The 244,680-nt window shown below is 48.7% G+C and overlaps 1 protein-coding gene, 1 long non-coding RNA gene and 2 pseudogenes across 18 annotated transcripts; 3 read left to right on the top strand and 1 right to left on the bottom strand.

Moving 5' to 3' along the window:
- Nucleotides 1-1,130: 1,130 nt before the first annotated feature.
- SEMA4D (semaphorin 4D) lies at nt 1,131-141,405 on the bottom strand. 17 transcript variants are annotated; one of them, XM_055272013.2, is made up of 20 exons: nt 141,185-141,396; nt 94,354-94,420; nt 56,178-56,240; nt 43,449-43,797; nt 41,173-41,318; nt 37,584-37,646; nt 35,027-35,125; nt 31,859-31,952; nt 30,707-30,820; nt 29,551-29,702; nt 27,159-27,334; nt 26,923-27,079; nt 25,672-25,894; nt 24,652-24,767; nt 19,463-19,635; nt 19,342-19,385; nt 15,102-15,320; nt 3,271-3,480; nt 2,958-3,055; nt 1,131-1,962 (listed from the first exon to the last, which is right to left on the bottom strand). In XM_055272013.2, the coding sequence occupies exons 4-20, from the start codon at nt 43,552-43,554 to the stop codon at nt 1,936-1,938; spliced, it is 2,217 nt and encodes a 738-aa protein (XP_055127988.1). In that variant the 5' UTR covers nt 43,555-43,797; nt 56,178-56,240; nt 94,354-94,420; nt 141,185-141,396; the 3' UTR covers nt 1,131-1,935. The 17 variants fall into 17 exon arrangements, with proteins under 17 accessions (XP_055127988.1, XP_055127989.1, XP_055127990.1 ...); XM_055272015.2 differs by lacking the exon at nt 1,131-1,962 and adding an exon at nt 6,707-6,738; XM_055272014.2 differs by lacking the exon at nt 56,178-56,240 and having other exon boundaries at nt 141,185-141,382.
- LOC134736299 (uncharacterized) lies at nt 47,039-53,871 on the top strand. Its single transcript, XR_010120224.1, has 2 exons — nt 47,039-47,142; nt 48,515-53,871. It is a non-coding gene; the product is annotated as an uncharacterized lncRNA (long non-coding RNA).
- On the top strand, nt 87,688-89,109 carry LOC129479234 (proliferation-associated protein 2G4-like; annotated as a pseudogene).
- LOC129479236 (ubiquitin-conjugating enzyme E2 variant 1-like) lies at nt 110,821-111,335 on the top strand (annotated as a pseudogene).
- Nucleotides 141,406-244,680: the final 103,275 nt, after the last annotated feature.

Here is a 244,680-nt window from a genome sequence, read left to right as displayed (position 1 = left end):
TGAATTCCTCTGCTCAAAGACCCTTTTTAGAGCTCTCCAGGCCTGTGATATTTGTTTTGCTAATCTTAAGATAAAAGCAGCTTAAACAGAGTAGGTAGGCTTTTCAACATTTCATGCAGCTGCTGAGAGCTTTCCTTTTCCTGAGATTTAACCAAACTCTCATCACGTGGTTGCCTGGTGATGCTATCATTTTCTTGGCAGTGAAGGACTCCAGCTGAGGCCACTGCTGCAGGTGACTTCGGCTCCCTCAATGTGCACATGGTGCCGCATGAAGCACACAGCTCTGGGCCAGGGGCGCCAAGTACAGTCATTTAACTGAACAATGTACAACTCTATTTTTATTTTTTCCAGCAGAGCAAAGACTCAGAAATTCATCCTCATCCTCATAAATCCATTTCCCAGTAGAACACTCCACATTATGAAAACTTCAAGTATGTAATTATTTTGTTAAGCATGAAAGTGCTTGAAATCCAGACTTCAGGAGAAGAGACAGAAAACAGCACCAAGAATATAAGCCCAAAGCCCATAGCATTTCACTCAGCAGTTTGTAGTGGTTGAAGCCACATTCAAAGCAAGAACCATAGTGAGCTGATGGATATTTTACAGGAAAACTTCAGGTTATGAGTGTGTGATGGTTCTGTGAGCAAGACTGGCATCCTTGGCTGGACGGGCAAGCACACACCTCACAGGCAGCTGGGCCTCTCAACTCGGGGTGCGGAGGGGGAACGTGTGGAGACAACCAGGGTGTCTCCAGCATCTTCAGGACACCTCTGTCATGATGGATCCTGAAGGAATTAGCAGGCGATGTATGCTGATCCCACACAAAGGCCGGTAGAGAATTCGTCCAGCTCCAGAAAGAGGGGATGCAAAACAGGTCATTGTCACACTGCTGGGAAGACACTCAGTATTTGCTAGGATCGCCAGAGGGGTGCAGCTTGACTTTTAACAGAGGCTTTGGTTTTATGATAGACATGAAAACTCATTCTACAGACAAGAAGAGACGTGTGTATAAGATTAAAGGCTGAGCAGCTTTAGGACAAGTTCACACACACAGTGACACAGTCTTCAGAGATACAGCTTTAATAATTAGAGACTTGAAAGCAAGTAGAACAAAAAACTCATGAGACTCATTCCATTGTCAAGAAATTTAATATGGCACCAGGAGATTTGCATAATTGACCTATTTGGCTTTCTGCATCAAGCTTGGTGTCCTGTTGCAGAAGCTGAGCATTGACAGGGGACAGAGGCATAAACTGCAGCGCTTGATAAAATAGAGCCCAGTATTCTGAGGTTAATGAAGAAAACACAAAGACTTGACAGATGCATTCCCAGACCGCATCTCACAGTCATTCAAGGTTTAGGGCAAGGCATTTGCATGTGGAGTCTCACCTTTTCTTGTCCCAGTCATGCATCTTAGAGTTCCTTGGCTAAGTCTGTAGGTAGGAGAAGCAGCAGGCTTGATTTGCATCAATAAAAGCAGCGATCTGTGCTGGCCATGCTAACCCTGTTGGCTGTTAGGGGGTGGGGGCACTCTGTAAAGGGGAGTCACTGGGATGGTGTAGGATCAGCCTTCAGAGCCTGCTGCCTGACCCTAGAGGAGGAGCCTGCACACAGGCTGCTGTTTTAGTTCATGAGCAGCTATTGAAGCCTGTTAGCCATCCTGGTTACCTGCTTGTGCCAGACAGAACTTACTGTCCCAGGTAAGCACCTAATTTTTTAAGTCTTAGTTCCTGTCACAGGCCCACTTGGGTTCTGGGATTCTCCACTGCCCCGCCTCTGCCCATCAGGTGGTAGCCCAATGGCTGTGTTCAGAGCAGGCTCGGGCAAGACAGCTCACAGTTGTGCGGGACCAGGCCTTCTCTGGGGGTGGCTGTGGTCAGTGGCAGCAGGGTCTGGTTGGGGTTGAGGTCGGTGTCAGGGACTCCTTCCTGGTGGCTACAGGGTGTCCTTGCTACAGCTTTCCTGAAAGAACAGTGTGGTCTTTGAATCCTTGGTGGAACGGATGGGCCTTTCCTGCTCCGCAGCCCAGTCTGCCTCATAGCCCATCCCGGGCAGAGCACTCAAGGCCTCAGCCCCCTGTTATGGTTCCCCTCCTTGGGGTCTAAAGATCCAAATGCCAGGAGTGGTTCTCCCATACGTGACAGGAAGGCAGAGCAGCAGCACATTCACTCCACTCCCAGGTTGTGCTGAGAGGGAGGAGGGCTGGAGAGAGAGCCTATGTGTGCTGAAGTACAGAGGATCAGCTGTAAAGGCCCAGCCTTTGGTGGCAACAGTTTGGGGGGTGCTGCTGGCAGCCACATAACCCACACACTTTAACACACTCATTTGAGTGCTGCAGACCCCACCCCAGGTGGTAGCACACCCAATGATGAATCCTTGCCTTTGCCTTCTGTATTGGCTATTTGGGAGCGAGGGCTGGACAACTTTGTCTCCATGAGGAGACAGGGAGCCTCTAGGGAGCCTCTGCCCTGCTGCGTGCAACTTCCATGCCATAGCCCAGTTCCTGCCAGGGCTTAGCTCAGGAAGCCACTCCCCCTGACCCCTCCAGCAGGTGCTGCAGGTGAGGCATCCAGCCAGGAGCTACCTGGAGGGTTCCCCACCTGTCCAGGTTTCCTGCCCTCCTCAAAGGAGTGACTGGCTGAGTGCTCTGTACAGAGCATGGGGTGGCCATGGGGACCCATCTAACCAGACATCCCCACCTATGAGTCCCTCCCAGTCTCGCCTCCTTCAGTCTCTTAAGGGCTGGGGCCAGATGCCCCTTGATCTCCTGCAGCCTCAGCAACAAGACGTGGGATTCCCCCCCAGTGTTGCAGATTTCATAAAGGAAACTGCTCCGGGGCTAAGAGGGAACAAGTGGGGTCCATGCTGAATGGGGCCCTTGAAAGATCCACTGGATGTGGCAGGTGCCCTGCCCCTAGCTCCAGCCCTCCTTTCTTTGCCCGGCTGCCGCCACGTACCCACACCTTCCTCCAGCTCTGCATCATCCGGTCATGCTCCCCAGCCACAGCCCTCCAGGCGGAGAGCTCTCTGGTCCACTTCTCCTGGTGGGTCGCTTCTGGAAAACAAGCAGGGTCCCCAGGTCAAAGCTCTTGTGGGCCTTTATGGCACCCTTGATGCCCACTGGCCACCTTTCTCAGTGGAAAGCCAATAAATCCCAAACCCAAAATGCCACCGTGCAAGCATGCTTTCCAGCATGTTTTTTTCACTGCCATTGTAAATAGTGAAAAATCACCTCATAAAAGGGTTATAGTGGGCATGGGAATCACTCACCAGGTCTCATCACAGCAACCTGCACCTTCGAAGTCTTGTTCCCTGCTGAGGAGAGGACAGAGCAGCGATACTCAGCGCTTTCCCTGATGGCATCCTGCAGCCAGCTGAGTGCATGGGCCCTTCCATCAGGCAGTGCATGGGTCTGCACAGGGACACAGGTCTCCAGAGCTCGCCCATTCTTCTCCCAGACAAAACGAATGTCTGCAGGACCTGGGGGCACAGACCATTTCCACCTCTGAGTCCACATTTAGGACCCAAAGAAGCTGCCCCACGAGGGTGCAGGGGGGTTACCTCTGCTGTCCCAGCTGGACCTGAAGTGACTTGGGACAACTTCCAATTCAGTCCCTGGGACTCCCTGGAGTTGGCTTCCCCATGGCCAGCGGGATCCTTGGCCTTGGCCCCTGTCCTGTGGACTTCCTGCTCTTTGACCTTAATTGCCATTTTTCAAAGCACACCTGTGTGGTCTGTGCCCCCTAGGACCCCCTTTCTTGCAGCACCGTGCTGGTTTCCTGCAGAATGGTTCTGGGCTTTGGAACAGCATCCCACCCCACCATGGCCCTGCTGCCACACACGTCCTGTGACCACATGGACAGAGACATCCCAAAGGCTCTGCCATCACCAGGGCCACAGCATGGAGAGGCCCAGAGCTCGGCCAGCTGTGTGCTGAGGGGGCTGGGCCAGAGTGGGGACCATGAGGGCCTGTCTCTCCAATTGAGACACTGGGACCTGGGGTGGGCTTGGAGGGGAGTAGATGCCACAGGCTGGAGAGCTCGGACCCTGGTTGGGGCCGGGCCCTACAGAATTACACTGGGACTGCCGAGTGCAGCACATCCAGGATGGTCTTCCAGCCTTGAACATGGACCCTGGGCCCGACATTGGCCACTTCTACCACAAACCTCTGTTGTTTTTCTCTGGGCTTTTGATCTTAATTACTTATTGAGAAAAGTAGAGAGGCCAATTACTTCACACACACTCAGACCATCTGTTGCAACCTGCCAGGGTGGAGCCTGGCTCGCCTCAGCTTGTCTGAGGGAGAGATCAGGAGGGTGGGTGAGGCAGGGACGTTCCCTTGTGGCCCAGGCTGCCTTGCCTGGGGAGGCCAGCCTCATCCCAGGGCAAGAAGGCTGCGAGGCCAACCCTGAGAGCTACCCCTAGACTCTGTATTTGTTTCAGGTGGCTGGGGTGGGGCTGTGAAAACCAGAATGTTGGGGGTTGGGGGGGGCCCACAAGCAAGGTCTGGTCAGCAGGTCACCTCCCGGCCTTCCTTGCTCGTGAAGTCTGTTGGCCCTCCAGGGGCTGCTGGCCATGTTGGGACAGGCTCAACTCCCTGTCCCTTACTGAAGGAAAAACAAGCACATCCACTTTGATCTGCTTCACAGCTTCACACACTGTCTTCCACTCAAATGCAGAAAGGGCTGAGGGGGGCCACACTCCCACTAAGCTCCAGCCCCAGAGTGTACAGACTGGGGCTGAGCTGGGATGGCGGGGAGGGCCAGGCCAGGCCAGGCCCTGGAGGGCAGATGAGGTGGTGCAGGTGCTGCTTCTGTCTCTGAAGCTCCTGCTTGTGGTGGGGCTGGGGAGGCTGGCCAGCCTACGATGCTGCTTCTGTCTCCCACAGGCACAGCCTGCATCAGGCCAGGCACCCCAGCAGCATGGACTGGGGTGACACCCTCCCACCTCCTGCCTAGCGACCTGTCTCCCTGACCAGCACCTGCCCTTCCTCGAGGCCCACCAAGGCCCCCAAGTGGGCCATGGGCCACCTAGACCAGTGCCAGCCATGGCCTCCGCTTGACCATGACACCTCATAAGAATTGGTCTTTAGAAATTAGATTCGCCCTAGATGCCCATCAACCTCGGAATGACAAAGTGAAGTGTGGCTTCATGGAGAATGTTCAGTAGTGAAAAGGAAGGAGTTCAGAACACTGAGCAGGTAAAACAAATTCCAGAGCCAAAAGAGTCCAAAGTACCTGCATACACAAAAACTGGCCTTGTTCTCAGGTGTAGGGGCAGGGGTGCATCCAGCTACAGGTATTAAACGGTGTAGGAGGACCCACACTCCCCTCCCTGGGCAGGACAGTGGTGGCCAGAGAGCTTTTCATTTCTGTGGCACATGCTGATTTTTGAAAAGAAGAGATTGCCAGTTTAATGAAGGTGACTTTAGTAATGCATTTTCCCTGCTTTACTGACTGTGGCATCTGCTCATCTTTGTCCAGTCTCTTGGTCAACAATTCCCCACTGTCCAGGATCATCAGAGAATGCTCCTCCCAAGGACTTGACCAAGCTCAGACCCTTTAGCTGGACAGTCCTAGGAATGAGTCCCCAGGCAATGATGGGCCCAGTAAAGCCCTGTTTCTATCAGTGAGGAGTTGGGAAATGTCCAAGAAGGGGGCCACAAGTCACTCATTCCAAGTGCCATTAAAGAATATTCAGCAACACAGAAAAATACTGTTAAGTGAAAGAATATCTAGGAGTGTGTGCATATATGTACACACCCATGTATACATGTGTGAACGTTGATACAGTCATGGCCTAAAAATGGCCGGGATGCTGATGGTAACTACCTCTGGATGGTTAAATTTAGGATTGTCTAAATTTTTTCTTTATACTTCCCTGGAGTTTCCAAACTTAAGCATTGCTTTTATAATAATAATTTTTTATAAAAGTGTTACTTTGATGGAAACATTCTGTAAACTCAAGGAAATTCAGAAGGTGCTCCAAAACTGTTTTGCCTGGCGGCCCATCTGGCCCTGGCCTGGTGGACAAGCCCTTGTGAACAGGTTTGGCTTTTGTGCAGAATTTCTTGTGCAGAATTTAAAAAAAAAAAAAAAATCTTAACACTCTATAATTTGTTTCTTCCCACTCAAAATGTTTTGGACTCTAGCCACAGATAATTCCATATATCTATCTACAAATATAAGTACATATTACATAGATGTACAAACATATGTCTCTATGTACATCTAGGTGCCCATCAACTGGGGAATATATATACCCTTTCCCAGCTGATGGGCATCCAGGTAAAATCTCATTTTAAGAAACAGATCTTTTTTGAGCTGTTATGATCAAGTAACACTTTTCTTTGAACAGACAGTGAAGTGAGTTCTATAAAAGCCCAGTCTCCTCCCTCATGTGACCTGCACCAAAAACCATCCAGGGGACTGGAGTCACTGAGTCACAGGAGCCTCTGGAAGGTTCTCATGACCAAGCCCTTGAGACTAAGAATCTGGGTGGCCTAAGCTGGATTGGATTCATCACCCAACGCCCCATCATGGGACCACTGACTGCAAAACCCTCAAAGCTCTACACTCTTGGGGTGTGAGCAGAAACAGACACATGTGCTTACCACCACTAACATGAGGCACCATTTAGCCTCATGTTAGCTATTTAAATATGTGCTTGATCATCATAAGACATTAAAGATGTTAGAAGTACTTACGTTCCATGTATTCCTTTTTAAACTATCCAACTCTTTCTGAATGCATGAGAGAGAGGGAAAGTGAGAGTTACCATCAGTGTGCAGGGCCACCCCATCAGCACCACACCCTCAGCGGGACGGGGCAGCAGCTGCAAACCCAAGTCTGTCCCACGGAGGCCTGCTGGGGAGCTCCTGGAATCCTGGGCCCCCAGTGAGGAGCTGTCTTCCATCTCCCAGCAGGGCCTCCTGAAAACACCACTGGTTTCTTGCCTGGGCCAGTATTCCAAGCCCCCTAACCATCCAACCCCGTTACCTCAAGAGAGTGGCCAGGCTGGAGTGCTACTCCCAGATCACCCCCTTGGCCTCTGTGGCGTGGGGACAAGAGGCTGGTCTGATGCTGTGGGGCTCAGCAGCCACCAACCTGGATGTGCCTTGGCTCTTCCCAGTGGCGAGCCAGGTGACACTGGTCGCACCCTCAAAGAAGGGAAGTTGTCGTGGCTTAGAAAGATCTAGGGTAGAGGTCCTGATGACAGATGCTTCCCCCTGGCCCTTCCTGTCACTGCAGCTAGCTTAAGTTGGAGGCAAATAAACTTTAACTGCTGTGGCAGATGCCGTAGGTAATGACCTTTCTCCTACAGCTAGGACTGTCGTGAGAAGACTGATCACCTTGGTATAAGCAAGGGCCAGGTTTATCCACCAGGGCTGGGTTTATTACATCTACTCAGGAGTCCGGGGAGGCTGCCGGCAGCCTGGGCTCCAGCACTCACCTCCCACCTGCTCACCCCCACCCCAAGCCTCTAACGGAGCCAGCTGGTGCTAGGACCACCATGGCTTCAGAGCTTTGTGGATGTGATCACAAAATGTGGAGCTGATTCTACTCTGCGACAAACCAGGTGCCCTCTGGGCAGTGGCCTCGCCCTAAGGAAGGCCTGGAGGGGTGGTGAGGCATCTACCCAGTGACTGAGTTGCTCTGGCCCATCCTGGAAAGTGCCCCCACTGCCATCTCCTGCAGCACTCCTCTGTGTCCTGCCCACATCCCCATGCATATGGCCCACTCTGACCTCAGGGCTGGCTGCCTCGGGGCCAGCCCATCTCCCAAACTCACATCCAGGTGGCCTTCCTGCAACTAATGGGGCAGCTGGGCACATCTCCAGAGGGGCCATTCTCTGCACACAGTGCTGGCCGCTGGCCATCATGTCTTCCATGATGGGACTCCTGGCTTGTCCCTGCCCATACCTGCTGCCCGGGCCTCACCCGGACACCCGCTCCCAGCCTCTTTTCCCGAGGATCCTGCTGCTTCCCTGGCCCATCTCTGTGCTCTCTCCTTGGGGCAGGGTCTTTTCTAATCCTGGCCCTGGCCCCTCCTCCCTCCCAGTCTCTGGGGACCCTTCTGGGGACAAGGACAGTGCAGCTGGGGGTATGCCCTGAGGCCCTGTTGGTCATCCTTTCTGTCCTCTGTTGAAGTCACAAAGTAGCCAGGGGCCCTGAGATGAGGAAGGAGAGAGTGAGACCCCTGCCACACAGGTAGCAATTCTGACAGCTCCCTTCTCTGAGTCCTCAATCTCCCTGACAGTCACCAGGCCGACGCAGCCTAACGTTTCACTCAGGTACGCTCTGACCACTCAGGGCAGTGGACCAGCCCCAGCGCTTCTGGAATGCACCTGTTCATACCCGCCACTTACTGGCCAAGCTGCCTTATCAATGTGGGCAGGAATTTTGAACCTCTTCTCTGCAAAGGGAACGGAGCAAGTACCACTGAGGCATCTGTAGGCATTGCCTGGCTCCATGGGGGGCCTGTGGGAAGGCACCACTGAGGCACCAAGGGCATTTTCAGACCCCAGGTAACCAGACAGCTGTGTTGTAAAGGCACGTGGAATTATCACAGATAACAGAAGAGACATGGACAGCTTCTGGTGAAGCTGCCCCATCTAACATGCTAAGGACCTCAGAGCACAGGGAGTTGATAGCACCACCTTGTCCTGTCCATCAAGGGTGGCCCAACACACAAGGTCAACTAATTCCCAAGATGGCTGTGGCCTTTCAAGAGAGTCTGAAACAAAGGGAAATGTCACAGAGCAGCTGGAACACACACGTGTGCCAACAGGCCACTGTGGCTGCTAGGAACGGGGGCCCTCTCCGGCCCCCGGGGCCCCTCAGAGAGGCCCAAGGGCACCTTCTGCTGCTGCCCTCTGATCCCAGTGGTTCCAAGGGCTCTGATTTCTAACACTGTAGTTAAAACATAAAAGGCCATCCCAAATCCAAATATCCAAATGCTGCCTAAAGTATGGGGGAACCATTATTAGCTTTGAAAATGACACGGGTCTAAACTTGACATGGAAGATAGTCCTGGCAGGGGTGAAGGCAGGGCCCTGACAGGGTGAAGACTGCACTTTGGTTAAAAAATTATATCAATCTATTTCTGTGTGTGCACACTAATGTACAAGTGCATGATTTGTATCTGCATGTAGACACAACCCATCCGCCATTCATCGCTATCAATCCTTACGTTTGTATGCCAGATGCGCTATGTGCTGGCACACAGGTGGTGGGGTTATTTTTTCACCCATCTGTATTCTGAGTGATCCATGAGGAACTTCGGTTCATCAGTTCAGATGAGCAGAGCTTGGCTGCATGCTAACTTTACTTCACCAGCTCCAGACCACTTTCCTCTCCTTGTCAATACACATGCTCCTCCACTTGCCACGGGGTTGCATCCCAATAAACCCACTGAGTTGAAACGATCCTAAGTCAACAATGTGTGTGTGTGTATGGTTGTGTATGTGTGGACGTGATTGTGTGTGTGGTGTGGTGTGGGTAGCGTGCATGTGTCTATATGGTGTGTATGTGCTTTGGTGTGTGCAGTATGTGTGGTGGTGTGTGCGTGTCAACAGTGGTATGATTGGTGTTTGTGTGATGTGTGTTGTATGCTGTGCTGTGTGTGGTGCGTATGAGTGGTTGTGTTTGGTACAGTGTGTATGGGGGTGGTTGTGTTTTAGGTGTGTACAGTGTGTGTGTGTCGTGTGTGTTGGTATGTGTGCACATGTGCAGTGAGTGTTCATGGTCTGTGTGTATGGTGTTTGATGTGTGTGTGGTGTGTGTGATTTGGTGTATGTGATGTTTTGTGCTGTGCATTTATTGTGTGCATGCACATGGTATGTGTGTGGTGGACATGATTGTGTTTGTGATGTGGTGTGGGTGTTATGTCGTGTGGTGTGTGTGTTGTACATGTGTCGTGTGGTGTATATTGTGGTGTATCTGATGTATGTGTGGCGTGTGGTGTGTGTGGTGTGTTTGTGGTGTGTGTGTCTGGTTTGTGTGTGTGGTGTGTATGAAGGGGGTATGGTGTAGTGTGTGTGATGCTGGTGTGTGGTGTATGTGGCATGTGGTGTGAGGGAGTGTGGTGCTGGTGTGTGGTATGTCTGCTGTGTGGTCTGTGTAGTGTGTGTGGTATGTGTGTCTGGGATGTGTGTGGGGGGTACGGTGCACGGCATGTGTGCAGTATATGTCATGCTCATGTGTGGTGTGTGGTGTGTGGTATGTGGCTGGCATAGTCTATGTGGCTAGTGTGTGTGTGGGGTGTGGTGTGTGTGCGGGGTGTGGTTGTGAGGGGTGTGATGTGTGTGTGGGGTGGTGTGTATGTGTGGGGGTGGTATCTGGGGTGGGGTATGGCATGTGTGTGGGTGTGGTGTCTGGGGTGTGGTGTGTGGGGTGTGGGGTGTGTCTGGGGTGTGGTGTGTGTCAGGGGTGTGTGTGGGGTGTGGTGTGTGGGGGGGTGTGGTGTGTGTTGGGGGTGTGTGTCTGGGGTGTGGTGTGTGTCAGGGGTGTGCGTGGGGTGTGGTGTGTGGGGGGGGTGTGGTGTGTGTCTGAGGTGTGGTGTGTGTGGGGGGGTGGTGTGTATCTGGGGTGGGGTGTGGTGTGTGTCTGGGGTGTGGTGTGTGTTTGAGGTGTGTGTGTGTGTCTGGGGTGTAGTGTGTGTGTCCCTGCCCGTCCTTCACGGCTGGTACCAGGGTGACTGACTATAGTAAATGTGCATTGCTAGTCACATGACAAAGCTTAGACAGCAGTCCATCCCAGGGCCAGCGCAGTGCAGGATGGCTGTGCAACAGCTGTGAACACTCTCAAGGCCACTGTCCCTCCCGTGCGGCCACAGTGCACACTGAGGCAGCTGCCAGCTCCCAAATGCTCCAGGCCCTGCCGATGCACTCAGTCCCCCAGGACTCAGGATCATAGGGCTAGCGGCTCCCAGGGCATGGGCCCCAAGGAAGTGCAGTCCTGACCTGCCCACCCCTCTTGTCACTGAGCCCAGGGTACCATGCTTGGGGTGACACCCTGTGCTGTCTCACCTGGGCACTGCAAAGGCATGGTTCCCACCATGACACCCCAGGGGTGTCATAACCTCCCTTCTCAGGACCGTCCCATCCTGCCCCAGGGACAAGGCTGGCCTGTGCCAGGGCCATCAGTGGATCTTTCCATATCATCTTCCACTGACAATTCCTAGTTATACTAGAGGCGGGAGCTTCCTAGAGGCGAGAACTGTGGTGGAGAAGGGACGAAACGTGTCTAGGTGGAGAGGGGCACTGGTGGCCAATCTCCCACCCCAGCTCCTGACATGGGCCCACAGGTGTGGCCCTGTCCCTCCCTTGGATGGGCAGCGAGGCCCCTGGGTGCAGGACAAGGGTGGGGCTCCACCCCACCACCGGGCCTCAAGCTCTCCCATCCCCAGGACACAGGCCTCTCCGCCCTACTCTGCCCACATGGCCACATCACCTCCACCACACCCCACATTGGGCCCTTGAGCCCTGGCAGCCTCTGCATACACCACGAGCTATGTTTTCCTTTGTGCGGACCCACCCCGATCCCCTTTCAGGGAGCGCTTTGGCCTCAGAGGGCCCTCACCTCTCCTGGATGGCCGAGTCCCTGGGGCCACTTTCTGAGCACTGGCCAAGTGTTGGGGCAGGTGGGGACATCTCCGGGGTGACACATGGGCCTCCACCAGCTCTGGGGCAGACCCAGTCCCTAAGTGTGACCCTGACCAACTGACCTTCCATCAGTCAGCCCTCTCTGGGGGGTGAGACGCTCCCCAAGACACAGGGTCACTCAGCAGAGCTACAGGCACCAGGACGCAGCATGGGGAACTGAAGATGCCACGAATGTCCTCTAAGTTTCATATTCTAAAGACACTTTGCTAGCCCTTTAATCAGACAGCCCCCAAACCACTGTGACAGCTACCACGAAAACAGCCATTATAGCAAAGAAAAACCCAGCCAAGTTCCAAAGTAGCCCTGCCCTGGGTGGCTGGGGGAGGACACAGGAGGAAGCGGTAGGCCTGTGCCCTGACTGCACTGCATTGCAATCTCCAGGCCCTGGGCCTCACCCAGAATGGCTCATTCCTGGCCCACAAGGCAGCAAATGGCACTCACTCTCCTCAGGAAAGTCTCTGGGACTTGCAAGCCACACTGTGGCCTCTGCCGCAGGAAGCATCTACAGACCCCAACAGAACCCTGGAGCCTACTCAGGAAATTCACAACCACGGCCCCTCTGAGTTCACGGCATGCCCATGATGCCCTGACCTCGGCCCACCCTTGAAAAGGCTGAAGCCACTCCCTCCTAAGCTGGTCCTCCCTGGGGAGGTCTCACAGCCCTCGCAGGCTGTGGCCTCAGTGGAACAAGGGAACGGGAATGTCCCAGATGGGGCCAAATGCCTCTGGAGAGAAAGTAAAAGACCACATGAAAAGGCGGTGGCGGAGGGCTGGGAGCCTCAGTTCCCAATCTCTTCAGTCCATCCTGAGCACTGGCAAAGGACCGCGCTCCTCCCTCAGCTCCCCTACCCTCTACACACTGCTCCTGGCCACGCTGCTGCAAGCCCACGGCTACATCCCCCATATCCATCTATGACCGCCAGCTTTCTGTTAGGCCTGGCCATGGGAGTCACTGACAGGAGACAGGAAGGTGGAAGGAAGAAACAGTTTTGTGGCTTCAAGTAGGACCTCCAGCAGTGAAGGCAGTGTGGCGGGCAGGGGGAGGCTACAGATCACACGGCCACAGCCTCGGTGGCACAGCAAGTGAGACTGAGTGTTTGACATTTCGCTCTTTCTGCCCGTGGCTGGTAATGGAAACCTCACCTTCCCACTTTGTTCTCAGCCCTTTTATCACCTTTGTAACCAATTCCCTGTGTTAAATTCTCTGTGGTTGAAATACCTGGGGTGGTTTCTGTTGCTGTAACAGTGATGTCCCTTCTCCCTGGGCACCCATCTTTCATTACCTGCTGACCCCAGGGGCTTGTGTGTATGCCCGCCTAGCTACAGGGGGTACACCTGGAGCCTCACATTTAATAACAGCAGCCGGGCATGGTGGCTCATGCCTGTAATCCCAGCACTTTGGGAGGCCGAGGCGGGTGGATCCCCTGAGGTCAGTAGTTTGAGACCAGCCTGGCCAAGATGGTGAAACCCTGTCTCTACTAAAAATACAAAAATTAGCTGGGCATGGTGAGGCGTGCCTGTAATCCCAGCTACTAGGGGGGCTGAGGCAGGAGGATCGCTTGATCCTGGGAGGCGGAGCTTGCAGTGAGCCAAGATTGTGCCACTGCACTCCAGCCTGGGCAACAGAGCAAGACTCCGCCTCAAAAATAAATAAATAAACAAACAAACAAATAACATCTCCTGACCATACGGCCTGCCTGCATCTGCCAGCAAAGGAGCCCTGGGTCCACGGCCAGTTCAGTGACCCACTGCCCGCTTCCCAGCCTCCCCACCAAGGAGGAGCTTCCTGGGTCTGCCTGAAGGACTTCAGTGCTGCGACAGGACACAGGCTCCATGGAGACATGAAGTCCTCCTGGATGCCTGCACCAAGGCAAACCACCTGGCTGAGCACCATTCAGCTGTTAGAGCAGCCACAGGTGGCTCAGCACAGGCTTGGTCCGTAGCACTCAGTGGAGGGCAGGAACCACACAAGCCGGCCCAGCAAAGCTCCGTCTCCACAGTGCTCCACGCTCACCGGCAGCTTCTCCTGTCCAGTGCTGGCTGCCAAGGGACATTCTGGGCTCAGCAGACATGGGCCACCTGGGGCTCTCAGAGCTTGTTTAACAGGAGAGGGCAGCACCTTAAAACTCTCAGGTGCTACTGACAGTGTGTTTAACATGTTTAAAAAGAGAGCAATTGGGTTTGCTTTTCCTCTTCATTAACTTCATTCCTCCCCTCGGGCAGGCTCTAATAGCCCACTTCCTTTCTTTCTGTATCTACTGATCAGTCAGATGACAACACAGGGCCACCAGGGCTACCACGCACTGCCTGAAGCACAGGGTACATCTTTGAAGTGTGGTTCTGGACATCTATTATCTTTCAAGAGCAGATATCCCATCCGAATATTTTCCATTCCAGGGCAAATTCCTCCAGGGTCCCAGAGGAGTACACTAGACTCTCAGTCTTTTCTGTTTTTATTTTATAATGATGATGATTATTTCTGAATCAGGGTCTCGTTCTGTGGCCCAGGCTGGAGTGCAGTGGCACCATCACACCTTACTGTAACCTCAAACTCCTGGGCTCAAACAATCCTCAAGGCACATGCCACCAAGCCTGGTTAGTTTTTTTCAAATTTTTTGGTAGAGATCAGGTCTCGCTATGTTGCTCAAGCTGGTGTGAAACTCCTGGCTTCAAGCGATCCTCCTGCCTTGGCCTCCCAAAGCAGGGGAATTATGCCTGCCAATCTTTTCTGCTTTTAAATACCACGAAGCAAGTCATTAAAACAACTCCCATTCTGGAAGCTCTTAATTTTTTAAAATTTCCAAATTTTAAACATATATCAACCTCCAAATTGTTAGCAGAAATAGAAGCACTCTGGCTCTGGAGGCTGAGGCAGGAGGATGGCTTAAGCCCAGGAGGCAGGGGCTGCAGTCAGCTATGATTGTGTCACTGCACTCCAGCCTTGGTGACAGAGGGAGACCCTGTCTCTTGAAATTTTTTTTTTTTTTTTTTTTAAGGGAGAAGCAATCCTTACCATAGGTTGGGAAACTGGGGCCTTTGGGGTAAATCTGGCCCACCGTGGATTTTTATAAATAAAGTTTTATTGGCACACAGCCCTGCCCACTCATTGTGTATTGACTATGGCTTGTTTTACAATACAACAGCAGAGCTGAGTGGCTGTGACAGAGCCTGCGGTCCACAAGGCCTAAATATCTAGCCCTTTACGGAAAACACTGGTTGACCCCTGTATACTAGAAGTCGCTTCACACTGTCCACAATTTCCCTCGGGATGGACCCACAATGAAAGCGTGAAATGGCTCAACCCGAGGGATGCAGCCAGGACAGATAAAGAAGGTAAAGGAACACGTGGAAGGATGCGGAGGATGCCCCCGCCCGCCCCCCACCTGCGGGAGGAGACAGATGGACAGGGCACAGGGGACAGAGAGGGCCCAACTCACCTGTGGCCTGGCAGAAGAGATGGAAGGTCCCCAGGGCGTGCACGTGCTGTGCCTGGTCACTCAGGAAGGGCGGCAGCAAGGAGACCCTCGAGCTGCTGTCGGGCCCCGCACCCGAGGCCGGCCAGGGGGTCCAGGGAGAGGAAGGCCTCCTGTCCCCCACATGGCCCAGACAGGACAGGGAAGAGGAGCCAGGAGGAGGGAGGGGCTTAGGAGACGAGGCTGTGAGACAGAGAGGACAGAAAAGAGAGGGCACTGAGGAAGAAGTCGCCAGGAGCACGTCACAGGCCAGAGAGAGCAAAACACAGCAGGAAACAGACAGAAAAGAGTGAGCCCAGCTGTCCCGCCTGGGCCATGCAGGGGCGGGGGGCTGCACAGCCTCCGCTAAGGAACGTCTTCCCCAAATCAAGGATAGAAGCTTCTCATTTATTTGGGTACTTTCCAAATGTATACAATTCAAAGTAGAAAAATAAAAACAAGGTAAATCTTATAAAACACAAATGTTTACACCAAAATGGTCAAATCCTATCATGCTGGAAGATGAGACTGTCCACACACGCACACAAACATCCAGAGTTTATTGCTCTTCACCATGGAAAAAGAGTCTCTTCCCGATGGGTATTTACAAAGCAGGGAGATGGAGTGTGAAATTAACCAGTGTTGAAATCGTACCACCCATTCACATCTTCAGGACAGTGGCAGGAACAGCGCCGTGCGCTTGAGGGTGCTGTGGTCACAGCTCGCGGCCCTGGCCACCGAGGCCCAGTTCCCTTCCAGTGGTGGGCAGCTCAGTGAGGCTGGATGGAAAGTCTGGGCAGGCAGTGGGTATGAAATTGAAGCAAGAAGAGAAAGGAGATGTTCAGAGAACCAAAGGCGCCCTTGTGAAGGTTCCATCTGTCTCACAGGAGGTTCTGACCGACAGCTGTGGGCTCCAGATTGTACCGCGCTCCCATCTCAGCTCTGGGCCAGCCTGGCTCCACTCAGCTCATCCAGGCCACCTTCCCTTGCTCAAAACCCACCTCACGGACATGGGAAGGTCCTCCTCTTCGAGAGAGTAAAAGTTAAAAAAAAGAAAAAGTAAAACGAAGTACAGAAAGAAAATCTCTCCAAAAACAATGCTTCCCTCAAGGAATAAAGTTAAAAAAAAAAGAAAAAGAAAAAGGTGAGTGGGCTCCGGGGAGTGTTTATGTCTACATTTCTAAAAGCAGAAAGAATGCATTTAGCAAAAGGAAGTTTATCCCTGAGAATCTTAAGCAACGTAAGCCATATTTTATGCCAAATATATAACAAAATCTGGAAGATATACATCTTCTTCTAAATATTAAAACATCTGCTTCTGTAATTAAAAAAAAAAATGACCCATGACATAAACACAATCAAAGCAAAATCCTAAAAAAATAATTAAGTGGAAGAAAAGGTTCGTGCCAATCTGGACAACAGGCGATAAGTTACCAATCTGATAAACTAAAACGTCATTTCCAATCTGGAATTAAATAATTTTTTAGTGGCTGCTACGGGGAGGGGAAGCCGAAGGGATGCTCTTCTCAGCCAACAGAGGTCCAGCCACCTTTCCCCCACTACAGAAAGGGCTCAGGAACTCTGCGCCGCCCGTGGGCCTTCTTCAAGTACTCCGACTGAGTTCGGAACACAAGACCGGGATGCAATGCTTGTCATTTTTCCGAAAGGACAAAGAGAAACCAAGTCACAGGCTCAACCCAAGAGAAAATAGACAAGAGGACTGAGGTTGTCTGCACGATGCGGGCTAACCTACACAGCACTGCACGAGACTCGGATACTGAACAGGAGAAACACAAAACTCTCCACGCCTGGACACGTCGCAGCCGAGGCGCCGGCGGGGACACACAGCCAGCCTCAGTCTCCATCTGCGTCTGAGTCAGCGAACTTCAGCTCACACTTGACGTCGAAGGGCTTGTCCCTGGCGGAAAGGTCGTCGATCCTTTGTGAGTCCTCCCTATCCGTGGGGACTTTGCTGGTGATGGTGTCTTGCTCGGTCTCATAGCCGGTGTCCAGGGCTGGCTTGGGGTGCTCCCCATTCTGCTGGGAGAAGCTCCCTGGCTCCACTAACGTCTCCTTCAGGCTCTGCTCACGGTCACAAAAATCTGACTTGGGCTTCTTCTTCCCAATCAGCAGGGCTGAGCGGAATTTCAAGCACTGTCTGGGCAGGTATCCCTTATAGCAGTTGTAGAAAAAGAGGCAGAGGAAGAGAACAAAGAAGAAGAGGAAGAGGGACATGAGGAGGCGGTTGTCGCTGGACTTAAGATACATGGTTTTCTCCGAGTGGAGCTGGGGGACCGTGTTGATGACGATCTTTGGTTCGCAGGATGTGCCGGTGGGCGCAGGCTTGGGAGGAAGGGTGATGGCCCCGGAGGAGGTGGCCTGCACAGCTGGGGTCGGGGGAGAAGACCCTTGGGTGGATGCCACCAACACTTTGGTGGCAATCCTACTACCTTCTGTCTGAACAACTGACAAGGTGGGGGCCACCACGGGCTTTGGAACCACCTTCACTTCCAGGACGTGCTTGGCAACCACTTGGAAGACCGTCTTGTTCTTAACCCTCTCCTCTGACAGGCACTGGTACACCCCACTGTCTCCTTCTGACAAGTTGAAGATGAGCAAGTTTTTTCTGCCCATAAGACCGTACTTGGGGCTCTCGGCCTTCAACACGCCATTCTGGAACTTCCAAAAGACCCGGGCCAGGTTGGATTTTTGGGAGCATTTCAGTTCCGCTGTGCCACCGTGCTTGAAAAAATGCTGCCGGTAACTTCCTTTACTTTTATCTGGAACATCAAAATAAACGTGCACAGCGTCAACAATCCCCATTTGCTATTTAACAACTTCTTTAAAATACCCACAAGATGACGCAAGAGTTTCACCCACTGGAGCAACACGGAATCTTCCAGAACAACTAAGGAGATAAAGACATGCGTGACCAAAAAGCAAAGATGAGCCCTGGATGACAGCCCATGGGGACAAAGAAACTGGAGGCAGCTCTGAGCAGCAGAAATCCCATTTCTCACCCGTGTCCCAGAAGAAAACGCGTCAGGCTGGGGAAGCTGAGCAGAGGCCAGTTCTGTGCCTAGTGTCAGCTCTTTGAATCAGACACGAGACGCTTCTGCTAATGACTACAAGGAAGGCTGGCCTTTCAGTGCATCTCAGCACTCTCCTCCGGCCTAAACTTTTCTTTTTTTTCTTTTCTTTTCCTTTCTCTTTTTTTTTTGAAACAGGGTCTGGCTCTGGTGCCCAGGCTAGAGTGCAGTGGTGCAATCACAGCTCACTGCAGCTTCAACGCCCCCAGCTCAAGGGATCTTCCCACCTCAGTCTCCAGAATAGCTGGGACTACAGGTGTCCACCTCCAGGCCTGGCTAACTTTTGTATTTTTTGTAGAGACAGGGTCTCGCCACGTTGCCCAGGGTGGTCTTGAACTCCTGAGCTCAAGTGGTCCTCCTGCCTCAGGCTCCCAAAATGCTGGGATTACAGGCGTGAGCCACTGTGCTCAGCCAGCTTTTGTTTTCTTTTTAGAGTCTGGGTCTCACTTTGTCACCCCAGGCTGGAGTGCAGTGGCATGATAAGCTCACTGCAGCCTTGAACCCCTGGGCGCAAGCAATCCTCCTGCCTCAGCCTCCTAGTAGCTGGGACTACAAGCATGTACCACCATGCCCAGCTGCCTAAACTTTTCTTAGTCTGATGACAGCTGTCTTGTCAGGGTCAGGAGGACACAGAACTGAGGGTCAAGTCTGCCTTTAGCACCCTGGAAGGTGGCTGCTGGGGAAGGGGCATCCTGGCCTGATGCCACCCCTCCCTCTGGGTGTGGCACTATTTCAGACATCCACAGGCGTGTGAATCCCAAGTGGGAGCCCCAGGGGAAACACCACCCCAGCCCTTCCACTGCCTGAGGATTAATCACTCATGGGCTCCTTTCTCCCCATTTATAACAGGCTTAGGTTTTGTTTAATAAGCCCCAAGCTAAGCAGAAAGAAAACAGGATGGTTTTGGAAGGAGACTGCTTCCCAGTAAACAGATACACTCTAAGTGGCTTCAAATACTCTTTTGGCAAGAAAAAAAGACAGAGAAGACCACAAGTCTGCTACAGGACACTTCACCTCTGTTCCAAGTGGAGAAAGAAAAACAAAACACACACAAATGCCACAGAACCGAAGCACCGTGAAATGGTTACAAGACCTCGCCACTCCCAAAGGAAATGGCATGTCGAGGAGTCACTCACCCGGGCACACAGAAGCATCACCGCTCATCTCCTGAATCAAACCCCTGCAAAACAACCAGCACGTGTTACTCACCCACACACACACGGGGAACATCCCCGGGCAGCGCATCCCGCCCCATACCTGCTGGGGCTCTCAGTCTGGTGCAGAGCCACGCAGGTCGCTGTGGGCGGGCTCCAGGCACAGTAGGGGTCCCGTGCCAGCACACAGTCCTCGCAGGTGCCGTGCTTCCCACAGAAGGCCAGCGGGGCCTGGACCACGCCCGAGTTAGAGCCAGCATAGACGAACCTCTTGCCCTGCATGTGTGAGACAGAGGAGAACTAGCATCAGGCAAGCAGGCATCCAGGAGCATGGCCTCTGCTTCTGCACCAGTGTGTGGGAAGCAGCCAGAGTGTACCTTCAGGGGACGTTGCAGTAAGGAGAAGAGGTACTCAGAACCAGAGGCAAACAAGGCAGGTCTGTGACCTTCCGGCAGAATCCACATGCTATGTCAGGGCTCACTGGGCCTTAGGTCCAAATCCCTCTCTCCCCTGTCTGGTCACCCACTGCCCGGGTCCTGCCCTCCAACAGAGCGCTTCTCTGCATGTGTTTCTCTCAGCCAGTGGGGAGGCTGTTCAGTCCCCACCTCCAGATCTCCTCCCTGCAGACAGGGATGCATAAGCCTGGCACTCCCAGTCATCTTCCTGGCCTCGCTACAAGTGAGAAGGGGCTGCAGCCAGAGGCTGAAGCACACCACCTCGAAGCCCAACCTTGTCCCCTGAGCCAGAATGTGGGCACCTGTGGGCGGGGAGCCTCTCGTGAGGGTATGGATCCAGCAGGGGCCTAACATAATGGGGATGCCAAACGGACGACATGCAAAGGATGAGCAGATCACAATACATAACATAAAAAAAGGAACAATGCCTTTTGCTTTTCACGTGTCTATATATAAAAGGGAAGAGCTCACAGACGGGAAATCAACCTCCGAGCTCCAGAGCAGCCACACCCACAGCAGAAGGTAGGTGAGACTCTCCCACCTTCTGGGACACTTGGTTCCCAGTGACACCAGCTTCAGGTCCATCCTATCAGCCCACCTGGCACCAGCAGTGCCCAGCACACAGGCATCCAGGGCTGCTGACTGCTTTTGAACGGAACTCAGCTGGAAGGAGGGTGCCCCACACTGCACCCACCTGAAACTCGGGGACGTGCAGCAGACCTGGAGGTGGCCCGTGGAGCGCGCTCTCTAGCCTCTGCCCAGGGCATCTGCCTCAACAGCCTGGGAACACCTTTTGGTTAACAATACAAGATTCCCAAATTTACACACGACTTAGTGGTTTACAATCAGATGAAACATGACCTTCATCCCCAGGGGATACACTCGGAATCAACTTCAGAGTGTGGCTGGAAGATCACAGGCCCTGATGCCAATACAGGAAGCCCCAGGCCACACATCCAGCTGTGCGGACACAGACCCACGAGAGAAAGGGAAAGCCCCCAAGGAAGGAAACTGTGACAATACACAGCAGAGGGAACATGGCCTGCCGCTGGCCTCACAGCAGCAGCAGCAGCAGAGACCTGGGCAGATGAGGCCACGTGTGAGCCACGTTTGTGGGAAGGATTGAGGATGACATCCTGGATCACAGTTCGGGCATCGAGTGGCTTGTGGAGGTGGCGGAAACATTCTCTGGCAGCAAAGCCAAGCTAGGTAACTTCCAAGGGACAGCTGGTCCTGCTGGGTCCCGCAGGGGGCACCTGCGAGGTGGCGTGAACACCATGCAGTGCAGAGCAGGGTGCCCTGGGTGGCCAAGTGGGGCCTGCCTGACTCCTCACCCCAAAGAGAGGCTTGAGGGTAGCTGTGGAGGGTGAGGTGGGCTGTGGGGGGCAAGGCCCATCCCAAGGGGATCCAGACCACCTCCTGCACCCTGCAGGAGACTCAGCCCCAGCTTCCGCTTCTCCCGGATGGGGCTGGGCTGGAGCCCAAATGAAACTGAGCTGTAAAAACTAAACAACGCCACACGGAGACCAAGGGATGGCTGTGGAAGGGAAGAGGGGACAGGGAAGGAGGAACTGGCCATCAGGACAGCCAGCTGTAACTGCTGCAGGCAGGACCCACTGGTGGATGTGGATGTCAGTGGGCGGGAGAACAGGGCATTTCTGTAGCCTCCAAGTCTGTCCCTGCAAATAAGCATGAATGACTGTGGGGGTTTCCCACATGACTCCCCTGGGAGGTGGGGCTCACTCTCCCCCACCCTCAGTGTGGACTACATGCCCCGACACACTCGGCATGGTAAAAGACGGTGGTGACTTGGACAGAATGACTAAGGTCATCACGCTGGTGTGTCATACAGATGCCACATTCCCAGAAAGCTCCCTCTTTGGTGCTCCCCCTAAAACCACGACCCCAAGATAATCACAAGAATACACCAGACACACCACAAAACACCAGACCACTCCTCTCCAGGAGTGCTGAGGTCAGGGAGGCAGGAACAGAGCAGCAGCCAAGGAGATGCAGTGTCCAGTGCAACCCGAGGTGCTGAGCCAGGAATGTGGTAGGTGGGAGGTAAGAGGTCCACGGTCTGGGGTTCAGGTAACGCACTGCACCATGACAGCACCTTGGCTCAGATAAATGCACACTGGCTATGTGAGAGATCGGACATGCAGAGCTAGGTGGGGGCGCTCAAGATCCTTCTGTGCAATCATCCAAACTCTTCTGTAAATTTAAAATTATTTCAAGACAAAATTTTTAAAGGAAAAGAAAAAAAACCTGACCAGGCACCTGGCAGCATGAGTGAGGCCCGCTGAGAGCAAGCCTGTCCTGTGCACTCCTGCCCCTCAACGCCCCCTGTCTCCCGCTTCCCTGGACCTGAGGATTGTCCCCTTGCAGGCAGCTCTCATGCTCCCATCTCTGTCTCTGCTGCTGTGTGTGCGCGTCGGACCCTGAGGGCAGGTTGGAGTGACAGTGGACGTGATCAGAGGCAATTGAGCTGTCCAAGTGCCTTCCTTGCCCTCTGCTACGCTAGCTGTAGCTCAGCATCCCAAGGAGTCCTGGTGAAAATACAGACAAAGCCTACTCGGTGGGCTCAGAGAGGGCCGAGCAAACTGCATCTGCTGTGTGCGCCCAAGGAATGGAAAGCAAGGACTTGAGGTATCTGTACACCCACGTTCACAGCTGCACTGTTCACAGGAGCCAGAAGGTGGGAGCAACCATGTCCATCAAGGGTTGAACACATACACAAAATGCGGTATTCACACACGACAGAGGAGTATGTAGCCTTGGAAAACCCTGACCCCTGCTACAGCAGGGGGGAACCTTGAGGACGTTATGTTAAATGAAAGAAGCCAGTTACAAAAGGATAAATACCATGTGATTCCACTTATATGAGGTACCCAGACAGAAACAGAAAGCAGAATGGCGGCTGCCCAGGGCTGGAGGAGGGGAGAATGAAGAGTTTGGATTTCACAGGTAAAAAGCTTCTGTTTGGGAAGATGAAAAGCGCCCTGCAGACAGACAGTGGTAATGGCTGCAAAACAACGTGAATGTTCTTAATGCCACTGACGTGCACAATGAAAAACGGTTAAGACGGCAAATTTCATCTGATGTGTATTTACCAAAGTAAAAAGCAAAACGCCATGCTTGTCATCAGGGGAGAGGAGGTGAGGGTGGAGGAACAACGTACCTCCCCAGCTGTAGGACAGGGGGAGGGCGTGGTACTGGCCCTTTCTCCATTTGCTGATCACCCTGAGAGAGCCTGATGGGGTCAGGGGGCACAGTCTTTTTACCACTCAACAGCCACTTCCTGCTGCCATGGCCATGGAGCTGGGCCTTCCACCCCCATCTGGAGCCTACTGGGGCCCAAGGAGAAGGCACAGGACCCCATGGCAGGCAGGATGCATTTCCACCTGTCCAGGCAACTAAGCCACGTCCCCACGAATGGAGGCTCCTACAGAGACAGGTGGGTCGGGTGGTCCAGTAGGACCAGCAAGCGCTTCCCCAAACCCACTGGCTCCTCCTCCTGGGTGTGAGGCTCCCTGTGTGGCCAGCTGCCCTGGTGTGGCCATGTGACCGAGTTCTGGGAGATGGCAGGTGGGCACTGACCCATAACCCTCTCTATGCAGCCCTCCTCTTCCTACCCCCTTCTGCCTTTGAGGATCAGTGCCCATGTGCCCTGGAAGCCTCCGCCAGCCTGGATCCCTAAGTGACCCTTGGAACAGAGTGTCATTCTCACGAATGTCCATACCAGCGGCCCAATCTTTATTCTAATGAGAAGTCCACATTTTAGAGATGTTATAGGTGCCTGCCCAGTCTGGCTGAGGCCACTGAACAGCACGATGGCCCCAGAAGAGCTTCTAGGTCCCCTTCTTTCAACAATGAGGCTGGGGTGAGGCCCCAGGGGGCCAGTGGCTAAAGCATCGACCCTTCAAATCTCCAGGGCTCCCTGTGTGTCCTGGAGACCAAGAGGCTGGTGAACAGATGCCAGTACCCGGTGGCTTATAACTTGCTCAGGCTATTTCATTCTCTTTTCCTTTCAGATCTGAGGGAGAACTCTCCATTAGCAGAGGGGAGGTGACCACGTAAAAGGACCCAGGCTCCCAAGCTTTGTGGATACAGGGGAGGGAAGAGGACAGAAGACCTGGAGGAGTGTTTGCAAATATGCACCTGCCAAGGGTAGGTATCTTACCCGGCCAGACAGGGGCCCCCTTCCTCTGCCTGTTGCTCCCAGCTGAGGGAGGAGAGGACTGACTGGGCCTGGACCCCACAAGGTGGATGGAGGTCCTGTTAGGAGCTAGGGCCAGGGAGGCAGCCCCCTAAAGGCCAGCGTGGATGCCCACCCACCCCTGACAAGGGCTGCTTGGGAGTATTGCAGGCCGGACCAGAGAGTCTCAGCCACAGGTGGAGACAGCTTTACAGATGAGACGAACCACTTCTCTTGTGGATTTTCCATGGTGACGAGTCAGCTGTATCACTATCATATCCCACAGATGCAGTCTGCACACCCCCCTCAAGCTCAGGGCATAAAAAGGTGTCTTCATGGAGCAGTGCCCACCTCTCCACAGCCTGTAAACCTGCACCAACAACTCAATGACATTCCAGCAACTTCGAAGGGGAAGTCCCGTCTCCCCAGGTCTGCCTTCCTGCCTTCCTGCCTTCCCCAATTCAGATCCTACAGCTCACGGAATGGCTCTGTGTCAAAGTCTGAAGGTTGGCTCACCCAGGGCAGACAGACAGAGGGGCCTGCCCAGGAGCCCGACTCCAGCTTGCCAACTCTCCTGTCACCTAGAATCAAAGCCACCGAGCGGGGAAGCCCCCGGTCCAGCTGCCTGAGTCACTTTACCTTCTTTGAAGACAACAGCAGGGTCTGGACTGGCTCAAAGTCCTGGAAGAGCTGGGTCTCCTCGATGATGTGAACAGCATGCTCGAGGCTGATGGCTTTGTGCAGAGCTCCCCGGTCTGCAGGGCCAAAGGTACAGGTCAGTGACACTAACCCAGACACAGAAACCAAGGACAGTGACCACAGCGGCAAACTTCACACTTTCCACTCTCAAGTCATTCCCTCCACAAGATACTTAGAAAACAATGATGATTTCTCATTAGAAACAAAAGAAGGAAAAGCCTTTGGCAAAATAAACAACTAGAAACCCAAGTGTTATGGGTTATTCCAGTTTTTTTCCAAGGAAAATAAACTGTTCCATTGTTGACCCCAAGAATCCTCATAACAGTCGACATTACATTTGAGGCTGAGTGCCACATGAGGGGGCTCCCACGCTCCACCAGCCCTCGGGGTGTCACTGGTAAGGGCCCTAGGCAGGCGGTGAGGACAGGGGGCATGTGAGGTCGGCTGGGAGGCTCCAAGGGCAGGCCACAATGCGCTGCCAGCCACTGTGGCTCCTGGCCCCTGTCCCTGTTCCAGAAGTGCTTATTACAGAGTCCACATGCCAGGGCACATCTAAAACCTGGCTCCTCGGCCAGGAAGCAGGGACGTGGTCTTCTGCCAGCAGTTAGGAAATGCCAGGCTGACGCCTCCTCCCAGGTGGCTCACACCTGCCCCCCCGCATGGGCATCGCCCCAACTCCTCAGCGGCTAGTACTCCTCTGCACCAGCCCAGCCCAGCCACAGGCCAGGACTTGTTTTTTTATTTTTAACAAGTACCCCCAGTAGCCTGGTGGTCCCAGATCTGAAAGCCACCTGGTGTAGTGACTTCTCAGAAATCTTTTTACGTTCCCACAAACCTCCCGGGTCACCTCGAGGGAGGCAATGGAACCACTCACAAAAAAGTAATTGGATTTCCCAGTTTTCCTACCAAAGGACACAGATGTGCTGTCACTGTCAAGCCTGCCAAGCCCTTGGAACCCACCTGTGCTGACAAACATGACGTCATAGACAGTCCCATCCAGGGCCTGGGTCCGGTCCACCACGATCTGGGTGTAGTTCACATCTTTCTTGATTAACCTGGGCCTGTTGTCTATTGGGGTTACCGAGTCATCCATCAAAGGGTGGTCTTTAACGAACTGCAGGGTCTTGTCTGGCAAATTCAAGGAGCTGGTGTAGTTGGCAGCCCGTGCCTCGTTGTCGATGCACTGCAGGGAGAAAATCCCCGCTGTTAATGTGCTCGTGCTCCCACCACCCAACAGGTGCTTCCACACAAGCAGCCAATGCAGGGGGGAGCTGCAAAACCTGGAAACCACACAATGCATGCCTTGAAATGAGGGTAGCAGTGAATAACTTTACTATGCAGAAAGGTGGCCTCTCCCCAGCCAGCAGAGGACACAGTTATAAAACACATCTGTAAGACAGAATTGCATTCACGATACATACTCAGGGAAGGAATTTGTATCTATTTGTAAGTGAAAAACACTTATTGAGCTTTCGAAATTGAAAAACAGAACATTGATTTGCAGCTTTCTCATGAAAAGAATGCTAAACATGGCTAAAACCAGGACAATTTTAAACAGCATAACAGCCTGAGGGACTCTTTTTTCCCGTTCTAGCTCCCTGATGTGTATAAACCAAAATCTGTGACCACGAGTGAACACATTTTACTAAGCTATGCACAGAAGGAGCCATGATGGTGTCAGGGACGCTGCCCTTGGGAGGGAGCTGGTGCTGCAGTGAGCTCTGAGGGCCAGGACACCCCATGTAGGTCACGGCCCCACAGAGGGGTGTGCACATGCCTGTCACACCCATTTCACCATGTGAGGGAGGGAATTGGCCTGGAAATTCCCAATTTCTACATAAAGTTCACTATATTTAGGAGGAAAAAATGTGACTCCTGTTGACTAGTGGACAGTGCAGAGGCCTCTGCCAAGAAATGATGTGTTTCTCTGTAAGAAACTGAAAATGAAACAGACCTAATTGTTATGCAATGTTAATTGTGCAAAACAGCTGCCCCAGCCTTCTTATTTGTGCAATAGTGTAGCAATGGCTGTTACATAACATGCAAAAGGGAAGAAGGATGAGCTGTGCTCATCGGCCGTCCCTGTCCCAATGCAGAGAGCCTTGGCGTGGCCAGGTACCCAGCCCATGAGCAGGCCCCAGTGCCTGTACTGGATTTCATGCCCTGGGCCTTGAAGGGAAAGCACGGCCCGCCCCCAATGTCCCAGCTCACCGCTCCAGGCCGCGGCTTGGGTACCGGGCCATTATAGCGCACCCACTTGGTGTGGGACTGCTCCACTGTGGCGCTCTGCATGTACTTCCCATGGGAGAAGACCTCCTCGGCTGTGGACAGGTTGTAGGCGCACACTGCCGACAGCCCCACGTTGTTCCTGGGGAGGGGAAAGAGGTGACAGGACCGCCTGGCGGCATCGAGGGAGCAAGGAGGGGGACTCCACCCAGGGCACTTACAGCTGTGGGGTGAAGACTGCGTAGAACACAGGCACCTTCAGGCCCGGGGACCTGAGCACGAAGACATCCCGCAGCACATTGAAGACCAAGCCGCTGTCTGGCCGGGAGCAGATGAGTCGGGCTTTCAGGAAGGAGGTCCATTTCTTCTGCAAGGTTCTCAGGCCGCCCTGGTCCCCCTAAAACCCCAACAACAAGACATGGTGGGCCAAGAGCGGATCCCCTGTGAGCAGGCACTAAGGTCAGAGGTGCACCCCTCCATGGCGCAGCACAGTGCAGCTGTGCCTGACTGAAACAAAGCTCGGGCAACAGGGGACAGAGGCCGCAATTACGTGTGTGGCCCGCAGCACCGCGTCCAGGTTCCAGCTTGGATCCCAGAACGCTCCCGGGTTAACACACAAAACAAAACAGACAAAAGCCCTGTCACTGAAAGCTCATTTAATCGTCCATGCCTGCCTGTGACCAGCATTCAGTCCTGCAACCGCAGAGGTGCTGCCGTGTTCACACACTTCCAACTGCCAAGGCCCCTGGCATTGTGTGACTTTCCTGACACAGGACCCATCGATGAACATGCTTTGAGTGGGGCAAGTGGCGGCAGCCTCCTTCCAGGGGACAGCCACCGGTCCAGCAGCCTGTCTTGGGCAAATGTGTGAACCTTCCTCCCTTTGAGGGAATAGATCCTTCACTTCCTTTCTACCCAAAGTATCTGCTAAAGTGCTTTGAACCTACTAAGTTCTTTATAAATGCTTTTCAGGGATCCGATGACCAAGACACAATTATAAACTACGCATGACTGTGTGTGGTCTGGAGAGAAATACTGAAACCACAAAACCTGAGTGCAGAGAAATATGAAATAGAAGCAGCCTTACTTATTTTGGATAAAGGGAATATGTTCCCCCTTCATCTCTGCTGTGTGATTACAGGAGCCCAAATTCTCTTTTTGATAAAAGGACTTCATTTTCCTCCTTGATGTTTTAGCAAAGAATAATTTCTAGCACATTTTTCATCACGGGTCTCATTTGGCTTTCAGGTCACGGGCAGCAGGTGAAGGGTTCATGTGTGCCTGGGTGGTAGGCAGGAGCTGTGGGGGCTAAGCTCAAACCACCCCAGTCCAGGAGTTCAAACAAGTATGGGGGAAAAAAAGGGAACAGAGGGAACAACAGCAGTGTGCCTACGACTTGCAGAGACTTGTGGGGGATGGGGGTGGCTGTTCCGTGCATCACTGGATCTGCTCACTGATCCTGCTGCAAACCCTCAGTGCTGGGTAATAAGTCAAGGTCAAGGCAAGTCTGATCCTTGGCTTTCCGATGGCAGGGGAGGGCTCGAGTCCCCTGGCCAGTGCTGCTCTGACAGCATTCTGAGCACTGTGCACGCCTGCCAGGAGCCCTGGCCCTGCAGCACCCTCCCCATCTCAAGGGCACTGGCTTGTCCCCCACACTCATACTGTTGATAGGATGGTTTCCTGGTCTGCAAGACAGGAGCATGGCAGCCACGGCTGGGGGGTAGCTGGAGGATCTGGTCAGTGAGCCCTGGCTACAGAAGGCCTGGGCAGGTAGCAAAGCACCAGGTGGATACTCAGGTGTGTGCATCACCCAACCTTCTTCCTTATGCAAGAGGCTGTTAAGGGAATGGTGTCAAAGGCACCCACTTTCGTGCGCCATAGGCATGAAAGGAACCCTGTTTCTCTGATGTCCTGATGGTCATGACTATATGAGAAAGGGCCATGCAGGAACTGTCTACCAATTTCCACTAGAGACGAATGGCTACCTGCTCCGAGATGAGCGCCTGGCCAGGGACATGGTGGCTGTGTCTCATGTGGTTTCCCCCAGCAACCCTGAGGCCTGACAATCCACCTCCTGGAAACTGCCACTGAGCAACCTTGAGATTTCCTGTAATCAAGCCCATAGGCCGTTCTCTTGTGCTGAGCACTGTGCCTACAGTGTGTCATTTTAAAGGCACCACTCCCCCCACTTTTTATGTACTTAAAGATTTGTGTTTTGACAAACTTCTATATTGGTTCTCTCTTATTAATCTTAAGCTGTCGGTTAATGTTTCACTCTTAGGTAGATTAAGACCCAAAGGTGAAATTCCAACAGACTCTGGTGAATACATTCCACAAAGCCTTGCTTTTTATAAGCTAAAGAGGTTTGAAGAGGGTGCATTAAAAGAAAGAACCTCCTGAGAACAGGAGGCTAATGGGTCACACATGGGGGCCAGCACTCCCTCGGTCCCCACAACCCCCAGAAATAAGATCCATTGAGAGCTGCATCTGAGGCCCAAGGGAATAAAGTGCTAGGGAAAGTGACATTTGAGACGAAGGTCAGGAGCCACCCATCATCCAGGCACACTATTGCCATGGCAGGGGCCAAGCGAAGCCAGAGTGCCTGGCACTCACCTTGCACACTCTTGCTATCCGTGGGATCAGCACCCTGAACACAAACTCGTACTCCACAGACACCTCCGTGAAGAAGAAGTAGACCCTGTCATCCTCGCCGTCAGGGCTGTCTCGGCTTTTTCGGATCACGTCGGCAAACACGAAACTAGGCTCTGCAGAGAGAGGACAGTGATTATCCCAGAACACAGAGCTGGGGCACTGCCTGCACCCACGAGGTCACAAGGACAGCCGGCACTGCCTTAGGGGCCTGAGGGCTTCCCTGCAAGGATGTCTGGAGTGTGCACATGCCACAATCCAAGCAGAAACTCCAGGGTCCGGGGATGATGACAGCCCTGAGCCCAGATGGTGCCCTACCCCCACCTCCTCAGCCTCAGAGAGGTGCCCCCGACGGTGGTTCTGCAGCGCATCCCACCCAGGTCCACCCCAAGAACTGACGCTGGGCCTCCTGACTTGAAGGTGGGCAGCCAGATCGTACCAGCATCAGAGACCTATGTAAGGCATGCATTTGCTGGTTTAAACAACACATGCTTCAAATAAACTCTAACCACCAGATCCTGCCCCACCCCGAGGAATGGCCGAGTGTCCCTGAATCTTGGGTCTGGGGATCTGCCCTAAGGTCAAGAGGTTCAAAACTCAGGGCTTTACTGGCTGGCACCCACAAGAAAAGCCCCCATGAACAGCCACCAGCTTCTTCCTGCACATTGAAGATGGACATCGGACATGTGCTGCTGGCAGCAACAAGGCACCCAGAGCCCATCTGACCGAGCGCTAGAGGCTGGGCCTGGAGGCAGGTCCCACACCAGTGTTGGTGCCACACTTTAATATCATTCTGGAAATTACACCATGTCCCCATCTGATTAGTCTTAGTTTACCACTTACTATCAGATTCTCAATTTTATGAGAGTCTCCCAAATCCATTTTTGGGAGGTTAGTGGGGAGCTGTCTTAAGACAGTACTCTGTTACCAGTGAAAACACCCAACAAGGTGCCCTGGGACTCTGGCCATTGCTGGACAGTTTGGGAAGTGTCCCCCACAAACAGGGGCTAACACAAGCTTGGGGGCCCCCAGGGCTCAGAGACAGCAAAAGGAGAGATCAACGGGTGTGCGCTCATGAGGAGACGTGCACCTCCCACTAAGGTGCACTGCTCTTCCTTACCGTTCAGCCAAGGGATTGCGTATTCCGTCCTCAGAGGACTGTGGGAAGAATTTCGGGAGATGATGGGTTCACTTCCCAAAAAATTATACGACGTCCCCGAATAAAGTTCTCCATCTGCAGGGGCCCAGAAGAAAAGAGGAAAAGGGAACCAACCTCTCAGGCTACGGCACCAACACTGGGACAAACATTCAACACAGTGTTTTCCTTTATAACCAATGAAGTCCCTGCCTGGGGAAAGGAAAAGACAGTCTCCTCAACTTTTGGGGTGTCCTATGTCTTCTAGTTCTTTCTTTTTTGAGATGAGGTTTTTTTGTTTTGTTTTGTTTTGAGACAGAGTCTCACTCTGTCACCCAGGCTGGAGTACAGTGGTGTGATCTCGGCTCACTGCCACCTCCACCTCCCAGTTCAAGCGATTCTCCTGCCTCAGCCTCCCAAGCAGCTTGGACTACAGGTGCGTGCCACCACGTCTGGCTAATTTTTATATTTTTTGGTAGAGATGGGGTTTCACCCTGTTGGCCAGCTGGTCTCGAACTCCTGACCTCAAGTGATGCAGGCATGAGCCACTGCGCCTGGCTTGAGATGAGTTCTTGCTGTTTCCCAGGCTGGTCTCAAATTCCTGTCCTCCCGCCTGAGCCTCCTGAGTAGCTAGGACCACAGGCGTGCTCTCGCTTTGCTGGGGATAATTTAATGTTCCATGTTCAGCTGCATTTTAAGAGTCATGGGGCAATAAGTACACAAGAGCAAGGAATTCCCGCATCCAGGAAAATGCTGGCAGATGCAACAGTGGGTGCACACCAGGCTATGACCACTTGCTCAGGGGTGTGAGACCACTGCAGACAGCATGTGGCTCAGTCAAAACCTTACTCTCAAACAGGAGCATCTGCTCAGCACGCGGGGATTATCCAAATGACATGAGCCAGCAATGGAAGCAGTGGATACAAAGTGACGTTTACCATGGCGGCTATTATCCTTGCAAACAATGAATTCAAAAGTTAAAGGGTCTATGCAGTCACATGTGCCTTTTGTAAGGATAGCTCCTATTTAAACAAAGCCAAGGAAGACAGCACTTCAGAGAAGATCCAAATATCCTGTTTGGTAATTAACATGCCACTGTAATCCTCAGGGTGAAGGAACTGGAGGGGCAGGACTCACCAACCATGACGGATGTGTAGCTGTGTGCTGGGTCAAAGGGACATCTTCCTTTGCCATCTTCATTTTTCCCCAGAAACTTAAAGGATGTTAAGTTCTACAATTGAATAAAAAGAGAGCACATCATCAGATGGCTGAATTTCTGTAGTAACAATGTGTCTTTGTACCACTTCATTTTACAAATTTGCTCTTCTCGGAAGACCAACAGGGCCGAGCAGATGGGTGTGGAGCTACGGGAGTCCCGCCCATCAGGGCCAGGGCTTGTGTTGCTCAGCACAGGCCTAGACATCAGCACCTTGGTGCCCTTGCTCCGATGCCCTGGCCAAGCTTCTCAAGATCTCAGACCCTCAATTTACTCATCTGCAAAATGGAAATGGCAACGCTGATGGCTCTAGGGCTGGAAAGCCACCAGGACAAACCCAATACAGGACATGCTCAGTATGTGATCGGAAGCCCATAAGCAGAATTTTAACATCAATAAGACAGCATTCTAAGCAGCTAGGTGACCCAATAAATAGGAAACAGAAAAACATAAACAGGCAGAATCCCTACGTCACTCCACCCACCAAAACACATTCCAGATGGATCAACAATCTGAGTACTAAAAACAGAACCGCACTGTACTAAAACAAAGCAGGGGCTGGCATTTCCATCTGGGGGTCATCTCATTACCTGGCCAGAGTGCCCACAGCCACATGAGGAAAAAAATACACAGATCCAACCACAGAGAGAACTGGAAAGTTCCACTCAGGGAAATAACACGGCAAGGTTAAATACGTGACAAACTGGGGGAAGTGCCTACAGAATGGCAGATGAAGTGTCTCCATCCCTGAACATGTGAGAAGTGTGGACAAACGAGTGAGAAAGGGCATCCAGGAGAAAAACAGGCAAAACCCAGCAAGTGACAGAAGAAACCCATCTGGACAGCACAGACGAGAGAGGGGCTGAGCCTGCCAGGAACCAGAGAGCACACAGAACACGTGTGGGGATGCCGCTTGGCAGCCAACAGCCTGGGCATGCTGAAGAACAGGGCAGGGCCCACAGCGGGGTGAGGGCACCCAGCACCTCTGCCGCAGGAGGCTGGCTGGAAACACGCTCTCAGAAGCAGAGCAGGAAGGCTCAGACCACGTGGAAGGCCGCAGCTGACACCCCTGAAAGGCCGGTTAAAGCAGCACACAGCTCTTCACCTGTTAGGTTAGGGAATATGAACCCCACTGGATGTGACCATTTATCATACCTTGAAAGGAGGTTTGGGGGCTGTTGGGGAAATCTGAACGGGGACTGGAGACTGGATGATGCTGGGGAATGATCGAACGTTTTCTTAGATAATGATAAAACTTAAGTTACATAGGAAAATGTTACCATTCTTAGGAGATGCCTGTGAAGGCATTTGGGAGTCATGAGTCATAGTTCAGCAAGCACACTATGATGTACACAGACACATATGTGGACAGAGACATGCACAGGCACACAGACACGTGAACACACACTCCCAATTGTGCAATCTAGGTTGCCAGGATATACAAGTGATACATCTTTTCTGCAGCTGCGAAAACTTTTATTAAAAATATCAGGAAAAATTGACGGGGTGTGGTGGCTCACGCCTGTAATCCCAGCACTTTGGGAGGCTGAGGCGGGTGGATCACCTCAGGTCAGGAGTTCAAGACCAGCCTGACCAACATGGAGAAACCCCATCTCTACTAAAAATACAAAATTAGCCAGGCGTGTTGGCGCATGCCTGTAATCCAGTTACTTGGGAGGCTGAGGCAGGAGAATTGCTTGAACCCAGGAGACGGAGGTTGCAGTGAGCTGAGATTGTGTCATTGTACTCCAGCCTGGGCAACAAGAGTGAAACTCCGTCTCAAAAAAAAAAAAAAAAAAGGAAAAATTATAGGTCTAAATTTAAACCAAATACAGTATCTAACCTCAACAGCTAACCTATCTACAGAATGTAAGTTTAAATGACAGAACTTTAAGCTCCTGATTGAGTTTAGCCAGAAAAATCCTTTGTTGTGCAAAATGTTTCTGGTCCAACTGTACTTTCTGCACAAAAGTAAATACAAACGACTGTCTTTGAGGACTGAGGGTCTTACTATCCCCAAAGCACCCCCACCCCCTATCAGCTTTCGTTGCCAGCATCTATGGTACAGGCAGCTGGGTAGACCCCTACTATGAATCTCACCCCAGACGTCTGTGTGCAAATACCAGGCTTCCTCATCAAGTCTCTAATGAGGCCATACGTTGTCTTGTCATTTATCTCTGACTCAAGATTGGAAAATATTTTAATTCCAATTAATTTAGGGTTCTAGCACATGATGCTTTTCACTGTGGCATATTTTACATTTATCAGGACTCATTAAAATCCAGGGACACACTGTAGAAAATGTGCTTCATTTTCCATGTTCCCATGGACTTATTTAAAATGCTACTTCTCCCTCTCTTTCTGATGATCATCACATTGCTCACCAGATTATCTGGATAGAAAGGACCCTCACACAGGCGGAGGTGCCAGACACCAGGCTGGGCAGTCAAGGATGTGACCCAGTGAGGGACAGAGGCCGGACTTGCTTCTCAAGGAGCTCAGCACACTTGACCTGCTGCCCCTGAGTGGACGGACCCAGGAGTGGTTCAGTGAGAAAGCTGCACACCACAGCCGACCCGAAGGGTGGGTCCCACAGCCAGAGCACAGATGCACCAACCAAGAACACACAAGTCAGGAGCAAGTCCTGACTTTTCCACCTGACCCAGATGCCCAGAGCTGCCAGGCTGTCTGTCCTTTCCAGCACGCGCCCCCACCCCATGGCATGTTCAGGCTATCTGTCCTTCCCAGCACGCCCCCAATGCCATGTTCAGGCTGTCTGTACTTTACAGCACGCCCCTCCATGGCATGCTCTGCACTAGCACCAAGGGCTCCCAGCACCTTGAGCTGCACCCCAGGCCTCACCCTTGGCCATGGACACCGAAACTTAGAGGAGCCAAGTGGGCTGTGTGCCCGACAGCAGCCGTGCAAGACTTTCAGAGGAGCCACAAGCTGCCCCCGTTTTCTGCAGCTGGCTCTGAGAAAATCCTATTTTTTAGGGTGGAGACAGCTTTACATCTGCTTTGAGCCCCCTTCTACTTTAACTGCTGACCAGGCTGGCGTGAGCACAGGGAGGTGCCCATCAGCCTTACCAGGTGGTCGCAGGCTGGCTGGAATGCGTTGGTCCCACACACGTAAAGGGAAGTGGCGCTGAGCGGCTGCAGCACCCGGATGTAGTTGAGGCACTCTGTCTGCAGGGAAGAGAAATGCACCATTAGCAACCGTCCAGCCCAGACGCCCTCCACTATTCAAACTGCTCACGCCGTTCATCTCAGGGGCACAGACCCACATTCACCAACACCAGCTCACACGTGGCCCCAGGCCAACGAGGCAGGTGTGCATTCTCAGCCTTGTCTTGTCATCTAGACCCTCTGCAACTCCTCTTCACACACTGGCCTGTTCTCGTACAGTGGGAAGTTCACTGAGACCCCAACTCCACCCTTAGGCAAACCTAAAGCTGAAACTGGCCTGAGTAACTGTGTCTCTGCAGTGTCCACATGCTATTCAGGTGCCAAACAGGATTTTGTTTCAGTCCCTAATTGATACTCAGCAAAGATGTGGTGACTAAAAAAAAACTCAATGAATGCTTACCTCAAATCTTACTGGGACACCCACTGTTGAAAGCAATATATTTTACTCTTGCTAAGTATGTGGACCACTTGTTCTGTTGCCAGGCCTGGAGAAGTGTCCACCCTACAGAATTTCCTCTTTGTTTCTGGAGACCCTACCCTGCCTCCCACTTGCACAGAACTAGGAACAGCTATACTAGGTCTACCCAACCCAGGGTCCCAGTCCAGCCCCCATGGGAGAGGCTGCACTAGGAGAGCCTGGAGCCCGGCTTGGCATCAGAAAGGCCCAAGCAGGAAAACAAAGATACCATTTCAGAACCCACTATTTTAGGCTAAAAGTACTTGCATTACATGTGCTATAGTCTGAAATCATCCCACATCAGGAGAGTTCTCTTTTTGCTTGACTGGTTTTAGACTGGTTGGAAGTAATTCACTATTCACCCCAACCCACCTGCACACCCCGGGAAACAGGAGCTACACTGCACCGCCTGCTTTTCCTCTCATTTCCTAATCTAACTTTGGATTTAGAGACAAAGACTTCAGTGCAAGAGTTTAGCATTTTGCTAAGAAAGTTTAGCATAGACTTCCTTAGGTTTTCTTTCTTTTTTTGCCGTTAACTCAGCTTGTCTTGACCACCATTGAGGAAGAATGTCCAGTGCCAGGTACGGACATGATGGCTCAGAGGCTGGTGAGGGTAACCTAGAGCTGCAGACGGGAATGAGTACTCGGCCCAGGGCTCCCTGAATGAGCACCACATTGAGGGGCCTGAGGGACCAAAGGGACGGACGTGTGCCAAGAATCCAAAAGTCCCAGTGATAGAGAAAGGGGCCAGAGAAAGTCTAGGCAGACGGGCAGGTCCCTGACAAAACCCCACATGTGAGCCAAAAAGCCTAAAACCCGCAGCCCAGAGCGAGAACTTCTATCCGTTTGCCCGCTGTCTCCCGATTGGTTCTTTCTGAACAACATCTTTTTACGATCAGATGTTGCCTTTTCTGAAACTACCTACAGCCCACCCTGCCCCTCATCCTGTGCCTATAAAGAGCCCAGACTCAGCTGATAGAGAAGAGAAGGTGCTGGACTAGAGAGAGGCGACTTGACTTCAGAGGGATGGCTGGACTTTGGAGAAATGGCTTAAATGGCTTAACTTTGGAGAAGAGCCGGCCAGAGCTGGCCAGACTTCAGGGAAGATTATTTGCTCGTCTCGTTCCCTCTCAAGCTCCCATCTCCGCTGAGAGCCACTTCCATCGCTAAACAAAATTCTCTGACTCCACCATCCTTTAAGTGTCCATGCAACCTCATTCTTCTTGGATGCCGGACAAGAGCTCAGGACCCCAAGTGTGTGTACCCAAAAAAGGCCGTCATACTGGCCCTTTGCCCTCACTGGCAGAGGACAGCTGTCCCATGCAATGAGAAAAGGGGCCCACTGAGCTTATAACACACCGCTGTCCACGGAGAGCAGAGATAAGAGAGCACTGTAACACACCCTCTGGGGCTGCAGGGGTCATAGGCACCCCAACCTGGGCACCACCACAGGGCCCACACAAAGCCTGCTCCTGCTGGCACCCAAAACAGCTGGCCAGATCCCACACTCGCTCACTCATGTGCTCCCTCCTGCAAGAGGTTGAGCACAGCAGGCCGAATAAATGGGGCATCTCTGTCGCAAGTCCAATGAAGGGGTTGAGAAAAACTGCATGACTAGCAACTCCTCCAAGCCTAAGGCCTCTGGGTGCAAGGAAGCAGAACAAACCCTGAATTTCTGCACCATTCACCAGTGGGCTTCAGAAGTCGTGTTCTGTAGTCCAAGTTTCAGGCCATCTGAATACATTCAATTCATATAAACTTTAGAAAAGTATTTCTCAAAGGCCAACTATGTTTGGCACCTGCTTTGAGAAACCCAATCCCGATATTCAGGAATAGAGGGATGAGCTCCGAGACGCATCACAACAAAACCAAGCCCAGCAGAATGAACAGAGCCTGGAGAAAAGGCTGGCCTGCACTACAGGAATGCTGGCATTCAGTAGATTAAAACAACCAAGAAATACCTGAATGGGATTCTTTGTAGCTTGCAAAAGAAATTTACCTGTTTTGATTTCCCCTTTTCTGCACATTTTGCTTTTTTGTCTTCTGAGACCTTCCAATACACCTGTTGGAATAGAGTCCGTATCAGTGCATATTCTTTCAAAGAGATACTAGTATAAAAATGCACAATTTTAAAAGCACATGATAGAGTTTAGAGCTTAGAGGTTTCTCCTGAGATGATCAATTCTCAGACTGCAAGGGAGGTTCAGAGAGGAGGGGAGCAGCCTGGGGCCTTCATGAACATCCTCACTGTGATCCTTACCCTGAAACCAGTGGAGTCTGGAAGACCAGCTCCAAAATTTCCATCACTCACCATAAAATAGCAGCAAAAATCAAACTAGTGAAAGTGGAGAAAATTAAATTATTTGTCAAAAACCTAAACCATAAGTATTTTCAAACATCAAAGTGGGCTTTTTTCTATCCATTCAAAGTGACTCTACAGGCTGGGCACAGTGGCTCACACCTGTGAGCCCAGCACTTTGGGAGGCTGAGGCAGGCGGATCACCTGAGGTCAGGAGTTCCAGACCAGCCTGGCCAACATGGTGAAACTCCGTCTTTACTAAAAATACAAAAATTATCTGGGAGTGGTGGCGGGCGCCTGTAATCCCAGCTACTCGGGAGGCTGAGGCAGGAGAATCTCTTGAACCCGGGAAGCGAAGGTTGCAGTGAGCTGAGATCGCACCACTGCACTCTAGCCTCGTGTGCCTGGGCAACAGAGTGAGACTCCATCTCAAAAAAAAAAAAAGTGACTCTACAGTCCAGTTAAAAAAAAAAAAAAGCCTCAATATTCACTGTATCAGTAGAAAGGGAGATTTATGATTCCTTAAACTTGCATGTCGGCAGCAGGAGGAAGTGATGAACTAACACCACCAGCTCAGCTCAGGCACCATCTTAGTAAGATCCACATTCCTACCACCTCTTCTTTCAAACCAGGGACAATTCATGATAAGAAACTGCCAGGGGGTGGGGGCCTTAGCCCCTTGCCCTCCAAAGCCCCCACAGGATAGAAAGTAACATAAGACAAAAGGGAAAGAACAGAGGCTTCTATATCTATCCCTGCCTCACCTTCTCCAAAATGCCCCCTCTCTCTGTGATGTTCCATAACTGATGCAAAAGAAACCAGTAACAATACATTTTTCTCTACCAAAAGGCTTGTAGCGGGTGTCAGGACTCAGAGGTCAGGAAGCACACAGGGCTTCTAGGAGGGAGAGTATGAGGAGAGGAACCCCACTTTAGGTTTCTAACTAACTCAGTGGGTTCCTGCACAGCACCCAGGCTGCAGACACAGTACTAAAGGAGTGTCGTTTCATAGAAATGGAAGTCCTGATAGGGGCACACAAAAGCGGAACAGAGTCTCATTTAAAATAGCAACTTCCTTCAGCATTTAGAGTACAGCTGATTTAATCAACTCGCATGAAATGCATAAGGACAAGGGAACGTACACTTCAACAGACTCTTGATCACGTTTGCAGGGATTTTCACTGATGCTTGGCGGGGGTCTCTTTATTTTTTTCTTTTAAGTATAAGAGGTCCCCAAGCCTCTCCCCAACCCCGACGGACCACCATGTTGTCATTAACAGAGCAATACCTGGCTCTCACTGAACACCTGTGGGGCCAGCACAAACACACTGTCCACAATTCCCCCAAGACCGAGTGTGAGCCTGTGTGGTCAGGAAGGCGCTCAGAGGAAGAGAATTTAACAGACACGTGAAGAGTAAGAGTTGAGCGAGGTGAGACCACCACATCCTTCTGCTCAGAGTGCCTCACAGTGCTGAATACTTTGTTTTTGTTTTTTTGAGACAGGGTCTCGCTCTATTGCCCAGGCTGGACTGCAGTGGCATGATCTCAGCTCACTGCTGCCTCGACCTCCTGGGCTCAAGTGATCCTCCCACTTCAGACTCCCAAGCACCTCAGACTCCCAAGCACCTCAGACTCCCAAGACCTGAGCCGCCACACCTGGCTATTTTTTGCAGTTTCTGTAGAGACAGGGTTTCGCCATGTTGCCCAGGTTGGTCTCGAACTCTTGAGCTCAAGTAATCGGCCTACCTCGACCTCCCACAGTGTTAGGATTACATGTGTGAGCCACAGCACCCAGCCAAATACTTGTTTTCAGAGCATAATGCTCAGAGCTCATTTATGTGTCAAACAGAAATTGAGAAGCTAGACCCTAGAGATGAAAACAAAAAGAGATCTGGACAGAAAATGTCCAGCGTGAACCTAGAACAGATTCCAGAGAGCAAGAAAACTACCCCATACCGCGAGGTCTCAGGAGCCAACCCAAACAGGCTGCTGTTGACCGTGGATGCGACAATTTGAGCATGCGGTAGGGGTTTCACTGTGATGGGTCAAAGAAGAGCAAATATCTTTAAATCTATGACTTCACTGTGACACTAAAAATCAATCAAAAAACTCACTCTTGCCCTTCAGAGGGGAAACTGACTCATTAACTCATTATTCTGAAAACTGGTAAATAAAGGGCAAAGATTCCAAGCATCGATTCTGCATTTCCCCAAGGAACTAGGACCAAAATAGCTGGTGATGGGCACTTCCCCTTTTATATGATTTCCAGCTAACAAGTGGAGAAGGAGAGGTAGAATCAGAACATTGCGTTTTGCAATCTTTGATGAGAAGAGGATGGTGAAAGGCCACCGAGACTCAGGAGGAGGAACACCTGCCTCCATGGAGAAGCCCGCCTCTCACAGCCCCGAGTGGGGTGAGCCTGGACCTGACACCCAGCTGGGGATGTGAAGACAGAGCTGCATGCTAAAGACACCATGAGTGGAGCTGGGTGTGGTGGCACATACTTATAGTCCCAGCTACTCAGGAGGCTGAGGCAAGAGGATCACTTGAGCCCAGGAGTTTGAGGCTGCAGTGAGCTATGATCAAATTTTAAATTCGGTCTGATTTTTAAAAATGTTTAAAGACACTGAGGACTCAGGAGAAATGTGAAGGGTGGGACATGGGATGGGCTGTGCAGAGTAGCTTTCTCAGGAAGGAAACCGAGGCTGGCTCCTAGAAGCGGAGACTGAATGGACTGGGTGACCAGCTGCAATGGATTGGGACAGCGTGGTTGCAATCTGATTCAAACTAAACGTTCGAACCAACTAAACAAGCATCATCCACGAGAGAGTCGGTGAAATATCAACACTGGCTGAGTGTATGAAGATGTAAATTTTGCAGAAGCTATTTTTGGTTATTTGCACGACAAGGGGCGCTTTCCAATAAGAGATACCCAGATGAAGAATGTGGTGTCGGGATCTGCCTCAATGCCCCAGGAGGTGGAGGGCACTGTGGGCAGGACTGAACAGCTGGCCTTGCATAAGCTGCAGTGGGCACAGGGCTCATGACATAGCTGTCTCTGCTCATAGGTATGTTCGAGACTTTTTTCCTAATAAAAAGTTCAAAAACAAAAAAATCAAAGAGGGTGGTCCCTGGGTGAACTGCTGGTGGACACCCAAAGATGGGGCTGCATGGTCATAGCTACAGGATGGAGGCTCCAGATAAGTCAGCCCCCAGCCCCACAGTGGGGCCAGGAGAGGCTGCCCACTCAAGCTGGGCTGTGTGGACATGCAGGGGAGCCCAGGACGTACCTCATGCTGCTTCTCGGAGATGTTGAGTGCGTTCACAGCGAAGACCGCCTCCCGGGCACCTATGTACAAGGTGTCCTTGTCCTCGCTCAGCAGCAAGGCTGAGTAGTTGTAGATGTCCGGCTCATGAAACTGCACCAGGCGCACCTCTGTGGGATGCAAGGGCAGGGTCAGGGTGGGAGGAAGAAGAGAGCGATGGAAGCATTTTTAAACCTGGGCACATCCTAGGTCTCTGTCTCAGTGACAATGAGCACGTCTGGGTGCAGTCATGTCTCGAGGGCCATGTGTTGCTGCAACAGGCACTGTTGCAGTGGAGGCGGCCTCAGTCAACGCCAGACCCACAGTGTAGCCATCAGGTGTGTGCACGGGAACCACTTACGGCCCTAGAGCTCGAGCCTGGAGCTAGTGTGCTCACTTTGAGGCTGTGAGTCGGACATCCCTTCCTGCTCCCTCAGATCCCAGAGTCCCAAACCCTGCTCTGCCAGATGCTGCCTGTGATGGCTCCCACCCAACTCTGGTCTACATGCCTTGTCATCCACAGATTAGGTGTACAGGAATACAATGATTTAGGATTTTCTTATTCAGGAAAAGAATGTTTTACTTCAAAATCTTTACAAAATTTATTTTGGAGAATATATCCATCAACCCACGCAATTCTCAGTGATCACCACCACAAACTTATAGACAGAGAAACAAGTGACATCTCTTTGCTTATTAGGTTACTGTATCAATAGCTACTTAGGAAAATGAAGATTTGAGCAATAGCTGCTTAAGAATAATATAAATGTATCAGCATTATTTTTTTTAGGACCTGTTTCTTCAACTGTCCTGACAACGATTTGAGCATTTTGACCTTGGCTTTTTACATATTACCAAGAGTCTGCTTTATTTAAGAGTCAGGTGGGCCAGGTGTGGTGGTGGGCGCCTGTAACCCCAGTACTTTGGGAGGCCAAGGTGGGACGACTGCTTGCATCCAGGAGATCGAGGCTGCAGTAAGCTATGATTGTCCCACTGCACTCTAGCCTGGGCAACAGAGCCAGACCCTGACTTCAAGAAAAAACAAAGAGAGTCAGGTGTTCATGCTTTCTGTTCTAATTTTCCCATGTGGAAGAGAGATGCACACAGGCAGCAGGTCCTCTCTCAGCACAACAATGGCCTATACTGCTGACAGCTCTCAGCCACCTGCAAGCAACACCTTGCTCAGGACCCAGGGTGTAAGCTGTCAATCCACTGAGTCAGAAACCCGGGTCCCCAGACACATCCTCCAAGAGAAGAAATAACTAAAACAAAAACTAAACAGCAGGAAAGGAAAGTAGCTGGCATGAGGCTCAGCTGCACGTAGGACCAGCATCCTCATGATGCCTCACTGTTCTTCTCAGGCGCCTGGGGCAGATGCTCAGTGGGGCAGGTGCTTTGGCAGCACACCGCAAACATTACCAGCTACGAGGGAGGGAAGCTTCCTGTCAGGGGTCCCCAAATTCAGAAACCAAATCAGGAGGTCTGCACGAGCCTTGCTGAGTATCTACAGTTGTCACAGCCTCTCCCTTAGATCAGCTGCGTAGGCCTGTCTGCTCAGACAAAAGTTCTCAGAGCAGAGAATCCAACAGATCACATGCCAGCATCCTCAGCCACCTGCCTGAGCATCCCAGGAAGTGGGGTCCCCATCCCATCCCCAGCCACCTGCCTCAGGATCCCAGGAAGTAGAGTCCCTGTCCTGTCCCCAGCCACCTGCCTCAGGATCCCAGGAAGTGGGGTCCCTGTCCCGTCCCCAGCCACCCACCTCAGCATCCCAGGAAGTGGGGTCCCTGTCCTGTCCTCAACCACCCACCTCAGCATCCCAGGAAGTGGAGTCCCCAACCCGTCCCCAGCCACCCACCTCAGCAGCCCACGAAATGGGGTCCCCATCCCGTCCTCAGCCACTCACCTCAGCATCCCAGGAAGTGGAGTCCCCATCCCATCCTTAGCCACCCGCCTCAGCATCCCAGGAATTGGGGTCCCCATCCCGTCCCCAGCCACCTGCCTCAGCATCCCAGGAAGTGGGGTCCCCATCCCATCCTCAGCCACCCGCCTCAGCATCCCAGGAAGTGGGGTCCCCATCCCGTCCTCAGCCACTTACCTCAGCATCTCAGGAAGTGGAGTCCCTGTCCCGTCCCCAGCCACCTGCCTCAGCATCCCAGGAAGTGGGGTCCCTGTCCCGTCCCCAGCCACCCACCTCAGCATCCCAGGCAGTGAGGTCCCCATCCCAGGCCATCAGCACCCCTGCAGGCTTCGTCACTCACCTCTGTGCTCCCAGGTGATCCGGGGTATGGGTGCAAACGCCATCGCTGTCCCAAACATCACTGCAAGGGCCATAAGCAGCCCCCTAATGAGGGTGCACATCCTCATCAGGTAGAGGTGACCCCAGGGGCTTCAGCAGCAAAGGCTCACGGCAGCAGGTAGCCAGGCAAGTGTGCTATTGCAGATGCGGCTCAGTGTCCCAGGACCAGGGCCAGCAGCACAGCCTGGTGCTGGTGAACAGCGAGGTCCCTGAGAATCCACATTTCCCAGTTCTCCAGGTGAGGAGGGGTCGCTCTCACCACCGCAATGTCAAAGCCCACTTGATACTTCTTCAGGGCCTCAGAAGAAATGCTGGAAGGACATGAGAAAGAAGAGGCAGGACCCATGGTGAGTGATGACCTGCTTCTCACCGCTCTGTAGCCCCTCTGCTTGCCCTGGGTCCTCACCCGGGTCCATCTGCTGAGGAACATGGAAGGCAGCGGGGGACAAAGAGAGTCTTAGAAGTGGACAGCCCACACGGACACAGGAAAGCGAAGCCAGGGTCTTCAGGAGTCAGTGCTTCCCGCTCCTCCAGCTCCCAGCCCAGAATGCAGGACAGACACATGGAGGAGACCTGGTGTGGGGCACCCGGCAGACACACATGGCCGGCTGGCTGCCCAGCTTCCTTCCTGTGTGGCTGCTGTGTCCAGCTGGTAATGAGATGAAAATGAAGGAAGAGAACTCGGGTTTCAGTTTCCCTTAGAGACTCTGCCTTTGTAACGCTCAGCGAGGAAACGGCCAGAAAAACCAGAGGCTGCAGAGAGAGCTAAGATGTACATGTGAGTGCACACGCATGCACACACACAACATATGCGCACTCACATACACAGATGTACACCTGAACAAACACACGCACGTGAGGCCTCACCACGCAAGAGCGTCTGACCTCCTGCCCCAAATGGGACCCTGCTAGCTCTTCCAGTCGCACTTAAAGAAGTCTGTGCACCATAGAAACGGTGGTAACTCACTCTGATTTGCCTAGTCAGAAGTAGCCCTTAGTAAAAGAACAGGCTTAATGCTGCTTAGTGAAATTGTGGGGCTAGTGGTGGGAGAGGTGTGCATAGGCCTCCTGGCCCCATCTCTCATGTCCCCAACATTCTCTGATGACTGCATGACTACTGTCCTGGTGTACCTTTGCTGGGCCCCACAGCCTAACCCGCCACAGGACTGGCCCAAGGGGGTCTAGCACCTTGATCTGGGGCCAGCTGCACCCCTGGGTTCACTCTATGAGAATGTCCTGAGCTGGGCACCCAGTGATTGGGCACTTTCACATTACACTTCTGTAAACAGTTCACTCAAAACAGCAACCTGGGATCCCTGAGTCCCTTGCTCCCCCTTCTATCCAGGAGTCCTGTGAGGGTCATGGAACAACCACACCCCTGAGCTCCAGACTCCAGAACCCCACTCTTCCCCACCACCTCCACATGCCGCCTTCCACACCCAGCCAGACACAGCCGAAAAGGAACCTCACTCTGCTTCCAGCCAATTCCTACAGTCCGTGTCCCCACCTAAAAAAAAGCACCAGCAGTCAGGGGCTGACCCCATCTACCTCTACCCCCACCGCCACCCCTAATCCATAGATGGTGCTGCTGCTCAGCCCCAAACACATCTGGGGCTTGTCTCCTCCTGTCCATCTCCACCACCATCACTCATCTGAGCAATGCTCACCTCTCATCCTGGCCTCTTACTCCCTTACCTCGCTTCCGCTCTTGCTTCCGTGGTAGAGATCACTGGCTTCCTGCCCCAGCATCCATGTTCCTGCACTCTCGCTAACAGAATCCCGAGGTTACTTGGGTTGGCAGTGTGCCCAGCTCACTATCTCTCCCAGCTTCTCTGGTGATAGTTCTAGCCAAAAAAACTATACGTGGAATTTATTAGATGGCAATTCCAGGAAAGCTCTTTAAAGGAGGCTGATTCAGCTAGCAATTCCCTCAGTCCTTCTTCCTGCTGCTGCCTGGAACTAGAATGTGATGGCTGGAGCTCTGGCAGCCATGCTGTGAACATGAAGATAAAAGTCTCATTCTAAGAATGGCCAAGTGAAACCCACAAGAGCCTGTGAGACCCTGATAACATAATGGAGACTTTGCACTTGCTTTCTGCTGTCTATTTATTAGCAAGTCTATGCAGCCTTGCTAATAAAATTGTTAAAATCTTTACATTACTTGCTTGCAGATTTTTGTTACCAACAAATACCATTCCAAACTGACACAACCTCCCTCCAATCCACTGCCACAAAGTAGCAGTGGCCAAAGTCGTGCTCTTATCATAAATCAGATCATATCCTTTCCCCATGTGAAATGTTTCAACACCTTCTCATCACTCAGAATAAGGCCCCATATTTTCATCATGGCCAGCAAGGTCATGGACAACCCTACTCCACCTCCATCCAACTGCTCCTCATCCACACTCCCTCCACTGCACTGTCCTGGCTACACCTGAACACACAGGGCTCGGCCCCTCCGCAAGGCTGTGTAATGGCTGTCTCTCCTGCCTGTCAACACCATTTAGAACATTTCCAGATGTGTCTGTTCTGAAGCTGCCGGTCTAAATCCCACTGCACAGTCTCATTCATCTGAGAGGCTTTTCCTCTGTATAACTGATTGGTAATTAGGAGTGGCTCCCAAAAGCTGCTCCACTTTGAGCTCCCAAACCAGTAATGGTTTCTACATTGGCTTCCAATGAAGAAGACTCAATAAATTATAGGTTCAGATCTTCTGAATTCCAGGCATATTTGCAGTTCCTTGCCATAATGGTGTCACTTTTTGTTTGCAAAACAGAAGTAGACCTACTTGGCCTACAAAGTTGTGAGAATTATCTGCTAAATCACATTAATATATGACTAATCAATTAGCATCTGATAATAATAATGTTTATTGCTCTGACAAATATGAATGGAGCTCCTGCTAGGCCTGGAACAAACCAGTCCTGGCCCCACAGAACCCACACCCTGGAGTGGGGCTGCGTGGAAGCAACCAGCCCAGGGCCTGGCACACAGAGACATCCCATGCCCCTCCAGAGTCCTGCTGCCCTTGCTCTTCTCAGTCCTCATTGCATGCGATGACAGACATGGGAAAGGATGGTAACAGTGGTGACAAGCTGTCCACAGTCCCTCAAGAGAAAAGCTCCCATTAAAAACCATCTACCCCTCCTTTTGAAGCAATGATCCCCTGGCATTTTAAGGATGCGTCCTTTCTCCCGTTCCATGTGACAAACGTCACACAGCCAGTGAGAGCCAGAAGTGACAATGTGGCCAGGCTGCCCCATCCCTTAAAGCAGAAGAGGACTGCACACTTGCATCATGAGAGACTTCACGCTAGCTCCCGCGCCACCAGAGGAGGAGGAGGAAGTAGGCCTGTGGCAGGCAGGGCCTTGGAGAGGGTTCTTATCATGCATGCAGCAAGGACACCAGTGGCCTGGTCCACGTGCTGCAGTCCCAGCCCAGTGAAACCCGATGAACTGACAGTGGCTCCTCCAAGCCACACCCAGCCCCAGGTCCCAGCCAATGCAAAGCTGTTCACAGCAAGGATAAAGCAGAAACAATCCCCCTCGAGGCATGTTCCCCCAGCTGGGCAAAGGTCCATACACACAAAAGAAACAGCAATGAGCTGCCATGGGATGGGAGAAGGCGCTCTGAAGACGGATGCGGAGCCTGCAGAGGTAAGGCGTGACAACCACACAGGAAGCCAGCAGTGGGGACAGCCCAGGGGCAGGCGAGTGGGTATACAAACCGCTACATCCAGACGGGGGAACGTTACTCAGCATTAAAAATAAATGAGCCATTAGGCCATGAAAAGACACAGAGGAACTTTAAAAGCTTATCATTAAAGAGAAAGAAGCCAACCTGTAGAAGTACATACTGCATGATCCCAACTATAGGACATTCTGGGAAAGGCAAAACCATGAAGACAGTAAAAAGATCAGTGGTTCCCAGGGGTTGGGGAGACAGAGGGTTTTTAGGGCAGGGAAACTACGCTGGCAGGGATACTACCATGGAGGACACAGGTCAGTATGCATTTGTCCAAGCCTACAGAACGTACAACACCAACTGGCAATACTAATGTCCAGGTACAGATGTTGGGTGATAAGGTACCTATGTGGGTTCACTGACTGTAGCAAAGGCACCACTCTGGGGGGGATTCTGAAAGTGAGGGGGCTGTGCATGTGTGGGGAAGGAGTGTATGGGAAATCTCTCTACCACCTTCTCAATTTTTCTATGAACCTAAAACTGATCTAAAAAATAAAGTCTATTAAAATCAGTAACAACAAAGAACAGGCCTAGGAGTTCCTTGCCAGTCACAAAAGAAGCCTCTGTGAGGGTTCATGGCCTGAACACGTTAAGGAGGTGAGTGTCCACACCAGAGGGCTAGGAGCAGAGACGCAAGGCCCACAGGGCCCAGTTCATTTCGGGTCAAATACCAAAGATGCTGCGTCACTGTTGGAGAGATATGATTTGCATGGGATCTAATTCCCATCTAGGTCCCCCGACTGTAGTCAGTCCTCTGTGTATCCCAATAGCACGCTGGGGTCAGGCCAGGCTAAGAGTCCAGAGCCAGGAGATGGGAGAACACAGAGATTTATCTCAACCGTCTCTGGAAACCCAATGAAATGACTCTAAAAGGATATGAACTTTAAGGATAAAAATGGAGGAGGGAGGTGACTTTGGAATCTATTAGTAGGTGAGCAGTAACCAGTGGTGTGCTGGCAAGCTGTAACAACTGGCTCTCCACGGGGTGGGCAGTGGGGGTGGGTGGTGGGGGTAAGGTGGGGGGTGCCCAGCTTGCAGCACACGCTGATTTCTGTGGTGTAAATGCTGCTTTCGAGCTCCCAGAATGATGCCGCTGAACTGGGGAGAGGTGCACAGCAGCACCCAGCACACGGCACTGCCACCTCAGATACAAGAGGCGAGTAACTGCAACCACACAGATAACAGTAGAATGCACATGATACTAGAAAGGAATAAGTTCTGAGTATTTTACCTTTTTAAATATAACTTGTTTCATTTTAAGTCCATATATTTAATTTTTAACAGTGGCTGTGTTTACCACCAACCCCATCACACACCACCAGAGCTGACTGATTTGAATTTCAGACCAGAGTTGAGCCAGGGCCTGGAAGAAGTCACAAAGAAACACAACCTGGAAAATGGAAGCAACCTTAAAAGTAAAATGTAGTGAAAGAAATGAAAGGCTGGAAAGTAAACTAAAGAGGTTTCCTAGAAGTTACACATGCAGCAGTGATGAAAAAAGGGGGAACAGACGACTGGAGGATCCATTCAGTAGTCCCACACGGAACTGGCAGGAGCTCCGGAAAAAAAAATGTGGAATTATTAAAACAGTAATAAAAAGAAAATAACAAGAACAGAAGGACTTGGGCTTTCGGAATAAAGTGCCCAGGAGCACAGTGAATGAAAGGAACCTGCCCACACCCGACACATCATCCTGAAATGAGGGTTACATGAGGCTTCCAGAAAGAAACTGGCCACAAAGAAATTACCTCTGAGTGCCCCACTGGAGGCAGTGAAGCAACACCTTTGAATCCCAGGGAAGATGACTTCATACCTAGAATTCCCCGTCTAGTCAAATTATCAATCAGTATGAGTGCAGTACAGAACATTGCTTCAAACCTACAAGTTCTCAAATGTTTTACCTCCCTCAGCTTCTTTCTCAGAAAGCTACCGCAGGATTTGCTCCACCAAAACAAGGGAGCTGCTTCCCAGGTCTTCTTTCTTAGGAAGCGAGTGGAGGAGAGGCAGAGAGAGTGGGGAGCTGGGGAACAGGCAGAGGCTCCAATGGGGCGGGGCAGGAGAAGGCACAGTGGATTACTGATTGATCTGTGGCTTTGTTCTCAGAAATGCATTTTAAGGCTCTGGCAAAGAGTCTGAAGATGAATTAGAACAGATACACAGATTAGAAAATGAAGTTATTAACCCCAGGGGAAGCAAGAGTGACCCATGAATGGAAATGTAACCAGAGTGTACTTATCACTGCCCAGTTGCACAGCCCCTCGTGACAAAAATTACAACTAACTCCACTGGGGGTCTGGGGGAAGAAAGAGAGGGAAGGGGAGGGGACAAGAGTCGGAGAACACAATCCGGTCTTCCATCATAATACAACATCTAAGATGGAAAAGTAAGGAAATGTAGGTGTATCTAGTTTGAAGGAAAATACCAAAATGGCTAAAATAGTTGAAACTCACTGTCTCAGGGCAGCAGGGAAGGGACAAAGGGACAAGGCAAGCAAGTGCTGCTTCCTCTCTCAAGTTAAATAAGAACTATTTTACTTTAAAATTACCTGCATTAATTACTTTCATAAAATGAATTAACCTTAAAAAGATATCCATGTTCTGGTTCCTCACAGCCTGGGGAAAGCAGCCCAGTGGATCCAGAAGCAGAAGACACAACCTCCTGAAGGGAGGCTCCCAAGGACAGCAAGAGTGAGCTGCCTCTGTGGAGAGCCTGGGTCCCTAGGGCAGCCACATTTGGGGGCTCAAACACGCTGTAAAAATAGGATTGTTCACCGCAAAGCCGAAGCGCTGGGCAGTGGCACAGGATTTAATGCAGAATGCCGGCTTCTAATGTGGTCAGCCTCTTCCACTCCACTCCTGCCCCCTCCCTCCGATGCACCCCACCCCTCCCAGGCTGCCTCGCAGACTTGGCACTTGCTGCTCCCTCTTCCAGACTGTTCTTCCCCCAGGAGCTGCTGGTGGCTGGCTCCAGCCCACAGTTACTCTTTGCCTCCCCTGACCTCCACACTCCATCCCCCTCTGCAGTAGTGTTTTCATAGCACTTGGCCTAAGGACCTGAAAATGCCTCCATGACTTAGTTGAGGCCGAACAGGAGAAACACAAACATCCCAGTGAGAAGATTTGGGCCAGACCTGGAGAGGACAAAGGTAAGGCGCCAAGAGTGGAAAGTTCCACAAAACAAAATCTCCAGTGAAAAGAGATTGAAAACAAATCTTGTAATAGTATCCACAACCAAACCCAGGGATGGCAAAGCCATCCCCGAACGAATGTGGCTGAGAGAAGGTATTTCCAGGAGTGTCAGCAGGTGCCCAGGTGGAAGCCAGCAGGTTCTCCTGGGTGGCTTTAAATGGTTACGAAGGACCGTCAGGACTGGTGCTGTTTACGCGGTTACTCAAACTGGTTACGTTGAAAAGAAACCTTTTTCTTAATTGCTTTTACCTTGGACCAGTCCAGACACTGCCATGTAGAACTCAGCAGGGCACGGGCACACCCACCTGGCTTCCAGGCCCTGCCCTGAGAACAATGACTGACCACCAGGCTTCCCGGCACGGATTTATATCCAGGTCTGCAGTGTACTGACCTCATCAGCAGACACCAGATTCTCGATGGCATAAATCAGACCCTGCTGCTCTTCTCAAATGGCCTTTAAAACAGTCCACATGAGTAGCCAAAGGTCAGGACAGAAGGCCCATGCCACACACTGCTCCTCCCAGGGAGGGGGAGGGGCTGCACATTTTCTTTGTGACATTGGAGGGTTTTTTTTTTTCCTTTTTCAACAAGAATGCATTGTTTCATATAATTTTAAAGTTGCTTTAAACAAAGCACACACTACACTCACACAGATCTGCCGGCCCCGCGAGTTCTTTCAGAATAGTGGCTCCATAATCATTGATGGGCATTACATTAAGGACCTCACTCTAAATAGCTAAATTAAAACAAAAGGAGAAACAGCCCATTTTGCTGGCTTTCTTCGCCATTTCTGAGAAGCAAAGGTATCCCGCTGGGAGCTGAGCTGTATGCACGTGCATTTTGCCCTGACAGTGTGAAATTGCTGCCCTTTGCATTCAGAAAGAATGACTTGACACAGGAGCCCATTAGAAAGACAGGGTTATGAAATGTCACTCTCATTACTTACACGTAATTGGGGCTGTTCATGAGGGTGCACGAGCCCACTTTAAATGTCAGCAGAATGGAACTCCGAGGGGGCTCTGAGCCCCACACTCTTCTGCCTGTCAGTACTTGTCAGAAGGCAGCTCTCCCACCCCCAGGGGTCTTCAAATCAAGGCAGGAGGTCACAGCAGAGAAAATGGGAGTACCCAGCAACCACTGTGCATATATGTCTGCGTGTATGTATATATATATGGACGCATGTACATCTGTGTGTATGCATCTGTGTATGTGCATGCATGTGCATCTGTATTTCTGTATCTGTGCACGTGAACCCGCACAGATATGTGCACCTATCCACGTTTGTACATTTGTATACCTCTGTACTGGTGTGTTGTGTACATGTGTATGTCTGCATGTCTGCACATGCATGTGTATGTCTGTGTGCATACATATGTACACCTGTGTATGTGTATGTGCATCTGCTTGGATCTCTGCATGTGTATACGTATGTGTATGCATGGGCATCTGTGTATGTGTGTGTATAATGTATGTGTGTACCTGTGCATGTTTGTCTGTGTATATATATCCATACATAGGTATCTGTGTATGCATATACATGTGTGCACAGCTATATGCGCACATATGTGCATGCATCTGTGTATGTGTATGCAGACATGTATGTGTGCATCTGTGTGTGCATGTGTGTATATGTGCATCTGTGCATGTGTCACTCTGTTGCAGAACATACATTCTGATCTAGTGTTGCATCTTAGATGTGAATAGTGACTGCTGGCAAGTGTCCTGTAAGGCAGGAACCATGGACCAAAATGCCATCTGGGGACTGTCCAGCCACCCGTGTCTCGGCTCCTTCCTGGGATCAGCTGTCTGGCAGCTAGGGGAGATTACAGAGGGGACACCAGTCACTACCACATGGAAGGTGTCAGTGCTTCTGCCAGCAACAGGATGCAACACTGGCATTAAAATGCCCTGGCTAGCATCCCAGGGAAACTGAAAGGGGATCTCTTGTGACAGCTGTGGACTGGCCAATCTAACATAGGCAGTTATTACCTGGACCCTTGACCTCACTGCAAACCACTGCATGGGGGAGCGTGTTCTGGCTTATTTCTTATCTCAGGGGTTTGCCCAGATGGGGCAGGTGAAGCTTAGAGTCTCTCCAGGCCCTGCAACCAGGACAGTGGAGGTCACGCACTCACCACATCTTCCCTCCCAGCTGGAAGCAGGCAGCCAGGTGCTGGGAAACAGAAGACACCGCAGCCCTCACCAACCATGCCCTGCCAGTGCCTGGCCACCTAGTATCCCCACCCTGGGATGTCCTCTGCCCCCAGAAACCCCTCTCCCACCTCCGGTTAGGGTGCTGATGTCACTGCCTTGCAAACTGAGGATAAAATGGCCTTATCCCATCAGGAATCAGGAATGGGTTTCAGGAGCTGTCTAGGTCACAAGCATAATAAACAGCTTATTGTTCCAACTTCAGTTTTCCTAGAATTTAAAATGGATCCCTAGAGACCAGCACTCCAGTTCTGCAGGGACATGCCTAGCCCTGGACCTGTGTTGGGCTGGACTCACCCAGCAGGGCAGCTGCCAGGACCAGTCTTCTTCACCCTCAAGCCACATCCCTGCAGGGGCAAGTGAGCCACAGCCAGGATATCTCAGACATGCTCTAACCCTCACCCACTTCCCAAACCCCTGGGTGCAGCAGGTACAGAATGGGAAGCCCAGGGAGAGAGACGGAGGGCGGTGGGAGTGAGGGACACATGCATCCATCTATCAGCATTGTCAGCAGGGCAAACACTATGAGGATGCATGCAGAGTGGTGGCAGGAGCAGGGCCCTTCAGAGGAAGAGTGGGGACCCCTCTAAGCAGCAGCCAGCATGGCAGAGATGCAGACTGTCATGCCATTTGTGTGACATCACTCTACTCTTCAGACTTGGATACAGACAATACTGTCTTTTCTGGAGGGTGTGTGGTGTGTGCATGCATCCTTGGGCCCAAGCAAGTTAGTGCTAGCAAAAATAATCATCTTCCACTGGCCTAATGTTGACCTGCTGCCACCTCCAGGGGGGCCAATGGTCTCCCTACTGGACACTGGCTCCCAGGGACAGTGTGCGGTTGTTCTGGGAAGTGGCTGGCCAGCCCCTCAGGGAGGACTGTGTTAACCCTGCGGCCCTAAAGGGATGCCTGGTGTCGTGTCTTTCAAAGGTGATACTATGGTCTGAACGTCTGGATTACCCCCAAATTCAGATGTTGAAACCCTAACCACCAATGTGATGGTTTCTGGAGAGGGAGCCTTTGGGAGGTGACTGGGTCAGGAGGGCAGAATCTTCATGAATGGAAGTCGTGCCCCTATAAAAGGAGTCCCAGAGAGCTCCCTCACCCCTCAACCACGTGAGAAGACGCTGTCTATGTACCAGGAGGAGGGCCTTCACCAGACACCAAATCTGCCAGCGCCTTAATCTTGGACTTCCCAGCCTCCAGAATGGATAAATAAATGTCTGTTTTTATATCACCCAGTCTGTGACATTTTGTTTGAGCAGCCTGAGCTGACTGAGACAGTGACAATTCAGGAGCTGCTGGCACCCAGCAGAGCTCAGCACCAGATAGAACCCAGCCGGCAGAGATGCTTCCAGAATGCCAAAGGTCACCATTTACACTGGTAGAGCATTTGATATGACACTAAAACTGGTGCTTCGGTCCCCCAGAGCTTGACCTGCAGGGAGGGCAAAATTACATAAAAGACATTACATAGAAAAGTTTTGCTTTAAGTGGACTTTATTTGTACTCTTAATTTTCCACCTCTTATAAAACTGTCCTACCTTGAAAAATAATTCCAAGGGTGCTTAACTCCACAAACCAAATGTAAATTAAAATAAAATACCCATTATTGTCCACAAAGCAGGCTGAAATTTAAAAGTCTGCTGCTAGTCAGTGCTGGGAAGGTGTGGGGTAAAGGAATTCTGGGTGCAATTCTGAACTATCCAGATGTCTGCACACTCTGATCCCCTGGCAACTTTTGGGCAGCAAACTATGTGTGCAGGCGTGCAAAGCAATGTGTGGGAGGACCACCCTGACGTGCCATGACAGTAAAATGTGCAAGCAAAGGGGATGCTCCTCAATGAGGGGCTGGTTAACAGTCAGGCAAGGAAGACAACACCATTACAAAGGCCAAAGCTGGTCTACAGGAACTGTCTGTGAGCACATCACACCAAAGACAGGTGCAGAGCAACAACACACGAGGCGAGACCCACCTCTGTCAACAGAGGATGTGTCAGACTACACACAATACACACACACACACACAGCCACGGACACACATGGCCATGCACAAACACCAGGCACAGACTCACAAGAACATACACTCCCACACAAAGAGACACACAGATACCAGACACACATGCACACACATGAACGTGGACAGCCAACTGTTAACAGTGGTCGCTTATAAGGAGGAGGAGGAGGAGAACAGCCAGGAACTCAAGTTTTCTAAAAAATGAATCACGTTTTTATACTGCTTCTGTAAAAAAATTTAATTCATGAAGAGACTATGTTTCGTCCATGCTACACTCAAGTCAGTAGGACCAAAAATTGAAACCCACCACATTAGTGTGTGTAGCTGTGTTTAATGCAATTTTTCACATGCTAATCCATTTCTTGGCTTAGGTAACTATTTCTTGCCATACCTTTGACCTTTTTTTATTTACATAAAAAAATGAGAAGTGGCTTCCTTTCCCCATATATACTTCATGCTTTTTGTGGCAGCAAAGTAAAAAATAACACAAGGAGCCAGTCCTCCTGGGCTCTCACAATGGAATTCTCTTGCTGCTTAATACAGCACAGAGTGGATAAAATTGTCCCTGCTTTCAATTACCTTATAGCTAAAGATTCCAAAATATTTTTTTTATGAAGAGACCGACAAAAAGCAAAACTCAAAGACAAATGACTTAAGGGAGGAAAAAGAAACTAGCAAAAAATACTTGTAAGACAAGTGCCAATTCCTAATAAATAAAGTGATTTTTTTAACAAATGTAAGAAAACAGAGCTCCCACCCCAATGAACCAGATAATATATCTAGCCAATAAGCACAGAAAGTGCTGTCTCCCTGGCAGTGATGCCGTGCTAATTAAAGCCGCCCTATCTAATTGGCAAGATGTGCTCTCACCACGGTCCCATGCATAGGAACCATGAAAGTCTACACTGGCAGCAGGACTCTTTAAAAGCCAGTAGAATAAAAAACCTTGTGGGGGCCCATTCATGACACTTGAGTAATATGAAAATGATGAAGGAAAGATGGGGTTTTACTTTTGTTTTTACAAATTAAGCTGGTTATTTCTCTCTCCTCTGAAACTGAAAATGCATGGCTTGGAATGGACCAAAATTAAGATTAAACACAAAATGGCCCAAATCTGAGAAGGGTGACGTGGAGAGCCCTCTTATTACACCACACCTTACCAGCCAACTCCCTGCACCCTCCAAAAGAAGAAAGTAAGCTTTCTGGTGCAGGGATCAGGGGCCATCAGCCGCGGAGCTGCCACAAGCCCAAGACCCAGCAGGAGGAGAGGCCGAGAGAGCAGGGAAGAATAGGGGGAGCCGGGACAAGCAGTGGCAGAGCAAGAACAGAGACAGACCATCACTGTGGGTGCCCAGCACCCACCTCCCCATGCCGGGCCCAAGGGATGGCAGCTAAGTCTGAAGCTTTGCCCCATGGGATATCAGAGACCAAGGGACCAAGCAACCAACCACCTGCCAGATCCAACTGAGGCCTCTACACATTATCAACTCTGCTCAACTGAAATTACAGATCATGAATAAAGCGGTTTTACCTGTATCTTATGCCTCTTGAAACTTTCCAGTCGTTTCTAGAAAGAAGTCTTCAGAAATCTTTGCTGTGAAAATAATGGGAAACAAGGCTATTTAAGCCCTTAAATTGTCCATCCACTTAAACTCAGCAACACTCCTAGAAAGGCACTGAAAACAAATTATTGTGAGTTTAAACGTTCTAGACTTCCTTAGATGCAGGATCAGCTTGGCTTGTATGTGCTGGGGAAGACAGCGCTGGGGCAGACAGGAGGGAGGGGCTGTGCAACCGCCCACCCACGAACAGAGGGGAAGGGCAGCCCAGCCCGTCACCCGGTGCTAGAGATGAGCCCCAGGACCTGACCAGGTGCACTTTCTTGTAAAATAAGCCACTCCAGTTAGTAGAGTCCGTGAATCAAATAAGTACTGTCTAATTGTCTATTAGCTCTAGATATGTACCTTTAAAATTCATCTTCATGAGGCAAAGAAGGAAAAGTCAGAAACACATATAGCATAATAAAACACATATAGCACAAATAACTAAAGAGCTGTTCATCTTCCTTTATTTTTGGATGGCTGGTTTTCAGCCCAACAGAACAATGTCCACTGTGGCGTGGCAAGGTTCCATAGCATGGCTGTCACTCCTTTGCAGTGTGGGAGATCAACCTCAAGACAGGGATCGTGGGGCATAGTAGCAGCACCAACAATTAGATCAAGAGAATCAGAGTCGCAAAACCAGAGCCACGTGCAGGACTGCAGACGCTCAGGAGCCGACGCTGATCCCCCCATGATTCTATTAATACAGGAGCCACGTAATTGTTAAACCTCGGAATCAGACTCCAGCATATTCTGTGGTGAGGAGGGTTTCTTTTTTGTTTGCCTTTTGCTTTCAGAGCTTATATGATCACAGCTCTTTTTTTGAAGCCAGCTGGGAAGGAGGCGGCTCTCCCTGGAAACGCAGGTGTAAAGCCCCCGTCCCTCCCACCCAGGCCCCTCACTGGATGGCTCCCTCCTCTACAGACGCCCTGCACACCCCTCCCCAGGCAGCAGAACCTTAGACACAGCCATTCAGGCACACAACATCCAGTCCCCCTGCCCCTCGGGGCCGACACATCCTCTGAACCCTGAGCAGGCATCCGAGGTTAGCAAATGAACCATGAGGGCAGTGATCAGAAACGATCACGATTCATCAGGTCCCACCATAGCGGAGCTTCCAGAGACTGATACTGGGGTCTTCCCTCCAGCAGTGGATGGCTCTTACGGCCAATTTTATAAGCAAAAGTAGGTTCACATGAGCAGCTACGAGAATCCTGGAAAAGGCCACCTCCACCCAGGACCTGACACTGACATTTCCTGTTGAAACTCCTAGGGCAGGGCTGGGCATTTGGGCACAACTGCTGGACAAGCAAAGAGGGAAAGTCCATGCTGCTGTGGGCACCTGCAAAGTGCCACATCACTTGTTTCCATGAGGCTTTCCTGTCACACGGGAGGGAAAGGGGACAGTGGCCGCCTGGAGACTGTGCCAAAAAACAGTTGAAGGCAACAAAGGCAGGGATTCATACATAAATAAGAGGTTTAGGTAAATAATGTGAATATCAAGGATTTTAAAACTGAAAAACTGGCCAGGCGCTGTGGCTTAGGCCTGTAATCCCGACACTCTGGGAGGCCGAGGCAGGTGGATCACTTGAGGTCAGGAGTTCAAGACCAGCTTGACCAACATGGCAAAACCCCATCTCTATTTAAAAAAAAAATACAAAAGTTAGTCGGGTGTGGCGGTGCACACCTGTAAACCCAGCTACTTGGGAGGCTGAGGCAGGAGAATCGCTTGAACTCAGGAGGTGGAGGTTGGAGTGAGCCGAGATCATGCCATTGCACTCTGGACTGGGTGACAGAAAAAGACTCTGTCTCAAAAAAAACAAAACAAAACAAAAAAAACCCCGAAAAACTTCTGTTTTCTAGAAATGAAATAAGCCTTTGTCACTTTAATAAAGACCCACAACTGCTCATCCTGTGGTTTAAGACATGTATCATATTCACGGTAATTTTGTGGCATCTAACAACAAATGTCAGCAGGTTTGGGGTCTCATCTCAATCGCCTCCAACAACTCCACCTGAACACCAGCATCCTCGTGTCCTGCCTCCCAGCTGGGGGTTCATATCTAGCCTCCAAAAACAGCTGCCAGCCCCAAGGTTCCTGAGTGGGAACACACTTCCTTTCTTGGTAAATTGCCCAGGCCCCAACCCCACGTTGCCTTCACCCTACACATACAGGGTTTGTTTCTTCTTCCTCAGCGTGCAACCCCACAGTTATGAGTTACCCAGCTCAAAAATGCAAAGCCACACTTCTCATGTAATTACTCACCGTGCTGTTTTAACTCATACCTCCCAACTCCTGACAGCACAGGTAAAAAGAATCCAATGGCCTGTTCACCAAAAATCAATGAAATTAATTAGAAGCGAGGGAAGCATTTCCCTCTCATGGCCTTCACATCCTCTCCTGGTGCACCCCCTATAGTGCAGAAGAGTGTGGGGCTCCAGCAAAGCCCAGGCCTTGTGAACAGGTATTTAGTGGTCATGATGGCAGAAGGACAGAGCCATGGGCAATGCCTTTGTCTGGCCTCCATCCTGCAGATATGACCTCGCCTTCTGGGCGTCCTCCCTAAGCAGGGACCTGATGTTCTTCAGCACACAGAGAAGACAAGTGGGATGAAGCAAGAGCAAGGGGCTCTGCAATCGGAAGAACCTGGGTTCCAGTCCTGGCTTCTCCAAGCTGTGTGTTCCTGGGGGAAGTTACTGAGCCTCTCTGGGCCTCTGTTTCCTCATCCAAAAAGTGGGCATACTAATAGTGCCTGTCTCATTTGGTTGTTATGAGGATCCATGACTAATCATACTTAATGCTTCCTAGTGCTTTCCTAGGTGCCCGATGCTGTTTAAGCACTGGGAGGCATTAACTATCATTCTTAGCACCTGTGAAATGAAGCCATCCCTGCCTAGCTAAGAAGACTCAGAGAGATATAGCAAGCAGGGTGCGGCTGTTAGCACATCTAACACCCCCTACTGCCAGGGACTGTGGGCTCCATCAGCCTCCTCCTGCACACACGGGGGATCGGGGCTTCCCCAGGGTCACATAGACTCCTGGGAGCAGGGCTTAGGAACACTGTGACAGGCAGCGCTGCTGTGGCTGTGGATGGGGAGGGGGCCATGAGCCCCTTCTGCTCAATCTCCTCATCCTGGCCCAGAAGCAAGTAAGGAAGTTCCAGGGACAGAGAGCAATGGGGTCCTTCCACTGAAATTGGCACTCCAGCACACAGCTCGATGGGGTAGGCATGCATATTACAACACAATACCATTACACTCTGCTGAGCAGGGCACCCATGAGAAAGGCTGGCTACAAAGTACACAGAGAGGGCCTGGAGGACAGGTTCCCGCGCCCTACTGGGCAACATCTGCCAAGAAGCTACATCCAGAACCTCTGACCCAGCAGTTCTCTACCAATAATTCAGTGTGGATATACCCCCATGTGTGCAAGATGACTGGAACGAGGCTATTCAATAGGTAAACTCCAAAGACACCAAGAAGTCCACCAGTGTGTGTGTGTCTATGTACATGGGTACACACAGATATAGCATAGAACGTTTTCTATACAAATTATAGCACATTCCAGAGGATGGAATACTATGCAACTGTTAAAAAGAATAAAGCTGCAATTGTATGAAAGGGCATTGTTCAGTAAAAAGTAAGGTTCCCAAAAATGTGTGTATTATGTTTCCATCTGTGCAGGCACATGGTGTGTGACCGTGTGCGTGTGTGTGTGTGTGTGTGAATGGGTGTGCACACAGGATCATCAGAAGGATGATTCAAGAGATCACAATTTAATCAAGAACTTGCTAGCAGCAATGCCTATAGAGAGAATTTGATCTGCGAAAGGAGTATGCTTCATTTTTCACGATTTGGATTCTTTAGAACTATTCGAATTCTTTCCTTAATCATCTGGTTTTCTAACTAAAATATTTTAAATCTGATATCAAAAGTAAAATACAGTAATTGTAGAAAATTTGAAAAATTCAAGAAAGGCAAGAGAACACATTCCTGACAATCTCTAAAAAGGTTATACAGGTTATAATGCTGGTTAAAGTAAGATCCCAGCTCGGGTGTCTTCTGTACTAACTTTACTAAGAGGAAGATTTCATCAAAATGGAAATTTTTAAGAACAGCAGACAGACATGACATACGTTTCTGGTCTTTCTGGCATTTTGTTGAATTCCTCATTCTAAGAAACTCTGACTCATTCACTCAACAGTCACTACTGGAGGGCGTGGGGTGAAGGTGTAAGTCAGATAAAGACCGTAGACTCCCAGCCCCTGGTTTCTGGCTTGGGGAGGGCAGGCCACAGCAACTGCACAGGACGGTGGGGGGGCCCTGCTGGCTCTGTAACACGGGAAGTGGGACAGGCAGGCTGGCAGCCATGCAAGAGGAGACCTGAAGTCCAAGAGAGAGGCTGGAGCCTACCAGCTGGTGGAGAGAGCGGGCCCGTATGGGTCATGTCCCGGTCCTGTGTGTCCCTGCCCCGAACACCATGCGTGCATATCCCCATGCCGTTTATTACATGGTGCCCTCAGCAGCCTGTCACAGCTGTGCAATATTCCATAATTAAATATCATAATGTGGGACATTCACATCCTTTCCAACTTTCCACTTACAGTTCATTTTTCTTTAACCACCAGCAGCACCTGGCCAAGAATCTTTTCTGTCTGGAACGTTCACAGTGATGTTACAGAGGTCTAGGCACCACACAGAGGGCACTGGGAGACGGGCTCAGGGGAGATTCCATGGTTCCATCATGTCTGTCTGCTGTTCTTGAAAATCTCCATTCTGATGAAATCTCTTAATAAAGTTAGTACAGAAGACACAGGTGCTGGGATCTTACTTTAATAGTTGTTAAACCATTTTAGAGACTGTCAGCAACGTGTCAGCAATGTGTTCTTCTCTTGCCTTTCTTAAACAGAGGCTCAGGGCTTCTACTGATCAGGCTGAGAGGTTGCTTCCTTTTACTGGGAAATAATCACACATAATTTCCATGATTTATTTATTTGACTCTCTTCTAAAACTTTCAGTTAGTTGAGCTGAAGTCATTTTTGCAAAGTAATACGATCTTTGCTATAAAATACAAGTCACCTAGCTCAAGCTTTTTTTTTTTTTTTTTTAAATTGAGATGGAGTTTCACTCTTGTTGCCCAGGCTGGAGTGCAATGGCGTGATCTTGGCTCACTGCAACCTCCACCTTCCAGGTTCAAGTGATTCTCCTGCCTCAGCCTCCCAAGTAGTTGGGATTACAGGCATGTGCCACCATGCCTGGCTAATTTTGTATTTTTAGAACACACAGGGTTTCTCCATGTTGGTCAGGCTGGTCTCAAACTCCCAACCTCGGGTGATCCATCTGCCTCGGCCTCTCAAAGTGCTGGGATTACAGGCATGAGCCACTGTGCCTGGCCAGCTCAAACAGTTTTTATGCTTCTTTCAAGTCTATTAGAAACCTTAATTGTTTCTTAATTTCTCCCTCAACTATGGAGGAAGAATATTGTGATAGTTGCAGTGCCGGCTGTGAGGCCAGCCTGCCTGGTTCAGATTCCCATGCTGCCACAACCCAGCTGTGTGACCTAGAACAGGCCTCTGCCCCTTCCTGTCCCTCAGCTACTTCCTCAGCACCTCCCCTCCCTCTGCTACTCCCTCAGTACTTCACCTCCCCCAGCTACTCCCTCAGCTACTCCCTCAGCGCCTCCCCTCCCTCAGCCCCTCCCCTCCCTCAGCACCTCCCCTCCCTCAGCTACTCCCTCAGCACCTCCCTTCCCTCCACTACTCCCTCAGCACCTCCCTTCCCTCCGCTACTCCCTCAGCACCTCCACTCCCTCAGCTACTCCCTCAGCACCTCCCTTCCCTCCACTACTCCCTCAGCACCTCCCTTCCCTCCGCTACTCCCTCAGCACCTCCACTCCCTCAGTACCTTCACCCCCTCAGCTACTTCCTCAGCACCTTCCCTCCCTCCCTACTCCCTCAGTACCTCTCCTCCCTCACTACTCCCTCAGCACCTCTCCTTTCTCAGCTACTCCCTCATTACTTCACCTTCCCCAGCTACTCCCTCAGCAACTCCCCTTCCTCCACTACTCCCTCAGCACCTCCTCCTCCCCCCAGCTACTTCCCTGGGAGAGGATAAGACACAGCCCTACCACCAGAGATGAGACTGCACAAATGAGGACTTTAAGGCATGGACGTTAAACACAATGTTACAAACAACCAACAAAATGGCACTATCCCCACAATGGCGGCCCACACCAAGGTGGGCAAAGGTCCAATCAGAATCCCACAGAAATGAGCAGTGCAGGGGCAAACAGGTTTTCCTAGACCAACATCAGTCTCCATTAAACCATGATGGTTTACTCTGTGATTTATTCCTAAATTGAAGTTTCTTTCTAAAGCCCACGACCACCACATTAGCTTTTACTACTAACCTCAGCTCAATGAGTCTGAAATGATTTAAATCCAAGATGCTTCCGTCCCCTGACTCCAAATTCCTTCAAGCTCTTTTCTTTTCAGAACCCTGCACCCTTAATTCCTTTCTCTGACCAGGACTCTTCTCGAACCCTACTAATTGCTTTCCTCACTGTGTCCTGCCCGGAAAGTGTTTCCTTTCTCTGACCAGGACCCTTCTCGAACCCTACTAATTGCCTTCCTCACTGTGTCCTGCCCAGCTTTGGCCCCCCGGGCACCCTGTTCTTGTCCTCCCCCCACCTCTGCCCAATGTCCCCCACTTCCCTCACACCCATGGTTCATACCACCATCCCTCCTGTGAGGCCTCCACCTGGCTCCCGCTACCTATAAGGGAATGACACCACATTCTAAGAGCTCCACCTTCTTAAGGCCCCTGTGCCCTCGGCCCTCGGTCCCCCTACACACCAGCTGTCATGCTTATTTCTTACAAGGCAGCTCGCATCATACTATTCTCTTGCTCCAAAGCCTCCTGTTTCTCTCCAGGGCTTGCAGAGGCAGGTCCCAGCCCCCAATCTAGTGTCCCCAAAGGAAGCCCTACAACTTGCTAGGTGTGCATTTTCCCCCTTTTCTGTGGAACATTGAGAATACACCACCTATCTAGACCAAGCCCCCCAAATATTCTGATTTAGCAGCTCCCTAGTGAGGCCAGGGTCTGTCCGGTTTTACAGCAGCCCATGTAACCGGCAGCCAGGACTGAGAACTGGCCTGCATCCACCAGATTTCCTGCCTTTCCCAGTGTTACCCAGGCCTTGCCACCTTCCCCCAGGTATGTCCTCAGTCCATCCCTGACACCCGCCCACTGAAATCCTGGCTGTCCACTGTGGCTCAGCTCGAAGGCCAGGGCAACCTCGGACCTGCCCTCTGGGAACAGATGCCTCCCCTCAGCTGGTCTTCACTCATGGGGTCTCCCAGGGGAAAATGTAAGCAGGAAGAATAACTAACACCCGCCATAAGGCAAGGGTGAGGAAGTGACTGTTCTACTGGGTTCTGCAAGGGTCAGGCTGTGAGTCACCTGGAAGCAGCACATGGCCCTGACACCTGGGAAGGGGCTGCTCACATCTCCCATGTTCACAGCTCCCTGGCAGGCTCCTCACTAACTCTCGTATCTGACATCTGACTGAATCCCAGTGTTCAAGAGGCCTGGGCAAGGACAGCCTACAAGCCTGCTGCTTTGACATCGGGGGCAGGAGTCCTGAAAGCCTGACCCTGTGGCCCCACTGGCTGTACATCCACCCCCTCCCCCAGGGTGCCCCACTGGAGACAGGTTTTACAGCACTGCTGGGAAGAGGAAAAACAGGCTCAGAAAAATGCAACAACCATCTAGAGCCACTGGGAGAGGTGAGATGCCCCCCCGGGTCCTGCAGTGACCCCAGGACCATGACTGGCACAGTGCTCTCCAGCTGTGCTGAGGTTCCACCTGCCCTGAGCCAACAGCTTCCTCCTCCAGCGACACCAGGGCAGAGACAGGCCCTTCAGAAACAATGGCTCCTTCTCTTTGCCATCTGCCAGCGGTGAAGGCATCACAGAATCTGCCGGAACCATCCAGAACCCTGAACTGGTTCAGGACTATAGGCAGCCTGGGGAGGTGCCCTGCACTCAGAGGCATCCCTAGTCCCCACCAAGTGTCTGCAGGGGGAGCACATGCAGTTTCTCCAGGGGACTGGACCTCCTCCAGGCCAGGATCCTCCTCCCCTGCTGCCCCCAGACTCAGCCCAGCTGCAAAGGCGCCAGAGGCCTGCCCCCTCTGCCACGGTGCAGGCACGGCATGAGGGGATAGGCCCAGGAGCCTCCGGACAGGCCCCAGTCCAAGTGGGAATTTCTTTTTTAAGTCTCAAAACCACAAAACGCCACTTTCCTTGCTTTCATCTTTAGTGATTCTTTAAATATATACACTACAATTACAAAGTTAGACCAGCATGACCACAGCTCGTAACCAGAATAGAGTCAACAGGGAACCTAGTCAACAGGAGGCTCTCCCTCACTATCCGGGCCTCCTCCCCAGGACATGGCTTTTGCCAGCCTTAGCTCCAGCGTGGCAAACCCACCAGAGAACCACAAGCTCCAGCCAGAGCTCTGCGAAGGCCCCAGCTTTGCCTCACTCCAGGTGGGAAACAAAAGGACGTTCGCCATTTCATCATCTGGGGCTCTCAGTTCCCGTCTCAGTAGTGACCTTAAATGCTATCTTACCATCGTGTGCAGATACCAGGTGCACGCAGCCTCGACCTGATCCACCAGGCCCCAAAGCCCCTCAGAGGCTACAAGAACCTCCCTCGACCTCAGTATCAGAGGAAGCAACTTCAACTAAGCTCATAATTATTTTAAGACTCTGCTACTTCTTAACCATATTCAAACCAAACCAACTCACTTCCCATCAACAGTGGACCAAGTGGTCACTGTGGGCAGGTGACCAGCAACACAGAAGTGCTAAAAATAGACAATGTGACAACCACAACACCTGGCTATGATGGTAAGGAGCAAACACTGCAGGCCACACCTGTGCCCTAAGTCTGTCCCCAACGAATTCCCCCTTTGCCACTAAGACAATTACTGCCCATGTGGATGGCCAGAATTTCAATCAATTTCTATTTCCAAATCACCAAATGACCCTCTAGCTGAATGTCACAAGCCCAGTATTGCATCAGAGGTTGATACACTCTACTCTAATGAATTCTAGTCAATCCCCACATTCAACTCACTAAATCCGGCCTCCCTTGCAGTGCAAGGGAAATGATATTTCTTCTCCTCTCTTCCAGATGCTTCCAGCTCAAGTGAGGCAGTTCCTCAACTCCCTTCCTGGGGAGTCAGAAGAGGGGGGCAGCCTAAAATGATGCAGTCACTCAGGTCCATCCAACCCCAAATTGCCGTAGATGCTGGAAGAGGGTCAAGTGCATATGGACTAAGGAAGCAGTGTGACCCCGGTGAGATGCCTGTATCAGAAAACCACAGCCCCTGCCTCCCCAAGACAGCTGGGACCTGGGGAGTGACCTCTGCTGTCCTCTCAGCGTGAAAGGAGCCCAGGTAGGAATTCCTCACTGAAGTAGTCAAGCAAACCCCCAATTTCAGGATTCACTCTGCAGCCCCCAAATGGGAACAGACCTCACTCACGTTTCACTGCACTGCTAACAGGAATCTGGTCCTATTACCCTGGAACCCCCTCTCCACCCCCGGTCAGCAGCACCTGCAAGTGGCATTTAGTGGGGCTGACTTCAAAGCACCCAAGCCTAAGGGTCTACGGCCCCGCAAAGCCCCATCCCGGTGTCTGTCCTTCCAGCAAGCAGCCAGCTCCACAGCATGTGGGGGTTCTCATTTTCCGAGCAGTGTGTCACCTTCCAGATGATTCAGAATGTGTGAGACGTGGCAGGTCACACATGGGGAGGAGCTGGTGAGTCATCGTCACTCACTACCCCCCACACAGTCACCTTCCAGGTCTGAGAGCTCCAGGAGGCGGGGGCTACCTGGCCATTGCTCTGTCTCTTGTAGGGCCCAGGAAGGAGGTGTGTTCCCCCCAGGGATGCACTCACCACTAGGGTGACGACCTGTGGAGGGCCCGCCTGGCCCTGAGGGGTGGGCTCTGCCATGTAGGCATGGGTGGCTTAGGGCTGACATGAGAGGCTGGCTCCAACACCCAGGCCCTTCTCACCTGCATGTGTCACTGAGGGCCTGCTGCTGTCCGTCTGACCACAGCTGACCTGTCATGGAGGGATACGGCCCCCACACTGAACAATTTCCTAGGCAGGCTCTTCCCAACCATCTCAGTGGTCACAAGTTGAGGACCACCACTGGCCACCAGCTCCAGCCGGCCCCCGCCACGGCCCATGCAGCTTCCTTCTGGGCCTCACATTCGATGCTGCCAAGCACTGCCCAAACACAGTCCTTGGCCCTGCAGGGGAACCTGAACCGGAGGGACGAGGGCAAGACCCGTATGACCTGCCAAGAGCCCAGTGCCATGCCCCAGCCACCAGAGAGGGTGCCAGGCGGGCAGCAGAGGGGAGGCACACATCCTCCACTGCAGCCAGCGTGGATCTCAGGACTACAGATAGCCAGTCGCAGGAACTCAGAACCACGAGGAACCGGCCCCTTCATCACAGGTAGGAGAACGAGGCACAGGCACAGAGCCAGCTCAAGGTCACACAGCGCAGGCCAGCTCCCAGCCATTCTGCACACGGCCTGGCCCACCGTCTCCAAGACAGCGCTTTATCCTGCACCAGGGCAATGGCCCCCAGCCCCACCTACAGGACCATGGTGCACACGGCCAACCCACCTCCAGGGGCAGGGTGACAGACTCCCCCCAGAAGAGCAAAAAACCAGATCCCAGTATGGGCTGGCCACAGGGAAATATGCAAGAAAGCAGCCATCTCCACCTTGTCAGCAGCCAGCACAAGGCTTCTCTAGGGCTCTGCCCCCTGGGTCCCTCAGGGCCCCTGGAACCTGCCAACCACACCACTGCAGGCTCCGCATGACTGCTCCAGAGGTCCAGAAGACAGAGAGGATGGACACAGGTCCCTGGCAGGGGGGTCTCCCCTTCCATGTTCACTCCTGGCCTTGGGTCACAGGCCCACTAAGCGGTTCGTCCAAGAGTGCGAAGAGTCAAGCACAGCCCCGAGCTCCTTCCCCAAATGCAGGTTACCTATGGGGCAGCCTGGGCATGGGCACTGGACAGAAGTGGCATGTGGCCTGGCTCTCCTATCCTCCCTGCCCAGTCAGCCCTCCCAGACCCACCACCAGGAGTTGTACCAGGCCGGCAGCCACCTTGGCTGACTCTGGATGCCAAGAAGCCTCTAATCCTAGCTTCACCCAAAGTAGACGACGTCTAGGGGAGCATCGACATCCCCATCAGGGTGAGTGCCTTCTTGGGGCCAGGAGAGGGGGCTGTGAAGACAGTAACTCAGGTCACCCAGCGACACTGTCACCATCCCTCTTTTGCAGCTAAGAAAGCAAGGCTTGGAAACTTCCAGAAGTCATATCAGTGTTGAGGGGTAGGGGGCAGTGTCTGACACTAAAGGCATGGAAAGCAAAGTTCCCCGCCCTGCATCAGAGACAAACCAAGTTCCTGAGCACACCTGGGCTGAGCTGTGCTCATTCAAACTGGTTTCTTAACAGAATCTCAAGTTCACCTCAGGCTTGGAGCCTGGTGAGCACTTCATGAAGAGCAGGTTCCTGGGTCCCAGCCGGGTGACAGTGGCCGAGGGACGTACTCGACCTCCAGAAGCCTGGGAAGCATGCTGTTCCAGAGAAGTGCACACTGCTAACAGCCCATTCCAGAGCGCACGGTCCAATAATTTTTTGCTAGCTTTAAAAAGAAGCACAAGAAAGAAATTAAGCGGTTTGCAAACTGAAGTCTACATGGTGGATGAGGAGTGGCCAGTTACCTGCTCAGAAGAATGCAGCTGTGGGTTTCTGTTTGGGGTCAAGCTGTGCCAAACAGTAGCACTCTGAAAATGTACATAACAAGAAAACCTCATTAAAAACTCTGTAACTCTAAAACATGTATCAAAGCCTCCAAAGCTGCTGCTTAACCCTGACGGGCAGCTCTATGGGTGGGAGCGGTCACCAGCCCGGCTGAGGAGGACAGGCCTCGGGCTGGGATGGTAAGTCATGCCCAAAGCATCTGCAAATGACAGAAAGTTCTGGAAATATTTCACATAGGGAAGGGAATTACTGGACGGTCAGAATATACACCACAAAATGTCGGAACTAGGAGGAAGTTTTCAGCAATACTCTCCCACTTGGGGCCAGAAACTCCAGGCATCCGTCCCTGCCCCCCAGCAGCCGAAGAGCAAACCCTCCAGACAGCCCCCCAACCACACACCCACTGTGTCGAGGGGCCTGGACCCCACTTACTGGGTGAGTTAGATGCCCTCCAAGCTTCAGTGGGAGACAACTGACTGTGACTGCCTCTCTAGGGGTGGCTACTGTCCAGCTGCAAAACCCACCCAGGGCAGGAGCCCGCACAGGGGCAGCAGGCAGGCTGGGAGGACGAACAGCCAACATCTTCCCAGGCAGGGAACAGGACCAGCCACAGTCACTGGGGAAGGGGAAACTGGCCTCTGATGTCTACAGAGTCTAACAGGTGTATTTCCAGGGCCTCAGCAACCCCGCAAGCTCAGAGAGATGCCCTACCCAGGGATGTTTATCTCCATGGTGCCTTATCAGTAAAAATCTGTCATCCAAATATGCACCATCAGATGGGTCGAGTGCAGTGGCCCAAGCCTGTAATCCCAGCACTTTGGGAGGCCGAGGCGGGCAGATCACCTGAGGTCAGGAGTTCAAGATCAGTCTGGCCTACATGGCAAAACCCCATCTCTACTAAAAATACAAAAAGTAGCTGGGTGTGGTGGCTCACGCCTGTAATCCCAGCTACTCAAAAGGCTGAGGCAGGAGAATCGCTTGAACCCAGGAGGCGGAGGCTGCAGTGAGCCATGATCATGTCACTGCGCTCCAGCCTGGGCGACAGAGCGAGACTCCATCTCGGGGGAAAAAATACCAAAAAACAAATAGGCACCCATCAGAAACAGGTTAAATTAATAATAATATTATAGCATGCTATGCCGGCAGTACAATCCACGCAAGTCGATGTTTATTGACAAGTACAGATAAACATTCTATTAAATGCAAAGAGGAGAAGATAAAACAGCACTTAAGTGCAAGCTTACTCATGTAAAAAACCCAGTCATAAAAGGTCACACCCAGGGAATGGCCTGGCTGGCACGTTCCAAGCTCACTCCCAGGCTGACTCCTAACCCCGGCGGCTCCTGCTCCTGCTCCTGCGGGTAAGCCAACCGGGGCACACCCAGGGCTGGCTAGAACACCACCCGCAAATGCAGGTAGAGCAACCTCCAGGAGGAGGGACACCAAAATGCCAGAACTAATTCTGGGAGGTGGAATTTTAGGGGCATTTTAAATGTCTTCTTTGAGCTTTCCTGTATCTTTGAAATTTTTTTACTGGAGGCATTTTACAGTACTGTTCTCCCAAACAAGAGCAGTTTCCCTAGATTCTCTTTTGTTTTTTGGAGACAGGGTCTCACCCTGTCACTAAGGCTGCAATGCAACGGTGCAATCATAGCTCACTGCAGCCTTGAGCTCCTGGGCTCAAGTGATCCTCCCACCTCAGCCTCCTGAGTGGCTAGGACTACAGGTGTGAGCCATCGTGCCTAGCTATTTTTTTATTTTTTTTTTTGTAGAGATGGGGTCTTGCTATGTTGCCCAGGCTGGCCTTGAATTCCTAGGCTCAAGTGATCCTCCCACCTTGGCCTCCCAAAGCCCTGTGATTACAGGTGTGAGCCACCGTACCCAGAAAGATTCTCTCTTTTGATGGTTTCACCTCAGCAAAAAAGAAGGTGGCCCTAAAGCCCCCAGAGCACATTCCCCCCTCCTCAAGGACACGTTCCTAGCCCCTCCCTTGGCCAGACTAGGATCCATACAGTCAAGGCCCCAATACGAGCTCTGGTTCATCTACGCTGTCCTCGTCTCTCTGTGTCCATACCTCAGTGCACCTTCCCTTCTATGCTGCTCTGCCATGACAAGCCCTGACCTGTCCATCTGTTACCCCAGGAGAGGCATATTTACATGGCACAGGAGCCTGGTGGCCCAGCTGCACCCTCTGGGCCCACCCTTACCAGCTGTGCAACCCTGGAATGGCCACTCAGCCCTCCACCCCTTGGCTTCCATCCATAAGACAGAGTTGGCCACAAAAGGTACTTGGATTACTTATAACACTGCTTGGCACAATAAATGTTAACCACTAATATAAGTAGTATTACGTAAGTGTACTACTACGGAATGGATTGGGTCATTTTTACTAGATAGTGGAACTGTAACCCTGACTAAGCCTGGAGATCTGGGGACAGGACCCTGGGGAGTTGGGAGCTGAGATCTGAAAATTCAGGATGATCAGGGCGGCCACAGTTAGGTCCTAAAACTGCCTGAGGCTAGTGTGAGGGGCGCCCTCCAGCATTCTGTTGTAAGGGCAGCAATAAGACCACTGGCTACACGGCTCTTCCTCCGCTGAGTGCCCTGCCTCTAACTCTGGTCACCAGTGCAGCGGGGCACACCCTGTGAGGATTTGCAGGCCCTCAATGATAAAAATAGATTTGGTGCTGCAGACAAATGATACTTAATACCCATGTGAAAATGAGGTTAAAAAGCAAAAACAACCTCCCAACTGCCTCACACCAATCAGGGTGGCCACTACCAAACAAACAAACAAACAAAAAACAACAAAAGAAAAATGAAATACAACTAGTGTTGGTGAGGATGTGGAGAAACTGGAACTCTTGCACTTTGCTGTGGGAATGCAATATAGTGTAGCCACTGTGGGAATCATGACGGTCCCTTAAAACATTAGAATAACCATGTGTTCCTGAGATTCCACTCTGGGTATGTACACAAAGAAGTCTCAAAGAGACGTGTACACTCGTGTTTGTGACAGCACTATTCACAAGGGCCAGAAATCTCTTCTGCAGCCAGTCATGTCCTCAAAGTGACCCCACTTTTGTAAGGACAACCTGAAGGGGACCTCTGTTACCATAGTGCGAACACAGGAGCATCGTCCAGTGTGCACGGTGGTTGGGAACATGGCAGAGCTGGCTCTAGGACTTGCCAAGTGCTGCTGGTGCATCCTGGGCACGGGGCGAAAGCCAGCTCTTCACAGGGACTTCTCACCTCACTGTCTACAGCAGGCTGGAGCACAGATGTGTGCATGCCCCTGCTATAGGGGCATGGATGTAGCAGTGACCCCCTGAGGCTGCCACAAGTCCCCATGAGTGCAACTTCAGAGACAGCAGCCGGCAGCAGATGAACTGAGGGTGGGGCCACCAGGGGACTTGCCCACTTCCAGGGGGACCGGGCGGCCAGTGGGCCACTGCAGCATAGTCAGCACTGACAGAGTCCTTGATAGTGGGGAGGGGTCTCCAATCAGGGGCTCCCATGACCTCTGTCCAACCAGCAGCCACTGTAGACTGTAAACACAGCTGGTGCCACATGCTATGGCCTTCTGAGCCCACGGTGTGTGTCCTGGATAGGGACTGTGCACAGGCACAGTAGGTCAGATGCATCCAACTCTTGGCATTTTGCTTAACTCCCTCTGGGAGGGGCCTCCCGCCCCTGCATGTGGCCAAGCACATGCTTCTGATAGAAGCAATCAGGGTCTGCCCAAGTACAGGGTGGACACCACCCAGGGCAGAAGCCCAGAGGGTCACAGCGCCCGGGGGCAACAGGGAGACACAAAGCCCTCTGCTGCCCCACTACACACAAGAGCATGGCCCTAGGTGCAGATTGTCCCAGGGCTGAGATAGTATCTCTCAAAGCCTCTGGATGCTGGTACCAGCGTACCCCAGCAGCTCCACACTAAGTGTGGGTCACACTGGGCAGCTCCAGCCAGAGTGCCACCACTCCCCTCTGGACTGGGTGACATGGATGCTATGATGAGCTGCAGAAGCCCCCATGCAGACGTGGGCAGGAATCTGTGCATGACTCACACACAGAACTTGGCATGCACGGACTGCCCCTCTCTGGGGAGAGATGCCGTGACACATGGAGCACACTAGGAATGCCGAGTGAAGTGGACCACGCATACCACATTGTCTCCAGCTGTTCATGTTTTAAGACCAGCCAGACCTCGGCCCTGGAGCAGCAGTAACGTGCAACAAGGTCTACCCAGTCACCCGCCACCAGCCAGGTGGGGCCCATCCACCTGTCTCCACGATGCATGCTGCCCCCATCCAGCATGCGTGTAGGTAGAGGAGGGAGGGGTCTTAGTCTAGGAGCCAGCCAGGCCCCTAGAAACCTCTAGAAGGGAAGACGTCAGCACAATGGCGTTGGGCGCCTTCTCAATCTCCACTGAGACCTTTGTCAAAACGGTATGCAGGCCCCCAAATCTATTGCTTCTTTGGGTTTTCACTTTCTCTCATGAAGCTTCATGCATGTAAAAATCTTAGTCTGTCTTTTCTCCTGTTAATGTCTTTCGTCAGTTTAATTTGCAGGCCCTAGAAATAGCACCTAAGAGAGTAGAGTGAAAGTTTTTCTTCCCTCCACCACCAGCGTAGCACCTTCTCTCCTCTCTGCCCTCCTGCCTCTCTCTCATAAGAAATTTTGTGATTACATTTAGGGATCACCCTGGAAAATCCAGGAGAATTTCCCTATCTCAAGGTTCTTAAGTGAATCCTATCTGCAAAATCTCTTTACCACGTAAGGAAATGTTCACAGGTTCCAGGGATGAGGGATGCCCCAAGGTACTGCAGCATCATTCATCCTCCTGCAGACCCCTGGCATGTGCAGCCATGAACCTTTGAGTGAAGTCTCCAGGGCCCTGTCAGGGAATGTAAAGGGGAGGCAGGGCAGCTGGGCCAGGCCCTGTCTAAAGGGGCCACTGCACCTCCCAGCCTTCTGCAACATGGCCTAGTGTGGGCAACAGTTCTTGATTTTTTTCTCCTGAAAGAAAAAAACCTGAATTTTTAGGTGAAGCCTTCAAATGCTGCAAGGTAATTAATCCATATATTTTTAATACTGGGAAGTCCCAACCAAACACATCTGAGGGCTGAGTTGCTGGTCTAAGAGCTCAGTCTACCTGAGCATGGGGGAAGGGGCTGGCCAAGGCAGTGAGTACACGGGGGCTGCACATCCCCCAGGGCATGTGGAGGACAGAAATCCCCACTAAGAGAGTCATGATAAAGGTGGTCATAAGGTAATATTAATTTTAAGAATGCTGGTTGAGTAAACATGCAAATGACCATTAACAGGACCTGGAAAATAACCAGAAAAGCAGTACATTCCATGGGAATCTTGACTTGATGAGTCATTCAGATGCAAATTTTACCCCAATTCTGGAAGGATTACAAGCATCCCCATTCACAGCCCCCATTCCTATGTAAATTCTAGTCCGAGGACTGGCCCTCCAGTTCCCAGCCTTCTGGCTGCTTTGCCCTGTTTCTTTCCTTGAGGCTCCTAAGCAAGAGCTGTGGAGTTTCTGGTTTATTTCTGGCCCCTCCTCCTTTCCCCAACTCGCAGAGATGGCAGACTCCCAGGGCTCTCTGACTTTCACACACCTGGACCACACTAGACACAGTGCTGGGCATGTACTTTGATTTACAGAACCCAGGGACAACAAGGCCACCCAGGTCTCTGTGTCAGCAAAGATCCTGAACAGCAGCCACACCCACGGCTTTATGCAGAGCAAGTCCTACAGGCTCCACCTACGCCCCACCCGGCTCTGCCCAGCCTGCTGCCTGCTCCTGGACAACCAGGTCTGGGTGCACCCCTCCCCTCCCAGGGCCACGCCTACAGGTTGCATGTCTGGCCTTTCCTTACAGAGGCTGTGCAAAACAGAGAAACTTAGAGACAAATGAAATTTAAATAAAGGAAGGGCATGAACACTGCCCAGTGTCCATATCTGCTGTGCCGCATCCCAATGCATGCTGAATCGGCTGCCCAGTAAGAGAAAGCAGGGATAGCCCCAGGCCAAGGAAGCACCCCCGCCGCCCCCCGCCCCCAAATCACAGCCTCAGCCGTGGCTGCTCTCTGGCCAGCTACAGAATGACAGACATCTCAGGCAACATCCTGCACTTCTGTTGTCTTCAAAGCACAGAAGTGCAAAGCTCTGGGGTGAAGCCTGTAAGGTCCAATCAGGTGTGTTTTTCCTCTGGTTGTCCAGAAGGGCAGCTGGTCACTTGGTCCCCTCACATTAGAAGGAAGGCCACTTACTCAGCTCATTCTCACTCAACCCCAGTGAGGGGTGAGAAATGGGAACACAAGACCATTTATCAAATGACAAAGAAAACCCAAGCCCCTGCCCCTGCCCAGCTGGCCTCACCTTTCCGGGGGCCATGCTCCTGACCCCACGCTGGTCAGTGTGTCCCCAGCCGCCAGGGAGGATGGATACTCAGGACACCATCTGGCCCCGCTGCCCCATCCTCATGCAGGGCCTCTGCTCGCCTGGGACGTCTGTCCTGACTGCAGGGGTTTCAAGGGCTCTGTTATTAGTCGGGGCTCAGGCCAGGACTGCTCCAGCCACAACAAGGCACCCTTCAGCGCAGGGACAAGGTCCCATGGTGAGCCTTCTCCGCAGGTTGTGGAACAAGCCTGTCCCATTATCTTCCTTTTAAACAGCGGGGCTGTTCAGCGATGTGGGCCCGATTGTTTTCCTGTGTGGGCTAATTCAGGGGCTCGTGGGGCAGGGCCCAGTCCCAGGGCAGAGGAAGGAGGAGAAAGGCTGCCTTAGAGGAGGGTGTAGGGGGTTGTGGCTCAGCACCCAAGCCATGCAACCAGTGTCCACCCATGGAGCGGCAGGGCGCCTGGCAAGGGCAAGCTCCTGGGTGCCTGAGGACCCTGCAGGCCTGGCCACTACAGCAGTCATCTGGGGGCTCCATGGCAGGATGGGTGAGCTGCCTAGGACCACGGGACAATGGGGCTAGAGGTGAAGGCCCAAGGAAGCAGATGTAGCCCTGGGCAAGTCACTCTGGCCCTCTGAGCTCTCATGTCCAGCCTCGGACTCAGGAATCACGAAGGCAGCTCAGTCAAGAGGTAGCAATGAGGGCAAACTTGGGATGCGAGCATGCACAGAGCTGCTGGACAGTGTTGCAGCGAGATGGCCTGCTCCCAGCTGGGCAGACGACCCTAAACCGGTAAGCACATGGCCTCTTCTGTTAGGGGCTGCAGGGCCCTGGCTGCTCTGCGGGCCATCATGCCCACCCCTATGAGTGGCCTGATACTAGTGGGCATTGCACAGTGCAGTGAAGAGTGGCTCGTGCAGCTCTGGCAGTTTTTATTTTTCTGCAGGCCAGGTTTTCCTCCCACAGCGGCAGGTACCTGCCCTCAGCCTGTAAGGAAGCGCAATGCAGTGAGTATTGGCCAATCTTGGTCGCCCACACTTGGTCTTGAATAAGCAAACAACCACAAGACAAGCAGCAGGGCAGGTGTGAGGCTCCCCCTGAGTCTCTGACACTGCATGTGTGGCCTCCAGATCCCAGCCTCTGCACCCACTCCCACCCAGCACCAACCCTAGCAGGCAGCAGTGACAGGCACTCCCACTGCTGCAGTGCGCCCTAAGAGGGGAAGGTGCAGGCCTGGCGCATGGCTAGGATAAGTGACACGGGCACCTGCCCATGTGTGCCAGCAGCAAGGGGCACAGGTTCCCGGTGCTGCCTCTGGTCAAGGGGTCCCAGGGAGGGAGGTCTGGCTGATGTGTCCAGGTGCTAAAGGAAGGTAGCAACGTGACTTGAGCAGGCACAAGTGACAGCCACACAAATTAGGTCTCTGAGCCTCGAAGATGAACAAGACAGGGACACTGTATGAAAGATGTGGTGCTCTGCCCTGGCCCGCAGCTCGGGACACAGCCAGGACAGGAACATGCTTGAACCCAGATGCCAAGTCTAAAATTCCTTAAATTGAGCAACTCAGTCCCAAGGATGAGCCATCCAACCTGCTAACACGCACAGTGCCATCCAGCACCAGGCTCCGCGCCCTTCTCGCTGGGAGATTTCTAATAACCTATAGGAGCAGGGATAGAGGGGCAGGGCCATCTCAGCAAGATGCAGAGAGGAACCAGAGGACACTTTACCCAGTAGGGCGCCCAGATGCTGTGGAGGAAGCAGCCTCCCCGGGAGCTGAGTGTGGAAGAGGGAAGAGGGAAGCAACAAAGGCACACTGTAGAGAATACTCAGGCCAAGCGCCCTCCTTCTCTCCTGGGAGCCTTTTGTGACCATGAACGCAAGTTTTAAGTTTGGAGATGAGAAACTGGAGACCAAGGAAGGGTGAAGAATGAAGGGCTGGGGGCCTCAGCTGGTGCTGGACTTGTGCTCATGTGGACGCCACACTCAGGCTGGCCTGGAGAGAGCTTTCAGGGTGGAGCACCTCCCACGGCAGCTCGTGATGATTGCATCACAGAATGGAACAAGAAGGTGAGCAAGACGACATTCACTGCGGGGGCCTGGTGACTGCGACTCCTGTTCACGACAGAGCTGGGGTCATGCAATTAGATAAAATATTAATCCAGTACATCACGGGCTGAAAGCTATGCCAGTCAAACCCACATTATGAAGCACTTTATTCTGTTGTTCCTGAGACAAACAACATTTCTAGTGTTAGGGATATTTGAGGCAATAAATCGAAGTATTCTTTATATTCTTTGACTAGAATCAAATACAATGTATGGTTTTTCTTTTCTTTTTTTTGGAGACGGAGTCTCGCTCTGTCGCCCAGGCTGGAATGCAGTGGCGCAATCTCGGCTCACTGCAAGCTCTGCCTCCCGGGTTCAGGCCATTCTCCTGCCTCAGTCTCCCAAGTAGCTGGGACTACAGGCGCCCACTACCACGCCCGGCTAATTTTTTGTATTTTTAGTAGAGACGGGGTTTCCACCGTGTTAGCCAGGATAGTCTCAATCTCCTGACCTCGTGATCCACCCGCCTCGGCCTCCCAAAGTGCTGGTATTATAGGTGTGAGCCACTGCGCCCGGCCTTCTTTTTTTTTAAGACGGAGTCTCGCTCTGTCGCCCAGGCTGGAATGCAATGGCTTGATCTCCGCTCACTGCAACCTCTGCCTCCCGGATTCCAGCGATCCTCCTGCCTCCGCCTCCTGAGTAGCTGGGATTACAAGCACCCACCACTACGCCCGGCTAATTTTTGTATTTTTATTAGAGACACGGATTCACCATGTTGGCCAGGCTGGTCTCAAACTCCTAACCTCGTGATCCACCCACCTCGGCTTCCCAAAGTGCTGGGATTACGGGCATGAGCCACCGCACCCGGCACAATGTATGTATTTTAAGAACTTCTATAAACTCTACAGTATGTTTCACAATTTTCGGACATGTTTATAGATTCAGAATATATGAGTTACCTGGCTTAATGAATAGGGTTTCTTAGAATCCTCTAAGATCTAGTGGCTGAGTGGAGACCACTCTGGCCTGTAAACTGTCCAGGAAAGTAATGAGCCCTGAAGGTAATTGTCTTAAAGCAATGGTAATATTAAGAGAAACACTCGAATTGGAAAGAAGCATTTCTTCTGTGATTAAAGATTTCACAAAAAATTAAGGTTTTTAATCATGCAAAGAAGCTAATGGTTTCAAACACCTGCATTCACCACCCACACAAACAATGTGGTGCAGCATTTATTCCATTTCCATCTAAAAGGTGTTAGCTCAGCCAGCGGCTGACTGGTCTAAAGATCATCGCAGCTGGCCGGACCCCAGAGTGCACTGACAGGTCAATCTGATTTACAAAAAAAGCAAGAGCAAGTGTCTATTTTTAAAAGCCTATTTACAGGTCATTTTCTCTTTACAAAAAAAGTCAGTGATGCCCCTACTGCACAAGTTTTAGCTGAATGGAAATCGGCCGACCCACCATCAAGCTCACCACATCTTAGTGTCAATTTAAGCATTCACTCACTTTAGCCCACGAATATGCCATATAGTCATCCTACATTGGCACGCTGCCCCTCAATCACCCTCACCACAGCCGAAAAGTGGACACACCTGCTGGGTCAGGAGCAGTGTCCAGGACACAAGGAGACCTGCCTGCTCTTAGTCCCACCAAGAGCAGTCCACAGAGAATGGAGCCACGATAAGTGGCCTGCTGTCCTCCCTGTGAGCCTGACTCTCACCCTGGGAGCCACCTGGGCTGCGCCATCTCCATCCACACCCACCCAGGACAAGCCCTGGAGTGGTGCTGGCTCCTCTGCCCCACAGACCCAGTTGAGGCTCCCTCCCCGCCTCTGCCAGGAAGCAGTGACCACACCGCCTTCCCTCTCATTTCTCTCCAGCCCTTGCACCTTCTCCCACTCACACTTTCACCCGCCCCATGGTATAGCTGCATGAGTATCTCGAAACTCCAAATCTGATCTTGACATGCCTCTGCCAAAAAGCCTTCAACAGCTCTCTGCTGCTTTTTGCTTAAAATCCCAACCCTTTACCCCCACAATGCTGTCTGATCCACCTCCCACCCACACCCATCACCCTGGCCCCTGAGCCCTACCCTCCGCTTGCCCTCCACACTCAGCCCCCAGAGAGGCTGCGCCCTCCACAGCAGCAGGGCCCTTCCGGGTAAAGTGTCCCCTGGTCTCCTGGAAAAAAGGGAGGCCACTTCCTCCTCTGAGCTCCCTGGCACCTCGTGCAAGACTTATTCATGTTCCTCTGCAAATATTTCCTAACTATCTGCTACGTGCCAGGCACTGTGCTAAGTGCGAGCAGAGCAAAGTGGGGCTGGCTCCACCCTATGGAACCCATCCAGTGGGCAAGACATCAATGTCCCACGGCGTGTGCTTGCGTGTGTATGATGACACACTGTGACAAGTCCCGAGTAGGAACACACAGGGTGTTAAGAGAACTACAGGAGACAGGCTGGCCTGTTGAGGAAGCTGAGTTGGACCTGAAGGGTGAGGTGTCAGAAATGCACAAGTACACTTTAACTGGACTACTGCAGCAAATTTCCACCCAAGAGGGCAAAGCAGCATGCAACTTGACTGATGAGAGCTCCTGAAAGTCGTTTGACCTGCTCACCCAGGGAGTCCTTCTAAGAACAAGAAGCCACTCCCCTGGGCAAGCCGCTCCCTCAGCAAACCACCATCAGGCTGGCTTCACGCCCTCTGCTGCGTCCACTGATCTTAAAGTCTTATTACACATTGTAAACATGTCCCAATCCAAATCAGACCAGCCACCCACATTGAAAGATCTGCCTTAAACCAAACTCCCAGACTTTGCAAATACCAACCCTTGGCCTCCGCTTCCACACACGCACAGGACTCGGCCGGGCGGCACTGTTCCTCCCAGCAGCGGGCAATTTCCACGGCTTCACGTGGTGGATGGGCCATCAGGGAGGATTCTTCAGGAATTTGGCACCAACAACATTAGCTTCCCAGGGAGACAAAACAGCAGGCAAGACAAAGCCCAGTGTGTCTGGGATCAGAGGGAAAGGGGATGTGGCCGAGGTGATGATGGCAGAGGCAACCCTGAGCTCTGGCTGGAGATGTCTGTACCGGCCAGACCCCCGTTCCCACATGATGGGCCACCCCCACATCACTGTGTCAGGATCAGAATGCCCCAGACCATGGGAAGGAAGCGAGGGCAGCCTGGAGGCAGCAGGTAGGGAGGGGACCAATTCCCCACCACCCCATGGCTCCTCCTCAGGGCTCCTGGGACCTGCCTGGAGGCTGTGGCTGCTTTGTTCCTGAGTGTCCTCAGTACCCTCTTTGGCATTTCAGCCCCTAATATCTGTCTAACCACTCTGTGTCCAGCTTTCCTGCCTGGGCCCTAACCCCTCTCCCACACTCCCATCCCACCCCACACTGTTAAACTTCAGCTTCTGATCTAAGCGAAAGGGAAGCCCAGCAACTCCAGGCCCCACCGTGTGGACAGAGGGCTAGAGGCTGGCAAGAGGGGTTCACGGCCATGTCCACCTTTGACAGTCCCTCACCAGGCACCCAACCCATGGCTGTGTTGAAACATTTCTCTTCCTAATCAGACTGTAAGGCTGTTATTTAACGTGCCTGAAATCTTGCACAGTTTATGGATGTGTAGACCAGCAATGGCCAGGCTGGTGAGCTCAGCATGTTCCTGATCACCCCTCCCCATCATCAGCACTCGGTGAGCTGGGGCTGTTTCCTTCCCTTTTCCCCTGGCCCAGGCCACATCTTCGGGCCAGAGACATGGTTTGCTGCGCCGTATGGCCCAGGTCAAGGTCACTGGCCAAAGCACTGGGAGGGGCTCAGTGGGTCGGCCCTGGGAACCACAGCGGACCCAAGGGTGGTAGGGGCTGCTGGAGCCCCCCACTCTAGCCCCACTGGCCCGCCTGTCAGAAGAGGAGGGAGCTACCTGCTCTTTCCAAGCTTGCCAGGCTCCAAGAGTCCTCTGTTAAACATGGTGGCTTTGCAGGAAGAATACGGACCTCATTAGTTAAAATGCAGTAGAATAGAAAAAATTATAAGAAAACCATGCAGCAGCAACATCTCAAAAGAGCGAGATGGTCAGCAGCAAGGAGGGGAGGCGGGGTGGGCGCCATCTGAAACCATGCATAAAAATAAACCATCTGCCTGGCCAGGGTCCTCTTCCTCTACTTGCTAGAAACACAGAGTTCAAGGTAAAAATGGAAAAGACAATGAGTTTCACTTCCACAGGCCCCAACAGCTGGCAAAGAATCAGACCTACTCACCCTGAGCTGTCAGGACACATGCATGGGGAGGGGAGGGTTCCTGGGGTTCATAACTGCATCTGTCCCAGAGAAGGATCAACACCAGACAGTGTCTGGTATGGCTGCAGCCCTCCCCATCCTTCTCACCATTTCCCAGCGAAGAAACACCAGACCCGGGCAGATGTGAGTCAATGCTGGGGACCCTGGTTCAGGCATGTGCCAGTGTTGTCTGCAAACCTGGGCCCTGGGCCTGGGCTGGGACAAGCCTGTCATCACACAGCCTGTAAGACTTTCAGGGCCTTCACTGGGGCTAGAGCAACCTCGGATGCCCACCGGGACCGTGCTCAGCAGGAGGGCCCCCTGCACCCCTACAGCATGCCTGCACAGCCTCTGCCTGACCTGGGACTGAAGCTGCCCAGGAGGAAGGTGGCTCTTCTGCCCAGGAGGAAGGTGGCTCTTCTCCCCAGGAGGTGACTCACAGTCCAGAGCCCAGCCCCATCAGGTCCCCTAGGGACTTCTCCACAGCTTCAAGAGTGAGACTTCCCTGTCAGTGGCATGATTATGACCACCCACACTACCCCCCTGGACGGAGGCCAGGTCTCAAGGTGCTCTGGAGAATAACGGATGCCAGTGCTCAACTGGACACACACTCCAGCCACAAGCCATGTGTGGGCTGAACAAGGAGCTTAAACAGGGCCACCGGGACGCCTACGGGCCCAGTCTCCAGCCACCTTCCCACGGGACCTGGCTGCCCTGTCCACCTTCTCACTGACCTCGAAGCGGGTGTACCACGGTCCTGTTGTCCCTGCACAGTGGAGCCTTCAGCTGTCTGACAGAAAATGAGCCCTCCCAGTAAAGCGCAGCGTGGACTCCACCCGCCCATAATAGCCACCCGGGAAGCAGGTCCAGCCAGCAGCCGCCGCCAGAGGAGGATCTGCCTGGGGTAGGCGGGTGGCAGACGGCCCTGGCCCTGCAGCGCCTCAGCCACACCCCACCCCACGCCTGCCTCCAAGCTGGTGGCCAGGACCTGGCTGCCTCCTGTCCTGGCTGTGAGTCCTCTATGGGCTGGCACCTGAAACTCTCTACCCTCCTTCCACAGCATGGGTGGGGCTGGGGTCACCAGTGGGTAACTGCAGGCCCTGACCTCCTGGGCTCCCTGCATGGGTGTGGCCTGCCCTGCTAGAGCAGTGCCACAGAAGATGGAGCACAGAGAGCGTTTGGAGACTGTGAGGTGCCAGCTGCCAGAGGTGCCTGGGCATGGGCATCCTCAGGGGCCCAGGGTCAGGCAGCCCTGAGCCAGGCACAGGCACCTAAGCTGCAGTGACACGGTCACCCCACTGCATGCCCATGCATCCTCCCACCACGGGCAGAGTCAGGGCACTCATGCCCAAAGGAAATCCAAGCAGTGGGTGGGTCCCTGACATGAAGGGTTCTCTTTTCACTGCTCACCCCATAATAAACCTGCTTTACATTTATTGTCCTGGACACCTTGCCTTTTAGAAATTATACCTACCTACCATAGACATAATTCTGCGTCCACCTGGTGGTCTGTTTTCCTGCTTCACCTTGGCCTCCCTCCCCACCTCCACGGCCTCCTCCCTGGCTGCCCCTCTAGCACAGCTACAGTGTACCCGCCCTTATCATGCTCTGCCCAGGAATCATAAGGAGAAACACAGGCAAACACATACAGGCATACACAGGAGCACTCCTGCCATCACGGCTCACAAAGCACGTTGTCACAAACAGAGCACACGAGGGGACTCCTCTCAGCTATCAGCACTTGCTCTGCAGCAGCCGCTACTGATGGGATGTGGGCACGTGAAGAGACAAGCAGGCCAGCAAGTGGGATGGAGGATCCCCAGATGGAACCCAGTTTACATGAGACCCTAACAGACCACAGAGCTGTCGTTCAATTCATTGGTCAAAGGACGGATTATTGACTAATTAGTGCTGGCACACTGGAAGGAAACAAAATTGCCCTCCCCCACCCCAAGCATATTATTTCATGTTAAAAAGCATTCTAGACACGTTCAAGAGTTTAATTCAAACACACAAAACAAGAAAACTCCTGCCAGAAAATCCTCAGACAACCCATGTAATCTTCTTAACAAACGCTGGTACCCACGAGCCCTAAGGGAAAAGAGAGACATATTCGACCATAAAATGAGTTAATCTGGACAGCAAATGATACATTAATAAAATAAACTGGCAAAGAAGGAATTAGGAATAAATGTTTTCCAAGCAGAAAAAAGATCAATATCTATAACAAATCCAGAGCTCCTATAGATTGGCAAAAGAGGCCTGAACGTCCCGATAGAACAGGGTCACAACACACAACAGGCGATTCACAGAAGATCCAAATGGCCACAGAACATCCAACAAGGACACGACACTCACCAGGATCTGGGGGGACACCATCAAGGCCACAAAGCTGTCACTCTGTCCCTGAAGACTGACAAGTCAGTCTATAGTGTTTCATGCCACCACCGAAAGAAGGTGCTGGAACAGGGAGCTCCCTGTGCTCACAGGGAAAGGATGAACTGTTGGATCTTTTCAGAAACGGATCTTGCAAGATCTATTACAAGGAAGAGATACACGCTCTTTGGACCGTGAGTGCTGCTCCCTGAAACCTATGCAGTGAATGACAGCTCCAGAGCATGGCCAGGGTATTCACGGAAGCACCGTTAACACTGCCTGTATGGTTTTCAGGCGGCAGCTCTCACCAGTGACCACAAACTGGGTGGCTTACAACAACAGAAGTGTATTCCCTCACAGTTCTGCAGGCCAGAATTCTGAGATCAGTTTCACTGACCAAAATCAGGGTGTCAGCAGGGCCATGCTTGCTCTGGAGGCCCCAGGGGAGACTCCCTTCCTGGCCTCTTCCAGCTTCTGGTGGCAGCAGCGTTCCTTGCTTTGTGGTTCCTTGGTTAGTCAGGGTTCTCCAGAGAAGCAGAACCAACAGGATGTGCACAGGGAGAGAGAGATTTATTATGTACTCGGCTCACATGATCATGGATCTGTCATCCGCAAGCTGGAGACCCTGTGAAGCTTCCGTTCACAGGCAGTCAGGGAGCCGAAGTCCCCTCTGACTTGGGAAGCCGGGTCTTTTTGTTCTATTAAGGCCTTCGACAGATTGGGTGAGGCTGACTCACTCTGGGGAGGGCCACCTCCTACCCCACCTTCTACTTCGCATGCTGTACCCAGGCCTCAGGCGCGTTCCCTACCCATGCTCCCAGCTTCTGTGTCCACCTTAGAGGTCTCTGCAGGCTCAGCTGGGGGTGCCATGCAGGACAAGCACTGCACCCCCAGCAGGAGATGAGACGAGACCCTCATGTCCCGGACCCCCTCCTTTCCAGGCCCTGCCATGTGTTCTATCCCTGTGGGTCTGTCCATCCCACTTCCCGGGCAACAGCTATCCTTAGTCTACCGATTCTCATGTCAACCTCACCCAGGAACACCCACACAGACACCCAGAATAGCACCTGACCACTTATCTGGGAACCCCAAGGCCCAGCCCAATTGGCAGATAAAATCCATCCCACACCCACCACTACTCCAGCCTCTGTGCCCTCTGTGCCCAAGCTCCTTCTGCTGCCTCTGAGAAGAACACTTGTGAGTGCATTTGGGGCCCACCAGATAGTCCAGAATCATCTTCCCACCTCAAGATCCTCAACTTAGTCCCAGCTGCAGACTCTAACTCTATATAAAGTCACCCTCTCAGGCTCCAAGGGTTAGAACCTGGTATTTTCGGGGGCCATCATTTGGCCTACCACAAGGGGCAAAACCAAAGAACAAAAAAACCCTGAGACTGACTGAGTGGCTCTGAACAGGGCCTGCTCCAAGGCCATGACCCCACCCAGCCCAACACGGGCTAAAGAAAACAAGACACACCATCCCGTCTCCATGATGAGCACCACGGGGCCTCTCTCGGGCCACCAAGGAGGGCAGAGAGGGGAGGCTGCCTCCCAGGACTTCTCCAGGGCTCCGAGGCTCCCTGCACAAAGGAGCAGCTGCTTCCCCTCGGCAGGGGTGTGGGCCATCCTGGACCCTGGCGGCCACACCTTCTAAAACAAGGCAGCAGCAGGAGGAGACTGAGGCGTGAGAGGGGGGTTATGTGCCAGGCATGCTGGCGGGGAAGGAAAGCGCCTCCCCTCGGGACGCGCCTTCCACTCCCCACGCCAGGCTGCACCCAGGCCTCAGGCGGGCTCCCTGCCCACACTGAATCCAGCTCAGAGGACTCGAAGTCTCAGCTGGCGTGCCCCTGTGGGATAGGTGCTGCCCCCAAAGACTTCAGGAAATAAGAGGAGACCCTCAATTCCCCAGATGCCTTCCCTTCCGAACCCTGCCATGTGTCCTATCCTTGTGGGTCTGTCCATCTCACCTTCCAGGCCCAGACCATCTCTCCCACCGCAGCCCAGCAGCCAGTCCGAACCCCGACCCTCCCTCACACGCTGCCTGTCTGTCCTTCCAATCTCGACGGAGGCCCCCAAAGGCTGGTCTCTCCTTGTGACCGTTGCAGGCCAGCATGGAGCAGGACCAGGTTCAGACATGTCTCTACCTGACAGCGAAGGAGCAAGGGCATTCTGAGGGGGCCTGCCCTGGGAGACCTCCATGCCCCAGCTCCAGTCAGGACTAACCCTCGGGCTAGTCCTCAGATGTTTCCTCAACTCCAGGCTTAGGTACCCCACAGCCTCCTCCCCACTAATAAGCACCTCAAGCTTCCCGTGTCCCCAAGCCACGCTCCTCACCTCCCCAAAGCTGAGACGCCTCCGAGACAGCCCAGGTGGAAGCCCACGTGGAGCCTCCACCTTTTCAACGGCTCAGGACAACATCCAGGGCGTTCTGTGCTCCCCAACCCCCACCATGACCCACCCCAGATCCAAGCTGGCAGCAAGTCCTCTGGGTCCACCTCCAAATAAGCACCGAAGGGAGCCACTCCTCATCGACACTGCTACATTGTGCCCACACCAGCACCGCTCTCCCAGACCACCTCATGGCCTCCTAACCGGGTGCCCGGCACCCCCACCATGGCCCATTTTCCCCAGAAGCCAGGGGTCTTCCCCAACCCCCTCAAGCTCCCCCACCCACCACCTCCTCTCCTGCCCCTGCCCTTCCTGACTCTGCCTCGGCCCACTGCCCCCCACCCTCACTTCAGTGCTCCCTGGACACCCAAGACTTACTCCCATCTGTCTGGGGGCCTTTACTCCTTTGTTCCCCCATGCATACAGTGCTCCTCCCCAGGCATAGGCATGGCGCCAGCCTTGCCTTCATCAACCAGCCCAGCTCCCTTTATAGAACCCGTCTCATCTTCTCTGCTGTATTTATTTATTTGTATTTTTTTTTATGTATTTATTTGCATAGGGTCTTGCTCTGTCACCCAGGCTGGGGTGCAGTGGTGTGATCATAGCTCACCGCAGCCTCGAATTCCTGGGCTTAAGTCATGCTCCCACATCAGCCTCCTGAGTAACTGGGACTACAGGTGCATTTCACCATGCCTGGATGATTTTCTATATTTTTATAGAAATGAGGGTCTCACTATGTTGCCCAGGCTTGTCTCAAACTCCTGGCCTCAAGTGATCCTCCCATCTCGGCCTATCAAAGTGCTGGGATTACAAGAGTAAGCCATTGCCCCTGGCACCTTTTTCCACTTTATTTCTCCCCCTTGTAACTCCAATCACACCTGACCTATTGATCTCCTTTGGGGTCTGTCTGCCCCAATGGTAAATACTATTTCCTCTGCTGATGCCCCACTGCCCAGGCATATGGGACCCAGGGCAGGATCTCAGTGAACTGTGCATGACAGGCCATGGAGGACCCACCCTCCCCTGGGCGATGTGGGATAGAGACAGGGAGGCAAGGTATGCCTACCCAGACCAGCCGGACTACCCGAGCACCAGGAACAGGCTGCTGTGGGGGCCACAGCCCGCCTACACTCTGAGGAGCAGCGATCCACACAACGGCAGCAGAGAAGGCGTAAAACCGCGAGGCCTCTGCACATAGAGGAGAATGTGTCAGATGCACCCAGAAAGCTATTCAATGAAAGGGCTTGTTTCATGGGCTCCACTGGAGGGCATGACAGCATCACCCACATGTTCACTCTCTGCAAAGAAAAATGGGCCATTTTGAGGGATATAAATAGCCCAGCCAGATGTGGAAGTGCCTGAGGGGCTTTTCCCAGGACTCCAGCGTGTGTCCTGTAGCTGCATAGATAGCAGCCCCTCAGTGGGACCCCAGGGGCTGCCAAAGCAAGTGAAGGTCAGGGCCTGAAAGGGTTACGTTGGGACCCTCCTTCCACAGGAAGGCAGGATGGGGCTCATCACAAACTATCACTGACCCGCAGGCTGAGCACGCCCATTGATGCATTCAGGGTACAGCTGGGACACGAAAATCAGTGGCAAATACACTGTGTAAGTCTTACGCACAGAAAACAAGGGAGACACAAGCCCGAATAGCGCGGGGCCTTTTGGGGAGGGGTATGTTCACTGAAAGCACAGGCCCGGGAGCCTGGCAGATGTACAATCTCAGTGGTGAAACCTGGCTATTTGCTAAGGCCCAGCAGGCTATTTTGTAATTGTCTGCATATATGCAAAATAATAGCACTTAAAGCTGGCTAAAAACACTCTCAAAGCCTGATATGGTTGGTACAAGTCACTAGCTCCCAACTACAGGGGCAGGGCCTGAGCAGGAGAGGAAGTCAAATCCAAGGGCACCAAAGAGCAGTTTAGATCCTACACCTACCAGGCGAGCCACAGGTATAATTTCAGATGTTCCTAGAAGTCACGCTAAAAGACTAAGTTCGCGGCTTTCGCTCATCCTCTCCTCGAGGATCAAGGGAGCTCTGACCACAGACTGTGGCTGGGAAGGGAGGCAGAGCGGCGGCTCAGGGGAAACGAGGCTGCAGTGGTGGTGGTAGGAAGATGTCAGGCAAAGACGAGCAGCAGGAGCAAACTATCGCCGAGGACCTGGTCGTGACCAAGTATAAGATGGGGCGCGACATTGCCAACGGGATACTTCGGTCCTTGGTGGACGCATCTAGCTCAGATGTGTCAGTACTGAGCCTGTGTGAGAAAGGTGATGCCATGATTATGCAAGAAACAGGGAAAATCTTCAAGAAAGAAAAAGAGATGAAGAAAGGTATTGCTTTTCCCACCAGCATTTCGGTAAATAACTGTGTATGTCACTTCTCCCCTTTGAAGAGAGACCAGGATTACATTCTCAAGGAAGGTGACTTGGTAAAAATTGACCTTGGGGTCCATGTGGATGGCTTCATCGCTAATGTAGCTCATACTTTTGTGGCTGATGTAGCTCAGGGGACCCAGGTAACAGGAAGGAAAGCAGATGTTATTAAGGCAGCTCACCGTTGTGCTGAAGCTGCCCTACGCCTGGTCACACCTGGAAATCAGAACACACAAGTGACAGAAGCCTGGGACAAAGTTGCCCACTCATTTAACTGCACGCCAATAGAAGGTATGCCTGTCACACCAGCTGAAGCAGCATGTCATCGATGGAGAAAAAACCGTTACCCAGAATCCCACAGACCAGCAGAAGAAGGATCATGAAAAAGCTGAATTTGAGGTACATGAAGTATATGCTGTGGATGTTCTCGTCAGCTCAGGAGAGGGCAAGGCCAAGGATGCAGGAGAGAGAACCACTATTTACAAACGAGACCCCTCCAAACAGTATGGACTGAAAATGAAAACTTGACGTGCCTTCCTCAGTGAGATGAAAAGACGTTTTGATGCCATGCCGTTTACTTTAAGAGCATGAGAAGATGAGAAGAAGGCTCGGATGGGTGTGGTGGAGTGTGCCAAACATGAACTGCTGCAACCATTTAATGTTCTCTATGAGAAGGAGGGTGAATTTGTTGCCCAGTTTAAATTTACAGTTCTGCTCATGCCCAGTGGCCCCATGTGGATAACCAGTGGTCCCTTCCAGCCTGACCTCTATAAATCTGAGATGGAGGTCCAGGATGCAGAGGTAAAGACTCTCCTCCAGAGTTCTGCAAGTTGAAAAACCCAGAAAAAGAAAAAAAAAGAAGGCCTCCCAGACTGCAGAGAATGCCACCAATGGGGAAACATTAGAAGAAAATGAAGCTGGGGACCAAGGTGGGTCCCATCTCCCCAGCTTGCTGCTCCTGCCTCATCCCCTTCCCACCACACCCCAGACTCTGTGAAGTGCAGTTCTTCTCCACCTAGGACTGCCAGCAGAGTGGGGGTGTCCCTGCCCCCACCCCAGTTTTGCAACCCTTCCAACAACAACCAGCTCCATCTGACTCTGGTCTTGGGAGGCGAGGCTTCCCAACCACAGAAGACTTTAAATGAACAAAAGAAATTAAATAATAAAATCAGGAGTCAAAATTCATCGTCTTCAAGCCCCTCTTTCTAGCCTTTTCTTTTACTCTCTGCTTGGTCAAGGCATGTAACCCTATAATAGAACAGAGCTAAATTAGCCACCACCGCTGAAAACTCAGCCGAATTTTTTTATACCATTCTGATGTTAGCATTTTTCATCTGTTTGGGGCTTTTTCCTCTTTTTTCCATTCTCCTCAAGTATTTTATCTGGCTTCAAAATTAGGAGGATTATTTTTCAGATTGTTTTTTATTCGATGTGGCCGACTCCTCATCTGATTCAGGCTGTCAGTCAGGCCCCTCCCATTTTAGGAGCTGGAGCCTTCACTTATGAAGCGATTCCCATCTATGAAATGGATCCTCATTTGTCAATCTTTTTTCTTCCATTTTCACAAAGCTATAAAGAAATAATCCATCTCAACCTCACCCTTTTCTCTGGAGTCAATGCGGTCTTCCCTCGCTCCATCTTACACAAACCTGAGCTGGAAGCTCGACTGGTTTTGTTCCCTGTTTGAAATATTGTGATCTCCCTCCCTTGAAAGAAAAACCAAGAACCAGAGGAGTAGACTGACTGAAGATAGAACTCCTGGCTTTCTGAAGCTATGGACTTGGATTGGATTGCTGGGGCTTTGTAGAGAAAGGTGACAAATTTCAGTACCTCTGGCATGCTGTTCCAGGAAACTAGGGCTCCCACTAACTTATGAGGTTTTTAAACACATTGAAAATGACATGACATTAAAATAAATTTGGATTTGCTCATTAAAAAAATAGACTAGGTTTGCTTTAGTAATATATTTTATCTAACCCAATACACATCCAAAATACAATCCTTCTGCATGTCATGCACGCAGGTCATGAACAAGGTAGTGCATCTTGCCTTCTGTGTGCTAACTCTTTGTAACTGCTCGAGGCACCTCGGCTCTGATCAGCACACTTCTGGTGCTCCGTATCAGGTGTGGTGTCCAGCTAGGGTACTAAGCAGGGACCCTATGAGGCATAAGGAGGCAGTACCACCCACACAGCCCTATGAGGGAGGTGCTATGCATCTGAGTGTGTCGAGGATGTGAAAGCTTCTGGTTACTATAAATGAACCCTTGGCCGCTGGCCCCTCCTTTGTGCGAGAGGCAGCTGATGGTGCTAGTACCCTATATGTCCTGTCCTGGTTTTTTGTTTGTTTGTTTGTTTGTTTTTGAGATGGAGTCTCACTCTGTCACCCAGGCTGGAGTGCAGTGGCATAGTCTCAGCTCACTGCAAGCTCTGCCTCCCAGGTTCACGCCATTCTCCTGCCTCAGCCTACCGAGTAGCTGGGACTATAGGCGCCCACCACAACGCCCGGCTAATTTTTTGTATTTTTAATAGAGACGAGGTTTCACTGTGTTAGCCAGGATGGTCTCAATCTCCTGACCTTGTGATCCACCAGCCTCAGCCTCCCAAAGTGCTAGAATTACAGGTGTGAGCCACCACACCCAGCCTTTTCACTCTGTCACCCAGGCTGGAGTGCAATGGTGCGAACGCAGCTCACTGCAACCTCTGCCTCCTGGCTTCAAGCGATTCTCCTATCTCAGCCTCCGGAGTGGCTGGGATTACAGGCATGAGCCACCACACCCGGTTAATTTTCGTATTTTGAGTAGAGACGGGGGTTTCGCCAATTTGGCCAGATTGGTCTTGAACTCCCGACCTCAGATGATCCACCCGCCTCGGCCTCCCAAAGTGCTGGGATTACAGGCGTGAGCCACCACGCTGGGTGTCCCGTCCTGTTAAAGCAGCTTTGGGATGCACGGCTTGACCATGCTTCCTCTGAAGTGACCTGCTGCACTGTCTCTAGACTGCATGGCTTATCTCCAAAGCCAGGCTTCGGAGAGGAAAGCTCATATTGTTCATCATTAGTCAGAGTGATGCCACAGGACCCTGAGTGCCCATCAGGGATGGGATCTTGGGCGTTTTCCAGGTAACAGCCTCACAGGGCTGCAGCAGAGGACCTGGGACACCCTCCTGGGCCTCCTGAAACATGCAGAAGTAATTACCTCCCCTTTCAGTGTCATTTAATTAAATCTACAGTCTTCCTGCTCTCAGCTCTGTGAGACATGGAACTGTACCTGCTAAAAATAAAGCCCAGCTCCCATGAACAGGTCTCCACCCTAGTGCAGGTGAAGCAGCCCTGCCTCCAAGCAGTGGGGCACACTCAGACCCTAGGGAGGCTGGGCAGCACCCACACAGTGCACTTTATGAAGACTACAGGGTTGTTTTAAATTAAGAAGGAAGAGCTTAAATGCAGGCGGTATCAAAACAACAACCAAACTCAAAGGAATTCACTTTCTGCACCCAACTCCCCATAAGCACATGCAAGTGTAAGAGTATGGGCCTAAGAAATCACACGCAAGACATAGCATTGTATCCTGTGGCTCTCTGGCTCCCCCAGACAGATGTCCAAGCCAACCTGTGCTCCCTCCTCTGAGGACGCAGAGCCCTTTGCTGCCTGTCTTATCCCACACTTCTGGGGGAAGCTGCTGGAAGGCGATGGCCCCCAGGCCGTGTTCCCAGCCATGTCTAACAGGCCTGCAGTAGAGACCCCAGCACCCCAGACCAACCTAAGCCAGGCCTCCCCGAACCATCTGGTCCTGGCCCTCGCTGGGTGGACACACAGCCCTGACAGTCAGGTTCCCGTGGAGATCGTCCTGTCTCCAGGACCCAGCATCACAGGGCCTGGCCCACAGTGACACCGGGAACCACAATGCCTGCTTTGTCACCCAAAGGCTGGCAAAGCTGCTTATATGGGCCACTTCATGCTGGGAAAAGTCCCTTAAAAGTTATTTTTGCTTCTACTTCAACCCAAGTTCTACAATATATGTCTTTTGTTTTGTTTTGTTTTGTTTTGTTTTTTTCTTTTTGAGACAGAGTCTTGCTCTGTTGCCCAGGCTGGAGTGCAATGGTGTGATCTCAGCTCACTGCAAGCTCCGCCTCCCGGGTTCACGCCATTCTCCTGCCTCAGCCTCCTGAGTAGCTGGGACTACAGGCGCCCGCCACCACACCTGGCTAATTTTTTGTATTTTTAGTAGAGACGGGGTTTCCCCATGTTAGCCAGGATGGTCTCGATAGAATATATGACTTAGGCCAGGCACGGTGGCTCACGCCTGTAATCCTAGCACTTTGGGAGGCTGAGGCAGGTGGATCACGAGGTCAGGAGATTAAGACCATCCCAGCTAACACAGTGAAACCCTGTCTCTACTAAAAATACAAAAAATTAGCCAGGCGTGGTGGTGGGTGCCTGTAGTCCCAGCTACTCGGGAGGCTGAGGCAGGAGAACGGCATGAACCTGGGAGGCAGAACTTGCAGTGAGCCGAGATCGCACCACTGCACCCCAGCCTGGGCGACAGAGCAAGACTCCATCTCACAAAAAAAAAAGAATATATGACTTAATCTTCAGTATGTCCTTTGCAAATGGTCTTGTGTATGCCGACTATCTATGATGTGAAAGCTGCATCCAGGAAGATCCCAGCCTGGGCAAGATCAGGAGGGCCAAGGCACCCCTGAGGCAGTAGGAGTCACAACCCAGCTTTCTAAAGGGGATGCAAGGACTTACATATCCTGCTTCTTACAGCTAAAGTCACATCTTGAAACGCCTTCTAACACAGACACACCTGCATCAACCTCTAATCCATGTCTCCAGGAGTGGCCACAGAAGGTGGTGTGGACATGGCTGAGGCTGCCCTAGCTTGGTGTGGCTGACAGGGTCAGTCCCCCCAGATTTTCACTCCCTCCTCTATTTCCACACCAGATCTAGCAGGAGTGGGCCTTGCGGGACTTAGACAGGTGGGGCCTCCACCAAATCGAACAGAGCAGCTTCTTCTGACGACCTCTTCTGGTTCCATCCAAGCACATAAACAAGCCGGAAACGAGAGACCTGCACAGGTGGCTGCTGAGCCGAAGACGGTTCCTCCCGGGGCTACCGAGGGCACCTCCCGCACCCAGTGAGAGTGTCAAACCGCAGTCAGTGTCCCATGGTGATGGCAGCGTGTGAGGGCAGCATTCTGCACAGGGTGAGTCCCCCGGAGCCTACAATCCTGCACAGCACAAGGACATGTCCTGTGCCAGCCCAGGCCACCCTCGGGGTGGCAGAGAGGCGCAGCCACGCCATGGCACTCCCAGCCCCGAGCTGACCCAGTGGGGCCCTGGCACAGGACTCCACCCAGGCGTGTGCCTAGCACGGATGAGGAAGCCCCGCCCCTCGAGGAAGCTGCCCGGGGTGGCTCTGCCTCTTCACTTTTACAGAGAAGGAAACTGAACCCATGAAGTGACGGGCCAGCCCGTGGCCCAGCAGCCCTGCAGGGCGGGCAGCCCGATCCCAACAGTTGGGAGGAGGTGGGGACAGGGCCAGAGAAAATGAGTGGCCTGGGTCATAGCCTACAACAACATCACTTCATCACACTGTGCCTCCGTGGCCTTATCCATGACAGGGAGGGCCCAGTGCCCTCTAGGGCTGCCATGACATGCGGACTCGCACCCACATGCCGTCTGTGGCAGGGCCTGTGTGGCCTGGTGCTCTGGAATCTCAGACAACAAGCAGCCCCTTCTTCCACTCTGCACACTTGAAGGACAGGGGTGGGAGCAAGGGTGCGGCAGCCCGGGGGGCTGTCCCCTCTCCACCTCACCCCAGCCCAAGCCACTGCCTTCCCCAGACCTCCCTGAACATGGGGCACAGGGGGTGTGAGTTAGTAGACAGAAAAGAAGCAACTGCCCATATCGGCTCCTGAAGACCCCTAGGGTCGGGTGAAAGACCACCTTCAACAACCCAACATGAACTCCTAGGCGCACCAGTCCTCAGGGGACAGTCCAGGCACGGGCACCTCCTCAACCGGGGCCCTTCCCTTCCTGCCAGGGAAGCTGGTGCTGAGGCTGGGTACTGGGCTCACCACCAAACGAGCCACACCCAGCATTGCCTTGCTCATTGCCTCCCCTGCCCCACCCACTCTGACTTCCTCTACAGCCACATCCCCTAAACGGACCCTTTCCACTCCAGGCAGAACCACCTGAGCTTTCAGAGACAGGCCTTCCTCCCTCACTCTCCAGACACCTGCCTGGCAGGTCACACAGTGAACGGGCATTGCTGCTCACAGATGGATGGAACACGGGGACAAGACCTTCTGAAGAGCCAGTTCCAAAAGGAACCATGGCACTCAGGCAGACGCCATTACTTACCAAACCATCAGTGTCGTCAAACATTTCAGCACATGGTTTTCTTTCTACTATCTGGTGTTAGCAGAGTCTGAAACACAGTTAGAAAAGGGTGCATTTTAGCAGGATAAACTACCAGATTCCCTTACAATATATGTACACACAATTCCATACCCCAACCCTGTGCCAAAAATGTCCCCCAGGGACTGCAAGAGCATCTAGGACTGCAAGAGTCCTAGAGAACCGTCAGTCACAAGGTACAGCTTACCTGGCCAGGTGAGACCAGAGGAGGCATCAGAGCTAATGGACAAGGATTAGCAAGAACTGGGAGGGAGGCATCATCTGCACCTTCCTTCGCCCTACCCATCTCTCTCCTCCCCTCTGCTCCCAGCCAGGCACCAACTTAGCAGAGAGCCTCTCCTTGGCACAGTACACAATCGCTGAGCGTGAGCTCTAGTGCAGGAGGCAGCCAGGGTGGGCCAAGGCCTTACCCAGAAACCCTGTGACCCACAATGAAGGTGTAGTCAAGAAGGACACTGTAGCACAAAGCTCCAAAACAGTCCCTAATTTAAAATCACATATGAAGACAATGTCAGTGCTAGCACTCAATAGTCCAACACTTTTTAAGTTTTAAAATTAATTACATACTTAAAAAACAAAATCAGGAGAAGAAGAAGGGGAGGAGAAGGAGGGCAAGGAAGAGAGAGAGAAGAAAAGAAGAATCCAAACAGGAACCAGAATTTGGGAGAGTTTTTCTCTTTGAGACAGTCTTGCTCTGTCTCCAGGCTGGAGGGCAGTGGCGTGATCTCAGCTCACTGCAACCTCCATCTTCCAGGTTCAAGCAATTCTTCTGCCTCAGCCTCCTGAGTAGCTGAGCTTACAGGCACATGCCACCACACCCGGCTGATTTTTGTATTTTTTTTAGTAGAGATGGGGTTTCACCAGGTTAGCCACGCTGGTCTTGAACTCCTGACCTAAAGTGATCTGCCCGCCTCGGCCCTCAGTGCTGGGATTACAGGCGTGAGCCACCACGTCCAGCTGGGAGGGATTTTTTAAAATAATGTTAGAAGTAGGGGAAGGCTTACTAATGCCCCTGCATAAAGGACAAACATGAATCAACACTGAGAAAATGCAAAGGGCTCCTTCCTTCCTCACTGGCCTCCTGGAACAGGGAGTGAGCATCGCAAAGTCCCCTCCCACAAGGCACAGAGCCGCAAATGGCAAGTGAAGGGACAAGCTGTTCGATGTCATTAACGATGAAAGAAACAAACTGAAGCAGGATGGTCGCTTTCATCTTTCTGATGAGCAGTAACCTACAAAGCTGAGCAACCAGAGCAGTGGGGCAGCAGACCCAGTGTACCTGACTGTGACACTTGGGATGCTCTTCAATCACATTCCACTCGGACACAAAGCTACACCACGAGGGTGCCTCCTGCATCGTAGCAAAGCCATGGAAACCTTCAAAGTCCATCAGTGGCTGACCAGCATCAAACAAATGGTCTATCCAAACACTGAAGCGTATGCACCCATCACAAAGAACAAGGAGGTCAGCCGGGCACAGTGGCTCACGCCTGTAATCCCAGTACTTTGGGAGGCCGACATGGGAGGATCGCTTGGGCCCAGAAGTTCAAGACCAGCCTGGACAACACAGTGAGACGCCATCTCTACAAAACATTAAGTTAGCCAGGCATGGTGACACATGCCTGTAATCCCGGCTACTCGAGAAGCTGGGGTGGGAGGATTGCTTAAGCCCGGGTTGTCAAGCAGTGAGCTATGACTGTGCCACTGCACTCCAGTCTGTGCATCAGAGTGAGGCCCTGTCTCAAAAAAGCAACTAAACAAAAAACAGGCCAGGTGCGGTGGCTCATGCCTGTAATCCCAGCCCTTTGGGAGGCCGAGGCGGGTGGATCACAAGGTCAGGAGATCGAGACCATCCTGGCTAACAATGGTGAAACCCCATCTCTACTAAAAATACAAAAAATTACCGAGCATGGTGGTACACGCCTGTAGTCCCAGCTACTCAGGCGGCTGAGACAGGAGAATCGCTAGAACCCACAAGCCGGAGGTTGCAGTGAGCCAAGACCATGCCACTGCACTCCAGCCTGGTCGACAGAGCGAGACTGGGTCTCAAACAAACAAACAAACAACAAACAACAAAAAACAAACCCTGAGGAGGTCACCTTGGGTGGAAAGGGAACTGCCTAAGACAGAATAAAAAGGCAGGCTGTGGAGGGGCAGCCAGGGCAAGCCCGCCACTCCACGGTGGCCTTACGTATGCGTTTGAGTGGCTGCACAGGAAACATGGGCCTTTGGAAGGACAGTCCAGAGAGCAGCAACAGGTTTTTCATGCTGTGGAGTGGCCTGGGGATCCGAAGGCAACTTGGTCCCTGCATTTTTGAGCTTCTGTATTAGTGCTGTTTTTACCCTGCACACTGCAACAGATACGTACCACAGTTGCCCACATAGCACCACCCCTTTTCTTTAGTGGAAACTACAAATTCCACATGGTGCATACATCCTAAGGAAGGCCAACCCATGGCTGGTCACACAGTTCCCTTCCTGGGCCCACCTAAAAGATGGCCTGCCACACACATGCCACACACATACCGCAAACATGCATCACATGCATGCATACGTGCACACACCCATCCAAGCAGACACACACCCACCCACACTTACATGCACACACATATACACCTATGCACACAGGTACACCACACCCACATACCCATGTAAGCACACACATATATTCACATACAAAATCACACACAAACCTACAGAGACACACATACGTACACATGCACACATATACATCCAAACGCACATCCATACACACTCATGCACACACACATGCATATACATATATGCACATACATACTCACATGCCACATTCACATACACACCTATACACCTAAACACACACTCATATACACAAATGGATACATATGCCCACATGGATACACATACACAGAAACACATGCACAAACATATATACCTACACGCACACTCATATACAGATATACTGCACACACCCACATATACTCATATACACACCTACCTACACACGTGCTTACACACACATGGACACTCAAACACACACTGTGCATGGTCCTTACCCTCTTCCCAAGGGAGCTGCAGCCCAGCATTCCCACCCACTCACATGCTGGGGAAAGAATCACCTCCCTCCTCAGCAGCTCAGAGGCAGGTTCTGAGCCATCGCAGCCTCCTGGAGACCCCATGTGCCTGTGGTCAGTGGTTCTCATACTGTGGCCTGCAGCAGAGCCCCTGGCAAGGATCTGAATGCCAGATCTCTGGGCCCCAGTTGGAGCCCCAGTCCGTAGTGCTCTGCGGGGGGGCCCAAGAACATGCATTTCTAACGGGCCCTCAGGTGATACTGCTGTAGTTCCAGTGAACAGCCTCTGGTCCCTGGGGCAGCTTAAGGGAGTCAGGGTTTGGATGTGGCTCATTCATTCTGTCAGTGAATGCTTTTTGCTCCTTTTGTGTGCCAAGCTGCATCAGAAGTCCCTGGCTCTCCTGAGGACGCAAAGAAACAACTGGGGAAAGTCATTTCAGGGAGTGAGACGCTGATAAGGCAGGAGCACGTCAATGTGAGAAACAGCCTACAAGGGTGTTGGGGGGGAGTCTTATTAACACTCCTGAGGGTCTTATCCTCCTGGAGAGATGAGAATCCCCCTGAAGACCCAGAGCCTCTTCCCTGCAGCTGTCCCTGCTCAGCCCTGGGTCCCAAAGGGGGCTCACCGTTGTCCTCCCTGCAAGCCTTGGGGGCTGCCTCTGTGTGTGGCAGGCACCTTCCTTCCTGTCTCCACCTGGCTCAAATGCCACCTACCTAGAAGCAGGGACCAAGGTCCTCAGCTGGTCAGAAAGGCCCACACACCACAAGACCTAGGCTAAGATTTGAGGGCCCATGTGGCTAACACGAGGGAGCCCAGGCCAGCATCCAGTTACTAAATAACACACCCTATTCTGTGTAAAACTCTGGGTGACAACTGTAACAATGCCAAGTGCTCCTAGAAAACAGCAGAAGGTAAGAAATCCCCTGCCCTCTGTGTTCCAGAAACAACCGCTACAAAAAAGCCCCTTCCCCACAGGACTGAGCTAAGGCTCACGATGCTCCCACCCACCCAGGATAAGGCCAGACACAGAAACCCACCAATGCCTGCTCTGCGCCTCTCCATGGCCAGTGGCACGATGCATCCCCCACCCGCTCCCAATCACTCAACAAAATGCTAGTCCTAACCAAACCTCGCTTCACTTCTGTCCTTCTCCAGGCCCCTTGGGCCCCACAGAGCCAGCGCAGCCCCTCCTGAGAAACAGCTGGCCTTGGGTAAGGCATCCTCTGACCCCGCCACCCTCATCCCATATCCCACCTCTGGTTCTTCTAAGCTTCATCTACACCACCCTACAAAGAAAAGCCCTTTGGCCTAACCTTTGAGACACGTGTGATCTCATGGTCAGCGTGTGGCCAGGCCCTGGCCCCTACTGTGATAGTCTATTCCCTCCTTTGCATACTCCTAAGAAAGCCTCTTCTTACTAAGTCTGGATTTGTTTTTTATTTGACAACTGCTTACTGATTACAAACAACTTGAAACTCCAAAACGTGTCACACACTCATGCAATGGATGCACAGGTGACAGCTTTGATTTCTGCCTCCTAGAAGACCGGTACTCACATGTTTAACCGAGGTTCCGCCGATTCAGACCCACAGCTCATGAGACGGCTCAGGAATATACCCCAGCCTCACATGCACAGCTGGTCCTGGAGGCCGCAGAGCAAGGAAAAAGGGGAGAAACAACACTGAAGGTGAACCACACCCCTCACAGACACGGGCATCCTGCACGCCTGGGAGAACCCATGCCCTCCAGTGTGGAACTCAGCACACTGGGCATTTTGTACAAGCTGCCCTCCTCCTGCAGACAGGCAGGGCTTAGCAGGGCCAGCTGAAAATGACACCCAGCCTCATATGTGGCCACCCCACATGCTGAGGGGGAGGAAGGAGCAGGCGACCTACTGTCCCACACGCGCTGCAGCAGAGAGGGCTCCCAGGGCAGATGACCCCACCACCTAATCCTACAGTCACGCTCGGGGGCTCTGCTGGGCCCCTCAGCACACTCATGAAGCCCCAAGGTCTCTTTTCTAAGATTACTGCAAACTGCAACTGAACACACGAAAGAAAATGTGCATCTCACTGGAGGTCAGAAAAATGCAGATTAAAGCAAGACGCCACTCTCTCCCTACAAAACGACCAGATAAAATAATTACAAGGCTTAAGGTGGTGTGGAAGTGTGAGCCCCTCCCTGCTGTCAATGACTTTTCTAGCAAGCAGCATGCCAGGGATATCAGGAACCTTACAAGGGTACCTCTTAGCTATGGGCAACAAGCAGAAATTGGGACCGGTAATCCCAACAAAATGTTTCACCCCATATATTCTTGACTCTGTGAAACTGAAAAGCCCCCCACAGAGAGGAGCACGTCAATAGATAAAGCAGCAGTCTGGCTCCAAATTGTATGTTTGCGTCTTTCACATGGATGGCTGTGAGCAAATGGCTTCAGTTCTGAGTCCTGACAACTGAGGAGGCAATGGTGACTCATTGCCCTCCCAGGACAGGTGTGGGCACCACAGGAAGGCTGCCAGAATAAACCTCCAAACACTTTTCTCCTATACTAGAAGAGTAGCATATGAATAGAAATCATGGTGTCCTGGACATCATAAACCCCCAGAGTCCTGGGAAGCCTGAATCCTAGGGCCTATGTGTATTTCTTTTTTCTTTTCTTTTCTTTTTCTTTTTTTTGAGATAGAGTCTCGCTCTCCCTCCCAGGCTGGAGTGCAGTGGCGTGATCTCGGCTCACTGGAACCTCCCGGGTTCAAACGATTCTCCTGCCTCAGCCCCTGAGTAGCTGGGATTACAGGTGTGCGCCAGTATGCCCAGCTAATTTTTGTATTTTTAGTAGAGATGGGGTTTCACCATGTTGGTCAGGCTGGTCTCGAACTCCTGACCTCATGATCTGCCCGCCTCAGCCTCCCAAAGTGCTGGGATTACAGGCATGAGCAACCGTGCCTGGCCTGATACATATTTCTTGAACAACAAATGGGTAATTTTAAGAAGGCTAGGATGAGTTTTACCAACCTGATTTTTCTAGTGATTCATTAAACGTGGTTTGGGTTAAGAAGGGAAATTCTCAGACTTTGCTAAATCCCTAACTGAAGCATATGAGGCTAAAATCACTCCCTCTCTGCCCGGGGTGGTCTGCACACCCAGAAAGAAATGCCAGAAATCGCTTGGCGTGAGTGCGTTGCAAATTCTTGAAACTTGATTTCTCACAGGTATAGATCATCTGGCTAACTCAATCCAAAATTTAAATATGGTGCTATTACAATTCACAGTAACTAAGATTATTATCTGTACATTAACGTACAGCACAAAAGCCTATAAGGCTAGCTTCTGCAGAGAAGCAGGCTCCAAGGGAAGTGGCCACCAATGCTCTTCCTTTATAAAAACATTGATGTGAGCAGCAGCAGGCAACGGGCTGATAAAATGTGGAAATGTTTTTTCCCTGTGGCATACCCACATAAGGAGAGCTGTGTTTTCTTTACAAAATAGGTGGGGTTGTTTTTAGCAAAATGATGGAATGTTTTCAATTTGAAAGAGTAAAAATTCCCCAATACCAGTCTACGGCAAACAACTCAAAACAACAACAAGCCAACAACACCTCCTATTTAAAGCTGTCCCAGCCAGATGCAGTGGCTCATGCCTGTAATCCCAGTACTTTGGGAGGCCAAGGCAGGAGGATCGCTTGAAGCCAGGAGTTCAAGACCAGCCAAGGCAACAAAGTGAGAGCCTGTCTCTACAAATAAAAAATAATTAGCTGGGTGTGGTGACATGCACCTGTAGTCCCAGCTACTTGGGAGGGTGAGGCAGGAGGATCACATGAGCTGGGAGTTTGAGGCTGCAGAGAGCTGTGATCATGTCACTGCACTCCAGCTGGGAAAAAGAACAAGACTGTGCTGGAAAGAAAGGAGGGGAGGGGAGGAGAGAAGAAAGCGAGAGAGAGAGAAAGGGAGGGAGGGAAGGAAGGAAGGAAGGAAGGGAAAGAGCGAGGGAAGGAAGGAAGGAAGGAAGGAAGGAAGGAAGGAAGGAAGGAAGGAAGGAAGGAAAAGGAAAGGAGGGGGGGAGGGAGGGAGGGAGGAGAGAGAGAGAGTGAGAGAGAAAGAGAGGCATGTAAGAGAACACAGAAAAGAGAAACAGAACAAAAGGGTCTGTACTCTGAACACTAGAATGTTCCTTTCTACTCCTTAAGCCAAACCTACAAGGCTTCTGGCACTCTCTTCTCTGCATCCCAGTACCCACTTCCAGGTTTCCAGTGTGTTGAGTTCAGATTGGGGAATACCAGATGGGGAAAAATGGTAGACTCATGCCCAGTTGAGGAATACTTGCAATTCTAATCTTCCTCCCCAAACCACCTGCTACTATATTCTTTTCAGAATCTTTGAATAGCTGCTCCCTGCATTCACAGTGGGAAAGCCACAGTGGAACATGGTTAACCCATCTTGTCAACCAAGCCCATTCATTTCTGAGCTAAAAATCTACTTGAGGCTCACACCAGCCATCTTTTGCATGATCCATCTGGTCCTCTTCGTAGACAGGGGTCCATTCCCAGGTGCTAAATCTGTTCAGCAGGGCTACTTGGGGGCTTTTCATGATCAAGTCTCAGCCTCGCTCTTTCTCATCCAGGTCATGACCAGCCCTTTTTTGCTGCTGCTTTTTCATTTTTGCAGCAGAGGTGGGGAGGTACAAAACTAATTAGCGTCAACCAGTCTCCAAAGTGTATTCACAACACAAGGTCTCTATGTTGTGTTTAAAGAACCAAATGGTGGGCCGGGCATGGTGGCTCACACCTGTAATCCCAGCACTTTGGGAGGCCAAGGCGGGCAGATCACGAGGTCACGAGTTCAAGATCAGCCTGGCCAACATGGTGAAACCCCATCTCTACTAAAAATACAAAAATTAGCAGGGCGTGGCAGTGGGTACCTGTAAATCCAGCTACTTGGGAGGCTGAGGCAGGAGGCTTGCTTGAACCCAGGAGGTGGAGGTTATGGTGAGCCAAGATTGCACCACTGCACTCCAGCCTGGGTGACAGAGCAAGACTCCGTCTCAAAAAAAAAAAAAGAAAAAAAGAACCAAATGGTGCCAACTAGAGCCAAAGGCTTAACTTCAACCCTTGCAGTCATGGGGGCACTTTCTCCACTTTCCACCTTAGACACGTGCTTTTGGGGTTCTATGTGCTTTTCTTAAATTTCAGAATCAGAACACCAGTCAAAGATGGAGAGTGTGACTCACTTTCCCCCACCCACAAGAAAACTGCTACAAAACCGCACTGTAAGCCTGTTTCTTCCTCTCTTCTCTCAGATGCACTACGCTCTCAGGGACCAAGGACAGTTTTTTCTAATCATGTTGAAGATGTAAAATAAAAATACTTAATTATAAATTGAATTATTTCACCAAGATGCTACCTGTGAGAAAAAAGAAAAAAGGAATGGCTGGAAATCCTGCCTTCTGACCTGGGTTTCGGATGATTATAAACAGCTGGGGTGGGGCTGAGGCCCTCAGGGGCAAGGCAGCCACAGTTGGGGGTGGGAGGACAACACATTACAAGTCCAGCAGCAGGGCGCAGCCAGGCTGCCTCTGGCCACCTCCCCAATGCCCAGGATCTGGACAGGAAAAGACAGGAGTTCATCAATAAGGAGAGATCCCTCAGATGTGGGGCGCAACACCCCAGCTAGGAAGGGCAGCAACAGGTCCTCTCCCTGCAAGATCATGGGAACAAAGGAGAGGACAGGGATACTGAGGACAGGGTTCAAAACACACTGGTCTCCCCAGAGTGAAGCACCCCCAGGGGAAACTGACAGCAACTCAGGCAGTCACGGAGGTCAACCATCAGAGAGGTAAGCGCTAGACAAAAACCACATCCTCATACTTTGGGTCCATTAGGAAATGGGCGGGGTTGCAGGGGTCCTCAGACTCCTGGAGAGGGCTGGATAAGCCTGAGTTACCACGGGGTGTGGGGGGAGGGTACAGAGAGCACCCCCAGGACCAGGGTCCTGCTCTCTGCTCAGCCCATGGTGACATCTCGAATGCAAGCATATGCTGGCTCTAAATTATATTAGCTTGCTTGCTTTATTTGGATGCATCTCTGTTTTTGACACCATGTCCTCTCTATAGCTGTAAACATCTCGAATGCTTTACAAAGCACTGAGCACGCAGTAATTAACCAATACTCACTGACCAACCTGTCAGGGACAAAGAGGGCCAGCCCAGGAAGGGGGCACATCTCCACATATCACCCAAGAACCTCTCATGCTGGCTCAGACCCACAGACAAGACTGGGAAGATCCACCCACGGAATGTTCCTCCTTGCCCTCCATGACCAGATTCTCACTTTAAAAAGAGCCCTTAGTCTGGTGCATCCTGCGGAGAACAGACAAGAGGGGCCTAAGTCCCCAGGAAACCAGCACCATCCATCTGGTGAGATTGCTGACCACTCAGCCCAGGGGTGATGGCTGCTAACGGGTCATTTTAAAAAAATGACCATGCGTTAAAAACATTATTAAATCATCACTCACAAGAGAACCAAGGAGATGTCACAATCCCTTCAGAGGAGAAGTCAAAGAATCACAAAAAGACATGGAGTTGGCTGGGGGAATGGGGATGGATTGGGCCATGATGGATTGATAATTAGGGGGCTTCCTTTTGGGGTGCTGGAAATGTCTTGGAGCTAGAGGTTGCACAACATTGCAAATGTACAAAGTGCCATGGAACTATTCACTTTAATACGATTAACTTTATGTTATGTGAATTTCACCTCAAGAAAAAAGTAATACAGAGTAAAAGAATATTGACATGGATTTCCAAGGGACACAATACCAGCTTTTTCCATGGGGAGTCAATTGTCTCTCCAGGAGGCTGAACCCATTTGCACATCTAGGGACAAGGATTATTTGCATTGCCTTCAGATATCTATGACTTACAGAGCTGTACAAAGACAGGTGAGCCCTGGGTGGCCCCAGTGCTCCATTCAAAGGCTGCTTATGCCTAAGTCCAACGTGGAATGAGGAGAAGATGGAGTCCACAGGTTTAGGAGGAAACCAGCTTTAGCCGATGGCAAAGGTGATGCTGCGGAATAAGGCGTGTCTGGAGATGGTGTCAGGAGTGACTCCTGCATTTCTTGGAGGCAGGGGGGAAGGTGGGCTCACTGGAGCACTGGGGCTTGAGGAGATGGTCCACCATGTGACAGAGTGAGAAGCTGAGGTGTCCAAGGCACCATGGAGGGGCAGGGCCACACAGGGTGCATGCTGGGCAGTTTGCAGCCCTGGGCTGGCTAGGGGCTTCTGTAGCACAGTGCCACAGCTACTGGGGCACACACCAAGGGACCAGGCACACGAAATGCTCAATGACACACACAAATATAATTTCCCCTGACTTGTACAAAAAATAGGGTGATCACTCCGCTCTGAGTTTCCATGCAGTGATGCAGACTCATTTTCAGAAACGCCTTTTCTTTCTGCCAATCTGGAATTCTTTCCGGGCTCCTCGAACACCTCTAAGAATCCACAACCTTAGACAGAGGGCTGCCTGGGGCCTTTCCCTTCCGGCTTTCCCCAGGCACCCACACCTACAATACCTGGGACACGCTAACACTCACAGGCCAGGTGAACGCAAGCTTGACTGCTTTCCATATGTACCGAGGGCTGCCATGACCTCTGTGAGTGACCTTTCCGTAGAGACCATACGCGGTGCATCATCGAGGGAGCACGCAGCCCCCGTGTGCACAAGGTCATGCTCCAGAAGCATCACTCACCCGCATGTGCACACTCTCAAGGCACAGCCAACTCCACTTTTCCACCGCAATTAGTACACAGTAATTATTACCCAAACCCAGCACGTGGAAACATGGTCTGCAGCCTACATGGACTGTGTTTCCGGTGAGTTCTGTCCTTGTGTAGCAGGGAGGCGGCTACCAGGTCACAAGCATTCACCTCGGAGCGCACATGACGATGACCAATACGAGCCTGATGTCATTATCGGAGCCTCCTTCAAGGATGCTGCTCCCTCCCCACAGTGGTCTTGTTACTCTATAACTAGAAGTTTCTGAGCCACCAGCTCCAGAAGGCAAGGCCCAAAAAGGGCCTTGTTACTCTTTTATAAGCAACCAGAGCAGAAACGAAAATGTCACCAACCTCCCAGAAAGAAACTGAATTATTCATCTGCAGCATTCACAGCCCCATGTGTGAAGTTAATGCGGGTTGTCCCCCTTGTTGTTCAGGCTGAAAAGTTTCCATGACTAGATGTGGGCACTCCTGTCCCAGCTTGTGTATCATGCCTGCCTCCTTCCTGGTGGCCACACAAGGACATGGGTACACGGCCCTTGCCCTGGTATGAGCATGTGCCCACCCTTCTCCGCATGTCCTCACATCCCCAGCTTCCTGGCTCCTCACACCGCAGAACCTGGATGACCTTGTGAAAACACACACATCTGTTGCTCCCTCCAAGGTCCCTATACCACAGCATCCTTTGAGCTCACAGCCATCCGGTTCCTACAATTCAGCCCCAAAGGAAACTAGGGCCATCAGTTACATAAGGACATACATGGTGGAGGAGTTGATTTCATTCTCCTCCTTTGAGTTACCTGAACTTTTTACAGTAAATGTGTTATTTGTTTAATACGGGGGGGGGGAGGGGGAACCACACCTGGGAGCGCATGATTTTTTTTTTTTTTTGAGACAGGATCTCACTGTGTTGCCCAGGCTGGAGTGCAGTGGCACGATCTCAGCTTACTGCAACCTCTGCCTCCCAGGTTCAAGAGATTCTCTTGCCTCAGCCTCCTGAGTAGCTGGGATTACAGGTGCGCACCATCATGCCCAGCTAATTTTTGTATTTTTAGTAGAGACAGGATTTCACCATGTTGGTCAGGCTGGTCTCGAACTCCTGACCTTGTGATCCGCCCGCCTCGGCCTCCCAAAGTGCTCGGATTACAAGCATGAGCCACTGCACCTGGCCTCATGATTCTTATAAATTGCTGCAAGGATATGCCCACAGCAGAAGCAGGGAGAGCTGGCAGTGGCACATCCCACAGCCTCAGGCTTGGAGAGCAGCCCTCCCAGCCCCAAGGGCTCTCCCAGGACTGGAGGTGCTTAGCCAGCCATTTATGCCTACATTACACATCCCTGCAGCAGAAAGAGAGCCAGCCTGTCCAAAGAGAATCATTTGGGAGAAGACACCGAGAGACTAGGGTAGTCGTGGTGTCAGGCCTGCTCATCCAAACGACTTTGATCACTGAGAAAACTCAGCGCCGTAGGATGGCTCCAGGGGTTGCACAGAACCCCACTCCACTCCACCTGCAACAGGTATTTCCAAACCCTCTGCATTTGCAGAAACCTATTTTCTTTTTATTGCTCATAAATCACTCTATTTTAAACCCCAGCATGACATAGATTTTTTAATTAAGTGAAGCAAAATTAATCTCACTTGAAGAATCACTATAAAACTGTGACCGTTTCCCTCACATAGGAAGATGCTACAATATCAGGGTCAGGAACTGAATTCCCCAAAGTCCATCAATGAAAAAATGTCTACTTTATGACCTAAGATGGAAGCTGACAACAGAGCGTTCAGAAGGACACACCGTCAACCATCTTCAGTCCCTGACCCGCCAAATGAAAAGTGACGGCAAAGGAATCTCTGCTTAAACATCACACTAAAACATACCACTCCATTTGGCCTTATTTTTCTTGGGTTTTTCAAACAGGCTAATTTGTGGCCTTTATTGGAAATAAACAAAAACATAAATAAATCAGTACCTATTAACACGCCACTCAGAATAATCACCTCAAACACCCTGGAAAAGTGGTGAAAATCTCATCCCCCCTCTAAGTAGTGGCTGTGGGTTTCTTCTCACTCTGGTATAAGGCTGCCCAGATTCTCCTGGCGTGTAATGCTTGTGTAATACTCGGGGGCAGCAATCTGAAACTTCTAGAGACACTGAAGTCCTGCAGGTCACCGGGGTAACTCCTATTAACTTACCACTCAGGCACCAAAGGCTACCCCAGGGCTTAAGAGCCTTAATGTCCCTCCCAAGGCACCTCATTTGGTGCTCCCCAAGGGGTACGATGTAACCAAAGGGAATCCAGCCCCATAAGAATCTGGTAATACCTAGGACTACAGACTACAGTCCTGATTAGACTGGTTCCACACAGAGGCTGCATTTAAAACACTAGCTCTGAGGTCCTCATATGTTAATACATTCCCAATTCCCAATATCAGGGAAGAAGGAAATGTTATCATTACAGACCCCACAGACATTAAAAAGAAACACTGCAAACAACTCCGTGCACAAAGAGTCAACAACTTAGAGGAAATGATCAAATTTCTCAATAACAACCAACCACCAAAATTCACACAAGATCAAATAGATACCTGAGCAATACTGTGAACAGGAAAGAAATAGAATATGTAGTTAAATACCTTCTGAAAAAGACATCTGAAAAGGCTCAGAGATAGTTTTACTGGCAAATTCTACCAAACATGTAAGGAACCTAACAACAATTACATACACTCTCTTCCAGAAAATAGAGGAGGAAAAAACATTTCCCAACTTAAATGAGGCCAGCACTACCCTGATAGCAAATCCAGAAAAAGACAGTATAAGAAGACTATAGGACAATACCCTTCATGAACACAGATGCAAAAATCCTCAACCAAATATTAGCAAACTGAATCCAGTAATATGTAAAAATAATGCACCACAGCCCAAGGGAGTTGATTCCAAAACACAAGATTGACTCAGTGTTCAAAAATCAATAAATGCAAGCCACCTACTCACAGAAGAAAAAGCACACAGGCGTATCAATTTATATAGAAAATGCATTTAAAAAATTCAACATCCATTCATGATAAAAGCTTTCGGCAAACTAAACCTAGAAGGGAACTCTCTCAGCCTGACAAAGGGCATCTATGGAAAACTCACAGCTAACATCATACTTCATGGTGACAGACAGATGCCTTCACCGAAAGTCGGAAGCAAGGCAAGGATGTGCTCTCACTACTTCTCAACATTGCACCAGAAGTCTTGGCTAAAGAAACAGGGCAAGAAAAAGAAAGGAAAGGCACACAAATTGAAAAGAATGAAATAAAATGGGCTATTCACAGACAGAATGACTGCCTATGTAGAAAATTCCAAGGATTTCTTTTTGTACAAAAAAACTCTTAGAACTAGTAAGTGAGGTTAAGCAAAGTCAGAGAGTCCAAGATCAACAACATAAAAGTGATCATATTTCTACGGATTCTACCAACATTTGGGAAATTGATAAAGTGAACTGCATCAAAATTAAAATGTTTGGCGCTGTGAAAGATGCTGTTAAAAGAATTAAAAGGCAAGCTAAAGATTGAGAGAAAATATTTGCAAATCACATATCTGACAAATATCTTGTATTTAGAATATATAAAGAAGTCTCAAAACTCAGTATCAAGAAAATAAACAACTCAATTAAAATATGAGCAACACTTCAACAGATACTTCACCAAAGAGGATACACAGATGGCAAATTAGCACATGAAAAGATGTTTTACATCATTAGCCACTAGGAAATGCAATTAAAACCACAATGAGCACATTATATACACATTAGAATGGCTTAAGAAAAAAACTTAACAATACCAGGTGCTGGTAAGGGTACACAGTGACGTGGCTAGTGAGACTGCAATATGGTACTGCCACACTAGAAAAGATTTGGGCAGTTTCTTATAAGGATAAACACACACGGACCACATGACCCAGCAATCCCACTTCTGGACATTTATCAAAAGGAAATGAAACTGCATGTTCATAGAAAAGCTCATACACAAATGTTTACAGCAGCTCTGTTCAAACAAACAATGGACTTACTGAGGGACAAAAAAAACCAAACTATTGATACCTGCAACAGCTGGAATGAGCCTCAACGGCACTGTGGTAAGTGAAAGAAGCCAATCTCAAAAGGCTATGTACTGCGTGGTTCCATTATATGACATTCTTGAAAAGGTATACTATAGGAACAAAGAGTAGCTCAGCAGTTATAAGTGATTGGGAGGGGGGTGAATATAAAGGGATGGTACAGGGAGTTTTCTTGGAGGATAGAATTTCTCTGTATTCTAATTGTGCTGGTGGTTACACCATCTGCACATGTCTTAAAACTCACAGAAATGCACACTGAGATAATCATTCTTACTATGTATTAATTTTAAAAGGAAAAGGAAAAAAAATAAAATGACTGCACCAATTTGATTGAAATGTCTTTTAAAATACCTTTATTTTTAGCCAGACACAAAAGGACAAACACTGCGTGATTCCACTTACAGGAGGTCCCTAGAGTAGTCAGTCACAGCAACAGAAAGGGGAATCAGGGCTAGGGAGTTATTATTTAATGGGTACAGAGTTTCCGTTTGGGATGATGAAAAACCTCAGGAGATGGAGGGTGGAGATGGCTGCCCAACAATATGGATGTACTTAATGCCACTAAACTATACCCTTAAACATGGTTAAAATGATCAATTTTATGTTTATTTTATCACAATTTTAAAAACTCATGTTCTTCTACAAGAATAGATTTAGAAAGTTGTATTTGTATAAAAATAAAACAATAAAAGAAGTTCAAAAAGCAAAAAGCTAAAGTCTTTCCCCACCACACTCTCCAGATAACATCACTGTCAACAGCTTGCTGTGCTTCAAGTCAGATGTTCACAATCTTTATCATACACACTGGCTCAGATGCATGCCAGCTCAGGTGCACGCTGGCTCAGCTGAATACAGGCTGAGGCGCATGCCAGCTCAGGTGCACACCAACTCAGGTGCATATAGGCTGAGGTGCACACCAGATAGGGTGCACGCTGGCTCAGGTGCATACAGGCTGAGGTGCATGCCAGCTCAGGTGCACGCCAGCTCAGCTGCATACAGGCTGAGGTGCATGCCAGCTCGGGTGCACGCCAGCTCGGCTGCATACAGGCTGAGGTGCACGCCAGCTCAGGTGCACACTAACTCAGGTGCATATAGGCTGAGGTGCACGCCAGCTAGGGTGCATGCTGGCTCAGGTGCATACAGGCTGAGGTGCATGCCAGCTCAGGTGCACGCCAGCTCAGGTGCACGCCAGCTCGGCTGCATACAGGCTGAGGTGCATGCTAGCTCAGCGGCATACAGGCTGAGGTGCACGCCAGCTAGGGTGCATGCTGGCTCAGGTGCATACAGGCTGAGGTGCATGCCAGCTCAGCTGCATACAGGCTGAGGTGCACGCCAGCTCAGGTGCATGGCCGCTTAGGTGCACACAGGAATAGGGGCTTCTAATTCTGTGATTAAATGTGAAACCGAGGTCCTGGGTCAATTTGTACACTCCTTTTGACTTTAAAAGAGTCATGCTCTTTGCTTCCCACAAGAGGCAACTGAAAAGTAAGTGAAACACATCCCAAGGGTGAAGTCACTGGTAGGGGGTAAAGAACACAAGATGGCAGCCACCAAGGGCTGGGGAGTAAAAGTCCTTCGCAATTCCTGACTGTTGTAAGAACTCGATGAAGGCCAGAAAGGAGGAGGAGATAGCAAAGTTAGCTGGGATTGAGAAGATGATGGAGACAAGACACTTACAAGATGGACAGGAATGATCACTGGGCATCCAAGAACAATTTATGAAAGCCAAATACACAGCCTTAAAATAGAATGTGGACCTAAACACCGAGAAGCACCCCCTTTTGTAAGATTTATGACAAAAATTAATTTGAGTGGAGTCAACAGTCCTAATGGCATGGTGGACCCAAGAGCCGAACCACCAATAGCAAAATGGCAGAATTCATATAGCATTCAAAGATGTCCTGCAAGAGCTTTGGGCCTAATGATGTCGGTGCTTAATGATGTCCATGGAATATATGAAACTTCCTCAGCTGCGTGAAGGCCAATGTTACAACAGTTAATCAAAAGGAAAAACCCCAGGCCCTTCCCCTTTCCCCCCATTCAACTTAAGTAGTCTTCATTTCCCACAGTAGTAAATTTTCTAGATACATCTTGTAGACCTTAAAGTACTGGAGAGGGCCAGGCATGGTGGCTCACATCTGTAATCCCAGCATTTTGAGAGGCTGAGGTGAGAGGAGTGCTTGAGCCCAGGGGTTTGAGACCAGCCTGGGCAACATAGTGAGACCCCATCTCTATAAAAAATTTTAAAAAATTAGCCAGGCATGGTGGCACACGCCTGTGATCCCAGCTACTCAGGAGGCTGAGGTGGGAGGATAGCTTGAGCCCAGGAGGTTGAAGTTGCAGTAAGCCGACACTGCACTCTGGCCTGGGCAACAGAGCAAGACCGTGTCTCAACAAATAAAGTATTGGAAAGGAAGCACTCATTCAACTTATCTTAAGATACTGTAAGATATCTGCCACTTTTCCTAAGATATTGTAAATGATACTACATTTTGAAATATATAAGTTGTGCTATAACAACAACAACAACAACAAAACATCCTAGGCCTGAGCAAGCAGTGCTCCATTCAGAGCTGACCTGAACCTTAAAAAGATGCAAAGGCCGGGCACAGTGGCTCACGCCTGTAATCCCAGCACTTTAGGAGGCCAAGGCAGGAGGATTGCTTGAGCCACAGAGTTTGAGACCATCCTAAGCAACACAGCAAGACCTCATCTAGATGTCTAGATGAGGTTTTAGTAGACTAAAAATTTAAAAACTAGCCAGGCATGGTGGTGCACACCTGTGGTCCCAGCTACTCAGGAGGCTGACATGGGAGGACTGAAGTTCAAGGTTGCAGGGAGTCAGTCTGGGTGACAGAATGAGACCCTGTCTCAAAAACAAACGGCCAGGCACGGTGCCTCATGCCTGTAATCCCAGTACTCTGGGAGGCCAAGGCAGGTGGATCATCTGAGGTCAGGAGTTGGAGACCAGCCTGCCCAACATGGTGAAACCCCGTCTCTACTAAAAATACGAAAATTAGCCGGGCATGGTGGCACATGACTGTAATCCCAGCTACTTGGGAGGCTGAGGCAGGAGAATTGCTTGAACCTTGGAAGCAGAGGTTGCAGTGAGCTGAGATTGCGCCACTGCACTCCAGCCTGGACAATGCACTCCATCTCAAAAAACAAAACAAAACAAACAAACAAAAAAAACAAAAAGAAGAAAGAAGCGAAGGCAGACAGAGGGCTAGAGAGACTCCAGGCTGATCAATCAGTGACAGAAATTTGAGTCCCCTTTCTCAGGTCCTCCCAGGCATCCCCCAGAGAAGCAGGGCAGAGAGGAGGGTACCATGCCCACAGCAGCACTCTGGGTCCCCCAAGGGCTGCCTTCACGGTCCCCATCCCAGCCCAAAGGAGTTCCAGCCACTCTGCTGATGCATGGCACCAAGTTCCGGGCTCAAGTCCTCCCACCTTCCCCTTTGGTTGCCAAGAAACCTCCCTCCAAAGATGTCCAAATCCAAACTGCTGCTTCTAGACACCTGGCACCAATAAACCCCGAAGATAAACACAGCCTGACTCATTTACCCAGGCCTGTGCATCGCAAGCATTTTAGCCATAATTAACCTTCGCTTAAACCCTGTGTTTGTGCTTGAGTTTAGAAATCACCAGCATTCGAATCCAAATAAGAACATCACAAAGATTACAGTGGACAAATAAAATATAAACAGATCCAAATGCCTCCATGTTCTTAATTACTAGCTATGTTCCTTTGTATACACAGATGAAAGCAGCAACTAAATAGCCTGTGTAAACTGCGTTTACATGAGTTTCTCTCTCTATGACTAGAAGCACTAAAACTCACCTGCAGAACTCAACTGAGCTTCAGAACCCGTGGGTGATTTTTGTTTTTTCAGTGTGTACACTTCATTATCGTTTTCAAGCCCACCCTGGAAGAGGACAAGGGCTAAAACAAGAAATATTAAGCTACTCTCCCCCAAGCTACAGACACATGTAGCTTGACAGACACATGTCAGCTTCTGCCTGACACACATATGTCCCTCAGAGAAGAGAAAAAAGCCAGACGGATTCTTCCCACACCACCACATTCCACCTGGCCAAGGCTTTCTGTAGAGAAAGGCCAAGCTCGGTTCAAGACCGGAGACTCTGCTCTCAAGTCTGTGACTGTCAGCTCCTGCAATAGGGGTCCCTGCTGCGGAGGCCCCTGGTGTCCTACCCTGAAAAGTTCCAGAAAGCACTTCTGAGAGCAGCGGCTCGGCTTTAGAACCTGAGGAGGGTGCCTGCGGCTACAGGGAGGGTTTCACAGCTGCCCCGCCGGCACCATGTGGTCACCAGACCCCTCTTCCTCCCCAGCTCCGGGCCCACCCCGGAGGAGGCTCTCCTGGGGAAAAGGGTCAAGGTGCAGGATGAGAAAGAACCTGCAGAACCTGCAGCCGGAGGACAGACCAGTCACAACCTGGAGGCCATCCTGGGCTGCCAGGAATGAGCTAGCTTTGTGCGAACCAGTGTCACAGAGGCTGGGCAGGAAGCCCCAAGGGCCTGAAAGCAGGTGGGACTGAGACCCATGCCTCCACCCACCTGGGAGCCAGAAGGGGCCTGCTGGGTCCCCAGATCCTGGTGGTGTTGCCTCTCTGAGCCTCAGCCAGTGAGAAGCAGGGAAGGGGACACACGCTGACCACCAGTCCCAGGAAAAACACCCACTCCTGCCAGCCCAACCACACCAGGACCAGTCCATGGGTCACAGCCTTGGCATGGGCTCAGCTCCCCACTCCCACCACATGGCCAGTGACCTGAGTCCCTCCTACCTCTGTGACCAGCTCCACTCCCTCACTTGTTCACCCATTAATCATTCATTCACTCCAACATTGCATCTGATGGAAAAGGAAGACAAGAGCCACCTTTACCAGTCCTGGAGCTGGCACCCCTCTGCGTTCCCCTACTGATCCATCAGGCAGCTCCCATCCAGTCCAGACCAAGCCTGCTCTGGACCACCAGGCTGTGTTTCTCCTGCCTCACTGTGACTGTTTACGGCAGAATTCACAGGATGGCACACAGGTCTGATAAGAGCACGCCAGGCACACTGGAGGCCAATGTCAGCAGGCTCACAGAGAGTGTGAAACAATGATATGACCATGGCTTGCACAAATATTTTTTTTCCCAGAAAAAGAAAATATAATGGAGGCAGAGCTCCCAGGCTTTCTGCTAATAAATGCCTCTAGCATGTCCAAGCCATGTCACATTTTGAAGGAAAATGAAGCAGTTTTTGGAAGGAGGACAACAGGAATGGTCCCCAGAGGCACCTAAGGTATTACTGATGCTTAAATATGGGGCCAGTGGTGACCGGAAGGAAGCAATCATCCTAAGAAGCAGAAGGTCGGCTGAGGTGTGAGTGCAGCTTGCACAAGGCCCCGGACCTCGCTCCTGGTGTCATTAGAACGTGAGAAGTGCCAACCTTCGGCCACCTCATGCTGGCCTGATGATCTCTGGGCAAGAATAACAAGCCCTGCCTGCTCTGGGGCAGGCTTCTGGGAGCAGGGCAACACCTTCATACAATACACCTTGAGCAAGCTCACACACCTTACCTAGGGCCCGCACTGGTTTATAAAACACAGCATGCCACAGGGCCCGTGCACTGGGGAGCACTGACCAGTGTGATGGCTGATGTCACGTGTCAACTTGGCTGGGCCACAGTACCCAGATATCTGGCCAATCATTATTCTTGATACTTCTGTGGAGGTATTACTTTTTTTAATGAGATCAACATTTAAAGCAGAGGCTTTGAGTAAAGCAAATGACCTTCTGTAATGAGGGTGGGCCTCATCCAATCAGCTGAAGGCATGAATAGCACAGGCTGACCTCCCCCAAGGAGAAGAGCAGAAAGTTCTGCCTCCAGACAGCCTTCCATTGAGCTGCAATTCTTCTCTGGGTCTCCAGCCTGCTGTATATTTTAGACTCGTGGCATCTCCACAATCAGGTGAGCCAATTCCTTGTAATGTCTACACACGCATACACACGCACACACCCATTAGTTTCATTTCTCTGGAGGACCCTGACCGACACAATCAATCAGGGACATGGCAAAGGTATCACGCCAGGCTCTAGAGATGCCCCCAATACCCACTTCAGAGCAGAACCTGACTGCGGAAGGAAGCCCCCATGACCACATGGCACCAACAAAAAGTCATGCCTGTGAAGGATCTAGGCACATACACAGTATCTGGCTGACTTGTCCAGGGATAGGAAAGCCGACATATCTGACCCCAGAGAAACACACCACACCACTGTACTACCATGTCAAATTCTCCCCAGGCCATTTCACTTTAGACAAGCTGGAGGCATGGAGGAGAGTGGGGTGAGTTTTATCTTTTGGCTAAAAATACAACTAAGACTTCCATAAAATAAGTTCAGTAAGCATCCTAATGAGAAGTGACTCCTAAATCCAAGAAACTCTCCCAGAATGCAGACTTCCAGCATGCTGTGCACTACTATTCTGGAACCTGTGAGCACACATGTGCAGGCAGGCACTCACACACACATGCATACATGCACAAGGTACATGTACGTACACACACACACAAATGCCCACACACATTCACATACACACATGTATGCACCCCCCACACACACACACACGGCCTACTACAAACACTGCCAATTTCTTTTTCTGGGCTCCACCATTCACAGGGGCCATCACATGTCCCGCTAATCAATGCCTTGACAAGAGTTAATGTACACCAAGGAATACAGTCAAGGGCGTGGCAGACAGGAGAGACTTCCACTGAAGGCCCCAGTGACACACGGCACACACAAGGGCACACATGGCTTCATAGCACACTGCAGAACATACATATCTGTGACACAGTGGTGAGTGAATAAAGCAAGGTGCATACCTCTGCGTGGCATGACCGCGGCTTTGGGGAAACACCCCTATATAGATGTGTGTGTACTTATGCATGCACGCATGTGTGTACATCTGAAAATCGCAGAGAAAAAAACTCAGAAAGGCAGGTTGTTAATGGCGTTTACCCAGCACAATGAAAGCTTTCACTCTTTGCTTTCTGTCTTCGTTTTCTAAGCAATAAAAATGCCATTAAAATAATGGAAAAGTTAGTCAGCACATCTTACTTCCTGTTCACACAAAATATCCAACAAGTATTCTTGTAGAAACACTCCTTAAAAGCAAAGGCCCCACAGACAGAGAGAAAAACTCGCATAAAAAAGATAGAAGGCACTTTTCCTGTTTCCCCTCTGAGTCAACATGAAGTTATTTTACAAAGCAGAGAGTTTCCACTGTACTCTTATTTCTACAGCTTCCCACAGAGGCAAAAGGCAGCCGTGGTTTCCATTTTCCTGCTGATAAAGCCCTCCTGAAATATATCCTGAAGAAGGTGAAAGCCTGCCAGCCCCGTCTCCGCCCACCAGGGCCACCAGCCCAGCCAGCACAGTATTTCAATTGCCTTCTTGTGTGCTGTAACAGGTTGAAGAGATGCGATCTTGTTTGCAAAAAGGGTCTTTCTAGATGTAAGTAAGAATCTCGGGATGAGATCTCCCTGGGTTATCCGAGTGGGCCCTAAATCCATGGACAAGTGTCCTTATAGATACACTCAGAGGGAAAGACAGACACAGACGCCATGTGATGTTGGAGCAGAAACTGGAGCAATGTGTCACAAGCCAAGGGACACTGGGGCCACACAAGAGGGAAGAGGCAGGACGGAGGTCCCCCTAGAGCCTCAGGGGAGCGTGGCCCTGCTGACACCTTGATTTTTACTTCTGACCCCCAGAACTGGGAGAATAAATTTCTGTTGTTGGAAACCACCCAGTGTGTGGTACTTTTTATGGGAGCTACAAGACATTCATCCCTGTGTCCCCTGTGCACCTATGAAAAGGGATTGTTTCCTTCATGGTTCATTTACAGAGAAAGCAAGAAAGCCCCCAATACACAGACTATGAAAATGTGTGGGATGAGATGAAATGAATCATCCTCACTGCACCCTTGTTAGGGGTCTTCCTCTTGTTCACACTCCACTCTCTCACCCAAAACCTGAGTCCTAGGCCCCCTCATCCCCCATCCCACCCCAAGGCCCTTCCTTCCCCCTCCTTGGGATGCCACCGCTTTTGTTCCTGTCACTGCTGCTGTGTTGCATGTTACCCTGAACTCAGCAGCCTGCAACATGTTACTACACTCCCAATTCTGTAAGTGAGGAGCCTCAGCGGGCCCCAGCCTCAGTCAGCTCATCTCTGCTCCAATGTTCAAGGACACCAAAGCTGACACACCTAATAACCAAGGGCTACAGTCCTTGGAAGGCCTGTCCCCTCACTTATCAGGGCCCTGAGTGGAGGGGACTGAATACCAGGGCTGCCCACTGGAGCTCCCATGGCTGCCTGTGGAGCTTGGGCTTCCTCACAGCATGGCTGCCAAAGGGCCAACTCCTTCCTTGGCATCACAGGGCTCCCAGAGCCAGCATCCTGGTGAACAATGGGGAAGCCACAATGGGGGTCACTCAGCCTCACACCCACCACATTCCACCAATCAAGGCAGTTAGGAGGTAACCCAGATCCACAGCAAGGGGACAGACACCCTGCATCTCAGTGACAGCAATGGAGAGATTTGCCACCATGTTTTAAAAACAACTACAGCTTTTCGCCCAGCTCAGCCACCAGCTGTTTCCGATTTGCTCTGAGTTCTAACTCAGTGTTTGTGACTTCAACACCTCAGCCCCATCATCGTTGGACAGCCTCACCCTCAATATCCCCTCAAAGCCCCTGTATCCCCTATCAGTACATCCACACATCCTTCTCCTGCTAAAAGTAACACGTCTTGTCCATTCTCCTCCAACCCCCAACCTCTCACTGCCATCCCAGAACCTGGGACACACTAGGCAGGCACTGCATGCTCTCAGAGGGGTAGATGGCAGCAGATTGAGTGGACCCTGCGCAGCCAGAGACAGAAACTGTGAAGCTGAGAAACACCATGTTAGGAATGACAGGGACGTGCCCACCTGGCCTGGATGAGCAGGTGGCGGTGGGGCGGGATGCACATAGGGTGCAGCTGGAGAGATCCCCGAGGGTCCAGCGAGGGAGGCGGGGCCCATCAGCAAGCAGCAGGAGCTGGTTCAGGGGCCCCTTCTCAGAGGAGAAGGTTCACAACAGGGCTGGAAACAGGGTGCTACGTGGGAGGTCTGAGACAAAATTAAACCACAGGTGCCACCACGGAGACAAGACCTGCCCCAGGAAGTGGAGCCCTAAGAACTGGAGGGCCCCTGGTGTCCTGAAAGGAGAATAAAAGGCTGAAACACAGCCTGTGTGCAAGGGCGTTCAAAATCTCATTCCTAACAGCCTCAAACTGGAAGCCGAGTGGGCAGCACACACCCGTGGCGGATATAAATGTGCCTAAATTGTGACAGACACATACACCGGAATATGAGGTGGCAAGGCAAGAGAAGAAGACCCTGGGTGAGCTCAAGCCAAATGTCACAGACGGATGCTGAGTGACACGCACGAGGATGTGCTGCAGAATCCAAGGCACACAGAGTCAAGCCAGCCAAGATTAACCTGTGCTGTGATCAGCTGGGGAGTGGCGAGCAGCGGGGCCCAAGGCCCTGTGCTCTGCTCCTCTTCCCGGGCATCGCAGGACTGGCTCCATTTGTGAAGATTCAAGGGCCGCACACTGAGGCTAGGTGTGCTTCACAGTAAATTCTGCAAATATCTCACTGCAGAAGGAAGGAGGAGATGGAAAGATGAAAACAGCAAACCCAGCGAGAGGGCTTCGCCACTGCTGCTTCCTGTCGATGACCTTCCCTTTACTCCAAGAGGGGAAAGGAGGCAGGGAGAGGGGTCACCGCCCAGACGTGGGCCATGGGGCCGACCCAGCTGCTCCAAGAAGGAGGCAGCAAAGCCAGCTGTGGACCAACCAGCTCACAGCGGTCAGAGCACTTGCAATGTCCACCGTCCACTGGCTGGCTGTATCCTGCTGCCCTCCTGGGACACATCCACAGAGAATGTGCACCAGCAAGGCCAGCAAGCAGGCCACACCTGGATCACTCTGACGACCACGAGGCCAGAGTCTCAGACCATGGAATCTGCTCTTCACGTCAGCTCTGATCAGACAGGCACTTGGAAGAGTCACGACACAAAGAACAGCACGCAAACACCAAACACTCGTTAGGGTTTACACAGGCATCAGGAACAGCTCCGATCCTCAGGGAAGCCTCCCAGCCATTCTTAGCCCCAGCAGCAGAAGGCCCCGCAAAGCTCAGGATAACTGCACTGTAGCAGATGTCTCCTGTGCAGCAGGAGGCACGCTCTGCCTCCTCCAGCAGCAAGGAGAGGGCCCCCAGCCCAGCAGTTTGGGGAGGGTGACACCAGCAGGAACGGACTCCCGGCCTGACACAATTCATGAATAAGGCTGTGCTTGGCAAAGTGTTTTTCTGTCTGTAGCAACTACAACGTAAGTGCTTGAAAAGGCTTCAGAGTAGTCCTGACACAAAATGTCTCAGTGGAAGTCTCTAGATGACACCATCACTTATTTAGAGAATGCCACTGTGGCCTGAGCATGGTCTCCTCGCTGAGAAAAGAGAAAGGGGAGAGAGCGTGTCTGCATTCTCAGGGCTCCTTCATTTCCACCGCCAGACGTCTGTGCTAAGCCATCTACCCCTTCTGCAGCTCTAAATGTGCTAATTATTAAATGACACTCTCTTCCAGTTGAAATAAAACCTGTGCCCACTGACTGGAGTCACAGAGCGGTTACTTGGAAATAAATGGAGTCTGTATCTCCCCAAAGGCTTGTTTCTGGGTCCTGCGGTGACTGGTGTCTATTTTAAAAATCGCCTTCTCACCACCTCTCTGGTTTTGCCAAGCTGGCAAAAACCAAGCCCTGCTCCAACCGTGCTCTTGCGGAAGGAACTGGAACATGAGGATGGCAGGTCCCTGCACGGAGAGACCTCAGCCCCACAGAACATGCAGGACACAGCTGCTGCTTACAGGCGAGACCAAGGGAGCTGGGCGGCTTCGCAGGATTCCGTATCTGAAACCCAAGCCACTGCCCTCAGCATTCAAAGACAAGCCAGATATCCAATTCCGCCTGCTCAAGAGCTTTGCTTTGACCCAGTTTTCCTTCCCTGTTGTTCTCGGGCTTGCAGTCCAACACCAGCCGCTGGGGTAGGCACTGTGCTGAAGGCTCTAAGGCATGCCCAGCCCCAGAAATGTGGGGATTAGCCTCACTGAGAGGAAAATCCAGCGGTAGAGGAGTACGTGGTCAAAGTCAGCCAATGTGAGAAATAGTGTACACACACTGACTTCATGCTAAAATTTTTACATTTCCATGCAGTTACACATAGGGCCAGATGTCACATGGGGGTCAGTAGTTCTCAATCTGGGGGTTACAAACACAGTTTTTCAACAAATACAATTAAATAAAAATATCAGGGGGTGTCATAGATAGTTAAGGGTGGCTGTTGTGAGCAAAACTTGGTGGCATGTGTGCTGTGTGTGTGTGCGTGTGTGCTGCCTCACAATATAAAATGCATGTGGGTCACTGTCAGCGTGTGAAGCCAGCCAGGCATGAGACACCCACCCACACAGCCAGGCTTCCTGATGGTCAAGAAGCTTTTGTATTGTAATAAAAAATGTTTTAGCAATATGGTCCATGCACTGAAACCTCTCTGAGGGTTGGTTTCAAACATGACACTGAATTCCACATGCGTCTCAGTTCAAACATGGGCAAGAAGGGATATTACAGGAGTCATCTCATTTAATAATCCTACAGTCCCCCAACAACCACTGAGGGACAACCCCACTAAGGAAGGGGGCGGGCCCCACTGAGGCTGCGCACAAGGTGACAGGCACAGAAGGGCTTCCAGGCTCCCCCAGGAACTGGAGCCTTAAAGAGGACACTGCGGCCACCCCGCCCTGCAGGCCCACCTGCAGCTGGGCTTCGTCTGGGAGAGGCAAGCGAGGGGCCGGCCGGCTTCACTGCCTGCATGCCCTTTAGGAGCAGAACAAGCTGCAAAACACCCAACTGCTCTGGGAACAAGGCACGCATGACCAGTCTAGGAAAAGTGTGCAAAGCTCTCAAGACTCCGATGCATATGGGGTGTGTGTGTGCTGTGTGTGCTGTGGCACGTGCAGCATATGACTGTGTGGTGTTATGTGTGAGGTTTGATGTGTGGTGTGTGTGGTGTGTATGTGTACAGTATATGTTGTGTTTTGTGTGTGTGTGTGGCATGGTATGTGTATGTACCACGTGGTGGGTGTGTGTAGTGTTTGTGGTGTGTATGGACTGGGTGTGTGGGGTGGGGAGGTACATGTATGGTGTGTGTATACATGGTGGGGTATGTGTGTAGTATGGGGTGTTCGTGGTGTGATGTGTGGTGTATGTATGCAGTATATATGTAGTGTGTGTGTGGTGTGGTGTATGTATGTAGTGTGGTGGGTGTGTGTGTGGTATGTGATGTGTATGGATGTGTTGTGTGTTATGTGTATGTGGTGTGGCAGGAATGTGTGAAGTGTGTGGTATGGGGAATGTGTGGTGTGGTGCGTGGTGTGTGGATGTATTGTGTGGTGTGTGTGTAATGTGTGTATACTGGGTGTTTGTGGTGTGGGGGGTATGTGTGTAGTGTGTGGTACGGGGTTTGTGGTGTGATGTGTATGTGTGTGTTGTTTGGTGTGTGTGTACTGGGTGTGTGGTGGAGGGATATGTGTGTAGTATGTTGTGTGTGTGTGTGTGTGTGTTCTAGAGCTACGTTTCTCAACCTTTTCCTTTGTATTTCTCCTTTGTGATTTCCATAACAAGTATTGTTGCAGAAAATCAGAGAAATGCAGATAAGCACCAAGGAGAAAACAGAAGGCACGTCATCAACTAAACATTCGACTCGCATTTGGACATGGTCTAGTGCTTTCTAGGCAATTGTAAGTCCTTGCCGTGCATGTTGGTTCAAGAACTGTTCTTAACACATGATGTATTATGCTGACTTCTCATCTCATTAGGCATATTTTACACTAGATTTTTAAAGAGTGACCAATGTTACTATGGCACCTCCTGCCTAACTATTTCACTGTCAGTAGCTGCCCAGGTTATATCTGGATTTTCTATTTATAAACACTGAGAAACACCCTTTTCAATAAATGCTTCTTAACATTCATGATTCTATAAATAAACTAAATGTCTAGCTCATTCAGACTCCAATGGCCAAAGGGTACATGCGCCTTTAAAATCTTTAAAACATTAACCAGGCCAGGCACAGTGGCTCACGCCTGTAATCCCAGCACTTTGGGAGGCCAAGACAGGAGGATCACCTGAGGTCAGGAGTTCAAGACCAGCCTGACCAACATGGAGAAACCCCATCTCTACTAAAAATACAAAATTAGCCAGGCATGGTGGCGCATGCCTGTAATCCCAGCTACTCAGGAGGCTGAGGCAGGAGAATCGCTTGAACCTGGGAGGCAGAGGTTGCAGTGAGCCGAGATCGCATCATTGCACTCCAGCCTGGGCAACAAGAGCAAAACTCCATCTCAAAAAAAAAAAAAAAAAAAAACAAAACAAAAAAAACACTAACCAACTGCCACCTCCTAGTGCATGCATTAGATGCTGGACCTCAGTACAGAGCATCGAATCACAACTCCTGGCTTCACCACTTCTTGGCTGAGCGGCTTCAAGAATAACATTCTTATTCTCTCTGTTCTCACCTATAAACGAGAGGGAAGAACTGACCCAGTCTTACAGGACTGTGGTCAGAATTCCATGAGACGGATAGAAAGCGTTTGGCATATCATTTATAACAAGGTCACCATGAACATCATCTAGCATTCTTGTCCCATAACTTCTTTCCCTTGTCTCCAATCTTTGTCTTTCCAATTCATCACTCTGAAATGCCAGAGTTACCCCTGAGACATCGATCTGATTGCTTTATTTACTGCTCAAATACCTGCACAATTATGCTGAGTGAAAAAAGCCAGACTCAAAGGCTACAATCTGTATAATTCCTTCTATATGAAATTCTGGAAAAGCCTAGAGGGATGGAAAACAGGTCAGTGGTTGCTAGGTCTGGGGAAAGGAAACTGACTACAAGGGGCACAAGACGGAATTTTTGGAGTTACGAAAATTTTCCACACCTTGATTTGGTGATGGTTATATTTACCAAAACCACATGCATTAACCAAAACTCACAGAATGGTACATTTAACAGGAAAGATTTCACTCTATATAAAATTATAGCTCAATAAATCACACAAATAACCAGAACTGACTCAAACAGAAACAGAAAATCTTCATAGTCCTATGTTAAGGAATTGAATTCATAATTAAGAGCCTCTCCATAAAGAAAACCCCAGATAGGCTGGGCACAGTGGCTCACACCTGTAAGCTCAGCACTTCAGAAGGCCAAAGCGGGAAGATGGATTGAGGTTAGGAGTTCGAGGCCAGCCTGGGAATCATAGTGAAACTCTGTCTCTGCTAAAATTCAAAAAAATTAGCCAGGCATACTGGTGCATGCTTGTAGTCCCAGCTACTCTGGAGGCTAAGGCAGGAAGATCACTTGAGCCCAGGAAGTCAAGGCTGCAGTGAGCTATGATTGAGCTATGATTGTACCACTGCACTCCAGCCTGGACAACATAGTAAGACCTTGTCTCCAAAAAGGGAAGGGAAGGGAAGGGAAGGGGAGGGGAGGGGAGGGGAGGAGAGGGGAGAGCAAGAGAAGCCCAATTCTACAAAGACTATTCAAAAATAGTAAGAGAAACCACTTCTCAAATCATTGTGTGGGGCAAACTTTACTTTGATACCAATATAAAAGATAGTACCAGAAAAGAAAACGATATCCTTCATGACATAGCCACAAATATCCTTAATAAAATTGCAGCAAATCAAATCCAGCAATATATAAATATATATATAATATATAAAATAAATATATAAAAAAGATACGTAATGACTAAGTGGGATTTGTGCCAGAAATGCAAGAATGATTTAATATTCAAAAGTTAACCAGTGTAATTCACCATATTTACAAACAAAAAATGAAAAACCCTATGATCATCTCAACAGATACAGAAAAGGTGTATGAGGAAATTCAACACCTACTCATGATAAAAGCTCTCAACAAATTAAAAAACTTCCACCACCTCGTAAAAGGCACTTCATATCTTTACCTAACATCACACTTAACAACAACAACAACAACAACAAAACTTGAAATTCTTCCTAAGATTGGGAACAGGCAAGAATGTCCACTTTTACCACTTCATTAATCATTGTACTGAAAGTCCTAGAAGTGAAAGAAAAGAAGAAAAAGAAGTAAAAGGCATTCTAACTGGAAAGAAACTGGTCTTTATTCATAATCATCAGAATTATCTATATGAAAGATCTTGAGCGACTACAAAAAAAGCTACTTAAATAGCGACTTAGCAAAGTTCACAGGATAAACAAAAAATATAAAAAATCAATTGTATTTCTATATATCGCAATTAACAACTGGAAAATAAATTTTTTAAAATCCATGTATAATAATACGAAATACAGGGGTGGAGCCAAGATGGCCGAATAGGAACAGCTCCGGTCTCCAGCTCCCAGCCCCAGCGACACAGAAGACGGGTGATTTCTGCATTTCTGCTTGAGGTACCGGTTTCATCTCACTAGGGAGTGCCTAACAGTGGGTGCAGGACAGTCGGTGAAGCGCACTGTGCGCGAGCCGAAGCAGGGCGAGGCATTGCCTCACTCGGGAAGCGCAAGGGGTCAGGGAGTTCCCTTTCCTAGTCAAAGAAAGGGGAAACAGACGGCACCTGGAATATCGGGTCAGTCCCGTCCTAATACTGCGCTTTTCCAACGGGCCTGGAAAACGGCACACTAGGAGATTGTGTCCCGCACCTGGCTCGGAGAGTCCTATGCCCACAGAGTCTTGCTGATTGCTAGCACAGCAGTCTGAGATCACGCTGCAAGGCGGCAACGAGGCTGGGGGAGGGGCGCCCGCCATTGCCCAGGCTTGCTTAGGTAAACAAAGCAGCCAGGAAGCTCGAACTGGGTGGAGCCCACCACAGCTCAAGGAGGCCCGCCTGCCCCTGTAGACTCCACCTCTGGGGGCAGGGCACAGACAACCAAAAACTCAGCGAGAACCTCCACAGCCTTAAATGTCCCTGTCTGACTGACAGCTTTGAAGAGAGTAGTGGTTCTCCCAGCATGCAGCTGGAGATCTGAGAACGGACAGACTGCCTCCTAAAGTGGGTCCCTCACCCCTGAGCAGCCTAACTGGGAGGCACCCCCCCAGTAGGGACAGGCTGACACCTCATTCAACCGGGTACTCCTCTGAGACAAAACTTTCAGAGGAACTATCAGACAGCTGAATTTGTGGTCTCACGAAAATCCACTGTTCTGCAGCCACCGCTGCTGAGACCCAGCCAAACAGGGTCTGGAGTGGACCTCTAGTAAACTCCAACAGACCTGCAGCTGAGGGTCTTGTTTGGTAGAAGGAAAATTAACAAAGAGAAAGGACATCCACACCAAAAACCCATCTGTACATCACCATCATCGAAGACAAAAAGTAGACAAAACCACAAAGATGGGGAAAAAACAGACCAAAAAAACTGGAAACTCTAAAAAACAGAGCACCTCTCCTCCTCCAAAGGAACGCAGTTCCTCACCAGCAACGGAACAAAGCTGGATGGAGGATGACTTTGATGAGTTGAGAGAAGAAGGCTTCAGACGATCAAACTACTCTGAGCTACGAGAGGAAATTCAAAACAATAGCAAAGAAGTTAAAAACTTTGAAAAAAAATTAGAAGAATGGATAACTAGAATAACCAATGGAGAGAAGGGCTTCAAGGAGATGATGGAGCTGAAAGCCAAGTTTCGAGAACTACGCGAAGAATGCAGAAGCCTCAGTAGCAGATGCGATCAACTGGAAGAAAGGGTATCGCTGATAGAAGATGAAATGAATGAAATGAAGAGAGAAGGAAAGTTTAGAGAAAAAAGAATAAAAAGAAATGAACAAAGCCTCCAAGAAATTTGGGACTATGTGAAAAGACCAAACCTACGTCTGATTGGTGTACCTGAAAATGATGGGGAGAATGGAACCAAGTTGGAAAACACTCTGCAAGATATTATCCAGGAGAACTTCCCCAATCTAGCAAGGCAGGCCAGCATTCAGATTCAGGAAATACAGAGAACGCCACAAAGATACTCCTCAAGAAGGGCAACTCCAAGACACATAATTGTCAGATTCACCAAAGTGGAAATGAAGGAAAAAATGTTAAGGGCAGCCAGAGAGAAAGGTCGGGTTACCCACAAAGGGAAGCCCATCAGACTAACAGCTGATCTCTCAGCAGAAACTCTACAAGCCAGAAGAGAGTGGGGGCCGATATTCAACATTCTTAAAGAAAAGAATTTTCAGCCCAGAATTTCCTATCCCGCCAAACTAAGCTTCATAAGTGAAGGAGAAATAAAATACTTTACAGACAAGCAAACGCTGAGTGATTTTGTCACCACCAGGCCTGCCCTAAAAGAGCTCCTGAAGGAAGCACTAAACATGGAAAGGAACAACCGGTACCAGCCCCTGCAAAAACATGCCAAATTGTAAAGACCATCGAGGCTAGGAAGAAACTATAGCAACTAACGAGCAAAATAACCAACTAACATCATAATGACAGGATCAGATTCACACATAACAATATTCACGTTAAATGTAAATGGGCTAAATGCTCCAATCAAAAGACACAGACTGGCAAACTGGATAAGGAGTCAGGACCCATCAGTGTGCTGTATTCAGGAAACCCATCTCACGTGCAGAGACACACATAGACTCAAAATAAAGGGATGGAGGAAGATTTATCAAGCAACTGGAAAACAAAAAAAGGCAGGGGTTGCAATCCTAGTCTCTGATAAAATAGACTTTAAACCAACAAAGATCAAAAGAGACAAAGAAGGCCATTACATAATGGTAAAGGGATCAATTCAACAAGAAGAGCTAACTATCCTAAATATATATGCACCCAACATAGGAGCACCCAGATTCATAAAGCAAGTCCTCAGTGACCTACAAAGGGACTTAAACTCCCACACAATAATAATGGGAGATTTTAACACCCCACTGTCAGCATTAGACAGATCAACGAGACAGAAAGTTAACAAGGATATCCAGGAATTGAACTCAGCTCTACATAAAGTGGACCTAATAGACATCTACAGAACTCTCCACCCCAAATCAACAGAATATACATTTTTTTCAGCACCACACCGCACCTATTCCAAAATTGACCACATAGTTGGAAGTAAAGCTCTTCTCAGCAAATGTAAAAGAACAGAGATTATAACAAACTGTCTCTCAGACCACAGTGCAATCAAACTAGAACTCAGGATTAAGAAACTCAGTCAAAACCGCTCAACTACATGGAAACTGAACAACCTGCTCCTGAATGACTATTGGGTACATAATGAAATGAAGGCAGAAATAAAGATGTTCTTTGAAACCAACGAGAACAAAGACACAACATACCAGAATCTCTGGGACACGTTCAAAGCAGTGTGTAGAGGGAAATTTATAGCACTAAATGCCCACAAGAGAAAGCAGGAAAGATCCAAAATTGACACCCTAACATCACAATTAAAAGAACTAGAAAAGCAAGAGCAAACACATTCAAAAGCTAGCAGAAGGCTAGAAATAACTAAAATCAGAGCAGAACTGAAGGAAATAGAGACACAAAAAACCCTTCAAAAAATTAATGAATCCAGGAGCTGGTTTTTTGAAAAGATCAACAAAATTGATGGACCGCTAGCAAGACTAATAAAGAAGAAAAGAGAGAAGAATCAAATAGATGCAATAAAAAACGAAAAAGGGGATATCACCACCGATCCCACAGAAATACAATCTACCATCAGAGAATACTACAAACACCTCTATGCAAATAAACTAGAAAATCTAGAAGAAATGGATAAATTCCTCGACAAATACACCCTCCCAAGACTAAACCAGGAAGAAGTTGAATCTCTGAATAGACCAATAACAGGTTCTGAAATTGTGGCAATAATCAATAGCTTACCAACCAAAAAGAGTCCAGGACCTGATGGATTCACAGCTGAGTTCTACCAGAGGTACAAGGAGGAACTGGTACCATTCCTTCTGAAACTATTCCAGTCGATAGAAAAAGAGGGAATCCTCCCTAACACATTTTACGAAGCCAGCATCGTCCTGATACCAAAACCTGGCAGAGACTTAACCAAAAAAGAGAATTTCAGACCAATATCCTTGATGAACATTGATGCAAAAATCCTCAATAAAATACTGGCAAACCGAATCCAGCAGCACATCAAAAAGCTTATCCACCATGATCAAGTGGGCTTCATCCCTGGGATGCAAGGCTGGTTCAACATACGCAAATCAATAAATGTAATCCAGCATATAAACAGAACCAAAGACAAAAACCACATGATTATCTCAATAGATGCAGAAAAGGCCTTTGACAAAATTCAACAACCCTTCATGCTAAAAACTCTCAATAAATTAGGTATTGATGGGACGTATCTCAAAATAATAAGAGCTATCTACGACAAACCCACAGCCAATATCATACTGAATGGGCAAAAACTGGAAGCATTCCCTCTGAAAACTGGCACAAGACAGGGATGCCCTCTCTCACCGCTCCTATTCAACATAGTGCTGGAAGTTCTGGCCAGAGCAATCAGGCAGGAGAAGGAAATAAAGGGTATTCAATTAGGAAAAGAGGAAGTCAAATTGTCCCTGTTTGCAGATGACATGATTGTATATCTAGAAAACCCCATTGTCTCAGCCCAAAATCTCCTTAAGCTGATCAGCAACTTCAGCAAAGTCTCAGGATACAAAATTAATGTACAAAAATCACAAGCATTCTTGTACACCAATAACAGACAAACAGAGAGCCAAATCATGAGTGAACTCCCATTCACAATTGCTTCAAAGAGAATAAAATACCTAGGAATCCAACTTACAAGGGATGTGAAGGACCTCTTCAAGGAGAACTACAAACCACTGCTCAATGAAATAAAAGAGGATACAAACAAATGGAAGAACATTCCATGCTCATGGGTTGGAAGAATCAATATCGTGAAAATGGCCATACTGCCCAAGGTAATTTATAGATTCAATGCCATCCCCATCAAGCTACCAATGACTTTCTTCACAGAATTGGAAAAAACTACTTTAAAGTTCATATGGAACCAAAAAAGAGCCCGCATCGCCAAGTCAATCCTAAGCCAAAAGAACAAAGCTGGAAGCATCACGCTACCTGACTTTAAACTATACTACAAGGCTACAGTAACCAAAACAGCATGGTACTGGTACCACAACAGAGACATAGATCAATGGAACAGAACAGAGCCCTCAGAAATGATGCCGCATAGCTACAACTATCTGATCTTTGACAAACCTGACAAAAACAAGAAATGGGGAAAGGATTCCCTATTTAATAAATGGTGCTGGGAAAACTGGCTAGCCATATGTAGAAAGCTGCAACTGGATCCCTTCCTTACACCTTATACAAAAATTAATTCAAGATGGATTAAAGACTTATATGTTAGACCTAAAACCATTAAAATCCTACAAGAAAACCTAGGCAATACCATTCAGGACATAGGCGTGGGCAAGGACTTCATGTCTAAAACACCAAAAGCAATGGCAACAAAAGCCAAAATCGACAAATGGGATCTCATTAAACTAAAGAGCTTCTGCACAGCAAAAGAAACTATCATCAGAGTGAACAGGCAACCTACACAATGGGAGAAAATTTTTGCAACCTACTCATCTGACAAAGGGCTAATATCCAGAATCTACAATGAACTCAAACAAATTTACAAGAAAAAAACAAACAACCCCATCAAAAAGTGGGCAGAGGACATGAACAGACACTTCTCAAAAGAAGACATTTATGCAGCCAAAAAACACATGAAGAAATGCTCCTCATCACTGGCCATCAGAGAAATGCAAATCAAAACCACAGTGAGATACCATCTCACACCAGTTAGAATGGCCATCATTAAAAAATCAGGAAACAACAGGTGCTGGAGAGGATGTGGAGAAATAGGAACACTTTTACACTGTTGGTGGGACTGTAAACTAGTTCAACCATTGTGGAAGTCAGTGTGGCGATTCCTCAGGGATCTCGAACTAGAAATACCATTTGACCCAGCCATCCCATTACTGGGTATATACCCAAAGGACTATAAATCATGCTGCTATAAAGACACATGCACACGTATGTTTATTGCGGCACTATTCACAATAGCAAAGAGTTGGAACCAACCCAAATGTCCAACAACGATAGACTGGATTAAGAAAATGTGGCACATATACACCATGGAATACTATGCAGCCATAAAAAATGATGAGTTCGTGTCCTTTGTAGGGACATGGATGAAACTGGAAAACATCATTCTCAGCAAACTATCGCAAGGACAAAAAACCAAACACCGCATGTTCTCACTCATAGGTGGGAATTGAACAATGAGAACTCATGGACACAGGAAGGGGAACATCACACTCCGGGGACTGTTGTGGGGTGGGGGGAGGGGGGAGGGACAGCATTAGGAGATACACCTAATGCTAAATGACGAGTTAATGGGTGCAGGAAATCAACATGGCACATGGATACATATGTAACAAAACTGCACATTGTGCACATGTACCCTAAAACCCTAAAGTATAATAAAAAAAAAAAGAAAAAAAAAAAAAAAAAAAAAAAATAATACGAAATACTTATGAGTAAATCTGATAAAACATGTGCAAGACCTGTACACTCAAAACTACAAAACACTGCTGAAAGAAATAAAGGAAGATGAAAATAGATAGAGGGAGATTCCATGCTCATTGTTCAAGAGACCAAATATTGTTACAATGTTTCTTCCCAAATTGATCTAAGGAGTTAATACAATTCCAGCCAAAATCCAAGCAGGCTTGCTGTAGAAACTGACAAACTGATCTTAAGTATATAAGAAAATGCAAAGGATCTAGAACCGACACTACAATTTTGAAAATGAAGCAAAATTGTCACGTTACCTGAGTTCAGGAGTTACTACAGAGACAGTGTGATACTGGGACCTATGAGGAATAAGCCATAATGGAACAGAACAGAATCCAGAAACAAAGGCACACAGATAAGGTCAATTACTTTACAAACATGGGACCAACATAATTCACTGGAGAAAGAATAGGCTTGTTGTTGTTGTTTACTTTAAAACAAATGATGTGAGAACAATTGGATGTCTACATGTAAAACAATGAACCTCAATCCTTAGCTCTTTCCATTAAAAAGTAACTCAAAATGGATCGCAGATCTTTTTTTTTTTTTTTTTTTTTTTTTTGAGAACAGAGTCTCGCTCTGTCACCCGGGCTGGAGTGCAATGGTGCGATCTCGGCTCATTGCAACCTCCGCCTCCCAGGTTCAAGTGATTCTCCTGCCTCAGGCTCCCGAGAAGCTGGGATTACATATGTGCACCATCACACCCAGCTAATTTTTGTATTTTTAGTAGAGACAGGGTTTCACCATGTTGGCCAGGCTGGTCTCAAACTCCTGACCTCAGGTGTTCCACTCACCTTAGCCTCCTGAACTGTTGGGATTACAGGCGTGAGCCACCACGCCCAGCCGAAATGGATCTCAGATCTAAACATAAAAGCTACAATTACCACATTTTCAGAAGAAAACACAGAAAATCTTTATCACTATGGGTTAGACAAAGATTTCTCAAATAGGGTACAAAAAGCACAAACCGTTAAAACAACTTAAAACCAAAAAGTCTGCCATTGAAAGATATAACTGATAAAAAGGCAAGCCATAGATTGAGAGAAAATATTTGCAATACAAATATCTGACAAAGGGTTTGAGTCGAGAATATGTAAAGAACACTTACAACTCACATGTAAGAAGACAACCCAATTAAAAAGTGATCAAAGGATCTGAACAGACACTTCACAAAAGAATATACACAAACAGCTAATAAGCACATGAAAAGACACTCAACTAAAACTGCACAGATACAGCACTACCACATTTCCACTAGAATAGCTAAAATTAATAAGACTGACAACAGCAAGTGTTGGCACGGACGTAAACCAACTGCAACTCTCATGCGTTAGCAGTGGGAACGTAAAATGATACAACGGCTTTGCAAAGCAGTTTGCCAGATTTTTAATCAAGTTAAACATCTACTTATCATGAAACCCTGTAATTCCACTTGTAGGTAGTTATGCAGGAGAAATAAAAACATATGTCCACGCTAAGATTTGCCCACGAATGCTCACAGCATGTCTTATATCATCTTTTATTGTGGTAAAATACTCGTAAGATAAAATTTACCATTTTAAAGCGTATAATCCAGTGGCATTTAGTACATTCGCAATGTTATGTAACCATCACCACTATCTAGTTTCAGGACCTCAAAAGAAACCCCAATGCATATTAAGTGTTCACTTCCCATTCCCCCACCTCCCCAGCCCCTGGCAACCACTAATGTGTTTTCTGTCTGGAAAGATCTGCCCATTCTGAACATTTCATATCAATGAAATAATACAATATGCAGCTATTAATCTGTGCCTGGCTACCTTCACTTAGAATAATGTTTTTGAGGTTAATTCACATTGTACCATGTATCAGTGCTTCATTCCTTTTTATGACTGAATCATAGGCCATGTATGAATATACCACATTTAGCTTACCCATTCATCCACTGCTGGACATCTGGGTTTCCGTCCTTTGGCTACTGGAATAGTGCCACTGTGAACAGCCACATATAAGTTTTTGTGTGAGTCCCTGCTTTCAATTCCTTTAGGTATATACCTAGGAGTGGGAGTGCTAGGTCATATGGTAATTCCGCATTTAACTTTTTGAGGAATCTCCAAACTTTTTTCCAAAACAGCTACACCATTTTACATTTCTATCCGGAGTGTATGAGGGTTCTAATTTCTCCATAACCTCACCTACGCTTTTGTTATTTCCCTCCCCTCTCCTTTTTTTTTTTTTTTTTTTAATGAAAGCTAGTAAGGTGCGAGGTGGTATCTCACTGTGGCTTTCATTCACATTTCCCTAACAACTAATGATGTTAAGCACCTTCTCACATATTTATCGGCCGTTTGTATATCACCTTTACTGACACATTTACCCACGTTTTAACTGGCAGTCTTTGTGGTTGAGTTGTAGCTCCCAGCACTTTGATTCACAATAACCCATAAGAGGAAACAATCCAAACGTCCACCAACTATTCAGCAATAAAAAGACATGAAGTGCTGGTATGCACAGCAACATGTAAGAATCTCAAAAACATTATGCAGAGTGAAAGGAGCTAGACACAAAGAGTATGCAGATGGTCCCCCAATTACAATGGTTTCATTTATCATTTTTTGGCTTTACAATGGTGTGAAAGCCATTCGAATCCAGTAGAAACGGTACTGCGAGTATCCACACAACCATTCTGCTTTTCACTGTCAGTGCAGCATTCAGTAAATTATATTCAACACTTTATTATAAAAAAGGCTTTGTGTTAGATGACTCTGCCCAACTGCAGGCTAATATAAGTGTTCTGTGCACGCTGAAGGTGGGCTAGCCTAAGGTATGCTTTTGGGCGGGTCAGGTGTATCAGACACATTTTTGACTTAGGATATCTTCAACTTAATGATGGGTTTATGATTAGGATGTAATCCCATCACAAATCTAGGAGTAACTGGCAAATACATGCTCCCACTTTGAAAGTATTGAAGAAATAAATCCAATCTATAATAATCTAATCTATGCAGATCAGTAATTGCCGGGAAGAGGGAGTTGAGTGAAAAGGGGCAACAGGGAAATTTAGGGGGATTCTCAGGGCCATATGGTCTCTGTGGCAACTGCTCACCTCTGCTGCAATAGCATAAAAGCAGCCATAGATGATTCTGAAATAAACTGACCCAGCACACTTGACCTGCAGGCCTAAGCTTACCAAATCCTGGTCTATATCCTGATTATGGTGTCAGCCACATGGCTATCTACATGTGTCAAAACTCAGTTAAACTGTGTGTTTGAAGTGAATACATTTTGTCATAATTCATGTCAATAAAACTGAGTAAGACAGCATTGCTCTAGTGGGACTCCATGTGGAAAGCACGCCAAGTCTAAGGTGCATCCAACCTGGGGACCACTACTTTCTCCCCATAGGCCTGTCCCACCCACTCCCAAGTGTGGGCCTGTCTTAGGGAAGCAGTTCAAATGCCTCTGGGGAGCCTGTTAAAACAGATGGCTGAGGCTGGGCACCGTGGCTCACACCTGTAATCCCAGCACTTTGGGAGGCCGAGGAGGGTGGATCACCTGAGCTCAGGAGATAGAGACCATCCTGGCCGACATGGTGAAACGCTGTCTCTACTAAAATACAAAAAATTAGCCGGGCATGGTGGCGTGTGCCTGTAGTCTCAGCTACTCAGGAGGCTGAGGCAGTGGAATGGCTTGAACCCAGGAGGCAGAGGTTGCAGTCAGCCAAGATCACACCACTGCACGCCAGCCTTGTGACAGAGCAAGACTTTGTCTCAAAAACAACAACAACAACAACGAACAGATGGCTGGTCCCACCCCACAGTTCCAGATGCCAGGGAGACTCTGCATTTCCTAGGGGTGCAATGCCGCTGGTGCGGGGACCACTCTCAGAGAAGCACACTCCCATTCCTCCAGCGTTCAGTCCACGTGGAACTGAGAGTCAGTGTTGCAGGCAAAATGCAGGCCATCCCTGCCCAGCCTGGAGACAATGCCAGTGCTCACTAAGGTGATGAGGCAAATGCTCACAGTCCACCAGCGACGGGACAGCCCCATGCATCTGTGGGCCCCGGGGCCAAGTGGAGGCACAGCACACACCGAGAGTCAACAGCAGCTCATGGGGACCCTCCACTGACAGGGCGGCCCCAGCCAGTCTCTGTCCCTCCCACCCACCTCACGGCTTCCTCCTGCTCTGCTCCATCCTTCTCTTCAGGATGCAAACCTTCCAAGCGGGCCTCCCTCAGCCCTATCTGCCCATGACCCCCCTCCACTTCCCCACTGCCCTTCACAGCAGCAAAATTCTTGAAAAAGCGATAGGGTCCTGCTGTCCCAAATTCCCCTCCTTCCTTCTCTCAAGAAACTCACCCCATACTTCAGCCCACCATCCCAGACCACGTGGATAAACCCAAGGTTGTCTTCGGTTCTCACCTTCTTGACCTCCGCTGTCACCCTCCCTCTCACACAAGCTGCACGTGGCCTCCAGGATGCCCTCAGGCCCCTCTGGTTATCCCCTACCTCGCTGGCCGCACCTTCTTGGTTTCTTGTTCCAGGCTCAGTCCTCGGACCTCTTCTCTTCTCCATCTACCTCAACTCCCTAGTGGTCTCATCCAAATTCCCTTTCAAAATGTCATCTGTATAGCTATAATATAATGCCAAGATTAGCGTCCCAGCTCGGAACACTCCCCCAAACTCCAGATCCCTTCCTCCAACTTCCTCCTCCCCACCTCCACTGGGACACTTCGGTAGGGCTCTCACCTGTACTATCTTGATCCACACCATCCCTCTGAATCCTCACAACTGCTCCCCTGCAGACCTCAGTCTCAGAGTGATGGCAACTCTATCCTTCCAACACCTGATCCAAGACTCTTGGGTCATCCTGGATCCCTTGCTTGCTGCAACAGCCCTCATGGGATCCATCACAGTCCTGTTGGCTCCGTCTTCGCAGAACACCTGAAATCAGCCTGCCTCCCACCTGAGGAGGCTGCCCAAGCTCCTGCAAGGCCCGCCCCGCACCGCCCTCCTGTCATCGCTCATGTGTGCCTAAGTGTCCCCTCACCACTCCTCACCTCCCCTACATCTAGGGCTCAGCAAGGCACAGGGGCCACCTGATTTTAAATCACAACCACCCTCTCAACAAACCACTGGCCCCTTAAGCAGCTGGACCTGGAACTATCTCCCCTCTCATTAGCCTCCCATCTCCCTCCGCTTGACCATATTCCCTGGCATCCCCAGCCACGACTGACATTCAATACATGTTTTCTGGAGAAGCAGTGAAACTTCATCAAGCTGACAAGTGCAAGAGTTGGGAGGGCCCTGAAAGGTAAGCAGTTCCTTCACGTGGAGAACCTAAGACACAGGAGCATCACCCACCAGGGACCAAAGTTGCCGGCACTGTGACCCGCCCAGATGGCTCAGCTCCTTGTGGGCCCTGAGAAGGAGGGGGCTCTACAGGATAAGTGTGATCCAGATGGGGAAAAAGAATGTGCGTCCACCCACTGGGTGGTTCTGTGCAGGCGCGAAGGCAGGCGGCTCCTGGCAGCATGACAATGAATGTGTGCCAAGACCCTCAGCCCTCAAAGATGGCCCAGGGCTCAGAGCCCCACCACAACCCTGCTGCAGCACCCGGCTGTGCCCTCACAGCACATGGGACACACCGGTCAGGAACAACAACAAACAAAAGCTCCTAAACTCACAGTGAGAACCAAGTGGGCCAATTGCAGGCCTAACGGGAAACTTTCTGTCCTTCCAAACAAAATCAAAACACACATACAAATCAGAAGGCCCAACAAACACCCAAATTCTACATCAAGGCAAATTACGTTCTGGCTGCTCAAGCAACTCTAATTTCTTGCAACAGATCAGGAAAATATAAAAACTGTTACAATTCTAAGCAACTTCTACTTTTTACTTTGTAAACTTCTATGCAGCATGCACCACTTACGTTTTTGCTATAGTTTTAGGTTACTTAACATATCCTCTACTAAATGGAAGAAGAAAACAAAGGCACCCCAGGAAATGCTGGAACAAGCCCCAAGTCCAGATTAGCCAACAGGCAATGGGGACCCCCCTGGCGCAGGCTCCAGACCAGACTTGGCCTTCGTTTCTGTACTGAGTGTAAGGATGACCCTTCTGTGGCTGGACTGTACTATTATTTAATTGTCAGGGTCTTCGTCTTGTCTCCCCTAATGCTGATAGTAGCATATTGATTTCTATCCTTCATAGCCCACAAAGCACATACTCAGAGGGTCAATAACTACCGATTCATTGATTGCCTCATGGAAGCCAATTCATCTGTTATTAAGATGTGTAGAAACATGAACTTCCACAAATCAAATCCTATTTAAAACGCCGGAGGAAAGTATATGACCTAATGAAGACCAGTGTTGGCAAATTCATTTCATAATTCCAAAAATAATTCTTTGTAACAGAAACAAACCATATATAAGTACAAAAAGGAGACAAAGTACAGGTTCCCTCTTCCTCTTCCCTCTCCTCCCCCAACACACACTCACATTCACACACGCCCCACCCTTTGCTAACTGGAGTGCTGCTTTCAGTCAGGGCTGAGTCCCTAGAGCCTGGGGCAGCGCCTGGCACCAGGTCCACACAGGCGGCTCCATAACGATCTGCTGAATACCAGGTGTGTGTCCTTCCAGATGGGCTTCCATGCTGAGTGCCTGCACTTGTGCATGGAGAGGGCACATTCTCTATAGTCTACACTAACGAGTGACGTTTCTACTTAATAGATTGGCACATCTTTTAAAGTAAACCTTTGAATGATGCCATCATGAAGTAAAGAATCCAATGGCATGTTTTACATGGAGGAATTGGAGATCTCCGATTATTATTAACTTTTCATGATGGAGACTTTTCAAAGTGCACGGAAGCAGCCAGAACAGAACAAAGAACCCAGGTACTCTCATCCAGACCCCAAACTGTCCACTCAGACCATCTCGCCCCTCCTCATCCCCTCTGCTTCCCCACCCCACACTAATCTGAGGCAGATCCGAAACATCATTTCATCTACCAACACTCAGTATCTATCGCTAAAGGGTGAAGGTTATTCTAACGTAACCACAATGCTGTGATTAAGGAATTCCTTAAAATCATTATTCACTCCACAAATGTCCATGAGACACATCAATAGCCCAGTTCTCAAAGGAGTGATGCTTGGATCAAATGCTGATCCGAGTGACAGCTCTGGATCAGGCTTTGATCAAAGCCAGAAATCTTGGGGTGACACTTAGATGTGATCCAGGGAAGGGATGCAGTCATTGCTTTCATGGGCAGCATCTGAAACTTCTGGACCAAATAACAGGACCCTGCCTGCCCCCCACTGAGGCTTGCCCAGGTGCTGTGGGAAGGTGGCTGCTGATGCCCCAGGGGTAGCAGCAAGGCAGTAGAAAGCTGGGGCCCCTGCTGTGACACCCCCAGGTAAAGGCAAATTCACTCAGGGAGGGTCACAGAAGCTGGAAAGTGAGCCACAAGCAGCAAAGCAATTTGCTTATCCCAAGGATCTCCTTAACTAGTGGGCTGAAAACACCAACCAGCTTCCAGGGAAGGCCCTGGCACACCCTCTCCACCTGAGTGAATCAGCAGCTATCTCCTCCAGCAGCCCTGGACCCTGGATGGCAATAGTGATGGGGATGGGGATGCAATGGGCAGGGCTGAGGAGCTGCACCTGCCAAGCCCAGGGTGGACCCTGGCCCAGGGAAGAGAGGACCCAACCCAGGTGCCTCTGCCACCTCCCTTCTCACCTTCTAGTCTTCTTCCTGTTATTGTCCAAGTTCAAAGAAGAAATAACTGCCCTGGTTGGGAACAGCAGGCAGCAGCCTTTCTCTCAGCAACTAAGCTCAATAGTCAGCCGATAGCACGTTTATGTCTATATTTTTCACATGGCAAGTTTCATCCCCATGGGTCCTAGCTCCAACCCCGGAGCTCTGGCTCCAGGGGTCAGGAGGAGAATCTGCCACCACCCTCCTGGACCCGCCCATCCCTCCCTCCCCACCAGAAATGGAACCAAGAGAGGCAGAAGCCTGAACAGGCTCAATCCAGAAGCACAGAAGATAGAGAAAACCATTGATCTTTGCAATGCATTATTGAGTTTGCTGTTGTGCTGGCAGCAGCGGACGTTCCCTCCCTCCTCAGTCAAAGCCGACCATTAGCGTGCACTCCCAAGCTTTGGCCTAGACACACCCGCTTGGTGTGAGGAAAGCGGCTCTAGATAACATCTGCCTCCATCGGTCCACATGGAGAGGACTGTCCACAAGTGGATGATGTCACCAAGGGCATCTCCCTGGCCCCAGATCCACTGGACATCAAGTGCAATATGGTCGCTGGTCTTGCACTCCAAACCTCAGCCCAGGACCCCAGGCACTCAGGGAGGGGTCTGTGCAAGGCTGCATTTTCAACAGACTCTGGGTGTGCTTGTCAGGAGGTGGGCCCCCTCCCATGGAGTCCCTCCCTTGCACTGTGCTGCAAGACCTTGGGCTGGCATGGCAGCTGGGACTCTGCATCCCCACGGTGGCCTTTTGCTTGTCTGCACTCTGAAATACAGCCACTGAGTTCCTCTGTCTACCAACTCCTAAGTCGCCCACCCTCCTGGTACCCCAGGGCTGCTCCTGGCACCAGTGATGTGTTTTTATTTCTTTGTTTGACTCGCTGAGTGTACCACGTACACTTTTCTTAGTCTGAAGGTCTGGCCTTCTGGGAGGGCAGTCTTTGCTCATAGAAGCAGGCCAGTGCATCCCTCATCGTCCCACCCCAGCCTCCCTGGTGGGTATGCTGAGCCCGCCTGCTTTCTTCTTCTGGCTGACGACTACCAAGACATGATATACACAGACACCAACTGTCAAAATGACAATCAGGGCATTATCATCTCTACCAGAATCCTGCCCCTGCACTGGCCAGAGCTGCCTGTTTCTGGGACACAGTAAACGTTCCCAAATAACCTCGCCTGGGCAGCCAGCAGGCAGGCCCCAGGCCTAGGACACATATGAGGAGACAGGCCACTGGTGTCACGTCACCCCCAGGAAAGGAAACTTCCGTTCCGTGGCGCCTGGTGGATTTGAAAAGACTCAGAACAGCAGGGTGAGATGCTTGGCCCCAGGCCCCACGTCCAGCTTGGCTTTCGGGGGCCTGGCCACCCACGAGCCTGGGATGTGCTCAACACAGAGTGAGGTTTTCAAAACAAAAGCAAAGCAACTTCATGTGGAAAACGTTCCGGACAGCAGGACCCAGCCCTCAACACCAGGCCTCACTTGACGCAAACTGCCCACCTACAGACTCCCATTCACCCACTCCCCCACCTACCCCCCCAAATACTAAGCCAGATAAATAAAGAGGACAACCACGAGTTCAACTCTCCTTTACACGTTTTTACTGGCATAACCCCAGCAGAGCCAGCCCCTTGCAGCTCACTAGGCGGCTGCAACAGGTGCAGCCCAAGCTAAGGCTTGTGGTTCTCCTGGGCTGTTCTAGAATAATGCAGCCAAAACCCGAAAGGAAACCGAGGCCTGCAGCACTCACCGCCAAGGCGGCCACCTGACCACTGCGGCCCAACCTGCCCCACCTGTCTGAGTGCGCGGCGCCGGGTCCAGTGCACAGGGGCCGCGGCCTCCGCGACCAAAATAGAAGCCCGCGGGGGCCCGGCCAGAGCCTGGCTGGCCGGAGTGGGGCCTCACCTGGCGGGGCCGGACCGGGCGGGCCGGGGCGCGACGGGGCCTGGCCGAGCGCGCCGCCCCCTCCCTGGCCCGGGTCTGCAGCGCGCCCCCGCTGCCCCGCGCCCAGAGGAGCCACCTGCGCGCAGGGACTGCGGAGGCAACCGTGAAGGGGAGAAGGCCGGGGAGGGATCGCAGAGGGGTCCAGGGGGTCGGAGGGGTCCAGGGAGGGGTCCGGGTAGGTGTCTCTGGGAGGCGTCCCGGGAGGGGCCCCGGGGGGGATCCAGGAAGGAGTCCAGGGGTCCGGCGGATCCCAGAAGGAGGCTCCTGCAGGGGTTCGGGGAGGGCCCCGAGGGTCCGGTGAGGAGCCTAGGGGTGTAGAGTGGGGGCTCCGCGGAGGGTCCAGGCCGCCCTCAGCGCACCTGCCCGGCCCCGCGCGCCCTCCCTCCCGCGCCAGCCCGGCCGCTTACCTGGAGCGCGCGTCCTGCCCGCGGCGGCTCCCGGTCGGGCGAGTTCGGGAGCCAAGAATGGCGGCGGCGGCAGCGGGAGGCGGCCGGGCCGGGGAGGGGGTGGCGGGGAGGCCCGGCGGCGGCGGCGGCGGCGGCGGCTGGGATGCTGCGGCGCTCGAGGGCGCTGAGGCCGGCGCGGGGACGGAGGGCGCGGGGCGGGCGCGCAGGCCCCTCCTCCACTCCCCCTCCCTTCCCGCCTCCTCCCCTTTCCCTTCCCCTCCCCCTTCTTCTCTTCCCTCCCCTGGCCCCGCCCCTTTCTTCCTCCTCCCTCCTCCTCGCCCCTGCTCACCTCCTTCCTTCCCCTCCCCCAACCTTTCGTTTCCTCCCTTCTCTTTTTCTTCCTCTTTCTTCATCTTCGCAACACTCTTCCACCTCTCTCCCCTTCTCCCCACTTTTGCTCCCCACTCCTTCCTCCTCACCTCCCATCTCTCTTGCCTCCCCGCCAGGCCCAGAGGGTTGTCCCTCAGCCCTGGCTTGGTCTCTGCTGAGTCAAGCACCCATTCCCAGGACCAAGAAGTGCCCTGTCACCCTCTTCCTCACCAGCTCTTAATAGACAAGCTTGCCCCTTCTGGGGTCCTGGATGAACCCCACCCTTTCCAGGCCTCCCCCAAATCCCCCAGTTTTTTTTCACCCCCAGACCCTGGGCCAGCTCTTCTGAGAACCTGACCTGCAGTGTGGGTGAGGCACGTGGCACCCAGAACACTTGGCTGCTGACTTTGGGCAAGAATATTTCACACCAGGCTGCTCCCATTCCCCAGGGGAGGGGCTGGCACCACCTGGAGTCTTGGTTTCCCTGTACCCCCGTGCTAGCCTTTTGCCAAACATTCATCATTTTCCACTCTAGATGGCAAATGGTCCTCCTGTGAGGCTGCTGGTGAGACATATTTGTGACTAGCCCATGGGTTTGGGGATCTGGGGGCCCTCAGAGATGGTGCTGCTCCATCCAGACCTCTTCCCTCTGCCCCCAGGAGAGGTGACAGGGCTCGTACAGTGACTGGCCAGGCTGGCAGGCCTATTGAGGAACACAGTCCTGAGAAAGGGACACAGTTTCTAATGGAACCAGCTAGGATTTCCCCTAAATGTGAGGAGTTGGGGAGCCCCTCTCCAGGCCAGGTGATACCTCCCTGGACTACAGACTACTGTTGAGGGGCAGGGGCCCTGAGGCTGTTTTCCTGCTGAGCACTGGCTCTGAGAGCCAGAGTTTACAAATGAAGCCAGTCCCAGGCCCAACAGTCACAGAGTTAAAGGCCCAACAGTCACAGAGTTCTCTTCTGGGGCCTCCTGTGGTTTCTGTGGTTCAGCGCCGGAGCTCTGAGAATAGGGCTTGGGCCCAGCAAAGGCTAAGATGGCAAAGCTGGTGTCAAGCAGGGTGGGGTGGAGCACGCACCCCCTCCTCCCTCTGCGGCATGGTAGCCACCACCCTCCTACTGAAGAATCCGGAGCTGGAATCTGAGAGACTCCCTTGACTCACAGCTCTGCAGTTTCCAAATAACCTCGGGCCTCAGCCCTCTGTACCCCACAACCTGAGTACAGTGTGGTCATCCTGGAGGATTTGGGGAGCATGGAGAGAGAATGGCAGGTAAAGCCCGCTGCACTGTGTGCTCGGGTTCAGTGCTGGTGACTATTACAGGAAAAAACTAGAGGAGAAGTCTTTTCCAAGCTCTTTTCCAATTGTAGGGGTCCACGAATCCATGTTCCACATCCCGTTTGGATTGAAACATAACGGGAACGGATTAGGACAGAACTGGTTTGACAGCATTCTATGCCCAAGGAGGGATGCACGCTTAGGATCTACACATGCAAGTATTGCACAGATGGAGGTGGTGGGGGACTCTCTTTTATTCCTCACTAGTCAGACACATCTAGAATACCATGCCCTTGCTTGGTGTCTAAGGCAGCCAGCAGTATCCCGTGGGAGGGGAGTTGATGCACCGGGAGTCTTCAGCCTAGAAAATCAATGTCTGGAGCACAAGACAGAAGAACCCCAATATTTGCAAAACTGTCCCGGGAAGAAGGATTACTCTGTGGTGTTTTGAAGGGCAGAATGAGGACAGATGGGTGGAAATTAGATGAGAAAGTGGATTCCTGCCCATCGTGGGCGCATTGTGACAGACCTCACTGCGGAGGAGCCGGCTGCCCCTCCAGGAGCGTGCCCTTCAGAGCCAGCATCTAGACAGGCCTGGGGCCACCTTGGGAACGCACTGCAGGGAGGGGACCAGCAGCAGAGGGGTGTGCTTCTCAACAACTGCTGAATCCTCTCCTGGCTTTTAGACCCACATGCTCAGAATCTGATAGAGGGCAGCCCAGGGCAAAGAAGAGACTTTGCATGGCTGTCCTGGGGCCCACACTTCTGGCGTCATGACCTTCCAGAATCCTGTCCTCTCTAGCCTGTTTCCTAATGCATACAGAAGAACGTGAGAGAATTCAGTAAAAACTCTAAAAAGCTTTCTACAATGCCCAGGCTGCGAACACAAGGGCTTCTTTGCACAGTGCTTATATAAAATTGCCCCCAAACATGTTTATTGCGTTCATGAAGGAGACAGGACTGTTGGTTGTAAGTGACAGAACTTCAGCTCGTACTATTGGCTCACTTGCATCCAAAGATGCCCTGGGTACCATTAGAACCGGGACTTGGATGCCATTATTAGGTCTTCCTCTTCCCTCCTCTCTGACCCTCTTCCCTGTTCCCTTCTCTCAGCATGATTGCCCATGTCTCCCAAAGTGACCAAGCTTGCCTTTTTATTCTTGTTTTACACTTTGTCATGGGACATTTCAAACATAGATATAAAAGTAGCAGGCTGGGCGCGGTGGCTCACGCCTGTAATCCCAGCACTTTGGGAGGCTGAGGCAGGCTGATCACCTGAGGTCAGGAGTTCGAGACCAGCCTCGCCAACATGGCGAAACCCTGTCTCTACTAAAAACACAAAAATTAGGTGGGCGTGGTGGCACACACCTGTAATCCCAGCTACTCAGGAGGCTGAGGCAGGAGAATCACTTGAACCTGGGAGGCGGAGGTTGCAGTGAGCCAAGATCATACCATTGCACTCCAGCTTGGGCGACAGAGCAAAACTCAGTCTCAAAAAATAAAAATAAAAGTAGCTAAATGAACTCCAATCTTGCCTTACCTCTGACCCCCTTACTTTCCCCTCCAATATTAATTTCAAGCATATCAAAGATCATATTAACCAATCTATTTCCTAGTTTCCCCAGAAATGCCAAGTGTTCGGATACTGAGACCATGCTTTGGATAGTTTGTCTGCATTTCCCAGCCAGAATGTTGACACCATCTATATGCAGATGAGCACAGTAACTGGATCGATAAAGTTAAGTCCCATATGAGAAAAAAACTGAAGTGTGGCAGCACAAATAATACTCAGCTTCCATTACAGCCCAGGTGGATATGAGGAGAGAGGCTCCTCTGCTTCCACTTTGCAGTGCAGGAGGGAACAGGCACGTAGTGGGCTGGGAGCCGTTTCCAGATCACCCAGTGCGGAGCCTTATGCAGTGGAGGAGGTGTCTTCAGAAAGAGTAGGCCTGCCGCCTCTTACCTGTAGTGGCAGGCAGAGTGTCCAGGCTAAGCTTAGAGAGAGAGTCAGCAAAGCAAGTGGAGAAACGGGGTCCTCTGAGGGACTGTGGGAAGGTTGGGTCTGGGGCCTGCCAGCAGCTTCCAGAAAAGTCTGGGGAGATGTCCCTTGAATGTGACCACACTGTGCAGAGACGTGGGTGAGCCACACCTCCACTGTTACCATGCAGTGGCTGCCGAGACCATGCTGTGACTCCTACTCCTATCTCTGTCCCTCCCCCCACCCCAGAAAAGGCTGGTAAGAGTGTGGCCTTCCTGGCCAGCCTCTCCAAAATAGAGAGTCCACACCAGTCTCTGTCAGGCACCCTGATTGTTAGAACATGTCAATGAAGGAAGCCGAAAGGGATTTTGAAGGCTCTGCGATCCCCAGGCACCTCTAGCACCCTCCTATGTCCTTACTGCCACTATGACCCCCACAGGACCCACAGAGCTCTTTTTGTTAAAGCCACACTTGGAAACGTGGGATCACACCAGCAGAAGCATAGAAATGAAGGTCATGCTGAGATGTTATCATTGCTCTGTGCTCCTGCACAGCGTTCAACTGTCAAACCACTAAGTGCTAGATAAATCTGGTGAAGGGGTGTAATCCACTTTTGGTGCACTCACTCATGGTAGCACTTCCCACATCACTGAACATGCAGAACGGGTTACCAAGCCATCCTTCGTCATACTGGGGAGTGTAGAGGGTGCTGGTGTGGCCCCATTGACTATTGATCTAATCAGTGCTGGTGTCTGCTGGACGAACTTGCCCCAGCAATGCCTTTCTGAACTTTAAGGTGACTGCTGTCACCAACTGCCAGACCATGGACCTCCTCGCATCCCTGGCTGGCTGGCAGACACCCACTTATGTGTCAAGGTTCTGCCCCGGCATCATTTCCTCCAACACAAACCCATGCACCCCGGGCAGAGCTAATATCCCCCACCCTGCTCCGCAGCTCTAATGTCACCTTACACATCCCTTCCTTGGTGCCTGCACCAGCTTCCCTTATAATTGTTTGTTGATAAGTTTTCTTTCTTCTCCGGTCTACATTTTGAACTTCACAGAGTGGTGAGGTCTACAGAACTCTTTTCAGAGTAATGTGTTTAAATGCGTAAAGTCAAATACAGGATTCAAAAGAAAATGAATTATACTGAAATCCAGCTACCAAAATACTTTAAAATGTGATCTACTTGCTTCTTTTTTTAATAATATGCTCTAGCAGCAGATCTGATAGCTGTAGTTTCCAAGTCATGATAAGTCAGCCGATATTTTAAGGTCTGTGATGAGCATGATGTGATGTGAGAATCGCTGTGATTTCTGCTGGGGAGAAGTCCTTACATACTGCTGATGTGGCTGTGTTTGTTGCCTACATATACACCCGAAGGAAATGCTTCCTTTTAGTTAGAGGTTAGTGGGGAAAAAAATGTAATTCTTTTCTTATCATCCGTTCCATCTGGATGGACCCTTCAAAGTTGATCAAACTAAGAATTACTATTTTAAAGGAAAGGGACCTTGTATCTCCAGCATCTTGCATAGTGCTTTATAAAATTGCCATCAAACATGTTTATAGCATTAATGAAGGAGACAGGACTCTTGGTTGTAAATGACAGAAATTCAGCTCATACTATTGGCTTACTTGCGTCTAAAGGTGCTCCAGGTACAGTTAGATCCAGGGACTCGGATGCCATTATTAAATATCCCTCTTCCCTCGGCTCTCTGACTCTTTCCCTCTTTCTCTCTGATTGGCCCTAGCTCTGTTTGGGTGTTGGTTTTATCCTCTCCTCTCACAAGGCTCCTGGCCACCAGACTCTAAAATGTTGACAAAGACTTTTTCTCTTTATATCGCAAATCTCATGGAAGAACTTTGATTGGCTCTGTTGGCTGTCATGCCAATCCCATTTACCCAAAATTCCAGACAAGGATGAGAAACCACAATCGGTCAGACCTGGGCCACATGCATATGCCTGCAGCAGGTACAGTTCACAATCTCTCAGAACTGTAGGGCTGTGGGGGACCAGTTCCCTAATGCACAGGTGAGTGCTAAGCAAACAGAAACAACATGTGCCCAGGTGTGTTCAAGCCAGAGGGCAAATGAGCAATCACAGAGTGTTTATTTGGATGCACGATTCCCTGCTATGATAAAAATCCAGTGGTTTGACCAAGACAGAAGTTTATTCATTTCTTATATAACATTATCAGAGGTAGACATGTGGACCAGGACTGGTGGGGAGCTTTGCTGTCTCCCATTTGGATGTTACCATCCATCTAGCTGGAAAGAGGAAGAGTATGATCAATAGATTTCATAGGCCAGGACGAGTGTGATCAATAGATTTCAGTGCAATACCAGGAAGTAGCACACATCACTTCTGTCACATACCATTAACCAGAACTTAGTCCTGGGCCCACATGTAGCTGCAAGGCGGAGTTGGAAATGTAGCTGCTAGTTGAGTGACTATGTAACCAGCTAAAAGTCTATAATTAATATATTAAGGAACGGAAAAACAGATATTCATGGACAACCAGGTGAGTGCCACACTCACTGTAGTGTAATTAGTGCTATTATACATTTAAGTGGAAAATTGCTCACCTACTAGAATGTCTAAAATTGAAAATAGCAAGTGTTGGCAAGGATGTGGAGCAGCTAGAATTCTCATACATCTTCGCTGGGAGTGTAAAATAGTATGGCCACTTTGGAAAATACAGAGCAGTACTGCTAAAGCTAAATACTCATATGCTCTATAACCCAGCAATTCCTCTTCTGGATAGAATGCACAAAATTAAATGCATATGTTTACCAAAACACATATATAAGAATGCTCATGATAACTTCATTTGTTGTGACTCCAAACTAGAAACAACCCATGTCTATCAGTAGTAGAAAGACAAATAAATGGTGGTATAGTCACTCTATGGAATACTACAAAGTAATGAAAAAGGGAAAGAACTCCACGTAGCAAAAAGGTGAATCTCTTAGACGTAATTCTGAAAGAAGTCAAACATACACAAAAGAGCCGCTACCGTATAATTCTGTCCATAAGAAGTTCTAGAACAGCAAACATAATAAAGGGATCAATGTCAGAATAGCAGTTACTCTTAGGTAGGTTCTGAATTAGAGAAGGCACAGTGGGAGGCTGAAAGTGTTGAGTATCTGGACCTGGGTGATGGTTACCTGAATGTATACATATGTCAAAATTCACTGAGCTCTGCACTTTAATGTTTAGAATTTATCCTCAATAGAAAATTTTAAAATGCAAAGAAGTAAAGGGAAGTGTCTGTAACTAAAAACGATGGTGTGTTCAACTTTCAGTAGGGCCCCTGCTCTGGCTTGGGAGAGCCATCCCCCACCCTGCTCTCTACACTGAATATCAAACATAGCAAAAGTCCTGGTGGAGCATTCCTGAGGGGAAGATGCTGCCTGCAGGCTGACTTCTGTCCTTGACAACACCAGAGCTTGAGTTTCTCGTGGAAAGATGCAGGTCAGGCCATGCTGTCCTCATTTTATGGAGGAGGAAACAGGGCAGGTCAGTGAAGTTAATTCTTCACTGGATGTGCCCTTTCTGGGCACGATTTTGACCTCGTGTTTGGACTTTCCAATAGAGTCTCTACACACATTTTAATGTGTGTTACAACTTCCAGCAGGCAGTAAGAGGCCACCACCAATGCTGTGCGCAGACCAGGCAGTGATGCTGAGCAGGTACAGGAGTAGCCCATGCCCGAGGAAGTGCAGGCCGGCCCCTCAAAAGGGAAAGGGCACCTCACGCCTGCCTCCCACCCAGTTATTTGTTGTTAGGAAAGGTGCTGTGAACCTGGGCATGGGAGAACTCAATGGTTCTGATTCCCTTTTGATTATTCGGGAATTTGGAGAGCACAAAGAATTGGATTTTTCAAAGAGAAACATTGAGAGCCTCATTGCTATTCTTATGACCCCATGGTTTTCTCCTTTCTCTGTCTATGACTGTCAGGTGGCTGATAGCCATCTCCTCGTGGCACTGAGTTTTGCCTACTCTCTGTTCCACGAGTCTCTGCATCTGCCTTCTCCTTTACTCGGGACCCTTCATCACATTGGATTGGAGGCACTGACTGGACACAGAGTGTTCTCATGCTGTGTATTTCCCTGGCACAGAGGAGGAAATTGTAGGCTTTGAATGAAGGCACCGCCTGCCTGCAAACAACAATAGCCCCACCTGGTTAGCATTCAGTTTGGAAAAGCCATTGTATGGAGTAGCCAAATGGAAAGATTCTGCTCTAAGAACTCTGGACTTGCCAGCAGAAATTAAAAGTATGTTCAAATCAGGCCATTGTCCAAGCATAATCAGACGCCCAGACCTGCTGCTTTCCTGACCACGCCTCCAGAGCCAGACAGTCCTCTTCAAGGCCAGCATTTCATGCCTGCCTGGGAAGCACTCGACTGTTACTTTATTCAGCAGAACCAGAATCATTTGGGAAGAGAGTCTGTTTGCGAAGATTGAGCTGTAATCAAAATAAAGGTAGAATTTTCTGTGATTGAGGCAAAATACAAGTGTAAAAATAAGATATTGGAAAAATATTAGATATTAGTGAAAACCTTAGTTTCAACAGAAAATTGGTAAGTGTAGACATTTATCAATTTATGTTACATATCAAAAGTAGCCACATAAAACCGAAGTAAACAAAAGAAAAGATGACAACTCTTCTTCCTCCTCCACTTCTGGGACAATCAGTCCTAGTGTTGGATATGCTTTATTCCAGGCCTTGTGCCCCTCAAATACATAAATATGCAGGTACTCTTTTAAAAGGCCTGGTTGCAATCACTCAGTCTCTCTATCTCTGTTATTTATTTTAAAAGTGTGCACGATTTAAATTTCGTTTTGCAATCTCAGGAACACCCTTCAGTATGCATCTATACAGCTCTACTTCATTCATTTAAAGATAATTTAAAACTAGTATCAAAGTAACACATGCACAAAGTAAAGACAAACCCAACAGTCTGGAAGCACATTAAACATTTATTTCCCACCCTATCTCCTATCCTAATCTCAAGAGAAAGCATTTTTTGATTCTGGTAATTGCCTCTGTAATTCTAAAATAAGGTACTCTGTTTCCTGATTTATCAGCATTAGATAGTAGCTAACAACTTGTTGGGATGAGAGATGAGGATATGGCATCCACTTGGCCCCACATCTCCTGGTCCCTTTGTGAACCCAAAATATCTGAGACAGGTCTCAGTCAATTTAGAAAGTTTATTTTGTCAGGCTGGGTTTAGTGGATCACGCCTGTAATCCCAGCACTTTGGGAGGCGAGGATCACCTGAGGTCAGGAGTTTGAGACCAGCTTGGCCAACATGGTGAAACCCTGTCTCTAATAAAACTACAAAAATTAGCTGGGCGTGGTGGCATGTGCCTGTAGTCCCAGCTACTCGGGAGGCTGAGGCAGGAGAATCACTTGAACCCGGGAGGCAGAGATTGCAGTGAGCCGAGATCGTGCCATTGCACTCCAGCCTAGTGACAGAGTGAGACTCTGTCTCAAACAAAAAAACAACAACAACAAAAAGGAAGTTTATTTTGCCAAGGTTAAGAACATGCCCATGTGACACAGCCTTAGGAGGTCGTGACAACAGGTGGTTAAGCTACAGCTTGCTTTTATACATTTTAGGAAGACATAATATGTCAATCAATACATGTAAGCTGTACCTTGGTTCCATCTGGAAGGGAGGGCAACTTGAAGTGGGAGTGGGGGCTTCCAGGTCATGGGTAGATTTAAACATATTCCAATTGGCAATTGGATGAAAAAGTTATTATCAGTAGAAGGGAATGTATGGGTTAAGGGGTTGTAGAGACCAGGGTTCTTATTATGCAGATGGAGCCTCCAGGTAGCAGGCTTCAGAAAAAATAGATTGTAAATGTTTCTTAACAGACTTAAGGTCTGTGTTGATGTTGATGCTGGAGGGGTATAATGAGGCATGTCCAACCCCCATTTCCTGTCCCAGCCTGAACCAGTCTTTCGGGTTAGATTTTAGAGTGCCCTAGCAGAGGAGGAAGTTCATTCAGGTGGTTGTAGGGGGAGGGGTCCTTCAAACTTTATTTTTGGTTTACACCTTCTAAATTCTTGAAAATACTAATATAGTTATCCCTTGCTATACGTGGGGGATTGGTTCCTGGACTCCTGGGTATGCCAAAATCCATGCATACTCAAGTCTGGAAGTCAGCCCACAGAAACCACACGTAGGAAAAGTTGGCCCCTCTCTACATTAGGGTTTTGCGTTCAGTGAATACTGTATTTTCCATCTGTGTTTTGTTGAAAAAATTCCATGTATAGATGGGCCCATGCAGTTCAAATTCTTGTTGTTCAAGGGTCAATTGTAGTATTACTAGGTTTCCTGTTTGTCTCCTATATATCGTCAAATACTAAACTTGAGGGTTTATTTTTCCCACTTACTGTAGGCAATTTTAGGCAGCTTCATTTGACTCTCTGCTGTATTAGTGATCTCCAGAGAATAGAACCAATAGGTGATACGTCTCTATATCAATCTACCTACCTACCTTCCTATAGAGAGATTTATTATAAGGGATTGGCTTCAGTAATTATGGAGGCAGAGAAGTCCCACAGCCTGCTTTCTGCAAGCTGGAGACCCAGAAAAGCAAGTGGTGTAATTCATTCAAGTCTGAATGCTTGAGAACCAGGGGACACAGTGGGGTAAGTCCCAGTCCAAGGGCAAGACAAAGCCAATGCCCCAACACAAGTAGGCAGGCAGGAAGGGGACACATCCTCCCTTCTTCCTCTGTTTGGTCTATTCAGGCCCTTGATGGGTTGGAGGAGGCCCAGGCACTCTGGGGAGGGGAACTGCATTACTGAGTCCACCAATTCATGATGCCAGTCTCCTCCAGAAGCACCCTCACAGACATACCTGAGAGAATGTTCAATCTGGGCACCCCAAGGCCCAGTCAAGTGGACAGATGGAGTTACCCTCACACCCCCTAAGTGGGAGGAGAAACCCATCCTTGTGCATCCTCCCTTTTTCCTTCATCCCCCTGTCGTGGCATTCTTTTTTTACATTTTGAATTTTCTGTATTGTCCTCTATATAGGTTGATTTTAAATACAGAACAACCTCAAAGAATATTTGCATGTCTATAATTTCACAGCTAACATTCCCTGCAGAATGAAGGACCTGGTGACTGAACCAGGTCCTAGGGAAGGACGTGGCATTCTGAGTCACCGATTCGGTGCCCTTCAAGGAGAATGCTCCCTATGCGAAGGACAAGCAAACTCTGCTCTTATCTTTTATCAGTTCCCCAAAATCACGCCACCGTTTAGTTTGCTTTGCCATTGGGCCACAGCTTCGCTATTTTCATGTTTGTTTTTCTGAGACTTCTGATGCATTTTCCTTAACACACACCTCCATTGTAACACTGAGGTTTTCTGTCCTGTTAGTTGGATGCCTTTCATGGCTTGGAACCCCATGTCTTCTTGAAGGTGTGCTTCTCAGTGCTGACTGCCTTCCTGCTCCATTCAGACATGGAAGCAGGACGCTGAGGCCTGTTATCCTCCTGTCCACGTCCCAACTTCCTCTTCTGCTTAGATGCCCTGTTCTCTAGATCTACATCTTGCCCTTACTATTGACACCATCATTTTGATGGAGCACATCCTTCATTGGCCCCCAACAAGGTGCATGGTCCAAGTAGGACTCCAGGTTGGCTGTGTGCAAGGCATGGCTTCTCTTTCTGACAGTGTTACTGTTGAGAGGCTCATGACCATTCTGATTCTCAGACCTTGGCTAGTGATCTGTTTTTCTCTCTGGAACTTTTGGAATCTTCTCTTCATCTCTGGTGTTCTAAAGTTTTGTGATATACCTTAATGTGGGTGTTTTTTCTTTTTTCTTTTTTTTTTTTTTGAGATGGAGTCTCGCTCTGTTGCCCAGACTGGAGTGCAGTGGCATGATCTCGGCTCACTGCAAGCTCCGCCTCCTGGGTTCACGCCATCCTCCTGCCTCAGCCTCCTGAACAGCTGGGACTACAGGAGCCCGCCAGCACGCCCAGCTAATTTATTTTTTCATCATTGTTTCCTTTCTCTAAGAAAACTTTATGGTACTTTAACAATTTTCTTTTCTCTGATTTTTTTTTCTTTCTGTAGCTCCTGACATTCAGATGTTGGTCTTCGTGAATTGATGCTTTAATTTCCTTAACTTTTTTCTTAGCCGCTATCCATCTTTTGTTTTGTTTTAGGCAGGGTCTCACTCTGTTGCCCAGGCTGGAATGTAGTGGTGCAATCACGGCTCACAGCACCCTCGAACTGTCAGGCTCAAGTAATCCTCCTGCCTCAACCTCCCAAGTAGCTGGGACTACAGACGTGCGTCACCTTTCACCTTGCCTAGCTAGTTTTTAAACTTTTTGTAGAGATGGGGTCTCTCTGTGTTGCCCAGGCTGGTATCGAACTCCTGGACTCAATCTATCCTCTTGTCTTAGCTTCCCAAAGTGTTGGGATTACAGGCATGAGCCACAGCACCTGGCCATTTTGGTCTTTTTCTTCTACTTTTAGAATCCCATCACTTTCTCTTCTAATTCTATTACCGTTTTTAATTCTGCAATCTAAATTTTAATTTCCAAGAGCTATTTTTTATTTTAAAAAGGTTACTTTTTGGTAGTATGTTTTTTTTATTTAATGGAAACAATATTATCTGTTTTCACTGATGATCTTAATTTTAATTTGGGGGGAATTTTGAATTCTCTTCCATTTCCTCTGCTTCCTTTGAGTTCCTTCTCCTGGGTGGGTCAATGTGTTCATTTCTGTCTTCTGGTTGTGAGGCTTCCCCCATGGTGATCCTGGCTACACACTCAAAAGCAAGTAGGAGCTGCTGATTACTGATCGTTCATTGAGAACTTCAGAGTGTTTGGGCAGGGACCAGATACTTCTTTGGCACCTGACTTTCTATATCAATAAATCTTTTCTCCCTGGCTGTACATTTCCCTGGAAAAGAATCCTCCACTCTCCTGTCCAGAGAGGGGTGAGGGAGGGGCGGGGATCTGCCTGGCTGCTGTGTTCTCAGGCTGAGTTGAGCATGGGGCTGGAGGGTTTCCTCGTCTACTGTGATACATTTTCACTGCCAGGCCTTTGCCCTCCCCTGCCCCTGGCATCTATGAAGACAGAAAGTAACAGCTTGTACCTGGCTGCACACAATGGGAAATGGACGAGGAAGTCTCTTTGATGCTTAGCATTTCACCCAGTTTTCTCACTTTTGGTCTCCACCTCATCTCCACTTTCAGAGACCTCCAATTCCTGAGCATTCTCTGAGTCCTGCGCAAGACTGTCTGGATTCTTGGCTTTTGCCCTCCAGGCACTTAGCTGTCTCTGGTCTGCTAAGTCAGAACCACATATCCATCTGCTTTATAATTTCCAAAATTGTGTTGACATCTCTCAACTACTGTCATCTCTTCTCCCATTCTCCAGAGTGCTCATTCCCTTCCACACACATTTTACTAGGGAAATTTCCAAACAGAAATGGTGCAACAATTGGATGGTGAATGCCTGGATACCCACCACTAATTCCCCAATTAGCAGGTGGCTACACTTGCTTTATCCCACATCTGTGCACCTGGCGATCTATGCACCCAGCCATTAGTCCATCTCATTTTAAAAAATATAGTCCTACTGCAGACATCAAGACACTTCTCCTTTAAGACTTAATACTTTAAATGGTATTGGTTCTCTTTATTGTTTCAACTCTTTCCCTGATGTCTGAGGAAACTAGTTGGAATTACATGAATTGCTCTTCTGTTTCTGCAGTTATCAAGAGTTTCTTCCTGGTCGGCTATTCTGCCCATTTGGCAAGTTTCTCTCTCTCCTTATGAGTTTTCCCAAGTGTCCATTAATTCTTGGTTATCTGTTGATGTTTAAGGATAAAGACCTGGATTGGCTGATTTGGGTGGCTGGGTTGGCCTATGCTATGGTCCGAAAATGTCCCCCCAAATTCCTACGTTGAAACTTTACTGCCAACGTTGTGGTATTAAGAAGTGGATCCTTTGAGAGGTGATGAAGTTGTGAGAGCCGAGCCCACTTGGATGGGACCAGGGCCCTTCTAAAAGGGCTTGAGGGAGCGGGTTCACCCTCTTCCATCTCTCTGCCGTGTGAGGACAAGCGTTCCTCCCTTTTGCCTTTGTGAGGATGCAGCAATGAGGTGCCTTCTAGAAAGGAGAGAACAACCCTCACAGATGCCCAGCCTGCCAGCACCTTGATCTGGGACTTCCCAGCCTTCAGAACTTTGAGAAATAAATTTCTATTCTTTTATATATTCCCCATTCTCAGATGTTTATTATGGTGGCAGGAATGGTCCAAGACAGCCTCCCTCGGCCTTTGGGCTTGTAGGTCTGCTCGCCATAGGAAACGGCTCCTAGAACTAGGTGTATGAGGGAGTGTGGTGCAGGTTGAGGGCTGCGGGTTGGGTGCGGGTATGGGGGTGGTGGAGGAGATGGCTGTTGGGCTGGGCACCAGCAAACTGTGGAATGGAGCAATTTGGTGGACTGCTATGGAATCACCTTAGTGAAGCTTCACCATGTTGTTCAGAGTTAGCATGGACCATGCTGTTTGGAAGGCAGAAGGGAAGCACAGAAATGTTTCTTTTATGCTTGGAAGGCAGGGCCAGGTCCACTAGATGCTACTGCAGCTCCCATGTCTTGGCTGGTCTGCTGGTGCACAGGCTGGGGTGGGCAGTGGCTGGGCCTGTGGCTGCTCCAGAAATAGCCAGATCCCTCCACCCCAAGCTTCTCCTTTCTCTGAGCCAGGTGCATAATTCATTCTGAGATAAGGATGTCCCCTTCTCCCCCAGGACACACGGATCATCATTGAGGTTGGCGGCTCAGAGCTAAGGAGCATAAGCTGCGAACCAGCCCACCCTGGGGACATGACTTGTCCTCACTCCTCTTTATACCCGTGTCCCCTTCCTGACACCGCCCCGGGCTTCTGAGACAGTAGCCTTCCACAGGCTCGGAACTGCTGTAGGCATCACACCTCGTGGTTCTGGGTCCCTGATGGAGCTCATGCTAGCCCCCACACACCCACTAGAGCAATTGGACCACTTAGGAAGTTTAAAAGTTTTTAAAATAGGGGTACTGGTATTTATGTTCATGGTTTCTGTGTATTCTTCTTTAGACATAATATAGATGGTGTCATTGTGTTTATAATTAAATTCAGTATACCTAATATTGTTTAATGACTGGAAGCATTTGCCTGCCAAGTGAAAATGGAGATCTATTTGTTTAGTTATAATAGTTGTCACCCTCCAACATACTTTAAAAATAAGATCCTTGGGCTCCAACCTCATATAAATCAAGAGACTCCTGTACATGGAGACATTCTCCCTCTGTGCCTTTGGGTGCATCTCAGCTCCTTCCTTCTCCCGGCTTGGCTGCGTCCAGGCTCAGTCCAGATCCTGGAGCCACGGGCACTGAAACAAGGTCTTCTTAAGAGTCTGGAAGAGTTTAGGAGGCTTCAAACATCCATTCATTTACAGGTTACCAGGACAATCATCTCACCGCAGACACCTAACGATGTCTAAAGACACAGTGTTCCGACTAAGTGCTCACTGTGGGCCCTACACTGGGTTCAACACCATGTTTAAATATTGAAACTTTTTCGTGGTGTGTTGAAAAGAACTGAAAATGAATACAGCAAACACCCGCCTGAAGGACAGAGATGACCAGCGCAGAGCAGCCTCCTGCAGCCCCCGCCAGCTCAGCCTCCGCTCGCCCTGACAGGCTACCGCACAGAGGTGAGTGTTTCTTAGTCTCTTGTGTTGCTGTGTCATCATTGTAACCACACATGTATGTACCCTGAGGCATTTCCCTGTCTCATTTTACAGACTTTAACTTTATGAAAATGGTTAATATGCCTAGCTCAAGGATTTCTTGGGAGCCAGAGAGTTACAAATTAGCACACTATCTCCTAGAAAGACAGCACAGGCTTGGAAATAGGTGTTTTCTCTATTTCAGAATTCATTTTCTACACTCTCTTATGGGAATTTTTTTTTTCTTCCCGTTCTGTGTTTAAACCTCTTCTGACCTATAGTAAATCTCACTGTTTTGACATTGTCTTCTCTGACTGTGTATGGCTTCTTCTAATTATTGCTCATCAAATCTATTTCTCAGCGTTATGTCAAAATCAGATGGTTATTTTTTCCATCTGTTGCCACAATCTGTTCAAACCATCACACTCGGTGAACCTGCAGGAAATTGTATCAGCCAAAAGAGAGACGAATGTGCTTCAGCCAGACTTAATATGGACAGGGTTTTGGTGTGGAATATGATATTTGAAATCTTCTTATATAATGTCAAGTTCAGAAAAATGGCTATTTTCTCTGGTGCCAGCAGTGGGTAACACAAAAGCAATGGTAAGGCCCAAGCAGGAAACCCTCACAATATTCTTGTCCCATAATATAACAATATTTAATAAACAAGCTCCCCAGGCCCAGCGCATTCCTCTTCAACTACAAATACTCTCAGCTCAGAGGGAAAATTGAAGTCCCCATATTTCATTTCAAAGGCTCTAAGTGAATTGGAAGGAAAAAGTCCTCTTCTTGAAAGCATTTCACGTGGGCAGAGTGGACTCATTCCATGCTACGCTGCTCCTGCTAAGCAGAAAGCTGTGGTTCCTTCTTCATTAAGTAAAGTGGTTTGCAAAGCTCCAGCATCGTAGACATGCGCTAATGGTATTAAGACCGAGGGACCATTGGCAGCTCAAGGTTGGAGAGTGAAGTGGAGCCAGGAAAAAGGGGGCCTTGACAAAGCCTACTGGTATTTTTTTTTTATTAGGGATGCAATGGTGTCTCTATTCACTGCAGCAGATACAGAATGCAGCAAAAGATTGTGCTGGAAAAACCCAGTTGAGAGAGAAAGACAGAAACCATCAGTCAAAATGTATTTTCCAGGAGAGACAAAGGGTGGGCCTCCGTTGTGGGATTGCATACTGGCCCCACTCCAGGATGCCCCCATATTGGGGTCAGGTTTTCGTGCTGCCCGCCCCCACAACCTCACTTCAGCCCTGAGGCAGAGAGGATCCCCATGATGCTACCACATGTGGCGCTGGTCCCCTTTGTCAGTGTCAACTTGAAGTAATTTATTGCTTTGCCTTTCAGACCAGAAAATAGATTCACTGGTGGTTTGTAAAAAGCATGCTTTTTTTGTGAACGTGTTCATATGTTTTACACTTTTATTTTCCTTGTGCAATTATCGACTCTCACTTTCATTACATTGTGTGAAACGGCAGCTAGCCCATGTTACAGTCATGTCTCTTGGTTCTCCCTGCCCCTCCCCCTCGGATATCCAAAGGCATCTGCTGTTCCTAAAAGGCTGGATGAATGACAGACCGTGATGAAGGGCCGTGGTGCCCTGTAAATGGCCCACTGCTTGTGCTGCTTGTGACTTACTCTTTCTTTTTGTTTTTGTTTTTAGAGACAGGGTCCCATTCTGTCACCCAGGCTGCAGTGCAGTGGCGTGATCACAGCTCATTACAGCCTCCACCTCTGGGCCCAAGTGATCCTCCTACCTCAGCCTCCCAAGTAGCTGGGACTACAGGCACAAGCCAGTATGCCCGGCTGATTTTTTAATTTTTTTGTAATGATTAGGTCTTGTTATGTTGCCCAGGCTGATCTTGAACTTCTGTGTTCAAGTGATCCATTTGCCTTGGCCTCCAAAAGCAATGGGATTATAGGTGTGAGCTACTGCACCAGGCTGGTAACTTACTCTTTCTAATATCATAATACAAAATCCTTGATCTGGAAAAACATTTCCTCTTAATCCTCATCGCTGACTGGAGCTGAGAAACCGTGGTGGGAGGCTGCCAGGGAAACTTCTGCCCAAGTGGCTCAGCGCCAGTGGACCCATGGAGTAGCAATTGGTCTCAATGACAGAACTGGCTTTGGAGCAGCAAATTTTAGGGGCACCAGGAAGGCCTCTTCCCGACCACGGTGCCTGCCACTCCACCATGAGAATTTCTAATTTCTTTAGGGCTCAGGTGTTCAATAGTGCTGGTACTTCTAAAAGTATCTGAGCTTGAATCTTACTACCACTGTCTTTGGATGTAGCTGGTGGCCAAATGAGAGAAGAAGGATGTTTGGGAACAGAGTAGGGCTGACGGATGTTCTAGGAGCACCAGGGGTGGGGATGGCTGGACAGAAGGAGGTAAGCATCTAGTCTCTTGGTTTCTGGCTTGCATCTCACCAGCCAGAAAGGAAGGAGCAGGAGAGATGGGGCTCTAGGTGGCCTGGCCTGGGGCTCCCACTCAGCTCTGGGTCTTCATCTCCACCCTCATCCCAGCCCTTGGGCTGCTCTCAGCTTCTCTGGACCAAATGCCCTAAGAGGCTTTGACACTTTCAGGGATGAAAGAGTGGGATGAGGAGAGGAGAGGAGATAGTGGCTGTGGTAGTGGAGAAGGCACCTTGAGAAGCCCAGAGCTGACTGCGGGGATGGGCATGGACCCTCACCTACAACTGTCTTCCCCACAGGAACCCCAAGCACTGGAAGAAAGAAAGCCCCGTCAGTGAGGCCAAACCTTGATTAAGGAATCGTGCCCCTGGGGGTCCACTAGGATGCATGCTTGTTATCTGGGATATATTTTCCTTTCAATTTTTTAATTTTTAATTTTATTGTTTTTTTAAAAAGTTTTAATTTAACTTGTTTCTTTCCAATTTTTATTTTAGGTTCGGGGGTACATGTGTGGGTATGTGACATGGGTAAATTACGTGTCATGAGGGTTTGGTGTATGGATTATTTTGCCACCCAGGTAATAAGCATAGTACCAGATAGGTAGTTTTTCAGTCCAGACCCTCCTTCCACCCTCCACCCTCAAATAGGCCCCAGTGTCTATTGTTCCCTTCTTTGTGTCCATGTGTACTCAATGTTTATCTTCCATTTATTTATTTATTTATTTATTGAGACAGGGTCTGGCTTTGTTGCCCAGGCTGAAATGCAGTGGCACAATCTCGACTCACTGCAACATCCACCTCCCAGGTTCAAGCCATCCTCCCACTGCAGCTTCCCAAGTTGCTAGAACTACAGGAGCAGGCCATCCAGCCTGGCTAATTTTCATAATTTTTGTAGACACAGCATTTTTCCATGTTGCCTAGGCTGGTCTTGAACTTCTGAGCTCAAGCGATCTGCCTGCCTTGGCCTATGGAAATGCTGGGATTACAGGTGTGAGCTGATGTGCCTGCCCCTGCTTATAAGTGAGAACATGTGGTATTTGAATTTCTTTTCTTGTGTTAATTCGCTTAGGATAATGGCCTCCAGTTCTATCCATGTTGCTGCAAAAGCCATGATCTCGTTTGTGTGTTTTTTTTTTTATAGCTGTGTAGTATTATGTGTATGTACATTTGCTTTATCCAGTCCACCACTGATGAGCATCTAGGTTGATTCCATGTCTTTGTTATTGTGAATAGTGCTGCAATGAACATACAGGTGCATGTGTCTTCATGGCAGAACCATTTATGGTCCTTTGGGTATGTACTCAGTAACGGAATTGCTGGGTCAAATGATACTTCTATTGTAGGTTCTTTGAGAATGCACCAGACTGCTTTCCACAGTGGCTGAACTAATCTACATTCTTAACAGCAGTGTGTAAGCCTTTCCTTTTCTCCACAACCTCACCAGTATCTGTTATTTTCTGACTTTTTAATAGTAACCATTCTGACTGGTGTGAGATGATATCTCATTGTGGTTTTTGATATGCATTTTCTTAATGATTAGTGATATTGAGCATCTTTTCATATGCTTATGGGCCACATATATGTCTTTAAGCCTTTTTTAGCCAGGCTTTTTTTTTTTTTTTTTTTTACAAACAAAACATATGTGTGTCCCAGCATCTAAAACAAGCAAAGTAGATCATCTCCATGAACAGAAGGTTGGGGGCCTGGAGGCTGTCTCTTTGTCCTGGGCAGGAACAGCAGCTTACACACCTTGCAGGGCTGCTGTCTGTGGCCCCAGTGCCCTTGACACCCCAGGGGGGCTGCAGACGCATCACCGTGCTAACAGACTGTGTTCAAGGTGCTGAAGGCTCACTGATGTCCATTAAGGGCCTTTAGCCTCCATGCCTGTGATCCAGTGCCTGGGAAGGAAACCTGAAGAGGGGCAGGGAGGGTAGGGGAGGTCAGAGACTGCCTCCATGCCACCCAGGTAAGGGCACAACACACGGTAAGCCACCTGCCACAGGCTTGGAGGAAGGAGAGATGGATGTATCTTGGATCCTCTGCCTCCTGGATACCAGCCCTCGGGATAGTGTCTTTTTGCCCTCGACAGCAGAAAGTGCTACCTGTTCCTGACAAGCACGTAGTTGATCTTTGCATATCTGCTGCTAGACCTTTGGAAAATGAGTGTGAATCTCAGCTTGAGGAGACTTCAAGAAAGCCTGGTGACCCCTGCCAGGAGGGTGACAGGTGAGGCCTAGCACATCTGTCCTTAGTGTGAGGCACAGCCACTCTCCCGTCCCTGATTGTCTGTACATGAGGGTGGGCCTGGAACTGGGAGACGGTACAGCCCGGCACCCGAGTGAGACCTTTCACAGAGAAATCACTTCCTTTTTGTGCTTTGTTGAGTCTTGGCAAATCTTAACCCAAGTCCTTTCTGGGGAGGGGGAAGGAAGGGGTCCCCAGATTGTCAGATGCACAGAAATAACTGAAAGCCCTTGGCGTTAAATGCAGCCTTGAGTCTGGTTTTGGAAAGAATTGGCCTTCTTGGAAACTGTAGCCTCAGGGATGCAGAGAAACCAGGTCAGAACAGGAACTCGGGCAGGGAGTGAGTTTTGTTCCCTTCCCCAGATTTGGGAAGGCTCAACTGTGTGGTCTGCAGCAGGTCAAGAAGCAAACTCTAGAAGGCCCTGCCCTCCTGGACTGAAATCTTCACTTCTCACGAGTGGATGGTCCAGTCCTCACGCAGCCGGGGCATGTCCCAGGAAAGCCCCCAGGGTGGCATGAGAAGCAAAAGGAGGTTTTCAGACTGCTTTAACCAAGAGTTCCAACCAACAAAGAGTACAACCAAATGGTTCCTGTGCCTTCAAAGGACAGATCATCAAAGGCTGACCGCACCCTCCTGCTGGGCTTGCTGAAGCCCTCATTCTTGGAGATCTGAGCCACCAAATAAGAAGCCTGAGCCTCCTGAGCCCACCATGCCATGGGAAGCCCAGGCTGCAGCAAAAGGCCACATGGAGAGGATCTATTCAACAACCCTGGGCTACCAGCTGGCAGCCAACTTCAGTGTCCATCCAGGTGGGTGAGTCACCTGGATGGCTGGCACAGTCAAGCCTTCTGATGACTCCAGCCCCCCTGATATCTGACTATCACCACATGAAAGACCCCATACAGCAACTCACACAGCCGAGTCCTGCCCACATTCCTGATCCTACAATTGTGAAATGTCATATGATACAATGGTGTTGTCTTAAGCTACTAGCTTGGGGTGATTTGCAATGCATGCATAAGGCTGTGCACACACTCAGAGGTGTGTACAGGCTGAGGAAAGACCTAAGAAGGCCCAGAGCTGTCACCTCTGGCTGACCTTGAGTCCCTGTGCCAGCAAGAAGTGAAGGCCAAAGAAGAGTTTGCAATTAACTGGCTGGCTGAATGTTGAAGGCATGCCAGACACACATACACAGAGCCCCGTGGCAAAGATCAGAGGACATACTGGCTTTAGGCTGCATTAGTCAGGATTTTCCAGAGAAACAGAACCAATAGGATAGATAGATAGATAGATGATAGATATTTATATGATGGATTGGTTCACTCAATTATGGAAGCTAAAAAGTTCCATGATCTACTGTCTACAAGGTGGAGAGCCAGCCAGTGGTGTAATTCCACAGCATCATTCAGTCCAAATCCAAAGGCCTGAGAACTCAGGGAGCCAGTGCTGTCAGTCCCACTCCAAGTCCATAGCTCCAAAAACTGGGAGTGCTGATGTTCGCGGGCAGGAAGAGATGGATGTCTCAGCTCATGCAGAGGGAGCAAATTTACCCTTCCTCGCTTTTTTGTTCTGTCTGGACAAAAATCACCGTCAGTAGATTAGATGGTGCCCACACACATTGATGAAAGCTTGTCTTAGTCTGTTTTGTGTTGCTATACAGCAGAATACCTGCAACTGAGTAATTAATAAAGAACAGACATTTACTTTCTACCATTCTGGAGACTGGGAGGTTCAGGGTCAAGGGGCCCACCTCTGGTGAGGGTCTTCCTGCTGTGTCATCCCATGCCAGAGCACGGAATGGCAAGAGCAGGCAAGAGAGAGAATCCTTTTATCAGGACCCCACTCCTATGATAACCAAATTAATCCATCCATGAGAACAGAGCCCTCATGGTCTAATCACCCGGTAAAGATCCCACCTCTCAACACTGGGGTGCACTGGGGCTTAAATGTCTAATGTATGCGTTTTGGGGGGACACATTTAAACCACAGCAAGGTTGAACTTCTTTACTCAGTCTACTGATTCAAATGCGAATTTCTCCTGGAAATGTTCTCATAGACACACACAGAAATAAGGTTTTACCAGCTTTTTGGGCATCCTTTAGCCTGGCCAAGTTGTTACTGAAAATTAACCATCATATAGGCATTTAAGGAAATCTCTGTCCAGTTGCTAGCTGACTACCATGCTAACTGAGCAGAAACTTCAGTGGCTACACATGACAAAGAGTGCAGGCTTCACACAATTAACTCAGAAAGGTCTCTGAACAAATAAAAACAGTAACAACAAACCCTGGGTAGTGGGAAGAATCTGATTTCCAAAGTTGCCACATTTCATTATTTAAAATGCCAATTTTCAGCAAAAAGTTAAGAAATATGCAAAGAAACAAGAAAAAATTACCATCGTCAGACACAGGGAATAAAGCAGACAGTAGAAACTATTCCTGGGGAAGCCCAGGTATTGGCCAAACTTACTAGACAAAGATTTTAGGTCAGCTATTTAAAATACGTTTACTGTAATCCCAGCACTTTGGGAGGCTGAGTCAGGAGGATTGCTTGAGCCCAGGAGTTCAAGATCTGCCTAGGCAACATAGCAAGACCTCATCTCTACAAAATACTTAAAAATGAGCTGGGTGTGGTGTGTGCCTGTAGTCCCAGCTACTCAGGAGGCTGGGGCAGGCCCTGAATTTTATGATTGCTTGTGCCTAAGACTTCGAGGCTGCAGTGAGCTACGATCGCACCACAGCACTCTAGCCTGGGTGACAGACCAAGACCCTGTCTCAAAAAACAAAAAAACAAAACCCATATATAATACGTGTATATATACATGTATATATCTATGTGTATATATGTTTAAAGAACCAAAGCAAAGTATAAAATAATGTCTCACTGAATGGAGGATATTAATAAAGAAATAAAAATTGTAAAAGAGAAACTTATAGGCTGGGTGCGGTGGCTCATGCCTGTAATCCCAGCACTTTGGGAGGCCGAGGTGGGTGGGTCACCTGAGGTCAGGAGTTCGAGGCCAGCCTGACCAACCTGGTGAAACCCCATCTCTACTAAAATACAAAATTAGCCAGGCGTGGTGGCGCATGCCTGTAATCCCAGCTACTCGAGAGGCTGAGGCAGGAGAATCACTTGAACCTGGGAGGTGGAGCTTGCAGTGAGCTGTAATCACGCCATTGCACTCTAGCCTGGGCGACAGAGCAAGACTCTATCTAAAAAACAACAACAACAACAACAACAACAACAACAAAACCTTATAGAAATTCTGGATGTGTTGCTGAGGTGTCCAATATTTTGGCTGAAAGATGTTCCATGATTCTAACTACTGGGGATAAAAGGAACAACGATCTGGAAAATAACAACATTTTCAAAGAAAAAGTAGCTGAGACTGAGCCCAAAGTGATGCCTCAGTCTGCAGGGGGTGTAGCCTATGGGAGACAGGCGGGTGTTTCTCACCCTCGTCTGCCTCCTGCTCAGACTGAATTCAGTGTCTTATGCATGGCAGGCACTCAGTAGTCTTTGTTGAGTCCTAGGGTTGAAGGGGTCAGAGAGAGAGGAGGGGAGTGGCAGGAATCGTGGAGACATTTACAGGGTGGGAGTAGAAAAGAGTGTTTTAGACTTGGTGACTTCTCTGGTGACCTCGGTGTTTCGTGGCAGAGCTTTTCAGGTGCAGGAAGTGGTTTGCCTTTGACCCAGCTTAGGCACTTCCTCTTTGTAGAAGAGTCAGAGGCCTGCAAGAACTACTCATCCTGCACCTGGCATAAAACCATATGGCTTGGAAAGAAAGTCTGCAGGCTTCGAGCCAGTTAACGGAGCAGCTTCAGAGGGTTAGACGTGTGTCCCATTCATGTCCGGTGTGTGGAGCACACTGATGTGTGCAGGCCCTTCCCAGGGGCTCAATGTTTAGCAGGGCATGGATACAAACACCTCACCACAGGGCCATCTGAGAAGTGCTGTGAAACGCAAGTGCAGGCCAGCAAGCTTTCACAGGATGGTCACACGAGGAAAGGAAGAAAGTCTGCAGCCTACGGATGATGTGCAATTCTCCCCGTTGTCAAAAGAAATCCAAGGCCTGTGAAACTCATAGATTCAGTGAGGAAAATTTTTGACCACCTGCAGTGAATGGAACTACTTCTCTGAACTGTTGGAACTCTTAGCGTAGCTAGTCGATCACTCAGGCCTTGGCTTGTTTGCCCCTCGTCCTGCTGCTGACCTCGGGTCCATCCACCTGATCATCCTCACTCTAGCATGATAGCAGGTGAGGACATGGAGGTGGTCAGTGACTCAGCAGGATTCTGTTGAGTAGCTCCTGGGTAGATATTCATCAGAACATTTTTCTTTGTTTTTAGATTTCAAAAAAATATATAATAAGGGATGGGGATGCCAATGGAATAATGGGATAAGGGGTTGGAATGTTGGGGTACAATTAGCTCTACCAGTCATTTATTCATGCTCTTTCTTTGTCTGATTCCAGAGATAATTGTGACTTGACTTTATTTAGAACTCCAAACACAGACCCTGCCTGAAATAGGAAGCCAGTCTAACATCTGGAATCCCCTGATTAGACTCATGGAAGACACTGTCCTTTTCCTACTTAATGAAATTTCCTCATTTCCTTGCTTGCCAAAAGAATCCAATTTTGCATTAAAGTTGCAGGCAAACAGCCCTCCATCTCAGAGAAACTAGGCTTCCTGCAGTCCATTTGGTTTAAGCTATTTAGCTGTAGCAACCCCATGCCCTTTGCTACCGATTGTTATGAGGTGGCACCGAACCCTATTCTGCACATGGAGAGGTAAACAGAAGTCGGTTGAAGCCTCCAGGTCTTTTTCCCTATGGTTTCCTTCTGGTTTGGGATGCTCACGTGATGCCTGGAGCTCTCATAGCTATTTTGTAACCAGGAGGTAAGCAGTGTGTTGTCCTAAAGCTCTTGTGCTGATAGTGAAAACTGAAGGACAGGCCATACCTGGCTTGGAGGACATCATTGAGCAATGGCGCCAACTCTGACTTTCCATGTCCAGGCTACTGTGACATCCATCAGTGTCACAATTATTTAAGCCCCTCTGAGATGGGCGTTCTCATATTTGTTGCCCAAATCACTTTTATGGAATTATTTTTACAAAAATCAGCCTAAGTGATACTTTACACAGACATATTTATTCCTTTTCAACGAACCTAAACCCATGTTTTCTTTCCTTTCACTAACGATCTCATCTGTCAGCAGAGACAGGAAGGGCAGCTGGAGGGTATCACCTCCACATAGGTCCCAGACAGACAGATTGGAGGTTGAAAGCCACCCGTTGGGCTCTGTGGGTTGCAGAGGGAGGTGTGCTAGAAGGAAGGATATGGGGAAGCAGCTTGTTCTGCCCTCTCCTTCTGGGCTGCATCCTGGGCTGAGGGTCTTCCCGTGTCAGCCAAGAGCAGAGGGTAGGGAGGCTTTTGGACAGTCAACATCTTGGGTCTCAGAAAGATACCTCTTCTCTGGGGACCCCCACTACTCCTCAGGCTCGCTGGGAGGGTGGGCAGCGTGGTGCTTCTAAAACATGTTTGCAAATTCTTTGATAGTCCTCTGGCCAAGAAGTGCAGCCTGTGTTCCTGTCCTTGAACCCAGATGGACCTTTGTGTGAGTTCTGAGGCTCAGATAAAAGAGGCCACACTTCTGTGTCCAATGCCCTTGGAACACTTGCTCTGGGAGCCTCCATGTAAAAAGTCAGAACTCAGAGGACTTCAAGTGGAGAAACCACATGGAAAGACCAGAGAGAGACAGACAGACAGAGGAGAGAGAGAGACAGACAGACCTAGAGAGAGAGACAGAGAGAGGGAGAAGAGAGAGATAGATAGGAGGAGAGAGAAGAGAGACAGAGAAACAGAGATACACACAGAGAGAAAGGAGAGACAGAGTTGGAGAGAGGAGAGAGAAACAGAGACAGAGACACAGAGAAAGGAAAGAGTGAAAGTAAGAGACAGAGAGATACAGAGTGAGGCAGAGAGAGACAGAAAGAGATAGAAAAAGAGAGAGACAGAGACAGACACATACAGAGAGAAAAGAGAGACACACAGAGGGAGAGAGAGGTAGGAGAGAGGGAGGGAGCTGGCTCAGCTGTCCTGTCCCCATCGCCTGCGCCTGGACCTGTGAGTGAAGAGGTCACTGAGATGGCCCCCGCCCAGCCTCAGTCTTGGCTGCAGTCCCCTGAGAGAAAGCCTGGATGAGCTCCGCCTGGTCGGATGGAGACTCTGGCAGGTCAGATTCATTCTGGGAATGGAAGAGCTCAGACTGATTGGGTTGCTGATGTCTCCATGGTTACCTGGAGTCACTAGAGAGACAAAGACAGCCTCATTTGAGTGGGATTCAGGGTCTGGCCAACCAACTATGACTGCGTGTGTGACATGCGCTGCTGCTGTGTGTTTGGCCTTTCCACTTGTGTCCCCAAAATCTGCATTCCAGCTACTGAAGTTTTAAGATATTGAAGACTCAAGCAATCCCCTTAACATCAGCAAAAGGCTGGCATGTATCCAGGAAGCTAGGCTGTCTTTTTGCCTTGGGGGAAAACGCCGGAGCCTCCTAAAATTCAGTGCCTTCCCTCTGAGCCTGGGTTTCGCTGCTGTAGGGAGACTGACAGGAAGGCTAAGGACGGATGGAAGGAGAAAGCCATGAGAGACACTGGAAAGTGGAGAAGATGGGGGATGCAGGTGTGAAGACTGGAGGAGGAGCGCTGCTGGAGGCGCAAACTGTCACTTGTGTTTTTGAAAAATGGCTCTCTTCAGAAGGCCTGCTCTGGACACGCCTTCCAGAGCACAGGGTGGTAGACAAACAGGCGCCTTCCCATTTGTCCAGGTGGAAGGGTGACTTCAAAGCTTAGATGTGAACGTCCCTGTGGAAAGTGGGGCCATTAAGCCCCAGACAGTGTGAGTGTGACTGGTGACTTGAGTTCACAGCGGTTTGGGTTCCTGTGGCCATTTCCTTTAAGGACACATTTGCCTTATGAATTGTTATCTGTAATTTCTGAGGAGACAAAGACAAAAGCGGAAGTAGTTGGTTCCAAAGATTTAACCATTGCTTCCATTTCTCAGTGTTCATGACTTCACGAATCATGAGGAAGAGGAGAGGACATGGAGGAGATGGCAAGACAGCAGGTCCCCGGGCTGTGCAGTGGGGAGAGCAAAGCTGGGCGCACGGCGAAGGGGACCAGCCAGGCCCAGAGCCCCAGGTGGCGCCTTACCCAGCTGGGGTGGGAAGCACAAAGGCAGGAGCAGAGGGCCTGCTTCCAATGCTGCTGGTTTGCCCTGAGTTTCAAAGTCCACGACCCAGAACTGGCTGACTTCGCGGGAGGATTTAACCAAGAAGAAAAACTGGAATTTTGAGATTCCAAAGCCTTCCATGAAACTTCTTGAATATATTTGTATGGATGTGCTACTCAAAGTTTATATGATTTTTGAACCAATAAGTTCATTTTCCTACACCCAGATGACGCCCCCAGAGACAGCATAAAAGGAAACAAATCAGAAGGTCCAGGGGAGCGCTTCCACCCTCATTACCAGCTCCAGGGACAGGGATCTGCACCTGGTGAGAGTGAGGGGCAAAGGCATCAACTCTTAATTTTCCAACTTTGAGGAAATCTTTCACCAGTCCCTCATGGCCCCCACTTTTATTTTCCAACTTCTCACCCTGTTTTCAAGAGCTCCTGCGTGAAACCATTTAGGCCCTTTCCCTCCTCTTTGCTCTCTCTCTGAGGCAGCCTGAGTGGTTCCTTCTCCCAGAGGGGCCCTGGGTCTTTCCAGGCATCTGTCGGGGCCCAGTCACTTTCCTCCAACTGGAATGTTCTACTCAGCATTTTTTTCTGGTTAAAACTGAACCTACCACCATGATATTCCTTTTGGGGGGCAATTTGGCAACAAGTGTGTCACAATTTTACAGGTGCAGTCCCATTAGCTGAGAACATTTATGAGTCATTTCTATATTTACAGGAGTGCAAGATCCACGAATGTGCCTGCACGCTGTATACAGTGGTAGAAAATAAAGAAGGCCATCTGCATGTCCCAAGTTAAATGCAGCATGGCCCAGCCACACTGGGATACATGTAGCTTTAAAGAGAAGTGGGTAAGTATGCCCAGATAGGGGAAGATGCCTAAATTAGTAATCGAAGGCTATATAACAATATAACTGTAAGCTAAGCAACTTGAAACAACCAGCCCACAGTTTCTGTGGGTCAGGAGTCCAGGTACAGCTTAGCTGGTCCTCCACAACCAAGGTGTGGGCTGGGGCTGCAGTCACATTTGAGGCTCGAATGAGGAAGGACTTGCTTCTTCACTCACATAGCTGTCAGCACATTCAGTTCCTTGTGTGCTGTGGGACTGAGGGCCTTATTTCCTGCTGGCTGTTGGCCAGAGGCTGCCCTCAACTCTTTGTCACAGGGGCCCTCTTCATGTGGCCACTTGCTTCCTCCAAACTAGCTAGGGAATGTGTCTCCTAACAAGACTGATGTGATCATCTTATGGAGCATAATCATGTACATCCCATCACCTTTGTCACTTTCTATGGGTTAGGAGCAAGTCTGTGTTCCAGGGGAAGAGATTATGCAAGGGAGTGCATATTAGGAGGCAGGGATCATGGGGGAGGTGACCATCTTAAGGGCTGTCCATAATATATCCAGAATATATTTTTAATTAATAAAAGGCAAATGAATCAGAACATAGAAGGGATGGGTAGCTAACTACGAAAGATTCTACAGCATTGACTTATTGCTAGGAGTGGCTCCCAGCCAGGACCCCATTCCTCAGCACCCATGGACTGTGATCTAGGGAGGACCAAGTGTCTGGTTCTCACCAATGGAACATGAGTGGATGGGGCAAGTGTCACTTCTGGTCCAGAGGATTAAGAAGTGGATGTGACTCCCCACAGTCTCTTTTGCCATCTGCCCATTGAATTGAAGAGAGTCACCATTGAAGATGTGGAGCTGCCCAGTGAGTGGGTCCAGGAATCCCTGCTGGGAGGTGAATCACTCAAACAGGAGCACCCACATGGATGGAGATACGTGCAAGAGATAAACTTTTATTTTGTTTAGCTGTGAAGGCTAGGATTTGGTTATTACAGCAGCTAGTATACCTTCAATAGTATATATGGTTTAGTATAATCTGATTCAAAAATCTGTGTATGAGTGTATGCAGTTATGGATGTATGTTGCCATATGCACTTTTCATTCTCTTAATTGGGTAGTCAGAATTCTTCAATGTGTCTGCATAACAAACTATTCCAAAACTTAGAATCATAAGCAATAAGCATTTCTGATCTCTCACAGTTGCGTGGGTCAGGAATTTGAAAGCAATTACCTGGGTGGTTGGGGCCTCTGTCTCATCTAAAGGTATGAATGGGGCTGGAGGTTCCACCTCTCAAGCAGTTCCTCATACAGCTGGGCAGTTGGTGCTGCTTGTGTGTGGGAGGCATGCAAACCTCTCTGCAGGGCTGCTTGAGCATCCTTATGGCATGGCAACTGGCTTCCTCCAGAGTGAGGAATCCCAGAGAGAGCAAGGCAGAAGACTCAATGTTTTATGAGCTAGCCTTGGAAGTCAGGCACAATCATGTTTGTGATGTCTGTTGATGACACTGGTCAGCCCTACTCAATGTGGGACAGGACTACACAGAACATGAAGAGGGAGAGGCTGGCTACCATATGGAGGTCACAATAGAAAAACACCTTGATCCAAGTCTCAGGGTGGGGCATGGAAACGGAAAGGTTTAAGCAAAATAAACAAAGTGAAGAACAGGCTCAGCTGCTCTTCACAGGAGCGGTGTTGCAGGCTTTTGTCCACTGAGTGAAGTCACACAGGGAGAGGAGCCACAAGGAGGGTTGCAGAGGTCAGCAAGACTGTGGTGGACATTTGTGGACAGGGTGACAGAGTGAGCCTCAGGGCTGCTCAGTGAAGGCCAGAGATGGTATTGCAGAAGCAGGAGCCCAGCACAGAGATGACCAGGACAGCAAGCCCACAGACTGCTGAGTGATTCAGGAATTGATCCTCCCTTTGTCTCCAGGGAGCTGGAGCAGAAACCAATGGTGTACTTGTGATGGGGATGGTGGGTCTCATGCTCAGGTATCATGTGGAAGGAGAAAGAGGCTTTGGAGATTCAGGTACCTGCTACCTGCTGTGTCCAAGGACTCCCAAGTGAAGGGTTCGTGATCCCCAGGTTTTGGGGTGGTGCACAGGAGAAAACGTCAGCATTTTCATTTTCTCTCTAAAAACCAGGAACCCTGCCCTGTGCTGACACTGAGTGTGCACCTGCCCTCCAGCAGTCCCTGTTTGCTTCCCAAGTCCTGTGACTACTCTCCCCATCATGTAAGGGACAGATAGCTTAATAATACTCCTACCAAGAGACTGCAGAATAAAGATTCTATTAATCATTTCTCTGGCAATGAGACAACGGCAGAGCTGGCAGAGCCGACACTGTAGATCTCACTGGAGCCCCACACACATGACAAGAGCAAGAAACTGTTTGAAAGAGAGACTGACACCAGCATTGTCAACACAAACCATGCCCTGGGTATGCTGCTCATGGAGTGTTAGCTAATGCAGTATTAAGCCAGCATTTTAAAAAATCTTATTTTTTAATTTTAATTGACACATAATAGTTGTATGTATTTATGGGATACAATGTGATATTTCATTACATGTATATATTGTGTAATGATCAAATCAGGGTAATTAGCATAACCATTACAACTTCATTACTTCTTTGTGGTGGGAACATTCACAATGCCTCTCTTCTAGCTATTTGGAGATATACAAGAACTTATTGTTAGCTACAGTCACCCTACTGTGCAGTAGACACCAGAGCTTATTCTTCCTTTTAACTGTATCTTTGTACCCACTAACCAACATCTCCCCATCCTCCTCTCCCTGCTAGCCTTCCTGTCCTCTGGTAACCACAATTCTATTCTCCACTTCTATGAGCTCAACTTTCTTTTAACTCCCACATATGAGTGAGATCATGCAGTATTTCCCTTTCTGTGCCTGGCTTATTTTGCTTTATATAACATCCTCCAGGCTCATCCATGTTGCTGCAAATGACAGGATTTCATTCTTTTTTCATGGCTGAATAGTATCCCATTGTGGATATGTACCACATTTTCTTTATCCTATGTGTCCTTGATGGACACAGGTTGATTTCATCTCTTGGCTATTGTAAATAGTTAAGCTAGCATTTTTAGCAGAACATTTGGAAATAGTCTTTCAGGTTTATCTTATCTTTTAAAAGTTTTGGTGCATGTTTTGTAATGTGTATAATACATAAATACAGTAGTTATGTGTATATAATAAATATGCACAGATATATGTATATTGACTTTTTACAATTAACAGTGATGTAGTTCAGAAAATGAGCCCTGTTTGGGTGACTATTCTGTCTCAGGCATTAGGTTGAATGACCAGGTGGATAACTGTCTAATTTCTTGCTGGTCCACAGAGACAACTGCTCTTTATCACCTCCTCCAGAGCACAGGTTGAGGCAGCTACAGTCACATAGTGCTTGAGATGCAGCCAGTGAGGCCATTCCTGTATCACTGGCCCTGAAAGCCAGCTCTATGCTGTTTTCTGTGCTGAATAGATTGTCCTGGAGAGTTAGCTTTTTGTCTACTAATCTCTATGCTTGGAGGTCTTTGTGGAATGGAAGATTTCTCATTAGCAGGCAACACAATGAAAAACTTTCAATAACTGCTCTTAAAAACTTTGTCTGGGCCGGGCACAATGGCTCATGCCTGTAATTCCAGCACTTTGGGAGGCTGAGGCAGGCAGATCACCTGAGGTCAGAACTTCAAGACCAGCATGGCCAACATGCTTGCCGGGTCTGTCCCACAGACCCTGGCCAACTGACGGATGAACGGGGTACTCAGACACAGGTATGCAGTGGAAGAGCAGCTAGGGGACTGCCAGGCTCTAGTGGCCAAAGTGCAGCATCCTCGAGAAGCTGGAGCTGCTTGCTTAATTATTGAGTGCAGGCACAATGCTAAAAGCCTGAAGCAATACACAATCTGTGGGTAATTAACATTTATTGTTCCCCTTTCAGGGAACTTATGCAACTTATGGCAGATAATCAAAGGCCAGCTACTGGCCAACGTAAGTAAACAAGCCTGTTTAAGATAAATTCCCCTACACTCTCTTGTACCTACTCCTTGCCCTCTGCCTCAGGGTTAGAGAACAGCTGTCTTCAGCTATTCTCCCCCGAAACTATGCAGAGCCTTCTGACCTTTCAGAAGGCCTGCTCCTTTCCCTGTAGTTTCTCCCACCACTCTGACCGATCTCCTAAACATGATGAAACCCCGTCTCTAAAAAAATACAGAAAATTAGCTGGGCATGATGGCAGATGCCTGTAATCCCAGCTACTCGGGAGGCTGAGACAGGAGAATGGCTTGAACCCAGGAGTAGAGGTTGCAGTGAGCTGAGATCACACCATTGCACTCCAGCCTGGGTGACTGAGCAAGACTCCATCTCAAAAACAAAAAACAAAAAACAAAGAAAAAAACACTTTATCCTGCCAGGAATAGAACTGAACCAGGAATCCATGAAACAAGAAAAGCAACTCTGGGGGCCCGTGGGCGGATCTCTGCTCCTAGCTGGGAGCCATCCTTCCCTCATGGGTCCAGGAGGCTTCTACTGTCAGGGCCTGAAAGACAAAAATGGGTGCACACAGAGCCAGGGGTTCAATCCCGTTTATCTCTGGAGCCATGCTTTCTGCTGGACATGGTGGGCTTAGGTGTCTGAACCTGCCTGGACCAGACTTGAGTCAGAAGAAGAATCATCCTCCAATTTAGCTATGAGAACAGCACTGTTCCTGAGTGGTGAGAGTCAGCCTGCATCCCTCTGGGGCCTGGAGTCTCTGCAGGCATCGTGAACTGCTTCCATGGTCCCCACTTGGAGTACAGCAGGACCTGGTGCCCAGGAGGGGTGGCCATTCATGTGGCAGGCTCACAGCCTCTCTGCTAAGTGCCATCTCTCCCAGAGCTGGCAGATTTTCCACGGTGGTGCAGATGGCCTGAAATGGCCAGGATTTGGGGCCTCCACATCTCCATGGCTCAGTCCCAGCCAGCAACCAGCATGGGCATCCTAGCCAATGAGTGGCCACCTGCTTTTGGTGTGATGGGAGCACACATCAGTTGCAACAGGGTTGCCAGGCTTAGCCAACAAAAATATTGTCCTATGCAATATTGGGGATATAGTTATACTAAAGTTTATTTGCTGTTTATCTGAAATGCAAATTTAACTGGGCCATCTGTATTTTATTCAACAACACTAATAACAAGGGCTTTGAATCTGAGTTCTGCTATCTAGTGACCTGAGAGCTGCCTGAGCTCTCTGAGGCTTAGTTTTGTAGTCTGTAGAATGGGAAGGACAATGCTGCCTCTCTGAGCTATCCATGTGGCAATATGCAAGATGGGAGAGAACCTTCCAGCTGAGTGGCTGGGGTCTTGGCCCACCTGCCCCTTGTGTTGTGCAGGGGAATGCAGCTGCCCAGCTCCATGTGCGAGGAGAACTCCAGTGGAACAAGGATGGCTTGTAATGATGCTAGTGACAAAGGTTGCCATTTATAATTGGAATTCCTGACCAAGGTTTCTGTTCAGCACACAACAGTCCCTTCATAAGTGCTGGGTGCAGTCCACACTCTGTCACTGCCACCGTCGGCTCTCTGGCTTGAAAGGCCCTGGGAGTGCCAGTGAGTCAATAGCTCCTGTTTGATGAGAGCTGCTTTATCACTCCCAGGTGGCTCTGTCCCTCACCATACTGCATAGGGATGGAGTCACCGTGGTGTTGGGCAGACTATGGCTCCAGGCCCAGCAGTTCACAATGATGGCATGAAGGTTGTGATGGTTAAAAGGGGTCAACTTGACTGGATTGAGGGATGCCTGGATGGCTCGTGAAGCAGTTTCTGGGTGTGTCTGTGAGTCAGAGGACTGAGAGGAAGACCCCCTCTCAGTGTGGACGGGCGCCCTTCTGTCAGCTGGGGGTGAACAGGTGACAAGGCAGGTGGAAGAAGGAGGATGGATACCCAGCACTCTCCCTCTCTCTCTCTCTCCCCCTCTCCCTTCTCGAGCAGGAGGCTTTTTCTCTTCCTGTCCTTGGACATCAGACTCCAGGTTCTTTGGCCTTTGGACTCCGGGATTTGCATTAGCAGCCTCCTGGTTGCTCTCAGACCTTTGACCTAGGACTGGGGGCTGCACTGTTGGCTTCCCTGGCTTTGAGCCCTTCAGACTTGGACTGACTTTTTTCATAACCCAGCCTGCAGATGGCCCAGCTTGGGACTTGGCCTTTGTAACTGTGTGAGCCAATTCTCCCTAATAAACTCCCATATATATATACATATATCCTGTTGATTCTGTCCCTCCAGAACCCCAACTAATACAAAGCCTTTCTTACAATCTCCCAGGCATGCTCCTCACTCCTGACATAGGGACATTATCTAGTCTTCACCCCTAGGGAAACTCACCCACGGCTTCACAGCTGGAGGGCACGCTGCTTCCCACAAGGCTGGTGGACTCCAGCATGGGCATCCTCATCCCTGCACCCAGTCCTCAGCCTGAACAGACACAGGAGACAGCACTGCACATCAGGAGGCTGGGGGTGCATCCTGGGAGATGCCTTCGGGCCAACTTCCCTGGAACTTTCCAGTCGCCATGGTGACAGTCAAAATCGTGGTGGTATTTCAGGTGGTTGGCAAGACATGGAGTCTGGGACAGCATGCTGCAGGCTGATGTCCCTCTGATTCAGTGTCTATGGCTCGGTGCTGGGAAGGGTGGGCTTGAGGAGAGGGTTGTGCAGGGCTGGAGAGGATTTTCCTGGGCCAAGCAGATACCTTTGCCCAGAGCTGTGCCAGTCAAACCTGGCATCTCTCCTGGCGTGTGTAATGCGGGGGCAGTGACACTGCCTGGTGGCAGTTTGTGACATTAGGGAGGAGGTTGATTGATATATGGTTTGTAACAGGTCATCCAGGAACAGCAGCCATTGTTTTAATGAAAAATCCACATGGCTGATGATGGAGAGGAATGTAAATTGCCTTGGAGAACAGCATGGGCCTTGGGAGTGACCCAGTCCAGTGAGATTCTTACCAGCTGCCACGTGCCCCCCTGTGCACTGTGCATTCGGAGCTACTTGTCAGAAATGCCTTCTACCAGTTAACTGTGTCCTATTTTTGATGCAATAGCTAGATTGGTCTCTGTTTTTTAGCTCTCTTCTTGAATGATTTCCAGAACTCAATTTCCCTTTCTTGCCTAATTTTCATCAGGTGATGGTCTTATGATTAATAAAGTAATATTTATCCATTGTAGTTTAATAATTTTAAAAATAATATTTGTCAATTAGAAAATAAACTCATAGAGGAATAATCAGAATCACTCATGATTTCCATCCCGGTGTCGAACGCCAGACCCCCAGATCTTGCCCCCACTCCACCCTCCACCTCCAGGATACTAAAAGCTGCATTTCCTGCTCATGTAGGAAGGGGGGCCCAGAGTATGTGGGGTGGGAGCAGCAAGGGAGGAGTCCAGGAGGCCTTATATCTGATTTGAGGTGGGGCTTAGCGAGGATGGGGTCACTGGGCTGATGGGGCAGCCAGGTGAAGAGTTGAGGTGAGGGATGCGCAGCCTCCCAGGGGCCAGCCGTCTGTGGAGGTTTTCCATGGAAGGGTTGATGGCTCTTTCAGGAATCTCCTGTCATAAATAATTAAGCTGCTTGCTTGCACCAGAGTCTGTGGAAGGAGCTGAGATGCTAACAGCAGGGGGCGGAGAGCCAGTCCTGGCTGCAGATGAGGGTGTGGGGGTGTCTGTGTGGTGGGGACTGGATGGCTCTGGCTCTCACAGGACATATATGAACACTGGTAACCTAATAACTTTGCATGCGTTAGCTCAGGTCATAATTTATGACAGCTGAAATGGACAGCACTAAAAAGGACATGGGAGATGGAAAAACCATTGCCTTTTGTGCACCACACTCCCGCTCACACAGTTCCAGGATGTACACGCATACCTGCACATGGGGAGCTGTGTGTGAGACCGTGTGTACATGTATGTAGGGCTGTGTGTGTATGTGTAGGGCTGTGTGTGTGCGTGTGTAGGGCTGTGTGTGTGTATGTGTGTAGGGCTGTGTGTGTGTGTAGGCATGTGTGTGTGTAGGGTGGTGTGTGTGTGTGTAGAACTCTGTGTGTGTGTATGTGTATAGGCCTGTGTGTGTGCGCATGTGTGTAGGGCTGTATGTTTGGTGTGTGTTTAGGGCTGTGTGTGTACAAGTGTGTAAAGCTGTGTGTGTGTGTAGGACCCTGTATGTGTCTGAGTTTTATTGGGGTTGTGGGTGGAAATAAGTGCAGAATATTTAATCAAGGCAGTGAGTTCTAATTTCCTTTTTAGATGAAAAATTGCAGTCTTTACCTTGTCAGGCAAGTGGAAATGTGATAAATGTCCCAGTTTCCGCGCAACTGTTGTTCTGTTGACAGCTGTCAAGTTCCACCTGGCACACTTGGGGCTGCGCTGGCATTCTGGCCTTGCCTCACCTTGCCCTCAGGTATAGGATGTGCTCATGGTGCCCCATGGCAGCAAGGAGACCTTACCCTGCTTCGCACCCTCTGAGCCCCCAGGGACCCCTGGTTGTCCCAGCTCTATGGACACCCACACCTGCCAGGAGGGTCACAAATGGCCAGCAGGTGAGGAGAGGCACCAATTGTCCCTCAGCCACCAGGAAGGAAAGTCCTTGAAGGAGGGCACCACCTCCAGGGGCTGAGGATGTCATAAAGTGGTTGACTTTAAAGAACCCAAAGACAGGTGCAGGGTCTTGAGGAGGTCTGAGGTCCCAAGTGGGGCCAAGAGGAAGGGGGAGAGGGTTGGAGATAGCAGGTCTGGGAGATATCCTTGGGACCCCATGAAGCAGGCCTGATGAGCGTACAGGAAGGAGAGCGCTCTCAGTTGTGGAGGAATCCATATACAATTTCCAAGACATTATTATTTATCCCATTTGGTGTTACAATTTCAGAAGAAGGAATTAAAAAATCACATGCAAAATAAAACAAACTACTCAACCATCTGAGTAAAGTCCTGAGCGCACAGTGTGATTTCATCAGATAGAAGGTGATTTTGAAAGATGGGTCTCAGAGTGAACAAACAGGAAAAGAAAAGGGGATCCCAGCACTGGCGTGAGCTAAGTTGCTTGGGTGCATCCGTAGAAAATGGATTTAAAATGCAGGCATTTAACATAACACTGGAGAGTAAGACGTAATGGCATCCAAAGCTATCCATGGCATAATATTACATGAAAATATGGAAGGTGGAGCACACATCGCCCCTCACATATGTAGGTGTGTCTATGTGCAGAGAAAAGACAGGAAGGAAGTGGACAAACTTGCTAGAAATGGTTAGATGTGGGAGGTGGGAACACAAAGTGGTCTCCTTTTTTTTCTCTCTCTTCTTTCTCTTTTGTTTTTGCTTCTATGTGTTTGCCTTTTACTTTTTTTTTTACAATGAATATACATATGTAAAACCACACATATACATATGTGTATATGCATGTTTTAAATAAGGAAAGCAATATAAGAAAAGACGTTTGGGAAAAGTCTACTGTATGTTGACTTACGCGTGGTCCAGGGCCGTATCAGTTACCTTATCTAATGTGTTCAACAGTTCTCTGAAAACTGGTAACTATTCTTATCCGTGTGTAGGCTGAGGCTCAGAGGCTTGAGCTGTCTGTCCCCATGAAGCCAGCGTGTAGGTGGCGGGCCTCCTCTCCTGGTCGGGTTGTGTTGGTTTCACTGCCCCTCCGCTATGAAGGCAGGGTGCAGCCTGCCAGCCTTTCCACCCTGACCCAGTACAGTGGGGAGAGCTCATCTCGGTTCTGTGATCATTTCTGCACCTTGGCCTGCCTGATTTCCAATTAATCCGGAAGCCGAGTGCCCTGCAGGCTGTGCCTCCCCATGTGGGCTTCAGGAGGCTCATGGAGTCTCCGTAGAGAACATCAGCAAGTGACCAGCAAGATCTTCGATGCAGGAAGGTGACGCTGATGGCCGCTGGGCCTTTGCCTTGGCTCAGTGTGCTTGCTAGAAGGGCGTCTGGGGACTGTTCCCAGTGAGGTCCCCAACCAGGAGAAAGCTCTTTAGAGTTGCTGCTATGTCAAGGGCAGGACAGGCCTTTGCAGAGTGCTGAGCCATAATCCAGGCGCTCCCTTGGCTTCCTGTCTTCAGAGCCCAGGAGAAGCCTGGGTACTTTTGTTGTAAATAAGTGACATTTGATCAAGACCAGAAAGACACATGTCGTTGGGTTATGCCTGGCAACCAGATTCCTCCAGGCTGTTACACAGGGCCGGCTGTTCTTTATTATGGGATTCATCATGTTGAGGGGGAAGAAAATGCAATTCCTGCTCTTCTAAAAGCACACGGTGTGTTTCTATGCCCTGATGTCATTTACAATCGATGGCAGGAGAAATAACTTGGGCATACCTTTTTACTTGGTCCCTAACACTGCAGTGGCTCATGACCAAGACGGAAACTGGCTCTCAACCCTCATGCTCAGAGCGTTCCACATAGACACCTGTTTTTGCCCTTGAACTATGAATTTCATAGTTAGTAGTGGCATCTCAGAGCCTTCTGGGGAGTGGTCATTAATAAGGATGGACCATTTGGAACCAAGTGAGACTATCTTGCTAAATTCAGCCAACACCAAGCACCAAGATGCACAGGACCTTGTGCAGGTAGCTGCAGGGACCTGAAAGGAGCAGCCCCTTGCCTGCAGCCGTTGTGAGCCAAAGGGAGCTGGGACTCCTCACGTAACCAGGAGCTGCCAGGTTGGGCTCAGGTGGCTGCTGCTGTTATCTTGTGCCTAAGGGCCTTGCCTTCTCTTAGACGTGAAGCTCTTTGGAGGCAGAGGTCTTAGATTTTCCTGTCTCATCCCACAAGACACTTTCCTGAGTGTAGTAGGTGTGCAAAAACACCCTCAGTATCCCCACTCCCTGTACACACTGCTCCTTATAAAGCAATCCCCGCTCCATGGCCCTGTGAGCCTGTTTGTTGGGCCCAGCCTGCAGGCACAGTGAGTCTGGTCTTTCCTGGCTTAGTATTATTACACAGCATTGATGTAACACTGAGCGTCTGGCAGTAGCCTCCTGAGTAGAGTCACCTGTAAAATAAGGGAAAAGTGTCCTGAGACCCACCGGCAAGCCTGCAGCACTGCCTTCCTCATCCTTGGGGTAATGGGCTTTGCAGGCAAAGCTGAGCCTTGATCTCCTTTCCAGTCTCTTGGCAAATTCCTGAACAATTGTCATTTCCAGTTCTTTCATCCTTAAATGGCAATGATGCTATATTTGCCTCAAGGAGGGCCCAGATGCAGGCATGGGCCTATGTCCAGGTGCATACTTGGGCCTGTGTTCAGGTGCATACGTGGGCCTCTGTCCAGATGCATATGTGGGCCTATGTCCGGGTGCACAAGTAGGCCTGTGTCCAGATGCACACATGGGCCTCTGTCCAGACGCAAAGGTGGGCCTATGTCCGGATGCATACGGGGGCCTATGTCCAGCGGGGCTCCCTCTATGCAGACTCTCCCACTTAGGTTTGCTGGTCCCTTCTACACTCCAAAGGGTGAATGTGGGGCCCCAAGAAGCGCAGGGCCTTGGCGGCAGGGAAAGCCTTAGGGGATGGGGTCCTGTGGTGGGGAGCTGTGGTCAGAGATGGCTGAGTGACCGGGTGGGGACTCTTTTAGGCTTGGTTCCACCAACTGGGGTGCTCCCTCACATGCCTGTTGGGGAGCCTGAGCCTCAGTATGTGCAGCGGGGTGATGGACATGGGGGTGAGGGCTTCCCTGAGCGAGCAGGGAAGGTGCAGGGACCACCTGGAGTCTGCAGGTCACCAGCAGAGGGAGGGGCTCTGTAATGACAAGCCCTTTTTGCTGGCAGGGCCCTGGCTTTCTAAGGTTCTCGGTGCCTCACAGCTGCTGGGGTTGAAGTAGGGTGTCAAGTGAGGCAGATGTTTACCTGGTAATAAAAGCCAGGTGGGTGGGCAGGGTGGCTCCTGCCCCTATCTTGCCTGCCAACACCAGGCAGCTGCCTGTCCTTGTCACCTACCCCTTTCCTTCCCTGGCTGCCTCTCCTTGCTCTGGTGGACCACAGGGGTGGGCGTCGGCATGCGGGAGCTGGTGTCATGGGGGCAGAGGCTGGTTAGATAGTGTGCGGGGGTAGAAAGATGAGAAACTACTGTGTTGCTCCCCAGTCCTCTTAGCTGTTGGGGTTGCGCTAAGGCCTGAGGTCACTTTGAGGGGCCTCCATTGCCCCCTCAGTGAACCAGAAAGGATGATGTCTTAGAGGGAAGGGCAGTGCCACGCAGCACCCCGCCCTGCTCAGGACCTGGCTCACCAGTTTCTCTCCCTCCTCTTTGCTCTGCCACGGTCACTGCAATGCCTCACCACCACATTGCCCCTTAGAGTACATGCATGGTGCAGCCAGCATGTGTGCACATGGGCATGTGTGTGTGCCTGCATGTGCTGTGTATCTGAGTTTGTGCATGTGTGTATGAGCACGCACACATGTGGGCCTGCATCCGTGTGTGCTCACATGCATGCATACATGTGTGTCCACATGCCTCTGCATGTACGCGTGTGTGTGTGCATATCTGTGGATGTGTGTGCTTGCATATGTGTGCCTGTGTCTGTTGGGGAAGAGCTTGATTCTCCTTTCTCTGTGAAAACATAAACTTCGTGTCCTCAAGCCTCCCAGGAGACTGATTTCCCAGAATGGCCCCTTGGCTGACACGTGCATCTCTGGGTACGTCTTGCCAGGCACCCTCATTTGAGCTCTGAAAATTAGGTTTAAAGGATGGGACCCACATGAGGGCAGTGGCGGGGGCAGCACCCACAGCCCCTGCAGCGTGGGTGCCTGGGAGGGTGTCCTCTGCCCCAGCTCTGCCCACGAGGGCTGCTTTCCCTGGGTCTTCCCTGGGGCTGCCTGACACACAGACAGCTCTGCTCAAATGCTCCTTGGGCATCCTGCACTGCCTGAGTTGATTTGCTTAGTTTTTTTTTTTTAAACTAATGTTTATTTTCACCAAGGTAATGGATGCACAGAGCTGAAAAAGCCAAATAGAATCAGAGACTTGGGAGGAGAACAAGCAGGCCCTGGCCCATTCCTGCAGTTTAACTCCTCCTGAGAATGAGCCTGAAGACACTCTCAGGATGGCAGAGTGTGGCCACCGAGCTTAGTGTGGCCGGTCTCTGATTCTGTCTCTGGATCACAGTGTCTCTTCTGTGTCTGATTCACCCCCAACACCATGCTATGTCCATGCTGTAAGATTCGCCCAGGTGCTCATGAGCATGGTCCACCCATTCTTATAGCCACATCGGGTTCCATTCTGTAATATGCCATGTGCATAAGTGTCACTTAAATATATAGATATGTGTAATAATATATTTATGTATTGTACAACACAATGTAATGATATAGCTGTGTAATATATCATATATTCTATGGAATATGTAATTTATTCATGCATATATTGTGCATAATTTATATACATGGTTTACATATAATTTGTAATATATAATTTACCTAATATGTGATTATATTTAATTATGTATTTCAATATATCTTATCTATTCTACTGAGGGTGGAATTTGAATTGCTTCGATTTGTAGCGATTATGTGCAGTTGTACTCTGAACAGCCTCATACAAGTCTTTTACAAGAAATTTATTATGAGGAACTGGCTTGCACAATTATGGGGGTTGATAAATCCCACAATCTGTCATCTGCAAGCTGGTGACCCAGGACAGCTGATGGTATGGTTTGAGGGCCTGAGAGCTGATGGTTTAGATTCCAGAAGGAATTTCAGAAGAATTTCAGAATATTCTGAAGGCCTGAGAACCAGGAGCACTGAGAACAGGAGAAGATCGATGTCCCAGCTCAAGCAGGCAGAGCAAATTCAACCTTCCTCCACCTTTTTGTTCCATTTGGGCTTTCAATGGATTGGATGCTGCCCACCCACACTGGGGAGGGCCACCTGCTTTCCTCAGTCCACCAATTTAAATACTCTTCCAGACACCCTCACAGACACACCTGGAAATAATGCCTGACCACATATCTGGGCACCCTGAGGTTCAGTCAAGTGGATCCACAAAAATACCCATTGCACTATCCAAATATTTTGCCCATTTTTCTATTGGCACATCTGCCCTTTTCTTACTGACTTGCGGGAGTTCTTCACATATTTGAATCCATGTCCTTGGTTGGGTATAGGTAGGTTTTTATCTTTTTGTCCTGTATGCTTATTTTAGGGACATTTGGAGAGGGAGCCCATGGTTATCCTATGGCTTTTTAACTGGAAGTCTGTCTTAACACTCTAACATTTTGAGAGCCCCACTTCACACCTGCCAACCTTGACACCACAGAAGGGAGAGGCTGTGGCTTCCTTTCTTGGCTAGAGTCGTCTTGCTTCTCTCGGGGGAGGACATCTTACCCTTTCCCATCTCTTACTGTGCAGGGGGTGGCTGCTGCCTTTGCCTCTGGAGCCCATCTTCCCAGACACCTGAAGACCCCCTGCTTGACAGCAGACCCTGCTGGAGGCGAGCCCTGCCTCCTTCTCACCCGATGGTGTGAATGTGAGGAGGGACTTCCTGAATGCCCGTACTGTGGCCCGGAGACAAGACTAGGGTCAATTACTTACTCACATACTTAAACAAACAGGTCATTTCAAAGGCTCATTGATTTGTGGTCTCATTTCTTTCTATACAACCCAGCAAACCAATGTTGCTGGTGCCCGTCCCCAAATCCCTGCAACCTGCCTGGGTTCTGCAGCTTCAGCAGGTGGGCAGCATCGCATCTCAGCACTGCAGCAGTCTCTTTGCTTGAGAGCTTTTCTGGCCCCCGGGGACGTCCCATGCAGGCCGGTGTGACAGAGAAGTGCAGGGCAGTTGGCTACCCTGGGCAGGCTGCTTGTCACCCACAGGGACAATTCAGTGGAGTTCTCCATGCAGGTCCTCAGAGCATCTGTGGTGGGACTGAGTTCAATCACCCACAGTCACCTGCCCATGAATGCATCCTGGAAGCTATTCACCTCTCCCTGGCTCAGCCCCCTAATCCCTCACTTGTGCTTCTTGGACCCACATTCCAAAAAGCTACCTGCATCAGGGCCTGCTTTTGGAGGAGTGCAGACTAAGACACCTGTTTCATTCCAGGAAGGATGTAAGGAAGTTCACAAAATATGTGTAACACATAATTTGTCATGAGGCAATATGGAGAAAACCATGGACTTGTGTTTTGATATCCTTCTCTCAAATTACAGCTACATACGGCCAACACTTCTCCAGATCCGCAAAAAATGTGTGAATGCATGTGTGTGGTAGTGAAGAATTTTTTTAAAAAATCAGCTGAAAAGCTCTTTCAGTAGTGAAGATGGGGACAGAAGGCTCAGTTGGCCCTGTTTGATGTGTGTGTTTCCAGCGTGTCTGACGATGGAGAGAGAAACGGGCACAAATCCATCCTAAGTGAAGCGACAATTCTATTGTTGGTGTAAGCCTTGAGGGCCCCAAGAGCAAGACAGTGCTGGCCCGTGCTCTGCGATGTGTGTGACAGCCACTGCCCCTGCTCTGAAAGCAGAGCTGATGGGGGCTGTGAGTTGAGTCAGGTGACAGGCTGGCTGCACTGCCCAGACCTCAACCTGCCCCAGCCTCCCAGGGCACCTGCTAAGGCCAAGCCATTAATACCTGTGCTTGTTAAAACGGGGACCAGACAGGAGGCAGGTGCACAGGGCATGACAGGCTCCCACTATTGCTGGCCGCCCATCTGAGGCAGCACTTGCTCCTGTTCATGCACTGGAAAACACACTGTGCCTGGAAATCCCTCTGCATGCCTCAGCCAGCCGAAGAGGCATTGGAGCCCTCAGGCCTTGCTGTAATAAATCTTTGTGGAGGCGGCACGTTTGCCTGCCTTCCTGTCCTCAGCAACCAAAATGGCACAACACAGAGGATGATCATGCAGTGTGGACAAGTCTGTTTCTCCCCCAACAGATTTCCCTGTGTCAGGACAGATGCCAACATGCGGCCAATGCACTTCTAAGTCAGGTACCTTGGAATGAAAATACAGCGGCCAGACCTTCTGGAGAAGGGGTGGGGGCATGGCCACCTGGGATGGTGAGCCACACGGGACGGTCCTGAGAGAGGCTGGGAGTGCTGATGGTTGTCAGGGAGCAGCAACTCCCAGAGTGGAGCCCTCATGCCCCCTGGTCCTCCCATGGTGAGGAGATCCTGCAGTCGAGGAATAAAAACCTATGGATGTATACATGCACAGAGACTCCATACCAACTGCAGCAGCTGCTCCCCATAGAAATGGGTTGGCAGTGAGCCCAAAGGGCCAATGTTCGCTTTCCCTGTGGGCACACTTCTGCATTATTTGAAAGCTTTCTCCATAAAGAACATAGAGCTTCTGCCTCTGATAGTGGTGGATGCGGTAATTTAGATCAACTGTCCTAGAGAGGAGAACTAGAAACGCTCACACAATATAAAATACTGTGTGCTGCTCAAGGGCATCAGAAAGTGAACAGGTTGGTGAAAAACTACCCAGCCAAGGTCTGGAAGAAGGTTGGAACCCAGGAAGCTCACATAGCCCTTGGATCTGCTTTTCCGCTGTGGCCTTGAATCCTGGAGTCAGCAGTAACCAGACCTGGTCAAAGGCTGGTGGGTGCAGAAAAAGAACTCCAAAAGTTCACTAAGTCAAGGGCCCCCTCCACGCCTGCAACCCAGCTCTCTGTTGCCTGCACGGCCCAGACCATCACAGTCCCTGAAACTGAACCGAGGCCAGCACAGAGGCACAGACAAGTCCTCTCTTCAGGAAAGTGTTATTATCTTCGGCCTCTGAGCGTGTCTACAAGCAGATTTTCAAATAATACCCAGGGCACAGTTAAAGATACGCAGGCACAGTAGGCGGGACTGAGGGGGAGATTCCTGGAGGACAGGATGGGAGGGGGCTGCAGAGGAGGCAGCAGGTGGCCCGCCCGTGGACTCAACTGATATCACCAAGAGAACATGCTCTTGGCTGGGCCGTGGCACATGGGGACATTGAGGGCAGTCAGCCACCTGGAGCTCCTCATGGACTGAGAGCTTCTTTCCCCACTTCTGGCCAATCATATGCCCTTTGCTCTCACCGAAGAGAGCATGAACAACAGAACTGCTACAGCCTATGAACATTTGAAGTCATTTTCAAGATGGAGAAAGCTCAGGGTTGCTGCTGAAGGCAATACCTGTGTTCCAAAAAACCCACGGGAGAGCGAGTTGATGAGTTGGAGAGGGTGGCCCCTTGGCACCTGAGTGTAGAGTAACACTTCCTGCTGAAAGCACCGAGAGTTCTCATGGAGCCTGGAGGGCAGGCATTCGACAGGGTTTGCCAACCTCCTAAGCCATCCAGGCTCCCAGCGCACCTGGACACATTAACATATTAACCAAGGAGGGAAAAGAGACAGGGCCGGGCTGCTCCTCACCAGTGCAGAAGGGATTGCCACAGCTGCAGGGACAGAGACTAGCCTGCCCCCAGCCCTTCCCCCTGCCTACCTGCCTCCCTCTCCAGATCACACAGCTGGAAACACCTGCGCTCTGGTCACAGCTGTAGTGCACCTTAGGAAGCACGCATGTGAGTCTGTGTCTTGGAGAACACATCCAAAGTACATTTTAAAGGTGATTGTACAGGTTATGTCCTGTCCCAGTAACATGCAGTCCCGAGAGCGTCCTCAACTGTTTTGTTCACTGATATGCTCTAAATCCCTTGAACTTTACCTGGCTTATAGTGAGAGGTTGAATAAATGAATGAATCAATGAATAAATACATCTGCACCATCAACCTAGATTTTACATATTTACTAACTTACATTTATATGTATTAAAACATATTATTAATCTATATTTACTAATTAAACTCTATTATCTCTTCATGTGGGTGTTTTTCCGCCATAACAGACTCCCAATATTTAAAACATTAAGATTTGATTTGCAGACTTTCTGACAATGTTAAACTAAGTAATTCAACCCAGTTCTTCTGCTGAAGGCAAATAGGAAAGCTGGAAAAGGTATGTTTTAAAGTTTGCTTGAAAGCATCAGAAAGCTAGCCGGGATGTGACGAATTCCAAGACTGAGATGCAAGAGAAGACAGAAGTTCAGAGACATGAGCCTGGAATTTGGGTCACTTTTGCTATGGAGATGGCTGAGTGCTCCAGCAATGCATTTGACATCCTAGAAGAATGTGGGGGAAATTTGGAGTGCCAGAGCCTGGGGGTGCCCATGGTGATCTCCTGTGCTTTGGACTGGAACCCCAAAAGGCTACACTGTTGGAGTAACATTGAATCAGAGGTAAAGACAAAACAAAAACAAAACCCACTTTGAATGGACTGTGGCCTGGTGTTGAAACATCTGGGGGCTCGGAAACTCTCAAGTTTTGAAAAAAAAAAAAATGGTAATTCCAGATTGCTTCTTGGCCAGGAGCCTTACAGAAGTCATGAAAAGTTTTTAGGCCTCAAAGTATTTCTACAAATAACTTCAAATACAATGTCTGGAATAGAAATTAGTCAAACACAGGAGGAGACAAGGTAACATTAATAAGAACAAGCAGAAACAACCCAATATAGAAATAGACCTACAGGGGATATAGACCTTAGAATTAGAATATGCATCCTTACCTTCAACCAAGGGCTTTGCATGCCTGTACATGGCATCCTGGAGAGACAGTCTACATAAAGTGATGGTGTGCCACATCACATAAATTATAAGATGTGAATATAGTATCATTCCATCTACCTTAACCCTGCTGTCTCTTATGCTATTGCAATCACTTATTTTGCTGTGGCAAACTTCTGTAGAGGGTTTATTTCATTTTTCTTTTTTCATTTTCCCCTTCTGCTTCTTATTTATTTATTTTTTAAGAGACAGTGTCTTGCGTTGTTGCCCAGGCTGGAGCGCAGTGGTGCAATCACAGTTCACTGCAGCCTCAAACTTCTGGACTTAAGCAGTCCTCTTGCCTTAGCCTCCTGAGTAGCTGGCACCACAGGCACACTCCATTGCTCCTGGCTATTTTATTTTATGTTTGAAGAGATAGGGTCTTGTCCTTTTGTCCAAAGTGGTCTCAGACTCCTGGCCTCAAGTGATCTTCCTGCCTCAGTCCCCCAAAGTCCCAGGATTACAGGTGTGAGTCACTGGGCCCGTTCCTCTCCTTTCTTTCTCTCTTTTTAAACCTGTCTTTTCTTTCTTTTCTTTACTCCTTCTCCCTTCCTAATATTTCAGTCTACTCTTCTTTATTTCCTGGAAAACATGGTCAGTCATGTCACCACAGCCATTGCTGTCTCAAGATTTTATTGGCCAGACAAGTTCCCAAGCATTTCCATGAAATACCAGCTTTCAGATTATTTATCCCCAGAGAGATAGTTGCTTACTTATTTTAACTCTTCTCCAGTATACTTCCTGTCTGATTTTCTAAATCACATTTTGATATTCCTAAATATGATTTTGCCATCCGTATTCACAGAGCACCTCCTTCTTGGGTATCACTTCAGTTATAATCAATGTGGAGTTTCCCTTTCCATGTTTGTATCCTTGTTAAAAAGTATATTTTAAATAGATGGTAATCACTTTATAATTTATAATTATAATCATCTTATAATTTGCACATGCCTTCCTTTGCTTGGACTTGACAAGTACGTTATGAGATAGGTGTCATTATCTCTTTTGTACAGATGAGAAAGTTGAGGTTTATAGATAGGAAGAGGCTGTGCTCAGGGCTGCCCCGCAGCTCAGCGGTGGCATGGGATGGAAGGCTCTGCACCTCTTCTCTGTCTCTCCTACAGGTCTTTATGGTTGATGAGGAAGAAAAGTCCAAGTTTCAGGGAATCAGACTAATCCCAGGCTATAACTGTAACTGACCCATCCAGAACAAGGCAGTTCCCATCGAGAGCAAGCATTTGCCAAAAAGGTTTGATACTTGTCGATGTTTTGCACAAAAGACTCTCAGGACGTAGTTTTAAAGTACACTTATTGCCACATTCTTTTGTGAAGGTAGCATCAATGTGAGTTGTTTAATAATTGCCTAGGTCGGGGGCACTGATTTGTAGGGCATGCTGATTTCTGTGGAATGAATACTCCCACCATGGCTGATGTCAAGCTACCATCACTGAACATTCCTAGAGTTGGGAAGAGATGGACAGGAACTGATTATTGTATAGTGTTTCTATCATGCAGATATGTTAGATGTAAATATTGTCAAGGGCATAGATGTTAGTAAAATAAATAGGAAGTAACAAGTTTTGAGTATTTATTACCTTTGTTCTTTTTGTTCTTTTTTTTTGAGATGGAATCTCCCTCTGTCTCCCAGGCTGGAGTGCAGTGGCACGATCTTGGCTTACTGCAACCTCTGCCTCCCAGGTTCAAGTGATTCTCCTGCCTCAGCCTCCCGAGTCGCTGGGACTACAGGTGCACGCCACCACTCCCGGCTAATTTTGTATTTATAGTAGAGAAGGAGTTTTGTCATCTTGGCCAGGCTGGTCTCGAACTCCTGACCTCAGGTGATCCACCTGCCTCAACCTCCCAAAGTGCTGGGATTACAGGTGTGAGCCACTGCGCCCAGCCCCTTTGTTCTTAATATAACGCATTTAATTCTAAGTTTACATAATTTAATGTAATAATGGCTGTCTTTAATAATCAGCTTGTGAGATTCCTAAAAATTCAGCAACACTCTTGTAAACCAGTATGTGTTTGTTTCGGCACACAGTCGGACAAGTTGCTCAGACCAAGTATATGCTGAATAAAAGACTATGTTACAAAATCCTATGCCAATCCAGCTGGTGAAGGTTTATCATTTGGATAGTTTCTGCTGTAACACACAAAGTAGAACTACTAAAAGGGGCTTGCCAGCTGGGAAATGATTCAGGGGGAATCGCCCAGCAAGGTGCACCCAAGGCATATATCCCTGATCTTGAGTCACTGAGTTTCAGGCAATAACTGAAACCTCTGTCAGCCTCCGCCTCTGAGACTGTGACCCGTCTCTCTAATTAGGGGAGTGACATTGTGTCCTTGGGAGAACATGGGGAATGAAGATAACAGAAACAGAAATCAGAATTGAAACAGAGATCTTGAAAAAGCCATTTAAGATCCACAATATTGCCACTTCTGTAAATGTTTACTTTGCATGTACTGATTATATTTGTAATAATTATAATGCGTAGAAGTGTTCACCTGCTGTTTAAAGTGCTTAAAACATTCAAGAATGACGGATCTATTAGTCTTGTAATTTTAATGAAATCTTTAGAAGAGTTTTGAGCTGGCAATTTATGTTTCTAAGTAAGGGCATCTGGTTGAATTTAGAACATTTTCGATTTACCAGCTGTGAGAGTAGTGTGTGATTAGAGCAGCGGTTCTCAGTCTGGCCCGCACAGCAGCACAGCCTGGGGACTCATTATAAATGTATATTCTCAGTTTCCACCCCAGACCTGCTGAGAGGGAACTCTAGGGGTGGGCCCAGCAAAAGCATACTTTTTTTTTTTTTTTTTTTTTTTTGAGATGGAGTCTTGCTCTGTTGCCCAGGCTGGAGTGCAGTGGCGTGATCTCGGCTCACTGCAAGCTCCGCCTCCCAGGTTCAAGCAATTCTTCTGCCTCAGCCTCCTGAGTAGCTGGGACTACAGGTGCCCGCCACCATGCCTGGCTAATTTTTTGTATTTTTAGTAGAGACGGGGTTTCACTGTGTTAGCCAGGATGGTCCCAATCTCTTGACCTTGTGATCCGCCTGCCTCTGCCTCCCAAAGTGCTGGGATTACAGGCGTCAGCCACTGTGCCTGGCCAGCAAATGTGTCTTAATGAACTGCCCAAGAAGTTCCCAAGAGTGCTTGGGAGGGGGAATCTTAATCACTTAAGGCAAGGAAATTGAATATTAGACAAAGTTCCAGAGTCCTGGGCATTTTTCTCAATGCACAAATGTTTTGGACCTTAAGGAGTCTGCCAACACTGGTCTGGAGCTTTTCTAAACCTTTGTTCTCCAGTCCTTCTGTCTTCCTTTCTGTTTTAAAGTCCAGGATGAGGCTGGGCATGGTGGCTCATGCCTGTAATCCCAGCACTTTGGGAGGTCGAGGTGGGCGGATCACGAGGTCAGGAGTTCAAAACCAGCCTGACCAACATGGTGAAACCCCATATCTACTAAAAATACAAAAAATTAGCTGGGCGTGGTGGTGCACGCCTGTAATCCCAGCTACTCAGGAGGCTGAGGTAGGAGAATTGCTTGAACCTGGGAGGCAGAGGTTACAGTGAGCTGAGACTGCACCACTGCACTCCAGCCTGGGCAACAGAGCGAGACTCCATCTCAAAAAAAATAAATAAATAAATAAAATAAAATAAAGTCCAGGATGGAGTCATCAAACACGTCCACTGTCTCCTCTCCAGGTTTGGGAAATGGAGCTCCGTGGCTGAAATCTGCTATGAGTAAGGGCAGTGCAGGTGCCAGGATCATCAAGTCCAGCTGCATTTTCTTTCTTTCTTTCTTTCTTTCTTTCTTTCTTTCTTTCTTTCTTTCTTTCTTTCTTTCTTTCTCTTTCCTTTCCTTCCTTCCTTCCTTCCTTCCTTCCTTCCTTCCTTCCTTCCTTCCTTCCTTCCTTCCCTCCTTCCTTCCTTCTTTCCTTTCTTTCTTTCTTTCTTTCTTTTTCTTTCTTTCTTTCTTTCCCTCTCTCTCTTCCTTCCTTCCTTCCTTCCTTCCTTCCTTCTTTCCTTTCCCTCTCTCCCTCCCTCCCTCCCTCCCTTCCTCCCTTCCTCCCTTCCTTCCTTCTTTCATTTTTATACAGTCTCGCTCTGTTGCCCAGGCTGCAGTGCAGTGGCATGATCTGGTCTCATGACAACCTCCACCTCTCGGGTTCAAATGATTCTCCTGCCTCAGCCACCTGAGTAGCTGGGATTACAGGTGCCCACCACCACATCCAGCTAATTTTTGTACTTTTAGTAGAGACAGGGTTTCGCCATGTTGGCCAGGCTGGTCCCGAACTCCTGACCTCAGGTGATCCACCCGCCTCAGTCACCCAAAGTGCTGGGATTGCAGGCATGAGCCACTGCACCTGGGGCTTCATTTTCATTCATTCCACACTTCCCTCCCAGGGTTCTAAACAGAGCACCAAGTCCATGTGCTTCCTTATCAGCTTTTGTGAGATAGAAAGCAGGCACTGCTAAGTCAATGGGTTAGCGTGTGTGTGTGTGTGTGTGTTTGTGTGGTGTGTGTAGTGTGGTTTGTGACGTGTGTAGGGTGTGTGTGTGGTGTTTGTGTATGTGTGTGTGGTGTATGTATATGCGTGTGTGCTGTGCGGTGTATGTGATGTGTCCACAGTGTGTGTGCGTATGTGTGTATGTGTGGTGTGTGTGTGTGGTGTGTATGTGTATGCTGTATGTGTGTGTGTGGTGTGTGTGTGTGTGCGCTGTGTGGCGTGTGTGATGTGTCCACGGTGCATGTGATGTGTGTGTGTGGTGTGTGTGTGTGGTATGTGTATGTGTATGTGTGTGTGCTGTGTGGTATGTGTGATGTGTCCATGGTGCGTGTGGGGTGTGTGTGTGGTATATGTGTGTGTGGTATGTGTATGTGTATGTGTGTGTGGTATGTGTATGTGTATGTGTGTGTGCTGTGTGGCATGTGTGATGTGTCCACAGTGCATGTGGTGTGTATGCGTGGTGTGTGTGTGTGTGGTGTGTATATGTGTGTGTGCTGTGTGGCGTGTGTGATGTGTCCACAGTGTGTATGGTGTGTGTGCGTGGTGTGCGTGTTTTCAGTCCTGAGCTCATTGAAGACATGATGCTGGGTGTACTGATAGGAGGAGAGCAATTCCAGGGACGGAGAGAGGTAGGGAGATTGTGGGGTGCCATGGGTTAGTGGGGACTATGCCCAGGGCCCAACAGAACCCTGGGGCGTGACAAGGTCTCTGAGGGGAATGACGGCCTGGTGCTGCAGCAAGAAATGGCTTCTGCCTCACAGGACGCTGGCCCCTGGAGCAGGGTCTCGGGTGCTGGGGTAGGTAGGGACACCGTGCCTGTGAGTCACTGAGGCATCCACAATCCCAGTGTGGCAGGGGGAGGAAGACTGAACTTCCTCACAGCCAGATTGAAGGTAATCTGGAGAAAATAAAGGAATCTGAGCTTTCTTGCATGTCTAAAACAGTGAACGCAGACTTCATGCCAGCCAGGGTTGCTGTCTCAGGCCTCCTGCCTTCCTCATTAGCCACGTGAGATGATCCTTGCTTCTCTCCACCCAAATGAGGTATCCTGAGTGAATGCCCAGCATGTTGCATTGCTTTCTCCCTGCTTTTAGATAGGAAGAATATTATAGACACATTCAAGCTAATGTGAGAACTGACAGCTCTTTTTTTTTTTTTTTTTTTTTTTTTTTGAGACGGAGTCTTGCTCTGTCTCCCAGGCTGGAGTGCAGTGGCACTATCTCGGCTCACTGCAAGCTCCGCCTCCCAGGCTCACACCATTCTCCTGCTTCAGCCTCCAGAGTAGTTGGGACTACAGGCGCCCCCCACCACGCCCGACTAATTTTTTGTATTTTTAGTAGAGATGGGATTTCACCATGTTAGCCAGGATGGTCTCGATCTCCCGACCTCGTGATCCACCCGCCTTTGCCTCCCAAAGTGCTGGGATTACAGGCGTGAGCCACCGTGCCCGGTCGAGACAGCTCTTTTATCAAGGGGTGGTTTCTGCATGTTGATGGGCAGAACCCTTCCTTCGGAGCAGGTGGTTTGTGGGAAGAGGAGTGAGGGTGGTGCCACCAGCCAAGTCAGAGCTTGGAGGACACGGCGCCGACCGGCTATTTGCAACTGAGGATTTGATGTGGTCAGAGTCCCTATGCCCCACCAACTCTGCCTTCCCATGAGGCTGGGTCAGAACAAATATGTGTGCATGCAGTTTGGAAGTCGCGGAGAAGACAGAGATGCTGGGCTGGAGAAGTGAGCTTGCTCTCCGGGCATGAGTCTGCATTGGGAAACTTTCTTCTGAGAATCGTCAATGTTAGTATTTTTCTTTTTAATTTCTATATGTAAACATCAAAGACCTGAACCCTGTCATATTTGTAGCAAACATATATTTTTGGTTCATTCTTTATCTTGTAACTTTATTTTATACATAAATATACATTTATGTATATTTATGTATAATATAAATATAAATATATATTTATATTTGTATATAATAAATATATATATTATATATTTATGTATTATATACATTTTTATACAGATATGCTGATATTTGGCTTTTTCACAGTCAAATATCAGCATATCTTTTCCTTCATGTTTTTTTCCACTGATTTTATACTTAAGGAGCCTTCCCCACACTGGAATTAGTCACCTATTAGCCATATTTCTCATCTAATCATTTTTTATGGTTTGGCTAATATAAAACTTGGCTTATTTTAGTGTGTGCAATATGAGTCAGAACGTAAGTTGATTTTTCCCCCAAATACTTAGTCAATATCTCCAGCACTTCTTGCTGAATAATCCATTCCTTATTCATTTGTGTATTCTGCTTCTTTTTTCCCAAAATACAGCTTTATTGAGTTTTACTTTACATACCATAAAATGCACCCACTTTAAGTGTACAATTCAATAAATTTTAGTAAATATATGGGGTTATGCAACCATCACTACAATCCAGTTTTAGAACATTTTCATCACCCCCCAAAACAACTTTGGAGCATTTGCCCTCCATCCTCACTGCCTCCCTGGCCCCCAGGCCTGGGCAACCACTGATCTGCTTCCGTCTCTATGGATTTGATCTTTCTGGGCATTTCATATTAATGCAATGACACAATACATGTTCTTTTGTCTCCAGCTTCTTTCACTGAGCATGTTTTTGAGCTTCATCTATGGTGCAGCATGTGTTCAGCAGTCTTATTCTTTTTTATTGCTGAACAATGTTCTGTGTTATGGATATCCAAATTTTATTTATCCATTCATCAGCTGATAGACATTGGATTGTTTCTACCTTTTGGGTATTATGAATATTATGAATAATGAAGCCATGAACATTCATGTACAAATATTTGTGTGGATGAATGTTTTTGTTTTTTTGGGATAGATTCCCAGGAGTGAAATTTCTGGCTCATACGGTAAGTTTATATTTAACTTTCTAGAGAAACTACTAAACTGTTTTCCAAAGTGGCTGCACCAATTTGCATTCTCATCAGCAATGTGTGATGTTTCTAGTTGCCCTGTATCCTCACCAACACTTGTTATTGTATGTCTTTTTTAAAAAGTTACATATGTTTCTGTTTTATATTTTAAATTGTTATAGATGCCAGTCTTTTTCAGGGTTACACTTTAAAGGAACTATGATGTCAGTTTCTTCTATAGCAAGGGAAATCTACACAATGATTTCCCTATGTAATGCATTTTTTTTTTTTGAGATGGAGTTTTGCTCTTCTTGCTCAGGCTGGAGTGCAATGGCGCAACCTTGGCTCACTGCAACCTCCACCTCCCGGGTTCAAGTGATTCTCCTGCCTCAGCCTCCTGAGTAGCTGGGATTACAGGCACCTGCCACCATGCCCAACTAATTTTTTTGTATTTTTAGTAGATATGGGGTTTCACCATGTTGGTCAGGCTGGTCTCAAACTCTTGATCTCAGGTGATCCACTTGCCTTGACCTCCTAAGGTGCTGGAATTACAGGCATGAACCACTGCGCCTGGCCCGTAATGCATTCTTATCTCAGGTTCTAGTAACTTTCATGAATGCTTATTTCCCTTAAAATATAAAGGAAAATTAAATATTTATTTTCCATCCCTTGCCCAATGCTTGGAAAATAATCTGAACTCAGAGCCAAGTAAATGTTGGCTTTGTTCTTTGAGGCTTGTGGTTGTGTGTGCCATTGGGCTTTTGGAGATGATGAAAGTATCATGGAACCATCAGCCGAGTCCTTGCAACCCCTTGCTCTTGAAGCTCAACAAGTCATTTTGCACATAGTGGGCTGAGCGAGGCTGTTCTCCGTGTTAATTTTTTCAGGGGGTTCTTCACTGAGTACTTTGCTCTGGGACCTTTATCCTAGCTTTAGAGTTACTTTCAGGGACATCTGACTGTCCCAAACAGTAAACAACAGGACCAGTTCCTAGAAGGCTGGTCTCCATGCAGAGACGTGGGTGTCAGCTGGTTCACCAACCTGGCAATTCCCAGCTCCCATGGGCTCTTCTGCTTCTGCTTAGCACCCTTTGGTCTGCTTGGTCACAGTGTCCTTGAAAACACTGCGTTTTTCCACTGTGCAGAATGGAATTTTTCATTTTGTGTTGTTCCTCTTCACTGACTATTTTGCCACCTGACTGGAAGAATTAGACATGAAGGAAAAGAACTCCCCTGGTCAGATGACTTTCCCTGTCACTGTGTCTTGCTGAGCTGTGTCTCCAGGACACATGGGCGTCTCATTGCGGTCTGCACAGTGCAGGGTGGAGCAGTCATGAATAGGCTGTTTGACTTTATGAGCTGACATTTATTTCGGCAAAGTCATTGCAGAGACCAGGCAGACAGACATAAATGAGGCAAGAGGCTTTTAACTGCAGGTGCTGAATCTGAGTTGCTGCATGAGCACCTTTCCCGAGTGTAATAGGGTGGCCTGAAGAAACAGCACATTCTCCTCTGTGAGCTCCTGCAGAGCCTTTTCTTTTTAAAAAAATACAGCTCACAGGCCAGGTGCAGTGGCTCACGCCTATAATCCCTGCACCTTGGGAAGCTGAGGCGGGCAGATCACTTGAGGCCAGGAGTTTGAGACCAGCCTGGCCAACATGGCAAAAACCTTGTCTCTACTAAAAGCAGAAAAATTAGCTGGGTGTGGGGTGGTGCACGCCTGTAGTCCCAGCTACTCAGGAGGCTGAGGCAGGAGAATCACTTGAACCTAGGAGGTGGAGGCTGCAGTGAGCTGAGATCATGGCATTGCCCTCCAGCCTAGGTGACAGAGTGAAACCCTGTCTCCTCACAAGAAATAGTGAATAAAAAAATACATAGCTCACATATCATTACCATCCATTTGAAAAAACCAATCCACTTAAACTGTCCAAGTGGATTTCTAAAATAATTGAATTTTTACTTCTTTCTGTTGTGAAATATGCTACCTATTCAGAAAAGCTCAGAAAACATATGAGTTATGGCTTAATTAATTGTTATAAACCAAACCTTCATATAAACACCACTCAGTTCAAGAAATTGCATGTGGCCAGCCTCGAGAGCTCTCCTGCTCTCTGGTGCCCCCTGCCTGTCGAGCTCCTCATCCCCCTCCAGCTGCTTAGCTGGTCATGGTCACCCCCTCCCACTTCCCTTATTACCCTACCCTCTCAGCACCATCTCTAAACACTACCATTTAGTTTTGCCCATTTTTCTGTCTTCATAGTCTTTTTCGATACATACGACTTTTCATTTCGATGTAGTATTTATGAGAAATATTTATTTCTCAGTGTTTTCTTTGATGGTTAGAATTTTTTACATCCAGATTAAGAAGTCTTTGCCGACCCCAAGGTCTCAAAGACATTCTACATTACTTTCTAAAGTAACCCAAAGCTCTAGGGTTTTGCCTTTTACAAATAGATTCTCAGTGTACCTGGAATTGTGGGAGGCAGTGGCCAAGGGTCATATCTGATCTCAATGTTTCCACAGGACTCCTTGGAAAGACCCCACCACTTTGTGGGACCACCTTCCTCGGAAATCAACTATCATATTTTTTGTGATATCATTCTGGGTGTTCTAGTCTGTTCCATTGGCTGATTTTCTTTTTTATCCTTGAGCCAATATCACATTGGCTTAATTCTTGAGCCTTTATCATAAATTGATGTCCCCTAGAACAAGTCCTCCAACCTTGTTGAATGTCCTGGCTCTTCCATTTTCATGTATTTTAGAATCAGCTTGTCAAGTTTCACACATGCTCAAGACACACACACACACACACACGACACACACACACAATGGAAATTTAACTGGAATCACACCGAATTTATGAATGAACTTCTAGAGAATTGACATGTTTATAACATTGAAGTTTTTCATCCACAGACATGGTATAGCTTTTCATTTATTTAGGTCTTTTAAAAATTTCTTATTGCTTTTTATGTTTTGCTATATAGACTCTTGCACATTTTTCATCAAATTTATTCCCAAGCATTTGATATTTTTGGTATAATCATAAATGATATATTTAAAAATAATTCTCTGTTGCTAGTGTGAAGATGTATAACTGATTTCTGAATTTTGATCTTTATCTGGGAAACTTGCTACACATACTTTTTAATTCTAACAATTTTCCTGTCGACCCTCTTGGATTTTCGTCCTAGGCAATCGTACTACTCACGTGACTGATTGTTTCATTTCTTCTTTTCCAATCCTTGTACCCTTTATTCCTTTTCTTGCCCTTCTCTGGCTACGGGCTTCTGCACGGTGCTGATCAGCAGTGCCAAGAGTGGCATCCGTCTTCCTCCCAATCCCAGAGGAAAGGATTTCAACATTTTACCATTAAATAAACATTTATGGTTACCCGTTATCAGTTAAAGGACCTGTTCTACTTCCACTTTTCTACATTTTCTAAAAAAAAAAATCATGATGCAAACTGAAGAGAATCACAAGGTTCATCAATTTAGAGAGGAGAGCTTTATTTCTCATAAAGGGTTGCAGCCCGTAGATCGGCCATCCTGCAGGCTGGGAAGCACAGCCTTCACACCGAGAGCAAGCGCTTGGAGTGCAGGAAGAGTAAGTCAGGAATTCATGCTGAACAGGCTGGCTAAGTATGCATATTCAGCACACTATGGGAGGAGTCACGAATATTCATGAAAGGTAAAATATACACAGTTGAGTTTCACACCTCTTCACTGGGCACATATTTAAAATGCGCAGTGTTAGCACCATCCAAGGATGGAGTTTTAGGTCCTCTGACGTCTGAAGGTGAAATGGAGAACAAAAAAACTCTCACTGAGAATTCTCCGTAAATTGACCCAAATTAGTCAAGAGATGGTGGTCGGTTTTCAGGAAGGGATGTTTGTCAGCTGTGTCGAATGCCCAAAAGGAAGAGATCATTTGGTTGAGGCCTGAGGTGATTGGCTAATGATTGTCTGTTTCTTGTTTTCCAGAGCTGGTTTCTGCTTATTCCTTAGGAAATAATTCTGGTTAAAGATTAATAAGGAAGGAGGCATACTGAGGTGGGTCTGATCTCTCATCCTGTCATGGCTGGAAACTCAGTTTTTTTTTTTTTTTTTTTTGAAACAGAGTCTCGCTCTGTCGCCTAGACTGGAGTGCAGTGGCGTGATCTTGGCTCACTGCAAGCTCTGCCTCCCAGGTTCACGCCATTCTCCTGCCTCAGCCTCCCGAGTAACTGGGACTACAGGCGCCCACCACCACGCCCAGCTGATTTTTTGTATTTTTAGTAGAGACAGAGTTTCACCATGTTAGCCAGGATGGTCTCGATCTCCTGACCTCAAGATCTACCGGTCTCAGCCTCTCAAAGTGATGGGATTACAGGTGTGAGCCACCGCGCCTGGCCTAGAAACTCAGTTTTTACACACACACACACACACACAACCCGTTCCCCCCACCCCCCACCCCATGCACACACAGGAAATTTGACCGGAATCACATTGAATTTACAGATCAACTTCTAGATAATTGACATCTTTATAACACTGAAGTTTTTAACCCTGGGGTCCCCTTGGCCAAGAAGGGGTCCATCCACTCAGTTGTGGGGCTTAGGATTTTATTTTTATTTCTCAATGAATAGGTGGAACTTTATCAAATACTTTTCTGCCTTTATTAAAATGATTTTATATAATTAAAAATTCTTTATCTTTTTAATATGACAATATACTTTGATTTTTCAATATTCAACCAACTTTGCATTCTTGGAATAAGTTCAATTTAGTTATGATCTGTTATCCCTGTTTTATAAATTGCTGGATTCAGGTTGCTAATATGTTATTGGGGATTTTATGCCTTTGTTTGTAAGAGAGATCAGCCTGCAATTTTCCTTTCTCCTCACATTCTCATTGGGTTCAGGGATCACAATCACGCAGGCCATATGAACTGAGTGGGAACTGTTTCCTCTATTACCACTTTCTGGAAGAATTTATCTCTTAAGGAGTAATCTTTGTGGGAGGGTTTTGAATTATATGTTTCATTTCTTTATCAGGTAAAGGCCTATTCATGTATTCTATTTGTGTGTGTGGGTCAGTTTTGGTAGATTTTGTTTCTCCTAGGACTGTGTCTTTTTTTTTTTTTTTTTTTTTTTTTTGAGACAGAATCTTGCTCTGTCGCCCAGGCTGGAGTGCAGTGGTGTGATCTCCGCTCACTAAAAACTTCGCCTTCGGGGTTCAAGCAATTCTCTGCCTCAGCCTCCTGAGTAGCTGGGATTACAGGCATCTGCCACCACACCCAGCTAATTCTTTTTTTTTTTTTTTTTTTTTGTATTTTTAGAAGAGATGGGGTTTCCCTGTGTTAGCCAGGCTGGTCTTGAACTCCTGACCTTGTGATCCACACTCCTTGGCCTCCCAAAGTGCTGGGATTACAGGCATGAGCCACTGCGCCCGGCCAGGATTGTGTCTTTTATCTATGACTTCAAATTCATGGGAATAAAGCTGTTTGAAAGATCTTTTTATCAACTTCTCACTGGTTGTGGGCCGGAGGCCGCTCTGCCAGGCGGTCTTCTCTGTGGACAGTTCACTGCACAGCTCATTCTGCAAGGCCACCTGGAGGAGCTTCCTGATGATGCGAGCCGGAGGGAGCCTTCTACATCCCGCACCTAATCTCAGAGGGACAGCCCGTCCCCTCTGCACTGCTTTATCAGTTACAAGTGAGCCGCAGGTTCTGCTGACATGGAAAGGAAGGGAATGACACAAAGTGTGGGCCATTGGGGGTCACCTGCCATGAGTCCAGGGAACAGTCAGGACCCTGCCACCTCAGGACTTTGTGTCACTGCAACGGGATGTATGTAACCTGTGCAATCTCTTAGGAAATGTATTCTGGAAATGTATTCCCCCTGGGTGTTCTTCAATGTGTACTAAAGCCATGGCCTTAGTGCAGATGTTCTCAGCTGGGGTGGTCTGGAAAGGGGGCAGGTAGAGTGGGCAGGGGGTGGGATCAGGCCAGGGTCTGTCCCCTGCTGGCTGTGTGAGTTCCTCCTGCAGGGCAAAGGTGACCGGGTGTCCCTCTGAGATGAGGGTGCAGGCTGTAGAAGGATCTCTCCGTCTCGCACCAGAAGGGGCCCCAGCCCTGTCTCTTCTCTCTCCTAGGTTAATATGCTAATATGCCCAGGTGAGCCGGGAACCTGGATGACTATAGGCAAGGCCTGCTCCCAGATGAGGAGCGGAAATGTCCTTGTCAGTAGGCATTAACCTGCACGCAGATGCTCAGTGATGTGTAGAGCTGCTTTCCTCATTCCCTGTTCTGAGGGCTTTTTGAAACACGTAATTACAGTATTTAATAGTAACTCTTAACTCTTTTTCATCTTGAGGATGCCTTCAAACATTAACAGACGAAAGTGGTTTCTTTATTCATCTCTACAGGTGTGACAGGGCTGCAGCTGCCCCCAGGCCCTCCCCCGCCACCATCTCCTTCCCTCCCAGGGAGCCCAGGCAGCCTCCGTTTCCTCCTCTGCACTGCCCTGCACTGTCTTGCAGCCACCCTCTCAGCCGTGTGTCCTTCCTGCAGCCCCTACCCTGCTGCCCACTTCTCCAGAAGCCCTCTTCACCCTAGCCTTGGGACCTGCTCACTCCTCCTCCAGCCGTGCACTCCTGCTTGGAGCCCTGGGATACCAGAGAGGCAGGGAGCCTTGTTTCTGCTCTGGGGGTTGGTGCGAGTCCAGGTTTCTTACCTTCTCTGCCACTGTGTGGCAGGTGCTGAGCGAGCATCTTGCCACAGAAGCACCTGAGAACGCTGGCCACAGAAATGGGCTGTAATAAGTAGAGCTTAGCTCTAACACGAATTAGGCAGGTGTGTGCTGGCTGCTCCAGAAACTCACTGGCCCAGAGATTGTTTCAGTGAGAACTTGCATTCTAGGTTCTCACCCATCCCTAAAGACAGTCACGGGTCAGTTCCCCATTGAGCAGGCACATGGTGGACCCTCTGCATTGTGGGAATTCACGTGGCCTCTGACTCCCTTACTGGGCTTCTTTCCCCTAAGATCCTCTGTCCCTGCTTGTCCAAGAGGAATCATAGTTATACAATAATTAGTAATAACAAGGATACGTATTGAGCATTGATCTGATACCAGAAACTCTTCTATTTTACACTCAATTCTTATAACATCTCTATCAAGTAGACATTGCTGTTAGCTCCATGTTCCCAGATGGGGGACTGAGGCACGGGGGAGATAAGTAATCTGGCCACATCACACAGCTCTGGAGCTAGGACTCACGCCCAAAACATCTGAAAATAGAGCCGAGAGTGGGTCGTACTGCGAGCTTTGGTGGCCCAGCCTCCGCTCCCTCTTCTGACTTCTCGCACAGGACGCTTCTCACCGTCAATCTTGGTGAGTGAGACTGTGGGTGAAATGTCCTGTCACAACAGGACATCCTGCTTGGCCAGTTGGACTTTCTGGGAAGTGTGGATTTCCAGAAGCCATTTGAGGACTTTAGACCTTTCTTGGAGATTTCCCTCCACAGCAGAAGGGATCCTTCATCAGCAACTGCTTCAGGGACCCCAGAAGCCCCAGCCCCTCCCTTCCCCAGGAGCTTCTCTTGGGGTTTCTGAGCCTGCCCCTAACCTGCTTCTTTCTATCACACCGCTTTCTTCTGGAAGTGGGCCAGAATCCATTTCTGTTGCATGCAACCAGATGCAAGCTGAGCGGTGTTTTCAGAAGAGTGGAAAGAGGGGGAGAGCAGGGAGAAAGAGCCTCTCCACCCAGAAGCTGCAGGAGGCAAGGAGGGCAGAGCCCCACTCAGCCTGAGTCTCTGGTGAGTGGGCGTCCACTCCGCCTCTGCCCAGGAGTCATCCTTGATTCCTCTCTCCAATCCATCAGTATATCTTGTTCCCTAACTCTGAAATGTGTCCTGACCCCATCTGTCCCCACACCTCCCTGGGCCACCACCCTCTGTCTCCCCGGACACTGTAGGAGGCCCCACCTGGCCCTTGAGTCCACTCCGGCTCCCCATTCCCAAATCCGGTCTCTAAAACAGCTCAGGCATTCTTGAAGATGCTCAGGGATTTTTAAAAAACCCAAGTCAAGTCTTACCATTCTCCTGCTAAAACCCTCTGATAGCCTGCCAAGGTGCTGGAAATGGACTCCAAGGCTGTCTGCATCTGCCAGCTTCTCCTCCGGCCTGCTCCCCAGGCCCCTGCCCTCCTACTTCCCGGGACAGGCCCTGCTAGCCTGAGGGACCTCGCCAAGCACTTCCCTGCTCCTTCACGTGGAAACCCCAAGACACCCTGGGGACTGTTCCACCCATAGGAGCTGGTGTGTCCTGAGGATACTCACTCCCTAACTTTCTGCATTTCAGTGGCTACTCCCTGATATTTCTCTTGTTTGTGTTTATTGTGTGTCAGTTGCACAAGTGGGCACCTCATATGTCTTTTTCACCTCTGTTCCCCAGACACCAGAGATGTTCCTGACATACCAAAGCCCTCCGTCAAGTCTCAGTGAAGAAACGAAGTGGACCATGCATGCCTGAAAAGTAAAGACACTCGCACAGCTATGACAGGTGTCCGTGGGTGTGTGTGCTCCACAACCTTTCAGGGCTGGAAATTACACATTTCTTCTCTTTTTGAGATCAAGTAAGTTTGGCCCAGCAGCTCTTGGCTTTCCAGGACGACCACAGGCCCCTCTGGGGTTTCCGAGGAACACTGAGGCCTGGCAATTTGAAGAAGGGTCTCTGGTCCCCACTCCTCCAGGCTGCTGTTGCTGGCGTGCCCTGCCCATGCAGGAGTAGCCCTGGGAAGTGGTTGCCCTTGGGCACGCTACTGATGTTCCCGCCAAGCCCTCCGGGTGTGCCTCTGTCCCCCTGGGGAGCTGAGTTCAGCTGAGAGCCCCTGATGCCACCTGCTTCTGCCCCTACCCCAGTTCTGGCAGCAGCTTCCACCTTCCCTTGGGGCACCTGCTCCTCCTCCCTCCCTGACTTGGGTTTGAATCTTGATGAAACAGCTGGTTGACTAGGGACACGTGTGCCTTGCCTCCCTTCACCTCAGTTTCCTCCTCTAAGATAAGGACCCCAATGCCATGTGGCAGGTTGTGGGAGGGTTAAATAAGGGAATGCACTTCAAGTGTTTAGCTTAGAGTCTGGGGCCTAAGATGTGGTCAGTTAATGTTAGTTAAAATGAAACCAAGGAAACCTCAGCTGTGCAGGACAGACACGATTAGGAGGGAGCAGGCATGCCTGCTAGGGGCGGGTCAGAGGTGGCTTGGGGTCAGCGAGTCGACTTCCTTGAGGAGGTGGCCCTGGAAGGACAGATGGGATTTGAATAAGGCACAAGGGTGGGCAGCTCCAGGACCAGGGGTCAGCCTGGCATCGCTCACCTGGGAAGGTCAGCTGGGAGGTGGTGGAGGCGGAGTGCTTTCTGGCATGGAAGGTGTGGGCTGGCCCGGCGGGGGTGTTCTGACTCTGCAGAGGGGGTGTGTTGTCCCCAGCTCAGACTCTGTTGTGATGTCACCTGCAGCGCCCAGCACTTCTTTGTGGGTGAGCTGAGCTACACACAGGTTGCAGTGGCCCGGGGGAGGGATCACAGACCATAGACTGCTCTGGACCTGGGCTGTTTCCAGTGTGGGGCTACTGGGATCAAAGCTGCTATGAAACTTTGTGTGCAAGTCTCTCTCTATCTGTGCGTGTGTGTGTGTGTGTGTGTGTGAGAGAGAGAGAGAGAGGACTTCCATTACTCTTGGGTAAGCACTAGGAGTGGACTTGCTCAATCAGACGTGACTAATGTTCACTTGTACAGGAAATTGCTGGGAGGTCTCTTGAGAGCAGTGACAATTTCCCATTCCCGATAACCGCATGTGGGGGTCCTACACCAATCCACCACAACCTCGCCGACGCCTAGCGCTGTCGCACATTCACACTCTGGTCACTCTCGTGGGTGTGCCATGGCACCTTCATGTGGTTTGAATCTGCACGTTCCTGTAGGTGAACCGTGCTAAGCCTTTCTTCATGTGCTTATTGGCCAAGGGTGTTCATTCCTTTGTGAAGAATGTGTTCAAATCTTTTGCTCATTAAAAAAAATTCGTTGTTGGTCTTTTTGTTATTGAGTTGTATAACATATATATATATATATATATATATACACACACGAACACATATACATATATAATATATTATATATATTTTATATATTTTATATTATATATATTATATATTATATATATATGTTTTATATATATATATTATATATATATATAAATTTGTTGTTGCTTTTTGAGATGGAGTCTCACTCTGTCACCCAGGCTGGAGTGCAATGGCACTGTCTTGGCTCACTGCAACCTCTGCCTCCTGGGTTCAAGGTATTCTTCTGCCTCAGCCTCCAGAGTAGCTGGGATTACAGGCACCCACCACCACGCCTGGCTAATTTTTGTATTTTTTAGTAGAGATGGGGTTTCGCCATGTTGGTCAGCCTGGGCACAAACTCCTGACCTCGTGATCCACCTGCCTCGGCCTCTCAAAGTGCTGGAATTACAGGCATGAGTCACCACACCCAGACTTTATATATTTTTGATGCCAATTCTTTGTAATAGTTGATCCTTATTCTTCGTGGATTCCATATTTCCGAATTCATTTACTTGATAAAATGTACTTGTAACCCCTAAGTCAATACTGTGGACAATTTTGTGGCCATTCGTGGGCACACGCAGAGCCCTGAGACATTGGAGTTGTCTGATGTGCATGGCCCCAGCCGGGATGGACAGGGCAACTCCCCACCTTCTTGCTGCGGCTCCCACAGGGACGGCGAGTGTCCTTTTTACGGTCCATTTAGTGCCCCAGTTTTTCATGTTTCTGTGCATTTTGTTGGGGATCTCAGTTTGTAACAGCCCAGGCATGGTGCTGAACTGCTGTCTGGTGCTCCGAAGTGGAAAAAGGCTGCGCTGTCTTATGGAGAGAACTGGTGTGTTAGAGAAGCTTCGTTCCAGTGTGTTGGCTGCGAGTTCAATGTAAATGAATCAACAGTGCTGATCAAATAAAGCATCTTTCAATAGAAACACACATCAAACAAGGTTATGCATTGATGGATTGATGACAGTGCTATCACCAGAGGCTCATAGGAACCTTACTTTCCCTAAGAACCGTGGTTCGGTGTTCCCTAAATTGGTGCTGAGGCACTTCACAGACCATAATTACCACCAGTAATGAGAATCAACCCTGGACGAGTTGCACGTTTTCTCCTGATAAGTGGCTTGCCTCCTCGTTTTCTAAATGGTGTATTTTAATGAATAATAGTTTTATATTTTCATGAAAGTAACTTACCAATAGTTTCTCTTGTGGTTTTTGCTTTTTCCTGTGAAGCTGGTCCATGTTCTCTTCCAGAAGATTTATAGCTTTAGTTTTCATTTTGGGTTTGTAATCCATCCCATACTTCTCTTTGTGTATGTGTAGGCAGGGGATGAAGTTTATTTTTTTCCTGTAGATATCTGTTCACATTGAAGCAAATCTAAGACAGTCTATCATTTCCTCTGAAATCAGTACGGTATGTATTGCTGTGTTAGTTCAGGATGCTATAACATACTATAGGCTGAGTGGCTTATAGACAACAGAAATGTATTTCTCACAGTTCTGGAGGCTGGGAAGTCCAAGATCAAGGTGCCAGCAGGTGTGGTGTCTGGTGAGGGCTGTGTCTGGTTTACCATGATGCCTTCTTGCTGTGTCCTCACGTGATGGAGAGTAGAGAGCTAGTGAATTCTCTGGGGCCTCTTTTATAAGGGCACTAATCCCGTTCATGAGGGCTCCACTTTCATGACCCAATCACCACCCAGAGGCTCTGCTTCCTAATACTATCACATTTCAGATTCGGGTTTCAACATATGGTTTGGGGAGAGGAGGCAAATTCAGTCTTTTGCACTAACGTATGAAAGTGTAAGATTCTATTGAATGCAATGCCTATTAAAGGCCTGTGATCATAGCCTGCCCTCAGCAGAGGCTTGCTCTTGCCTCTGGTGTTAACAGTCAAACGTCCCTCATTACCCAGGCTTTTGGGGAAAGCGTTGGACTGGCTACATTCTCCAATTCACAGGCAGCTGCTCAGCAGGTTCTCTCCACCTAAGCTGTTATCTCTGGCCCCTCCCCTGTCCTTGCAGTAAATCCCACACGAAGTGGACAGCAGATAGTCAAAACATTATTTAATTCAGCTTCAACTATTCTGAGTTTAGAATGGAGGAAACCCTTCTTCGTTAGGTGTTAATACTCTTGTGATACTCATGTTGTTTGAATCAGCCTCTAAACTCATTCATTTACTCAACAAATATGTATTTACCTCCTACTATGTCCCAGCTACCGCACTGGTTTTCTTGTTGTCCCAGACAGATGAGACATCTGCTATCCTAGAGCTTCCATTCTTGTTAGGAAAAGACACACTAAGCAATGAATGATACCCTTCACTATTTAAACTACAACAATGCTGTCATCATTAAAGTGCTTTAAACGATAAGTACAGGAGCCATTAGATTGCTCTACAGGGGGATTTGACCTCACCTGAGAAGGCAGGGAAATCTTTGACTAGTGAATTCTGAATTCTACCAGAGGAGAGGAATCAGCTAGATGAGGTAGGTGTGTGGGGGCAGAGGGCAGAGGTGGGGCTCCCGGTGCAGGAGCCCAAGGTGGAAGGGACTCTGGGATGCCAGGACTGGAGCAGTGGGAGGGTGGCGTGTGAAGGAACATTGTGCAAGGTGAGGCTGGGGGTGCTGCTGGGCCTCGAGGGCCAGTTCAAGGTCTTGCTTTATGTTTTGATTCAGCATCCTCCAGCAGAACTTGCTGCACAGAGAGAAAACCTCTGTATCTGTAGTGACCAGTGTGGTAGCCCCATGTAACTACTGAGCCGTGGAAATGTGGTTAGTGTGACCAAGAAACTGAATTTTAAATTTTAATTAAATAAAATTTCAATAGCATATGCAACTTGTGGCTGCCAAGTTGGGCCTCACAGCTGTAGCACAATGGCAGGCCACCAAGAATGTAGACCGGGAAGATGACACCATCGGATCTGCATTTGTTACTGTTATTTATCACTCACTGTGGCTCCATGCGGACAGTGTAAGGACCTGTGGAGATGTTGCCACAGTGATGCTGGGGGTGAATAATGGCTGCTCGATCTGGAAAGATTCAAGAGATCTTTGGGAGTCAGAGTAGTGGTGGCCTCTGACAGTGGGCAGGGAGGGGAGCTGGCAGGACTCCTTCTCAGGCTGCTGACATGAGAAGGACAAGGTTGGTGGGGTTTCCTGTCCCTTTCAGAGTGGGTGCCCAGTGCTCAGGAGGAACAGGCTGTCTAGATGTGCAGCTGCAGGGCTCCAAGGAAAGGCCTGGGCTGCCGGAATTTCTAAGAAAGTTAGGAGGAATTTCACTTGTGATCCATCAGTATGAAAATGCAACATGAACATGAAAGAAAAATGCCTAGGCAGGGCGTGGTAGCTCACATCTGTAATTCCAGCACTTTGGGAGGCTGAGGCAGGAGGATCAGTTGAGTTCAGGAGTACAAGACCAGCCTGGGCAACATGGCGAAAACCTATCTCTACAAAAAAATACAAAAATTAGCTGATCATGGTGGTGTGCACTTGTGGTCCTAGCTAATTCAGGAGGCTGAGGTGGAAGAATCACTTGAGTCCCAGAGGCGAAGTTCACAGTGAGCTGAGATTGCACCACTGCACTCCAGCCTGGGTGACAGAGCAAGACCCTGTCTCAAAAAAATATATAAATAAAATAAAAAAGAAAAATGCTCAGTAAAACCCAAACTTTCTATTTTTTTTTTTTTTGGATTCCTGTTCAAAATTGGCAATGTGCTCAGATAGTTGCAATCAGATGTACGAGTCCTATTAGATGCTCTTAAAAAAGACCAAAACTCTTGGCTTGCTCATGCACACATTTCCAGGAAGAGTTCATGTAAATGTTGCATTAGTGTGATGTTTCTGAAACTCACCCATGTTGTGTGTGCCGGCGATCTGTTTATTTTCACTGCTGGGTGGTCTTTTGTTTATGGATGTGCCACAATTTGTTTATCCATTTACAGGTAGCTGGACATTTGGGTAATTTTCATGTTTTTGATGGTTGTAATTAAATGCTTTTAAAAGTGGGCAGTATAATTTTAGAAAAATAAAGATGTTTATTATTTTATGAAGAATGTTTATTATGCTTATTGTAGTATACGTGGAAAATAGAGAAAAGGATAAAAAGCAAAAAACTTTATAGCCCCAAAACAGTTTTAACCTACTATGATATTTTGCTGGAGTTCTTCCCAAACTGTTCAGTTCATGTGTATGTAAGTATGAATGTATATAAAATTGTCAAGGCTGGGCGCTGTGGCTCACGCCTGTAACCCCAGCACTTTGGGAGGGTGAGGCGGGTGGATCACGAGATCAAGAGATCGAGACCATCATGGCCAACATGGTGAAATCCTGTCTCTACTAAAAATACAAAAATTAGCTGGGCATGGTGGCGGGCGCCTGTAATCCCAACTACTTGGGAGGCTGAGACAGGAGAATGGCCCCCTCCCTTCCTGATGCAATTCGGGCTCTCCAAGTCCTGTAAGTTGGCCCGCCTCAGATGCTGACGTGCTATAATAGCTCTTGTTCCTTCCAGCACTGTGCAACCCTGGGGAGTTAATGAGCCCCAGGAGCTGGAGAAAGGCTTTAAAAAAGACTGGGTATGACTTGGGTGTCATAGTTACAGAATTCTTTAAGGCCACAGTTATCAGTTTAAGCAATTGTCTTTTCCACTTCACTACATTCTGTTTGGTTCCCTAGAGAGGAGGTCAGGCTAAAGATTAACCACGTTGTGGTCTGCCCACAATATTTAGATTCCAGATTAACTTACTCATATTTTTCATGACCTCTTCTGTGACAATTTCTTTCCTCTGTAGTTACTTGCTTAGGGGTTGTCACAATAATCAAAAATTTTAAAAAGCATTAAAATATTAGTTATGAGGCTAAACAGGACAATTAGGGAATCTGTCACCTCGCCAGTGAAACCTACCATTAACAAATGACTGTTTTACATTATTCCTGGGCTGGCTTGCCTTTCTTTTAATATATGTAATTAGGTTTTTATTTCTCCCAAAGTGGATAGTTTAATTATTAGAAGTATTATATACGTGTGGTCTAACTTGTCTTTTTCTGACATTGTCAGTCCTGATTCAATGTATGTTGGTCACATTGCGTCTCAGTGACAGAAAGAGATGTTAGGGACAAGCATTGAAGATGACAAGATGTAGCTGTCAGAGTATTAGTGTGACGGGACGTTAGTATCCCAAGGGCAAGACCACCACCCACACCCCAGACCCTCAGCACACCTATGCATGCGCACGCGCACACACACACCCCAAACAAATTTGAATGGGCCGTTCTTATGACATTGTCCCACAGCCTGAGAGCTGGGAAGAGAATAGCTTTTCCACCATGAACAAAATGACTTCACATCAGGCCACTGCCCGTGCCCCTGGGGCTGAAGAACCTGCAAGAGGTCAGGGACCTGGGTTCGCTGCTTTGTGTTGTCAATTGAGAAAAATGACGAGAGAAGTCTCAATCATTTTAGGCGGTTTATTTGCCAAAGTTAAGGACACGCCAGGGAGACAGGTCTATACTTTGCTCCAAAGATGATTTTGAGGGCTCCAAATTTAAAGGGGAAAGGGCGGGATATTGGGAAGCACACCGTTTTCATGTAAGAGGTGGGTAGGGAAAAATAGTCATTCATGACTTGGTCTGGCTCAGCGAATCTGCATTTTTTACATAAGATGACATTGACAAATGGGGCAGGGGAAAAATGCAGGGAATCTGCATTTTACATAAGATAACTTAGACAAAATGGGGCAGCGAAACAATCCCATATGCATTTGTGTCTGGTGGGCCAGGGGTGACTGTACCTATAAACTATCAATTTACATTGCCATGGTGAAATTTTAACAGAAACACCTTAAAAGATCTTGCAGCTCACTAAGAATTTCTTTGTGGGCAAAACACGGGGGAGGCGTGTAGCTTTTCGCCTGGTAGCCATCTTATTTAGGAGCCAAATGGGGGAGGGAGGTTTGCGTGATCCAGGTCCCAGCTTGACTTCTCCCTTTGGCTTAATGAGTTTGGGGTCTCAAGATTTAATTTCCTTTCACAATGTTCGGCACTGGCAACATGCAGGGACATGGAGGGGCTCAATAAATACGATTAGATTGAAGATTGCCAATATCTGATCTTTTGTTGTCCCCCGCACAGTGGTTCATGTGGTTCACCCTAATTTTTGTTGAATGGGGAATAAGGGAATGATCTCTCTGATCTTGGTCAGCACAGGCCCTGCATGTGCGTCTCTTTTGGCATTTTTGCATCTCTAATGTGGAGAACCGCCCCAGGACTGCAGAGGACACCCGGGAAAACGACCAGAACGACCAGAACGGAGGAGAGGCCACTGGCAAAGTAGCCTCAGTCTGTCTCAGGTGGCCGGGGCTGTTATAGGTCCCCACAGGACTCTTGTCCTAAGCAGGCACCAGTATGCGGCTCCACACTGCACTGACTGGGTGATTGATCACCGGGAACCGTAGCCTCTGAGAAGTGGGGTGTCTCGGAGGCCGAGGGAAGAGAAAGTGGTAAATACTGACAGCCAGCCATTCACAAGACGGCAAAGGAGAGGGCTTCTCACCTGCTATTTTTGATGCTGTGGCTAGAGGGAGCTCTCGGTCATGGCAGGGACAAGCCTCCAGCTAGCCTCTGGTGGCTGACAGCTGGCTCTGTTGGTCTGAGGCCCTGATAGTGATGTCACAAAGCTCTGGGTAGTAATTTTCTGCTCCATGATGTCGGCCCATCGCAGCCGGCCTGGAGCCTGCAGAGCCAGCTTTGTTTGGAGGCTGGGACAGAGCCACGCACAGGAGGATGAAGCATAGGAGAGGGGGATACAAATGTTGGTTAAAAACAAAAAGCAAAACAAATCCTTTTTTGGTTGAGGCCAGAGACTGGCATATTGGTGTCCCCTTCCACCACCAGCCCCTATTTAGGGTGCAGTCCCCGAGGCTGGAGAATGGGTGCGTCAGGGTCCTGGGCGGGACTTCTTTCTCCCCGAGACGTCTTTCACCCTGAGCCCAGGTGCTTCCCCCTCCTCACACAGGGGCTCCTGACCCACCTTTGGAGGCCCCAGACTTCCCATGGCAGGAAAGAGTTTTTTCTTTAAGGCCAGGGTGGTGGCTCACGCCTGTCATCCCAGCACTTTGGGAGGCCGAGGTGGGTGGATCACCTGAGGTCAGGAGTTCGAGGCCAGCCTGGCCAATGCAGTGAAACCCCATCTCTACTAAAAATACAAAAATTAGCCAGGAGTGGCAGCAGGTGCCTGTAATCCCAGCTACTTGGGAGGCTGAGGAAGGAGGATCACTTGAACCTGGGAGACAGAGGTTGCAGTGAGCTGAGATGGCACCACTGCACTCCAGCCTGGGCAACAAGAGCGAAACTCTGTCTCAAAAAAACAAACAAACAAAAAACCCTCAAGACTTGTTTTCTTTCATATTCCCTATAAGAATTGTGAAAAATTATGTACTTCATTGTATATTATAAAATGAATAACTACAAATGTCCTCATAAGCTTATATAGTTATGAAGAATGTAATTTCCAGTATGGAGTAAAGTTGACCTTCATCATCTTCCCTTTAAAAAGTCATACATTATATTTATTTATTTATTTATTTATTTATTTATTTATTTAAGAGACCAGGTCTCACTCTGTTGTCCAGGTTGGAGTGTAGTGGCGCAATCACAGCACACTGTAACTTCACCTCCTGGGCTCAAGTTAGCCTCCTGCTTTGGCCTCCCAAGTAGCTGGGACTACAGGTGCACACCACCAGGGCCTGGCTAGTTAAAACTTTTTTTTGTAGAGATGGGGTCTCACTATGTTGCCCAGGCTGGTGTCCAAATCCTGGTCTCAAGCAATCCTCCTGCTTTGGCCTCTTAAAGTGTTGGGATTACAGGTATGAGCCACTGGACCTGACCAAAAAAAATCCATAAAATTAATAGTCAGAAATTTTACATCATTTTACATATTTAAAATTTTTACATGTGTACAAATTTTACATATTTGCATCATTAATTTCCTTCTTGAACTCATATTTCTATCCTGATTTTCTCACAAAATTGTGTCCTAAATGGCATATTTTTTATGCTTGGAAACTATAGTGGGTTGAATTGTGCCCCACCAAAAGACATGTTCAAGTCCTAACCCCTGGTACCAATGAATGTGATCTTATTTAGAAATAGAGTCTTTGCAGATGTAATTAAGTTAAAGCTCTCAAGATGAGATCATACTGGATTAGGGGGAGACCTTAATTCAATAACTAGTGTCCTTATAAGAGAAAAGAGAGGGAGAGTTGAGAAACAGGCATACACTGAGGGAGGACAGACAGAACAAGACAGAGGCAGGGAGTGGAATGATGTGGCCATGAGCCAAGGAATGCCTCAGTCACCGGAGGCTGGAAGAGCCAAGGGAAGGTTCTCCCCTGGAGCCTTCGAAGGAGTGAAATCAAGTGGCCCTGCTGCCATCTTGATTTCAGACTTCTGGCCTCTAGAACTTTGGGCAGATAAATTTCTGTTGTTTTAAGCCACAAATTTTGTGGTAATTTGGTATGGCAGCCCTAAGAAACTAATACAGGAATATATGCAATAGTTCAATAGAAATTGAAATAAAATTCCTCATGATTGTAGGTTCCAAAATTAAAAATATAGATATTTTTTCCTGGATTCAGTTGGTAGTACAATTATTAGAGCAAAGCAATAAAAATGTATTACACATTTTGAGAAATAATTTTAAACACAAGTAGTAAAGATTTTTAAAAATTAATTTCTTTTGACACAGATGGGGCTTTATTTATTTATTTTTTGAGACGAAGTCTCACTCTGTTGCCAGGCTGGAGTACAGTGGCGCAATCTCGGCTCACTGCAAGCTCTGCCTCCCGCGTTCAAGTGATTCTCCTGCCTCAGTCTCCCGAGTAGCTGGGACTACAGGCACATACCACCACGCCCAGATAATTTTGGTATTTTTAGTAGAGATGGGGTTTCACCATATTGGCCAGATGGTCTTGATCTCTTGACCTTGTGATCTGCCCACCTCGGCCTCCCAAATTGCTGGGGTTACAGGCGTGAGCCACCATGCCTGGCCGGGGCTTTTTTTTAGTTCAATTAGTTCAGATATCTGTAATAGAAGAGCACTTATTGCTGAAGTATAATAGAGTTTACTGTTGTTTGTAACCTTCTTTTGGATCTCTATCTCCATCTCTAGCTGTCTCTATCTCTGTCTCTGTCTCTTTCTCTATACACACTACGACACTTTGTTCATATATATAAGTATTTACGGATAAGTATAGATTTGTAAAATATAGGTAATTCACTACATTTTTGTACTACTTCTGTGACACGTCAAATAAACACATAGTGATCTATTGTCAAAAATAATTTTAATGCATTACCAACTTATAACTCTATAGATGTGCCTTCAAGTTTTTTGGCACAAAGAACATAAAAGCAGCTAAGCGGAAAAAGATTTTGATACCTGACCTGAATAGTCATTACTTTCTTCATGGCATTTTGTTCCTTGTTCATGTTTCAATTCCTTCTTTGATCTCTTTCCCCAAACTTACCTTATATTCTGGATCTAGTAGTTCCAAGATCTGCAGTCTGGGGGAGATGGCCTCTGCTGTTTGTCATTTCTGCGGTCTCTTGCCTGTGGAGTTCGTGGATCACCTGTTTTGTAATTTTGGATTGTGAACTCATATTTGGTGGGACTTTATTCTGGGAACTCTCTGGGGCCTGGATTGAGGTGCTTTCTTTCAGAGACATTATGAGTTTGCTTCTGTCATGTTTCTTGGGAGCCACCAAACCAGGGACATTCATTTCTTGGCTTGAGGTTTTCTGGATGATGTGGGTAGTACATATTCAAAGGCCAAACCCATATTAAAACCTTAGATGATAAACTTTCCAGAAGGAATATTTCCATCTGAGAGTTGAGACCAAAAAAGAAATGTTTTCTTGCTGTCTCCCTTTACCAGTGGGTGTATTTTTTTTCTAGTATCTTCTGCCACTGAGTGTGTAGTCCTTCTAGGGTCCTGGGCTTTATATGATGACTCCAGTCACAATTTTCCAACATCTATGGACCAAGCCCTTGCTATGTCCCAACAGGACCACTAAAACCCAGCCCTCCCTGGAACAGTGAGCTCAGCATCCCTTTACTTTTCCTTGGGCAAGAGAAGTGCCCTGTCCCCAGTTCAGGGTCAGAGCACACAGACCACCCTAACTAAAGGAGTGAGCATGGAACCACAGCTGGCCAGTCTGGTTCTTAGAAATTTGCATCTTGAACTGAGACACACAAAAATGGACAGGGGTGGGAAGTGAACCCTCCTGTAGAAAGTTACCAAGAGCTGACTGATGGGGCCCTTCTGCTGAGGACCGCAAACTTCTCAAGACCTGTGATATGGTTTGGTTCTGTCCACACCCAAATCTCATCTTGAATTCTAGCTCCCATAATCCCCACGTGTCATGAGACCTGCTGGGAGATAATTTAATCATGGGGATGATTACCCTCATGCTGTTCTCATGATAGTGAATGATGAGACCTGATGGTTTTATAAGGGGCTTTGCCCCGTTTTGCTCAGCAGTTCTCCTTGCTGCTGCCATGTGAAAAAGGACATGTTTGCTTCCCCTTCCACCATGATTGTAAGTTCCCTGAGGCCTCTCCAGCCATGCTGAACTGTGAGTAATTAAACCTCTTTCCTTTATAAGTTATCCTGTCTCAGATGTGTCTTTACTAGCAGTGTGAGGATAGACTAATATAGCCTGGCTGCCAAGGTTTTCCATTACAACGATCTACCGAATAGCCTTCCAATATTTTTTGTCTTAAGTTCACCAGATTCAGTTTCCCTAGCTTGCTGGCTAGGGAAGAGCCATACTGACAGGCATTTCCTGCTTAATAGCATTTTCTCCCAGATGATGTATGAAGGAAGCAATGACTCTCGAGATGGGTTTTGGTCAGGCCTGACTTCAAGAGGGGCCGGCAGGACATGGGACTGAAAAAGCATGGATTTTATCACATTTGACAATGCAAAAGGATGCATAGATTGATATATAAACTCAAAAGTAAAAATACATTCTCTTTTATTTTCTAAATAAACTGAACTGTATATAAAAACTGTGTCAAGTGATGAAATCAGTAGTGCAAATCATTTAGCAAAACATTCTAAGAATGTTTTAATTATCTGACGTAGTTTTGAAATGATTGGCACAATCCTTGGTTTGCTTCCACATGTCACTAAATGGGGCCCATGTCTGCACTTGATCTTAGCCAAAAAGGCCGAGAAGCGATAATGGGGCCCATGTCTGAACCTTGATTGAATGTACGAAGCTGCACTGAGCCTTCTCATGACCATCGCGTTATGTAGATGAGGGCTTGCTCCTGGATGGTCTTCTGATCTCCACAGCATTGCTCATGAGAGGGAACCTTGCTCAGATTCTGCTCAACTAGCTGCAGTGAATTCAACAGAGCTTAGTTCCTCTAACAGTGTTCAGAGAAGACCATATTAAGTACGTGAAAATTGCTTACTGGTATGAAAGATTTATTCAGTTGGCGTTATTTTATTAACTCACATTTAACCCACAATCTGTCATTCAGCCAAATTTTATGTTTCAGTAACTTGAGAGAACTTTTGGTTCAATGTATTCTTGCTGGGCATGATGGTGTGAACCTGTAATCCCAACAACTCTGGAGGTTGAGGCAGGAGGATCCCCTGAGCTCAGGAGTTCAAGTCCAGCCTCGGCAACCCTATCTCTTAAAAAAAAAAAATTCAATGAATTCTCCACTCTTATCATCATACAACACACAAATTTTTGTAAAATGTATTCAGACAACCTAATAGATTTTCTCTCGGAATTGATATTTCCATTTGTTTTGTTTCAACTGGAATATCAGAGTCCTTCAGTACTGTGACAGAGTCTGCTCTGTTTTCATGAATATTTTCATTTTGTTTTATATGTTCAGTCACTTTTTACCATTCCTCATATTAATCTATTATTATCTTTAACAATGGAAACTTTCTTCAAATAAAGCCAAATCTCTAGAAAAGTTTTCATTTTCGAATGTTTAATGACTTCTGCTTCACAGTTTCTACTGAGGTGAAACTGAAAAGCCCAGGGAAGTTCCCAAGCTGTCTGCAGCCATATCCTGGAGCCTAAATAGCTTTCCATTTTTCATTATTTAAATTTCCCTTTTCTACACATATTACTTAATCCTCTCTGAGGATGATTTGATATTTGATTGAAAACATAAAGTTTATCGAGACAAAACATAATATGAGATGATTTATCATTTTTACTGCAGTTTTCAGAGATAAAAAAATCCAGTGTTGTGGCTGGTAACAAATTAAGCCAATCTAGTTTTTTCTACCTTCTGGCTGGAAAGCCATGTTTTCTCTATAATATTACACTGCACCACGTAGACAAAACTAAATAACTTCTGTATGTAAATATTTCTTATTGGAACCATGTTTTATGTCCACTGATAGTAAAATATGATACCTTTCAGATACAGCATCATGAAACCATTAAGTTATCGTAAAAATCTTGGATTTTGGCCGGGCGCGGTGGCTCACGCTTGTAATCCCAGCACTTTGGGAGGCTGAGGCGGGCGGATCACGAGGTCAGGAGATCGAGACCATCCTGGCTAACACGGTGAAACCCCGTCTCTACTAAAAATAAGGCCGGGCGCGGTGGCTCACGCCTGTAATCCCAGCACTTTGGGAGGCAGAGGCGGGCGGATCACGAGGTCAGGAGATCGAGACCATCCTGGCTAACACGGTGAAACCCCATCTCTACTAAAAATACAAAAAATTAGCCGGGCATGGTGGCGGGTGCCTGTAGTCCCAGCTACTCGGGAGGCTGAGGCAGGAGAATGGCCTGAACCCGGGAGGCAGAGCTTGCAGTGAGCCGAGATTGCACCACTGCACTCCAGCCTGGGCGACAGAGCGAGACTCCGTCTCAAAAAAAAAAAAAAAAAAAAAAAAAAAATTAGCAGGGCGTGGTGGCGGGCGCCTGTAGTCCCAGCTACTCGGAGAGGCTGAGGCAGGAGAATGGTGTGAACCCGGGAGGCGGAGCTTGCAGTGAGCAGAGATTGCGCCACTGCACTCCAGCCTGGCGACAGAGCGAGACTCCGTCTCAAAAAACAAAAAACAGAAAAAACTCCTAGAACAGAAGGACTTGAGTTTCCAGTTTGAAAAAACTCACTGATTCCCCTGCAAAATGAAAGGAAAAAGACCTTCGGTAAAACACAAATCCTGAAACGTCAAAACACTGAGATCAAGCCTCACAGTGAGAAAAATGGGACCCAAGCTAAGGACTAATTGTCTTCCCAACAGCAACACGGGAAGCTAGAATGCAGTGAGAATATGACTTCCCGAATCCAGGGAAACAGCATTCCACTTAGACCCTAGACCCTGAAGGGTGAGTGCTCCAGGGGGATGGAAAAATGACATTTTCAGTCATGCGAGTTCCCGAGGAGCGCACTTTGTAGATACCTTTTCTGAGGAAGCTGCTATTGGAAGCCCTCCAGCAAAATAAAAATAAATTAAGGAAGCAAAGGACGCAAGATCAGGGTCAAAGTCACGTTCCCAGCCACCTGGCACCCTGAGGTTACAGGGGGCAGCAACTTGAAGAACAAGATTCCTAGGAAGGTCTATTTCCTAGGAACAAATGCCACTGATGGAATACATGATGTTTTTTGAATGTATTGAGAAGAGATTTATATTTCTGATAAAGAATTTTTGGAATGAATTTTCAACAGGTACAAAAAAATGGATAACCTGTAGTACCTTTACAATAGAACAGATATCTATTTCTGGAATGAAATAGATTGCTAATTTCAAGAAAAATCAGTGGCTCATTTTTGTTGTTAATGACATAAATGTTCGATGCAAATGTTACTTGGAAGTCATTGTCTTAGTCCATTTTCTGTTGCTTATAACAGAATACCTGAAACTGGGCAATATATAAAGAAAAAGAACGGATTGCTTATATTTATAGAGGCTGAGAAGGATGAAGCTCAAGGCGCCATGTCTGGTGAGAGCCTTTTTGCGGGTGGAGACTCTGCAGATTCCTGAGGTGGCACAGGACATCACATGGTGAGGGGGCTGAGTGTGCCAGCTCAGGTCTGTCTTCTTATAAAACTACCAGATCCACTCCCATCATAACCCATTAATCCATTAACCTATTAATCCATGAATCCATGAATAGATTAATCCTGCCCTCATGACCCAATCACCTTTTAAAGCCCCCAGCTCTCTATTAGGGATTAAATTTCTTTCTTACTCTTTTTTTGGAGATGGAGTCTCCCTCTGTTGCTCAGGCTGGAGTGCAGTGGTGTGATCTTGGCTCATTGCAACCTCTACTTCCCGGGTTCAAGCCATGCTTGTGCCTCATCCTGCCGAGTAGCTGGGACTACAGGCACGCACCACCACGCTCGGCTAATGTTTGTATTTTTAGTAGAGACAGGGTTTCGCCATGTTGGCCAGGATGGTCTCAAACTCCTGACCTCAGGTGATCCACCTGCCTTGGCCTTCCAAAGTGTTGGGATTACAGGTGTGAGCCACCTCACACAGCCAGGATTCAATTTCAACATGAGTTTTGGAGGAGACAAATATTCAAATCATGTCAGTCATTAAATGTTGAAAGCATTGAATACATATTTTATCCTGATAATGTTCACAGTTCAAAGACAAAAAAATTATAATCAATGAGAAAACATAAAACAACAATATGAGCCAGATATAATAAAGCATTTGACATATACTCTTGGGGGAAAACTTACAGAAAATTATTGGTAATACAAATTTAAAAAATGGAAAATAGCATCTGAACCTGCAACATATTTTGGGGAAAATTTCTGATTTAAGATAGTACAATTTTAGTTATCACCAATGAAATACAGTTTCATAGCAGAGGTATATTGTATTAGCCTGCTCACACTCATAACAAAATACCATAGACGGAGTGCCTTAAACAACAGAAATGTATTTTCTCACTTCTGGAAATTGTAAGTCCAAGATCAAGGTGCTGGCAGGGTTGGTTCCTGGTGAGGGCCCACTTTCTGGGTTGCAGAGGCTGCCTTCTCGCCATGCCCAGGGGTGGGGGGAAGTCTCTTCATCTTCTTATAAGAGCACTGATCCTGTCATGAGGGCCCCACCATTGTGACCTCATCCAACCTTCATCACTCCCAAAGGCTCCACTTCAAATACCATCCCGCTAGGGGTGGAGCTTTGACATTAGAATGAAGAGGAAGGCACAATTAATCGGTAGCATATATTAATATCTAGTCTTTCAATAGGAGATAATTCTATGGCTGGGGGTTGGGCGCTGCCTCTTTGGAAAGCTCAATGTATGCATGCCCTGTGACCTAGCAAGTCTGCTCAGACATGTGCACCTGTGCATGAGAGACAAAAAGAATGGTTACATTTGCACTATTTGTATTGTAAAAAAGTGGATAATGTAAATATCCATTCACAGAAGAATGAACAATTTAGGATATGTGTCTACAACAGAATACTTTAGGCGGTTACACAAATGCATCTAAAAATGGTAATGTTCTTTGTAAGAAGGCAAGTTGCAAAATAATGTCTTCTGGCTGGCCGCAGTGGCTCATGCCTGTAATCCTAGCACTGTGAGAGGCCGAGGTGGGTGGATCACCTGAGATAGGGAGTTCAAGACCAGCCTGGCCAACATGGTGAAACCCTGCCTCTACTAAAAATACAAAAATTAGCTGGATGTGGTCGTGCATGCCTGTAGTCCCAGCTACTCTGGAGCCCGAGGCATGAGCATCGCTTGAACCCTGGAGGCAGAGGTTGCAGTGAGCTGAGATTGCACCACTGCACTCCAGCCTGGGAGACAGAGCCAGACTCTGTCTCAAACACAAAAAAAGATGCATTCCATATGATGTCAAGTATACAAAGTAAAAAAAAAAAGCATGCACCACAATGTATTCTATTAGTAATGCATGTATACATTTGTAGTATTTAGATTAACTTCAATTATATGAACAAGTTCTAAAAAGATACTGTACTAATTTTTGACTGGAGTTTCATAAAACATCTAAGATAAATGCAGTTTTTCCATTAAGAAAAATATATATTTCACCAAAGAAAACTTTTTTGCACCTCAATCAGTAAATTTTGATGGTTTTCTTCCTTGGTTTGTCTATATTGCTTTAAAGATCATAGGCATTTAATGTATTTTTGTTTCTGCTATTATTAATGGAATATCTCCCCCCATTATCGCTTATATACTGTGATTGCTGTGTTATGGAAAAGTTATTAATGGGCTAGGAGGAGTGGCACACGCCTGTAATCCCAGCACTTTGGGAGGCTGAGGCAGGCGGATCATGAGTTCAGGAGTTCGATAACAGCCTGATCAACATGGTGAAACCCCATCTCTACTAAAAATACAAAAATTAGCCAGGTGCGGTGGCTTGTGCCTGTAATCCCAGCTACTCCGGAGGCTGAGGCAGGAGAATCGCTTGAACCTGGGAGGCAGAGGTTGAAGTGAGCCGAGATCTCACCGTTGCACTCCAACCTGGGGGACACAGCAAGACTCTGTCTCAGAAAAAAGAAAAGAAAAGAAAAGAAAAGCTATTAATTTTGTAACATTTAATCTTATGCATAATCACTTAATGCATATATGAATTTTAAGATGATTAGCTGTGTTTTGTATATTATTCCACTATCCTCCAGTTGTGGTAATTTTATTTCCTTCTTTTACATAATTACACATCTTGTTTCTGTTTTATTTATTTTTAAATATTTTGCATTGACTGAAAATTCTGGATAAATGGTAAATCATAATTTTAACAACAGGTAATTTTTTCTCCCTAATAGAAATGGGAATGTCTTTAAAGTAGATTTTTGTTGTCGCTCAAAGGTAGGTAATAATCTCCCCTTCTTAGAGTTTCCAACTTTTCTTATTACTAATAGATATTAAATGTTATAAAATTACCTTTGGGAAATAAATGAATTTTTTACTGGACTTTTTCAAATTCATGTATTGCATTATCTTTTAGCTGTGGTAAGCTAGAATGATAGTGTAATTGTGGAATTAAACCACTAGATGGCGGTGTGTACCCATTTTTTTGCTTTGGGACCCTTAAATTGCTTATTGTTAAAATTTAAACCTTTTAAATAGGGGTGTCCAATCTTTTGGCGTCCCTGGGCCACATTGGTAGAAGAATTCCCTTGGGCCACACATAAAATCCACTAACACTAATGAGAGTTGAAAAGCAAGAAAAAAAAAAACCACCTCATGATGTTTTAAGAAAGTTTACAAATTTGTGTTGGTTTACATTCAAAACTGCCTTGGGCCTCATGCGGTCTGCCAGCCGAGGGTTGGACAAGCTTGTTTTAAATTAACATAATCCACAAACTATCGTCTTCCTTTCAACTTTCAATTTAGTGATCTTAAATCAGGAATATGCTTAAAAATACTTCTTGTCTCTCCTGTATTTAGTTTTATTGGGGTATAATTTATACCACAATAACATTCAACAATTTTAAGGATACAGTACAGAGAGTTGTAACAAACGAGTTCACTCTTGTTTCCACCACCACACTTGTAATAGAGAACACTGGCATCACTCCAGTCATTTCCCTCGTACCTTCCCTGCCTGCCAGCCCCTGAAAACTACTGATGGGCTTTTGTCACTTGACCTTTTCTAGAATTTCATATTAGTGGACTCATACAGTATATAGCCTGACGTAGGTGGCTTCTTTTCCACAGCCCCTTGCTTTTAGGATTCATCCATGTTGTTAAGTGATTCAGTAACTTTCTCCTTTTTATTATGGACTAGTGTTCCACTGAATGGCTTTACAACAGTTTGTTTACTCATCCAACCACAATGAACATTTGGGGTGCTTCTAGCTTTAGGATGTTATGAATAAAACTGTTACAAACATTTACACATAGGTCTTTCTGTTGATGTATATTTTCATCTCTTGGTAAATACCAAGCAGTGCCATTGCTGTGTCATGGGATGAATATATGTTTTAACTTTCTAAGAAACTGTTTTCCAAACGGTTTTCTGAGGTGGTCGCAGCATTTTATGCTCTCCCCTGCCATGTGTGAGAGTTCAGTCTCTGCAAGTCTTTGCCAGCACTTGTCATTACCAGTCTTTTTAATTTTGGTGAGTGTGTAGTTACACTTGATTGTGTTTTGACTGCATTTCCCTAATGTCTAATGATGATAATAAGCATCTGTTCATGTGCTTATTTGCCATCTGATATCTTCTTGGTGAACTGTCTGCTTAGATCTTTTGATTATTTTTTAAAATTACCTTGTTTATCTTCTCATTTTGCATTGTAACAGCTCTTTATATATTTTGGATAGAAGTCCTTCCTATTATTTGCAAATATTTTCTCACAGTCTATAGCTTGCCTTTTCATTTAACAGTGACTTTTGAAGAGCATATGTTCTTAATTTTGATAAAGTTCAATTTATTAAATTTTTAATATATAGTTCTTGTTTTTTGGGTCCAGTTTAAGAAATCTTTGCCTAACCCCAGATGACCAAGATTTTCTCTTATGTTTTCTCCTAGAAGTTTCATAGTTTACCTTTTACATTAAGATCTATGACCCATTTCAAATTAGTCTTCTTCTACAGTGTGATGTAGGGGTTGCATTTAATTGTTTTGTTTTTGCATGGAACAAATTTGCATCCAGTTGTTTCAGTACCAGTTGTTGAAAAAATTATCATTTCTTCATTGAATTGCCTTGGCGACTTTGTCAAAATTTAATTGATTCTATGTGAGTGGATCTATTTATGAACCCACTATTCCGTTCCATTGAACTACATGTTTTTTTTTTTCCATTAGACTAATGCCACAATGTCTTGATAACTGATTTATAGTAACTCTTGAAATGAGCAGTGTTAGTCTTCAAACCTCATTTTCCTTTTTCAAAATTGTGTTGGCCACAAGCAAACAAAATTGTTTTAGGTCCTTTGCATTCCATGTAAATGTTATAATTAGCTTCCCAATTTCTGCATAAAAGAAGAAACCTCCTGAGATTTTACCAAATCTCTAAATCAGTTTGGGGAGAATTGACATCATAACAATATTGACTCATGAACATGGTATACCTCTCCATTTATTTAGACCTTCTTTAATTTTCCTCAGGATTGTTTTGTAGTTTGTGCATCTTTTGTTTAATTTATTCCTAAGTATTTCATATTCTTTGATGTCACTGTAAATGTTACAATGTCATTGTAAATGTTGCTAATTTCCAATATTTTATTGTGTTTTGAACATTTCCACCTTTCAGTATACTTCTAGTATATAGAAATCCAACGAATTTTTAAAAATTGAACTTGTATCCTACAATCTTGCCAAATTCACTCATTAGTTCTAGTGGCTTTCTGTACATTCCTTAGATTTTTCCATGTAGACTATTATATCTGTGAATAAATCCAGTTTTATTTCTTCCTTTCCAATCATATGATTTTATTTTATTTTTCTCACAAGGAGCTCTGTGGTTGGCAGAATAATGCCCCAGTGATGTCTATATCTGAATCCCCAGATCCTGAGAACATGTTACCTGACAGGGCAAAGGGGAATTAAGGTTTCAGATAGAATTGTAGTTGTTAATTAACTGATTTTAAGAGATTATTCCGGAATATCCATGTGGGACCCAATGTAACCTTGAAGATCCTTGTAAGTGGAAGAGGTTGGCAGAGAGGACATCAGCCTGACAGATGTGAGAAGGACTTGATCTGCTGTTGCTGGCTTTGAAGGTGGAGGATTAGTCCGTTCTCATTCTGCTAATAAGGACATACCCAAGACTGGGGAAAGGAAAGAGATTTAATTGACTCACAGTTCAGCATGGCTGGGGAAGCCTCAGGAAACTTACAATCATGGCGGAAGGGGAAGCAAACACACACAAACCATGGGAACTATGAATTACTATTGAAGAACAGCACATTCAACATGTCATAGCAATCAAATACAAAATTAGTCCGGCGTGTTGGTGCATGCCTATAATCCCAGCTACTCGGGAAGCTGAGGCAGGAGAATCACTTAAATCTGGGAGGCGGAGGTTGCAGGGAGCCAAGATCACCCTGATGTCTGCTGTGCCGTGGAAGCCTTGGCTCTGAACGCAGGCCCCTGGGAGGGGAGATGCTCTAAGTTGTTGTTCTCCACTCACAATGAGCAATATTTTGGAGAGAAGGATATTCCTGGGTTAGGATGAACCCAGGCACCAAATTCAAAACATTAAATGTAAACATTTCACTCTTCCAACTTATTCTGCCAGGGCTGGTGATGGCAACTCTGTGTGTGCATGTGTGTGAGCAGATGTGTATGGATATGTGTGTGTGCGTGGGCACGTGTGGACATGTGTGCATGGACATATGTATGCATGGATGTGTGTATGTATAAATGTGCATTGGCAGGTGTGTGTGTGTGACAGTGTGTGTATGTGTATGGGAGGACCTGGGCATAGAGGTGACTGTGTCTACCTGTGTGAGTTTATCTTTGTAGGCGTTTCCAATCTCTTGGCCCCTGACCTGCTAGCAACTTCCCTCTTGTGTTCCAGTTCCCCCTTATCCAGCTTCCACCTGATCATCTGTCATGTGCAGATCCTCTACTCCTTCACTAGCTGCCCCCTCTCATGGGAAACCCCACCCAAAATCTATCACGTGACTATCTGCTTCCTGTGTGTGAACATGGGCAGAGATTGCTGTTGGGTCAAAGAAGAACCCGCAACCACAATGACTGATGCAACAGGAACTTCCGGACCCCCAGCCTCTAGCAGTAGAGCCCAGCAGTGCTGGCCACGTCTGCTTCGGGTCACAGAGGTGACATTTCCTTTTCAGAGAGTGAGCATCAAAGCCCTCGTCTACGGCACACTGGATGACTCTGCGTAGCCATACCATCCGTTCCTCCCGGTGCAGCAGAAGACATGCTTCTGCCTCACTTGGAGGCAACGCCTTCCCCTGTGCCCTGGCTGCCAACAAGGCCTACCTCTCGGGCCTTCCCAAGCCATCCTGCTACCTCCTCTCTTGATGGCGTTTGAGTAGCCGTCTGCTGGCTTCTTCCGCCCATCTTGGAGACAAGTTCATGCTCATTACTGTCCTTGACCTCCCACCAGAGTCCTGCCTCCCCTGAGTTTGCTGCTGCAGCCTTCTCTTTCACAACCAAACCTCTGGAATGAGCAGCCATCACTTGCACTCTCCACTTCTAAAGTCAACTGAAGAAGAGGAAGGCTGCCCTTCACAAGGCAGGACCTAGGGGAAGCGGAGCCTTGGCCAAGCACCTGACTGTCTCCTGGTCCAGCCTGGTCTTTTTAATCATCAAGGAAGAGACGCCTGGGATGGAGCTTCATTCCTTTTTTTGGTGGGAAGGTGACTTTCTGACTCCCTTGTGAGAGAGGAGCCTTCTATGTTACTGGAGCCACCAGGAAGACACTTTCTTCCTTTGAATTTAGGTGGCAGGATTTCTGAGAATGAAGGTCGCTCTTTGATTCTGTGTTTACATGCATTGGATATTGGTGCATGGGGTGTTGGCTGGAAGCCTTCCCTGACGCTGCCTAAGCTCCCCCTAGTCGTTTGTATTTTTCCTTCTTTGCACTTGTCATGACTGTTGTTCTACGGTTTCTCTTCTCCATGGAGCGTCTCACTTGGGGCTGGGTGTCTGACAGGCCCTACACAGTCAGCCCACCCACCAATGAAGGGCTGTCCAGGCTGCAGTGCTGGAGCTCTCTGCTGAGCTGCTGCACCAGGCCCCCAGGCCCCAGAGGATGCCCAATGTTTGCCAAATAAACATACAAATTTACTTATAAATACAACATCCCATTTCCTTAGAAACAAATTCCTAGGTTGAAGTAGATTATAGCAATTTTAGTAATTTGATCCATCTAGTCCTATAGCATAATCCAAAAAGTGGCCAGATAAACTTTGCCTTTTAAAAAATGTTTATATGCATTCATAGCTAAATTAAAAAGCTGTAAAACAAAATTATGTGCTGTTTTAGAGTCAGAAACCATATTTTAATGATCTACTTCTGGAAAAGCTGGAAAATGGTTCATCTTCATAATTTCCCCTGCCTGCAACAAAGAAACACCATTTCTTCTCAATTAATCAATCAGCAGCACTTGCTGATCACATCCTATGTACAAGGCATTGAATTAGACTCTCTGGGAGGCACGAAGATGAAGGAGACACTTCATTTGTGCTTCTGAAATATATGTGCTAGAAAAGGATGATTAAAAGTAAGCACTTGTCCAAAACTCTTGCTTTTTGCCAAGAAGGGGCAACAGATGATATTTACCCTTCCACTTGAAATAACTAAAAAAAACCAGACAACTATATATGAAATAATAGTTTTCATGGTGTTGGACTTGAGACAGGGAAGGACGGTGATCCCTGAGAGAGCCAAGAAACAAATGAGAATTGTCCCGCAGTTTCCCAACAGGCTGCCTGGAGAGAGTTGCCAGGCTCCGGCATAAAGGGAGGCTCACGTTGGAACCTGGCACACTGCTGGGGCTGAGAAAGGGGAGCTGGGCATCTGGGAAGTCCAAGGCAGCTGGTCTTCCCAGGGCAGGGCACCACCGCAGAGAGAGATGTGCAGAGAGAGAAACCCAGAGATCTTCGGAGGGCCCCCTTCAGTATTCAGTAGAGTGTTGATGAGTGAATGTGTACGTGGAAGCTACCCAGGGCTGGGGAGAAACCCACACAAAGGATTAGAGGGAGCAGTACTGGGAACTCACACAGGGCCGGGAATAGTGCCTGCTCCCACCAGCCAGGCTGGAAAAAGACAGAATCCGTGGGGCACCGGGGATAGTACGCGGAAGGGCCCTGCCCCAGTGGTGGGGGATTGTTAGTCCTAGACTTCAATCTGCTCTGGTTTCAAATAACAAATCTTAAAACAAGACCTGAAAGCATTGAACTGTTTCTAAGAATCTTAACTGCCCTCCTAGAGCAAAGTTAAAAAAATATTTGTAGGAATACAGAAATAATCTAGTATCCAATGAGGTAAAATGGATTTTTTTTTTTCCGAGATGGAGTCTTGCTTTGTCACCCAGGCTGGAGTGCAGTCGGTTGGCTCCCTGCAACCTCTGCCTCCCGGGTGCAAGCAGTTCTCTGCCTCAGCCTCCTGAGTAGCTGGGATTACAGGTGCCAGCCACCACACCCGGCTAATTTTTGTATTTTTAGTAGAGATGGGGTTTCACCATTTTGGCCAGGCTGGTCTTGAACTCCTGACTTTGTGATCCACCCACCTCAACCTCCCAAAGTGCTTGAATTACAGGCGTGAGCCATTGCGCCCAGCTGGAAATTTTTGACATTGAATAGAAAATCACCAGGCCTGTGAAACTTAACCCCAAATCAAGAGAATAATCAATCAACTTACTCTGACCCAGAACTGATGCTGATGTTGGAATCAGCAGATAAGAGCATTAGGATGGTTATTATAATTGTATTTCTTATGTTCAAAAAGCTAGAGGAAGAAAGAAAAAGACTAAAATTTGGGTAAAAAACTAAAAAGCATTGCTGGACTATGGGACAACTACACATGATTTCCATGTATATGGACGTGACTGTAGTAGAGGGACAGACTATCTAAAGACATCCATGTAGATGGACAGACTTTCCAAAGAGATTATGACTGAAAAATATCCAAATTTGATGAAGAGTATAAATCTACCACTCCATAAAGTTCAATAAAACACAAACACAAGAAAAATGAAGAAAATGAATCAAGGCACATCATAATCTAATCTTAAAAGCAACCAGAGAAGCAACACAAAGGAACAGATGCAGAACGAGAGCAGATTTCTTACTGAGAAGGACAAGAGAGAACATGGCGGAGCTGCCCCTTTAAAGCGCAGAGCAAAACCCAAACCATCAACCTAGAATTCCATGCCCAGAGAAAACATCCTTCAAAACTGAAGGTGAAATACGCACGTTATCAGACATACAAAAGCAAGACAGTTCTGATCAGCAGAATGACACTGCCAAAAACATTAAAAGAAGTCTTTGAGGCAGAAGGAAAATGACCCCAGATGGGAAACTGGATCTAAGAACTGAAGAGCTAAGGTAACTTTATAGCAACTCTAAGACTTTTTCCTATGATTTAAATTTCCTTAAAAGTAATTGTATAAACAAAAATGATAGGGCAGTGTGGGATTTATAATGTATGTATGAGTAAAATGTGTGACAAATATAGCATAAAGCCCTGGATGAGAGAAATGGAAGTATACTATCTTATGACTCTTACAGAATACATGCAATGGTATAATATCACTTGAAGAAAGACTAATAGGTTGAAGACAGATACTATAAACCCTATGGCAATCACTAAAACAATAATGACAACAACAACACTACAACACAACAAAAACAACAAAGCTGAAAAAGAAGGGAATCCAACTAATTAATCCAGAAGAAGGCAGCAAAAAGTGAAAATGGAAATAAAGAACTTGGGGCAAATAGAAAACAAATAGTACACAAAAAATTTAAACCTAATCATAGCAATAACCCCATTAAATGTATGTGGTCTAAACAAGCCAATGAAAAGGCAGATCCTATTTATCATAGTACTAGAAACACTAGCAAGAGCAATCAGGCAAGAGAAAGAAATAAAAGGCATCCAAATAGGAAAAGAAGAAGTCAAACTATCTCTCTTCATGGGTTATATAATTCTGCACCTAGAAAACCCTAGACTCCAGCAAAAGGCTGCTAAAGCTGATAAATGACTTATGCGAAGTTTCAGGATACAAAATTAATGTACAAAAATCAATAGCATTTCTATAAACCAGTAACATTCAAGTTGAGAGCAAAATCAAGAGTGCAATTCTATTTACAATAGGCACACAAATAAAAAATTCTCACGAATATATCTAACCAAGGAGGTGAAAGATCTCTACAAGGAGAACTACAAAACACTGCAGAAAGAAACCACAGATGACACAAACAAATGGAAAAACATTCCGTGCTCATGCTTGTGGATTGGAAGAATCAATATCATGTAAATGGCTACACTGCCCAAAGCAATCTACAGATTCAATGCTATTCCTATCAAACCAACATCATTTTTCATAGAACTAGAAAAAACTCTTCTAAAATTCACGTGGAACCCCAAAAGAGCCTGAATAGCTACAGCAATCCAAAGCAAAAAGAACAAAGCCAGAGGCATCACATCACCCAACTTCACACTATATTACAAGGCTAGAGTTACCAACGCAGCGTGGTACTGGAAGAATGCAGAGAATGAAACTGGACCCCTATATAAAGAAAGAAACTGGACTCCTGTATAAAATATGCAGAATGAAACTGGACCCCTATATAAAATATACAAAGCTAACTTTCACCATATACAAAAATTAACACCAGATGGATTAAAGATTTAGATGTAAGGCCTCAAACTATAAAAATCCTAGAAGAAAACCTGGAAAATACCCGTCTCAACCTAGGAAATACTGTCTGACAAAGAATTTATGACTAAGTCCCCAAAAGCAATTGCAACAAAACCAAAAACTGACAAGGGGGACCTAATCAAACTAAAGAGCTTCTGCACAGCAAAAGAAATTATCTACCAGTTGTGGTGGCTCATGCCTGTAATCCCAGCACTGTGGGAGGCTGAGGCGGGTGGATAGTGAGGTCAGGAGTTCAAGACCAGCCTGGCCAACATAGTGAAACACCGTCTCTACTAAAAATACAAAAAGAAAAAAAATAATTAGCCAGGCATGGTGGCAGGTGCCTGTAATCCCAGCTACTCAAGAGGCTGAAGCAGGAGAATTGCTTGGACCTGGGAGGCGGAGGCTGCAGTGAGCCAAGATTGCACCACTGCACTCCAGCCTGGGTAACAGTGCAGGACTCTGTCTCAAAAAAAAAAAAAAAAAAAAAAGAGAGAGAAAAAGAAAAAGAAATTATCAACAATTATCAACAGAATAAACAGACAATCTATGGAATGGGAGACAAAATTCCCAAACTATGCATCCAACCATGGTCTAATATCCAGAATCTATAAGGAACTTAATTCAACAAGCAAAACCCAAATAACCTCATTAAAAAATGGGCAAAGACATTAACAGACACTTCTCCAAAGAAGACAGATAAGTGGCCCAGCCACATCGCTAATCATCAGAGAAATGCAAATCAAAACCGCAATCAGGTACCACCTCATACCAGTCAGAATGGCTGCTGTTAAAAAGTCAAAAAAATCACAGATGCTGTGGAGGCTGCAGAGTAAAGGGCATTCTTATACCCGTTGGTAGGAATGTAAAGTAGTTCAGTCACTGTGAAAAGAAGTTTGGAGATTTCTCCCCAAAGAAAGCAGAACTACCATTTGGCCCAGCAATCCCGTTACTGGATATATATCCAAAAGAAAATAAATCATTCTACTAAAAAGACACATGTGTTTGCATGTTCATCTCAGCACTATTTCCAATAGCAAAGACATAGAATCAACACAGGTGCTCATCAATGGTGGACTGAATAAATAAAATGTGGTATGTATACACCATGGAATACTATGCAGCTGTGAAACAGAACAATATCATGTCCTTTGCAGAAACATGGATGCAGCTTGAGGCCGTTATCCTAAGCAAATTAATACAGAAACAAAACCAAAGATTGCATGTTCTCACTTAGAAGTGGAAGCTAAATATTGGGTACTTGTGGACATAAAGATGGGAAAAATAGGCAATGGGGATTACTAGAGGGTGGGAGGGGGGCAAAGGTTGAAAAACTAACTATTGGTTACTGTGTTCAGTGTCTTGGTGATGGTGTCATTCATACCCCAAACCTCAGCATCATGAAATATACCCAGGTAACAAACCTGTACATGTACCCCTGAATCTAAAATAAAAGAAAAAATAAAAGAAAAAGAAGAGGCAGATTGTCAGATTGGATTTAAAAAAAACAAGACCCAAGGCTATTTTCTGCCTAAAAGAAACATACTTTAAATATATAAACATAAATGTTTTAAATGTAAAAGACAAGGAAAGATACACTGTGTTTACACTAATCAAAACAAAGCTGGAGTGTCTCTGTTAACAAAAACATAGCTTTCAGAGCAAGGCATGTGGCCAGGAAGAATTTCACAGTGAAAAAGGGGTCTATCACCAAGGAGACACAACAATCCTAAACATTTTTGTGTATAATAATAGAGCTTCAAAATATAAGAAGCAAAAACCCGAAGAACTTCATGGAGACATAAGCAAATCCACAATTGGATTTGAAGAATTCAATAACCTCTTTCAAATGATTGATAGGATAATTAGGCAGAAGTTCAGTGAAGATACAGGAGATTTGAACAGTACTATCAACCAATTTGCTTTAATTGACAGAACATCCACCCAATGACAGCAGAACACATTTTTTTTTTTTTTTTTTTTGAGTCAGAGTCTCGCACTGTTGCCTCCCGGGCTGGAGTGCAATGGCGCGATCTCTGCTCACTGCAACCTCTGCCTCCGGGGTTCAAGCGATTCTCCTGCCTCAGCTTCCCACATAGTTGGGATTACAGGCACCTGCCACCATGCACGGCTAATTTTTTGTATTTTTAGTAGAGACAGGGTTTCACTATGTTGGCCAGGCTGGTCTTGGACTCCTGACCTCATGATCCGCCTGCCTCGGCCTCTCGAGAGTGCTGGGATTACAGGCGTGAGCCACTGTTCCTGGCGAACACATTTTTTTCAAGTTCATATGGAAAATTTACCAAGACAGGCCATAGTTCTGACCATACAACAAGTGTCAATACATTTAAAGGGATTCAAACCGTAAAATGTTCTTTAGCCACAATGGGATTAAATTAGAAAACAATAATGAGAGATCTCTGGGAAGTCTCTAAATATTTGGGGCGAGATGCAGCACATTCAGGGTGATATGGCTGTAGACAAAATCTCTAAATATTTGGAAATGAATACTTCTATATGCCTCATGGGCTGAAGAAGAAATCAAAAGGGAAATTAGGAATCATTTTGGACTGAATGAAAAGAAATATCAAAATTTGTGGCATGCTGCTAAAACAGTGCTCACAGAGAAATTGTATCACTAAACACATATATTAGAAACCAAAAGTTTCAAGTTGATGATCTCAGCTTTCACATTAAGAAAAGAAAAAATAGCCCAGGCGCGGTGGCTCACGCCTGTAATCCCAGCACTTTGGGAGGCTGAGGCGGGTGGATCACAAGGTCAAGAGATCAAAACTATCCTGGCCAACATGGTGAAACCCCGTCTCTCCTAAAAATACAAAAATTAGCCGGGAGTGGTGGCGGGCGCCTGTAGTCCCAGCTACTCGGGAGTCTGAGGCAGGAGAATCACTTGAACCCGGGAGGCGGAGATTGCAGTGAGCTGAGATCATGCCACTGTACTCCAGCTGGTGTCAGAGCAAGACTGTCTCAAAAAAAAGAGAGAGAGAACAAAAAAGACCCCAAATATGCAGAAGAAAGGAAAGAATAAAGATAATAGGATGAATAAATGAAATAGGGAGATGATCATAGGGACAATCAATTGATTTATTTGAAATGGGGTCTTGATCTGTTTTCCAGGCTAGATTTGAACTCCTGGGCTCGAGCCATCCTCCTGCCTCAGCCTCCTCTATATCTGGGACTACAGGTGCACACCATCATGCCCAGCTAGAAGCTGATTCTTTGAAGAAAGAAGTAAAATTGATAAACCTCTAGCCAGATTGACCATGAATAAAACCTACCAATGATCACATCCAGAAGGACAGAGATGACATCACTATTGATTGTACAGATGTTAAAAGGGCACCAACAAAATATGATGAACAAATTTAGTCCATAAACCTCACAACTTAAAACAATGGACAATTTCCTAAAGGACACAATGACTGAATCTCACTGAAGGGGAAATAGATAACTGAATCACTCCATATTGATGAAAAATGTGGAATTTGGAGTTAAAAACCTTTCCAGCAAGAAAACTCCAGGTCCAGGTGGCTTCACTGGGGAATTCCACCAAATACTTACAGATTTTTTATTTAAAAAATTTTATTTTAAGTCACGATTCTTATTTGGTTAATTTAATTATTAATTATTATCTTTGTTATTTTTAATTTTGAAGTTGCATCACCCATTGTGACTAGCAGGTACTTCTGTCTTACTTCCACAGTCTCTTCCCAGGGGGGTTTCAGCTCTCCACTGCTGCATGACAGACATCCCCACGCCTACAGCTGTGATTTGCTTAGGACCTCTGCCAGCTCTGGGCTTGGCTGGGCAGCTCCCTCTTAGAATCCCTCCTGTGCAGCCAACACCATGGCCGAGTCATCTCCGGGCTTCTTTACATTCACGTCTGGTGGTTGAAGCTGGCTTTTAGCTGGGACTTGAGCTGACCCATTGGCCAGAACATGTAGCCTGGGCTTCCTCAGAACATGGTGGCTGGATCCTAGGCAAGATCCTGAGAGAGCCAGGATGTCTCCTGTACGACCTGGCCTCAGAGAGCAGGTGGCATCACTCTCACTGCATTCTCAGATGCAAGTAATGCATTTAAAGGGAGAGGAACTTGGCTCCCTCTTTCATTGGAAACCATCTCAAGAAATTCTGGATGTGTTTTAAAGTGACCATTAAGTCCTGTAGGGTCTCTCAAGGCTGCTATAACAAAGTATCTCAAACTGGGAATGAAGGACAATGAGCCAGGAAGGGCTCTGTATCCGGGCACCTGCACAGGCCCACCTGGACTGCTGGCCTCAGAACTGTGGTGAGAGAAACAAACCCCGTTGTCTTCAGGCCACTGTGGTGTTAGCTCAGCTTGTTCCAGCAGAAAGTCCTTTCCTCTCACTGATGCAGGCAGCTGATTGGCATCGCACACTTGTTTGGTGAAGGAAAGAAGGAACAGCATTTTTTTGCTACATATTCAGAAGGCTCCTTCTACCTTTAAGAATTTAAGATTGGCTGGGCACCGTGGCTCATGCCCGTAATCCCAACACTTTGGGAGGTCAGGAGATCGAGACCATCCTGGCCAACATGGTGAAACCCTGTCTCTACTAAAACATAAAACAATTAGCAGGGCATGGTGGCGCATGCCTGTAGTCCCAGCAACTCAGGAGGCTGAGGCAGGGGAATCGCTTGAACACGGGAGGCAGAGGTTGCAGTGAGCCGAGATCGCACCACTGCACTCCAGCCTGGTGACAGAGCAACACTGTGTCTCAAAAAAAAAAAAAGAATTGAAGATTTTGGAGTATTTGGCAATACTCCAACATCATTAAGAGTGTAGACTCAGCAGTAAAAACACCAGGGTTCTGTCCTGACTCATACTTGCTGGGACCTTGGGCAAATTACCTAACCTAACCTCTGGAAACCTGTGTTCCCATTAGCTGGAGTGGTAATGATAGGAGTGCTGCCCCATAGGGCTGTTGTGAAAATTAAATGAGAGTAAGGAAGTGAAGTGTCTGCACAGTGCCTGATACAAAAGTGTTCAGTTGATGTTATTTTTATTATTGAATGTTTTAGTGTTTTCAGTGGTACTCAGAAAGGAAACAGCATCACAAAAGGGCCTTTTCAACTCAGGGGGACCTTTGTTCCAGAACGGATTCGGGTGAACAATCACAAACCTTTCAGTGGTTCAAGGAAGAAGGATGCGACGTGATGTCACTTTTCAGTAGTTAGTCCAGTAGTATGGATCCTGTGATGTGATGTACAGTTTTTGTATGCAGCCACAGCTGGGTGCTATTCATGGGACAGTTGACAAAATGAGAGGTCCAGGTGCCCACCACCAAGGAGATGAAGCCAAACCCACCTGGTCTGGCCACAAACCATAGACTGATCAGGAGGTGGGGTCCCTGGCTAGCAGCTATTTCTGGCCCCCAAGGGGTAGGATGACCTTAGTGGTAGGGTTGGGGGAAATTGAATTAAGGACACGTAGATACTAGAGTCAGGTGTGTGTGGTTCATGCATGGTGAAAACTGTTTTGCTGCTTCTGGAGTGTTTCCATGTTTTTACAAAGATGACCTAGAATGTGGACTTCAAAATTGATCTCTTATCTTTTCTGTAGTTCCCAGAAATATAGGCTGTTATGTCTATACGCATCCTAAATCCTGCTTGGGTGGAGAGTTGTACCATTGCTAGAGAGGCTTCGTCTGCTAACTTGGACTGGATCCTAAGATCCACCCAAGCTGAGCTGGTAGCTGAGTGGAAGGTGCTGGCCACAGAGGCCTCTGCACAGGTTGGGGTGAGACTTCCCACTCCTTTATTTCTTTTCTCTGCCTTGATGCAAACAGACAGGCATGGCCAGCCCAAGTAAGTCTGTGGGCATCGGGGTAGAAATTGGTTCTTCCAATGTCCTTCTGGAATTTTGAGTTAATGCTACTGTTTGAAATTGTATATGTGCATATTCAAAATCATGGAAGACTTTTTAGAAATATTGTACTTCTTGAGTTACAAGGAGACTTCCTAAATGAGCCACACAATTCCAGGGTGAGAAGACCCCTTGTCCCCAGTTGAAACCTTCTAGTATTTAAGAAACCATCAGGGCTGGGTGCGGTGGCTCAGGCCCATAATCCCCAGCACTTTGGGAGGCCGAGGGGGGCGGATCGCAAGGTGAGGAGTTCCAGACAGCCTGGCCAATATGGTGAAACCTTGTCTCTACTAAAAATACAAAAATTAGCCAGGTGTGGTGGCGGGTGCCTGTAGTCCCTGCTACTTGGGAGGCTGAGGCAGAACAATCACTTGAACCCGGGAGGTGGAGGTTGCAGTACGCCAGCCTGGGTGACAGAGCGAGACTCCGTCTCAAAACAAAACAAAAAAAATAGAAACCATCAAGAAGGTGCCAAACAGGACTCTAACATCAATGAAGCCTGTAAAATGTAACCCCCTCTTCCCTCTCACTGCCCCTGTTAGCTGAGCCCAGGGGTGATTACAAGCCAGGGGGCAGGGGCTGCACTGGGCAGCAGCTGGCCTTGGCCTTAGCCTCAGATCGTTGCCTCGGCATGACCCGAGCAGCTGCCACAAAAGCAGCCTGCCAGGGGTCATCGCATTATTTATTCTTAGTTTGGCCCAATTTCCAGCAATAAAAGTTCCATCAGAGTGTGTGCCCAGACATGCAGGGGGTGACATCTGTGTCCCCTGTGGGCTAGGACAAAGCCGGCTCTGCTCTGGGCTCTGACTCCAGCACAAGCCTCTGCCACAGACCCATCTTGTCCTTAGGTCCAGCTACAGTGTGGGCTAGCTGAGCCCATCTGCTCAGCTGACCTCAGTTATCCTGACACCAGAGGGAATGCTCTGTCCTTAGGCAGGCCTCCCCCAGAGAGTGAAGGGCCCTACTGGTGGGGGTGAACAGGGTGAGGGAAGGAAGTGGCATTGGGGACCTGGCATCCAGACACCTGGCTGCACAACCCCTTGGCCCGCACTCCAGCAAGGCTAGGGATGCAACCAGTGGCTCTAGGAAAGCTCCTCTAATGTTCCATTTTCTCTTTTTTTGTTGTTGTTTTTGGAGAACGCTGTCCTTCCCCAATTACTGTTATGAGGTCCTTTCTCTGGGAGCCATCCTGGGTGGCCTTGTTTCTTTGCCTCCATGGCACCCTATAGGTCTCCCCTCTGGCCCTGTGTGTCTGTCCCCTACAGGGCCCTGGTCAGCTGTGCAGCAGGCCCAGCACATGGCAGCATGGGTGCATACTTGCTGGTTCACATTTGTTCCTTAAGCTCTTCTTCCTCCTTCGAGATCCTGCCTGTACACCTCTCTACATCCTCCTCCAGGCTGCCTACTTGGAATTCGCCTCTTCCTTCTCCGTGTCCCACACCCCCATGGTTGAGCTCTGCTCTCTGTTCTCATTCTGGGGGATGCCTATGCTAATGTCATCCTTCCACTGTCCCACCCTTGCCAAGAGACATGGAGACTGCTTCCATGCCCGGCATGGCGGCCCTGATGCTCCATGTGCATGACAGTGTTCAGAGTCAAGGATTGAGGACCCCACCCTGCTCTATGACAGAAGGCAGACAATCACCAAATAATAAAAGCGTGGCAACAGGATGATAATAGGTATATGTGAGAGTCTTGGAAACTGGGAGAGGCAGTCTTCCTGCTGGAGTGTGGAAAGAGGGGGCGTCAGGCAGAGAAGCTTCACTGCTCAGGCAGGAGTGGAGTTGGGTCATGAAAGAGTAGAATTGCACCCAGGGTGAAGTGGGAAAGGGGTCAGGTGTCATAGCTGGTGTCCTGTTACCCCATTGCAGTGGGCCTCCGGCTGGAGCCTGCAGAGTTTGCTATAATACAGATCGCTGGGTCCCAGGGTTCGGGTGGTCGAGTGGGGCTAAGAATGTGCATTTCTAGGGAGTTCCCAGGTGAGGGGACCATACTTTGAGAGCAACTGTTCTATGTGAACCCAACCCCAATGCAGTGCTAGGGCTGGGAGCTACTTGGGAGCTGTGTCCCCAACTGTGTTCCATAGAATCCTCCTTTTATGGTCCCCAACAAAGAGTTTTGTGGTCAAATGTTTGATGCCTGTGGCAGGCCCAAACCTCGCTCTTGGGGATTCAAGGCATACTTGGATATAATGGAAGGCTTGGTAAGTCCTGCGGTAATGAATTAGATGTCTTTCAATCCAGCATTTTCCAGATCTATTTAAAAATGAAACACTCTTTGGCTTCATTCCTTCTGCCCTGGAGTGGGGCTCTACCAGGCATCAGTCTGAGAAGCTGCTCCAGGACTGCATCTGTCCCCCGCCCTCTTGTGGTTGTTGGAGTTTGCAGGCGAGACCAGCCTTCTTCACTCTTGCATTCCCTGCGAGACCCGACGAGGTCACATCCCAGGTTTTGTGAGCTTGTGTGTGCATGAGCTGTGGGCTGTCTCTCACCCAATGCCTTAGGCATCTTCCAGACTCTTCCCCACTCCCTTCTGTGGCTTTGTCTCTGGGGCTCTGCAGCACTCCTGTCAGGGGTACACATGAAGAGGGAGAACACCTCATGTCCGGCAAGGCTGGGAGATGCCCCACCAGACTATGGGCTTCCCGAGGTCAGAACCCAGTCCACTGCTCAATCCTCAGCCCCTGCTCACCGTCTGGCACACAGTAGGTGCTCAATTAATGTTTGTGTCAGAGGTTGAACTGCATTGACTCGGCTTGTCCTTCTTTCCCACAAATACATGAGAGCTAGCCCTTAGTGAAAACCAGCGAGGACTGCTCAGGGGCACACAATGCTCCTGGGATGTGTGCAGAGTTCAGCTGGGGCAGACGTGCTCAGAAATTGAGTCTTCCAGGAGCCCAGTACTCTTATATCCTGGAAGCAGGGGAGAGCTGTGATCTTGGAAGCTGTGACCTTGGGAGGGGCCAAGGCCCTGCAGGGGCCGCGATTCAGTGAACATTGAACTTTTTCGGAGGCTGGCTCTCAGCAGGCTCCTGGACACATGGATCTTTGCAGACTCCCCGGGCTTCTGGGTTATGAGGGGCGGGTCTCAGATGAGACTGTGCTCTGGAGGGCAAATGTGTCTCTGTACTGCTGAGCCAGCGGGGCGTGGAGCAGAGCAGTAGCCAGCTCCTTGAACCTGGACATGCTGTGTTGTGAGGGCTGGAGTGGCCCAGGTCTCCCGCCAGGCTGACATGCTCTGCATTGCTGCAGCAGCACACAAACATCACCAGCAGGGGGAGTAGCTCACGGGACTGGTCTTGTGCCCTGGAGGGGATGGAGGTTGGCAGGTGGAGCATTGTTTCCTTCTAGGGTGGCTTTGGAGGGAGGAGAGGCTTCTGCTTGAGGCCTTGGGTCTTGCCTGCTGTCCAGAGCCTGTGTCCAGAGTGACCACTTCTCCCCTGCCAGAGTTTGTGGGTGAAATGATGAGGTCCAGGCCTGTTGTTGGTAAAGCGCTCAGTGCAAAGTGCTGGGTGAAAAATCCAGTTTACATTTCAAGGAATCCCTAGATGATGTGACCTGTTTCTGTAGCATTTTGAGAAGAGGCTTCATTTGGGATAGTCTACATAGACTAATAGTTAGGGAATTGGCACCTTTGGCCATGTCTGTGTAAGAGTGACCTGCTAAGCGGTGTCCTAACAATGCTGGGAACACTTTTACTAGCTCTGGTCCCCTTTCTGTCACCAGGTGCTGGAGTGAGCAGTACCCATCAGGGAGAGCAGTAGGTCTCTCTGCATTGCTCCATATTAGTTATAAAGGGAGATGTCCATATACATTTTCTGACATAAACGGAGTGAGGAAGTCTTGTCACATTGCATATTTACGACATATGTTGGAGAAAACATTCTACCTCCTTCCCCACTAGAATTCATTCCGTTTACCCACTCTCTTATTTAGAGACTGCCTGGCACCAGCTGAGAGCCTGACACAGTGCTGGTGTGGCCAGGTCCACCCCTCGCCGTGGCCCAGCAGGTCCCTCTCCTTGCTGCATCCACCTCTTTCCATCTTTCCTCCTTCCCTTTCCTGTGTCTGGCCTGTCATTTGCTAGTGGTTCCCAGACCCTTGAAGCAGGGATCTTTGTCTCTTTGTACAGAGGGGATTCATTCCCAGCTGGAATGAGGCAGACGCTGTCCTTTCTCATCCAGCCCCCTTCTCATGGGGACAGTGTAAGGGGCTGATCCAAGGCCCTGTGAGCAACTCAAAGGCCTGGCAGGACATCCTTGTGATGAAGGTTGTTACCACCACTGTACAGGAGAGGAAAGAGGCAGGAAGCACCACGGTGATCCAAGACTCTCCCCTTAGGGCATATTGGCCCTAGGCGGCCTGGTGGTGGCCTTCTGGTAGGTGCTGAAGGGTGGGGCAGGGAGTTGCTCAAAGCCAGGGGCCAGCAGGAGCAGAGGCGAGCTGGAAAATAGCAGAGATGGGTGGAGCTGGGCAAAGGAGAGGATGGGGGAGCTGCATGGGTCCATGACACCTGCTCCGACAGGGTTGCCATCCTCTTCCTCATTGAACTGAGTGCCTGTTGCATCCTAGAGCAAGGCAGGGGCCGGGACGTACATACCTCCATGAGGAGGGTGAGTCTCTCCAGGTAGGATGGCTACTTAAATCAATTATGCTGGGGAAGAGCAAGAGCAGTGGGATCCAGCCTGAGAAGACAAGGGGAATGCTGGGTGGAGCTGTCTGGTTCAGCCACCCTGAGCTGGGTCATCTGTCATGGAAACCAAGAGTGAATAGAGCAGCCCACTGTCCTCTTGGTCATGAACTATTTCTTGCGGTAGACTCTTCAGTAAAATGGAAATGCACCATCTAGGTTCTCTTCCAGGCTGTTTTTTAAAAAATCAATATTACAGTTTAATGTGGATTCAGGGGAACTAGTAAAAATTTCCCATCTATTCAAAATATCAGGGAAGGATATGAATGTATATGCTCAACAGCTCCTGATAAGCAAAAGAGCCTGGGTTTGCTGCTGAGTTTTCTCCAATGCTAACCAAGCACATACACTAGTGACCACAGCCGCCCTGCTCCGATGACCTCTGACATCCTCCTGCAAAACACACTCACTGATTCCAAAGGGCAGAATAGCTACTTTAGGCTGGAAAAACCTGGCAGACACCATCTTGGTCAAATGATCATCATCCCGTGGCAATCAACAACCAGAGGACACCCCATGACAATCAAGAACCAGAGGACAAATCAAAGCACATGATCCTGATATGACACACCAAGAAGGACACAGCATCACTACTGTGACGGTCCAGTTACTGGTTTATCACCTGAATTGAATCAGGAGGAAACAGCAGACAAGCTAGCCAAACCCCAGCAGTGTGCGGGGTGGAGGTGGAGAGGAGTCTGTAACATAACAGGCCTGAAATCTTAAAAAGATATCAATGCCATGAAATCTTACTGTCACAAAGCAAAACTCAGGAACGGTTTTGGATTCAGGGAGATGACAGAGACGTGACTACTGAATGGACCTGTGATCCTGGACTTTCTTTTGCTACAGATGACATCACTGAAACGACTGACAAAAATCTAAGTATGGTTTGTAGATTAGGTAATTATATCAATATTAATTTCCTGAATTTCATCATTTTACTACAGTTTATAGATTTAGGATAATATTCGTGTTTTTAGGAAATACACATTGAAGCATTTAATGGAAAATAGGCATCATGTCTGTATCTTACTCTCAAATGGTTCAGAAAATAATATATATACTTGAAGGAGAGAGACAAAGCTGAAACAAATATAGTAAAATGGGGGAATCTGGGTGAAAGGTACATGGGAATACTTTGTTTTACTATTTCTACAATTTTCCTATGTTTGAAACTTCGTCAAAATTAAAAAAAATTAAAAATACCTCCAAAATACAGAGGCTTAAGACAGAAGATTGTGTCTTGTCTACTGAACACAATAGTGTGGAGTGTACAGGCTAGCAAGGAGACTCGGCTCCACACAGCCATGCAGGACCCCAGACCCCTTCCCTTGTGACTGCGTGATTGAATCACAACAGCAAGGAGGAGAAGGAAACTAGTTGGCCAGCTACAAACTTCTGTTTGAGCAAGAGATGTAGATCAACTGGGGCCCAAGACCACCCCGTGCAGCAAGGGAGACTGGGAATGCAGTCTCTGGCTGGGAGTCCCTGTGCAAAGTCAAAATGCCATTACTGTGGATCATCAGAGAGCAGACCCGGGGGCTCGTGAGCAGTCTGCCCCCTCACCGGTTCTCAGATTCAGAGGTAATCTGAAGAGTGGCCATGACCGTGATAAGCCTTAAGGTTCTACAACTAGTCTATATTTCTCACATCTGCCTTGCCTGACAGCGGCTTCTCTTGGGGGCCTCACACCATCCTGCCTCTTAGATTCTGAAACAGCGCCTCCCATCCACCCTATACCTTGCACCTTTTGGCGAGCGAACGACCACATACTTATGTGCATGAACGCATGCATTACCCTGGGATCTTGTTAAAAGGCAGATTCTGATTCCGTGAGGCTAATTAGCTCCCAGGGGAAGCTGAGGCTGCTGGCCCTGGATGCGCTGGGCAGCAGAGGTCTATGGGCATCTTCAGGGTGCACCTGCGTGCTTTGGAGATGAAGGAGCTGCGACTCCTATTCCTTTTGAGAGGGCAATGCTGGGAGGTGTTGGGTGCATGGGAAATGCACAAGCAAGTGGGACCTCACCTTCCCTGGGGTAGATGTCATGCCGCATATGGGATTTCACCCGTGGCAGGCTGTTCATGTCAGGTGTTGCTGAAGAGATTGGGAAATTAGGCAGTTTTGGAGGAAGTCACCTTGTAGGTCCCTCCCAAGTTTAAATTTGCCTGTGGGTTTGTGAGTAAGAAAAAATAACCTATATACTTCACATTGTGTGGCTGATGAGGGGAATTCAGAACTGAAGACCATGGGAGATTCAGAGAATTCCTGATTTTGTAAGAAAAGCAGGGTATACGCCCTGACTGATCCTCCCAAGCACAGCTGAGTTGCACGGGAGGCTGTGCCCCAGGGTAGCTGTTCAGCTGTAAGCCAATGTTCTGCTTGTGGTGTGGCCCAATGAACCTGAAGCTGGAGGCCTGGCACATGCTGGCTAGAATCCCAGCTCCACCACTGGCTGTGTGACCTTGGGCACGTCTTTAATCTCCTTGAAACTGAGTACTTCTATCTGTGAAGTGGGCGTGGGTATTACAGCTGACACAGGAATGCTCCCTGACGGTGGGGTCTGTTTTCCTTGGTGGTGGTGGTTCACACTGCTCTGTGACAACCAAACCCTACTGCACCATCCTCTGAGCTGGCCTGACTTCTCAGGGGCTGCCCAGCAGTGGCACAATGGGGTCCGAGCCCACTGTCACCAGGGGCTGCTGCATCTGGATATTAACATTAATGTGTCATGAGAGCCCATGGGCTTATCAGAAACACGCTTAAGGGGCAGCGCTTGCAGGCCTGGAAGGGTTTAGGCCAGCTGAAGTGTTAGAGGCTACTTTTTAGGGCTAGAAGCGATACTTTCTTTGACCACAAGATGTCAACCTGCAACCATGACATTGGGACAGGCACTGTTGGGTTCAGGGTTCCTGAGGAGAACCAAAAATGGTTTTGAAACCTCATTTTCACCTGGATGCTCTCCTTGTCCTTGGTGGCCAAATGGTTTGTTCTAAAGGCTCGAGAAAAGGTTTCACAATGAAGTTCATCTGTTCCCTCTTGCTTCGGAGAGGAGCTCCGAACACCCAGCTTTGCCACCTCCCGGCTGTGTGACCTTGAGCAAGTTGTTCAACCTCTCTGTGCCCGATTCCTCATGCCTAAAATGGTGATAATAGCACCTACATAACGAGTTTGTTATGAGAATTAAATGATGTTTTCAAAGTGCTTGGAACAGCGCTTGGTGCACAGCAAGTCTTGGAAAAGTCTAGTAAATAAAATAATAACAATACTACTAATAGTGTACTCAAGGAGTGCCCCACCCTTCTCAAACAGACAAAATTCAAACACTGAAAAATTAAATCATACCCTACAGTCTCAAGCACAGGTTGAGCATATTACATGTTTTGA

This window comes from Symphalangus syndactylus, chromosome 3 (assembly GCF_028878055.3).
Source record: "Symphalangus syndactylus isolate Jambi chromosome 3, NHGRI_mSymSyn1-v2.1_pri, whole genome shotgun sequence".
In the NCBI taxonomy this organism is placed as follows: Eukaryota; Metazoa; Chordata; class Mammalia; order Primates; family Hylobatidae; genus Symphalangus; species Symphalangus syndactylus.
This window is presented reverse-complemented; position numbering and strand designations above follow the sequence as displayed.

Coding starts and splice junctions, on each gene's coding strand:
- SEMA4D (XM_055272008.2), bottom strand. CDS start 43,554: ATGAGGATGTGCACCCTCATTAGGGGGCTGCTTATGGCCCTTGCAGTG. Junction 37,647..41,172: donor TCTCCGAGAAGCAGCATGAG/GTACGTCCTGGG, acceptor CTATTCCAACAG/GTGTATTGGAAGGTCTCAGA. Junction 30,821..31,858: donor CTACACATCCGTCATGGTTG/GTGAGTCCTGCC, acceptor GGGCCCCTGCAG/ATGGAGAACTTTATTCGGGG.